At 42.4% G+C, this 266,233-nt stretch overlaps 11 protein-coding genes across 13 annotated transcripts; 9 read left to right on the top strand and 2 right to left on the bottom strand.

The window, feature by feature from the left end:
- The first annotated feature begins 4,719 nt into the window (after nucleotides 1–4,719).
- On the top strand, nucleotides 4,720–12,702 carry ifnlr1 (interferon lambda receptor 1). The gene is made up of 7 exons (XM_070835207.1): nucleotides 4,720–4,817; nucleotides 5,986–6,112; nucleotides 7,939–8,111; nucleotides 8,211–8,395; nucleotides 8,749–8,890; nucleotides 10,024–10,154; nucleotides 11,312–12,702. Exons 1-7 carry the CDS (start codon nucleotides 4,775–4,777, stop codon nucleotides 12,320–12,322), a joined length of 1,812 nt encoding a protein of 603 aa, XP_070691308.1. The 5' UTR covers nucleotides 4,720–4,774; the 3' UTR covers nucleotides 12,323–12,702.
- An 11,235-nt stretch (nucleotides 12,703–23,937) lies between these two features.
- myom3 (myomesin 3) lies at nucleotides 23,938–74,971 on the top strand. The gene is made up of 37 exons (XM_070835257.1): nucleotides 23,938–24,044; nucleotides 29,807–29,911; nucleotides 35,777–35,930; nucleotides 36,606–36,763; nucleotides 38,382–38,474; nucleotides 38,954–39,042; nucleotides 41,536–41,580; nucleotides 43,783–43,785; nucleotides 44,260–44,397; nucleotides 44,476–44,637; nucleotides 46,352–46,493; nucleotides 48,224–48,423; nucleotides 49,984–50,037; nucleotides 51,477–51,604; nucleotides 54,023–54,206; nucleotides 55,211–55,385; nucleotides 55,585–55,706; nucleotides 56,563–56,750; nucleotides 60,077–60,203; nucleotides 62,259–62,440; nucleotides 62,752–62,866; nucleotides 63,686–63,842; nucleotides 64,444–64,550; nucleotides 64,939–64,983; nucleotides 65,196–65,332; nucleotides 67,929–68,073; nucleotides 68,917–68,976; nucleotides 69,697–69,764; nucleotides 70,472–70,582; nucleotides 70,908–70,995; nucleotides 71,256–71,294; nucleotides 71,551–71,656; nucleotides 73,238–73,401; nucleotides 73,499–73,535; nucleotides 73,693–73,715; nucleotides 73,806–73,861; nucleotides 74,030–74,971. Exons 1-37 carry the CDS (start codon nucleotides 23,938–23,940, stop codon nucleotides 74,297–74,299), a joined length of 4,284 nt encoding a protein of 1,427 aa, XP_070691358.1. The 3' UTR covers nucleotides 74,300–74,971.
- Nucleotides 74,972–75,807: 836 nt separating this feature from the next.
- fabp10a (fatty acid binding protein 10a, liver basic) lies at nucleotides 75,808–76,807 on the top strand. The gene is made up of 4 exons (XM_070835603.1): nucleotides 75,808–75,926; nucleotides 76,129–76,301; nucleotides 76,520–76,609; nucleotides 76,718–76,807. The coding sequence occupies exons 1-4, from the start codon at nucleotides 75,860–75,862 to the stop codon at nucleotides 76,766–76,768; spliced, it is 381 nt and encodes a 126-aa protein (XP_070691704.1). The 5' UTR covers nucleotides 75,808–75,859; the 3' UTR covers nucleotides 76,769–76,807.
- A 184-nt stretch (nucleotides 76,808–76,991) lies between these two features.
- Nucleotides 76,992–81,870, top strand: srsf10a (serine and arginine rich splicing factor 10a). 3 transcript variants are annotated; one of them, XM_070834764.1, is made up of 6 exons: nucleotides 76,992–77,166; nucleotides 78,809–78,913; nucleotides 79,793–79,896; nucleotides 80,031–80,199; nucleotides 81,085–81,135; nucleotides 81,223–81,870. In XM_070834764.1, the coding sequence occupies exons 1-6, from the start codon at nucleotides 77,102–77,104 to the stop codon at nucleotides 81,494–81,496; spliced, it is 768 nt and encodes a 255-aa protein (XP_070690865.1). In that variant the 5' UTR covers nucleotides 76,992–77,101; the 3' UTR covers nucleotides 81,497–81,870. The 3 variants fall into 3 exon arrangements, with proteins under 3 accessions (XP_070690865.1, XP_070690864.1, XP_070690863.1); XM_070834763.1 differs by lacking the exon at nucleotides 78,809–78,913 and adding an exon at nucleotides 79,153–79,447 and having other exon boundaries at nucleotides 76,998–77,166; nucleotides 79,785–79,896; XM_070834762.1 differs by lacking the exon at nucleotides 78,809–78,913 and adding an exon at nucleotides 79,153–79,447 and having other exon boundaries at nucleotides 76,998–77,166; nucleotides 79,785–79,896; nucleotides 81,220–81,870.
- A 381-nt stretch (nucleotides 81,871–82,251) lies between these two features.
- pnrc2 (proline-rich nuclear receptor coactivator 2) lies at nucleotides 82,252–86,287 on the bottom strand. The gene is made up of 3 exons (XM_070834766.1): nucleotides 86,078–86,287; nucleotides 85,304–85,522; nucleotides 82,252–85,104 (listed from the first exon to the last, which is right to left on the bottom strand). The coding sequence occupies exon 3, from the start codon at nucleotides 85,079–85,081 to the stop codon at nucleotides 84,611–84,613; it is 471 nt and encodes a 156-aa protein (XP_070690867.1). The 5' UTR covers nucleotides 85,082–85,104; nucleotides 85,304–85,522; nucleotides 86,078–86,287; the 3' UTR covers nucleotides 82,252–84,610.
- A 9,039-nt stretch (nucleotides 86,288–95,326) lies between these two features.
- Nucleotides 95,327–98,530, top strand: cnr2 (cannabinoid receptor 2). Its single transcript, XM_070835763.1, has 2 exons — nucleotides 95,327–95,411; nucleotides 95,860–98,530. The coding sequence occupies exons 1-2, from the start codon at nucleotides 95,342–95,344 to the stop codon at nucleotides 96,948–96,950; spliced, it is 1,161 nt and encodes a 386-aa protein (XP_070691864.1). The 5' UTR covers nucleotides 95,327–95,341; the 3' UTR covers nucleotides 96,951–98,530.
- Nucleotides 98,531–99,331: 801 nt separating this feature from the next.
- On the top strand, nucleotides 99,332–111,811 carry akirin1 (akirin 1). Its single transcript, XM_070835010.1, has 5 exons — nucleotides 99,332–99,695; nucleotides 107,815–107,961; nucleotides 109,301–109,429; nucleotides 111,071–111,142; nucleotides 111,278–111,811. Exons 1-5 carry the CDS (start codon nucleotides 99,491–99,493, stop codon nucleotides 111,286–111,288), a joined length of 564 nt encoding a protein of 187 aa, XP_070691111.1. The 5' UTR covers nucleotides 99,332–99,490; the 3' UTR covers nucleotides 111,289–111,811.
- Nucleotides 111,812–113,019: 1,208 nt separating this feature from the next.
- rhbdl2 (rhomboid, veinlet-like 2 (Drosophila)) lies at nucleotides 113,020–120,143 on the top strand. Its single transcript, XM_070835586.1, has 8 exons — nucleotides 113,020–113,430; nucleotides 115,045–115,288; nucleotides 116,969–117,117; nucleotides 118,128–118,240; nucleotides 118,393–118,493; nucleotides 118,633–118,693; nucleotides 118,797–118,858; nucleotides 119,447–120,143. Exons 2-8 carry the CDS (start codon nucleotides 115,058–115,060, stop codon nucleotides 119,624–119,626), a joined length of 897 nt encoding a protein of 298 aa, XP_070691687.1. The 5' UTR covers nucleotides 113,020–113,430; nucleotides 115,045–115,057; the 3' UTR covers nucleotides 119,627–120,143.
- Nucleotides 120,144–124,689: 4,546 nt separating this feature from the next.
- gja9a (gap junction protein alpha 9a) lies at nucleotides 124,690–126,715 on the top strand. Its single transcript, XM_070834597.1, has 2 exons — nucleotides 124,690–124,742; nucleotides 125,224–126,715. The coding sequence occupies exons 1-2, from the start codon at nucleotides 124,690–124,692 to the stop codon at nucleotides 126,713–126,715; spliced, it is 1,545 nt and encodes a 514-aa protein (XP_070690698.1).
- Nucleotides 126,716–127,967: 1,252 nt separating this feature from the next.
- LOC139204649 (c-Myc-binding protein-like) lies at nucleotides 127,968–130,520 on the bottom strand. Its single transcript, XM_070834599.1, has 5 exons — nucleotides 130,363–130,520; nucleotides 129,993–130,065; nucleotides 129,355–129,403; nucleotides 129,092–129,221; nucleotides 127,968–128,498 (listed from the first exon to the last, which is right to left on the bottom strand). The coding sequence occupies exons 1-5, from the start codon at nucleotides 130,375–130,377 to the stop codon at nucleotides 128,457–128,459; spliced, it is 309 nt and encodes a 102-aa protein (XP_070690700.1). The 5' UTR covers nucleotides 130,378–130,520; the 3' UTR covers nucleotides 127,968–128,456.
- A 769-nt stretch (nucleotides 130,521–131,289) lies between these two features.
- Nucleotides 131,290–144,266, top strand: rragca (Ras-related GTP binding Ca). The gene is made up of 7 exons (XM_070834598.1): nucleotides 131,290–131,650; nucleotides 133,923–134,126; nucleotides 135,069–135,268; nucleotides 139,492–139,606; nucleotides 140,825–140,967; nucleotides 141,364–141,512; nucleotides 142,201–144,266. The coding sequence occupies exons 1-7, from the start codon at nucleotides 131,468–131,470 to the stop codon at nucleotides 142,353–142,355; spliced, it is 1,149 nt and encodes a 382-aa protein (XP_070690699.1). The 5' UTR covers nucleotides 131,290–131,467; the 3' UTR covers nucleotides 142,356–144,266.
- The last annotated feature ends 121,967 nt before the right edge of the window (nucleotides 144,267–266,233 follow it).

Genomic DNA, 266,233 nt, shown 5'->3' with positions numbered 1-266,233 from the left:
ACACTACTTAAGAGAGTCTGACATTAACTGTTTTCCTCACCTTCCACTGTGGCAGGTCACTGAACGTTTGTTTACCGGCCATTCAGTTTTGTTTTGTCTGCCATATCTGAGATCTATGTAAAGCATTTTAGAACGTTAAACACTGAGTCAGTGGTACCCAACAGTAAAAATATGGAATATATGAAATAACCTCCCTGACTACTCTTGACTTAAGAATTGCTTCTAAAAAACAATATTTCTTATTATAAGAAAAGCACATCTGCCACGGTAGCAGATGACCAACATTGAGCCTCAATTTAGCACGTGTCTGGTGTTAATTTCATCCCCTGCTTCAACAATTTCCTCCGGGATAAATAAAGTCGGTCTTATTCTTATTCTTAGACAAATAATGCCACTGATGCTCGATGCATCAACATTCCCTACTCCATCTGTTTTTTTATATGCCCCCCCGTTCCCTTTTTTTTAAAACTGTTTTTCTTTGGATGTTTTTGAGTGCAGAATATTGGGAAAAAATACATATGGGTTCACACATTTACACTGCTCCAAAATGAAACATGAATAGTAAAAATGGGAAACGTGTATTAGTGGGGATTTTGCAGAATGATGTCAAATAGAAAACCGGTGTCTCCGCACACCAAGACCTGATTCAGAGGCAGAGACCTGATCCAGACCAACCTGTGTTTACTGAATAAGATCAAAGGTTTCGCTCAGTCTTTGTGACTCAAACAAGCTGGCATGGTGAGAGATGCAAGATGCATTTGATTTGCTGTGACAGTGCAAAGGATGATTCATTGATGATGTTCTTGAAGTGCAAGAGCCCACAGAAGTACATCACATCTTCTCAGTTTGTGTCCAATGACATCAAAGCCTTTGCTCCTCTCTGGGATGCCTCCGACACTGTGAATTAATTTGGCGACAAGGGGAAAAGGAAAGGTTCTCTCACGATAAAATTCACTGAAACGTAACGTTAAAACAAGGTGTCATACTGGAAACAGAGTCAAACTGTGCAGCAAAGCACAGATTTCATTGATTTTGTTTTTTTTTCACTTGTACTCCAAGTTACTTTGAGCTTCAAAAGGAATTGGGAAACTTTGGGGACTCGGAAGTCATAGTGAGAGGACATTCGGTAACAGGCTGTTCACCATTAACAAACCAAAGGCAGATTTTTCTTAAATCTTATTCAAATTAAAATGATCTAATAAATAACACAACATTAATTAGTGCTTTTCTGTTTTTGTTTACTCAAAAATGGACAGTCCAGAGAAATAACCGCATCTTAGAGAAGTTAGTATAGCAGAGGATATGCAACTAATGAGGCAAAAGGGCAGGTGATATTATCTACTTTGCACCACTAAGGTTCTCTCAAGTTTAGCACCCTCCCATGTCAAAAACAGCTCTCTAAGTTCCATTTAAAGCCAACGTGATCTCTAAGGTTTATAAATGAGGCAGGGTCATTATTATTTTGCAACCAGGTGGCATATTGCAATAACGCTGGTTACAGGAGAGTATTCAAACAACAGCATTATTAAAATCAGCCATCAAAGCAAACCACTGCCAGGATGTTGTTGCCACTGAAAACAGCAATTGATGATAGACAGACTGTGTACACAAATATCAGTACATGCAATATTTGGAAAATACTTAAATCAATAAGGATTTAAAGTAGATGAGTTTGTCTTTGCTTCAGTGGAAGAGATCAATCGCTGCTATGCATGTTATTCTTGCAAAGGCAATCTCAGTAAAAGCTGTCTTTATGAGACATATTCAACCAGAACTTTGTTCAATGAAAGTCTGCAAGTCAGTTTGAGATAAGATGATTGTTTCTTTCGTGTCATCAATGGTTTGAATCTGATGACCGATCACCGTATTGGGGGAATCATGGCCGCACTGCAGCCCTCCAATTATGACTTAGGGCAAACTGCTTAAAACGAGCGCTCTTTGGCACATATAGTTTGAACACTGAGTTAAAACTCAGAAAAATCTATTTCTACTTTAGAACAGAGGGAAAAAACTCTCTCTATTTGAAGTGAGGAGTCACGCTCTAGAGAAAATTACCCCAAATGGTTGGGAACCAGTGGTGACGCTCCGAATAAAGGAATATTTATCAGAAATTTTAACATGTCATTGCAAGAAGCATGAAAGCTGTAAATACGTAAATGTGAGGTAACTTTTAAGTACTTTCACTGCACAATCTCATCCCACACAGCCATTTTTAACATACAAACATAAGCCAACTTTACTGCAGAAACACAGTTTTGTGAATTGATTTAGCATATCTTGGGGAGTTATTGCACAGACTGCCATGTGTAGGAATCACTAGGTATAGGTTATTTACCAGGTATAGGCTGCTTTTGGACTAGAGTTTTAAAACTCTTCTATAGGAACAATAACAGAAAGCAATAAGAGAGTGCTAAAAAGGAAGGGAAAACACACACACACACACACACACACACTTCGCCTGATTTTACAAATGAACACGTCACAAGAGCATGCATAATTCATGAGCAAACTGCTGCCCAATGTCATTTATCTAATTGCATTAAAGCAGGGAAAGGTTGACCTTAAGTAAAAATGTAAACATAAAAGTATTGCTTGACTTGACTATTTTAAGGTCAAGCGCAGCCTTCTGAGAATACAGGACTCCTGTCTGTCCCCAGAGCTCAAAAGAAGCCGGCTTGGCCTTTTCCTATCGTGCCTCCTTCCTCTGGAATAACCTCCCTGCTGACATCAGACAGTCTGACTCCAGTGAGGCCTTTGAACCCAAACTTAAAACTAATTCCTTCGCCTTAACTTTCAATTAGGGCTTATTCTTTGATTAGTTCAGGCCTTGCACCTGTTACCATGAATAAATCTCTTTACTCCAGCACTTACTTATAGTCTGTGTTTGCCCTGCCGACAAAAATAAACTGTAAACTCTCCCCTTCCTGAGGTTTCATCTATTTTTATCTCTGTTAAAGGATTTTTTGGGGGGTTTTCCTTATCCAAGATCCTTATCTTAAGATGTACAAATTGTACTTAAGTATCACAATTTTCTTAATTGATTTGTAATGTCTTAATCGATATATTAGCCCAAGCCGAGGTGGAGAGAAGTTACCATTATACTGTTGTAGTCTATGGGCAATGCGACGTGAAAGTGTTGAAACAGACGGTCGGAGACTCGCTGGGATACAACCTACACCTTCACATTTTGAATTGAATGAAGTATTTTTAAACACATATTTAAACACACCCAAACCTCCTTCACTGCGCTTGCAAGCTAGGCACTCGGCACGACACTCAGAGCGAGTGCGCTTGTCAGTAACTCTCTCCCAGCTCATGGTAGCAGGACAGAACTATTGCTGAAGAGCAGCGCTGACAAACGACACTAACCCACCAGACAGGAAGCGACTTTTCAGCGAGTGTCTCTCTTTCCTCTCTTCCCACTGTTAGCTGCCGCTATGTTTGCCACTCAGGAGCACTCAGCGACGCTGCCATGGAGAAACTCGCCAATTAGCCCCACACTGGATTAAATAAATATTATGCAAAATGCTTTTTAAAATGATTTTTCAACATAAATGTGTGTCCCCAGCGTGCTAAGAGACATGAGAAAAAAAAACATCCTTTCTTTCAGTAAATGTGTTTGAAAACACACCGTTAAGATTTTGCTTGACTTATGATGTCATAAGGGGATTGATCTGATCATGTGACTTCCTCCAGCCCTTCAGCGTGGCCCACTGAAAATCTCCTCAATGTCTGCCACTGGTTTTTCCTGTCAAACACCAGCTCCTGGTAACACAAAGATGTGGAAGGCAAAAGCAAAGCAGCAGTTCTTCTAAAACAGCGTGCAGACAGAGGCTGAAAACACGAGTGTGAACTTGTTCAGAAAATGCTCATAATATAGGATCTAAATGTTAGTTACACTTAGTGACGCTACGCCCAATTATGTATCAACAGCACAGTATAAGCAGCTACATATGCACTAATGGATAGAGAACAGCAACTTGTTCATGTTTTTAATACACACAAATATCTGCATAGACGGTTTACATCAAGGCAAAACAAGGCACGCCTTCCAGCTCGTCTTGAATCATCACTCTAATACTGTAATCACTGCAACAGGAACATCAATTACTTGCCTATTCATACTTTCATTCATTCAGGTTTTCCTTTGCTCATTACCTGAACTGTTTGATAACAGCGACTAAGCAGACATCAGCTTGTTTCAGCCGTTGTGTACAAAATGGTCTATGAGCCAGATACACACACCTCACATATCATGTGTGTATTATCTTGTTCTTTCACTTTCTGTGTCACACAGATGGAAGTCTTGATCATTTCCAGTAAACGGTAGAAACCAGAAACCTGAAAGACAAGCAGGTAGAGAGAGAGAGAGAGAGAGAGAATGACTCAAGGTGTATAAGGGGGGAGGAGCAGCGAGGAAAAGGGAAGTGGAAAGTTAGGAGGGAGAATGCATGTGGGAGGAGCATAACAGTAAGAAAACAGGAACAAACGGATAACATATGCCAAAGTACACCTGCACACCTGAATAAAGCCACTCCTTTCCCAGGACACATCAGGGATGGTTGAGGAGTGCAGGCAGAAAAAAATGCAGTGAAATCTCATATAACTTTAATATTTTACGGCCCTTTTAACACTGACTTTAGTTTTGTTTTTCTGGAGATTAGGGAGTTAACGTGGTTTTTTGGTTGCCGTTTTTGTTTGGAATTGACAGCTTAGCGGCAGTAACTTCAGAGTAGGCCTTCGACATTCTGTGTGACCCATATACCCGGTGAAGATGTGGTCTACGAAGGTCATCATCCTCCTCCTGTTCTGCTATGGTGAGTATCTCTGGATCTCTGCTTTAATTCATTGATGTTGATTACAGGCAGTCAAACATTTAATAGGTCATGTTTTTGGACAAAGTAGTCACTAGAAGGAGAAATTGATAATAACACCAATGCAATAAAGCCTAGTAATGTATTGAACAGAGAGTAATTCTCGTTCTTCACACAATGAGGACTTTGGTCAATTTAAGAGATAGTGATCGATGGAAAATGCTATTCAATTCTAGAGCCGGCTGATGTAATATTGACTATATAATTGCACAGCTTATAAAAATGCTCATTTTGAATGGATTATGGTCTGAGTGATTTTCAAGCTTTTGTCTTTCACATCTTTAACAAACACTGAACAGCTATGGTGCGTGTGGCTCAACAGTATGACAATGTGTGTAATGAATGAATGAATTGTTCAACCTATAAAATGAACGGTGTCAATTGCTTGAGCTATACAACACAGAGAACAGATTAATGCGCCTTTACGTCTATTGTTTGATAGTATTTTAATGTATGTATGAATTGCTCAAGCTATGAAATACAGCAGACTATACTGATCACGCTACAGGATGGTGTTCTGTATCCTTGCCCAAGAGATGGCAATTATTTTCTTTGTATCAAAGATGTGATGGGTGAAAGTTAAGGAACAAAGCACAGTTTTCAGTTTCAGCCACCAGCAGAAACAAAGTCCATTTTATACAATCTCCCTGTGGTCCTGGATCCACTGTGCTGTATGTGCACTGTGTCGGTCGGGCCTTAGCGGCTGTACTATAAAAAAAAAAAAAAAGGAGAGAGAGACTATGCCTCCCCTAGGACTTCATATATGGGGGAGCTGAACTGGCTGAGCATGCTGGGACTTGAAGGGCTTTATAGTCTCTACTGTGATTGAAAATTTGCAACATAAAGGCTAGATGTAGTGTGAGTATTATTGTTACCGTGGGAATAATGTCCTTACTTACTAGCAATTCAGCACAAAGTAAAAAAGCAACTTAATATAAAAAAACTCAATGAGCTTATTTTAATCAACTTGGCCTTTCTTTATGATTTAATTTAATACATTTTATGGATATTACGAAAATAAACCAGACTGAATGGGAACAAAGACATAACTTTATCATTTGCCATAAAATGATTGGCACAGACTTTATTCCTTTGCCCTTTTTCCCAACAGCTTGTCTTTCAACTGGCAATGGGAAAGTGTTTTTCGTGTCCAGAAACTTTTACAACATACTCCACTGGGACCCTGGGAAGCCAGCCTTCCCCGAGGAAAAGGTCCTCTATAGTGTCCAGTACCGGAGGTAAGACCCAAGAGGACCGATGAGTTATTGCTATCACATCTTTACTTCTATTGCCCTCTTGCACTCTTCGTGCCTCAGATTCATACGGAGAGCAGGGTCAAAGCAGGAAATGTTTTCATAGTCTAAGCACACAGTTAGCTCATAGTATCCGTGTTTATTTCAAGGCGCTGGAAAATGAGCATTTTGTGGACTTAGTTAAAAGTACAACCCTGGTCAACAGATGGTATGTGCTTATCGATGGGGGAATACACTGTATACAGATACACTGGACTTAAATAAAACCATAAAAAACAAATTGTATTTTACCTGAAGTTGTTGTCATTATAGTGACAGCTTACTCTGACAAGGACGACTATTTTAGTTAATGGATAGGTCTAGTGATATTCTTATGATTTTACTGATCATATCTACTGATTTTCTTATTGTCAACTAATCTTAGATCCCAAAAAACTTGGGATCACAATTAAGTGATCCTTCCAACATGTACAAGCTTACTGACCGCAGCTGTTGTCCAAAAACTATGAAAAACACATAAACAAGACACACTGTCGCACTATTTGACATGTTTCTTAATTATGGCGAACAATGACACTGAAGTTAATTTTGAGCCCATCTCATGTACACTGTCCTGCTGCTCACCAGCAAACCAAATCCAAAATCGGCTGAGAAGAGTCTCCAACAAATTTACTCCTGTTTAAGGAAGTTTGTTTTATTTAGCCCTTTTTTGAATGACAATCATTTTTTTTTTTTTTTTAGATTTAGATTTATGCGTTATGTGTTCCTACATAATGTGATTTATGTAGGAACAAACAGATGTAGGGTTGAGAGCCACAGACAGGTTGAGAAAGTCGGAGATGCTGAACCACCATATTGTTGGTTTTGATCTTCCCAGGGGACATATGGAACATATAGAACATTACTAGTTTCATCATGTGAGATGTATAAATTATGTTTTGTGTGGAAGCAACTGCGAGGTGCACTTATGGCTTTCCTATGCAGCCTCTTATCCCTCACTCTCTCTCTTCTGGACTTGGCTACAGGCTCCATAAATGTATTGCTCAAAATCTAGCACTGAAGTGTATCACCCCACTGCATGAGTAGCTCAACTGCCAACGTCTTAGAGGCAACACTTAAGAATAGCTATAGGGCCCACTGCCATTAGTGTGGACTGCACTCTGCTCTCCTCATTGAAAGATGATGTGATTTCATGGCTTCCAAATAGATTTTTTTTTTTTTTTCACTCTTCTTTTCACTCGGCCTCTACAAATGGTCTGAACAAAGTGGAAATGTCATCTCACCTAATTACTCATGACGCAGTCTCCCAGACAAATGTCAAGTGCCACCCTTATCCTCTTGACTTTTCTCCCAGCAGCTGTCACCTGGAATTGCTGGCAGTGATTTTCAGCATTAAATCTGCTGCAGAGGATGACTGGTTAACTATGTCCGCTCAGTAGCTCATTGTTAAAACAATATGTTGTCATTTGTCTCCCTCAAGAAGGCACTGTGTGTTCAAATCATGTTTGGGTGATGTGGCGTTGTAGGACGATCTTTGTGTAGTTATTTCACTGTAGCCATGTACTGGACAGAAGAGCTCCAGTGCCTGAATGTAAGTGGTCAGAAATTCCCACCCAATAAGGTTTATTTCTGGAGTTCCTCGTCTCAAACTAGTGAATAGACAACTGTTCCAAATGGTTATTATTTTCAGGGGATTAAACTCCACACAGTACATTTCGGTTTTGACATGGTACCAGTCAACCTACAGTAATACACTGCCATAGTCTTGTGCTTCCAGTATCACAGTTTACACTGTACTGCATTTTTTACAGTGATGCTGTCGATGAGCCATACCAGATAAAGGAGGAATGTCAGAACATTACTGCTCTGTCTTGCAACCTCACTGCAGAGACCCCGTCAGTTCATGACGTTCACTACCAGGCTCGGGTGCTCGTTAATGGTAGCTTGCATGGCCGCACCACGACATTTAAACCTCTGGCACAAAGTAAGAACCTCAATGCTCATTCATACGTTCCTTTGTTTCCTCCTCGCCAAATGTATTCTATTGCAACATTTATTCATTCAGATTTCTTTGTCTCTGTAGCTGTTCTTGGTCCACCTGTCTTGTCTACATACACTACTGTGTCATCTTTGCATGTTGATGTCACCCTGCCTTTGGGGCCAAACGGAGTTTCTGTTGCTGACATCATCACCAGCAGCAAAAATGGGCCCTCCAAAATTGGAACCATTTATACCTTGAAAATCACCCACCCAAAGTGGGCTGCTCAGGTGAGTCCCCATTTAAAAAGTTGAATATACAGTACAAATATTCACTCAGTCATAGATGCTATACAAGATATGATATGTAAAAAAAATCCAGTGCATTAATACTGCATGACGACCAACTAAATGATCTATTTTACCATCTAAGTTTATTCATATGGTACAAAACTAAATGACTTGGCCTTTTAACTGTGATGTTATTGAGTTACTTTCTTTTACCCATCTGCCCCCCGGGTTTTCCTGTTGTCTTACTGAATTGTTTCTGGACTTTCCTGAGTTTTCTTGTTTAGCTGACCTGTGCAACCTGCAACAGACCAAACCAATTAGTTATCGTAATGTCACCACCCCTGTGTCTCCAGGCCAATGAGACCACAACTGGCCGGTTTGTCCTCAACTTGAAGAACAACCGGACAGAGTACTGCGGCTATGTGGTCTACAAGCCTTTTTCCGAATGGGGTCGCTCAGAGAGTGAGAATGCCTCCTTCTGTGTCACACTGCCAGGTAAGGACAGCGACGAATACAACCTCATCTCACGGTTTGCTGAGCAGACATGCACAATATAGTGATCAGCACACTAACAACACACACACATTGCTTATCTGAGCAATAATTACTCAGAAAAGCAATATCAGCATGCAGTATATTACATATACATTTTACACGACATACTCTTTCTGTATAATGTACAATAATCATGTCTGAAAATGAATTTGACAGTTTTGATTGGATTGATGGATTAGTTTAATAAATCATTTCAAGTACATCTTTAAAAACTTGACTGAAGGAAGCAGATTTCCACTTATAATATTTACAAAAATTATTTTCCCTCCAATCAACACTCAATATCTTACTGGGAAGCTTTTGAAGACCCACCTGCTGTGGAGAAAATGCAAGAATAAAGACACTTGTAATGTTGCGTTTTCTACATTTCACTCAAAGCAGTTTTTGCTCAATCAAGTGATGGCAGCCACTTGAAAAACAAAACAGTGTTTAGTAATAATTCAAGACAGTTTGTTATAAATCAGTCTCCTGTATGTGCATGAAGCCTCACTGCCACGGTGCAGCAGGTACACTCCACTGGTTAAAAATAGGCAGATGCTGGTTTTGCAATGAAATGGAAAATATTGGTGAAAACATTGTTCACATTGTGAATCCATGGCTCAGTGAGGCAGTGACCTCTTCCTCCCCTTCTGTTGTCATACTGATGAGACAGGAGATTAGATTACATTGTCTGCTTGCAAAGGTGATGTTCTTCTCACCTCACCTTAGCTTGCCTTATTGTTTATTCTCTACTGGTAAAACAGACAATAACGAAAGCAGACGACTGCAGGCAACGCAACATTATACTTTCGTATTACATGAGAACACGCAATTCAAACTTTAAAAATGCAGCCAGTCTTGGGCAAATCCACTTCTATAGCTGTCTGTATAAGGAGACAAATTCCTGTTAACCAACATTTAAGTACTTCTGAAAAGGACTAGTCCTACGTCATGGCAGGGCATGCCTGGGCTTGTGTGTCAAATGGGAATTTTTGTTACTCAATGTTTTAAAAGTGCTTGAAGGGTTCACAAATTTACAGAGGTTTTTTTTTTCCCCCAGATGAATTTATGACACTAACTTTCTTCTCCCTCAGGTGATCCTCTGATGCTTTTGCCATGGTTTCTCGTGATTGCTGCTCTTCTGACTGCCATAGTCATAACGTCAGTGGTGTGCATGTGCAACTATGTGAAAGGTGGAAAGGAGCATAGCATGCCACAGCATTTGGTAAGACTATTGTTTCAGTAGTGTCCTTAGGCGTGTCTGGGTTACAATAAGGAAAAAGTTCCCTTACTGGAAAATCAAGCCCTCTGGCACATTAATTACTGAACCCGTGTACGGAATCCCTATGGAATCAGATTTGTTTCAAAAGTTTCAAGCAAAACTTATTAAAAGTCAATCAAAATAAATGGATTTGAAAGAGAAAAAAATGAACTCAAGCAAAAAATTATAACCTTCAAAATAAAAAATGTCTCTTGAAAACAAATAACTGTCTTTTATTTTGTTCAAGGATGTAGTTTTGCTCTCGCCCTCTCTCTCTTTTGGTTACGCTTCTGGCTTTTTCATTTGCGCTGCCAGATTCTTTGTTTAAGTTTTGACACAAACCTATCGCGTGGGCGGGCTCTTTCAAGGGCACGTTCCTATTGGCTGAGGTGGTTGAGTTTTTGAGCGACACGGCTGTGACCCGGAGGTTGTTCCCCGTTTTGCTTGAATTGACTCCTGGGGATCTATAAAGTCTTTTGAACTTTTTCTAATCACCAAGCGGGAGAAAGAATCTTTCATTCGCCATGCAAGGCATGCATGAAGAGGAAGCATAGGGGGGCATACAAGCAACTGCTTCAAGATTAAAGTAAGTACTAATCACTGTATGTAGTTTTTTAAAAAACTTTATAGATCCCCAGGAGTCAATTCAAGCAAACAGGGGAACAACCTCCGGGTCACAGCCGTGTCGCTCAACAGCCAATAGGAACGCGCCCTTGAAAGAGCCCGCCCACGCGATAGGTTTGTGTCAAAACTCAAACAAAGACTCTGGCAGCGCAAACGAAAAAGCCAGAAGCGTAACCAAAAGAGAGAGAGGGCGAGAGCAAAACTACATCCTTGAACAAAATAAAAGACAGAGTTATTTGTTTTCAAGAGACATTTTTTATTTTGAAGGTTATAATTTTTTGCTTGAGTTCATTTTTTTCTCTCTCAAATCCATTTATTTTGATTGACTTTTAATAAGTTTTGCTTGAAACTTTTGAAACAAATCTGATTCCATAAGTCCCTGTGTAGCACAGCAAACTAAAAGTAATTAAAGTCAATTAAACACTGTGGATGTTGTTTTAGTAAACTTCAGTGTTTCAGTGGTTTTGATGGGTCCATCTTCCTCATCCTTAAAACAGCAACCCAGATCCAGCTCCCTGCCCAGGCTACTGCAGTCTCCAGATGAGACTCTCATCTTTTCCAAACTGGAGGTCGGTGTCGAAAATGCCCCAACAGCTTATGCAACGATCCGGGTGAAGCCAAAGGTACCATCAGCTGAGGTTGGAGGTTATTCTCCCCAGGACACCCCCTGCCAACCCTGGCAGGGCAGCATTGGCTCCTCTGTGGGTCCACCCAGTCCAACCTCAAATCCTGAGGACACGAGCGCCCAGTCCTCCGAAATCTACAGTGTGGTGGCTGTCCATGTCCCCGCTGAGGAGGACAAAGATGATCAGCAGGCTGCCATTACATACAGAGAAACCAGCAGCCTACCATCATCTTCCAGAGCAGAAAGCTGGAACAAAGGTGGAACGAGTCCAAAGCTGACCTCACATGGAGTACCACCACCACTCAATCTGGATGCTTGTGAGAGCGACCTAGACAGGCAGCTGCTGCTGCACACGGTGCGCGATCCCAACGGACAACTCTTGTTGCCTTCACTTCACATGTTGCCTTCACTCACTTTTCAGTTACAGAGCAGCACAGGCGACACAGCGTCACCCCTTAACTCAGAAAGAAAACCCCTTTTATCAGACGTCATAGAGTCCAAGGGAGAGGGGCCATCGTTAGCATCCTTGCAGAGCTTTGATTGCTCGGAGTGGTCAGACTCAGGGTGTGATGAAAGCAGTGTTAACACACCAACCCAGCCGTACTGCAATACCCATTATTTCCCCTCTCAACCAGTTGTACCTGATTTCCACGAGAGATGCCAGGACACACCATCTAGTGATGCCATATTTGATTCAGGTTACAAACAAAACTGGGTGCCTGAGATTCTTTCAGCTGCATCCAAAGACAGTTGTGAATACAGACGGACAAACTGTCCTTGGACCTGGACGGCTCCAAAAAAAGAGGAGGAGGAGGAGGAGGAGGAGGAGGAGAAATTGGGGCAAATTCATCTGGGGAATTGGGTGGTACAAATTCAAGAATAATTCTCCTCTCTATAATCTTTAAAACACCTAAAAACATCTTTTTCATCTCAGTAACCTTGTTACCAACAGGGGAGGAGGAAGTTGACGCTTTAGTGACGATGCAGAACTCAGGCCCGAAGTAAGTCATATTCAACAAGCACATCAGGACCTTTAAATACATTTCATGCCTTAGTATGATACTGTGTATTATATTTTGCTGTAAATCTGGTTTTATTTATTGATCCACAATTGCATGATGTTAAAAATAAAGTATATGTAGATTGTAGTTGTGAGTTGAAATTTGAAGAAATCATTTTACATGCATTGTAAAGTCCTAGTTTATTTTGTCAAATCACTGTTTAACATGACAACCACATTTTTTTTTTTTTTTTTTAAAGTGTATTTCAAAGTTACTGAGTCAATTCTGAACGTAACCACCTGTTGTCATGGATTTATTTATTAAGTAGAAGAGTGATAGTTTTGTGTTAAAATGTGTCATAGGCAGCAAAGTAAATATAGAAACTACAACATGAAGTTGAAAGTGTCCCTTAATCATATTTCAGAATACATATCAGTTTGTTTCACATCAATACTATTTTTCACTTTGTTATTGTAGGTGTTAGAAGTGTGTTAAAAGCTAAATCTAATTTGTTAATGCATAAAGAAAAAACACATGATCACCACAGTCACCAAGCAGCTTGTATTGTAAGATGTTTGAAATTCAGTAAGTAATTTCTGAAATCCAACTAAGTCTACTGAAATCCGTTTTTTAGATGTTTTCTTTTTGAAAAGGGCTGGGACCGACAAACCCTCAGCTGCACGAAGAAGTGGCTTCATGCTTTCTCAATAAAAGGGCAGAATAAACAGCACGTAGTCAGCAAGAGCATTTGTGTGCCATCACTATGACGACAAATTATTACAACCTAATATACTCTCTCAACACACAAACCCAATCTGGTCAGTTTTAAATTACAATGTGGACAGTCAGCTTTATAGATTAGATATGAAAACAAACCTGATTGCCTTTGGCTGAGCAAATCATTACACACGGTCCCAGGCCCTTTGTGCCATTTCGAGCTGTTTGAAATGGGACTAAAATGACTGAACTGCTACTAGAGATTTTTTTTTTTTCCACATTCGTGTTGTATGAAATAAAAGACTACATCCATACACGAGAAAAGACATGTGAGGTTTTATATTTTCCTGTTCATGACCTCTGTTCTCCTCATTGTTTGCTGTTCTTTGAGGGGGAAGAAAATACAGTGTGTAAAAATATATTAAAGGTGGGGTCATGGTGCAATGTAAGTCACGCTGATAACGGCTGGGTTCTTCATAGCCTGAGAGTGATCTTTTCTACAGAGTTGTAAAGTAATAACGTTGCGTGTGGTGAAACAGTGCGATGCGAGTCACATATGGACACAGTGTAGAGCACAGATCTGTAGATCTATATTGTGGACAAAGCATCTGCCAAATGAATGTAAATTCACAAATGTAATTCTGTATTACAGATCATGAATTTGTAATAAATGTTGCAAAGTGTATATTGTAAAGACTGTTGCATTCAACATGAGATAATAAACACTGAAAAAAATCTTTGGGTCATATTACTAAAATGCTGAAAAAATAATATTAGAGAACCTTTTTTTACAAACAGATATTCTCTAACTACAGCAATCATAAACGTGAAGACTGCTTTATGTATGCATTCACTATCTTATTCATTTTGAAGTCTTTGCTTTTTGAGCTGTATTCTTAACAACTTCTTCTTCTTCTTTTTAACTTCCGTCACTTAGTCTCCAGGTGTGGCGAGCAAAATTCGCTAGAACACTAAACAACTTGTATAACACATTCAGTATAGGAAGTGCTGCATTTAAAAAGGCAGTGATCCTTGCGACACACTGCACATGTTCACTGCCTCAGATAATAAAAGGGGTGAGGTGAATTGCACAAAGGATCCAAAGTACAAGTGATCAGCCTGCTGCTAAGGAGTGTATGGTTTCGATTGAGTGTTCAATTGTTCAAGTGTTAGTGTTTTGTGTCCATGTGTCCACATTGTACAATCTGGTGAACTGAACTGAACTGAACTGAACCATTTAGCAGTTTGAATGTTTTGAGTCCCATCCAGCCATACAGCCAGGCAGTAGATGTAGTAGCTAGTACACAATTCATTCTCAAATTACTGCAGCTTTTGTAACCTGGCAAGGGGATTTACCTGTAATTTTTCTCCCTTTCTTTTCCCTTCCTTTCCGAGCTGTTAGAAGAGGAAGTGATCCTCCTATTTAACCGTCCAACACAGGGAGGGAAACAGTGTAGCTATGCGCATCCATGGGACGTTTTCCAAGGAATAAGATAAGCCTTGGGTGGATCTCTGCTTTAATACCCATTGTGTGCTTGGTTATGCAACTGCTATCAGATACCATAATGGATTTTTTTTCTTTACAAAAAAAAGCCTGACCTCTATATATTTATAACATCAGGGAAGATGTAGCAGATATCCCTAAAATTTTAAAAGGATCTTACTTTTGAAGTAGATGCTTTTAATAAAAAAAAAAAAAAAAAAAAAAAAAAAAAAAAAAAAGGTCTGTCTATCATTGCATTTGTATTTCCATTTACTAGAGATATAATAATAATATTCTGATGGATCATATCAGTTAAAATAAAGCCAATCAAACAACAGCGACGTTAGTGTTTTGCTGTACAAACGTACTGTACCACCATGTTTTGTAGTGCCAACAATCTTCTATCTAGCAATTCACGCAGCTTCATATAAGGAGTTCCAGTATTTGGATCAAGCAATTTGTGAAAAATGTGTCAGAAAAAGAAGTCTACAGCGGCCCAGAGAACTGCATTCTCCAGATAGGACTCCTCTTTTCCAAACTGCAGATTGGTGTAGAAATGTTTATGCAGCGGTGAAGCCAAAGGTGCCCTCAGTCGAGGTTTGAGGTTGGAGGTTATTCTCCCCAGAACACCCCCTGCCAACCCTGGTAGGCAGCACTGGCTCCTCTGTGGGCACAGGCGCACACAGAGTGGTCAGACTCAGGGTGTGACGAAAGCACTGTCAACATCCCAACACATACACAGTGTTTTCAGGGCAGAAAGTTGACCAAAAATCCAATTTCAGAGTTCCAGGTGCATCAGTCACAAAGCCAGAAAGATTATTCAATATGACAAAAGGAACACCCTCATAAATCATGACAACAAACTGCACTGACTGAGTAGAAATAAAGTACACTTTGCAGAATAGTAGCTAAATGCTAAAAACCTACACTATGAAAAATGATGGCAAAATTGAATCAATACATCCTGCAACACAGTATCAACAAGAAACATGTCGAAAGCCCAGATTAATGGCCAGGTTGCCTTATAGAAATTACTTGCATGCAACCACATTGCGCATGCATAACATAGAAGCGCATTTCCAACCTGGACTTCTGCGTATAAGCAAAGAAGGAGTATTGTATGATAATTTAACCAATGTAGGTTAATGATCAGATAAAAACAAATTATACAGTTAATCTGACAGACAGTGTACTGCCATGGCAAAGATAATGCAGGGGCTACAAGGTTTAGACAGCCACCTTACGAGGCTAAGTGATTGCTCCGTCTCTTTACAGGAACGTTTTTGTTCAATTATAGGAGAACAACTACAGCAGAAGAGGATGTTGTTAGAGGCTGATATGATACTAAATGTTCCTATGTTGTTCTGAGCAAACCAGTATGAACTAGTACAAGTATGCTACACTTCATATCTCATAGCCGTGAGGCATTCTTTGACACTCTTCATCAAAGCCCCACCATGTCACTGAACATGATGCTTCTGTTCTGCTATTTGAGATCGAGCCAACTATGCTGCCCTTGACATGTGAGTGGGCTCTGTGCTTGTAGTGAGTATAAGGGCTGATAAAGGAGCAGAGGAAAAAGTAGGCAGTGTAGGGGGTGATTTAACTTGAGCGGAGAGCTGGAATGGGCAACACACCAGCAAAGTTCACTGTTCAGGCTAAGACAAAAAAAACAAAACATGATGAAATAAATGTGAGATGGCTGCTGTGAGTGGGAGTGTGTGGGAGGTAGTGAGACAAAGAAATTGGGGTTGATCCAGTCAAGAAAAATTTGGTAGAACTCATCAAACAGGGTGTAAAATGGCTAAGAGGAGTGAGCCAGGGATTCTCATTCTCATCGCAACACATAGCCAATCATCTTGACAACACACTGCGGGGATAGGAGAGTGTTTTCATGGTGAAAGGGATTTCCAGTCTCTGGCATGTTTGGAAAAGGGGTGACATGGCACAGGGCATGTTATGCAGCTTTTCATTGTGCTCTTTCCCTCCATCTTCCCATCTGGCTCACTTTTGGACAGGTGTCTTTACTTGGCTGGCAGCACTGACAGGCTCTTTTCTTTTTGCCAGAAGGCTGTCTTTCTCCTCTGTCAACTCTCCAAGTCCCGAGAAGATCGAATAAGAGATTGCAGGGCAAACCCTCGAGTGCCACAGGCATGATAGGACTTTAAAAAGCGAATAGTAGTTCAGAGGAACCCAGTGCTTCTGCAGTAGAATTTCAATCATAGCAAAGAGTGTGTCTGCCCTGGATCAATGAATATATTGACGGCCACTTAAGTCATTTCTCATACTGCGAGCACATGGGAAGCAACCAGGCTTGACTCTTGTACAGTGAGATCTTGATTCTAATCACTGCCAGAAAAGTTAACATCTGTGTAAAAGTCCAGATATGCATACTTTCTTCCCCAAAAAACAAAAATACTTTGAATTTGCCCTTGAATTTTTTTGATATTGATATTAGTAGAGAACTTTTAATTTCTACTTTGAGATTTAAACAGACGGCTATTTTGGAGAATTTAGTTATGAATACCTAATTTACAATATTCCCTAAACACATTTAGGGCAACTTTACAACTTCACAGAAAAGAGTAATATACAAATAAGACGTGCATCAATATTAATGTGATGTATCTTTAATGTAATTTTAATTTTAAATTTAATTTTAAGGAGCCACAGTGTAAATAGCCTGATTATCTGACTGAATTGCAAAGTTTGTGTAACTTAATTAATTCAGCCTGACATTGATGTGTCCATCCCACTGTCATCATTTTCGATTGATACCAATCAATCTGGTCGACTAAGATCTGATTACTTCTCCAACCCATGGAAACAAAAAGCCATCAATTAGCACAAGACCAGACTTATTTGAATCCCTAAGCAAGTCTGAGATGTGGGTGCCTATTCAGAGGGTGGAGCCAGGCTACTGCCTAATAAAAGGTTCATGAAGCATCATTTATTTATCATAATGCTGAAGTGATGCTGCATATCAAAAGAGCAATAATATATATACTGTATTAGCCAAGGACATTTTGGCTTGTAAAGTTTGGGAGCATCCAACGGATAAACTCCATTGTACTTTTCCACTCTGACATGAGAAGTGACTCACAATATGCAGCCCTTTTCCTGCCATCCCCATTGAAGAGGCACCAGCCTCTCTCCCAGACCAAATCACTTGATGAATTGAAGTCTGCATGTAATTGGATGCAATCACTTCGCCCCCTCCCTTTCCTCTCTTGCACTCTAATGAGCTCTTAATGGGTCCTTGATTAGAAAAAGGCACGAAAACAGCTGTCAGGGCTGGCCAGGAAATGATGGATCATCCAGGAGACATTGGTGTCCATTAAGGTCTATTCTGGGCCCTGTCACTGGTAGGTGAGAAGATGAAAAGAAAGTTTTATGGAACAGTGATAGCTTGAATTTGACATATGGCACCACAGCAACCAAAGTCATGCCATGTGTACATTAAAATGATATCACTTCATATACTGGCCTCTGGCTCATGTTATGCCAGATTTACTGTAAATATGAGCTGCAACTGGAGAGGGAAAAAAAAAACATGAAAACTAACCTCCAAGTCATCATTACAAATAGGGTGCATGTGGATTTTCTGTTCTATGAGATCTCAAACTTTATAATCACAAATTGCAGCGTTAAAACTGACAATTGTGGCTGCAAACACTAGATTAAATCCAGAGATGTCAGCAGTTCAAGGTGATAAAAATTTGAATTAGTAGGTATATCAAAAGTAATGCAATTTACTCTATTAAAAGCTGTTAGGGTCTTTTATTGCTAACCTTTTAAATCCATAAATAAAATATTTCTGTTGTGGGCACACCAGCAAGTTATCCATGTCAATCCCTCAGTGTTGTTCCAACCTCCACTTTCCCTTGTCCCTTGTCAAAGTGACCTGAAAGTGACATGGAATGCAGCTGCAATATCAAAGTCTGTTCTCTCCACAGCGACCCACACATTAAGTCGATATCCTTGGCATCTGTGAGGTACAGATAAAATGCAAGAACATCCATCAGGGAGTAAGTGTTTGCCACACAGTCACAGTGACTCCGGCTTTAATTTATAATGTATGCAAGTAAAAGCACAGAGGAGGCATGAATTGTGAATACGCATTAATTATTAATAAAACACGATAAGTCGTTCTGAGAGTGCAGCAAATATTTATTCCTTGTTGACTTGCCATACACGTGTCACCTGGTACATGTACAAACTCATTACACATTTTGTGCTTCAGGTGGTCTGAAAAAGTGCAACCAAATTTGCAGGATTGAGTGATCTCAATAAATCATGCAATATACAGACACTTTTGAAACTTAAAAATGCTCCATTATCTCGGAGCTCTAAAGAAAACTCAGCAGCGCCCCCTTTTCCACAAGTGCACACTGTGAGAAAACACTGACATGAGATGTTCCCAGTGGACCTGGAAGCTGAGGAGTCTTCCAAAAGAAGCAGACCTAATAAAGGTGGCCCTCAGCTGCTCAGTCCCAGTAGTTATTCTTAGTCTGACAGTCACTGCCGATGTATGATTCAAAGAGAAGGCTTGGCAACTGTAGCTTGTATTGTGTGGTGATATTCCAGAGGCAGGTGTGACCACTAAAAGCTTATAAATAACCCCCCCCCCATCCTTCCACACAATGCTATGGCCTTGAGTGATGCCGTCTTTCCTCGCAGCCCCTGTGTGTTTTTAGTCCTTGTCAATCAGCTCCACTGGAAACACAAACACGCATACACACAAACAATCACAGATAATTCTAATAGAAAGTGGGACTGCTTCAAATTATTTGTAGGGGGAAAAATAGCCAAATCATACAAAAATCATACAACCAGAACAAGGCACTTAATTTTAACAAAAGAATCAGGCTTCCTTCAAGGTTTTGCTTGCAGAGAAAAGAAAACTTTTTGCTGCATCGAATGTATATCAGCCCAACACACAGCTCTAATGAACTCCGCCAGAGTATCAGTTTAATGAGACAGAACAGTGGACACGTTCCAGGAACTAATCAAACATCACTGTACAAGGAGAGGAGACGCAAGAACAGGCAGAATATGGAAAAGGGGATGGTACAAGTCAAGGATCAGTTCAAGTCAAACCAAGCAACTACAACTACCATGTCAACAACTAATGATACCAATGTAGAGTAATTAAACAGCACTGAATATATTCATAATACAAAATGTACAAAACAAGACCAACAGCTGTGATTTAGCTAAATGCTAAAAAAAAAAGCAGTTTTTTGTTTTGTTTTTTGCTTTAAAAGTCATTACAAAGAGTTATTACAATTCATCCAATCTAGTATCAAACTGACATTCTGTTCCACTCGATTCAACTTATGCAGCCCATCCAATAGTTGATGAGACGAGTTTTATTCTGGACCGTCCAACACTGTCAACCAAAGAGCTTTACTGCTTTAACTTCATCATTACACTGTGTAAAAGTTACACACATAATGTGTTTGTACCAAAAAGTCTCATTAGGAAGACATTATGTGTTAGAGAAGACAGACAAAGTGGAGGAGCAGAGAAAGGAGATAAAGAAATATTTATATATAAGAAATGTTTTGTACTGTGTTAGGCTTGCTGATGGTGTGATCCCTGATGGTTAGTATTCCACTGTTGTTCATTTTGAGGTGGGTGTTTGCTGTTGTTTTTTTTCAGTGTTTCCTGTGGGGGTTTTGGTGTAAGGTTTTTGATTTACTCTAATAATGGTCTAATCTCTTATCTCTGCAACCCTCACATCATTCATTAGTGGCCTCTTCCCAGGAGCTGCATGATGATGAAAATGAGCTTTGAGCTCTGCCACAATACACGTACTATGCATTGTCCGTGCTAAATAAACAATAAATAAATAGAAGCAGGATGAAAGGCGGGGTGCAACAGCAGAATCAGGTGGACTCAGATGACTCAGATGTTTCCTCCACTGTTATCAACCTCTTGCTTTTTAGAAAGGTCACATTTTTAAAAAAGAGGAACCAAAAGGTTTGAGCGTCACTCTCACAGTAGCTCCATAGTCGACTTAAAGACTGATTTGTTTCCCTCTGTTTTCCATTCTTACTCCCTCTCTCTCTCTCTCGGCATCTTCCCTCTCTCCCCACAGCTCTCTGTCGGCCCTGTCTTCCCGCTTGTCATTTCTCAGCCTTTAATTTTGTATTCCTTGTACCCAAGTGGGATAGTGCTGAAATAAATATATATTTCTTTTAGTGACAGTTATTGAGCAGACATTTGTAGTTCCACTGGAGCCAGTTGTTCTCCTGAGGCCATTCCAGCTGTTCCTCTCAGCTGCTCAGGTCATTTGCTCCAGCCTCTTTTATTGTGCAGGGACCTATTGTGTCATCTCTTAGCTGCTTGTCCTCGGAGCCGTCTGTAAATCGATCTGACTGATGGCAATGATCTGTATCTGTGTGTGTCTGTGGTGGTTTTGCGTATCCATTTAGGACCGAGTGTTGTGTAAAGTTGAATGTGCGTGAATGTGCGTGTGCGTGTGTGTGTGTGTGCGTGAACAGGGGGGGTGTCATTGGTCTATATTTACCAACTTAAGAATGAGAGAGCATTGTGTTGTTCACATTCTTGGCACTGAAGGACTCTTTGTATTCAGGGTCACCCTCGCCACTTCATCAAGAGAAGCATAGAGACGGGAGTGAGGTAGACACAGACAGACAGACAGACAGACAGAGGTAAATCTGTGAGGTGAGACAGCAAGACTGACCAAGATCTTCAAGGAGAGAGACAGACAGGCAGACAGAAAAGGAAGTGGGATATATCTGTCCCAGAGATCTTTGACACCCAGAGGACTTCACCTGTTTCTTTTAAGAAAGCGTGAGTGGGATTTCCTTTACTCAGCCTTCATCTGAACCTAACACACACGGCACACAGCTGTTTTTATGCCTTTAAATCAGTTAAGACAGATTACTGGCGCATTAGAGTATGTGATAACCCTCAATGAAATAAAAAAAAAAAAACCCACAACACTTTGCAGGAGAAAGATGCACACACTGTGCCTCTACATCTGGATAATGCTGTTGATTATCATTCTCTCTTTGTATTGTCAGAAAGGTTTCTTTTCTTTTGGCATTTCTCTTGAGAGTCTTTTCTTGTTTCTCAAGCTTGCTGAACTTCTTAATGGTCTCGTCTTTTGATGGCCTCAGTGGATGTAGCTTTTAATTACTGTCTGGGGATGGCATAAAGCAAACTCCTGTTGTGTGCAGACAATGCTTTCCCCTTCAGTGAGTAGAATAGTGAATCATTTGTCCCCTTGTTCCTCTGTTGATACAATTTTTTTGCTTTTATACATTATTATCAGAGACCTGGAAAGTGAGCTCTCGGTACACTCCAGAGACTAAAAACTGCTCTGTGTGTAGAAAAGAGCTCTGCTTTGCTTTTGCTCCCCTCCCTCCAGGGGCCCAAGATCCAGGCCTACCCATGGAGATTGATCAATTTTAATGCGCCAGAGGTCGACTTTCCATTAACAGTGTTCAAACAAAGCTTCCTCCTTCCACAACAGCGAGCCACAAAAAGAGGAACAGGGGAATCAGCTGGCATGCTAGTCTATTAGCCTGTTAGCTAGCTCACTGCTGTTTTCCATTGTATAATTGAGGGAGATGAGAAGAAATAACCCATTACACTTGGTTATGGCGCTAACACAGGTGGGAGCTATTGGGAGTGGCTGAATGAAGCTATCACTCAGGCGCGACCTGATTCTGTTTGTTGGGTGCATTCTGCATTCACTTCCCCAGAGCAGCAGCGTGATTAATGATGGGCAGGGTGTGGGCAGCAGCATGGCGGACCTCAACTGATGAATTATTAGTAGCTCAGCAGCCCACAAAGGGGTGATTCATTTAATGTGGGACCAAAACCCACCTTTTCTCCACATCTACGCCTAAAACCACCCTGGACTCTGATGAAAAAACATGACATCGACAGTAATTCATACAATTTTAAGTATCTAATTTAAAAAGCCAAGACAAACGACGAAAATGTGAGACAGGACTTATGTGCATAAAATGTGGCTGCTGACATTTAAGTAAATCACATAATGGGTTCCTTTTGAAGCTGAGACGATTAATCAATTAAACTAAAGTTCATCAGCAACAATTCTAATACTTCATTGTTTGAAAAAAAGCCAATTTATTAATATTGCGGATTCCAGCTTGTTAAACGTGAATATTTGCTGGTTTCTGTGTATTTCTGTGCTGTATACAACATTCAGAAGATCAATAAAGAGAGTAACAATGATATGTTATGTAAACGTATAGTGGAGTAATGGCGTTCTGAGCCTGAAGTGGCTGCTGCCAGGCGGCGGCTGAATCAAAATTGTAAAAAAATCAATATTCCAACCAACAAAATAACAGCCAAGATGTACATCCTCTTGCTTGCCCAGCATGCTTCGTCAGTTGACACCATAGACATAAAGGTCAAACTTCATTCTGTTGTTGATCTCGTTAGCTGTTTGTTCTCTGTACGTTTGGTTTGGTCTGGGATTCTGGTGCTCTAGTGTGATTACTAGCGGTCCTGAATCTCGGATATTGAACCTTTAAAGACTGTGTCTGTTTCAAAGTGCTTACCATTGAATTTAAAACACCAGTTTTCTTCTCCAAAGTGCACAAATGACATTTTCAATCGAAACCCATTTGTGGTAGGAGTGTTTGGCACTCTTTTGCAAATGGAAGTCAGGAGGCTGATGGAAGTCTGACACACAAACTCTTTCGATCCAGGATGTAACTGCAGCAGATATTGATTCAGAAGCATAATGTTATTAGTAGCGCCCTGCTGTGTCTTTGGCTTGTTAGTCCCAAGACACTTCAAGATATCAGAAGAATTATGCCCCTTTAGATGGCACTAACCTATCAGAGAGCTAAATGTTGCAGTTAACACTGTGCATACACTCACACAGCCTTTGGGCTCAATTATAATTCTCTAGGGATGCAGCTGGATAGCAGTTCACAACTCTGCATCACCACAATATGGAATAGTCATTACTTTAACACCTCAACTGAGCAAAGTGCTAGAAACTTTAAGGTGTATAATGAAAAATACTTGTGTCTCTCACCAAGGCTGAAGTGCCTACAATGTAAAGGGGCCATTCATTTGGCAACTCATCTGCACTCAGTATGAAACATACATCTCTGAGTTGGTCCAGATAAAAGTGTATGCTGGCTGCTCACACACGTCATGTAGTCACTTTCCTGGACGAAGCTAAAGTGCCTTTAGTATCTGAGGGACTCCTGTTAACTCTGTATCGCACTGCCTCCTACACACCCCCTCCCTCTACAGGTGCCAGTCGGGGGGGTTACCATGGAAACCAGGATGGTGATGCGGCGAGAGCAGGAGGAGCAGGCGTCCCAGATGTCTCACAGCATGCAACTGTCCTCCCAGATCAGGAAGAAGACCTTCACTTCCAGGTGCAAACATGCTCTCCTAACATTTGCACTGGAAGTTAAAAAGGATAAATGGAAGAGTGGAAGTTTTCAGATCATTTACTGAAGTAGAAGTATCAATACAACAGTGTAAAAATACTCAAAAGTCCTGTATTCAAAATCTTCATATTTCTGTACTTTAAACTTAAGTGAGAAGTATCAAGTACACTTAAAGCATAAAAGTAAAAGAACTTGTATTATCACTGTGACTGATTATTATGTAGCATTTTACTGTTGTAGCTGCTGGGGCTAGATTTGTATACAGTTAGGTTATGTGGTTTCGTCCATAGGTTTCAAACCTACAAGTCTGGACCCTCAAAGGGTCAAAAAGTATTGAGAGACAGACCAACGCATAACTGGTTTTGGCCTTTTCATGGGATTTGTTAACAATAATAAAAAAATACAGAATATTGCCTTAGCCTTTAAGCTACTACAGCTTTGAGGATTTACTGTAAATGGATTTACAGTGACCAAGTGCAGTGGTCAATGACACATTGAAGACATTGGCTCATTAATCTTTACTACCTATATCATAGTTGTCTTGGTTTGGTTTAGAAATACACTCCCTTCACCTTTGGGACAACACTGCTTCTCTATCGTCTGGCTAATAAGACATTGCATAATCAGCATTACTTCATAGTAGAGAGGTTCTACTTAACATAAAACATAAAACATAACATAATATTCATCTTGACAAGTCATCAAGTCTCATATTGAGCCCTTAACAATGATTTTAATTAAAAACTAGGGGAAAATTCCAGCGCAGTGTCTCTTGTTTCAGGGATTTTTCAGAGATTAGTTTCTTGGAGTGAGAGAAAATAAGAGAACTCACTGCACTAATATCAGGAAAATTACACTTGAGGCTACAAAAGTCATTAAAAAGGGCTTATTAATATTGAAACAGAGTTAAATCATCTCACTCTCAGGCAAATATAGTCATTTGTTAAAAAAAAAAAAAAACTATGATGTAGGATTCATAGACTAAATTGCTTGTTAAGACCAAGATTGTTTCATAATACAGCTACATTTTACCGATAGCTGATAACAGTTACAAGTATCAGAAAACTGATTCTTCTGAGGCGTTTCTTTCTGCCATAAATGTAGACTTTTATGTGTTAATCTGATTAGTATGTTGCGCAATGTGTGCAAAACTGTCCTGATTGATCACAGCTGATTTGTTTTTCAGTTGCAGGATGACATTAAGTATTTATTAAAGAGAAACATCTGGCAGGCTGGTTATTCTGAGCTCAATGAGACATTGCATTCACTCACGTATACCCTGTGGGCCACTGGCGGTAGTTGCTAGCACAACACATTCACATACAGTATTCACAAACATTTGTTGCTGAGACCATCTCCACCACAGACCGTCTGGTATTAAGGTGCCTCTGGTTGGGGATGAAGTCCTGATTAACTACATAGCAACACACACACACACACACACAGACAGAGAACGGCAAATCACCTCAAGCTTATACATGCACGCAGCATTTCTCAATACATCAGTCAAGTTATATTTCAGTGTTTCCCTGTGATCAATCTAACATGATATTACAGGAGTTTTCAGTATGTTTCAGGACCGAAGATACATGTCCCCTCTTGACCAAACACATACTAAGGCTGGGTAATATGGCAAAAAGTATGACAACAATAACTGTCTCCATGTTGATCAATATTAATATTTATCACAATATATATTTTTTTATAATGCTGCCAGTTTGAAGAGTATCCTAACAATGACTAAATCAGAAAAAAAAAATAGGAGTAGGGTTAAATTTATATAAAAATGTGCTACTTTGGCTCGGATGCAGCCAACTTTGTCTCTCTCAATGTCTCGCTCACAGCACTATCTGGTTGGTCACACCATGAAAAAGAGTACTGTGCCACAGACACACAAAGAGACCGTGTGCAAAAAACGTCATGGATCAACTAGGGTCCGTTCCACCACTAGCACCGCCTGATGATACATTTTGCAGACCGTCTTAATCTGCACTTCATTGCCTCTGAGATATCCAAATCACTTCCATATAATCAATGCCTTATTACCTTCTTTGTCAACAAAGAGCTTGGAGGCTTTGGGGGATAGCTCAAATTCCTCCAAAGCTTTTTGCTTTCATGCATTTTGTTGTGTGCTAGGCTGTTAGATCTATCTGTAATGAGTAAAAATGCCCAAATGCCCACAGACACACACACAAAATAGAGTTGGTCATTGAATAAATAAAGACAATGTTGGGTGCAGTTGCAGTTCAGTGACCTTGTGGTTAGTACTCTATTAGCTGAAGCATCAGTAGGAGGTCTTCCTGACAACCAGTATGTCAACCTGAAAAGATAAATATGAACCACAGCAAATGAGACTCCAATAATGCAAACATTTTAAGCCACTATAAAAAACCATAAAACAATGGCCTTTCAGATTACAAGTCAGAAACAGGCAAGCAGCATGACCTTACTTTTAATGTCAGTTAGCTCATAAAACAATCTCAAGGCCAAGAATGACCTTTGAACTTCAGCTTTTAAGCAAACACAGATGAGAAAAGCTCAGAAAAATTGCATTTCAACATTTCCATGACACCTGGGCACATGGTATGACTGAAAGCTCCAGAACAGCTACTGAATGGACTTTGAGTTGAGTTTCACCAAAGATGTATTCTGTTTTTTGGTATTACATTCTAGCTTGAAATTTGAAAAAGTAATGATTTACAAGTATTACTCACGTAAGATATCAGCAAAGTAACAATGTCTTATTCCATTACACTATGAGCATATTTGTCACACATCCACGGGCACACGGGTGCTCCCACATGATTCCAGTGAGATCTGACAGAAATCACTTCTGGTTCTACCCTAATAGTCTCAAGTCAAATTTGCATTCATTTTCACAGCCCCCCTGCTGCAGTGCATTATCAAATTTAGCTAACCTATGGGTCTGCAATCTCTGTTGCAGAACAAAGGGAATTGGACCCATTTTCACCTTAGAGATGTTGAAAATAAGCAATTATTCCATCAGCCGAACTTGGGAGTTCATTTTTATCTTTATTAAAGAGAAGTGAGAGAGAGAAAGTAGGTGCATTGTGAAATTTATACTTGGAACATTCTCGGTGGGAGCACAGTCAAATTTAACTTCATGTTAGATTGAACACAGCGTCCTTTGGGTAGGTTTAGAAAACAAAACTACTACAGCAAAGCACAGTTTTGTTTAGTTTTCCTTGTTTTACAATAGGTAAAGAATTAATCTTAGTACAAGCTGTTGTGATGCACACAACAATGAGTGCAGATCATCCAGTGCATCTCTGAAGTTTTCCTCTTTGGTTTTTGGTTTCCTAGGTACCAAGTTGATATTTTGAGGAAGTTTATAAACACATAAATGCACTAAATTCTTCTCCTGCATACAGTGGTAGTATCAGCTCTTTTCAAAGTTTGTTTGCTTGTGTGGGAGCACATGTGTATGCATGTTCCTGTTATGCATGCCCTGAGTGTGTATGTGTAGATGTCTGTGGGCTGTACTTGAGCGATACTGCCCAGCCGCGGGCTCTGTGCTACATTATTCAACGGCCCAAGCCTCTCAGCACACTCAAAGGGAACCTAAACAAAGGAAAAGAGAAAAATAAGACAGCAAAAGCAGAAGTTGTTCTCTGAGTACCATGAAATGGGGAAATTTCCAAGCTTACAAACAAACCAAAACGAGAAGTCATGTCAATTTGCATTGCCATTTGTAGGATGGTTTGTTGAAAGTAATGCCTGAGGCTAGATGTTAGCAGCAACAGTAGTTGGGCGTTGTGCAATACACACCTGGGTAAATGTACAGTTCTGGCATCCAAACTTCAACATTTTTATTTTTGTATTTATCCTTTTCTTTGGACCCGTGTTGTGTTGCAATGCAAAAGCAAAAGCAAAAGCATGCTGTAAATATAGATCTCTTAACACATGAAAAGCAAGCAAAGAATTCAAACTCATAACATCCACTCACTATGGCTGTAATTACTCTTGTTAGAAGAGCAGCAGTCATCTGTGGATAAAGGGAGGGCAAAAATGAATGCTTCTCTTGTTACAAAAATGCCTCTCAGCTTCATCGCCTCAAGTGACCTTGTTGCTAATAACAAATGCCCCTCTCCTGTTTATGGGGGTGCACATCGAAAAGGTCAGCACAGTTTATTGTTGCTGCTTTAAAACAAGAGCTCATGTTTTAGTGTAGGCTTACACGTGCGCGCCTATTATCTGTGTGTATGTGGTGAGTGGTGTGTGTGTGTGTGTGTGTGTGTGTGTGTGTGTGTGTGTGTTTGCATGACTATGTGCCCATAATAAAGAGACCACTTTAAGTCCCTATAGGAAGAGACAGCAACTGGCAGAGCTTCTGACTTAGATTCATTTTACTATACTGTATGTGTGTTTGCTTCATCGTGTCCTACCACCAGTCGACACAGACACACTGTGGATTACAAACTGATCACTGCAGATGATTGTATGCTATGACAATTAAAATTGCCATTGTACCATGAAAGACCAGTTGGCTCAGGTCCAAAACCATTTGGCCCACAAACACCACACTGTCACCAGTGGCTGTGCTCACATATCAGCAGCCCATGTTCCTCCTGATTATATAAACTCCCTGTAGACAATAGCATGCGTGTGTGTTCACCAGCGAGAAAAAAGGGAACAGTGGCAGAGCAGAAGCAGCTGATGATGGTCATAACATTTCTTGCACTATAGAGAAAACAGGTCATACACTACCCTGCTTGGGTAGTTGGATTAGGCTTTATATCCCACACATGGGACGCAATCAGTAGATTGATCAGATAAAGCACCAGGCTAGTCTAGTAAAAGGTGTTAAACACTGCACCATATGTAACTTGCACAGAACAAACTGAAGAGATCATATGCACAGTTCCCAGCAGCTGTGTAACACAAAACTGTAGCCCACACTGGCATTTACACTGATATCTTGTTCTTAACTCTCATCTCGTGTTTGTCAAGAGAAGACAGAAAGGAGAAATTACAATACATTCACATCTGTCTCGTATGTGAATATGAGCTGAATCTGAATCTGCAAATGTGTAATATTTTAGAAAACACTGTAGTGCGTGTTTATACTGATCAGTGGCAAATCTGCTGTGGCACACAATGATCCACGCTGGGTGGCTTACCCCTGAGCTGCACACACTGACAGAGGGTATTAGCGTGACAAACAATACTGACACTGTATTTCAAAGAGGGCCTGCCTTCCATGGCACCTCACTTCTTTGCAGTTCATGGTGTTCTGCTTGATTTTGGTTCGTCATTGTTTACCTTGCTGGCTCTTCACAGCACGAGGAGACAAAATGTATCCATTAAAGCTGTATTCAGTGTGGAGACGAGATAAGAGTTGCCAGTTTTAAACTGAATCCTTGGAGTGTTTGAATAAATGAAACCTCATGTATAAAATGTTTGCCTACATTACTGGAGGTTTCTCTGACGTATGGCCTCTGCCGTTCAGAAAGAGAATAGGAGAGCCGCTACTGCTTTCTAGTGGCAGAGGAGGATAATAGTTTGATGAACTTGAGATTGGATAATGTGCCTTAGACCATGACAAAATGAACAGGCATGCTAATATGAATGCTCAATCCTTCCATCAACAGAATAAATAAGTGTGAAGGATGACAAGAGAAAATATCTATTGTTTAATCTTTCACCTGTGTCATTTGATGATATGCAGGATATCTGATGTTAATAAGGCTTTGTTTTATTTTTCCAACGTTCTCTGAATGCATCAGTGATGAGGAAGCCTCCTACTCCGATTTCTATCCCATCATCCCTGCTGACCTGATGTCTGTCAAAGAGATCCTGGACATGGACAACTTCCCCCGCCATAGGACATGGTGAGATTTAGGATCCAGTAAAATAAACAGCATGATGTGGATAAACGCCTCTGTCAGAGTGTGTCATTTTATATCTCAATATCAATATCTATGTTGATGAAACAGATTATCTGCAAAATCAGTTGAAAATTCTTAATGGGTTAATGGATGTGGCCAAAATGTCTGTATCACAATACGTCATAAATATCACATGTAAATATCACATTATGCATTCCTGCTTATTGATTAGCAACACAGTGCCCACAATGTTAGTTATGAAATTAAAGGGTTAGATACCAACCCACAAGCCAATGGCAAAATGGTTGGCAAATGTATTTTGTCTGACAGTATCGTCGTTTCAGTCATCCGTTCAATACTTATATTTACAAAGCGGTAGAGGATATGTAATGTTAGGTCAACTTGTGATTGCAAAACAGTGTTACAGAGTTTCTTCTCACACAAGTGATCTTTGGTCAAGTACAGATAATGGCTGCAGAGAACACACAAACCCCAACAACCAAAGCCAAGTTTTATTTTGGCCTGACATCACAAAATCAACGTTGACAGTTGGTATGACCTGCTGCCAGCAACGGCTTAAAATGAGAAGCTGCTAGCTGAACGCTTTATACTGCACTTTGCTAATAAGAAAGACAGAGGACTGCTATTCAATAAAAGATTTGTTAGCGGCAGAGACTATAACGGACATGTATGTTTTGTCAGAGTCACTCGCACCTGTGCAGCAAATTAATTTTTCACATTCACACACACTCACACATGCATTGAAATGCTGCAGTGAGGTAAAGAAGACCAGCTCTGACATATTAGCAGGAGGGAGCAGATTAAACAGGCAAAGGGACGGCATTTGATCTGCTTTATTTTCCTTGATTCATAGGTACCAAGTTACCAAGTTTTTAGTAATAAATACAACTGATCCATCCTCCCTGATCAAAGCTTTAGTCATGCAGGAAAAGCAATTATATGACAAAAACATTTTTCCAAACTTCTAATAGCCAATGGTAACAAGAACAAACTAGAGAGCATCTTGCGATGGGATCACACCAGCTGCGACACCAAATTGGTGTGTCTGGTGCAATGGATCACATGACATTGAGAAGCAAGACAGGTGACAGGTGAACTGTGACAGACTCAATAAGCCTAACCATCCTGCCGTGGTCAACTTTTGACCTATGTTAGTGCTGACATACGTGTCTCACTGAAATATTTCCTCGCTTGATAGGCGCACTTTGTGTGTGTCTGCCCTGGAGGGGGGGGTTTATAGGATCCGAGGACATTAGGGGCTCAGTCCAGACTCCTGTGTGGAGGTGATTTTCTCTATAAACAAGCTCTATTTTGATGCTTTTTCATGCACTCTGGCACTGATTGACTCAAAATGGGCTACAGCGATTCACAACTACCTCCCTACATCCTGCACCCTGTTCGGACAACATCCCTCTCAGAACATGGCCTTTATCGCAATGATTTTGTGACTCTATCTGCAGCACTCAAATAATAATGAAAACTATAATCACCGCCTCACGGTTGAATGCCTTCGGCAACCATTCAAGTTGCAGTCTGTCCAGACCCAAGACTAGTACCTGACCAAATGTGGTCACAATCTCCCCCTCTGCTCCTGAGGTGGGGCGTTGAATAACGGCCAGGAAAGTGTTTTTTCAGAACATTATGATGAAGTTGACCTTTTGGAAACAAAATGTCACCACTTCATCATTTTATTCTATTAGAGAAATGTTGTCAAAATTAGCAGATGAATTCTTGTGTTATGGCCAAAAACGTGTTTTGTGGGGTCACAGTGACCTCACAAAACACCAAAATCTAATCAGTTCATCTTTGAGTCCAAGTGAATCTTGAGGATCCCCCAAAGTGTTTTTGAGATTATACGGTCAAGAGAATTGGACTGACGGACAGACAGTGTGACAACATCAGCCGTCTGGCAACGACTGTCGCTGGTGTGGTGGTGTAATAATTGTTAATGGCAGCCCTACCTCTAATAGCCAAGCTTCACAAAAACATATCAGTGAAACCACAGGGAATATTCAGATCTTCTCCATCTGTAGCTCTCAGCTTGGGGACATTATGTTTATTTCTCATTTTGGAGCAGAGCCTCTTGTGGATACAAAATGGCAACAACTGTGGATGACTCTCTTCTTCTCATGCTGAACCGAAGCCTCCATTTTTCTCCAGATGACTTCCTTCCTGGATTATATGCGCTTGTCATAAAATTCTGCCTCTCCATCAGTAGTCACCAGCACATCCTCTCTATCCACTTTGAGAGAGCTGAGTGGGTCAAGTTTTGCTGATGCTTTGCCCTGCAAGCCATTGACAACCAAGAGCTTTTATGCCGACAGAGAGTTTCAATAAACAACACAAATCAGGGCTCTTTCTTCACTGATCTGTCTGTAAAAGGCCAGCTGTCTCAAGAATGCCATGAAGCCAATATGCCACAACCATTCAACTGAGTCACAGGGATACTTTTGTGTTGATAAGGAAGAGGAAAGAGCCTCGGAAAGAGCTGAAACGATCACTCAATTAATCTGATAATTGGTTAATAGTTAGGTAATTCTTTGGGCAAAAGTACCACAAAAATACCTCTACGTCCTCAAATGTGTGAGTTTGCTGCTTTTATGGTCTTATAAAACAGGAAACTGTGTATCTATCTGGGGTTTGTACTGTTGGTCAGACAAAATGAATTGATTAATGAAATAATTGTTAGATGGAGCCTTGAAAGAAAGTAGTAAAAACGATCAATTTTAATGACAAATATCACACTTAGGACTTTTTTAGACATGTCTCTATAAACAATTTGATAATCCAGGACATACAAGTTATATGTTTTCACCAAAAGAAGTAACAGGTCAAGTGCAAACCTTACGAGACGCTAGAAAAAAAAGGTATGTGGCTTGTACTTCAGCTTACTTTCCTGCCAGTACAGAAAGTCTTTGACTTATTAGTGAATCAGAATCTGAGAGGATTTTCTTGATGACATGTGTGAGCCATCTTTTACTTTTTAAGTGTCTTATGATCACGTTGCCAGGACAGGATTACTGCTCAGCTGTCATGGAGAGGATGTCACATATCTAAAAATAAGTCCCAGAATAGAGAGGTTTAGGTCACCAAGAACAGGAAGCAAGGGGACAGTTGCCTCTTGTGATATTATTTGCTTTAATAAAATCCCTTTTCTATTGTAAGGACAACTTGTCGTTTCTGGGTCACATAGTATTTGTGGAGGGACTCAATAGCATGTTCATATTTACACGCTCAGTGGCAGCCTCTTTCCTGTCCTTCAATCCATACATAAGATAATTAGACTTGCTTTGTCAAAAAGGATTTGACGTCAATGTAGACTCCTTCATCAATGCTAAAAATAACGCAGATATGTTCTTCTTCGAGCCATGAAAGGAAGCTTTGGCTGGTGAGTGGCTGAGAACAGTAAACAGATGGACAGACAGAGGTCACAATGAGTATTGAAGGAGAGGATGGGTAACGCTAGAGGATAGAGTTGCCAAGGAGGGAGGGTGAAAAGGGGGGAGGAAAGTCATTGAGGGTGCAATCACATAGTCTTGAAAGACAAAACCTATCTGACAGTAATGAGCCTCAGCTGCAACAGCGTGGCCCTGCCAACTTGGCATCTCATTAGGTGCCCTCTCCAGTGCTACCACCACAACCCTCCATCTCATCACAGAGCGCCTATCCTATCTGCTAAAGTACTCAGGTCTAATTCATCGGTCTTGTCTCACTTTCAAATTTTTTCCACCTGTTAAAGCCCTCTGCCTCTTGAAGTTGATTCCCTCTGAAGCACAATTTCTCCATCAAACCTCAATTATTCACCATCTCACCCTCCTCCATATGTGCTCTGATGAACATGGTGCACGTGGATATTTTAGGATGGAGGCTGGAAATCTAGTAATGCCGCAGATGATTGACTCCTCCCAGGATAAGAGAGGAAGGGCTGAAGGATGAAGTTGAAAGCTCTCGAGGATTGGCACACTATTTCTGGAAGACCAGAGTGTTGCAAGATAGGGCAGCATGACATTTGTTTTGATTTGTGTGGAAATGAATGCACTAGATCTTTGTGCGTTGGAAAAGGGGCTCCGATTTCACATTAGCATTTGATTTAGATAATGGTTTCTCTCCTATTTTCTGCTCATGGAAAGGGGTATCATAAATTATGCAGCTGACTTGTGCTTGGTGTGCCTGGTTTGTCTTGGCAGGAGGGGTTTGGTGTTCTTTGAACCAATAAGCAATATTAAAATTTCCATTTGGAGTAATAATTAAGCCATAAGCCCTCTCATACCCACTGACTTGATGTGTTCCAGAGGTTCGTTCCCTCAAGGCTTAAAATCTCTGAGCCCACAGAGATTAAAAACACTGACAAGCACACACTTTACTAAATGAGCCTGAGGCAGAAAAGTCAAAACCCGTGTTTCTGAGCCCCTAGGACTGCGAGTGTGTATGGGTGCGCGCTTACTCGGATATGCCTCTACGCATGCACGTTTTTATTTGCCCATTTATTCATGCTGTTTGTGCATTTCACTGAATTATCGCAAACATTTGTAGGGCCATTCATGCTCTAGTGGCCATTAAACCTCAGAGAAATGTTTGCGAATATTTAAGATTCAGTGTCTCTGTTGTGGCAACGTGTGTGTGAGAAGTACGCATTCAAATAATTAAGCCCTGGGGACTGTCAATCAAAAGATGGTTCAGGATACACACCCCTTTGGCAATGAGAGAGAAGAGTATTAAAAGGCTGCATTTAAAAAGGCAGGCAAAACTCGTGATTGTGTGGGTTTAGAGTGCATATAAGTTCATGCATATATAGATGAAGTGCTTGCACACAGGAGAATGTGCGATGCCATGTATGTATGGATCTATTCACAGCTACAACATACCAAACATGTGTATATATTATAGAGTTCCTGATGGCTTCACTGACGGCTTATTGGGATTCAGTGTGTCACCACATGCATTGAACAGACCCAGTCCCCAGTTGCAACAGCAACTTACGATGCCACCTTTCCACCCCAATAAAGATAAAAATTGTTTCTACAGAGTGAATAGTCTATCACAACCACCTGCCATCTCCATGACAACCCAACTTGATGAAAGAGAAGTCGAGGATGTCACACAGGCGACAAAGCAACCATTTGAACTGTCCACACCTGAAGGAGTCCTGGAGAGGCGCACATCATCATGTGAGATTTCAGAGTGCTAGGCACCAGCGCTTCTGTTCACAGCGACGTGAATCAACAGTGGCAGCGAGGCTTGATATTCCGCTGATAGATGATGAACCTCTCAAAACCTTTGAACGGGTGCGAGAATGGTGCTCATGTGAAATGACACGTAGGTATAAATGGAGCGACAAACCGCCCGACATCATCACCGAACCTCTCAAACAACAAGCTGCCAAATATCACTAGACTAGCAATGCTCTGCAAATGGACTGGGACAGAAAGAAACATTTTCGTGCCAAAAAAGAAAGAAAAGTCAATGTCAAATTGCTGTTTGTTTCTCTCGCAGACCGACCCATGTTGTTACAAACCATGTTCACGCCTTTGTCTGAATTGCTGTCTCTACTCTCATCACCTCATCTGATGGAGGTCTAAATTGCTTTGACAGCCTACTAAAAATTTGTTGGTTGAAAATATTTTGTGCAGCTGAAAATAACCACTTCAAATGTGCATATTATCATCCGAACATTGTTCACCAGTATTATATATGAATATGAATGTTATTGAATAGGAATATTGATGTTGCTGCGTTGCTGTAAAGTTACATGTCTGCATTCTTCATCACCCTTAACAGCTAAAACAGGTTAAAACAATCACCCAAAAAACAGAAAAAGTTCTCAAACTTCATGCTGTATTTCATCAGGGAAATCCTGAAGGAAACTCTAGCTGCTGATGAAGAGTATCTCAGACAAAAGTGGACCCTCTTTGGGAACGAGGCTGAGAAGGTGGAGCTGGATGTGATCAGAAACCAGCACGAGTTGCGCACACGCGTGGACACACTGGCTCTTCGCAAACAGGTACAAATCAAGTTTTGGTCTCAGAAACAATCTATAACAAGGACGCAATAATACTTTGAGTCTCAACCTTGTTCATCATCTTCTCAACAACTCAAGGTCAAAGTTTAAGAGTTATCAGGTTTCACAACAGCAGGAGAGACAATTTATTAGAATGAGGACTTCACCACAAACTCTGAGAGCGTTACGTTATGGTCGACCTACTAAAGTGCTCAGAGTGTCCACACAATTAAAGTTAAGCCTCCATTCTGTCTTTTTACTGCAGACGTGTGATGAGGACCTTCAATTCAGATCTTCCAGTTTTTTACTCTATATTTTCACTAAACTAGAAACACTTTTTTAACCTTTATTTATGTGCACTGAATGAAAGTGTCTGCAATTTTCTTGGGATGAAAAATATACAACACTGTGAAAAACAAGGCCAATTTAGTGACCTAGTTTAGTCAACTTTGATATAGAGATGATATGAAAAAATCCATGTTTTTTAGTGGTTGGTATCCATTTATTTTTCATTTTTGTGTTTACTTGCTTTATTTGTTTCTCTGATTTTGTTTTAATGATTTGTGAAGCACTTGGACACTTCCTGTAGAAAATAAACCAAGTTTACTTCAGGAGATGCAAAATCTATTTATTGGCACATCATTGGAAAACTTCGCTTTTGGCTTTTCTGTGCAACAGGCAGAGAAGAGGGCATCTGACCACATGAAGTACCTGGAGCGTCTGAGTCAGAAGGCCCCAGACTTTCCAATCCCTCTGAGGGCTCACACTGTCTGGGAGGGCATGACCGTCAAACTCTCCTGCACCATCCAGGGCTGTCCGCCCCCAAAGGTCACATGGTAAGAACCTCTGTTTCTGCTGTGATAAATTCAGTGTTTTCTAGAAACCAAGATTACATTTGATTGCTCATATACAAACAAAAGTAATCACTGATAACAAATTTGAAAAATAACCACAAAAGTGTCCACATAGCACCTTTTTCTAGCAGGAAAGCACAAGCAGCCACACATCACCACTCTGACCACGGCTGTCATATGAGAAAATAGCTTTGCCCCAAAGCATCCATTTGTTTGACGTTTTTCATACGCACCAACCGTAGGACTTTGTACAGATGAGCTTAATGTTCCCACTGTCACCGCTCAGTCTGACATCCGTAGAGCAATGTGGGTGCATGACACAATCCGTTGGAGACAACAGCACGGTGACCATCATCATCTTGTCAGGTCAGTGTCCGGCACTGCCACAAATGAGCTCCTGTCCGACAAAATTAAAGTCACGGCCAGAAGAAGCTTTTCCTCCACTTTCTGTCCTTCACCTAATATATAAATGGTTACCTGAAAAGGCTCTAGTGGCGACACCTGCACCTTTCTGAAAAGCTCAGAGATTTCCAACCAGAAGCAATCAGAGCAGCCACACAAAAAAGGCAGAGCGCTTTGGAAAAAAATAAAACACTGGGTGCAGTACTTTTTCTCTAGCAAGCACCCGCATACGCTCTTTGCTCACTGGGTACAACAGATAAAAAGAGGCTGGTGCTCAGAAAAAAATGCTATGTGGACATGAGCCCTAAGTCATTCAGCAATTCTTGATTGTGATTTCTTGCTACTTGTCTTGGTTTTACATCACTGCAAATTAAATATATTTGGGTTTGGATTGCCAGACAAATAAAACAGCTGGAAGACAACAATTGGAAGATGCCACTTTAGGTTGTGAGACTGTAATTTGCGTTTTTCACCATTTTCTGACAAGATAAATAAATAAATCTATCGAGGGAAAAGAACAATGCATTTATCAATAATTAAATGAGTCCTTAGTTGCAGCCCTTCACCATATAATTAATTCATGATACATCTATAATACATTGAAATACTGTTGAATTTGTCATTCGATCATTAGAAGTACATAATATGAAAGATACAGAGGTTATACTCGTGTATGCAAATGATTGACTATGCAGATGGACTCCAAGGCCATGAATTGCTTGTAAAAAACCAAGAGTCCTGACACTATAGTTCTGAATACGGAGCTGAATAACGTCTTCTGTGATACTGTGAAATTACCTGTGTTAATTCAGGCAACGTGCCAAACTGTCGACCTTGATGCTTTAACTGCTGGGAGATGATGAATACACTGTGTGTGCTCAGTATTCATGAACCTAAGCTGAGATCCAGATAACCTGCAGGCTCGTGGGTTTCACCAGCCCATATGGGACCCGTCAAGCTCAATGAGATGGAGAAGGCTGCCCTCAACAGTGCCCAGCACAAGACAGAATCAGAGATTAAAGGCCTTCACTGGCTGTTGTAGATTCAGCCAACTAAACTAACTTTTGACGTGCATACTGTAAGTAATAGGCTGCCAGGACCGTGAATCACCCGAGTGAAGCCTGTTGTTCAGTTTTCCTTTGGTAGTCAAAACAGCTTAACTTTTATAACACACTCTATTTCTAACTTCCTACCTCAGGTATAAGGATGGTGTGGAGCTGAGAATGTCTGAGCAACCATGGAGTTACAGTCTTCAACAAAACTTTGGTCTTAACTCACTGGAGATCAGAAGGTAGGTCATGAGCTCACATCCATAATTTAAGGGTGAAAATCTCTGTGCATGAATATGACACAGAGGTGTGCAAAATGGGGCGTGTGTGGATAGGACGACCTTGCCATTGATAGAGTAAAATTAAAAATTAAAGAAAGTTGTGAGTGAGGTTAGAAAACTGTGGTGTTAAGAGATAAAATGTAGCTTTCAAACTGAAAAATAAATGCTGATGCAGTTTTGTAAGCCTGCTCTGTTACCTAAATTCAAAGAATGAAGAGAGTCGGTGAAATTGAAAGGTCTGATGGTGAGGCATCACAATCCATTTGTAACTTTAAATTGTATTCTGGATTAATTTAGCAGCCATCACAACAGAGTAAAGCAAGTTAAAATAAAGTGAGCAATAAAAGCACAGATTTGTAACAATACAGACTTATTGTTATTTCAGCTCCATCTTCAACTGCTTCCAATTTTCACAGAAAATTATGATCCTCTATCCTAAGGTGCTCTCCTGATGATGCTGGCGAGTATAAAGTGGTGGCCAAGAGTCCCCTTGGTGAAGCCATGACATCTGCAACACTTGTAGTGAACTGTGAGTAATTTCCTGTTTCATATCAAGGACACATTAACTCCACCTTGCTGGAAAACCATTACGGACAATACAAAGATGGGTTACAATACAATGATGGAAATACAGGAGTTCAGTCTATGCATCAACAACAGTATTTAACATTTAAACTGCACACAAACACTGCTCAGACACGTTCTATATTGATGACACTGCCCCCTAGTGTCTTTGCTGTACAGGCTTGATAAAGGTTAGAGTGTAAACAGACAACAAAGCACACTTAATCACTTTGTATTTATATCTGCAGATCTACTTAACAGAATCTAGAAATATTAATCGTGAATAATTTATTTGTTTGTATACTTACTGGAATTACATTTTATGAAAAGGTAAACTGTCCTGAATTTAACAAACCAAATTCTAATAAAAGGCTATTAGATTGGCTACTTACTTAATATTTTATATATATATTTATATTGAATTTTGTTTTACACATGCAATCTTTACATTGCATTGAATCCAAAAATAAAAAAAAACAATCTGTGAGAAGGCATTGAAATCTCAGTGGATGCATAAAAGAACTATAACAACCAGACAAGCTTAGTGATTGATGATCAACCAAACTATTGACCAGCAAGCCGATCAGAGCACCGAACCAAACCAGAAACCACTGAAAACACAACTATAAGCCCCGTAGAGGAAAAACAGACAAACACTCCCACTGTCAGCAGCAATGCTGAGATAAAATCCAAAAGCAGAGATGCAGATGTGTTGTAAACATACCAGTGTTAACATAATAACAATAATGTAGGAGGTGTACCCACCATGAACGCTGGTTGGGGACAATCATCTGTGTCCTCGCAGGTCGCTGAGGTCTGACTCCTGGCCAACTCTTCGTGAAGCGTGGTTCAGTGAAGATAAGTCAAAACCGTAGAAACAATAAGCAGCATATGTCCTGACAGTATGTTCCAGCCGGTCTTTGTCCTTGAGCCACCACATGAGCCCTGAAGTAAACCACGTCCAAGGCCTGAGCGGGCAGCACCTAGCTAACATTAGTTAGCCGCTGAAGTGTTAGCTTCAAATGTTGGCACCCCCTTCTTACCGAGTGGTGTCCACAGGTGCTTCAGCATCTTAACCTACCTCCCTACTGCTAATGTAGACGGAGGGAGAAATTCAGCTAAAATAATTAACTAGCCGGTCTGTGAAGTGGTTAGTGCTAAAGCTAGTATCCAATTAGCTTGGCAGGTGGTTTAGCTGTTGCTACGCAACTCAGGGTGAAAACCGACGTCGCCATTAAGTCTTTGCGACTAAACAATTACTGCGTTTGTGATTTCTGCTCTTTACGCGACTGGAATAAGAAAGGGTGAGAAACCAAACTCATATTTTATAGGCTGCTTGCTAACACCATAGAAATGAATGCACTTTTATGGAATAAAACATGAACCATTACCATAAGAGAGGGGTTGCCTGTTCCGCAAGCTAATTAATTCATCATTAGAGGAAATGTGCCAATCTGCCATTTAATATTTTAAACTATGCAATCTCTGTCCGTTCCTCTATCAGGAAATAAAGTGCAAGCATCTTTTCATTGTGTCAAATATACAGCAGCTGCAGCTCCTATGAGGTGCTGGCTGCACGCCAGAGGTCAGGGCTCACTGTTATCTGATAAACGTGTGGTAGCTGATAAATAACAAGACATTACTGCACAGAAATACCAGATATATGTTTGAGGTCATTTACAAATGCTGGCCTGCTCATTACATGTCTTGGTCATGGTTCTCAAATCTCAATGTCAAATTTAAGGGATCCTAAATAAACCGACCATATGTCCATATTTAAAATAAGTCTCCAGTCATGCCATTGCTCAGCTCAGGTACATTTTCTTTATTAAACTGGTTTCTTCTTTTTTTTTTCCCCTCCCAGTGCACAGTGTCGTTCTCCATCTCCATCACTCTAGTTTCTTTATGAAGCTGATGTTTGGATGAGAATCAACTCCAAACTAAAATGATCAGAAAAACAGATGTCATTGCAGCACTCACGCTTAATGGTTAACAATGAGGCCAGTGGCTGTAGTGGTGACTTACAGCGCTGTGACAAAAACATTCACTGTTATAATGTGGGTTTTTTTTTTTTGTTTGTTTGTTTGTTTGTTTTTTTGTCTTTGCACCTTTTTAAATGACCCTCTATTTCTTGAGAGGGCTTGGTGCCTGCGGTGAAGTTCCCTGACGCTTGTAGATGAATTAGACGGTCAGGGCTTTAATGAGACACTTCAAGGCTTCTCCTCGCCATCTATATTTCACAGGCTTTCTTCGGTTGTTAAAAATAGGTTAAAAGGAATACTAGATGTAACTTGCATAAATGTGGCATCGCTACGTTTGATTTGCCTGCTGTGTCTCTCCATCTCGTACGTCCTCCGTTTCACTATACCTTCCTCCTCTGTCTCTGTCTCTGTCTCCGTCTCTGACCCTCCCCGCCTTTCTGCGATCTGCCCTGCCCGCCTGCCGCTCTGCAATTCAGCATATCAAGGAGCCGTGGCCGGTTCAGAGCACTCACAGACCCCTGGTAAGTTTCACGCCAGGGCTTAATGAAAAGTGTCCCCTTTAATTTTCCCTGTCACCCTTTGAAGTTCTTCCCTCCACCGGTAAACGAGGGAGGGCTGGGTGGGCTTTGAAGGCTGTGACACAATGCTCCGCTCTGCATGCTGCTCCTCCTATGGGAAGATATGGATGCGTTGAAAGGTGGCCATGTGTTGACAGTGTTTGTTTGTCATGGGAGTATGCTTCTGTGTGGCTGTCCGTGCCCGTGGATGTAGGGGTGCGAGTACGACTGTTGGTGGGGGAGTTGCTGTAGGGATAGAAAGACTTGCTCCCAATTGAGCAGAAATGGCACAAATGTATATTTCATTTCAGGAGCAGCAGGGGATTTATTCCGTTTTGCTCCAAGCTGTGGAGCATCTCATATTGGCTGTGGCTCTCTTTGGCCTAGATTACCCCTCAACATGTGTGGGGATCATGACATTTTGAGCCCCCACTTGCATGTATGCTCAGTATCTGATCGGGCGAGATGCTCACAGGGCACTAAGAGCTACGCTGGTGTTTTGCCTTGAATGGGGAGACAGCGAGAGCAGCATTGGTTATGCAAATTATGATCATGTCATCTGTCACGAGCAAGAGGAAAAGTAGCGTGCCATTGTTTTAGTGTTCAATGATCAATAACCATTTTGTCCCTGCAAGTTAACATTCATTTCTTTTAACCATGACCACAGTTGTTCCGGACTCTCAAACAAAGTCATGTTTTAAAACCACATTAGTAACTTTACCTCAAAGTAGTTTTAGTGCCTAAATTTGACCTAAGCCTCACCATAGCAGCGGCAAATCAGAAAACCAACCAAGTGCAGATTTTGCACTCATTCTCTCATTTTGTCTGACGTGGTTGGATTAAAGTAGGAATAGGTTTCACTGTTTTCTTCCAGTGCCACCAGATCACAACGGTGACACTGCTGAGTAAAATAATTTATGGTGGGAAAAGGCTATTCAAACATGATCCAAGGTGTAAAAAATAGAATTTCTCTTTAATGAAAATGTTTTCCTGTTACTCTTAGATTTGTAGATTGTAAATCAGCTTTTAAACTGAAAATTATGGTTCTTGCAGACTGACTCTGACGAGTTTTTCTTTTCATTATTTTACTATAAAATTATTGGAAAGAGGAAATAATACCGCCACAGTGAAGTCAACTTACACATATTTAATCAGGACAAATGTATGTACAGAACATCAGTTGTATGCAGGGATGGCTTTTTTTTACTCTTCTATTAACTTTAACCAGTGTCTTGAGAATATGCCATTACTTCTGTACAATCATTACGTGGTTGCAGTGCCGCACAATCAATTCCCCACACACTCAGAAATTAAACGGCCATCATTTTGAATGAAGCTCTATCAGCATGTAATGGCGCTGGGGCCTTTCATATGGTCCATGTTTGGGGCCTGCGTGCTGCGAGACTGTGCTGAGGAATTGCATGCTGCCATTTTTATGTAACTGGTACTTGATTACCTCATACGGAGCAGATCATATTTTCCAACACAAATCACTCAATAAACAACAAAAGCGCAACTGTGGTGAATTTATCATAATCATCATAGCGCTGAGAGGAGCATGGGCTTGAGCGTTTGAATGATGGGAAACAAAGATCCGAGCGGTGTGTTTTGATGAAGCTACGCACATTCCTGTGATAGCCTGGACTGGTAAGCAGAAAAAGATCATTATAAGAAACATGCCACAGTCTCTCAGACTCATCCCTGAGAATGAGATTTGACAAGACCTTTTGGCACTCATATCTCTCACTTCCAGACTGTATTGCGTCAGTTCAGTGCTTCGACAAGCGAGAGAATGATAGCTGAAGGAGTAAGTTGCCGGGAACTGTTCAGTTTCCAAAAACTTGTCACATCTTCAGCTTTTCAGCCGTCTTCTGTTGTTTCCTCCTCCAGGGGATTCCTCTCCCGACCGTCCTTTGTCTCTGTGCACCCTTGGATGGAGCACAGGGTCTTCGTCTATTATGGCTGTGCCAGTGTGCATATGATGGGCTTTTTAGTTCATTAAGACCCAAAGAGTTGCTTTGTTCATTCACTCCCTGCCACTAGTGAGAGAATTGGAGGAAGCTAGAGCTTGTTACCGCTTGCTCGCAGAGAATAATGAAAAACCTCAACGTCATAGCACAGACGAACTAGATGGTATCGAGACACAGGAGCTTTTTTTTTTTTGAGGACGTTTGGTGACAGAGCTGAGGAGGTGATGGAGGGAACTCTCATCTCTTATCATCAGGAATCCGCACACTTCTTCCCGACTGCCACTTACCTCCTTCACATCTCCTGCTTCCTGGTTTCTCTCCTCTTTACCTGTCATGCTTTTTTCTCCTTTGTGGCGGTCTGTGCAATTTTATGGTGCAACATCCACGCAACATTATTGCCATCTGGAGTATTCCTCTGCTGCATTAAGGCTGTGTCTGGAGTTTAGTTTTATCTTTGCCCAGCACCAGTGGAGAAAGTGAATGTGTGTATGCTGATGAAAAGTGCTTCTCTACTTTCCATTTTTGCATCTTAACGCATATTTTTACTTTTCTCTTATTGTACAGCTTGATAGTTTTCCTCCTATTCCTTTCCTTTCCTATTTCCTCATCTCCCCTCCTCTCCTTCATCTTTCCTCCCTGTCCTAATCCTTCCTTCTTACCTCTCCCTATGCAGTGAAGCTTGAGCCAGAAGCCCAGTTTGGCAACACTTTCCCCCCAACATGGGTGAAGGAAGGTGGCAGACTCACCCTGCAGTGTACCTTCACCTCTGCTCTGCTGCCCTTCCAGCAGGATGTCAGCTGGTTCAGAGATGGTATGTACTGTTAAGGATGAGTCACACGAGCCAGATGTTGGAGCTACTGGTTTGTCAGTTCATTTTTTCATTCTCTAGGCATCCCGCTGCATCAGTCGAGCACCGTGGACATGAAGACAGTCGACAACAAGGCCTCCATCACTTTAAAGGCTGCACACAAGGAGCATGAAGGCGTTTACACTGTCCGACTGAGGACCGGAGATGAAATCCAGGAACACAGTGCTTATGTCTATGTCAAAGGTGAGGACCAGCATTAAAGTAGTTTTGATGTAAATACTGTTTTTTGTTTTTTTCTAATCATGCCCCTTTCTAAAGTGAGAAATTTCTTCAATGATTTCTCAAACATCAGGTTGTTTGTATTCAACTAAATGACTTTCATTGTGTTCAATGTTTAGGATGTCGAGCATAAAGGTTCAACCTTTAAAATAGTGGTTTTTAACACAAGGTCCACTTACCAGCTGTTTCCAGGGCTTTCAACCATCTCTCAGCCACAATCAGCGGATGGAGTTTTCTCAGTTGTCACGGAAACCAGACTATGTTTCACACTCAGCGACAGCGAGAGCTAAGTCCTCCACTCCTACTGGGAATAAACAGTGTTTCTAAACAGCCTGCCAACCTGCGTGTCCACTTAGTGTGAAAAATCTGACCAATGCTTAGGAGTGACCTGGAGACTGTGGCATACAAACCAACCTGTGTTTTTGAGCATGGAATCAGTTTGTTCCACCAAGCTGGATAAATGGTAATTTGACTGAAACCCTCACTCAAAACACAATTTGTATTCACAAGATTTTGATTCTGCTTTCATTTCCTCTCAGCAAACTACCCTAGTTTCGTACGGGGAAATTGCACCATCAATCAAGCTGTTCTGCAGTAGAAGGGTTGTTAACTTTGTTCAATGACTCTATATGTTTTTACAGACCACTGTTTTCTCTCACACATTGTTGGCAGCATGCAAATAAAACAGAGAACAACTCCCACTTGACTCATCAAACATTTGAAATGTGTCTGGGCAGCTCTGCGAGAGGACCTGGCATTCGTATGTGTTCCAATATAACACCAGTGCTTACTCATGCATGTATTACCTTAACTGCCACAGTCACAGAATAATGTGCTCTGAATGATTCATGAACTTGGTGTGCACATACACCAAAAATTAACATGTACCATTCCAAGCACAAATGTGGACGCAAAACACTTAAATGCAAAATCAATCTTTGCCTCGGTCTCTCTCTTTCTCTCTCTATAAGGGAGCTTGATCTTTACCCGAGCTGGAGGTACTAATTAGTGAATAAGCAAACCTCCCTGCATGTGGATTTTCTCCTTCATTCAGTGGTCATGTATTTGCAATCCAAATACATGACATGGGAGAGCAACAACAAATGAGAGGAAAGGAGGAAGAGAGTGTGAGGATGCTCTGTTGTCTTGACTCTTGTTGAAAACAGCATCTATTTGTAGCCTCAAGAAATGGTTTGAGAGCGCGCCACATCCGATCACTCCAGTCCACTTGGCATAATTTCCTCATTCGTTTTCTGCCTTCCCTCTATGTCATCACATCCACTGGTAGTGGCTGTAGAGTACATATTGGGTAGCATATTCATTTGTTACTTCCTCCAGCTTCAGCCATTACTTTTCTGTCTCTATCCAACATAATGTGTGGATACCACGTTGTTGGAACACCTGAAATTCTTCTGCAGTTACTTTTCCCCAACATCATCTGCCCTAGTTTTTCTGTCTCACCTTCTCCTTTTCCTCTTCCCTTCCATGCTTCTCACAACTTCTCTCTCTGACACTCTTTCCTTTTCGCCCACTATCAGTTTCAGACTCATATCCATCACCTATCTGCCTAATCTCTCATTATTTTCTGGCCAGTTTCTTCCATGGCTCCAGCCTGCCCATTTTCTTCCTCAGTGTTTTTTCCTCCTCTAACCAACTCTCTCTCCTCTTCATGGTGCAGATGCAGCAGCTGCAGTGGCGGGAGGCCCCGCCTCTCCTCTCAGCGTCCAGGTGTCTGACGTCAACAAGGACTACGTCTTTCTTACCTGGCAGCCGCCCAGTGCTGATGGAGCCTCACTTGTGGAGGGTTATTATGTAGAACGGTAAGAGCTGGCCTGATTGTCTGCCCACATCAGTGGCTCAAATATGAAATTTAATTCAACTGAGATGACAAGGAAATGAGACTCTTGAGTTTTGAAACAATAGTAATCCCACCACAACGTCCATGTAGTGGATGTTACAGAGCATTTCTTTGCACCGCACAATCTCTCCCAGTTTGCCCAGTTGTTTTTTTGTTTAGTTTCATGATCAATTATTCTGCAGATTATTTACTAAATTAACCAACCAATCCTTTGGTGTATCCAATGTCAGAAAATAATGAGAGATCCCCAAGATGACATCAAATAGATTCTCAGTTTGTCCTGTCAGCAAAAATGCAAAGACATTTACTTTGCTGTCAAAGTCGACGAAGAGAAGCAGCAAATCTTCCCAAGTGAGAAACTAGAGACTGTTTAGCACGTTTGCTTGAAAAATGACTAAAACTTCCATTGTCAAAATTGTTAAGATTGCTTATTTTCAACTTTATTGTAGATGATTTGCTTGATTCATCCATTTTATATAGTGTTTAGCACATTTTTTCATATTGTGAATATCAGATTATTAAATCAGCGAAAATCTACATTTTTTAATTACTTACTTGATCGGTTAGTGGATCTGTCAATTCAGAGTGGGCTGTCCTTTCAAATGATAATTAACTGCACAGTAAAATCTGCAGTACATTACATATTGTATTACATTAAAATGTTTCCCAGAGGCTGAATTTGCATTTGTGTTTCAGTATAAACAACTATTTAGAGGAGAATGAGGTAAAATGAGAGTATTGATGAAAAGCTTTTGGGCTGCTTTTGGTTTTCCATTAGCTCAAGATTAGATCTGCATAAAAAGGCTTATTTTAGATTGTATTGACAGCGATTTCCTGTAATGCAAGTCAACAATAGGCCTGCAGTAAGACTATACTGCTGAACATCGTCGTGCTGTGTGTGCTGCTGGTGAGGAAAGTGGACTGGGGTGGATAAAGATGGCGGTGGTGGCGGACAGCAGTGGTGCTACATCCTTTTGGCAGAGTTCACATGAGATGGATGGTATACATGGTAATTATCAGCCCTCACCACTATGTTTACAGCAGAGTCAAAGACTCCCGCAGGAAAACAGGTGCTGCACTTATCACCAACACCGATCAATCAGGATCATGCTGTACATCGTGTGTCCATACAGTGTGTGTGTGTGTGTGTGGGGGGTGTTTGTATAGAGAGACAAAGCATTTCCGTGTTAGTGTGTGAATCTTCATGTGTGTGTGTGTGTGTGTGTGTGTGTGTGTGTGTGTGTGGGTGTGTTTGTTGAATGGTATGTATATTTGTGTATGTGTTTTTGCGTACCGTCTTAATTCATTGTAGAAGATGCAACCACTGGATATTATTGGTTATTAAGAAAGGAAAATGCAAGATACCTCCCAGTTCCCTAGCAACCTCCTTATGGTTAGAAAACTGCACTCTTGTCTGTATTTGTTTTGTCTGCAAGTGGCAAATGCAACAGTTTGTCATTGATGTTGCGTAATTTCAGTTTGCATTCGACTTTAAAACTCAGTTTTTTTTGTGTTAGGAGGCCCGTTATTTTCACGATAGCCTCTGTCCCTATTGTTTATACTGTTATACCCTGCAGACTGCATATAAAGTAGTGGTCAAATATTCTGCATTTGGTTCTTTGTTTTGTTTACCTTCTTATTTATTCAAAATTCTTTCTTTCTTTTTTTCTTTCTTTCTTTCTACTCTCTAAGATATGAAGTCAGTCAGGACGAATGGGTGCGCTGCAACGTGCATATTCAGAAAATGTGCCACTACCCAGTGTTTGGACTGAAGGAAGGAACTCTGTACCAGTTCAGGGTTCGTGCTGTTAACCAGGCTGGAGCAGGACGCCCCTCCAAGGCTACTGATCCCGTCCTCACTGCAGACCCCCTGGAACACACCAGGACCACAGGTAACACATTACAGTCTCTGACAGTGAAATTGCCTTATAAAAAGCTGTGAAATGTTACATCACTACAAATACAGAGACACAAATTGGAGACAAACTGAAAGGAAGGTGCAGTTCTAACAAACATTTCTGTGTTTGCCTGCTTGGTTTGGCTCATTTGTGGTTTGAGAGCAGAAAAAGAGCAAACACAGGATTCTGTGATACTACAGATGTGAATTTAGAATGAATTCAAGAGCGAAACCACTGAAACCACATCCACATCCCAACCCACATCCATTCACTGATCATGACCTCTCAAGAAATTTTATGATTTAATGCAATAATCACCTAGTAACTATGGTAACACATGTACAGGGATTTTGCCTCATCAATCAGAGAGTGAAAAGCAGCAGAAAACAGGTGTGCTGAGCTTGTGACCAACCACACGGTAAATATCCCCCTATTATATAACGGTAGATACCTCTTTTTATCCCAACACTGTTTCTGGTCATAATGATATACAAGGAACAGTTGTAGTGTATGATATTTATGCTCATAATCACTTATTTCTTTGTTAAATCATAAGACAAGATAAATAAACAAATGATACAGCAAAAGTGCAGCCTGCGTTAAAAGGGAAGTTGTGAGTTCAAAAATGTTACAGGAGTGCACTGCTAACTCAGTGGAGTACTTTCTCAGCATGACCTTTAGCAGAACTAAACTTCTAAATAAGTGAATGATTTTGTTGGGTGACCACGAGCCGCCAGCTTCACAGCTTCAGCGCCCCTTGGCATCGACTCTGCTAGAGAGATAAACACCATTCTTCCCAAAAGAAATTCCCTCATTTGGTGCTTTGATGGTGGCTGTGGAGAGAGCTGTCTGACACATCTCTCCAAAGTGTGTGCGCTTGGGTTGAGATCTGCAGACATGTGCATTAATCTTATTTTCCTACACATTTCTTTAGTTTTTTCTTTTAATTTGTTTGTGTCTGCCACTACAGAGAGCATCAGTAATGTGTTAGTGCCTCATTCCTGCTGTTAATTCACCTCATCTGCCTCAGTTGCTGTGTCACACCTGCACAGGGAAAACAGATGTAGGTGTGTAGATGTGGATTTCCTTTTATAGAGCCGGAGGGTTCTGCTGTCGTTACTGCGACATCCTTCTAACGACATCCTGGAGTGGAACACTTTGTTTCTTACTTGTATTGTTAAATACTTTGTACAGCGGAGGGATGAGAATGACTGAATGAGATATAATGTAGGGTAGATCACCTAGTGTGTGTGCGACTGTGAGTGTGTGTGTGTAGGAGGGAGGACAGATGGGCTCTGGTCAGATGCTGTGGATCATTAAACACAGATGAAGGACAGACAGAAGGTTGACTTGCCTCCAGCGTGCTCTCCATCTTTCCATGTCGCTCTCTCTCACCTCTTTGTGTCTCTCTGCCACTGACTCTCTTACCACTGGCTGCTCCTCTAACATTAACACTAATAGTGTTATCATGGGCTCACATATAACTTCATTACCTTTCTTTATTCCCTCTGTCCCTGACCTATCTCTCCCTCTCTGCTCCCCCCCCTTTCTCAGTGGTGAAAGTGGACAGAGGAAGGACTATCACCATTACGAAAGATGAACTTGAAGGTGAGAATGCTGTATTTTTATGTCACAGTGTATAATTTTGTCATAAAAATGTGCTATTTGAACATTTTACCTCTTTTCAAACAGCATCTATGTTTTACTGGCGCACAGGGTGCCACCTCCTCGCCTGTGGGCCGCCCTGGGCTTGTGGCTTAATGCATCCTCACATTATATTTAACAACAAATTGCAGTAATTGTATGGCTGAGGCAATGAGCATTTGTACTATTTGCAGAAGTGAAAAGAGGGAGCAGTCCCTGGTTGTGTCCTGGTAAATGCACATAATGGCCCGAGGTAGCATGAGCGCTTGTGAAGAGGGCCGATAACCTTGCAAAGTAATTCACAAACACAGAGATAAAGGGAGAAGAGGAGGAGGCAGGCAGAAGATAAATGTAGCAGAGACAGCACATTCATACTTTATATATCCTTTTTTTTTTTAAGTGGACGTTTACAGCAGAAAATGTGTCTAGTTGTGTGTTTGTGTCCTGCTTTAATGAGTGGTCAAATTACAGAGACAAAGTCACATTCAAGCTAACTCGTGAGATTACTCTTCCATCAAACTTGAACTGATGTTGCAATACACATGACATCACACACAATTCAGGGAAATACATGTAAAACACATATTTATCGAGCCAACATTTGTCGGACAAATTAACACGGGCTTAAATATGGTTTAATATCTGGTTGCAGTCTGTGAGACATAAACATCAGCAGACTGTTGGACAGGTTATGCTATGCTTGTTAATTGGGTAGTAGCAAATGTGCTTATTTACTTATTTGCAAATGTGCATATACATGAGAAGACTGATTCACCCTTCCACTCCACTGAGTCCTACACTGCTCACCTAATATGGATGTGAACAACCACCACACCCTTAACATTAAATATGAGCACTTTAACCTGATAGAGTCCGCGTTTTGTTTCATATCCAATGTGAGGCTAAAGCGTTGGCAGTGAAAACTACTTACAGCTTGCTCTATACACACACACCCACACACACAGGCTTGCTGCTCCTACCAGATCAGCATCTCTCATTTCTATGCACCCTCTTTGGCCTGGGGTCCCTCTCTGATCCACACTGCAGCTCTTCAAGGGAAGACAAACATAGAGACAGACGGCCACAAAAATGAAAACTTTCAACTAAATCTGAACACTTGTATCATCAATGAGACACTTGGATTGTCACTGAAAGTGTGCTAACATCAGGTATACTTATATACTTCGTGTATTAGGAATGGAAGGGAAATAGGGTCAGCAAAGTAAATCTCACCTATTTTGACTGAAATAAATGAAACCAAAGCATGACATTTTCTGATTCAAAGATTTTAACAAAAAGAGAGTAAAAAAAAACAACTCCACATTCAGTCTCACTGATCTTGTTCTATTGTAATGTTTTTTCTTCGCCCTCTTCTTCCTCCTCCCCCTCTCTTTGCTCTGCAGGTCAAGTCAAAGCTCCTTTCCCTCCCACAAACGTCCACGCCTCAGAGGTGAGCAACACCTACGTGGTGCTGAGCTGGGCCGAGCCTGAACCCAGAGGCAGGGAGCCTCTCACCTTCTACGTGGAGCGGGTCAGTCTTTACTCCCACACACCCACATATGAACTCACACACATACACACCACACACACACACACACACACACGGATACGTATGGACACAATGTTCATATTACAATAACTTCATACTTGACTACATTTTCCACTTAAACATAACTTCTTTCCTGCTAAAAGACCATATCGAAGGTTTTAGTAAATCACCAACAAATCACTGAACTGCTGACTTTTTCCCAACACACACTGTAAAGTATTTTAGATTGATTACTCACCTCAGACTTTAGTCTCAGGACATGTCAGTGCAGTAAGAAATGAACTTGCAGAGACTCGAAACAGGCTTGCAATAGGTAATCCATCACATATATTCCAATTTTTTGGGTGAAAGTTTTATTATTGTTTAATAGTTCTAAAGTTTGGGACTGCATGGAAGGATCCGACAGCTGGTGCATTTAAAGGAGCTTCGATATCTGGCATTTAAAAGTTGGCTGCTATCTCTGAGCTATATTGTAATAGGGAAAAGTGATAAAAATGTGATAGGAGGGGTTTTTTCCTTGTATACATCAAGTAGATTTTCCCCACATTTCCATACAAGTTTCAGGCTTTCTTTGCTGAATTGTGCAGTAGTGGTGTATACGGATTTCTTTTCCAATTTATGTCACCAAGTTTATAAAATATATATATATCATTTCCCCGTCGTGGGACTAATAAAGGAATATCTTATTTTAGGAATATCTTAAAAACTTCAAGGGCATGAAAATATGCTGGACATTTTGTGAGTATACTGAATTATGAACTAATTGTAATAAAAGTAACAAAACAGCAAGTTATAGGTCTCTGCCTCATACTGCAACAGTTATGTAAAATATACCTGACGTTTTAAGTTAAGCTGCTATAATTGATATTTTCATATTAACAATGTGTCAGATGGTTTTGTATAATGTGAAAACAGGTCTCTCATAATGAGGGATCGTTTGCCCATAGTAGCCCCTCAAGGTCGTGATGACACCCTCACCTCCATACACACACTGACAGAGAGATGTCCTACAAAGTACTAATACATTCAGATACCTACGTGCTCTCTCTCTCACACATACACAAGTATAAATACATTCAAACACAAACCAACATTGTAAATACCTACACACGCAATGAAGGCAAAAGAGCAGTGTTCTTGCATCATCAGTCCCTCCAGTCATTTGGTTTGAGCAGTCAGGTGCTGGAACGTGAGCCAAATTAACAGCAGGCTCCGGACCACGGCACTAATCAAAGAGACAGGAAGAGATAAAACACACACACACACACACACCTCTACCACTGCTGTCAGTTTAAGTGGGAATTTGTGGACTCATTAAAAGCAAACAGACCTTGATGTTGCTCTTCATGCCATGCACTTCGGCATTGGCGGTTTGATTTTCTTGCCTGCATACTTGAAAGAGTTTTTCACTTCCTAACTTGTGATTTAAAAGTGCCTGGATCGTAAATCTGAAGGGTTCCTTTGGTTTAAGATTAGACATTAGCTAAATCTAGTTTTACTTTATGTGGCTGTGTTTCAGTGATACATTCAAAGTAATTTCTATAAAGGATCCAGCTTATATTTTTCCCTTTTTCACCGCCAACCCAAGACTCAAAAGTGTTCCAAAATAATGTTTTCTTGCAATATATCAAAGTGTAGGAACTGATGTATTCTCTATAACAATAAAGAGCCTTGACTCTCCAATATCAACCCAGACATCCAACAGCTTCTGGCTCCAATAATCAGAAAACTGCCACAGGAAATAGATTTTTATTGGACTTTTATAAGTTACCAGGCCAATAAAACTGTCAAATCTGTCAATGGCATCTGAAATTACTAAAGTCTGCTGCTTCACTTCAGCTTGTGCAGTATAATGAAGGGAACATTCAAATATCTGTCTTCATCCCTACCCTCCCTATATCATCACTGATCTCTATGACATGCCCCGTTCTATTGTTAGGTTTTCCTCCTCAAACAGGGAGTTACAAAAGGAAATTATGGCAACTCAGGAGGGGAAGAACAGAAAAGTAATCGCAGACTTTAAAATAGAGAATGTTAGTTCCATTTAACGTCACTAGCCGGAACGACTAATTGACAGAGATGAAGAAAAAGATGTCAGGATGAGTCACTAGTTGTCCACAATTTACCTGCATATCCATCTGTCTTTCTTTCTCTTTGCCCTTGTCTGTACCTGAAGTGGTTTGCACTAAATCTAGAGAATCACCAGTTAACTGCAGAGTAATTGATTGTGCAAAATTGGAATAAATTATTTGGCAGTCTTGGCAGTCCTTCACTCTCATGCAGATTGATTCCTCTAGTATATTTGCAGAATACTGAATAATGAACATGAACGTGTCCTTGAGATACTGTAGGTGTTTTTGGAGTTATCTTTGTGATTTTCTAATTCTGTACTTGGGTCAGTCTCTGGCTGGGAAGAATAGCTGGGAGCTGGCCAGTCTGGACATGGTGGTAAACTCTCCCAGGTTCCCAGTGTTTGACCTGGTCAAGGGCAAGCAGTACTGCTTCCGAGTGCGCTCCATCAACAAGTACGGTGTCAGTGACCCCTCTGAGCCGAGTGAACCAATCTCCTTGGGAAAGCCACAAGGTGAGAAAATGTGCTCTGTTATGTACTGTGTGCATTTATTACTCTGCCTGTTGTAAAGGTCAAATGGATTTTGTAGCTCTACTTCTTCTACCTATTGAACTGTACCTTCTGTGGTTGTGCGTAGCTCCATAATTTCAAAGGTTATCATAGCAGGTTATTTTCTGGGCATTTGTTCACATCCTCACAGATCACCTGTCTGCTTGTGTTACTGATCACTGCGTTAGGATCACAGTTATACCTCAAGATTAAAGAAAATAGTGCTTTGTGTAGTGAATGAATGGGCCCAGTGTATGTTTGATGTATATCTCATAGCCTGTTGTTCAATTCAGACCTGAGTATAAAATCTATAATATTGTGACAACAAGAAATACTCAAATACTTTATTTAAGTGTATTCAAGAGTTTGCTGAAGTGCGAGTATTATCAATAAAATGTGCTCATTGTAGCAAAAGTAAAAGCACTCATGACGCGACATATAGAGTGGTACATTATTATATATTGGGTTATAGTTACTGATTTGGTAACATGCAAGCAGCATTTTCATGTTGTAGCGGTTTAGTTGGAGCTAATTTGAACCATTTTATACACTGATGGGTAGTTGTATCTATAACACTGCATCATAGTTTTGTTTTGTGTATCATGTTTTGTATGTAACCAATGAATCACAGTAATGTTAGCTGATAAACAAACAATATTTATGTACAAACAATATTTATCATTTTATAGTAATACACAGTATAAAATGAAAATTCTCAACTAGCACCTCAAACAGAGAATTACTTTTAAATTACTGGAAGTCACTTTTCATCACTGCTCAGCAGATCAGCTACAGAAACACCGACATAATGTAATGTGGCATCTCTGGTTGTGAGTTGCTTTTATTTTAAAGCTCTAAACATGTGAATTTACTCTTTGAGGAAGACTGAATTCTGTTATGTAGTAAATTTCCATTTGATGATTTCAGCTAAGGTTTTACCTGATGGCTTTCCATCTGATTCCCATCAGCTGTGCCAGCTCCACCTCACTCTCTTATGGCCATCAGAGACACAGACAGCTCGGTGCTGCTCCAGTGGCAGGAGCCCAAAGAAAAAGACGACATCCTGGGCTACTACCTGTACTACAGTGAAATTGGCAAACAGGACTGGAAAACTGTCAACAACAAGCCTGTTACCAAAAACAGGTGATAGAGACAAATATTAAAACACATTTTGTTGTGATGCTTCTGGTTGGCTGCAGGGAAAATAGTTGCCTGGATAAAGTTGTTTAAACAATGTATTAACCTAAATAAAAAGATATATAATTTTTTAAAATATTTTTATTAACACAGTCAGGTGATTTCATTGAGCTAAAGAGGGCTGAACTGTGTGCCTTTTCCTCAGATTCATCGCGCATGGCCTCAAAACCCAGGGGGAATATGTGTTCAGGGTGAAGTCTGTGAGCCGAGCAGGAAACAGCAGCTATTCAGATGAGTCTCACCCCATCTTCGTCAAATCTGCCATTTGTAAGTGCACCTGCAGGCAAGGTCGCAAAATAGTGGACACAACATTTGTGTTTCTTTGCAGACACAGTATGTGCGCTTTGCATGGTTCCTCCTGCAGAAATTTGCTTTAAAGCACAGAGTATTAAAATGTATTGCAAGGTTTTGTAAAAGATTTGTTCTTCTTAGAGCCGCCTGAAGAGTACAGGGAGATAAACACTGTGCTTTACATAAGAGAAATGTCCTGTGTCAGTGTAGGTTAGACTTAGACTACAATACATCTTGTCTTGGCCTGTGAGATAAAATAATTCCCTACCTCTGAGCTATCAATTTTGACTGGATCTTACAGCATACTCACAAGAACCTTTCTAAAAAGACTTATTCCTGTTTCTAGTTTTTTTCTTTCTTCTGCTTTGGAGCCCTCTCTGACAATGAACGATAAAAATTCTGTCAGTATTCACCTCATGGAAAACTTTGTCATACCTTGTCCTTCACATCTTTGCAGCTTTTCACACAGCACAAAAACATTTTAAGAAAATATTTATTCCACTCGGAAAAAGAAGAAAAGTACTTGGCCACAATATTCTCCCATCTATTCTTCCACCCAGCCGTTACCAGAGGATAAATGGCTGAAGTCAAGTTCTTTGTGAGAAATACATTTTCATCAAATAGGTTATGAGTTATAATATTATGAGAATATTTCTTCCGGTCTCATTTGGGAATACGTAATATAGAACTGGAGTTGTGAATTTGCAACTGTAGACAGGAATAGTTTGGCAGGGAGTTATTGTCATTTCTCGGTCTATTTAGCCAGAATGGATGCTTGCTGAGATTCTCTCCTCTATCACCTCTCTTCTGTCGTTCTTTGCGCTTGCTCCAGATGTTCCCTCAGCTCCCGCTGCCATCACCCTGCTGCTGTGCACTGGATCAGAGATGGTGTTGGGCTGGAGGGCCCCTGCCTGTAACGGGGGGAACCCTGTGTGTGGATACTACCTCGACCAGAAGGAAAAGGGCATGGAATCATGGAGAGAGGTCAACCAAAAGCCTGTCAAAGAGAGGCAGTTTAAGGTCAGTAATGCAGTAACGCATGATGCAGTAATGGTGTAGAGAGATTTAGCCATGCTAGGAGGCACGACTGTAAGGATGGCAATGTTGCTCAGTCAGTTTGGATGGATTGTCATGAAATTCTGTACAGACATTCATGGTGCACAGAGGATGAATGCTGGTGAAATCTGTGATCTGCTGACTTGTTCTCTAGCACCACCATCTGGTCAAAAGTTTAATTTGTCCAATAATTTGATTTATGACCAAATACTTGCATCTTCACCTGTATTTTGTGTTTTGTTTTAATTAGCTAATGCTAGCATGCTAACACCCCAACCCGCTGAACTATTATTCTAACATCATAATCACTATACCTGCTAAACATCAACATGGTAACAATGTCACTGTGTGCATGGTAGCATGGAGGCATTAGCATTTAGCTCAAAGCACTGCTGTGCCTCACAGAGCTGCTAGCATGGCTGCAGACTCCAAGTCTTTTCTTTTCTAAAGACTATTTTTCTTTCATATCAGATGCACGAGGCACTGCTGAATTATGTTTCACCTAATGCGCATGTGAACTTGTGACTTGTGTACAACAGTGTCTTTTCTGTTCACTGACACAGAATTAGAACAAATAATTCATCTTTCAATATCTGATGACAAGGAGGAGAAAACAATCAATAAAAAAGCGCAGGAAAGAGGAAGCACAGGAGAGAGATAATAAGGGTTTACCTTTAATATAATCATACTGATATAAATATTTTTCCACTTAGCAGTCGCCTCAAAGTAATGGCAATATTGGCTAAAGCTCCCTCATCCACATTGGTTGTGTCACTAGGCAACAAGCAGTGTCCATGGAGACCTGGAGGAAAGTTAAATCTTGAACCTGTCTAAGGGAGATTACAGGTGCTCCATAATTAGACATTGTGCAAATGTGTTATGTGTAAGTGGTTGTTTTTAGCTCCTGGGAAAAACAAAGACAAAGCCAATTAGAAACAAAATGACTGTGCCACTGTATATCAAGATTAGCCCTACAGTCTTCTTGAGGATTGGAGACCTTTTTCTCAAAGGAAACCCTCTGATGAGAACATGCAGCTCCCCCTTTTGGGGTAAATGAGCAATTTCATCAGCCTCACATCCTCAAGTGCAACCTCAATCTCCCAAATGGGCTGTTGTATGCTCTTGTTTAAATCAGTTTGATGGCTTCCCGGTCGCAAATTAGGCTAGCTGGAATATTGATTGTGCTGCAGTGCTGTGCTCCGAGCTCCTTCTCTTTTTCCGGGTTGAAGTTATGCAGAATATGTAAATGACTTCGTCACGTCACAGGACCTGCCACGTTAGAGCAAAAACACATGGTAACCATGTGTTTTTCTCTCCTTTGACTGAAATACCACCACAGACTACACCGATCATTTTAAGTGAAAGGACCAACACAGCACAAATACTCCATTACAATTAAAAGTCCCTCACTCAAAATCCTACTTAAAGTACAGAGGTATTTGTAGCAAAATGTACTTTAAGTATCAGAAGTATCAAAAGTGCTAATTCTACAGAAGAATAACCCCTTTGAGTTGTATATTATTATATATCACATTATTGTTTCAGTAATACTATTGTGTCAACGCATAAGCAGCATTTGCTTATGTACCCTCTACATGGTCACAACATAAATCTGAGGTTTTGTGAGGTTATTTGTGGGATACAAAAGAAGAAAAAACAGTAGTGCACAAACTTATATCCACTTTTTTGACTTTTCTATAGAACCCTTTTGAGCTTCAAGCAGTTATTTAAATAAAATGATCTGAGACGTTTAAAGAAAGAATGTCTCTTGAATGACAATGAGCCCGCACCTTCATGCTGATTATTTGTAAGGAGTAAAAGACCAAAATGTTTGGAACCACTGTTTTAATGTGTGTATGTTGTTTCATAAGCTTATAAAATCCTGAAATGTGACCAGATACTGTAGTATAATATTTTCCTCTAAGTGAAAGAAACATCAAATGGACGTACTCAAGTGAGGTCAAGCTTTGACTGAAGAACAGTGATTGGGTAAATATACTTAGTTACTTTCCATCACTGCTAAAATATAAATGTAGCTTTATGTGAGTAACTTTGTCATGATGTAGGGCAGGTCATGGTTTCAGCCAAACTGCCTGGTGTCTCCCAGAGGAAAACACCGTACGAAGAGGAGGACCCTCCATCCCAAACAAAGTTTGCTTGCCCTCTGAAGTTGCATGTGTGGTAAAATTCATCAAATACAGCCTGTTTGCCATCTAGTGGATGAAAGCTGCACTGTCTTCCACTCATTTTGGCAGGCAACCTTTGCGTCTCTCAGGGTGGACTGTATATCGATCTGATAGGAAGGTTGTCATACCACCTAAATGTGGTCAGAGAAGGATTCATGGGTAATGGAGGTGGTGGGAAATTGGTTTTTAGATAGCGATTGCTATTGCTGTGAAATAAGCTCCCGATGGTTGTGTCAATTAGTTGCCAGGAGGTACCCGAGAGCAGCAGCAGAAGTTCACAACTGTTCACGGAGGCGATAAGGGCCTTAAAGTCTAAGTGGCTGTGAATAGGAAGATCAATGACCAGATCAATAAGGCTCAATCCCCTCTCTTCCCAAAGCCAAAACGTCTGAGGGTCACAGCGAAAAGTGCAGTGACAGCAACAGCAGAGCTAATACTCTGTAAAATGCCTGCTTGACTCTGGGGGGGTGTAACTGTACAACAAGGGAATTTTCCTCCCGTGCGATGTGCCAGCTGATCCATGTTTTCCTTAATAACACCCAGAATGCCTGTGTGAACGGAGTCAGTTTGATTTACATGAAGGGAGTTTTTATGCTGCTCTAAACAACGCTACGGAAAGTTAAAGAAACAAATTCAAGATAGACCTTTATCGTCTACGACACAATTCATGGATCGCTGATAAAAACATGTACTCTGTTGTACTGGAGGAATCACAACAAGAAACCTTCTTCCAGGCCACTGAGTTAACACAGTGAAGGACATCAAAATGAAACAGCCATTCCAATGTTTGATCACCTGTACACCAAAGTAGTTCTCTTAATGAAAAATTGACATTCCTCAGTCAAGCAGCCTGTTCTCCTCCTGAATACTGTTTGCCAGCCTCAGTGGCCAGAGAGACACATAGAGGTAATTCATACAGTGTATGCACATAATTGTGGTTTAGACGAAACCATGTTTCTTCTTTTAACAGAACTAAAAGTAAGCTAATATAGTGCAAATACAATCCGTACCTGTTTGTCCTCGGCTTGACAGGTGGACACCACCGTCATTCCACTAGTTAGTTAGAGTTATCAGCTTTTCTGTGGCTGGTGTGTGTTTCCACAGGTTTGCAACCTGACTAGTGGACATTTCTACCAGTTCCGTGTGTTTGCTGCCAATGTGGTTGGCGTCGGGAAGCCCTCCGAGGCCAGTGAGGCTTTCCTGTGTGAGAAGTGGACGATGCCAGAGCCAGGTAAGGAAGAAATGTCTGTTCACTTTCTTATCAATTCATTTAGAATAGTGATTTTATCTTAATACTAATCGTTTATCTTAACATGCATCAGAGGGCATTACAACAACAAAGACACATACAAATATGCTGCTTTTAATAATTATTTCATGGTTAACAGATAGATAGATAGATAGATAGATAGATACTGCACAGTGAAGGTTGGACATATGGGTGAAGAAACAAGAGGTAAAACATATTTTATGAGTTGAGGGAGAGTTTAACTCTAGAAATTAATTATTTCCAAATCATCCAATTATTTCAGAGCATAGACAGTTTGAGCCAGTGCCATTACCATCCTGACCTGCAGTTTGTTCTAAAGGCTGTTAGTTGACATAACTAAAAGTTTGTTGACCCCGGCTTGGGGTGGGAGGTGAGAGCCAGTGAAAGCCCATCCATCAACTGGAGGACCCATTACCACGCACTACCATTCCATTTTTATTTAAAATGACACCATTAAATGAGCATACGGTCATCTCACAACAAAACAGGTCGCAATACATCAGAGCAAAAACAGGCTATTTGCATATTATGCCATTAAAAGGAGACAGAGGTCAGCAGTCAAGTGCATAATAGCTGAAATAATAGCCTGGTGGAATTCATTATGTGTTGCATATGTGGGACTTGTCCTTCAATATTTCCCTGCCTGGAGGATTGTATCTGTGCTGCTGAGGAGTCCTTGAGCAAAACACTGAGCCCACTATCAGTTGAAGTGTCTCACTGTGTGTGAAACTGCCCTGGAGGTCGTGAAATGGTTAAGTCACATAAACAAATGCATACAATGTTCCTCTGTTTTTACTTACAGTTACATTTAAATCAATCTAACAAAACCTCTGCTGTATTCTTAATGTAGTATCAAAATCATGCTATGATAATGTTTTATTTGCATCTCAACAACAAGGAACTCTTTCCCTTCTTGATCAGAATCAGAATCTGAATTACTTTATTAATCCCCAGGGGGAAATTGCATTTTGTTACACACAGCTCCAAAAGAATAAGAATAAGAATAAACTTCAAACACAAAGTAAAATATAAATATATAAAAGTATGAATAAAAAAAGATGTATTAAAAATTATTATTACAAATTATTACACAGAGGTAAATTACTGCACCAGGTGAGTCCAGAGTCTTATAATAATAATAATAATAATAATAATAATAATAACAATAATACCACTACTAATAATACTAATACTAATGATAATGATGAATGACTAAGGATGTTGTATTCAATATCTTTGATATTTGAATACAACATGATATTAACTGCGTATAAAAATAAAGATAACATGAACATTTTTTTAAATTTGTGAAACAAGGTGGTGGTACTTTTTTTTCCTCCAGTGTCTGAAGGATGCATACAGCTCACACAGACATCCTCCACCAACTAGCAATGGCTGCCTGCAAAAGTCTCTATAGCACAGTACACATCACACTGTGCTGCTCGTTAAGATCATTGCTCTGAGCATGGGGGGTGGGGCATAAATTGAATTTTGAGAAGTGGCAGGGGCATGCCCACCCATCCCCAGTGGATGTTATGCCCCTGCATTATTATCTCTAACACACATACTGCACGTACGCAGACACACACACACACACACACACACACACACACATAGATACAGACCCGCTGTCATCGTCACTATGTTGTGGCTGCAGTTCTGGCCCCACTCATTTCAGCTTGTTGTGACATTAATATTAAGAATGGAGAGAGACTCTCTCACAAATGCCACTTTTAAAGCACAGCCCATTAATCTTGGCAAATGGGATTTCCTCTGTGCCATTGATAATTTAAAAGTGACCGAAAATCATTAAGCAAATGAACTACGATGTGCCGTCATGAAGTCAGTAGGGGTGGATTAAGGAAAGTCACTGCGCTCATTTTGACTGTTTGGTTGGTTTTGATATGATCCCTGAGGCTATATACACAGACCTGTATTTTCTCTCGTCCTGCTTTGACTTTGACCCTGATATACTGTCGAGTATTTCTATGACCCCAGCTCTTCTCTTTATCTCAGGGTGTCCCTATGACCTTGAGCTCAGGGAGGTGAGAAAGGACTCTGCCGTGCTGCTATGGGCGGCTCCGTTGTATGAAGGTCAGAGCCCTGTCACTGGCTATTTGCTGGAAATCAGCCAGGGTGACCAGTCAGACAACTGGACTGCTTTGAATAAAAAGCCAATCTCTGACAAATATTACAAGGTGAGCAAAGCTGTGAACGTGTTTACAAGCCTCAGTTCAAGATAACAGACAAAGAGAGACAGTGCTCTAATTTATTAGAAGGTTTTTTTAGGATTTGTTCGTTACACAGTTTAACAGGGCCAACTCACTCGTATGGTGTGTGTGAGTATGAGTGTATTAAATAACTGTATGTGTCGGTAAATCAATACCATTCTCCAACCTAGCTAGCTCTAGTATTTCATTCCTTTGTGTTTCTGTGAGTCAGAATGTTTAAATAATCATGGCAAATTATGACAATGATCAGTAAATTATTGATGTGTTTTTTATAACAGGTGACAGGCCTTGAGGCAGGTCAGACCTACCGTCTCCGTGTCTCGGCTGTCAACGAGGCTGGAGTGGGCTGTGCCTCCCTGCCCACTGAGCCAATTACAGCTCAGACCCAACCAGGTCAGCCATCATGAGTGTCTTATAAAAAAAAAAAATCACCTCCGAGGCTTGTTGGAGATGGACCTAAGATACAATATATAGTAATAATAGGAAAGTAATCCACACAGTGCAGTCTGTCCAATAGTTATTTAGCGAGACGCGCTTTCGATTACGCATCCTTGAACTACACTGTTGCCCATAAAGTTGGAATAATTGTTCAATACCCCCAATTTTGTTAAAGCCTGAATACACAGTTTGCAAAGGTTAATTGTGGTTTAAGTTTCACTGTGATATGTTTGGAAGAGTTTGATCGATAAAGTTGAGAAGATATACACTTTATTTATCAAGAATAAATCACATTGTCACAATCATTTCATGAGAAGAGGTCAAAAAAACATTTTATTCCAACTTTATGGGCAACAGTGTATAAATTAAATGTAAGGGTGAGATGAGAAGACTGATACCACTCTCGTGTCTGTGTTGAGCAGAAAGACAGGAAACGGGGGAGGGGGCATTTCCATCATACAGCACATTTAGCATTTTAACCGAAATGGAACATACTCTATTAAAATATCGTGTTTATATGTTGATGTCAATATGTGGCTCTTCAGCATGTGAAGGCAGTACAGTCTAGTGGTACACACTGCTAAAAGGACGAATCAGTCTGAAATAAAAGTGAAAGTAAATGCATTAATGAATAAGAAAATACATTCAAATGTAACTCTGTGGGACTTCCCCACCTCCTTTATAATGATATGAATTTGCTGACAGTGTCTGCAGCCCACATTGCAGACTAAGCTGAAAAGTATGAGCCATCCTAACGGACTCTTTTATCTCCAGGCACCAAAAACATTGAGATTGGAGTGGACGATGATGGATTCATATTTCTGGGCTATGAGGCTGACCAGATGAACGACCAGAGCAAGTTCCTCTGGAGCAAAAACTACAGAGAGCCCATTGATGCCAAAAGAGCTAAGGCAGAAACAAAAAAGAATGGGTACGGTTGTCCATCTGTAACGTGGACTGTACACCTTTACTTGTTTGAATGTGGAGAAATGTGTGGTCTGTGGTCTGCATGAACAAGAACAGGACTGATTCAAGTTGAGAGAAAAATGCTTCTGCCTGGTCATCCATCAGCAGCTCTGTGCTTTTCACACTGTAGGTTCCATCTCTTGTTTGTTCAGCATGTTGCTCAGGTTTTACCCTGCAACCTTCTTCAAACAAACCAGAACAGTGGGTGGAGAGAATATCATGTGGCAAATGACTTTTGTTACATTTCTAAATGATAGAGACACAGTGATTATATACACCTTTTGATGTTTTTTGTTTCACTGGGATTCCCGTTGAGAGAAGCCTGCCTGTCAGCTCTCTCATTCACACCATTCCACTCATTGATAGCATGTAAAACAATTATTTCATTTTTAGTTCAGCGGGCTGAGAGGAATTGGGATAACACTACTGGGACAGAAAGCAATGTGAAGTGTAGGTGCTGACAGCACAAAACAAGCCCCACAGCATCCCGTGCTGCAGTGTGGATGGATAAACAAGAGGAAGATGTTGTCTGGGTGCATCTGTCTGTTTTTCAATTTGTGCATCAGGTCAGTCCTCACCTTAACAGACCCCTCTGAGGAGGATCTGGGCCTCTACACGGTGGTGATGAGCGACAACCCAAACCTGTCTTCCAGCTACGACTTCACCGCTGAAGGTAAAGTGCCGTAGAGTAGAAGGTCATGAAACCGTCCTGTTCAATTCACAACTTCACCATAGGCACAATGACAAAAACACACTTGTCTAACTCCATTGTCTCTTGTCTTATTATTATTCAAAATGCTGACGGCAGCACAAATAGCACAACTTTTAATTTTAAGGGTTATCAAGCTTTTCTCTCATGCAAATAATTACAACCCTCGCAACCACTTCCACAAGGTCGCTTGTCTAACCAAGCATATGTTCTCAATCAACTTTGAGCTTCATAACAGAGCCATGCGAGCCTCTTCAGTTCCACTGCTTCTTTGACAGTATGGAGGCGTTGTAAAATGTGAGTCCCGATCGAAGTTTAATTAACCTTCAGCTGCTGTTTTACTTCATTGCAGACCTTGAACGACTCAAAGAACTCAGCTGGCAAGTCAGAAATCCACGTATGTACTGAAGACAGTGTACTGAATCATGGAGAAAGGTGTTCATGTGACATTTCAGAGAAATCACACAACAAAGGATGACTCATCATTTTGTTTCAGAGTAACTCTCATCAGCAAACGTGTTAAACAAACAGGAATTCTTGGTATTATTGGTATTCATTATCAGTTCAGTTCAGCATATCCCCAAATGCTCTGCCTTTGTTTTTTGGTAGTGATAGCTCTGAAGTCAGGCTGGCAGGTGGAGGTCTCTGAGAAAGGTGACGTTCGTCTTTGGCTTCAAACGGAGAGTCTGAGTAACGCTGCTGAGCTCCGTCTCATCTTCAATGACCGAGAAATCTCCAGCACTCCGGTAAGAACCACCGCACAGGTTATCATGTGATACTGCGGCTCAGAAAGTACGAGCATGTCATTAACCTTGTCAGAGTTTGGGGATTTGGTTGCTAAAAACCTTCAGACTGAAAGGTATCTTGGATGAAATGATTCAAGGGGCATGTGCTATGTTTTGACCTTCTGGGAAAACCTTATTTTTTATTTGTTATTGCTCAACTTAAATTAGCACATGGCAGAGTCCTTTAAGCCTGTCAGCCTGCTGCTCATCAGGTTTCTGACTTCATGAGTGCCAATTTAGAATATGGACATTTAAAAGGCCAGCACAAGGAGAGATTTATGGGGCCCCACTGCACAGAAAATATAATACTACATTTCAGGAGTCACCAATCAACTAATGTCTTTATTTTCGGTCATGATTTTAATGATAGCGTTATCCACAAGATTTCTAATTAGTCTAAAGGGAGCTAGGTGAAACTAATTAAGCATGTGCCCCACAACTGTGATTCATAACCTTCTGAGCCTCATTTCAGACCTCTAAATCTGATTCTGTCAACAATTCTAGTGTTAAGCTGTTTTTCTTCAAAAGCCAATCAGACCTTTGAAAATCTTGATGTCATTTTCTGCATAGTGAGCTAACTACCTAGGTACACCCATGAAGCATAGCAGCAGAAAATAGTCCCAAAATTGTTAACAAACGTGTCTAGTTGGGGACCTTTCTCATATTTCAGATGTCAACAACTTGGAGTGTCTAAAGGACTTTCCCATCTAAACTCGATTTTGTTTACTAAGAACAGCCCAAAATATATATATGCAGATTTGTGTCTCAGAACTTATTTTTTCTTCTCTCTTACCTGATTAATCCTCTGATAACCCCTCAGGTTTATCTGACCCCCTGTGGACTAAACTACCTAACCTTATATGAAGTAGCTCCACCTGGATCAGGTATAACAGTATAAAGCTGCATGGCTCTGAGCACCACGGGATATCGCAGTTTCCTTGTTGACAGAAAATGATGTTTCCTAACAGAATGAATGACGTGAAACAATACGACAGTAAAATGTGATTATTAAGCTAAATCTTTCCATTTTTGAAATTCACAATAGAATCAAACATGAAAACATGAAATGTAGCTTTAAAGTCTATTTAGTGTTCACATCCCAGAATGACCACACATGTCACGCAGCCCTACGAGGCTTACACCACATTAGTGTGTAGCTGCACGCATCTGCTTTCATGACGAGTCACCATGAATGGAGAACTGCTGTTAGTGCTCTAATAAACAGCCTGGAAGGCAGGGAATTGAGGCTGCTGACAAAGATGAAGAGCAGGTGTGCCAGGCAGCAGAAAGGTCTGGGAAGTGAACTAATTTTACAAAGTCTGGGGGACAGGAGGATCAGCTGAGCTGGAGATGGAGAAGGAACCCACATCTGGTACATGTGTCAGTTTTAATTAGACGCCAAAAAAAGAAGACAGTGGAATAAACACACAACTGTCTTCAAGCAGGGTAGTAAATCACCAGTATGTCATTACTTGCTGGGTCTCTAGTAGACGTGCGATATGCACAATATAGACGTATTAACACTAAACATTTTTTAGTGTATTTCCTATGGCATCCTCTGCACACTTCTTAAATTTGCACTTACTATGTTGTTCACATATCTCAAAAATTACCTTCATAAGACAGCTCAGTGAGAGCCATAGCTATTTGCAACAAAAACAAAAAGCAATTTCATAAACATTCCTACCCTATTATTGACAAAATAATGTAATGCACCAGCAAGAGAGGACACAATAAAACCGCCCCACAGTGATTTCTCCAGCCATTTTGAAGACCTAAAATAAAGCAACAGAGTAATCATCAAAGAGCACAAAGTGAACGTGAACAAACCTCCTCAGCACTCATATACGTTATGACACCAGGCTAAAAATAATCAGCACTGCCGTCAAGGCTGCTGAGCCGTGCACTGACATGTCCACAGAGGGGAAAACAAATACAAATGCAGGATATTTACTGCGGTTTCACAACTCTGATACATTCTGTTTGTCTTGTGTTTGCCGATGTTTGTGCGAGGCAGGCGGCTGCTTGATATTCAGCCGCTTCCATTCATCGCATGTGTCTCATTTTCATTTATTCCATTATTTCCCAATATCAGGGTTCCATCTGAACAGTACTGATTACACGTTATTTCTAAATGATCACAGCTGAGGTTTGCGAATTCAAAAGCCATTTAGCTGATTAGGGCCCTCAGGCTTGCCATACATCACAAATCACATCCACCACAGAGGCCTATCAACATGCAAGGCATACACTTATCGTGATGAACATAAAAGCCATGAAAATGAGCTCAAACGCTGTGTTTTATGTGTCTCTGTTCGTTTGTGTTCCTGTGTGCGCGCGTGCATGTGTTAGGGAAGCCGAATATTTTATCTACAGCGTGCATCTGTCATTTCAGACACTTTTCATGCACTGATTCACACTATATTTTGTCAGTACGAGCAACTATCTGTAGAGTAAATCGCAAGTGGCGTGTCGACCTGCCATGTGGGATTATTATGTGGGACATGCGAGCTGATGTGCACTGAATGTGTGGCAATGGTTGTTTGCTCTTCTGCAGCACCGTAGGATCAACTTCGACAAAGCCAAAGGTCTGGTGGAGATACTGTTTGATCAGCTCTCTCTGGAGGACGAGGGCTCGTACACGGCTCAGCTGCGGGATGGCCGCGCCAAAAACCAGTTCACTTTGGTCTTTGTGGATCAAAGTAAGTCATTCACTCAACTGCTACAAAGTTGGCTGTCACTGGTTTTTGTTTTGTATCATAATGAAAGACAAGCAATGCAATGGGCCAGAACAGGCATCAATATAAATGTGACACCACACTGGCTTCATTTACACAGTAGTGATCGTTGTCTTTACTTCCTTAAAGGACAGCTGTGGTGCTTTTAAACCTAGGCCCTATTGTTACATGTTTGTGGTTCTAAAAGTGCTTGTTTTTTCCACTGACAGGCCCTGATTACTATTAAAAGATTAAGGCAAAAGTTTAACTCGCAGAACAGGTGTTGCTGGTCTGCTGCTGCCTCCTCTTAAAAAAATCCAATAAATTGGTGAGAATTTAAAATAAAAATGCAATTTATAATGCAAACACTTTGTAGTACAACCATGTGTTTTTCAGATAAGCTCACTATTTTCTCTCCAGATTTCTTGAGGTGTTGCATCATAATTACTGAGTAGCAATTGGTAAAATAATCAGCACAGGATCATTTTTAGGCCTTTAGGCCGTAATGGAACCAGTGATGTTGCACTTTATCTCCATAATATCAGGTATGGAGGCCTTCAACATGTCCTTCTTGTCTTGCTGTGTAAGTGCAGCATTTTTTGGTTCTATTGTCAAATGGGACAATTTTTACCATCCACTTTTGGCGACTTTCACCCAGAAGTCCACTTTCCTCACCCACACATGCACCCCTCATAAGATTGGCCCGGCAGGTTACAGTGAAGATGAGATTATTTTGAAAATACGAACCTCTTGTAGCAACAGGTTATCCTCACTCCTCTCCATGTGGCATGAGTTGATTCAGCTGTTTTGACATCTTCTTTCCGACAGAGTTTCGCGAGGCGCTGGCCCTGGCTCATGCAAAACGACGCGACCATCAGAGAAAGTCTGGTGAGAAGTCTTCAAACATCAGTAACACGCTCTATTGTACATACAGTGAAACCTTTGCTGCGAGGCTCAAATCAAACGTTACACCGTAATAACGTTTCACCTATTGCTCAAATTATACCTGTGTTGTCTTACACAATTCACATTTTAAGACACAAAATGACTCTTGGTTCTCGTTCCATGGTGGGATTACATTAAACAACTTAGCAACAAGTTCTGTGCGTAATGACACAGCTGCTTCGTCACACAAAGACAGAAAGGACACCTCCTGTGCTGCTGAGCTCCATCTTTTCGTCACCTGAGCTCTGCGATGTGATAAGGAGAAGCTATACGACTCTTTTGTGTGTTAAAGGCCAATGTGCCAGTTCCCGCTTGTGCAAACAGACGATCCCAAGCCGCATCCACCATCCAAAGTCCACGTGAGACAAAGTCCACGTGGCACGCTCTGTCTATTATGTGCAGGATAACATGATGCTGAAGAGATATTAAATCATGTGGGGTGCATGTTCTCCACCTGTGTGCTGTTCTGAATAGCCCCACCACTCTTATTTCAGACAGCTGTCACTGTCAGCGCTCTGGTTTATCACACAGCCGTAAATTGCCATAATTGCCATAAATTGAGATATTGTGATGCATTAGTGTTTCACTGGTTGTTCTGCATGAATTATTGTCTGATGGCTGCTGTTTCTATGGTTCAGTACAATATGTGCTCTGTTTTCCAAGGACCCTACTTCCAGGAATTCTTGTCATGGAGTGTAAATGAGGATTGTGAACTGATTATAAAGTGCAAGGTACTTTTACATTTTACAAAATGAATCACAATTGCCGATGGGAATAACAGAGCTAAGCTAACAACATATTAGGAACCCAAAAATGTTTCATCTTTCTTTATTACTCATGAAATCATTTTACTTGTGTAAATGTGCTAATGTGTTGCTAAATTCACACATCATTCAGAGCCAGGACATTGATTTACTTTTATATTACTTATTAAAGGAATAGATGGACATTTCAGGTGACTTCCTGTAGTCTTCATGCTGCGTTTGCACTTTTCCAGTTTTTGTACAAATTAAATTAACAAGCTACGACGTGTTAATTAGTGAGCTATAGAGGTGCTGCTAGGCAGATTTAGAAACATTTAGACAGAGCCAGGCTAGCTGTTTCCCCCTGTTTCCAGTCTTTGTGCTAAGCTAAGCTAACTGGCTTCTGGTTCCGGCTTCATATCGAGGGGACAGACTGAGAGTGGTATCAATGCTCTCATCTGTCTCTTGGCATGAAAGCAAATGAGCTGCTTCCCCAAAATGTCAAGCTTCTCCTTTCATTTTTCTCTGTAACACATTAGATGTTAAACCAGGCTTTACAGCAAGTCTGACTCGTTTAAATCACCACACAGGGTCGCAGTTATTACGTGAATCGGATTAATTAATTCTAAACCAATCCATTTTAGAGGAAAGCCTTTACACTTTCATTTCAGATATCCTATTTCTCATCATTTCAGGTGACAAATACAAACAAGGACACGTCGCTTAAGTGGTTTAAAGAAGGCGTGGCGGTGACCCAAGTGGAGTATGAGCAGTCATCAGGGGTCAGCACGCTTAACATCCCACAGGTATCCAAAACAGTTCTGCTCGGCGGGAAGGGGAGTTAAGAGCTCATGTGAAATGTGAATCAGCATTTATAAATGGTAGCTGGTGAACCGAGAGAGAAAACAATGGAATAAAAGACAGCTGATGTTTATAAGATGTCTGTAACTCTAAACATGTTTTATTCTGTATTGCTGTGAGATTGTCCCAGCTTCACCTTGGGGTGTATTTTAAGCTTAACCTGGAAAAAAAAACCTCAAAATATTTTGGTTGTTCTCCAGAGTTGTCAATAATTCATGCGAGAAGTTATGAATATGTTTAATTTTAATAGGGTGGATGGTTTTTCCTCAGGTTACGAAGAAAGAGGTAGGTTCGTACAGAGCGGTGGTGTCAGATGGGAGAGGAGAGGACGTCAGCACCTTAGAGTTACTGGGTGACGGTGAGACGTGATCTTCTTACCAGTGAACAAGCATCCACAAACAATGATCCCCATTTGTTACTGTGTACATTTCAGTAGCCACACATTTTCCATTCATAATGGACATGAGGCCATTAATGTCTTTGATTTTTTTCCTTCTTATCTCATTATGTGTCCTTAGCATTCAGCTACCTACCTCTAATCTTGCATTTATTATTTATCGAGTTCCACAAGCAATATAAAACACTGTCTGGACGCTTAATTGTTCTTTTTATTTACAGAGCGTGACAAGCTTCTCCAGCAGCTGAGTAAACAGTGTGGTGAGTTATTCACAATTGGAGGCTCTTCTTTAGAGAATAACCTGCCAGTGACTTGTTTTTCACACCAGATGTGCTGTGTTGGGATGAGGATAAAGCCATGTTAATTAATTGTGGTGCGTGTGGTTTCAGAATATTAATGTGTTGAGTTCCCCAGATAAGACACAAAGTGTTTTAAATTGTCAAGGAAACTGAAATATATGCACTGTGGCATTAAATAATCAGAGGCTCTGCTCTCTCTCTCTCACCATCTCTGCAGCATTGTCAGCCGGCCCGCTGAGGATTCAGAGTACCGCTGAAGGTTTCAAGCTCTACTGCTCCCTCAAATACTATATAAGCTACCTGAAGACCAGCTGGTACTTCAAGTAAGTCCACATGCAGGGCACCTCTCTGACCTAACATCCTATGTGCCGCTGCTGCTGCACAGTATTCCAAACTTAATTTGATTTCTGCAAACCGGCACCAAATTTAAGTGACTCGTGAATAAAACTGTTGAAAATCATCACATGCAGAAAATGCTGCACATGACAGCAAATGAAAAGCGTGATGTGGAGGTGTGATCAAATAGTTGACTGCTAGTCACAGAAATACAGCACTGTAAATGTCAAGCTAATAACAGGAACATACACACAATACTGTGAAAATCTATGACTGCCTTCAGCATTGCTGCCGTGACTTTGGCTGCTAAGGTACCGTACAGAAAGCAACACAAAGGAGCCACCGGCTCGACCGCTGCGCGTTCACACACACTAAAGCCAATGGAAATAAAAGGGATGTTAATTTACTGTGACATTTCCCGTCACGGTGGTGAAGTCTAGGGCTCCTTTATTAAAGTTCATTCCGTAAAATGATAAAAATTAAAGTTCAACTACTAACAACTTCAAAGGTTCAGTGTCTAAATGTGGCAGTAGAACTGGACCTTTATGCTGCATGCAAATGCTCTTTTGAGTCAGCCAGCGGGCACATCTGGACATTAAAAACACCAGGTTCATCCTACTTACCTGTTCTAATCGATAGAGGCAGAGCGCTGCACAGAGCTCTGTGCAGCCAAACACTGTTGAATCTCACAGAAGTGTATTTAAAGCCCTATAGGATGCCTCGGGTTTTTCAAAGATAAATAGATATTTATCTGATTATGTGATAGTGTGTATAAAATGAAGAACAAGACACATAGAGTAAATAAAAACATGTGAGTCGTGAGTAGTCAATAATTCACTCAAGTAGCTTTGATTAGCAAGTGGATACAGAGTGTATCAGACACTGTCAAGACAATGTGGAATAAGATTAAGATGTAGAGTTTTAGAGTTGTTAGATTTAGAATTAAGATTTTTATAATCTTAAAATCATTTAAGAAGAAAATGGGAAAAGCTGTACATTAAGCCTAAATGTCTATTTATTAGACTGAATAAATTTGCCATAATTTAAAGGAACTGGTGTACGTATACTAAAACATACCTGTTATACGGTTATGGGTCTAACTGGTCTCTGAAGTAAGGCTACTAGCACCATCTGCTGGGGGCTTTAAAGAGAGTCTTTACAATTTATGACTTTGGGATGCAGAACGACAAATTTTCCTCAAATTAAACTCAATCTGAATTTAATCCATGAAATGTGTCCCTGCCAATGCATTTTCAATTTACCTTTCCACTGAGTTTATAAACCTGCATCCTTGTTCTCCTCTGACTCAAAAAGATGAGGTTGCAACGTAAAACATGCCACCTACATTTTGTACACACTACTTGGTATTTATTCTTTTGGGTTAAACCGAATACCACTCCAGTTACTAGGAGCAGCCAGACTCTGGTGATCAGAGGAGCCGCTCCAGATCTGTGCTTTGGTCTAGGGCGAAACCAGGAGTATGTCCTCAGAACATACGCTTTTGGTCAGAATCTGGTCTTTGTTGGTCATACATAGCAGGAGAAAAACATTCACCTATGCTGCCCTAGGGAGAAGAAGATTGACCAGGAGGTCAGGACAAAGCCTGGCAGCAACATGCAGATGGTCTGGATCGAAATCTGTAACCCAACAGAGAATGACAAAGGCAAATACACCTTGGAGATGTTTGACGGCAAAGAAACATACAAACGGTATTTCGACCTGTCTGGACAAGGTGGGTTTGATCTGAAGGATCCACAACACAATTCCAGATAAAGTGAGGATTTCACTGCAGGTGATTTAACATTTGTCTATTATATGATTGTCAACAGCCTTTGCTGATGCCCTGCTGGAGTACCAGAGGTTGAAGTAAGTGCTGCACTACATGCAGTAGATGATGCGTCTGGCATGGTTTGCTGTGACACTAACAGAGAGCGCTCATCAGTCAGAGGTAAACATCTCAGCGCGGATTGTTGTTGCCCGACACTGTGCAATGTTAATTTCTCCCGTTGTCTTCGTCCCGCAGGCAGGCGGCCATCGCAGAGAAAAGTGAGTTGCTGGTTATGTTTTTATTTTTGACCACGACAAAGATGAAAAGCTTCCACATTGACTGAGTCATTGCGGCTTGTTTTGTTTCAGATCGAGCCAAAGTCACAATGGGTCTTCCTGATGTGGTGGCCATCATGGAGGGCAAGGTACGGCGTTGTCAGGGAAACGTTAGACACTTCTGCTTAGAGACACATTCATACACGATTGTGCTTTGTTGTGATATTACTGATGTCCATCGGTGTGGCTGTACCAGTCTAATAATTACAGAGCTGATCACTTCCTATTTTCTTCTCTCCTCCTCATCCTCCCTTCAGTCCCTGTGTCTGACGTGCTTCATCGATGGTGAACCAGCCCCAGAGATATTCTGGCTCAGGAACGACAAGGAGATCGCTAACCAGGCCCAGTTTACCATCACTAAGGAGCCCAAGTGCAGCACCATCACTGTCAACAACGTCCAATTGGAGGACTCAGGAAAATACAGCATCTTTGTTCGCAACAAGTTCGGCTCTGAAACGGCCGACGTGACCGTGAGCGTCTACAAGCACGGAGAGAAGCCTCCAGCAAACGTGGTGGAGATGGGTTAGGACTGCAGACTGAGTCAGAAAGTGATTTTCTGTAGGAATTTTATGCTTCAGGTTGCAATTCTTACCAGGGATAGATGTAGTGGATGGATGAATAGATGTGAGACAGAATGATGGTGTATTTTTCATGTCTTGAGAAACTTTACTGAGCATGAGGGTAATTCATTGAGCATTTGAAAAATGTCCACCGAGGTTTCATCAAAAATGTAATTGCCCTACAGCCTGCAAACTGTCTATATAATTTAAAAAAACGAGACAGCATGTTCCATAAAAATGTCATATTCAGGCTTCTCCAGGGACAGAGATCCAGAATTGCAAAGTCCTGTTAGTCAAACCCTTTCACTTCATGGACGTGTGACATAAAACTTATTTCTTTACCAAAGTGAGACTGTCTAACTTTTCAAAGAAGAAATAGCACAATTTCCCCTAACAAATGGAAAGCTGAATTGATAAGCAGTAAAACGCACCATGGATGAATTTAATATACTCCGATGATTTGCTGGTAGAAACCTACGGGCTCTGGTGTGTTCAGATGGTAGTTAACATTAACGTAGACTTGTTGGAAGCAAATTAGTTAGTACGTTTGCTATTGCTTTATAACTGACATTACAGAACCGGTTTTCTGACTTTGAGTTGACATCGCATCTTATCATTTAGCCATATTCAATAAATGTCACGTGTGATCATTCAGCAAAAGTTGCACAGCCGCGATTTTGATGCTCACTAAATACCCGACATAAGAAAAGCTGCACAGCTACTGGACTGTAGAGCTTTAGGTGAATCAGATATGCAGTGTGTTTACTGTGTGTGTACTGAATAAAACTATTTCAAGTGATTTATACTGGTTTATTGTTTTTATGAGCACTAACAAATACCATTTTCCACCTTCATAATAATAATATAAGTAAACTAATAATAATTCAGTAAACTATTTATAGTAGTGTTTGAGAAAATGTGCACTACAGTTTTCTTTGTGAATGATGTTGCAAGCAGAGATTATGTCTTGCAGTTTGAAAACAAACAGTCCGTGGTGTCGTTAACCCCACTACTAGATAGACTCACGTTAGGAGGTTCAATGGCACCCTGTGGAAAGGTTGCAGACGTGCATGAAGTTCACTTGAGACCTAATGTTCAGTGAACGAGGCCTTAATAAAATACATGTAAATATGACTAATGGTGTGTTAAATTGGTAATGTCATCAGACTCCTCTCTGTGAACCTTACAGTAAGGGACAGTTGTGATTTATTCCTAACTAATAAACTACCTGTTTGTTTATGTGCAAAGAAAAATCAGTGACGCCCTTGAACACACATAGGACACAAATTACCATCTAAATTAATCTTTGGTGGCCAGTTTTTCCAAACTGGAGTAAGTGAACTTCAGGTTGTTCAAACAGCAGTGACTGCTTTGGGTTTGTTACTCATTAGACATGGCACAGGGACCCCTCCTTGCTGTCCTGTATAAAAGGATGCAGCGCCACAGTCACATCCTCCACATTGTGTTGAGCCTCACACAGCTGTCTCAGCCTCCAGCCCAAAGGAGAAGCCAGACCTTCTAGAAAACATGGACTTCAACGGCACATGGCAGGTCTACTCCCAGGAGAACTACGAGGAGTTCCTCAAGGCCATGGGTGAGAAAAAACAAACGCTGGTAGAGCTGCGGGCGATGGAGGGATACAAAGAAATCTATTATCTTTGGTAGCTGAGGGCAAAGTAGTTATTTTAATGTTTTTAAAGCCTTGTAATGTTTATTGTAACCACTCAGGCGACACGGCGTTGCTGTCCAGTCCTCACTAGTAAGTTGTACAAACACACATGTGCTTTGCTTACCAGAACTTCCAGCAGATGTCATCAAGATGGCCAAAGACATCAAGCCAATTACTGAGATCAAGCAGAGTGGCAATGACTTTGTCGTCACCTCCAAGACCCCTGGAAAGACTGTGACCAACTCCTTTACCATCGGCAAGGAGGCTGATATCACCACCATGGACGGCAAGAAGATCAAGGTCTGTAATTCCAAAGAAACAACACACAAAGTCAAGACAACAAAGTCTTTATGTCACATCCTTCTTTTAGTAGAACGCCTGATTTCATACATGTGCTTTTACATTTTGGAGAAGACTAAAGCCTCCAAGTGTCCAGGCCGGTGTGCATGCCTCTGGTCTGAGCAGCCTGTTTTGGCATATTAGTGATATGTGTCTTCTCCTTCCTTTCAAACCCCCAGTGTGTTGTCAACATGGAGGGTGGCAAACTGGTCTGCAAAACCGGCAAGTTCTGCCACATCCAAGAGCTCAAGGCAGGAGAGATGGTTGAGGTACAGTAGGCTAGCCTCTTACACGATTAAAAACATTTTACCTCCACGTGTAAATACTGTTTAAGTAATATCACTTAATAATAATGTCATTTCCTGTTTCCTTTTCAGACTTTGACCATGAGCTCAACAACTCTCATCAGGAAGAGCAGAAAGATGTGAACTTGGCAGTGAGGAAACCGATGTCTATTTAAATAAAAGTGTTGCTTACTACTGGCGGTTTGCGTCATCTTTTTTATGCCGATGCAAAAACCTACTCCCAACATCCCTTTAATATGAGTGAAATAATAATAAACGATCGCACGTTTGAATTTGAGTGTGCGCACGCACGCCTTCCCTGGGCTGCACAGCTGTGCGCATGCGCAGTGCGAAGACGGCGCTTAACCCACGTAGCTGACTGTAGCGAGCTGCAGTAAAACACCAGAATTGGTCACAAAAAGAAAAAAGAAATAGCTGCAACACACAAATTCAGACAGTAGCAGTGGGTCGTTAAAAATGGCGAGGTACCTGAGGCCGCCTAACACATCTCTCTTCGTCAGAAACATCGCCGACGAGTCCAGGTATGTGGTCCTTTAAGCCCCGCTGACATGTCGGAGACCACGGCCGAGCTACCGCAGTGCTAGTTAGCTGCTAAACACGCCGATGGAGCCCGGCAGGAAAAGACAGGCTGGTTATATTGTTTAGTGAGGTTATATTATTTAATGAGGTTAAATTATTTAGTGAGGTTACATTATTTAATGAGGTTATATTATTTACTGAGGTTATATTATTTAATGAGGTTACATTATTTAGTGAGGTTACATTATTTACTGAGGTTAAACAGTTATCAGTAGATTCTGCGTTAGGTTTGCTTACACCCAACAAACTAGACGAAAGCTGGTGCTGTTGCAGCCTGAAATAACATTACATCCTCATATATATATATTTATATTATGGACATAATGCAGTATGTCATATTATATCATCTGTGATGTGAGTCCTGTTATTATATACACTATATTGATATACATCATTACATTGTGTGTGTATATAATATATACAGTATATATACATTATAATGTGTGTGTGTGTGTGTATATACAACATATACTATTATATATACAACATAACCTTTTAAATAATAATAATAATTCATACATTATCACCACCACTATTGTTATTATTATAATCATCATTTTGCTCCATAATGCACTTTGTGTATTTTATCTGGTCTATCTCTACTTCAGTCTCCTTCTATTTATGGCTGCTGTGGCAATTTAATTTCCCTTTGGGGGTTAATAAAGTCATCTATCTATCTATCTATCTATCTATCTATCTATCTATCTATTTATATCAAATTAATGATCTGACTCCAATAATAGTCTGGTGCTAAGGATGTTAAATACATGCAAATGAACTGTTGAACAGTAAGTCTGTTTTTATGTTTGCTCCTGGTGTTAACCTCTCCTCAAACCTATGTCCCCAATCCAAGACTTACTTAAATATTGTAAGAATAACCACACGTGCTTTACCAGTAACTGTTTAGTTAGTAGTAAGTTAATGAAAATGAAGCAATATCAAGCTACGGTTTCTGTATATTTAAATGTTGGGAAAAGGCTTTTTCTTACCTCAGATTTTACTGGAGTGATCCCACACCGACATTTTACACAATGTTACTGATGTTCACCCAGATTGTAGCAATGCAGATAGTCTGGGATTTCTGTAAAACAACCTGAAACAATGGATGTGAATGGGATTTTGTGCGAAAGCATTGAAAAAATGCATTTAAAGTTGCACAGACCTTGTATAAAACTGATTAGTTCCACTAATGTGCTGCTGTTGGTATTTGGCACCGACCACAAAGCTGAAAAATCACAGTGGATCCATAAGACTTGAGCTGAGAGATAATAGAAAAAGCAAACAACCACAGACACACTTTGTTAAGTGTCTCAGTCTACATTTAGAGACTACAGTGCTACTTTTAAGAGACGTTTTTGAAACGTTGGTGTATTAACTGTACCCAAACCTGCATTAATGCTGTGGATGTTTTTTACTTGTACTGTTGCACCTTTAAATGAGGAAACTTCCTTTTGAGGTGGCAGGGTAAATTCCATTTGTCTGCACATTAATTATTGTCATATGCTGTGTACCTTGGACACTGGGCTCCAGGTGATTTTATACGATAGCCAGCAGAATAAATGTGCTTATTTCATGACACTTTAGGCCAGAGGATTTACGACGTGAGTTTGGTCGTTATGGGCCTATTGTAGATGTCTACATTCCACTTGACTTCTATACACGGCGGACAAGAGGATTTGCTTACATTCAATATCCTTTATTCTTTTATTTTTAATTTGGAAATGGTGTTTTCACAGAGGGATTGTAAAGCTTTAAATGTGACTTTTTGTCTGCGTCACGTTTATTTTTATATCACAAGTCTTTATCCCATTGCACAGGCTTGTTTTTTTTTATGTCATTTTATTTTCTTAAGAATTCTTTGCTATCTAGTATATTGTACACGTATTTAAACGTAATCCTAACCAATATTTCTTCTGTTGTTGCCTTAGAATGGTAAAGATACAGTTCTGGAGGCCCCACACCAAAGAAAGTTGAAAGGCGGTTGTAGAGTAGATTGAAGCCAGAGACACCCAGGCGACAAGCAGTAGTGGAATTGGGAAAATAAAGAGAGAGCAAAAGCATGAAGATACAAAGAGGAGAAAAGAGAGCACCAAGGCTTCCATTTGTCTACCAAAAGGGAGGAAAAGCAAAGTGTTTATTGGGCAAAGACAAGCAGGAAACCTCAAGTTCTTCTGCCAAGGCAATAAAGATCAAGCTGAAGGTCAAAGGTCAAGCATGTTTAAGGTAACAAGCCAAACTTTTTGTATCCTACTTAATCTGATCACCATCGATATTTGTCTTGTCCTCACAATTTGAAATCACAAATGGGCCTATTATTGTTGCTTAATTTTCAGGCCGAAAACAATAAGATTTTGTTGATTTTCACTTATCATTCACTCATTACCTGAGGTAACTGATTTTTCACCTTTCATTTTGATCTAAGTCCAGTAGCTGTGTTTCATAGACTGGAGCGTCATCCTGTGTTGCAGCCTTTGTTTTGTTTTTTTGGTGTAATTACTGTGCATGTGTGCAGCCCTCTATGTCCCAACTTGCCAAATTTCAACATAAAAGACCTTAACAGCACAGCACGTTTGAAGATGTGCGGGATGCAGAGGACGCTCTCCACAACCTGGACCGTAAATGGGTGTGTGGGCGTCAGATCGAGATCCAGTTCGCCCAGGGAGACAGAAAGAGTATGAACCATTCGCATTCCTATCTGAGCAACACACAGTTAACCTCTGCCTGCCTCACATGCATCATTCAGCACTGTTTGGAAAATACTGCGTTTCTAATCACCTCGAGTCCTGATGCGAGTTTGTCCGTCAAGCCCCTAACCAGATGAAGTCCAAGGAGCGCCATTCCCCTCGCAGTTTCTCCCGCTACGACGATGACCGGGATAGTCGCCGAAGGCGGTCCCGGAGCCGCAGCTATGATCGACACAGGTCCCGAAGCCCCTCCTACGAGCGCCGTCCACGGAGGTCTGAGAGCCCCAGAGAGTGAGTTCATGTTTTATTAAACCCACAGTAACTTGAATAAAAACTGGCTGTAGTTGTTTCACTTTGTTTGTTCAATTCTGTCCTACAGTGTGAGCAGGATTTAGGCTGGATATCAAACTGTTGTTACTCCAGGTGAAGTTCTCGTTGATGCATGTTGTGTTTAAATGAGAAATAACACGCACTATAATCTCCGAACTAATGGAGGGAAAATAATGTATGCATCACTACTGAATCTAGGTTATCACACAGGCTGAAATAGGGAATATTTCCAATACCCAACCCTGGTAGTGTTTTCTAGACATTTTAACACTCAGCTGTGACTTCAACTAACATCTGGGTTATAAAACAAAATTTGTTTTGTGTGTGTTATTTAAGCTGAGAGTCCGTGTAAGGCCTGGTCATGCATTGAAAAGCATCCACCATTTGCAGGAGAGTGGATTGTACTCTTCTCATTAGAGCAGCACGCACTGAGAAAGAGAAGGTGACACAGTCACCCATTACAAGATGGGAAGAAGTCCGTTTGCAGGGTTCATATCATATATCATAGTTTCATGTTTGAAAAGTCATGTATGTTTGAGCTTAGACTCTGTTTATTTGCCAACATGTTAATCAGAATAAAGAGAATAAAATCAAAGTAGACTGAAACTTTAAAGGGTTTGGTTTGTTGATGTGTTACCTACTTATTCTGACTAGTTCAGTCTCTCTGGTATAAACAAGCTGTGTGTGTAAAAAAAAAAAAAAAAAAAAAAAAAAAAAAAAAAGCAGAAAGCAGAAATTACAAGATCTCATTGTGCTCTTATCCTGGATGGAAAGTGGTTCCCCTGGTGCTGGACAGTACCTAAGTTAGAGTGAGTAACTGGTTTGTGTTGCTGTTTGTGTGGACAGGTCGCAGTCCTACAGACGACATAAGCGGAGCAGAAGCCATGAAAATGACAGGTAGGCTGGTTTGTCACCTTACAGTATTCAAAACAAGCAAGGACAATTGTACTATACTGAAGTTTATGCTGATGATCACCCCAGCAGGTACAGAGGTCCTCCCCGGGACCACCCAAGGACAAACCATGAACCAGGCTCACGTAGCCGCTCTGTGTCCCGCTCCCCTTCACCCACCAGATCCAGGCCCAAAGGTAAAAAGAGGCAGTCCAGGTCCCACAGCCCGGCTGCAGACTTCCACCCAACCTGCAGCTCCTACAAACAGGCGGTGGAACGATCTCCATCCCGCTCCTATTCTAGATCCATGTCCCGGTCACACTCTCGCTCCAGGTCCTGGGCTGGACGCAAGTCTGGTGGCCACTGACCGTTTCCTCCAGAGCCCTCTGGATCTGTTCAGTTTTAGACTACGTTTACTGCTAGAGTGTTATGCTCTATGTTTGCATTTGTTTATCATCACATTATGGACGAGTCTGTTGCCAAAGGGAAAAGAGCAGCAGGAGCTGAGTTTCTTTTTGGCCGCTGTGAAATAGGTTTTAGTTGAGAAGTGATTCATAAAAAGCACAGCTGATCCCAGGGTATGTTTCTATGGACTAATGTGGGCTGCTGAAGGTGGCTTTGCTGGTATTATTTTTGTACTTAGCAATATTTACATTGATACATTTGTTAGTATGCCTCTCTTGGTTTAGTCCCATTGTGTATTTCTAATCATGAATAAAAAATATCACTTCAGGGCCTGAATCACCAGTGTTTACTTCGTGCACTGACCTTGGATGTTTGGCTTCTGTGGTCCTTATACAGCAGGCAAACTCTATACTATAGAGTACTACTTCAGTACCTGTGGCACTGGACGATGTATGAACGCAGTTAGTTCCTACCCAATACTTTATCCTGTACTTCATGCGACAGTGTTCATGATGAGCAGCACTGTTCAGTCAGTAAAACAAAGAGCGTGTTTATAGTGTTACCCAAATGGTTTTACATGTGCTTTGCCAATAAATAAATTGTGTCTTTATGAATACCTAATCTGTACTGTGGCACAGATTGCACTACTGGTTCTATTCCGGTCCTACAATAAACTGGTATTGGCACCAATAAGAAGACACTCAAACAGAGGCAACATAGGGGGGAGGGGGAAGGGATTTATTTTTTTTTTTGTAAAATTTTGTCATCAATTCACAGAGTGCATTCTTTTACATTTGTTTTTAAAATACCAATTGATACAAATCTTAACAGGGCATTTTCTCTTCATCTTCAGTGACATTTCAGGGGGACAAATTAACAGCCAATTCGTAACAGGTTTTAAATTTAGAGTAAGGAGACTTTGTCATGCACAACTCAATCTGGGCGGTAAAGAAATGGTTTACATGAACAACCAATAGAAGGTAATACTTCTACAGCATGGGACCAAGTTCAGTGGTCAGCTGGCGGAAGAACAGCTGAGAACTAAAGATGGCTCTGATGAAAACTTTTGGTCAACTTGTGGCATTGCCATCCAGTGAAACTAGTTAGTTTCAGTATGGGTTTCAACTTAGGCACAAACAGGTCAACTCAACAAGATTAAAAGCATCACGCTTACACACTGTAAGCACATTCGGAACTCAAATCCATACATGAGCAAGTCTCCCGTAGAATCCAATTGATATTTTGTTGCAGTTTTACTTAATTTGCATTTAGCATCTTTCACCCTACACTGCATAATACAAAACAATAAAAAAACATGTGCAAGATCTCTGGAAAGATTGCAGTGCAGGGGAACTGACAAATGCAATAGGCAGATTTTTTTAACAAAAATATTCTTCAGTATTGAAGTCAAGACACGTCCTTAGCATGTCTTATACATTCAGTGTTATTACTAAAAATACTTTTGTCAGGCAGGCCTCAAACTCGGCCTGCAAATGTACATATGCTACAAGTACTTTATACATTTCATTATTTACATGGCTCTTGAGCACATTAACAAGCTCTCATACTTTGTTTTGTCATCTTTAGGCTGGCCATTAACAGCTCCAATTCTGCAAAGGGAACGAAAGAGAGCCTCAACAGAGGATTGAACCACAAAAATAGAGAATCCATAGAGAGATAGTCAATTACGCCTCCATTTCAATAGCATCCTGGCCTGTAACTAAAAAAAAGAAATAAAAAGAAAGGTCTGATTGCAGTGCAAGGGGGTAAACAAGAGGCAGGGGTAGACGGCGTTGAGCGTTGATTATGGGATGGTCAACCACTGAGACCTATTTTGTAAACAAACACCAGCCTCCTGCCTCGTGTTAAATCCCATGGGCCACTTCACTTCAGAAACAGTCCTCAGCTCTGCACTACCTTGCTTACAAGTGCGTGCAGCCAACAGGGCCACGTCATGCGACTTGGAGGGAAAGTGAAACTCAGTCCCACATACAAGTCAGGCCCTCTTCCGCGAGTTGAAGCCGCAGCACTCAGACAGAGACAGAGGAGGGACAACAGTACTGATTGAACCAGATGAACAGTTAGAAGTGACCCAAGTGACCCCATTAAGCCCACAGGCTGGCAAAGTTAAGTGGCAATGGCAGCAATGCCAACCACACAGAGGATATCCAAAAAAAAAAAAAAGGGGGGGTACAGCAAAAACATTGCTTTGGTTACAAACAGCATTTCATACATCTTTTAAACCACAACTAAACATAGAAGGACTTGTACAAAATAATGCTATGATAGAGTGTTCTGGGCCTCAGACGTCATCAACTCCTATAGTGCATGTGCGCACAGCGCAATAAAAAAGGTACAGGAGTTAACAGTCCAAGGCCCGTGTGCCATGGTCTCTTATTACCCTTCAGTTTGAGGTTGAATTCTTGACCTGTATTTACTCACTACAGCTTATTACCTCCAGTAAAATAGCCTTTTTTCCCTGCAGAATTGCAGTTGAGTGTCTTTTTTCCTCGTCCCAAACAATGCACGTGATACATATTAAAAAAAGTGGGCCCTAGTCAAAAATGCTACAAATGTGAGTTTGCTTTAGCACCTGAAGCTTTAGAGGTGACTCTAAAGAATTTTCTACAACTTAAGATGGAAAAGCACATCTGTCCACAGAAATGGACCGTAAAAATGCTGGGAATTTTACCTGACCTATAAGATAACCCTTGTTTGGAATAAAAGCACACTCAATCTGCGTTGACAGCCAACATTAAAAAGAACAAAACAGAAGTACAAAGGATATCCAGTTTGTCATTAGTCACAGAAACTGACTCAACTAAAGGCATCACCAACCAGCAAGGCTCCAGGGCTGTAATATCTTGTAATATGGATTTTTTAAAATATAAATGGGTGTTGAATAAACAGTCACAGTACTGCATAGTGCAGCTGCAAATGCATTTTAACACTCAAGAAGATAATCTAAAAACAGCTAAAAGTATTACAGCTCTGCAGTGTTCCTGGTGGGTGGGTGCCCTCAGAAGAGTCCCAGTTCATTTGTTTGTTTTCAGATGATCAAGTGTGGGTAACCCTCTCAGGCCTGCACCTTGAGGAGACTCTTGAGCTGGAAGGCCATCATCTCCCTGTTGTCACAGGAGCCCATTGGGAAGGACACCCAGTGGCTGGGGGGTTTGGGCAACACACTAGGCGAGGGTGGCTCGCTGAACTTAGGCCCTGCGTAGCTTGGACTTCCCTGTGTGGCCAGGAGCGTGTTAAGGTGAGACACTGCACCCTCCCAGTTCTGATCGTAGTTGGTGGCAAAACGGACAGAAGCACTCTTATCTGCAGACACGGCCTGCCGCGCCTCTGGAGACCTGTGGTAGGCTGCACCCTTGTCGATCCGGCGATGGCCATGATGGTGTAGGCCCCCTACCCCTCCTGCAGATGCTGCTGATCCGTTCTGATCACGGCTTCTCTGCTTAGCCCGGCCAAGTTGGTGGTTCTTCTTTGGCAAAGGGCGTTCAGGGTGGGAAACTGGAATGTTGTACCTCTCTCCACCTCCCATAATGATTCTGCACTACGTGTCACCTACATGACGAGAATATTGTGTTACTAAAGACCACAGAAATTAGTAAATGTATTGCAGCCTATTCAAAGAATAGAAAATGTGACCCCCCCCCTCCCCTACAAGAGAACATGCGCAGAGGGTTACGTGCAGAAACACCACACAGGCAGGCCCGCGCCGCCCCTCCCCCACACCGCCCAGAGCAAAACAGCTCCAGCTCACCTCTTTGTTATGAGAAAGTCGACGAAGCAGAGATCTCTCTTCAGTCTTTCACCTCCAATCGGGCCCCAGGTCCTCGAAGTAGTTTTCTGTCTACTTCTCGCTGCACTTCGGTGTCCAGCAAGGTCTGAAGTTTTCATGTGCCAATGAGCGGTGTTTTCTCGTGGAGCCGAGCTGAACATCAACTCACCTCGGCGCACGGTGCTCCAAGAAGCCGAAAGCCTTTGGGGGCAACAAAATGTCCGTCAGGGGAAAAAGAAGCTGAATAGACTTCACTAGCAGACAAACTAGCAGTTTAAATCGTCGCACAACCTTTGACACGCATTGCGTTGATGCTTTTCTCCAGGAGGTTTTAAGTATTTCGGAGTGCGTCATCATTGCTAATGCTGCGCGGTAAACAATAAACAACAACACGACGGCTGCCCAGCCATGGCGATTATAGTATCGTTATATAAAACCTGCCACTGTACATCAAGATGTTACATAAAGCAAACTGCGCCATGATATCCCACTTCTGTTTGTGCGCCTGTAGCTTGGCTTAGCATTTAATGCAGTCGCTTTGTCCCGTCGAGTGGCTTTGTTTACTGGACATTTTAAAGTAAAAGTCAGGCGATACTGCAAATTTCGATTGCGGAGAACTGTCGTTGATAATCCCAGTTATATGTCATGTAAAAAAATATCGCTTTAACAATCTCGGTCACACTACGTTGGCAGCACACCAAAACAAAGAAACGGTGAGTTCAATATGGCGACGAGGCACAAAACAGTTTCTCTTACCGACTTCCTCGGGCTTGGTTGATGAAGCCCTTCGTCAGAGAAAATTATCCTTCAAAATCCGTCGGCGGACTGTGTAGGAAACTACAGCGAGGTATATTTCCCACAAAACCCGTCGCCCTCGAAGCTGATGTGGTGTTAAAGGCGGCCGCAGAGCAGCTCTCCTCTCCTCTCTCTCTCTACCGACTCCGTCTAGATTGCAACAAAATGGAATCTACAGCAGAGATATGTAGCCCGTTCGGACCGCGAACTGACCAATCAGGTGCCGAGCACACGGGGCTCGACCAATCACAGAGCAGACAGCCAGACGCATTCACGCTTGTTGCCAGACTGGTGACGTCAATCGCTGACCGTCCTCTCCTCTCCTTTGTTGGAGCTCGGGTATTTCCTGAGACCACTGAGAAAATACCAGAAAAACAACCCGCTTCCAAACGCCAGAAACCTTCCGCTTTCAAGAAAAGTTACATAAAGAAAATAACCCCACAGCCACGAACGACCTTACATGTAGGTTCGGGCTTATAATAAATGTAGTTGAGTGTTATGTAATGTCGAATCTTTTTTTTCAAAGGAGGTAAACACGTCCACAATTTAGATTTATTGGCGTATTTTCCTACTTTCTCAGTTGCAGGAAGGCAAATCTGTTGCTCTGCAAGTTCCTGTTTGTGTATGTAAAACCTGTTGTGCTGGGCTAAAACAGCTGCAACAGGGAGTAATGACACACAACAGGTCTTGTCTATGAGCTGCCCATCCCCCTCCCCATATCATCTGTCCTGCTAAAACAAAACCCGGGCCACTTCATAGAGCCCCACTCATTTTCCAACTGGTGAAGATTGGTGGGTGAGAGTGAGATTTTTCTTTTACTTTGATAGCTTCAAATATTGGTATCATTTAATGGATACACAGTTTTACTACCATCCGTACCATGATCCAATGTGAGCTTTGGCACAAAGGCCCAGTTCAGAGTTAATACACTGCCATTCTTATGAGCACCATATAAGCGCCATAGTGTCATAAATCTGAGGCAACATTTGGTCATCTGGGGTTATTAAGTGGGAACCTTTCATCCTCTGATGTTTTGTTGAATTAACCAAGGGCCAAATGGTGAACAACAGACTCCTGTATCCTGGAGAGCTGAAGTGTTAGAAGGGTTATTTAAAGAATAATAAAACTGTGGGGAGAAAAGAAAAGACAGAGTTTAAAAGTTTTAAACGACCATTATGAGCATTTTCTGACATGATAACCGAACAACCGAATAATGTTTTTGTGTTAGGTTATTGAATCTGGTTTTAAATGATTGATTAAAGCTTAGTTTACCTTTTGTCATTTTTTTTTTCTTAAATAATTTTCTTTTCCATTCTTTGCTATTCCACTTTCAGCCTTCATATATCATGTTAAACTGGGGTATTGTGGTTTTTGATTTTCTCTTTAGCTTTTGAAAAGTTTTTACTTTTCTCCTACATTTTACGAGACTATGCTCTTGGTTTTATAGGAGTCTGCAGGTCCAAGTCTAAAGACTACAAAGGAACCCGTATGATATCTAAGTCCACGGTCAGTGTTAGTTACCCCACAGACCTTGTTTAAAGTGTGTGGATTTTAAAAGAGTTGCGCAATGCAGTGTGTCAGCCAGTGCTCACAGCTGAAGGCCATGGAAAGACACTCCCCAAAGCACAGCAACCTTTGAAGGGGGTTGTGCCCATCAAGAGTCAGCTATGTATGGAAAGTAGGTCACCAAGAGGCTTCTGTAGGTCGTACAGAACATGGGAGGTGGACAAATGTCCATATTTGACTGGCAGCAAAGGCGTGGGGTATGAACACAGTTATGGCACAAAAGATAGTGAATGTGAAGTAGGGCCATCTGGAAAGTGAAATGGAAAATCCATTTAAAGCAACAGTGGTGCACGAAGGTGGCCAGGTTAATTTTTTTCTTCACACAGCAGAGAGGCTGCATACAGGCAAGTAGTTAGAGCAGAACCAGACAATAGTTATTGGGTGTAAACGGTGAAGAGAGAACGATCAGTGGAGTTTAATGTGAATTTGAATAGCCTGAGACGTGCTGTGAAACACACCCACACAAAGCCGAGTGGGAGGGAACTCAAGCAGAAAACAGAAACGGTTTCTCACCACTCAGCAATAAGTTGGCCCAATATCAAAGACCTTTTGTAATACCAGAAAACACACTCAAATGAAATTGCTCCTTTTTGTTGCCAAGGTTTTCTCATTTATTTTTCCCATCTAGTTTGGTGGGGCTGCAGTGACATAACATGCACTCATGCAAGAGACATAAATGTGCGCACACACACACACACACTTGCACACTACATATGCCCACAACTCTCTTATTTCTAATATAGAAATAAAAAAGAAACTTTAAATTGTGGCAGAACACAAATACAGAACTACTGCCAGCACCCATGTACCTCTTATAACCTACAGTATACAAAGGCCATGGAAAAAGAGGGTACAGGACATAGGAGGTGGACAAATATCCAAGTCTGACCGGCAGCAAAAGCTTGCATTACAAACACGTTCATGGCAGAAGAGATAGAGATTATGTGACTCCATTGATGCTGAAAAGAAAGAATGGATAAGTAAACAAACAATCAAATTGAGAGTATTATAAAGATGTCAACATTAAATCTTTCATTTAACACAGTATGTCAGTCCCACCATCATTCAAGCCACCCAGCTATGGAGAATCAAGATAATAAGGTTGTTGGACCATTCACACAGCCTTTTGTTTTTCAGGTGCTGCGATGTCTGGCCTTCACGTGTCTCTCTAATCTAAAAAGATCTTTAACCCTGGAGAACCCACGGGGTCAAATTTGGCCTCTGTTAATTGCTGCTACCCAAAATGAACAAACATAAAAAAAATTGTCAAATTTAACTTCAAAAACCCAGAGTGCCACTTCTGACCCCTGCATAGAGACACTTAGTGGATGAATATTGAACTGACATGAGCCAGAGTGGTAGTGACAAGATGACTGACCACATGCTGTTTCGTTGAGCTGGAAACCTTCCCAAACAAAATGGTCTTCTCAGCAAACCAGTGGTTGGTAAAATTGTGTATTCTTTGTTAATCTATTTAGTATTAGCTTGCAGAATGCCTAGAAGTACGTTTTATATTCTTTTTGGATAAATTAGCAACTCTGAGCTAGTTCAAAAAACGATGGGCCAAAAATGACCCTCTGGGTGTATGGGTTAAAAAATGTCGGGTCAAAAATGGCCCTTTGGTTCTTTGAGTGACTTTGTAGATGGAGAATGGTGACAGTCCTGTATTTGGCTAAAGCCTTGAAATAAATTCATCTGTATAATATGTTTTACTAAGTTACCTTGGTAGTACAGGGCCAGAGACTAATACTTATAATAACTATAATAATATAATAACTTATTACTTATTTTATATATAAATATATATAATAAGTAAATTGCCGTCGATGTGCTGTGTGCAAGGACCTCAAAACTGAAATGCACTGTGAAAAATGTGCAGTTCCTCTCTGCATCAACAAAAAAAGAAATTGTTTCAAAGACTACCACAATGTCTAGTGTGAGTTCCTCTCTCTAGCAGAACAGATTTTTTGATAAGCAAAGACCCATGGTGTTAGTTTTTTGGCCTTGTGTTCTTGTTTCCATTGGCCAAAGTGTGTTTGTACATTTGAAATCCAGCAAAAAAAACATTGTTAAATGTAGCTGTGTGGTTAACTGATTATTTAAAATAGTTTGCATTGACAGTGTTTGTTATTGTGATTCTTTGAAATGATACACCTAAAGCCCAATGGGTCAAATTTGGCCCTAATCCTAAATTAGGGAATAAAGGGTTAAAATTGAAAAAGTGGATATGTTGGTGTTCAGTGAACTTATAGCAGTCATTTAATGCATAGTTCATAATTTTCCAAAGAAGAAAAGGGTTCTTGGGTTCTCCAGGGTTAAAGCAAACCTCCAAATGCACCGAAAAGCCAAAACAACCCAATTCACATCGTGAACATTTCAATATCTCTGACAGAAGAAAATAAAATACGGGGGAGGAAGCTACAGTTGAGGACACTGAGGCCTTCGTTATTTCTCTGGGAAGTTTTGGCTCATTTTATTAACATGGGACGAGTTCATATACTACAATTAGAATCTTACATATGTTGGGTTTTATATAACTTTATTCCAAGTATTTGTAAACAGAATATGTTTAACTCCCTATGTAAGTATGATGAATAAAAAGTAGGTGAACACATCATATCATAGGTCTGCAAATTGTTACCCAACACACTTTGTGGTAAGAACTGTGTAACACTCTCCTAATTATAGGGGAAACCAGCAGTACTCTGACGCAGTTAACTCAATGAGACTTGACAATACAAACAGAAGTTTTTCATCATTAAGATATAAGGTCCAGATAACTGAATAATTATTGTGGACTAAGACTGATGGCTTTGAAATCCTACACCCTGAGTAATAGAGCGAGACAAAACCCCTTTAAAGTGTAAATGCTGAAACAGGCGATCAGGTCTTTCTACTTGAATACTGTAAATGGAACATGATGAAATGCACAAATGAATTTTTTCACGGTAAATGTTTGAAATTGAGAGTTTGTCTCTTGTTCTATTTGATCAGATTACATGTCTTTTAACTTTGAATTTCTGATTTATCCTTTGTACATTTGTTGTTAATTATCTATAACCACCCTTTTAATTTACAGATGTATGGTTTAATACTATAATTTAACAATTGCATCATATCGTTCCAGACTCCAAGTAAATAATTGAGTATTATTAAAACATTTAGCATGGAGTAATTAGATTTTTGTTTGATCTGTTCATTTCTTTCTTGTGTTTTTCACATCAGTGATCTGATACTGCTGGCTGAAGGTCTGGAAATCTGGAAATGAGGAGAGGAAATCTGATTAATGGATTCAACCCGAATCCATGTGAAACAGCCAAGTGAGCCTTAATGTTTGTGTCCAGGGTGACTTCTATAAAGGGATTGTGTAACAGGATGATGTTGCTCAAATAACAACTGAACATTTCCGGCTTTATTCTGTCCTGTGGTCTGTTCTGCTGTGCTGCACAGGACCAGACAGTGACTGAGAAGAAATCTTATTGGAGCTGTGCTGTCTGCTCCTAATCACATTTCCTGCTTTCTGGCCTGCTGGATCTATCAGGTCAGAGGAGCAGAAGACACGACCAGTGCGCCAGATATCACTGTCTTATTGCAAGACCTTTTTTAAAAAAGAAATTATAATTCATTAAATCAAAGGGTGCCGATATAAACATGTCATAAAAGATCTCTTTCTGGCCCATTTCCTTGTTATGTCCTTTGATATATTTATAAGTCCCAGTTACTGTTTTATTTAGCATACTTTTCTCTAAAGTGAGAGGCTAAAATGGGAGGCCAATTCATTTCAGAATGCCTCAGGTATGTGATTTTGTGACCTGATTAAATTGTTATTGAACCACTGATGTATTTTATTGTTACCAGAGGGACATATGCTAAATTAAACGGCCTTAATTGATGAGGGAACTGCTTGGTGAAATCATTTTGCATCTACGAAGATGAATAAAGACAGAGAAACTTTTTAACCCAGCGCCATTATTGTGATGTTCGCTCCCAGGTACTGAGTCACTCATTCTGTGCACCCTGGTCATGGTTACTTAGCGTTGCCCCCTGTTGTACTGCAGCCAGTATTACACTCTGACCCAAACACTTTAGTTAAACATTAACCAGTGCTGTTAAAGGAAAAAAAAATTGAAATACTTGAGTATTTGCAGGATGGTTTACACACCTCAATACTTACTGGGGATTCGATGTTTGACTATTGACTATTTTATTATATTTTCACTTCCAAATACCCTTTTCGATTAATGAGCAGTCACTGGTGAAAGAGAAAGGCTGATTTCTGGACAAACATGTTGGTAGAGAAGTATGAAAGGGAAAGTAATGAAAAAACTGAGGAAGTCACTTTTTTTTGCAAAAGGAACTCTTCATGATGACACTGAGAACAAAACAATCTTATTGTATTGTCTTTTCTAATTCCCACACTTGTAAGCTTTAAATGCACAAAGCAGACATACTTAAAACCTCCTCTTTCACCATCTTGCCAGTTCCTCCCCTTCCAGTGGGGGAAAAAAAAAAAAAAACATAAGGAAGGAGGTTAGCGCATGTATGTGCATGTGAATGTGCGATGGTGGATACTGTCTGTCAAATGAAGATGAGTGGACAGTAATTAGCAAAAGAGGTGGAAGGAAACACAGCTGCTGCACCAGCAGGGATCATTCAGCGGAAAGATGTCTTTAGCGGCCTTGACTGAGTGAAACATGTCAAACGAGGTAATCAGTTTGAGCGTGAAAGTTCATTCTGGACCTTAGAGAGTAGTAGTTTGGCAAAATAAATGTAACTCAAGGTCCACCTAGGTTACTGATGCATTAGGCAAACACTCCCAGGTTTGAAGTAATGGTTTCACAGCCACATTTGACCACTTTATCTATATTTTACAAACAGAGGCTGTATGGTGTGTTTTTGCTCCTTCTATATCGACATGTTTTTCACACCGAGCACCAAACACCCGATCGTCCTCCTTAAGTGGTCTTTCCCCCCCGAGTCCATCCTGACCCTGTCTGCTGGAGAGGCATTGCTCAAGATGCAACGCTCAGAAGAGTGTGATCACCACAGCCTCTGCTACTGTACAGCTACAGAAATTCACTGTTATTATATATGATCAAACATATATGATCAAATAAATAACAAATTGCACTTCGCTGCTGTGACGTTATCATCAGCTTCATCTCCAAACTCCAGCTGTACTTACAGTATTTCAAAAGAACATAATTTGACCTCTCTCATCTCTCTCTCTCTCTATCTGCTTCTCTCTCTCTCTCTCTCTCTCTCTCTCCCTCCCCCTTCTCCCTCATGTCATCACCACCGCCCTCCTTATCCTCTCCCCTAACTCGCGCACTTTTCCACAGGTCTGTAGGTCTGTGCAGTCATGCTGTGGTTGTTCTGCTGCTGAGAGAAAAATATAATTCAAATCCCCCTAAAACGCACAAGAGAGAACATAAGGTAAGCTCTTAGGAGGTTATTTCATTCCAGGTTTACGGTACAGTGACATACACCGATGACTTCTTAATTTAAGGTGTAAGTTGGCTTTACATCTGTATGCTTTACATCATGTGTTTTTAGAAGCTATAAGGAAAAAATATGTTGCCTTTTCTTATTCTTGAGCAACTCCTGTATTCAATGGGTGTATTTGTACAGTCGATCTGCTACTTTTGACCCATTTTATGATGCTTCTATTTTTGGTGGCTGCTACAAAACAAGAGATTTCAAGTAGTGCTCGTATTTTTTTTCTGCTTATGGCAGAAGCGCCTGTGATCTTTTGCAACTATGTGGCAGGGTGCAAGAGTGACTCAAGGGGTTATTGCCACATCATATTTCAGTGTGCATGTCGCCAATGATGGGACCAAAATGGATGCCTGTGTGATTTTTATTATATGTGAATGTGCTGCTGCTGCTGCTTTCCTGAAGAGGCAATCATTTTTATCTGAATGACTGGTTCTTAAGAGTCAAAACTCAGCACCCCGTCAATCAAGATTTTTCACCACAAGGGAGAAGCCTGAGGTGGTGTAATATCCACAGTGCATGCACCCATATGGCCCATAGACGAAGAAATGGGAAATATTGTCCCTGAAGTCAATAAGGGGCTCTCGGAAAAGTAATTTACTTCCACCACGTCTGCCCAAATATATATATTTTCTATCCTTTCATAAGGTAGTGTCATATATGCGATGAAAAACAAAAATAATGCTCCCTGGACTGAAGGGCATAGTGCCCCTTGGTCTCCTCATTGCATCATATACTGTAAACCTGCTACTTTCACTGGTCCAGTTTATTGATTTTATTTTGTTTTTTTTAATGTAACTTACTCAGTGTTTCCAACCTGCTGTGACAAATGTTTCCATTTAATCAGATTTTTTTACTCTTATTCATTTCATACATTTACTTAGTGTTTGGGTTATAAATTTTACTCTTTGTTTAAGCCACTCTGTGCAAGCAATTACAGGTGGCCACTCCCGTTTATCACAGAATTATATATTTCAATCTAATCCTTTCTCATCAGCGTCCCACACTTAGTTTAATCTATAGATGGATGTGATGCAGGTGATGCACTACAGGAGATTGTTCATCTGTGTGGTGACCTTCACCCATGGATTTACTGTTTTGTTAAATTACAATCCTCTCTAATTCCAAAAGGGGGCGGTCTTCTTCCTGTTAAATATGGTAATAGGCCAACAGCATGTTTAGTCCCTGCAGGGAACTGAATGCACAGTAAAATCACTGCCAAAGTGACTGTGATGATATGAATGAACATTAATTCCCCGGACTATCTTGGTTCATAAGAATCAAAAGAAGCACTTTAATGACAGATGACGTCTTGCAGAGTTTCACTGGACACACTTGAACATGGTACAAACAAAACAGCAGCATGCTGCAGGCTGCAGGCTGTTATGATTATGGTTTTATTAAATGTTTCAACATGGGGTGGAGACAGAAATGAAGCTCTTTGGGTTTTAAGACAAAATTGGTTCTTTGAGTAAGGAGCTGTTAATGGCTTGCTTTCAGCCGTGATGTCCCAGGCTTGTTGCAACTATCTCTTCGGTATCAGCACCAGCAGGTACTGTAATGATCATTGTCTGTTTGCAGTGACCTCTAAATGACTTTCCGCCAATGTTCGCAAATGTTAATGTTCCTTTTAAGCACTGAGTTCAATATTGACAAAGAGAGATCACATTTTCTGCTTTATTTGCTTCTCCACAGGAAGTTGCCTGTCTCATCCGCTTCATGTAAAAAAGGTGAAGGTTTGTCATCAAGCAAATGATTACATAATAACCATATGGATTTCATTTTTTCTTCCGTCTTGTCATTTTCTACGGTTGTTGTTCACTCACTGTGTTTTATTTATAAATTATTTAATTTTACAACATTGCTATTTTCTAACAATGTAAGTTTCATGATTAACACGTTTTCATACAAAGATTATTTTATTACAAATATCTGCATAGAAGTTACTAGAAACTGAAAACCCCAGTACAGTTAGCTTTAAAATTATGTCTTATTAGTACGTCTTAATAAGCATTTTGTTGAATTCTGTCAGTTACGATTTTGCTGTTCCTTTGCTTTGAGTATGTTTGTTATTTGTATTAACACAAAAAGAATAACAGATTTAAATGGCTCACTTTATTTTCTAATTGTAGTCTGACACTGGCCCACATCTTAGCTGTTGAAATGGAGGAATGGGAGGCTCCCACATCTTTAGGACCAGCAGAAGCCAAAGGGAACACCTCGTCACCAATAGGTATGCAGCCTTAGATATATATATATTGCTTTGTTTCTTTAGAATCTGAAATGGTTGAAGATAATGGGGTTTTCAGTAAATACTATACTTTAGGGCCACAGTCCTGTTAGATGAGCTCAAGTAGCGGCTCATCCGCATCACGTGTCGTGTTCCAAATGTGTTCATTTGAACTGGTTTTAAACTGGATGCTATTTCAACCATTAGTCCATTACTTTAAGCTAACTCAAAACAGTTCAGGTGTCATGACAGACTCCATATGTGGATGTACATCATATAGTTCTTCATTTAGTCATAATTTCTAATTAATCAAATTAGTTGAGTGACAGTATACTTTTTCCATGTAACTCCTGGGGAGTTGGGGATCACTGCTTTGGGCTACATTTATAATGGCAGTTGTACTTGCTGAAAAATCTGCTCTGACAGATACATACCTGTGTTTTCCTCACAGTTAACAGGTCTTGTGAGAATCTGGAATGCTACATGGTCCTAATTATGGCCGAAAAGACAGCCATCAGCTCCATCTGTTTCCTGGCAGGACCTGTCACACTGCTGGAAAATGCTCTTGTGTTGGCGGTGATCGCTGCCACAGCCACTCTGCGCCATCGGCCTTCGTATCTGTTCATTGGCAGCCTCGCTCTGGCTGATGTCTTCGCCAGCTGCTTCTTCACCACCAGCTTCCTGGACTTTCACCTCTTTCGCCGCAGTGATGGCCCCACTGCCTACCTCTTTAAGTTAGGTGGGGTCACCATGGCCTTCAGTAGCTCAGTGGGGAGTTTACTGCTGACCGCTCTGGACCGCTACCTCTGCATCCACCAGGCCTCCAGCTATAAGGTGCTGCTGACCCGCCGGCGAGCCCTGCTGAGCCTGCTGATCCTCTGGAGTGCCACCATGTTCATCTCCTTCTTGCCTCTGATGGGCTGGAGGTGTCCCACGGGGCTTACTCCACCCTGCTCACGCCTGTTTCCCTACATCAACCAAGGGTACCTAGCCTGCTGGACCAGCTTCATACTGGTGCTTCTGGCTCTCATTTTGGGAGCTTACGCTCTCATCCTGTGGAAGGCCCACCGCCATGAGTCCTCCATGACCAGCCTCCAGGGAGCAACAGGGACAGGCCATGCCCGCATGAGGATGGATATCCGACTAGCACGTACCTTTGGCCTGATCCTGCTCATACTAGTGGGCTGCTGGCTTCCTGCACTCTCCTTCATGTTAGCTGATGTCTCTGTGTACCTGACCCACACCCAACAGAGGGCCTTCGCCTTTTGCAGCACCCTCTGCCTCGTCAACTCTGCAGTCAACCCACTGCTGTATGCACTGCGCTGTCGAGAACTAAGAGTTGCTCTACTGCGATTGCTACAAAGGCTGCTTGAGACTGGCAGGTGTAAAAAATCTGCGGAGGATTTGACCCCAGGATTACCCTCCACAGAGGACAACAAGTGTACTGCCTTCTCTGAGGATGAGATGCCCAAGACCAGAACCATCCGGCTTAACTCTGTCTCAGAAGTGGTGAACGACCAGCAGCTGAACATCAGAAAATGAGATGAAATGAAGGAGTAGCTGCACAGATAGAGAAGTGTCTGTGTTTATGTGTGTAAAAGCAGACGTCATCAGATCTACATCTATGAGCAGGATTCACATTCATCCAATGCGCTGGCAAGTACTTAAAATTGCCTTTTTTGGTCATGGTTATTGTGGTAAAGGCCACTGTAGTGAAGACTATTAGACAATAATAACTAAATATTGTTATTAGTAACAGTTGATCGGAACGTCTATAAATATGGGAAACGTCTGACATGTAGTGTTTTGCATAGTTATAAGACACACTGAAAGGACACTTAGGCAATTAGTGTGTCACCATTACAAATTACAAGGAACTTTATTGCATTTGGTGATAACTGTACGAACTATACATTAGTAAAAGATTCAATAAAGCATCTGATGCCCGGGCATTGTTTTAGGCCTGGCAAAAGATTTAGTGTTGGGTCGAGATGATGTGATGTGGCCCTCCAACCCCTAACCTCTGACCCCTCTACCTCCCATGCCAGTGCTTTAACGCTCTCGCTCCTGTGACACACCGCGTCACGTGAACTGAAGTGCTGACTTAACTTTTGGGTTCACCACACGGTAGAAAGGTGGATCTGTTGTTCGTGTGCTTGTTTACGTTTGAGGATTTGTCCCTGAGTGCGCAGGAACACAGGACCCTGTGGGTTGCCTATCCTATCTGCACATGAATGCCAGGGCTCGACAAAAGCCCCATGCACGGGAGGATTTCACACAATGTTCACCGCATAAATCCAAGCAGTGTGCCGAGGTAAATGGGGCGCATGCCAGGAAGAGAACGAGCACAGACTCTAGAACACTCTTTGTAATAGTCGCACCTGGCAGCTGCAGTAAAGCACACACTGACATGCACTTAAACTCACAGGCGCACACAAGGTAACAAAGTAGAGAATCACAAAAGTCCTTCAGCGCTTGTTGATCTTAGAAAAACAGACAGAACACGTGTTTCCATCACGATATCAACTGATTAAAAATAAAACTTGACCATGATCTATTTTGACTCTTTATGTGTTTCAAATTTCATAGGGAAACCTTATTCATCGGCCATCCTTGCTCACTGTGAGGAAACAAGTTCTGCAGTCTGGTGTTTGCAGTCATTTATATGTGTCTCCGTCTCTGTGTCAGTCTTCTTGGTGTCAGGCGTGACATACTGGGAGTCTGCCATGCCAGAAAATGAGTCAGAAAATACACAATTGTGTTTAGGGGCAAGAACGTCAAGGAGTTTTGACAAAACACAACAGTGTAAAGGATGATCATAGATTACATACGCTCAGTTACCAGTCTATTATTGGGTGAAACAACCCTGTGACAAATTCTACCTTGATAAAGGTTATAATGATCAGTTTTTTAATTGGTTTAGAGAGGTTTGTAAGATGTGTTATACTGTGAGGTGGCATTTGTATTATTTGGTATATCCTGTTTATATGAATGAAGGTAAATATTATTAACACCTCTCAGTGTAATGCGATACAGTTCAACAGCATCTTAAACCACATCCTCCAAAATGACCATGAAGTTGGCAAGAGGTGGATTCTATTCTTCATAATAACAAGAAACAACTAAAGAACACAATAGATGAAGAATATATTAAATATGGTCGAAAATCAAGACCATGACTACTGTCTTTTATGAAGAGATGCTACTTTAATTGATACTGCTGAATGCTTACCAGCTGTATAAGCTACTCTAGATGCTGCAAGCTGTACAATAAACAGTGCATAACTGTACCCTGGCTGCATATTTAGTTCTTCCCATAGGGAAGATTTGATAGCAGCAATGGGTGCATAAGATTATGTTTTGTTTGTGTTTACCTACAGTAATTTATTGTGTATTAACAAGCCAAGATATTTCCTGTAAAAGAGACTTGTGAGAAAGTTATTATCACCACTGTGCAGCCATGCAGGCACACTGCCCATTGTAAAATCATACCATCAAAGAATGTGAAACCTGTTAGCTGTTGGCAGGCGGCAAATAAATAATAAAAGTATCCATGTACGGATGCAGATTAAAGTCTAGCATCTCTATGGAGTTCATTTTTAATCTACTTGATTTACCTGACCACCACCACCAGACGTCTCGTGAACCTTCAATTTGAGTTCAACGGAAAGGAATCAACAACAAAAATAGGGTTGGACGGCAGGAAATAGTAGCGTAAAGACGGGGATAAAAAGGAAATAAAATCTGTTTATCCTTGTACTTATTTAAAACTACGACAAAACAGTAACTCTTGATAACAACTACAATTAAAATCAATGAGAAATGCATAATAATACGCTGTAAATAATTACGATCCCCCCTCTGTCTCCCGGTGGTATGGCCCGCCATTGTGACGTTTTAAAAATTGAGCAGGCAGGGTGGGCAGTTGGCTCTCTACTCAGAGAAGAAAATCCGTTGTTGTGGAGAGGAAGAAAGGCTCAAGAAACCCAAGGAGCGATAACCGAGCTAACACCGAGAGTTAAACCCCAGTTTTTGCGGGTCGTTTCCCTCCTACTCGTCTTTTCCGTTTTTGTTTAGCTAACATGGCTTGTGGAGCTACGTTAAAGCGGTCGATGGAGTTTGAGGCCCTCCTCAGTCCCCAGTCTCCCAAGCGGAGAAGGTGCAATCCACTGCCGGGGACTCCCAGCACTCCGTCCCCGCAAAGATGCAACCTCCGTCCCCCAGTCGACAGCCCAACGCATTCGATGTCTCCTCCGGCCATAGGAGGCGAACACAGGCTCACCCCAGGTATGAAATGAAACCAGATTTGACGGGTTTTCCTGCGTTTGAGGGTGGGTGTCATGGGGGAGGGGGTTTGGGTGGAGTGGAATGGATAGCTAGCTAGTTGAGAGAATCAGAATGGGGGTTGGAGGCTAAATGTTAGCCTAGCTAAGCTAACGTCAGGAAAGGGGAGCGACGTCGCCAAGTTGCCGACACAGATTACTTTACCAGCTAATCGGAATAAACCGATAGACGCAGAAAAGTCGAAGTGCCTCTATAGGTATTCATGGGTGGCATCTTGCTATCTCATTGTATTGTTGCATAGTTAGCCGAGTTAGCTCAAATAGACTATGAATTTACTCATGAAAAATTTTTACATGGTCAAAGTACTTTTGCATGGTTAAATCAAATATTAGGTCTAGTACAGGAGTGATCGAGCTCAGCTATATTACTGCTTTTCTCAGCTTTACCTGTGCAAAGTGCAGCTATGCTATGGAATGTCACAGCTTTTAAATCTGTAAATATATTGATTTAAACATCAACTTGAAAATAGATGGGATCAAACAAAAGATCCTGCTTATACCCTAACACCTGGGTGACAATCTAGCCTGTTGGCACCCCAGAGAAGACAAATGGCATCACAGCAGCAGGCACATCATCGCAGCCTGCTAATTAGGAGCTGCCTGGTTAATGTTCCTTGGCTTTAGTGCCACAATTGTCTTGCATGGAGGTGGGAGTTACCATTATGCACCACCACCATTTCTTCTCCTCTTCAGGCCTTGAAGGCATTGTTCATTTCCTTTATGCCCGTACCCTATTCTCCCATTGACTTGGAAAGCTCCGCTGTGAGCGATGGACGGGTGTGGGGCACACAAGTAGACGGGAGATAATTACCTAGATGTCTCCACTGTAATCCAGTGAGGCTTATTGTGTGTGCCAGTCACTGAGATCGGGCAGCATGATAGCACTGAGGCCTAATCCTTGTGCTTTTTGAATTCTAATTAAAAAATTGCTGGACGTCCTTGAATTTATTTGATCACTTCACTGATGTGCAGTGTTGAGAGGATTGCACGATAGACAGCAGTACTACCTATGCTAAGTCATGCTGTTAAATGCCATTATGTGTGCTCCAGTGACTAGAGAGCCATTGCTTGTAACGCGTCATATAATAAAGAGCTGGGTTACTCATGGTGCTTGTCAGTCCTCCTGTTGCTTTGCAGTGTGTCGCCCTCCATCTTGCCACAAAGTATACAATTCCAGCAACAGCGAGGAAATCAGAAATGCACAGATGGATTCCTCCTAACCAGTTTTTATTGGCAAGGAAGAGGTGTTGTGATTTAGGAGTGGTCAGTCTCTCTTTAAGCCACACGCCTCCATCAACCTAGTTAAATCCAAGGAGGGTTTAGTTTCCTTTTTTGATGTAAAATATTGTCAACTTCTTTCCATACAATAATCAACATAGGCTGGGACTAATGCTGTTGTTGCATCATCGTCATTATGAACCAGCAGGTCATATTGCTGCTTCTTGACTTGGGTTTCAGTTGGATGATTTACCTGCTGAGGAGGTGAATAACTTGTTTCCTGAAAAATGAAAGTGAAATATGAGCCTTTAGTTGGGATTATTTCCATAAAAACAAGCCCTAACAAGCCCAAATTCTCACAGTGTGCCTGCGGTGTCATTTAATAAGACAAAGAAGCAGCTCTTGGTCTCTGTTGTTCCTATATTTACACACAAAAAAAGACCCATGCACAGGGGATGATGGAGAAATCCAGGAAGGGTTTCCTGAAAGCACACACAGATGTATGTGTCGATGGTCATGTCATCACAGCTGGCTTCCTGTGAAATGTTTTTATTACTGCTACTAGGGAAATGCGTATGTCTTACCCTGCTTAGCCAAAGATTTATAGTGAAAGCAGTTCCTTGGAGATGTCTGGAGGTGAAGACACGTTTTCTTGTCATTGCTCACACAGTTTATACAATCTGATATCCCTATTATGTTTCCCTTACAGAATGGATTTCCTAGGGCAGCTATCTCTATGTTCATACACAAAATGAATCATTAGGAAGAGTTTTTTTCCAGGTCTTCTTGTCTGATGTTGCTCGTCTAGCCTTAACCTTACGTTAAGGATCCAATGTGCCCCATTACTTCTTTCCGTCTGCCTCGCTGAATTACACCAAAACAGCTGCAACACACAAGGGTAAGTTAATGTAGATTTGTCTGCTGCGGACATGAGGTCCAGACAGTAGGTATTCTACTCACCTTCACCCAGAAAAAGAGGCCCCTCCTGGGACTGGTGCTGCAAGCCTGCCTCTCTGCTATGGTTTGCCAAGTGAAAGCAGTTTTGTATTTAGCGAAAGGTCAGCTGTCATCCCTCCCACCCGTCTCTACCCACACATTTCCAGCTAGTCGGGTTTGCTTGTGGTAAGCAAGGCTGGGTGTGCAGGCGAGACATGGGCATCTGACACTGCCGTGGTATCTTTAGTTAATTATTTCATCGTGCAGATACGATCACCCACCCTGTTCTCCTCTGCCACATTCTTGTGCTGCCAGTCTGGGCCTGTGCTTTGGTAAAATTCCCCCAGATGACAGATGAGACTTGTGTTTTCCCTGGACATGATGTTGCTTATAAGGCTGGACTGGTTGACTTCTGTCAGATTTACAGCTTGGGCTGAAGTGTTCAGGTCATAGTTCAGGCTTAAAGCCTGGGCAAGGCTTCAAGACTATTGGAGTATCCTTGGTGAAAGTTGGCCTGCAACAATGAATGTTGTACAAGAATCGTCTAATTTAACTTTAGCAATAGCTAAAGGTGCATCTATCCAACTTTTTCTCTCTCGGTGCAGAGTACAGATTTGTTATCAATGCTTTTCTTTTTTCAAATTAAAAGTCTATGTACTTCACTGTATGTAGCTCTTGCAATAGAGATATTTGTGCTATAGTTTCTGGAAGATAAAGAATCTGTTCACACATAATTAATCAATCAAGGCTTTTCATCATAGTTATGCAAAAATATAGTACAGTTGTTGTTATCTTGGTAGAAATACTACAGCAGAATCTCTACTTGTTGGCCCGTCACTATCATCTAGTATTTGTCCAGCTCGTCAGTACGAACTTCGAATTAACACTCACCTCTGACAGATGGTGTCATGTGACTTTTGTGGTTTTTTTGTCCATAGGGCAATGACCATTGGCTGCTGGACCACTTAACACTATAAAAGTCCCACCAGATTTGATTAGACAAATTCATATGTCTGGCAATAATTGAATCTACAGTAACAAGCTTCTTCAGTCATTTGTTTGGTTGCCATTTCCCATTTCTGCCAGTTTCTAACTAATGGTGGTCACTTTTAAATTCTTTACTGCAAAAGGGCAACTCAAACTGACCCATAATACATCACAAGCTACTTCCTGGTATTTGGGACATTCGAAACCCACCTCCCCCCACAACCTTTTAACGGTGGAGGGTGAAACGAAATGAGTCAGCTTTGTTTTCTCTCCACCACCATGTCCAATCTATCCAGCCGATCTCCCTTTCGTATTCACTATTTGGCCGGTGCCTAAGCCTTTTAGCCAAGGCTTTCTCCACTGTGTTCCCCTGGCTCCCGGAAGCCTGTGATTGATTGCTTGGCCTGCCTGTGGCAGGGTTATTGTTGCCAAGCAACGCCCACAGTTAAGCTACGAGTAGTTGGCAGAGCTGGAAGTGACAGGCAGCAGGAGAGGGATTTCACTCGTCAGTCAAACGAACCCAGGAGTAGTAAGACCGTCCGCCAACAATGAGTGAATGTCGAGTCAGAAATTTGAATTTACTACATTTAGTTTTAATGAATGCAGTTACACCTCTTTCATTCAGGAGATACTCATTCAACCAATTGGACCCAGTCACACCAGACCACTCGATTCCTTGTTGTAAACATTCAGTTAAGCAGCCCGAGTCTACAACCTTAGTTCCATACAGATTAATTCAAAATGACAGGATTACACCGAAGCAGTTGTAGTGGTACCAAATACAGCGAGGTCTTGAGCCAGCATATTGTGCTCTCTTGCTCATAGTCTGTGTTAAAAGGACAGATTGAGCTCCTTTTTTGTCATACAGTGAAATTGGCAAGCAGAGCTGGTAAGATCTGCTACGCCACCCTACAATAAAAAAATGAACCAAAGGAACAGACGCAAAACGAAAGTGAAGAGACATGCTGCCTTTGTCTTCTGCACACAAAATTCCCCTTACTATCTGACACTCTGTAATTGTGCTTAATCAGTGGGGGAAAACTAACAAGCTAAAGGACTACAGTACTGTGGGATGTTTTTAAAAATGATCAGTTTCAGCTGGTTTTTGTTAGATGTACTCGATCAGAGCTGTATTATAGCTGCTGATACATATTCAGGTAGTGATACGGGATCTAATAATTGTATTGTACAATGTCAATAAAGACTGTAGAAGATTGTATTCTGTATCATGATACAGTACATTTTTTATAAATGGGCGAAATAGTTTATATGAAATGACCCCATGGAAAGGTGATGGGTAAAAGAGCAGTAGTCCAAAAATACTCAGTTTAAGACATAATACAAAACCTGGCCAACAAAAACAAAACCAAGTGATGCCTCTTGTGACAATACAAAAGCTAAGCAAAGCTCTGGGAACAGCGGAGTGACCTCCATAATCCGATCACTGTGCTGTAGTTGGCTCCCGCTGATGGACGGAGTCACCTGATTGACTGATTGAGGTGTCTCCCAACTTGGAAAAACTATCTATTCCCCTTTTTTTCCCAGAGCCTAAGGTCACATCTTTATATTGTTGGCTTTGAGAGACCTATATTCAAAAACAAAAACATTAAGATATTTCATGCAGGGATTTGACCGATAAGTGGGTTTTTAAAGACTTAAATAATGTTAGTTTGGAGCAAGAAAAAGCCAATAGCCAATAATGACGTAGTCGTGTCTGCAGTGACATTGCTTTATTAAGAGTGAAAAGCAGAGGTGCAGATAAACGAGCAGAGCTTGTCGGATTAGGGTCCTGTATTTCTGACATTTCTGCTCACCGATGAGCAGCTAGTGGCCTCTAGCTCCCTCCCCACCCAAGATAAATGAGGCACGGTTCCCCAGATAGATGTGCAACACACGCACACAGACTTTACCCTCTGTATTGAGTTAGATAACGCCCCTCTTCTACATTTGGTTATTATCTCTGGTTGAAGCAGTGGTGTTCTGCTATTGTTTTCCTAATGCCTCTGCATTGGTGACACCTGTTGCTGGGCTTTTTTTTCTTTTTGTCTTTGGGTTGTCCATATATACGGACGTCCCATTCTTATAATGTATTAGATTAGGAACGCCTTGACAGAATCTCTTTAAATTTGGCACAAACGTCCACTGGGACTAATGGATGAACTGATTACAGTTTGGTAGTCAAAGCTCTCCGTGTCCTCACAAACACATTTTTGGCCATAACTCAGGAATTCACATTCTAATTAATGGCAAAATTGATTGTGACAAGTTTCACACTATTGTCTAATAGGATAAAATGATGAAGTGATGGCATTTTAAATCCAAACGCTCAAAGGTCAACTTCATTGTGACGACATAACCTTCTGCAATACACTTTTCTGGCTGTAGGTCAGCGCACAGAAGGGGAGATAGTGACCATATCTCACATTAGGTCGGACACTGAATTGGTGACAGTAATCTTGGTGTCCAACTTCAGACTGTGTTGACTGTAGAGGTCTTCTGTGCTGCCGAAGATTGAAGATGTGTGTGAAACATCCACGTTTTAGAGTGTGTGGCTTCTTTGCTGCAACATCCATATTTGAAGGATTATCAATTATTATTATTACTATCAAGGCTGCAGAATCCACTTTATTGGTCCTCCATATGAACGTATGCAAGGAATTGTCTCTCAGTGAACTTGCCACAAACTTATTGGCTCTGCCGATACTGAACTTCAGGTAGCTGTAGTTGCACCACGTGATGAAGCGCTCTGTTAATCCTCTGTACTCCTTTTAAATACAGTCTCTAATTAAAGACAGCGTGTTTGTCACTGGAAATTATTCAGACAGTTATTCTGACAATTCAGGCAGAACTGTTGATAACACACAGAGAGCCCGCCGAGGTACCACACGAGCAGATGTAGATGTGTAATTTCTGAGAATAGAGTTAAAAAGTCTGAGATATCACAGTTTAAAAAAGCCCCACATTTATGCGTTTGATCAAACGAGGCAGGGCCACATTTTCTTTACTCACCATAGTTTTATATTTGTGCACCTACCGTACATGTATTACCTTTTTACATGTGGGTTTACGTGCTTATCTATAAGTTAAGTATAAATGAATGATTATTTTCATTATTGATTAGTGTGCCCATTATTTCCTTGATGAGCCATTTCATTTGTAAAACATCAGAACAGTGAGGAATGCCATTTACAATATCCTAGAGTACAAGGGGACACCGTTAATTTCATGTTTTGTGCGATCAAAAATCCAAAACCCAAAAATATCAAATCTAAGAAAACTAGCGAAGTCTCACATTTAAAATGTTTGTCATTTCCCTTTAAATTATTAATTGATTATTGATGACTATATACTATATTTTTTTCAAACTGATTTCCTACCTCCTAGGTAGCCCTTGTTTCCATTCATTTTAATATCGTCTCAAATGTTTGTGTTGGAAATGCATTTGTTAGCAGGTTACCATTTTAATCCAAACCTTTTTTTTTCTTCTTTGTTGTGTGTGTGTGTGTGTGTGTGTGTAAGTTAATGGAAAACTGTGACACTTTTCGTGACATTCACACTGTCGGCTCTAAGCTTAATGTTGGCCTACTACACTGTAATGTAAACTGAACGGCACACACGAGTCCACATGCATGGCTTGGATGTTGTTGCGTCCTTGAAAGCCCCAACGGGAAAAGCTGATGAGAAGGTGGTGTTGATCCAGCAAAAGTCAAACTTATATTTAGTTTATTACGGGCAATATGCCAGGTTTACAACCAAAACAGGTGAGTGGCAGTGGGATTTCTGACTGCCCCCACATCAGTATGACCTACAGTAACAAGTCATTTTGGGGCTTTTTGGTGCGATGTGGTGTCTTATTTCTGCCATCATTTACATCTTAAGTAGATTAAATGATTGTGACACCAAGATGAATCCAGACAATGAAGGCATTTTTTAAAAGACAAACAGGAAAAACGACAGCCTATCAAGTTATTGTTTTCTACATAGAACTCGAGTTTCAGGAACATTAAAACAAAGCTTTTCTGTACATCCAACATGTAACTGTGGATAATCCTCTTAAGTATATGAACGGCTGCAGTGCGTAGCTGTGCGTAATGCCTTTCAGTGAGGCCAGAAGCGCTGGTAGCTTGGATCACAGTGAGACAAGTAATTCCCGTTTTACATAGTCTGCATTGCAGTCTATTATCACACAGATGAGTCTACTTTGTGCATGTACAAAAAGCCGAGGATCTGTTCAACCACCCAACAGGCCTCAGAAGAACGAGAGGCTTTTACTTTGTAACAGCCGAGTAAAGAACATAAATTTATGGTACAGCCTTAACGTAAGCTTTTTCACCAGCTGTGGCCTGGCATGATGCAGACGTCGTGAAAAACTTTGCAAGAGAGGTGAAAGCGATACTGTCACAGGGTCAAAAAAGCGAAGCTGAAGCAGCTGCGTGTGCGTTTTGTCACAGCTGTTGTGTGAGTAATGTTTTAGCCGATGAACCCAAGTCAGGTGAGAGGTGCCACTGAGGAAGTGAGCATAGCTGAGGTTTTTCTTTACAACGCTGGATGATTTTGCCTTCCTCTGATAGTCACTGTTCATGCCGGGCTTCTTTTAGCATCGTATGAATGTGATGTGGAGGGCGTAGCAATGCAAGAACACACATCAAAGACTAAATGAATCTAAATGCATCTCATTGAGCATAAAGTAGCATTTTGGGGAAAGTACGACTGGATAGATCAATAATGCCCTGATGATCAGAATAATGAGCGCATTAAAATACCACAGCCTGTCATTTTGTGTGCTCTAGAAAGCACCCCTGGTGGGAGGTATCTCTTCACCTCCCGCCCCAATGTGTGACAATGAGAATCCCCTTTTTTTCCAAGCGTTCTCCGTCCTGGTTATAACCGTCTGTGTCCTTGTTTATCTGTGCTCCCTACAGAGCAGATCTTCCAGAACCTCCGTCAGGAGTACAGCCGGATCCAGAGGCGGCGGCAGCTGGAAGGGGCCTTCAACCAGACTGAGGCCTGTAGCTCCAGTGACGCCCCCAGCCCCAGTTCCTCCCTCAACGCCCCCAGCTCCCCACCAGGTAGGAGAATTTACTGCTGGCTCCACACACACACACATTCACACTAAAGGCTAATAGGTACAGCATGACACACTCCCTTTCTTCAGCAGCGTGCCACAGCATTTTAGTCGCTGTTTGGATCAGTGTGGTTTTTGTTTGAGGGTTTTCTACTTCTGCAGGTAAAACCCTTTGCTACACAGGTGATCAAATAACATGTCTGCTTTGTTTTGTTCCGTTAGCCTACAACATAGAAGTGACAGAGAACTCGGACACCAAAACCATCACAAAAAAAAAAAAAAAAAAAAAAAAAAAAAACAACGAGTCACATTATGAGCCATGTGTAGTTCTGTGCAGGCACCCAACATCAGTTACGAATGATGCGCTCGCTCATTCAGCCAGGCCTGCCAAAAGGCCCTTGGCTGGACCCGAATGACCAACTCAGAATCCAACCCACTCCTGTCAGAGAGGGGTCTCTCTCCTGGGAGTTCAGTCCAACTCCCTGAAGTGAGTCCTGAAAAGTGTACTTTTATTATAATTTTCTGAGAATACTGTTACCTGTAATGGATGTGTTTCAGATGGAGCTACAAATAAGCTGCCCTTTGGTGCTCAATCATATCGAAAAGTCAAATGTTTATGTAGTGTGTAAGTGTCGTGGCATAATTTAAAGTCATTTGAAAAAATGATTAACGATGGAATTATATGCCGAAAAACACACAAAGGCCAATTAATTAGTTTCCACACTGGCACCTCAAATGTGGTTTTAGCCCGTCAAAGACAAAATGCGACATAACTGACCGTTCATACTGGTAAACGTGGTGCTTTTGCCTCCCGTTCCTCTGGAAACACTGTTGTGCTGCAGCAATAGTGGTGCAGTTTGATGCATTTAGCACAATTTGGCCGTTAGAGTGTGAGATGTAATCCAAGCCCCAGGCCCTCGGGCTCCGGTGTTTTTCCCTCTCAGTCTGTGGGGTCGTCTCATAGATCACAGTGACTGCACTGTTACTGACCCGGCCTCTCTCTGTCTGTGAGACTGCCATTAAACCTTCATACTCTGCCGTCGTCGCCTGTGATTTACAAACATTTTAGTCTAAACGGCTCGAAGCAGACCTCAAAGATTCATCTGGCTCCAGTTGCACTGCGACAGGGACACAGGGGAGACTCGGAGAAAGGGCTCACATTAGTGCTGCATGACCCTGCTGGCTGGCAGAGGTGAGGGACGACAGAAAGCAAGGCTGTAAATTTGCACCTGGCCGAGCACCTATTTCTGGAGAGAGGACATTTCTGTCCGTGTGACTTATCGCTGCACCACGCGCATGAGCGTTTCAGCCTTTCATAGCTGGTCCGATTTTGTGTTTCTCAGGTGCCTCAAGGAAGGACCAGCCCTCGTTTACACTGAAGCAGGTGAGCTACCTGTGTGAGCGGCTGCTTAAAGACCACGAGGAGAAGATCCGGGAGGAGTACGAACAGATCCTTAACACAAAACTCGCAGGTAATACTCATTCCTCTGTGAAAATACATACCAACTGTAAAACCACTTTAATATCAGCGATCTGGACAACATGTTCTCAGATTCTGCCAGTGAGGAACCTTAACCCCTTTATAGGGCACTCATTGAAATACTTAGAAATTCAAAATTTGAACCCTAGACCATTATTGGTGGTCATTACAACACTTGTTTACTTTTGTGAGTCTTTCAAAAAAAAAAAAAGTAATGTTATGGTGAGAATCAGGGTCAATGAAGTTACCATATGGTTTCTTGCCGGTCTGTCATGTAGCCTGATTGTCGCTGATTGGCTTGGGGAAATCTCGTAGTCCTACTGCCTCATGATGAGGCGAGGGGCGGCATTTTGAACTCCCACTTAAGTTACCAAATGTGGTCCCTTGCCCGATAAAGGGTTAAGTGCCCCGACTCGCTAGGGGGAAAGGGGGCGCAAACATAAATGACCAGCTGGAACAAAAGGTCGGTTCACAGTTGTTTTTATTACAAACGGCGAGGATAAATTGTGCCGAATAAACAAACAAAGAAAGTCAGGAGGAAATGGAGGGCGGTTAGCTGCTACTCCAAAGAAAAAACAAATCAGAACCAAAAGAGAACTCAACCTGAGTTTACTAATCTAAGCTAATTACAGTCACTACTCAAACAAAAAAGGAAGACTTCCTACTCTATAATACCAAAACACAGGGGAGTAGCACCCTTGATGCTACACAGCGTATCACAAGGCTACCGGTTGCACAGTACACAAAAGGTAGCTGTCCTAAGCCCATTCCTCTTACAACCTGACAGTCGAGCTGGTAACAGAATCACAGTTACTTGAGGCAAGCTGCTTTACATAACGGAGTGACCAACAACACCAAAAACTACATCCACCCGAGAACAACAGCTGCCGCGTCTGCTGGCTCAGGTCTCTTTTAAAGGAGCCCGCGGTGTTTGGGAGCTCCCTCACTGGACGGTCGATCATCCAATGACATCAGGTGGAGGGAGGGAGAACCGGTTGTGGGCATGCCGCAGTCTGGGGAGACACACCTCCAGTCCTCAGGCGGTGCTCTGGGATAAACAGGGGAGACAGGGTGAAACACTACATACAAAAACAAAAACCTACCGCAACAGTAATGAACTAGAATCATCCTGCCCCCCTCCCTTATGCGTATCTTTTCATATCATAACTGGTAACGTCTGCAGTCAATGGTTACCTCAGAGTTTAACAGTGACTCGACAGGAACAGGTGCAACAAAGACGGTAGAACTTTGTCAAGCACCTGAAGCAAAAGCTGTATTCAGAATATGTCCACATTAAGTCGGTTAAATTAAAATATGCATAGTTTCCTCTTTGTTTTGGCCCTCCTTTTCCTCTAAGCTGTTTTTTTTTTTCTTACCCAAAAACTGAGCTTTTGTGGAATAATAAGCCTGCCCAGTCACAGCTGGGGGAGTTTGGGAGTAAGCTAAAGAGGACAAAATAAGGATTTATCAGCCCGGCAGCTTGAGAACGGCTGCTGGGTGACAGGTAATGCTGATTAGCTCCGTTGGTTCTGTTTTTCACACGGAAAGCAGACGACTTGTGGCGGATGCAGTGTCAGTCCTCTGCCCCGTCTGCTGTTTGAATCTTCACCACCTCATCTGCTTCTCTTTCCAGAACAATATGAATCTTTTGTGAAATTCACACAAGACCAGATCATGCGAAGATACGGAGCCCGGCCTGCTAGTTGTAAGTAACCTCCAGCGAGACAGATTTCACATTTCCTCGTTTAATCAGCGCTTTCATTTTAAAAACACAATGATCCGATGGTCACCGTGTCTGACTGCAGCCCTCATCTACAGTATCGATCATTTTGTGTTTCAGATGTCTCCTGAACTCACATCGATGAGATCCCAGCTTCCTCTCACAAGATGGCTGCTCCTCTACGGCCTCCTTCCACTTGATTTTCATTTTATTTACCAACCCCCCCCCCCACCTCCATCTCAAACTGTTTGGGTGCCATGGTTTATTCTGTTTTTAATCGAAAAGTTGATCTCTTACTTCGAAACTATTGCTGCTGGCCAAAAGTTAGAAGAATCTGAAAGATAAAACTATGTATGAAGCCCGCTCACCTTTTTTCTTTTTTTTTTTTTGCCCTTTTTCTTGTTGATATACTCTTTCTGAAAAAATCCTGACTGAAGCAGATCTGTGTCAAATCTCTTGCCGGCGCTGTAGAAAAAGCTTATTGGCTCATGTGATCTTCTGTATAACCTTCCAGCAGCTGTATCTAATGGCTCCTGCTTCTCACATTGTCCCACTTTTCTTGCCTCCCCTCCATCCTCCCTCCCTCACAACTCTTTACCTGAGAATGTGGATTTTTCTCCCTTTTGAAAAAAATAAAAGTTCTGTGATTTAAAATCTGATGTCTGGGATGTTTTTCTTCAAGCGAGGATGCGTTTTTAGCAACGCGGTTAGCAGACAAAACAATCTCACCAGGGGGTCAGTGTGCGGTAACAGTTGTGGAGCTTCCCACCGTATCGCTCCATCTCCTCGGCAGATTAAGTTTGCACAGATGCTTTGAAATTGCGGAGGTTTAAAATCCCATTCCCCTGAACATATTTCTCATCTGTTGGTTTAAGGGGCCAGATTGATCGTTCGTTCTTGGCTCTAAACAGTAGCAGCAAAGTGAGAGGAGCATCAACTTTTTTGGGTCTTTTATTTTTTTTATTAAACAACATATAAGTAGTAATCATGTTTTGGCTCTGGAGGAACTCAATGGGTACTGTGACATTTTTATCACAAAAATCAAGAAGAGAATTGAAAAAAACAGTCTTCTCAAAGAAATTCTGTCCCAGGTTCATTGCTATGTTATCTGTAGAGCCATCATTAATGTGCAGTATAGCCTGACTTTAAATGATTGAATGAAATGATCATTTAAATTTTAAGATGTGACTGTTTAAGAAATGAGGAAGGCACAGGCGGATCACGAGACGACGGGCTTCTGGGCCTTGATGTCTAATAGCCTCTGTCCTCCGGTGGGACTTCTGGGGCTCTGTTATTGACATGAAAGACTGCGCCCTTTGAATTTGCCACAGAAAAATGCAAAGTTAACAGCAGATTCACAGAGGCTCTGGCTTAGGGCCCCCTCCCTCTGGGCCGTGTGGTAATCCACTTATGGGAAGACATGATCCTCTGACAATCTGAGGGTGATCAGGAGATGCTACCACACCTCCTGGTGACAGTGATGCCGGACAAATGCATTTTGTTTATGAATAATGAGCGGGTCGCACGTAAATGTACAGTATTTTCTTTGAAAGCAGTCTGAAATGAACACAAATCGTTGTTCTCAGTCGTGGGCTCTAGCGCCCCCTCGTGGTACATGTGAGGTAATGGCACATTTAGATGAGAGCGGGGCCTCTGTGCGCCTTAGTGGACCAGGAGCTCCAGAATTTATAGGAGTTTATGACAGTAGATCACAGAAGGTCGCTTATATGGCCTCTCCTGCATGTGGGGGGGGTGGACGGGGGAGGGGGAGGGGGGTGTCTGTGCCAAAAGTCCGAATCCCCCCCCACCCCTCTCTTGTGTGTGTGTGTGTGACGTCACGGATCCCAGGTGTGGCCCTGTGGAGCAGGTAGGGTGCTGTGGTGGCGCACGGGCTGCAGACGTCTGCTGTCCGTGCAGAGAGTCCGCAGGAGCTGAGAGGAGGAGGAGAGGAACACTGCTGGTTTGTTCAGGATGGGAAAGGAAGGAAGCTTGTTGCAGGAAAAAGCGATGAGAGGGCTATAATTATCTCCTAGAGCTTTTGGTTTTTTTTGTGGGTTGTGCTTCCTCTGGTCTCACAGGGACGGGCGGCTTGAAGAAGGGACTCCGCCGGGCTGTGTGAAAACATGGAGGAAGGCTGCTGAAGGCGCTGCGGACTTCCTCACCTGTCACCTGTCCGCTCTCACGGCCAGCTGCTTCAGTTAGTTTGGTCGGATCAGTGTTTGTGCGCGTTGGAGCGCGCGGAGCCATCCGGACTCTTCCTGGTGGAGCTGTAGGTGAGTGGGCCACGGGGGGTGGGGGGTGGATTACTAAACCACAGGGAGACTAACAGTGGGACCGTCTAGTCTACAGTGACGGGGAGCAGGAACTAGATCTGATTTGGAGTAGAAACTGTGTGGATTCAGTAACACAAAATCAGAGTATTTACATCAGCAACGCCCAGTAAACAGGAAACACTGATTAACAGGCCACTGGAACAAAGTCAGTGTGTGAGGCTGCAGCTCTGTGCTCCAACTGTGGTCCCCAGTCAGGGAAACATCATGGGAAGAATGAAACTCCACACTAAAGGGGTCACAATGACATATTTACTGTGCTTTAGTTTAAAACCTGTGCTGTTTGTACTGTCATTTGTTGTTACGTGAGATCTTCCTTAAGATGTGTGTTTCGTTCCATCTGAAATTCAAACAGCAGATGTCGCTGAGCCACAAGCAGCACAAACTGAACATTTTAGGAGTCGTTTGTCGGATAAAAGGAGAAGAAAATTGTACATTTCTTCTTTCCCACTTTTAATACTTTAAAAGTTAAACATAACTCCTTTAGACCTTTTTTCGATTTCATAGATGAGATTCAGGACAAAGTTCTTCACCCCAAGAGTGAGTTACATTATTGCAGTACTACATGACATCTCGAGCAGACCATTGAAGCACTCCTGGACTCTGGGGTCTGACAGATGCAGACAATCATGCATGTTGTAGAAGTACAGGTACAGATGTGTAACTGAGTTTAATTTATGTCACCAGAGTAAAGGATTTGTCAATCGACAGAAGATTAAACCAGCAGCAGTTTTTGAACAATAAAGTCTTTGACATTTTAAAGATTCCAGTCATTTGCTGTTTCCATCACGTCAAATATGAACATGTGGGTCTTTTCTTTGTCATGCGTGATGAGACTGTTGGTCGGACTAAACAAGATGTCACCTTGGGCTGTGGGAGTTATGGCTGGCATGTCTGGCAAGATAAAATGATTAATCAATAATGAAACTAAACTGTGACTAGTCTGTGTCTACAATTTATGGTGATTAGCGTCTCTTTCCTAAAACCTGCATTACATCACTAGAGAAGTGTGTTAGAATAGGACTGGGTGACATAGATAAAATCCAGTATAAGTTATTTCAAACAAATATATATATAGTTAGCAGCTTCTTAGGGACACCTGGCTAAAACTGACAGCCCAATACAGCAGCCCTGTAATAAGTCCTGCCATCATGAAGGTTATGATGTTCGGTCAGTTTTAGAGAGATGCAGATTCAGCTTAATGGTTAGTTTGGAGGCTGTAATTTGTGGTTCTGTTGGATTGTGTCATACTGAGAGGGAGGTTCGCACCCTCGTTACACAGGATGGACAAAATAGTAGAAATACCTCTTTGAATGACGCATTTGTAAATGGATATGTTTGTTTTTGGCTTTTGCAGCAAATTGAATACCAGGAAAACCAAAGAATTTCACCACATTGATGCAAAAATCCTAAAAATCCAATGATGCCCAAACATGAAAATTAAATTGAATGTGTGCGATTAAACGTGTATTAAAGTGATTGATGGGAGATACATGTATATCCCTGTTAACATCATTTCGCCCACCCGTAAGTAAGAGTATACAATCTGCTGTGCAGGACTGGGGCGGTGATGGGGGACTTCGACCTCGAGCAGAGCGAGCCGTTCCCCGTGGACCGAGATGGGAGACCGTTCCAGAGCGGAGCAGAGCAGCCTGACGGGGACAGACGGGTGGGATGCTGTGAGAGGTTCCAGCGGTCTGTCTCCAAATGGATGCTTCCAGAAGATTTACGCAGCAAGTACCTGGAACGGGCCAACTGCTGCCCGCCCCCCATCTTCATCATCCTCATCAGTATTGCAGAGGTAGCTCTGCCCTGAATGTTGCGTGACACACATACTGTACGAGTACGATCAGTATGGATCCTGTGGTCTAATTCTACATGCAGCCTACATTTGGCCTCCGCGGCCACGGTGTTCATTACTGTATAGATTAGCTGTAATTGTATTTAGTAGAGCAGACACTGAGGTGACGTTATAGAGGCCTGGGTGGGTTATATTTACATCCTGACACTTATTTGACTGTTTTGAAGCCACTATTTGAAAGTGTGTGTGTTTTCACAATGACGAAGCTCTAAACTGTGAAGCTTTCTTTCCGTCTGTCTCGTTTGGCATCTGCGCCGCCGCCTCTGAATGTCCTGATTCATCAAGTGCAGTCCTCAGCAGCAGGCAGTGGGCGTGGGGTCAGTGAAAACAGTAGCCTTCATGAGCGGCAGCCTCAGGTTAGACCTGACCAGTACCAGTAGATCCTTACAGGTGGGACTCAGAGATGCTTTTTGCTGAATGTGCAAACAGGAAACCGACGTGTTTTTTGACTTTTAGATTCAGGTTAATGAACACATCTTGTGGAATGTCGAGGATCGGGGGGGGGGGATGCTGTGTCCACATTTTCCCCACAACTATGTCTTAAAGGGAGCTATTTCGAATGTGTTTAGGATTGCCCTTTAAACAAACAGCAGGGGGTTTGGCTTTAGGTAAGAAGCCGTATGACTCGTGAGCGGTCGCGCCAGAAGAGATGGTCAGTTCACTCTGTGTATAGGTTGATAAACGCACTTCAGTTGGCCACGAACCCCCCTACGCAATACCAAACAAAATGCACACAAAGAAACATCTTGACGGTAAATTGCAAAATAATTCCTGTACTGGGAATTAGTATGGGAGCAAGGAGCAAAGTGGAAGGAAAAAAAAAGTTAAAATCACCAACAGCCGGTATGACTGGGCTATGCTCTGAAACTGTCTCTGTATGCTCAGAGAGCGGTTACTATATTGTGAAAAGTCTAACCACATCTTCTCTAATGTACAATGTAATGCACAACATCTGTGATCCAAGCCTCATGGGATGGAGGGCAGGATATCAGTCATCTAACCAACTGGGTCTAGAAGAATAGCTGTATCCGCTATTGACACTGTTTAAAAATACTGGACCGATAGATATGAGAGAGATGAGCAGGACCAAGCGTAAAACTTGCTGCTGTTAAAGTCATTTTGCTTGTTGGCCCCGTGCGAATCGGTTGAAGCTTTGCTCCCTTTCTTATCGTTGAGTGTTTTGCATGCTGCCTGTTCATACCTGGGGATGAACAGCTCACTCTATGCAGCTCACCGAAGTCCAATGTTTCTGCATTTTCAATGTGTGTGAATGCTTCCCTGTTTGGGGAGGCGGGCGCTTTATTTACCCAGAGAGGATCGCCTGAGCCGCAGCGTTCTTTCTCAGCGTGCCTTTGCTTTATATTCCTACAGATACAAACATTCAGGCATCTGAGCTGCAGCGTCCGAGCCCGCTGGGGTCGCTTAAATATACTTCAACATCTGCACTTCTCTTTTCATTCTTCCCATCGTTATTTTCTCAGCTGTTTGGGATTTAGCGTCCACCCCCTGCCTGCTGCTGCTAACCTAAAGGCCATTTACACAGCGTTTTGTGGAAGAAAGTAAAATTATTTGTCGTTTTTTAATCTCCTTCTTTTGTGTGCCTTGTCTGTTCCTCATCAGCTGGCAGTGTTTATCTACTACGCTGTGTGGAAGCCTCAGAAGCACTGGGTGACCCTGGATGAAAGCATCTGGAGGAGCCCCCTTACATACAAGCCTGAGTGCAGGGAGGAAGCATGGCGCTTTATCTCCTACATGTTTGTCCACGCTGGGTAAGGCCTTTAACATACCTTAACCACGCAATGAAGGCTTGAGTCAGTGCGGGGAGTGGATTCCCACTTTCCCCCACAGCACGGTATCGTGGCCCTGCAGTAGAGATCAGTTTGGTCGAGCTCATGATAATGTGTATTTTTTGATGCCGTCAAAAGTGTCGATTCAGCCGTTCTGTGGTTATTTTTGAGACTGCAGGTTGTGGCCGCTGCACCTCCCTGTTCGTTACAGTCTTCCTGTGTTTGGTCTGTGTCGTCATGATGTTGACACTTCCCTCCTTTTTTTTTTTATTTAACTGACGCACTACAATCACAGTTACGAAACGATTCAAACACAGCAGAGAGCTGTTAGCTTTAAAAGAGATTTGCCTGTTTAATAGAGGTACATAAAGGCCCAGACAGTCATTGTCTGAAAAGCTGGCGCATCTGTCAAAACACTGCAAAGTCATGGTGACGTGGCAAGCAAAACAGTCTTAAAAACCATGAGTACATAAATGAAAGGAAAACCAAAAATCCTGACTACGCAGACGCACGTAGGAAAACCAGACTAGCGAAGGGGGAACAATGGCCACAGTCACTCTGCAGCTCCAACTGAAAGATAACCAACAGGATGTTTGTGTAAAGGCCGGAGATATATTTGTCTTACTGTAAATGAATCCCTCGAAGAGACCAAAACCAACAATAACTTGATTACTTACATGAGCTATTTTGGATGCTAACAGTAATTGTCAGTTGCAGCTCCTCGTTAGTTAAAGTTTGTTTCTGCAGTTGAATAGCCTCCAGCTGGAGTGTGCAGTGCGTGTTAACAGAACATAATCATTAATACTGGATTATAGTTATAGTTGTCTTTCTTGGTGCAGATGACCCTTTACCCTTTAAAACTTCCTACATAACTTTTAATGAAATTCACTGCAGGGCTCTAGGCGTGCATTCGTATGACATTTCACCACCATGGCCGGTATAATCCGTGTATCCCCCCCCCCCCCCCCCCCCCCCCCCCTTTGCCTCCTCAGTGTGCAGCACATCGTGGGAAACCTGTTGATGCAGCTGCTGCTGGGAATCCCGCTGGAGCTGGTCCACAAAGGGTTCGAAGTGGGGATGGTTTACCTGGCAGGCGTGCTGGCAGGTGACAATCACCCGTTTTTCACTCCATCGTTACAAAAGCAGCTGTCACAATCCTAAACTAGCCGAGTGTTCGCGGCATCTAACGTCAACACGTGTTTGTGGTCGACCGAGTCCAGACTGATTTCCAAACTGAAAATGTCTGTTTCATCTCAGGTTCTTTGTCCAGCTCCATCTTTGATCCTCTGAGTGCTTTGGTGGGAGCTTCTGGGGGTGTTTATGCCCTGATAGGAGGCTATTTTATGAACGCAGTGGTGGTGAGTTTACACACAAGTCAATAGGATGAGTTAGTATGAACATCAAGCGTCGTTGTTAACGCTTTAGAAGGGTTTTATGCACGTTGTAAGTTAAAGTATTAATATTGTTCTTTACTGCTGGTGACTGTTTCATTTACAGAATTTCCGAGAGATGATTCCTCTCCTCGGTGTGTTTCGCATCCTCGCCATAGTGATATTTGGTATGCTCTGTTTGCTGTTTTTATTCTGTCTTTGTTATTTTTCTAACTTCTGCGATCGTACTATAACAGTGTTATAAATGTAAATACTGTTTTCTTCCTCCAGTCGGCACAGACTTTGGATTTGCTTTCTACAGACGATTTGTGAATGACGAGGCTGGTTTGAAGGTACGGTGGTGCTTCCCCCGTGCAGCAGAGTAAAAACGGACAAGGGGTCTTGCTAAAGCTTTTCAGAGGGATCCAGCTAATCCAGCTAACCTCTCCCAGGCTGACGCTGTTTGGTGATGGATTTAATTTGTTTGTGGCTACAGAAGAGATCAGTTGCTCCTGCTGGGGCTTGAATATTCATGGGGATGTATAGCAACCTGTCTGTACAGGCAAAGACTGATCACGCTGTCCACACAACCCGCTTCTTTTTTAAATCAATAATCCACCTTGAGCAGTGGTGGCCCAGTTCTGAAGAATAAACCAACTGAAAGCCTAAAGTGTCTTCTTCCAGTTTGACGACACTGGTCTGTCTTTCCACCTGATTACTAGACTTCAGACTCTGAAAGCCTGATTCCTCATTCCCTTCCCCCACCTCGCCCCCTCCTCCTAATTTGTTTTTTGCTGTTAAACCAGTCCTGCCAGTTTCTTTGGGTGTTCACCACGTCTCAGTGAGGTCGGGTGACATTACTCCAGAGTCTATGCTCAATTTAAACTAATTAGGCCTACAGGGCTAATTCTGAAACCTGACCTCATCTTCTCTGCTCCTAGGTGTCCTTCGTGGCTCATTTTGGAGGAATCGTGGCCGGGATGACCATCGGCTACGTCTTCTTCAGCGCCTACAACAAGAAGCTCCTCAAAGACCCACGTTTCTGGCTCTGCATAGTGGGCTATGTGGTGTTTGTGCTCTTTGCCGTGCTCTTCAACATCTTCCTGTCCCCAGCACCGTAGGAGCAGCAGGCTGCACTGAAAGCCTTGATGTCTCCCTCAGGAAGCTGTTTATATGTGCAAAGTTGCTTTTCAGGGACTTCGCGAATGTCATGCACAAGGTTTTTCTGTTGTTTTCATGTCAGATTTTCCTCTCTTGAGTGCTGAGTTTGTGAGATAAAGTGGAAGGGAGCCTCCTGCTGCTGATAAGTAGCATTGCAGAAGGCATTTCTTGCCTTTAGAAAAGCAATAATTTAGAACTGAATTAAATGGTTTATATTGTGAGTAACTGATATTTTTCTTATTCCACACAGGATTTTTTTGTCTGTGTTTGAGATTTTTGTGTTTATGACTAGATATTTTTAAACATTCCATGATTATCAGGAAATTAATGAACACACTGGTCCTACTCCATATTTTCTTAAATAGGAAACAATACCCAGACTGTTTTTTATGCGGATTTTATGCTTTTTTTTAATGCAAATATCGCTTATTTTCTGTTGAATCATTGTGGAGTCTTATGGACTCAGTATTTATGAAATGTGCCTCAAACGTGGTGAAATACCCCACCACAATAAACACAGAATTTGTTAATTCTTTCAGTCATATCTTGTTGAAACTAATTCATTTTTCTGTCATGCTTTTTGTATCTTTTTAACTTTGGCAAAAACAAAACTTTAGCTTCAAGATGTTATAATTCAGTAAGTAGTTCATTTTCTGTTCCATGAGTGTGAATGAAAACTCTGTGATAATCACTGTTTTACATCCGGTCTAAGAGAGTTTGGATTGAAATTCAGAAACAGATCTTATTTCATGTGCTTCATTTATTTAAGATAAATGGGAAACTACAACCAAACAGACCTCTTGCACTTTGTTTTTCCACAGCTCAATATTGAAAGTATTTTTAATAAAATTTTATGTTCTTTAATCAAAATGATTTTTTTGTCAAATTGAATCTGGAACAGGAGAAGAGTATTGATTTTTTATTTTTTATTTTGATGAATATACAGACAATAGTACCGACTACATTTCTGATGGTTGTTCATTTCATTGTCAGTTAGCAGATAACCTGCTGTTTAATGCTGCAGGGACTCACTTATGTGTATTTGATTGTACCCATATGGCAGCCATTTTACACATGTGGAAAGTTCCATAGCTTCCAAACTCACCGCATCAATATTCAATTATCCTGAACTTGTTTGCCTTGACCCGGAAACATTGGGAAATGTTTTGTTGCCTTATGTAGTTCACCAGTCGAAAAATCCCATGTCATCAGACAATATTGCAGAAACATGGACATTTGCAAGAATTTGCTATTTATATCTTAAAATGAAATATTAGCTGGTGTTTTTGTCTTGAATTTTATTGATGAAAATGTGTAGTTTAATATTCAAGAGTAAGTGAGGACCTTGCTTTAAGATACTGAAAATAACTAGTTTATTTTTAACAGTTTGGTTTGGTTCTTAGGTGACAAAGGTCCTAAAGACAACAGATACAGGATCATCAGCTGATACGCATCTTGCACCTCATAAAAGTCTTTAGACCGTAAATACTTTTAAAGACTTTTACTTTTGCCAGTATGAAAGATATTCTAAAAAACTTCTTCAGTGATATTTTTTAAAGACATATAATCAATAATGTGTCTGATATTGTTTTGCCGCAAAAAATGTTCAATAAACTACCTGCAAATTGTTAAAAGCACAATTACTTGTTCTTCCTCATTGAAAAATGTTTAATCTATAAATGAGCTCGTGTTTGGTTTGAAACATTTAAGTTTAATCAAAAGTCCTTTGAAAGTGCACTGGAGGATCTTCAGTAAGTTTCATATTGGACCTCAATTGGCTTCAAAACTAGTTGTGATGTCACAAAATAATGCTAATAGGTACACACACCTTGAAGTCAGATTTCAGGTGAGCACAAAGAAACTTTCACTCCATGATCCAAGTATCAAACTCATACTAATCAAATAATTATTGAGCGCGCTGAAGGTCAAACATCATAAAAAGGGACAATGAGCAAAACATTCTAAGTGATAGTGGAGGGGTGCTTTAAAGGTGTTAATCCAGAGCCCTAAAATGCCAAAACAGTTTTTGTATAAACATTGTATATATTGTACAATGGGGCAAAAAAGTATTTAGTCAGCCACCAATTGTGCAAGTTCTCCCACTTAAAAAGATGAGAGAGGCCTGTAATTTTCATCATAGGTACACTTCAACTATGAGAGACAGAATGGGGGGAAAGAATCCAGGAAATCACATTGTAGGATTTTTAATGAATTAATTGGTAAATTCCTCGGTAAAATAAGTATTTGGTCACCTACAAACAAGCAAGATTTCTGGCTCTCACAGACCTGTAACTTCTTCTTTAAGAGGCTCCTCTGTCCTCCACTCGTTACCTGTATTAATGGCACCTGTTTGAACTCGTTATCAGTATAAAAGACACCTGTCCACAACCTCAAACAGTCACACTCCAAACTCCACTATGGCCAAGACCAAAGAGCTGTCAAAGGACACCAGAAACAAAATTGTAGACCTGCACCAGGCTGGGAAGACTGAATCTGCAATAGGTAAGCAGCTTGGTGTGAAGAAATCAACTGTGGGAGCAATTATTAGAAAATGGAAGACATACAAGACCACTGATAATCTCCCTCCATCTGGGGCTCCACGCAAGATCTCACCCCGTGGGGTCAAAATGATCACAAGAACGGTGAGCAAAACTCCCAGAACCACACGGGGGGACCTAGCGAATGACCTGCAGAGAGCTGGGACCAAAGTAACAAAGGCTAACACACTACGCCGCCAGGGACTCAAGTCCTGCAGTGCCAGACGTGTCCCCCTGCTTAAGCCAGTACATGTCCAGGCCCGTCTGAAGTTTGATAGAGAGCATTTGGATGATCCAGAAGAGGATTGGGAGAATGTCATATGGTCAGATGAAACCAAAATAGAACTTTTTGGTTAAAAACTCAACTTGTCGTGTTTGGAGGAGAAAGAATGCTGAGTTGCATCAAAAGAACACCATACTTACTGTGAAGCATGGGGGTGGAAACATCATGCTTTGGGGCTGTTTTTCTGCAAAAGGACCAGGACGACTGATCCGTGTAAAGGAAAGAATGAATGGGGCCATGTATCGTGAGATTTTGAGTGAAAACCTCCTTCCATCAGCAAGGGCATTGAAGATGAAACGTGGCTGGGTCTTTCAGCATGACAATGATCCCAAACACACCGCCCGGGCAACGAAGGAGTGGCTTCGTAAGAAGCATTTCAAGGTCCTGGAGTGGCCTAGCCAGTCTCCAGATCTCAACCCCATAGAAAATCTTTGGAGGGAGTTGAAAGTCCGTGTTGCCCAGCGACAGCCCCAAAACATTGCTCTAGAGGAGATCTGCATGGACGAATGGGCCAAAATACCAGCAACAGTGTGTGAAAACCTTGTGAAGACTTACAGAAAACGTTTGACCTCTGTCATTGCCAACAAAGGGTATATAACAAAGTATTGAGATGAACTTTTGTTATTGACCAAATACTTATTTTCCACAATAATTTGCAAATAAATTCTTTAAAAATCAGACAATGTGATTTTCTGGATTTTTTTTTTTTTTTTTTTTTTTTTCTCATTCTGTCTCTCATAGTTGAAGTGTACCTATGATGAAAATTACAGGCCTCTCATCTTTTTAAGTGGGAGAACTTGCACAATTGGTGGCTGACTAAATACTTTTTTGCCCCACTGTATATACATGTCCAGTATGTTTAAATCTCTGCAATTCATCTTCTCTCAAAACAAAAGAACGGTTTCAGATTTTTTTTTTTTATGGTTTAGAAACGAGTTGTGCTGAATAAGCCAGAGGACGCCCTCAGGCTGAAGTACAAGGGAACATTGATTACTATGATTTGGAACCAAAAAAAAGGGGAAACTGGGATTGACAAAGGGATTTTCTCAATATGTCACCCAGTGTCACCCTCTGCTCCCCTAATGTGTTTGTACCAGACTGGTTTGAATCAATCCAGCTCTGCTGGGCTGAATGACAGATTTCAGGTCAGAGGGGAAGGGTTCAGTTTAGGATCAAAAGGACGGATGGGTGGAAAAAAAACCTTGCACTGAGCTGGTTGTTGGATCTTGTCAACACATAAATTTGGTGAGTTCGGGGTTGCAGTTTGCTGTTTCCTGTTGATAACAAATATCCCCACTCTTGTAGACAGTTTATCTTGCTCTGGAAGGCTAAAAAACAACATAACACTTTATAATACGAGTGTGAAGCTGTAATATCATAACTGACCTCAGGTAGCAAGAACATTTATCACACAGGGGCAGTTAAAGGTATTTAGCATTTGGATGTTGCAGTTGGCAAGCACACTAATCCACTGTGATAGATTTCTTGTAAATGGATAAAATAATGTGTCAAGTGCATGAGAACTTAATTACATCCAGAGAGGAGCAGCGGAGTATGAAATCGGACATGATGGCTCATTGACTATTTCACCATAGTAGAAAACTATTGATCGCATAAGGCCTGTGTGGATAACCAGCATTGATAATGTGGGAATTCTGGCTGCAGCTGGCTTCTCTTTGTTTGTACATATGGACTAATAGACGTGAACAATTGAGTGCTAGTGAATCTCAAGTGTGTAGTCTGGACTTGCAAAGCATCTATTTAGCAACAGCGTGGTTATTTACATCCACACATGATGCGCACACCCAAAACGAACCACAAAGGATGAGTTCAGTGGGTTACCATCTCTGCTGTTGAATGCATGTAGTATTTTTGTTTGGAAAGGTAAAAAAAAGAGTCAATAATGATGATATATCCAAACAAACACAAGCAAAAGCCTGGCCTGCAAAGACCAAAGTCAATATCTGTGTTACAAGCCTGTGAGGTCATGATCTGATCTAAATGCATTGCTGAAGCTGCTGGTATTGACTTTCTCTGGTCAGATTAGTGTTGGCAAACTTCCCTCAACAGCTCAGTTGTTCCCACTTTGTGTCTGGCAACACTGGAGCGGAGGCGGGTCACTGAAGTTTAGGTGATGTGCAGGGACTCATGTGGAGGGCACTAACGATTTTTAAAAACTTTTTGGTGACCACGTCAGGGCTGCATGACCCGAGGAGATTTAAGTCACCACCGGCAGTCTGTCCATGCTGCTGCAAGGTAAATGGAGACAGCACAGAGCTCTGCCCTGGTTTATATGACAACACAGCTGAAGGGAATGGTTTTATTAAGACAAAACTGGATAGCTGACCAGCCAGGGGAACATATCACTGGATGTACAACTACTCTCTGTCTGCTTTTAATATATCTTTTTGCAAATATGTGACACTGTGCATTTTTACTTCGTGGGCTTTCTATTATTTAATGTTTACTTTCTCCCATTGAGAGGTACTTCCATTTTTTTTTTATTGTTACTGGGAAATGTTAATTACTATTTTCACTAACTTTTTCCTAGGGCTTTTGGTGTTTCACTGCTCATTTTGTTCTTTTACTCCGTGCCAATTTAATCTGAAAAGCTTCTTAAATTGTCCATTTGCTTTCGCTGACTGTTCAATCTTTATAGTTACGGATTTTTGACTGTTTCAGCAGGTTTTCTTCCATAATCATCATCCATGTCTTTCTATCACTGACTTTCTACTAGTCAAAATGGCAGAGTGAAGATGGGGGACTGGAACTTCCTTGGGGGGATTTTGGAGGAGGTGCATATCCATTCCACCATGGTAGGCAAGATCTGGCTCACCATCCTGTTCATCTTCCGCATGCTGGTCCTCGGGGTGGCAGCTGAGGATGTGTGGAACGACGAGCAGGCCGACTTCATATGCAACACTGAGCAGCCTGGGTGCAGAAATGTGTGCTACGACCTGGCTTTCCCCATCTCCCTCATTCGCTACTGGGTGCTGCAGGTCATCTTTGTGTCCTCTCCCTCGCTGGTTTACATGGGCCACGCTCTCTACAGGCTGCGGGCGCTGGAGAAGGCACGGCAGAAGAAGAAGGCTCTGCTGCGGAGGGAGCTGGAGTTGGTCGATGTGGAGTTGGCAGAAGCCCGCAAGAGGATTGAGCGGGAAATGAAGCAGCTCGATCAGGGGAAGCTGAACAAAGCTCCTCTGAGGGGCTCTCTGCTGCGCACCTACGTGGCTCACGTCGTCACTCGCTCCGTTGTTGAAGTGGCCTTCATGACAGGCCAGTACGTCCTTTATGGCTTTCACCTCTACCCTCTCTTCAAGTGTGAGCGGGACCCTTGTCCCAATGCCGTAGACTGTTATGTTTCCAGACCAACAGAGAAAAGTGTCTTCATGGTGTTCATGCAATGCATTGCTGCAATTTCCCTCTTCCTAAACATCTTGGAGATCATGCATCTGGGTTACAAGAAAATTAAAAAGGGCATCTTGGACTTCTACCCTCACTTGAGAGATGAGAGGGATGAACTTGATGATTACTATGCCAACAGGTGTAAAAAAGAATCTGTTGTGCAAATGTGCACAGCCAGAAAGCAAACAGTTGCTTCTGCACCCAGTGACTGCAACCTCTTGGCGGAGAGGGTGCAGGGCACAAATATGTACCCAAACCTTATCAAACCTTCAGCTTTTCTACCTCTTCAGGGTGAGCTGGCCACTCAGCAGGATTTGGATGATTTCAGATGTTCAGCTCAAAACACCCTGAATTGTAACAGCACCTCTAATACCAATGAGCACTGCTCTCCGTGCTGCGACTCTCTCATTAATCCAAAGCAGGAGGCCGAGGACTTCTTGCATCTTGTCCCACACAGTAAGGAGGACGACAGCAGTGAAAGAGGGAGTGTGGACTCTCCAAAATGTCCACAAAAGGCAGTTCACACTTACTCTTTCCCCACGCTGCCAATTGGCGCATCAAAGAGGCCGTGGAAGGCTCACGGCTCTTCCAAATGCTCCACAGTGTTGGAGGGTAAAAGCTCTGACACAGATTCATATGGGGGAGCAAAAGCCAGTAACGGACCTCCCTCCGCTCGATCACAGTCAAAAATAGACGCCAAACATCAAAGCCGGCCCTCCACCCCAGAGTCACTGGATGACTCCAGCTCAGGATCCACGCACAACTGCAAAACATCGATGGCAAGTAATACAAGCAGCAGACGAGCGACAGACCTGCAAATCTAAATTTCAGATACAGCTGGTGCCCTTAGTTGCATTATGTGCACACAGAAATCCATACTACAGGCGCCAATCTACATTCTGTGGGTTTGTTCTAAACCCTTTCACAGTTCAGTCTAATTAAAGTGGCATGCTTTAAAAATCCATCACAGTTCAACCAATGCAACTCACATCTATAATGGCTTCTGGTGGCATATTACATTAAAAAAAAAAAGGACTTTGTATTATATGTTTTATACTGTTTTTAAACTGTTTATGGAACAGGCCTTTGTTTTCTGCTGTGACTGACTGCATGCATTGCTGCCAAATTAGTGTGAACCATAGTTAACAGTTGAGTTGACAGCTGAATCACACATCTTGATGGTCTAATACAAGATAAAGTAGGCCAGCATCGTACCAAATACGGATGAGCTCTCACCAGTGGTGTTTTCCATTTTAAAAGTGCTTTTGGCACACAAAATCAGTGTAAAAGTTTCAAATATCATTTCACTATAAAGGGAAATGTCAGTGCACTCTGGCTGCTGTGTTCCAGCTGTTTTGCTCTATAGGCTGGCTGCATATTTACTTCTGATAATGGTGACACTTTGACGAGTCACATAGTTTTAAGATTTGTAGCATCACAAGCATGTAGACTTCTGACGGGCCTTTGCAAACTGTGTCCCTTAATAAAGAACAGATATTTTTGGAGTAAATGTTATTTCGTCTAATGTTTTGCCATTTCATTCCATCTCTACGTGTTTTAGGACATTAGCGTAATTAGAATATATGTAAATGTCAAATCATTATCTAATGACTTAACATTTACAGATATTGAGAAAATGTGGTAACGTTAGTTGTATTTCAGTCTCTTCTGCCTCAGCATTAAGTCCTGGGAATAACACACCCCTCAGTGTCATGAGCATATCAATAAGTAGCCATCACAGCGGCACTGTCCTCACCAACAACACTACTGTTGGATTAGTTTTCACTCTATTTGTCCCTGATGAGACTCTAAAATGTACCTGGTAGAAATAGCAGATGTGCTGTGGTCCCCAAGGTCTTCATTTGTCTATGTATTAGTGTTATACCTGGTTTGTTTCTTAAAGGAACCCATTTTTCAAAGGTGTAGGATGTCACAAAATGCCTTGTATGCAATACTGTCGTACACAGCTGTATCCGACCAGTCACCACTGTATCAAATTCCTCTGGTATTCCAGTAAAAGCTCAGATAGATACACTGCAGTTTAGAAGTTAGTTCAAACAGTGATACAACAATCACTTAATTACAACACTGCGTGCTTTATTTTACTAGTGACTTACATATTTGAGCTTGTTTACAACCGTTTACTCACACCAGACCTTTGGAAATAAAGTGTGGATCTGGACAGTGTGTGTGTGCTTGTTTATAACTATGCCAGAAAAAGAAAATTATCAGCAGTACAATCAGACATTTTCTCACACAGAGCTTTAAAAATGTCTTAAGAACTCACTTGCCCAATCCTAAGGAAGGGCACTTTCTATTGTAAAGCTATATCAAAGAGCGAAAGAAGAAAAATGCCAATATATATGCATACGTGTACAGAATAAGTTAGATTATATAAAAAAATTAAGTAGAAACTAAAATTTAAAAAAAAAAAAAAAAAAAGAATCCAGCACAGCTACATAAAAATTCTTGGCTTTCACTCAACAGTGTCATTTAGTCTTTAAATTCAAAGTTACAGCAATATAAACAAAAAGTACATTCATCAAAGCGAAGCTCTGCTGAGGCCTAGTCTGCTGTGGCTCCATCTTCTGGCTCATAACGCTGCAGCTGGAGGAGAAAGTACATCCCTGTTAGCTTAACGTTGTTACACTTGGCCCACAGTCCAACAAGACATATTGGCAATCTCACTGAGTTTGTTCTCGTCAACTACAGGCAGCGAGAAGCAGCATCTGTTTCTCCACTCCAAACTGTCGAAGCCAAATGATTGCAGTGTTTGAGTCCCACTGCAGTTTTACATCAATTATCCCTTGATATTTATATTTGTTTACATCTTCGATATGGTCACTACTGATCAGCTACGCATTGAGGTCTTTCTGCTTGTTCTGAAATCATTACCTTAGTTTTCTTGGTATTCAGCTCAAGAAAACTGGCCTGACACAAATAAATAGACTCATCCACGCTACTTTGTTTCCTCTACATTATATGTATAGTTGTATATTCTCTTGTGGGGCCCCTGTGCTGGTTAGAATAAGGGAGAACACAGCACTATTTATTCTAACACACTGGTCTGTTTGTCTGTCAGTCAGTCAGTCCAACAATCTGATCATTCTGATATTCACCTTTCTTTGAAACGGCCTCGAGCAGTACGTTGTCTGAAATGACAGACGTGACCTCTAAATTAAGAACACGTAAAAGCCTACCCTTGATTTGAGGTCTTTGTTTTCCTCTGTCAGACGGGCACACCTCTGCCTCAGGTCTATCACCTCCTGCTGCAGAGCCTCCGTGTCTGCTGACGCCAGGCCAGCAGCGCCGAGATGCTGCTTGACAAATCTGGAGGGAATTTGTTAAAGAAACTATAGCAAGCAGAGGCCTCTTTTATCAACTGACTTCTGAACATTTCTCTCTCTCTTCTATTATTATCGTTGTTATTGTTGTTTAGAGTCTGGGGTGTATAGAAGGATACTCCAGAGCATTGTTGGGCTTTTCTTGTTGTTCATACAAAGCCACTAGAACTGAAATTCAGAAAGGGAACAAAGGAGAAAAAAAAAAAGAAGGAAGATTGAGGAAACTACTGGCTGGATATCACATGTCAATGCCTTTTGGATACTGGCCAAATCTGATACCAATCTGACATTTACTTGTTATTTGTTTCGATAGTTACTGAGTTGAATAATGATTTATTTGCATTACCACAAAAATGGAAACTGATGCATTTGTTGAAAAGTTTGGCATCATTTGCTGTGTATGAAAAAAGGGTTTTGTAGAACATCTACAACAACTAAACAACTTTTCTATATTCTTCCATGCGAAATGTCCTAATTACAGACACAGTTCATTTGATTACAAAATGTCATCAGATGATAATTTGGTGTTATTAACGAATCACAGCCATTTATTATTTTACTATTCATTGGCATTTTCAGTTCAGTCCTGTCAGCAGAGGACCTGTGATGACCATCTGTACATGAATGGCAGGTTTAGGTAGAAACCCTGTCTTCAGCTCGCCTGGGTTGCTCCACTTGCTTTTCATTACAAAGTGAAGTTTGTGAATAGTGCCCAAGCCCAGTAAGAAAAGGATCAGCGCAGACAAAGGTGCCATACCACTGGTAAGACTGTCAACAACACCAGCTTTCTCCAAGTATCTCCGAAACTGTTCCCTCTTGGGGTCTGGAGCCTGTTGCAGGAAGAGTTAAAAAGTTTATTACGATCTGATTACAAAATAAACAAAAGTGTGTAGTTGGTCTGATGACATCACGAGACTTCTAATGTTTACCCACAAACATTTACAACCCTCAGTCGCAATGGAAACCAAAACATGAGCTGTCACAGGTGTTCAGTCTAGTCCCTGATGAACACACCTTGTAGCCTGCCGGGTTGCTAGCATTAGCTTGGCTAGCTCACAGTTATGACACTAAAAAACCGTTTCCACAGAGCATTGGTGTTAGGACAAAGCGACAGCGAACACACTTACTCTATAATGTGCCATGGTGATTTAGGAAATAGGACCGACTTTCTTCTTAAAGATACTGTTTTGTGTCTCGCTTGATGTCGGACATCTACTTTTGAAACCCTGCTGAAGTGCCGGGCCGGAAAAGTTTCGTTTGTCTCCTTCCTTCAAAGCAACGGGTCTGCTGGGCTGGATGCTGCCTTCAGGGGTCCTCGTAAAAATAACAACCTGTATCAGCTACAAGCATCGACCAGAGCAAAAAACCCTCATTGGCTCTTGGTTTATAACTTGATTTTTTCGAAAAATCCCCAAGAACATAAAAGTCATGGCTAAAATTCATGTATAGCGAACGTATGGCTCCAACTCGAGTGTTTTGTTTAACAAATTAAAAGCTGTCTTCTTTGATTTGAATTAAAACTAGCGTATTATTATTCCTGCTCCAGTTGGTGTCTATGTACATTTTTCTCTCTCTCAATACACGCGGTTTAAAAAGGCGTGTGACGCGGAAATGACATTTTCTGGTCCCTCTAGTGATTTTAATCATGTATTCCTACATTTCAGGAGCACCTAGAAAGCCTCTGGCTCGCTGTAGTGGATTTCTGCTGCCATCTCCTGGTGATAGAGCTGAACAGCTACCTACTGTCTATGTGGTTCATTTTCAACAACCTCCCTTAAATGTGTGGGGTTTTTTTTACAGCTGGTAAAAATGTATAAATGATGTTTTATCGCCACAGACTGAACCGGCTTTAGCTCGTTGTGTCCAGAGTGTGCATCTGCTTCTTATTGGTGTGACAGGTCACAAAACAAGTCTGAGTAGAAGTCAGGTGACAGCGACAAACCTCAGCAGAGTGACAGAAGGTTCAGCCAATCACTGTCCGGATTGGAATTCAGACAGCGAATCAGAATCAAGGGGCGGGACCAAAGGCCACTTTTTTTTCAGGGGAGAGGAAATCCTAAGGAAATGTGTGGGCTCACGCTCGGTGTTTCCAAGTAGCCTGGACAATATTGACCAACTACTTTCATTGTGTGGCGTTAGTTCGTGGTGCATACCGGCTATCCGATACAAACACGGGTGTGGTGACCCGCAAGTAAGGGGGGGAAGAGGGGAAGCGACCGTCGTTAGGTCAAAATGTCGATTCAGTACGAGGTGGAACAGCTGGCTGACAGCTACGGGGTTGCGGACTCGTTCCCCAAAGATTTCGGCTATGGTGAGGAGGAGGCCGACATCGAGGACAGCCCGGCGCCGTCCGACAGCAAACCGAGAATCCTGCTCATGGGTTTGAGGAGAAGCGGCAAGTCATCGATACAGAAGGTAGGCAGAGATGTCAAAGTGTTAGCCTCTCCCGAGTCCCCCCGCTGCACGCAAGGAAACGGGACGTTAGCCAAACTAGCTAGCGGGGTACTTTAGCATGTCGTAAGTGATGATAGCTGTCAACTAGCACATAACATGTTCAGCTACACGGGAGAGGAAGAGCTGAACCCGAAAAGCCGCAGCCGACTACTAGTTAGCCTTCAGTGTTAGCTAGCCCTCGTGTGGCTGTAGTGGTGAATTATTAACCAGGCGGACAGAGGCGCCCGGTGCATCTCTGCTGAGATGTGCACATAAAGCATGTGACTGTTTGGTTAACAACTTGTCCAACATGCCAAATATATCTTAGTCCCTCCCCAGCTGTGAGACACAGGGCAGGTCGGATGTGTGGCTCTCACATGACAGCAGACCGACCACACCTTCCTTTCTGCAAGTCATAACACTGGGTGTAAATCAGTGCACCAGCATCTGCACTTTGGACGCCACGCTCCCTCCCTGTGTACTTGAATCATGGCCGGATTAGCGAGTTAAAGGGGCCCTGAGGGCTAGATATTTGTTGGGCCCTTACTGACCCCCCCCCCCCCCCCCCCCCAATAACTGCACCCTGTGCAATACGATTGTACCCTGACACCTCCAAGTCCCCATTAAGTTCAGAGCAGCCAGCACTTCCATGGTCTCCCCCCCCCCCCCCCCCCAAAAAAAAGTTTTAATGCCAGGGTGCTAAGTAGTTTACTTAGTAGATAAAGCCCTAAATAATAGTCACACTCATTACGTAGATGGCTTTGCAGTGATTAATTACAACTTACAACAAGGGGAATGTGTATCATATGAGCACAATATAAAGTAAAGAAATAAGCTCACAATATTAGATTTTGACACACGGCCACAAAATTAGACTTAGTTAACATAAGTGGTGCAAACTAGAAATAGAAATGTAGCCATTAATCATGCTACTAAAACCAGTCTTGCCTTTTGGGCCTTAGGAGTTGGTGCCCACTTTGCTCAGTTGGTGATCCCTCGGCCCCCCCCCAGTTCTTTTGTGTGGTCTCCTACAGCAAGGTTAGCTGTCTCTGTGTGAGTCTACCACTTTCAGACTGGCACTGTGGCTGAATAATAGATGAGACGCACTTGTGCCTTCTATGATATTTTATTATTTATGTTAAAATTCAAGGGGGTGTTGAATCAGGCTGCATATAGCATGACTCACCAGGAGCCTATCACTAATAAAACAGATACTACCTGAAGACATAGAAGAAAAGAACAGCATTTTTCTGTACTGAAGTACACACAGACACTTGCACTGGTTTGCTATAATCCGCACACCGTCAAGTCTCAGATTAAGTCTCCTGTAAGCCTCAAGTATGGGCTGAAAAACATGTGATTTGGCTTTTTGCTGGTTCATTGGCCTGTGACCTCAGTGGCCCACACACTGATTCAAAATGGCAGTAGTGGAGAGAACACTCGCAGGTCCTCCAGCAACACCAACTTCAAGTTATCTGTATTCAGTAGACCAAGACCCCAATCAACCCTCAACCACACTTCACTTTACCGCTGCTGGCGCACTGTCTGCTGTTTGAAAGCTTGCAGCGGTAAAGTGCTGAATGTAGAGTGACGCGTTTCACATCAGATGAGTGAGTCTGCAGGGTTTCGCCCTTTTTCCTGTCGCTCTGCATGTGATGTCCAGATGATGGCTTTGAGCTGGAATCATCGCAGAAGCCAAGATACAGCACTGCTCGTATAATCTCTCCCATGAAAACAATATATGTGAACACAGGCAACTTTAACAGATACAACATACTGTAAGACAGTCGTCGGCAGGACATCCCCGTCTGTGTGAACAGAGAAGAAAGATGTCAAATACATTTTGAACTAAATGTCTCAGAGACAAATAATGAAAATAAAATATTAGAATTAATAGAAATAGTGATAGTTGGCGCCAGTGTGTCGGTGCCACCACCACTGTGTATTACAGTGTATAGCAGCTTCACCCAGGCACAGAATTATTAGATATATGTGAGATTTCACTGTCACCTAAGTCTGAAAAGTAGCTCAGCTGTTTTTCCTAACCTGTTCTTCCAATGCTCACATGTTAACGAGGCTAAAGCTCTATCTGAGCCTTGAAACTGTTATCCGAGTGGGATATAACACTGGCTTTCAGGACTGCTTTATATTTTATTTTCATATCTATCTTTATTTATTTTAGAACTCCACATTACAGACACAAAATAACCGAGACAAGTCACCTGCATGTATTCCACTGAACCTCTGATTTCAGGTGGTGTTCCACAAAATGTCTCCCAATGAGACCTTGTTCTTGGAGAGCACCAACAAGATCTACAAAGACGACATCTCCAGCAGCTCCTTCGTCAACTTCCAGATTTGGGACTTTCCCGGTCAGGTCGACTTCTTCGACCCCACCTTTGACTACGAGATGATCTTCAGAGGAACAGGGGCCTTGATATTCGTCATCGACGCTCAGGTGAAGAACTGGGAAAAGAGCGTGGTTAATGTGACGTGGTCATGAATACGGGAAGTGAATGTGTTGTTTCACAGCAACACGTACCTGCTGTGAAATAAAAACAATGCCACGCTTCTAAATATTAAACTAAAATATTGATATCTGGGTGCTGACTCTTTAAATCGGACAATACTCTGATCCGCTTTCTTGTACATATTTATAATTTCATCAGCACACCAAGTGTTTTTAGTGCTCACTGTTAATGTGAGCAGGAGTGATGGACAGCCAGAGCATCCAGGATAAAGACACTTACATGCCATGGATTTTATCCTGCTTCCATCCATATGATCCTAAGTGCTTTCAAAAAGTAATCCCAGCTACGATGTCGGCCACAGCTGATCTGATTGCAGCATTTATTTGTACTCGAGGAGGTGCATCAGATTCAATTAGTTTGAGCAGTCGGTCACACAGTGATATATGAGCAGACTTGTCTTCGTCTTGCTGTTTGGGAAGACAGTGCAGCAGCACATCTCCTCATACCTGCTGTCCCTGTGGCACTTTTAATAAGCAGCATGTCTTAATTTTCCTGACAGGAAATAGCTGTGGCGTAGATTTTGTAACTCCAGTTCATCTTTTGATGTATAATCTTTAGCTGCACTAAATATTTAAAATGGCCGTTCACAAGGTTAATCCAAGCAGAAGATAGTTACAAGCAATTTTGAGTTAAAGTAGTGTTTAATGAAGATTAATTGTTTTGTTCTCAGTTGTTTTTAACTCTGCTGACAGTATAGCAGAAATAAAGGGGATTGATTATAGGGTGGTGACTGTGTGCCTGAATGCAGTTATGGAAGATAACTGATGGTTGTGATAGTTAATGCAGTCATGGCCAGTTTGATGATTCACCTTTTGAAGAGATGTACGTATTTTTATAGATGTATTAACACGTTGCTTTCCTCCTCTTAGGATGATTACGTGGAGGCCCTGGGCAGACTTCACCTCACCGTGTCGCGGGCCTACCGAGTCAATCCGGAGATCAACTTCGAGGTGTTCATTCACAAAGTGGATGGCCTCTCAGACGACCACAAGATCGAGACCCAGAGAGACATCCATCAGAGAGCCAATGACGATCTGGCAGATGCCAGCTTAGAAAAGCTGCATCTCAGGTACATGCTGGTCAACACTTGTTTGTATTTTATTTTTACTTCTACATCTGCACAAGGCTGAAGAAGGCAGAGTTTCTGCCGTGCTACCCTTGCAATCATGTTGGCTTAAAAGTCTTTTCAATTTAATGCGTCTCACACACACTAGTACATACGGACACACAAAGTAAATTGGCTTCCACCTGTCACTTTGTGCGTGAAGTCTTTGCTTCAGTCTCGTCCCTCATTACTGTAAAAGCCCTTTTCTTTCTCCCAGTAACATCACTGCCCATTAACAGAAAAACTTACATTTTATATCAAAGTGGGTAAAGTATGTTTGTATTACTGGGTAAGATGTGCCATGCAAAATCTAGGCTGTCTAGGGTGGTAAAACTAGAACATCTGTAAAAAAAAACGATGTTTTAATTCATTATGAAAATACACTTAAGCATATTGACCAATTTGACATTGGGGTGTCCTAACTGCATGGTGCTGTTCACTCTAAGATAATGCCTTAAAAACACACACATGCACAGACACTCTGCAACACAGGAGTAGATTTGTTAAAGGCACTGTGTCAAAGGGTTATTCTAAAATTTGAAGTCAGAAACTTTTCTTGAGCAAAGGAAAAAGGTTCCGTGTTTCTGCTGTGTGATAAAATCCTTTTTCAGAGAATCTAGTGAGTTTCACATTGCTTGTTTATCTTTAGAAGTTGCGTAATTTTCTGAGCATATAAAGGAACACTTACTCCTTCAGTCCACCTGAAAATGTCATTCACAAAATTCTGACATGCAGCATGCAACAACTTACTTTAACTACATGCTGCTGTAACGATATCTCACATGTAAGCGCGACAAGAACAGAACAGCAACACATCAGACACAGTCAGGACTTTTAAGCACAGCACACATTGTAATGAAATGCCTGCAGCAAGGCTGTTGCTCTGCTCAGCAGATATACTCACATTTGATCAAAAGCACATTTGCTGCCTAGAAATGAGCTCTAATAGTTTGGTAAAGCGTCTAACCAGAAACCTCGAATCCCCCTCGAATAAGCATTTCCAGTCTGTATACTAAGCTAACTTAAGTGAAGCTGCTATACTCGATTGTTAGTGGACTCCAGAGTAACTTCCTCAGATGTAATGATGTGTCTTTCTCCAGATGGAGGGGATGAACAGGCTCAAACATCTTTCGTGGCATCACACCTTTCTCTTTAGACATACTTGGTTTGATTTCTTTTACCAAGTGTGCAGCACAGTGGCTGAAAAGCCCACCTTTACCTCACTTTAAGCACTCAGACAGGCTCTCCATGTTTCCCCATCACGGCGTAATTAGAATTATGTAGGCTTTATTAAACGCTGGAGGACAGATCACTACACTTTTCTTAGTCATGCTACAGACGGATGATCCATAATAACCACAAGAACGAAGACTGTTCAGAGACTTCAGCTGTGAAACATTTTCTGAATGCAACAAATGTCCGATAACGGAGACTTTGGCTCCCTCAAAGCTCCACAAGCTCCACAAGCTCCACTCTGTGTTTTGTTATGACTTCACACTCATGCCACCCAAATCTGAACACACCAGGAGCACTATGTGTAAAGGCACCTTCATATTTACAGATAGTGTTTTATTAAGACTGTGCTCAAATTGTGTATGATAATTTATCTGTGTTACAACAGGGTGTGACGTTTATTTAGTTTAGCCACAATAAATAGGAAGATATGTTCTAATGTAGCTCATCTCATGATACAGATCCTGATGTGGGTTTGTGTTTCCTTTTGTAAGAGACAAGATAGCGACCTGCCTTGTTGAATTGGCTTCCCAGACCAAACTTTATGTGTGGATGGGGAAAAAAAAGTTGTTACACATTCCAGGAAGTAGTTTGGTTGTTTGTAACCAAAGTGGACAAGTTAAATGCATTAATTCAAGTGTTTGTCTTAGCAGGTCTCTGTGTTAAAACAACTCTGTGCGACCACAAAACATCCAGCCAGTAACCCCTCCCACTGCACAGTTGATCTTGAAAGTGAAAATAAGGCTGCATTCAATGGTACAAGATGTCCCATTTTTTTTTTCACTTGAGTCTGAACATGTAGTACAACATCATTATTTGAGGAACATGAAGCACATACTCACATATGTTACGTCCTGCATTAAAAATGTTACCTAAGTAAAAGCACAGAAGTAGTAGCATCAAAATAGTACTTCATTTTAATATGTAGTATTAGTATTCAGTTGTGTAGTATTGCATTTTATTTAATTTCAGAACAGTAAAGACCAGAAAATGGAAATAATCAAGTACAAGTACTTCAAAGTGGTACTTAAGCACAGTAGTTGACTATATGTACTGCTAACACAGTACCCATGGTCGATGTTTTTTTTTTTTTAATGAATGAATACAAGATGACCTATTATGTCAGCCATTGCTCGTGGCACTTTATAGTCAATCTTCACATCAATGCAAAGCTAGGTAATAAAAATGAGTACAGCCATTCATCAGCATAGCATGCAAAGTCATTGACTACTACCATGTGATCATGTGTGATCAACTGAGAAAGTTCACGTCTGTGCTAATAGAGGAAACGTTAACTTGCTTGGCTCTTTCTGTGACTTCTGTCGTGCTGATGTACAGCAGCCTGTGCCCTGCATACTCTTGGTGTTACTGTGAGATTCCTCTTTGACCTCCTAATGAAGAAACAATAACTCGTGCCTCAGATACCACAGCTACTGCCATTCAGGCTCCAGAGGTCTGACATGCTTCAGATGTAGAAAGAAGGCTAAAGTTCTTGTGTCTGGTGTGATTCATATGCCTTAATGTTATATACTGTAGTTCACCCCATTACTACTGCAGGTAATTAATTGATTGGTTTCTTGTTTTCTGGGGAAATATTTTCAGTTTCACTGCATCATCTTACTTGAGTAAATAGTCCCTCAAAAGGCCTGAGTAGAGCTGAAATAGCTATTTGATTAATGCATTTTCTTACAACTAAAATTACATTTGTAGCAGGACCAAATTCCAGGTACCAGTGTCGGTTCAAATGTGAACGGTACCCAACAGTTTTGTCAATTGCTAATATGTATTTCACATTTTACAGTAATAATTTGCTCATTAAATGTGAGGGTTTGCTTGCTTTCCACCATTTTACTCTGTAATGAGATACTTTTTGGAATATTTGTGACAGTAAGAATAAGAAGACAAACATTTTGGCTCAACAAACGTCTGATGGCTGTTTGTGGCATGACTAATCGAGTCATTAATAAATGAATCCACAATAAATAATTAGTTGATGAGAAGGCAATTGTTAACAATTTGAATGCAGGGTGTAATCATTAAGGTTAGTTTTACCAATCCAAATTTCCAAAAATTCACTGGATATAGCCTCTCATAATGTGAGGAGTTTGCTCTTTTCTCTGGTTTGTCTCTGATTGAATATTTTGGGGTTTTGAAGTCATACAAAACCAACAACACGTCAGTTTGGGTAGTGACCTTTGGAAAATTGTGGTGTTTGACTGTCTTATGACATTTTATAGACTAGAAGATGAGTTGATTAAAAACAATCAAAAGGTTACTTGATGATGAAACACATTTTTAGTTAGCCAAATCAAGACAATCCCTTATCAAGAACATAAAAGTGATAATTAATTGCAGCCTTTGACTCAACACTCTGCGTGGAAATTAATGTGTTGTGTTCCACATTAAACGGGTTGTCCTGGCTGATCCAGGTCAGCGCTGCAGCAGCTTTACTGTTGATGTTTGGGCTCTGTTGGCACACGCTGCACTTTGGTTTATGTGGGGTGAGATTGTTGTTTATTCTAGTTAGACAGCCAGAGCGGCCCTGAACATATAGTAGCGCTGAGATGGCTTTTTTCTTTTTTTAGCTCTGCCTTGTAGCTCTCCGGTGCTTTCTTCACTGTAATGCATTGTAAAGTTGAGCCCCTGCCAAGTGTATGCAGACTGTTTCATTTGGCTGAAGTCACCGGCCACCCCAGACCTTTTTGTTTGTAGATCTCAGTAACGTCCACATGTCACGTGAAGACAGTTTTTTTTTCTGACAGTTTGTTTGCAGTCTTGTGTGTTTATGTCTGCTTAGATTAACGGCTCTTTTCTACCATCCAGTATGTGGTTGTCATATGAAAGCAGGTATAAATACAGATGGTCACGAGATCACATGTGTTTTGAGGAAGTGAGAAGTGTTTTTCCTACTAGTAACTGCATATTCACTTCCTCTTTTTGTTTATCTCATTCAGCTTTTACTTGACGAGTATTTACGACCACTCCATTTTCGAGGCCTTCAGCAAAGTTGTGCAGAAGCTCATTCCTCAGCTTCCTACTCTGGAGAACCTCCTAAACATCTTCATTTCTGTAAGTAAAGAACGGCCAATACTCTGTGAAGGAACCTTTTTTGTAAGTTTGTCATTTGTCACTGCCAGCGTGATTTATGTGCCAGCCTGCATGATGTGAGTCACTGCCACTTAATGGTTAGCAGTTCCTCCAATGCACTCACACAGTCCTGCAACACTAAAGTCTTGAAGGTGCACACGGCCTGTAATTTACACACATTCTCAATAATACATTTAGTTAGTAGAATTATATTGGTAAAGTTGAATTTCAAGCAAAAAGTTAAAATCCTGTACATGGGGTAGGTGAGCACTATGAAGCCCTATAGCAATCATTGATGAGTCAAAATATCTTTTCAGTAATAGTGCTGGGGTCCCAGAGTCACACTCTGGTGATGGCTTTGATAAGTTCAGGAAATTGATATGAAATGCAGATATGAATCTCTGTTGTCTGTCTAATCAAGCACATTTGAAAGCAGGGTATGCAGCTCATTTTCAAAACAGTTTTTGTCATATTTGTCGAAATTCTCATGACAGTCTGACAGGTGTCAATATATCAATTGTTTTGTCAAAAAACTAAGAAAAAAAATCTGGCATCTCTGGCTCTGCGCAGGGCCTGTAATAAACCTGTCAAATCAGTCGTTCAGTTAAATGAAATGACAGGACGGCCAACCTGCTTGTCTACCTATGCGCCTACTTGGGCGCACTCTGGCCATACAGTCACTGGAACATGAGCCAAGTCTTCCACAAGGTAAGGCAGAGTTATAGCTGGAGCTAGCAAATAGCAGCGAATGCAGTTACCCAGCACGAAGCACACCCCCACTGAGCCGAAGAACGAGGAAGCCACGGTTCTCAAATCTGCGCGTGTTAGTGAGCTAACCTGGTCGCACAAAGCACAGCTTCTGAGCCAAGTGAGCAGTCACTCTGAGCTAAAGGTAACATTAACCTTGTGATGGCTGTTTTGCTCGTGTTAATATGACTGTCGTTTAACACAGTTGTTTATTTGTTAGACTGTCGAGCTAAGAGGGGTTGTCAGGGAGCGGTTCTGTACAGTACGAATGAGAGACTCCACCACGGAGGTGACCAGTCCTCTCATCACTGCCGTCGACCTCCCCTACTGTCTTAATATCGAATGGCCACTGCAACAGACAGTTGCGTTAAATTCCTAACTTTTTCCTCTTTTCTTTGTCCCTTTCTTTTTATTTCCCTCCCTCTTTGTCATTCTTCATCTACCATTTGACAGAATTCAGGGATAGAGAAGGCTTTTCTGTTTGATGTGGTCAGTAAGATCTACATCGCCACAGACAGCTCTCCTGTAGACATGCAGTCCTACGAACTGTGCTGTGATATGATCGATGTGGTTATTGACGTGTCCTGCATCTACGGGTGAGTGCGTCTTGTTTGTTTATCGGTACATTAGTAATGGAGGTCAGAGTCGGGTTACGGCTGTCTTTTCAGCCGTTCCTGTCATTCAGCTGCAGTCTCCATTTTCGCAGGCTCAAGCTTTACAATAAGTGAATCGAAAACTGGGAACAGTTAGTGAATCTATAGAGTGGATTTAGAATTAACTTTCAGTATAAATTTACATAATAAATACAGAAAAAAACATCTTCTGTAATTTCCTAATGCTTTAAGATGTAGAGTTCACCCATGTGTTGTCTGGGGATGCTTTCATTGAAGCATAACTTAATTACGCATTTATTTGCTTAATTAATCCACATCCACATGCTGTTTTTCACATTTCCCCCCTGAACATCATGGCATTGTGTTGTGCCTCAATAGTCTGAGGGAGGACGGCAGCGGCAGTGCCTACGACAAGGAGTCCATGGCCATCATCAAGCTCAACAACACCACTGTGCTGTACCTGAAAGAGGTCACTAAGTTCCTGGCCCTTGTCTGCATCCTGCGAGAAGAAAGCTTCGAGCGCAAAGGTAAACTGTCAAGGGAAAGCTGTGATCCCCCGGAGCTCATTTGGCTTAATTTGGCTAATGGTGATGTGGCCTCAAGTCAAGCAGTTTCAAATTTTCTTCTACAAGTCTCTGAAGTCAAAACAAAGACACCCTCCCATGTTAATGTGTTGCAATTAAGAACATTAAAGGGGAAATCCAGCCTTTTTATGAAGGTGGTGGACTAAGAAGAGACAGATATTTCACTGTTAGCCCTCAGTATGGGCCAAGCTCTTATCCTACACTTCTTCGAGCTCTGTAACATATTTTGTCAGGCTCTACTTGCCTGGTAAATTGGCACGTCTTTCACACCTCATGCGTCCAGGCTTTCTCATAAAAGTCTCAAGGAAAGCCTGATGACATTGTCAGCATTATTGTCAGATTTCAGAAAGCTCGCTCAAAAACCACAGAGGAAATGACACAATTGATTTTACAATCTTAGTGGTCTCCCTGATGATGTTTAAACTGAGCTTCGTCTGCTAAATCAGTGGAGTGCTTCTTTAACCCTGCCTTGCTGCATGATTAAGTCTAAAATGTTTGAGTTGGGTTTATTATTTGAAACACTAGAACATGCAGACTTTTGATTGACTTTGGTAGCGCAGATCGTGTAACAAAGCCAGACCATACTGTATATGTCATAACAAAACCTAACCGTCTGTTTCATGACTTTTAGGATTGATAGACTACAACTTCCACTGTTTCCGGAAGGCCATCCATGAAGTATTTGAGGTGGGTGTTTCCGCCCAGCGTCCAGTGGGCACCCAGGCGGTCGGCTCGCCTTGCACCAAGGCTGTTGCACTAAACGGAACGCCGCGCAACACTGTCTAGACACTGATGCAAAAACGAAAAACAAAAAGAGGGTAGAGGAAAGGAAAGGCGGAGAAGGGCCAGGGAGCCTGTAGAGGAGAGACTACTAAACTGGGGCTCACCGGCACGAGAATCACAATCCCTTGCTCCCAGCACCTAAAGTACTGAGAGGCGGCTTGAGCCAAGAGCGTGTGAGACAGCACTGGAGCACAGCGGGGTCAGGCTTCTCCAGCTAAGACGGAAGGGAAATTCAAGCATTCGTTTCAGGCGAATGCAAAGCACCGTGTTGGCAATGGAAGTCAAGAGAGTGAAACTGCACCTGGACAGGAAAAGGTTCAGAGTCTTTCTTTGAACTTCCTAAAGCGGTCAAAAGGCTGTGATAATTAGCTGCTGGTTCCTCTAAACGCACAGTGAGAGGAAGAAAAACAAACCCTTATTGTAACCTCTTGCTATGGACAAACTGTGATGTCACTTTCCAGGAAGCTCTCCAGTGATGGACCCACCCCGACCACTTCTGTGCTGATTTAAAGAGGAAAAAAAAAAAAAGATGGTGGATGTGAACTGCTAGTCCTAACCCACACATGTTCAGAGATGGCCTTATGTAGATAAAGCTTGTCTGCGGTGCAAGCTTTCTCTCACCACCACTCACCTCACCCTACCTGAATGCTGCCCAAAACTCGCTTTTTGGTTACACTTGTGAAGGGAAAACAAGGTTTTATTAGCAGACTGAAAAGGGATTGTGCTGTCCATCTAACTTAGTGTGTGTGTATGCAGGTGTGTGTCTGTGTGTGTGTGCAGGTGTGTGTGTCTGTGTGTGTGTATGTAGGTAAGTGTGTGTATATATGTGTGGTGTGTGTGTGTGAGAGTGTATGTCAATGAAAGGTTTTGATTAGATCCCAGACTGGGTTGTTTGTCTGTCCTGTGAAGGACTTAACAGAAAGAGTGTGTGTCCTTCTTCTCAATAACAGCAGCTTAGCATAAATAAACTCGATCTTTTCGATCAGTGAAATTAACTTTTCTGTTTGTGCTCCACTGGAAATGAAACTTTTGATTGACTTTGATAGGTTATGAAATTAAGTTTGGCTGAGAATTTGGAAATGGTCCCTGCAAAAGCACTGCCAAGATGATTCAATGATTCAGGAACAGCGAAATGATAAAAAAAAAAAAAAAAAAAAGATGTCATGATTAGAACCTTATTTGTTGTCCTCTAAGAATGAAATGCATTAGTCTGGTTGAAGCGCAGGACTGATGGAGGGGTTCACACTCCGGTGTTTTAGGATGATGGTATGAACTGGTTGAAACGTGCATGTTTTTCCACGTATAGTTTCAGTCCTGCCCAAATTTATTAGCCCATATTTTGTATTTAGTTTGGCTCTGTTCAGCAGGATTCACAAGAACAACATGTACCCATTCCAAGCATGCAAGCATCAGTGTGTTGTCAACTTGTATTGTTCTCAGCTATAACACTGGTCATTGTATTCAAAGGTGAGTAAGTTAAAAATGAAACCAACCAAGACAGTTAAGCAGATAAGGGAGGAGAAAAAAGACCAAATTACATTACTTTTGCCATTACAATGACAAATACATTGTTCAAGCCTGCATCCTCTGTTTGTTTATATCCGGAGTGAGATGTGTGAGCTCTGGCTCCATCTAAAGACCAGGAACCTGACTCATGAGGCACAACTAACACGTCCCCTTGATAACTTTGCTGAGTAAAACACTCATGTTCCAGATTCGAGGGGTGTTTTGGGTTTTACTCAGCAAAGTTATTCAGGTAACTCAGAAAACTTGCTGCTTGAAACAGGCCCAAGATCTTCTCGACCTAGTCATCATCACCTGAAAATAAACACTTGCACATCAGAACTGTGATGGGTGATTGATTTTTGTGTATTGTGATGCTATACTATGTGAAATAAATGAAAATTTACTTTTTGTTTTTGTCGATGTAATAAGGGATGCAGCAGTGTATTTAAGCGACAAAAAAAATAATTTCTGCTACCAAATCATCTGTCCACTATTTGGATATACTCTAGTCTCAAGTGTGTGGAAGTAAAGAGGCAGAATGAATTGGTGCTCAGCCCTTTACTTACCATCTAAACTAATGCAAACACAAGATGGCGCTGTAGGACTACTCCAGTGTTCCCCCACACTGGATCCTTATTCATATGTGCCCCCCCACCACCCCTCCAAGCCCAATAGCTGTTTTCATACATGTTAAATTTACAGTAAGCATGCGTCATTTGCTGAATCTGTATGGTGAATTATACAGCCTGTTACAGTCCGACTATAAACGTCAGCAGCTTCTATAACAGTGAGCAGTGGAGAAAACCCCTGTTTCTATGAGTGGGCCTGCAGTATGAGCAGGGGAATAGTGAAAAGTCGTGTGACACAGGTTTTAGTTTACATCCGATCTGAAAAGAAGTCAAGTTCATGTCCCTGGATATTTTTCTGAATGTTAACAGTCTAAATGACCTTTTTAACCTCTGTTAAAATACTCCAAAATAGTATTTTCAGGAATTCTCTAATATTAATCTAAATACACTGTTAATTGTCTGTTTTCTTGAGTTGGCTGTTGTTCATATGGAATTATAATGAGTGAGGGGGGGCAGGGGGGAAAAAAAAAACCCTTACTGGTTTAGTGCGTATAAAAACAACTCACTGAATAGCTTCGCCATGCAAGTTATTCACCAGTTAAGTTAAATAAGCCTCACAGCTACTGTCACGACCCATTATGTGGGGAGTAGGCGAGACAGCTAAACACCACTTCCACACAATTTAGATGCAATAAAACACTGACAGCTTTTTTATCCACTTCATTAAGCCAGTAATTTCTTATAAAAATCTCCCGCATTAATCCTGGCCATGGTTTCCCTGCGGTTCCTTAAGCTCTCCTCCAACCTTAGCCGCCTTGCTTTGATGCTTACTCAAATAGGCGCTAATTTGAGATAAATTATGCATCCGCATGTAGGCTGCCCATGCCAGGGAATATAAAGTGTGACACTCTGAAAGATGGTGAATTAAAGCAAAGTGTGATATCTCGACGGCCTAATGGCAGATAGGTTAGGCCTGTCAGCCTGATGGTTTGTTGATCTGCAAGTCACTTCACATTCAGACAAGAGGAGAGGTCATGTTTATGATGTTTTGAAGGTCATTTGAAATCGGAGAACGAAGCTATTTTTGTCAGACTTCTGGATGGATACTGAGCCCATGATGCACTGGGGCATTTTTGAAGTTACTCGCAAAACTATTCTGCAGTCATTTTTATTGCCCTTTCAATGTTGATTAAAATGAAAAGTGAAGAAGTGAAGTCAACAAAATTTGTCGATCTTTGCGCAGGGGGGAGTGCAAGAAGAGACGCATAGATAGGTGAGTGTAAATCACTTCAACTTCCACTACATGCAAATGAAGCATGAAGAAAAATACAAATACCAAAATACAAACGCAGATATAAATGGTAACTATTAATTGTATTGGCACAAAAAAACCGTCACAAATAAAGTTACATTTTGATAAAAAAAAAAGTAAAATGCAAAAAAATTCAGTTCAAAAGCAGTTGTAGTAAAACTAAAGTGTGTCGGCTGTGTGTCTTCTGATGGAAGATAGTACTGCAAAAGGTTATAGATGGCAGTATTCACATGATCTAGACTAACCAGTGCTAGATCATCCTATCCTGAGCATCTTTTACCATCATTCCAAAAGCATTCATCCTTAATGGAAGCATTCACTCACTACATTTACTTACTTATTCAACCCTTGCTGAATTTAAAGTGAATTGAATAACAAACTCATGAGGCGAATCGTCGTGGAGGTTGGATTTCCAATCAAGAAATTGTTAACATCTTAACTGAATATGGACCAAATGGACTTTTAAGTGCACCTGGACCATCTAATCTCCTCTCAGATTTACAGTGACTCAGCACAGTCTCTAGATGGGGCTGTTGTCTGCTGTTTCAGCCGTCGTCCCTCACTCCCTCTCAGTCTTTCTGCTTCACAGTGCAGGCAACATGGAGATCAACATCACACACAGTGTCCTCCCAAATAAAGAGAGCCAGCCAGCAAAGGAAGACTAAAGAAAAGTTGGGGAAGCAGCAAGGAGAGAGACGCAAGATCTACAACTGTAATTTGGCACCGTAGCAGCTGCTGAAATTGCCTTGCTTTATCAAACGCAGCGCTGCTTCGCCCCCTGTCCCTAATAAGGAAGCTCAACCAATAATGAAATAAAGCGAGCAGAACATACTTTTGCCTGTGATGTCACGCTCACTTCCGCACGCCGGCCTGCCCTTCATCTTAGATGTCTTAGTATCATTACAACAATGATATACTCATTACGTTCTTAATAAAACTCAGCCAGCGGTGTTTTTATCTCCCATCTTTACATTTTATTAGACCAAGCTTATGAGGGATGAGCGGAGAAGGATGTCACTAAGTGAGACATCTCAGGTAGGTGACAGATGTAATTCTTTGGGCTTTGTTTGTTAGATTGTAAGGTAATGCAGCTCCAGTGAGTGTAATAATGCAGCATGGACAAGGGGAGCTGGTGCTGAGGTGGACAGTTTAGTCTGGCTCTGCTGTGCCACAGAGCTCTCCACTGTTTGTGACAGTGCTGCTTTAAAATGAGAAACGATGGTCGTTTCCAGCCGCTGGACATAAAGACATGGTGACATGCTTTGAGTTTCCATTATGAGCCTGTTGCCATGATATTTAACTCTAAACACAAATACCCAGTAACATCGCCAAGGGTAAACAGATGGGTTGCAAGACTTACATAATTGTAGATATTACAGTAGCAGTCCACACATTCAGCAGCCTGAAGAGTAGAGACATAAATAATGAGGTATCGTGTCTCAAACTTCTTATTTCTGTGACACTTTTCTTTTCACTGACCCATCTCCTGTTAAACATGTTAGATTAACTGAAGTGTGTTAGAGCTGATGGGACTGGTCCACTAACAGAAAAGTGATTATCAATAATCAATTTATCAAAAATTTTAAAACAGAAATACCAAACATTTCCTTGTTTCAGCGTCTCACTCAGGAGAATTTGCTTCTTTTAATTGCTTCTGACACCACCTGACATGGTGCTGTGGGAATGTGTGGGGCATTTTTCACCATTTTCTAAAACGATTAATGGATTTATTAGGAAAATAACAGCACTAAAGTCTATAATAGTTGATTCATCTATAACTCATAACTTAAATATCTGTGTTGGAAAACTCAGAACTTGAGAATCTCAAGGGATATTGATGAATCAGAAAAAAAAAAGGTTTCACCTGGACACTCACACCTTTCAAAGAAACAGTTCCATATTTTCCTATTTATCTAATACACCCAACAACAACAAAAAAACAAGTGGGAGGCTTCTCTTGCAATTGAGTTTAATCCATTATGAAACCAAAACACACCTGTCATTAGATTAGTTGTCCTTTTTAAGTTGTTGTTGACACCATTCTAGTTCACCAAGCCGCTCGACTGCCCTTAATCTGCAGCGCTGGGAGGAGCTGGAGAAGGACAGGAGAGGGAAGGATAACGAAAGTGGGAGTTAGAGGAAGGGACAGGCGTCTCCTGTATTTTCTCGGTGAGGCAGCGGAGCGTGGAGCGGTGGGGCCAGTGGGCCAGCAGCCAGCTAATGGGGACCAGCAGTGAGCAGGGGCCGGGGATAGCGCTGACAAAAGGAGCAGCGACAGATGCCATTATCTCAGCCTCATGCAGATACAATGGAGCTGGACGACACAAGCCCTGACACTGACAGACATGTATGAGTGTGTGTGTGTGTGTGTGTGTGGAGGGCCTGTGTGGGCTAAGAGAAGGAGCATGTGTGTGTGTGCACTGTGAGGTTAATGTAACACGATAGAGGAGAAGTGGATTATCGAGGAGACTACAATTTCTTGGTAACACTTGTCTGAGCCCCACTGCACCCCACGCATGGATGCGTGTATATGCGTGTATGCAATTCGAGTGTGTATTTGGATATAGCCAACATGACCCTGTCTTGTTACAGTGAGACAGCTAGATCAGTCACCCATCACTTGCTTAGAATTCAGGGGCATCGTGAAAAGCACATCGCATTTGGTTCCAAATTTCACTGGGTGCTACTCTTGACCTTAAAATATGCAGCATTCACTTCACCCAAGGATGTTCTGGTCATTTGGAGAACCAAAAACGTGTCAGGGTGGGGTTTTTGGAGGGGGGATGCGAGGGGGACATGGCGATGCGTTTAGAAAGATTGGCAAAGGCAGAGAAGGGCTGTTAAGCAGCAGTTTTTGGGAGGGATAAGAAATGTGAGCTTTAGCCAGTGTAGTGCGGTGACATGGGACAGTGTTATTGACTGTGGCGGCGCATGCTGACAGTGGATTGTCAGCCCCTGCAGTCATTTGCCAGACTGAACGAATGCAGGGATCAGAGTTTTTGGAGCTTAGAGAACGAGAGAGAAAAAGATGAAGAAAGAGAGGAAAGGCGAGGGGGGGGGGGAGGAAAAAACGAGAGAGCAAAAACTGGCAGCCATACAAATGCTTGAATATACACATAACACGCACACACACAGGGCCCCGCTGAGTGTCTGACACTGATGCTGCCAGACTAATCAGGGTACTTTCTCTCTCGCTCACTCTCTCACTTGCTCATTAGTGTTAGAGAAGAAATCAGACAGTTGTGACGTTGTAATGACGCTGTGTCGTGCTGTTGTACCCATGTGAGAGGAGTTTTGAGTTTAGTGTAAAGTCCTAGATTCATGGTGCTCGAAACAGGTCACTGTCCTACTTCTGATGGTTCCCCACATGACACGAGTAGCAATATGGTTATCTTTTTTTAGTGGCGGTATAGATTTCTTGATACTTTATTTGATCAACGCTACAAAAACACACCGGTAAAACGTTTTCAATAAGGATTGACCAAAAAAGTATGCTACAGCGATGGACTAAGCATTCCTCCATCTGGGCTTGGCAGTCCCTTCCTGCGATGCGTTGTGGTAGGGGATCGAGTCAACAAAAGCAGTCTAACAAAATAACAGAGCATGTTGTGTGTGTGTCATTAGGTGTTGGTGCACCACAATCCCCCGGCGCTCTTTGCCATAGATGGTTCAAGTCTCTAAAACTGTTCTGGAGAGATGGACACTGTTCTTCTAAAAGCTATTTCCTTGTTTGGCGTTTTGAGGCGGTGAGTGCTGTATTGCACATCCCTCTGGTGTTCAGCGGGGTTGAGATCAGGTGGCTTCATAAGGCCGCAGCATACGAGTCACATCATTTCCAGTCGCATCAAACCATTCAGTGACCCCTCGTGCCCCGCGTGGCAGCATTAGCATTTGGTGTTTCTCTAATTATTTATTCAGATTTCTCACATGCTTGTACTGGATGTAATCTGAAGTCATGTGCTTTCTTAAAAACCTTCACATTTTTCAGGGGAGGCTTTAATTCCGCGAGTAGAAGAGAGGGGTCAACAACAGAGCCAATAACACTGAACTGGACCCTAGACACTACTTCAAAATGAAAATTTGAGAAAAGACCTGCTCTTGCATTCTTAACCAGTTCAGGATATTTCAGCAATAAGTCCCTCACGACACTGTTGGACTCGCAGACTTTATAAGCCATTAATGTTGGGATTTTTTTTAAATGTTTTCTCTTTACAGTCCAGGCATGTCTTTTAGCCATTGTAGTTTTATTTTTCTTGATTTGTTGTTCCTAAAGGGGCACAACAGAAGCACAAAGAATACTGAAACAGCTGCTATTAAAACAATAGACAGGCTCTTTGGAGCTGAATGGCGCTGGGCGGTAGACTGGTGTTCTAATAGCTGTCAATAAGGCCTCTGAGAATTTTTTGGCAGAAGTGGACTTAAAGATGATGGAGTGGACTTGTGGATAGAGACCGAGGGAGATTGCAATTCAACAGAACATTAGAGACAATGATCCTCAGGTCACATATACTCCTCAGATAAAACTGTGTACCAACAACACAACTGTGTAATCAAGTAAACAATAAGAAATAATCTAGTGTACATTCAAATCATACTTAATTAAAAGTAATCAGCAGACATAAAAAAGGCAAAAGTACAGAAAGATGGTCCCTGTGAGTGATACATTATTTATATTATTACTGATATGTGAATACACTTTCATTCACAGTTTAGACATGTTTATATACTGATCATGGTAATTAGGTCAAATGGGTTCCAAACTAGGGATCATGTCCCTTCAAAGGATCTCCAGATAAATCTAAGGGGTCTACAAATGTGTATTCATTTTCTGGATGTTTTTATTGGATAATTTTTACTTTGGGCCTTATCCCAAATATGCTCCACGTTTGTATTTGGAAACTCTCAAAAAAGGCAGCATTTTCTTAACTGATGCCACTATTGGCTGGGTGGCTTAATCTGTCTGCGCCTTCCCAAACCGTTACAAATGACTAATGAAAAATAAATCTGTTTTGTTTTTTGCATCTGACAATGCAATGGTTTAGAGTAAACTTTGAGTAGGCTTTGTTCGGTTTAGAGAAAGCTCATGGTTTGGGTTAAAAGAAGCACCTTGCTGAGGTTAGGGAACGATCATGGTCATGGTTAATAGAAACCTCATCAACTAGTTGGAAACAGGAAACATAATTAATTTAAGTAGAAGTAAAATAATGTAGAGAAGTAGAAGAATAAAGTAGTTAGGATTAGATGGAAATACTAATACTAATACTAAGTGCCTTAAAATTGTACTCAAGTACAAAACCTGAGTACATTTACTCAGTTATCTTCTATCACTACCAGGCAGGCAACAGACAAGGATACTAAAAATAAAATAAAATTCACCTTTGTGTACATCGGGGAGTCAGTGGACCTCAGAGGTGGCAGATGATGAAGACTGTAGAGGTGCCAGTCATCAGGAGTGGAAGTGACTGAGACAGGAAGTGAAAGGTCAGAGGATTGCGTTTGCCTTTGGATTATATACACTTTCATACCTGGATGCGCACTTGTTCAGAAAACTTTGGAAACTTGGGCGCAGTTTCTTTCTTTCTTTCCTCCATCCTTTCCTTCTTCCCTTCCTTCCTTCCTCCATCCCTTCCTTCCGTCCTTCCTTCCTTCCTTCCCTGCTTCCTTCCTCTGTAACTCTCAATCTGGCAGTCAGGCTAATGACCCTGCTGTCTGCCCCGGCAGTTTCTCATAACACAACTTATCAGCACCGAACAGGAGTATGGGTATTTTTAAACTCTGTTGCAACCCCTTTCTCTCTCTTGCACACACACACACACTTGCATGCATACACTCTGTTACTATTCAGTCGACTTGCTGGGAACCTGTGCTGAGGTCCAGATTGAAAACGTGATGTGTGCTAATGCATTCAGAACAGAGGTGAGGCCGGTCCTTTCCTTTTCTGTAAGCCAACAGTGGGAACGCCAGCCCCAATACGGTAAGCTGGAAAGGCGAGCACATTACAGTGGCTGAGTAATGAGAACCATGGAGCTCCAAGTCATTCCCACATTCATGCACACACACACACACACACACGCGCGCGCACACGCTAACGCACAGGCCGGTCTGTGGGAGTGTGTGAAGCAGCGTAAGACTCCAGCAGAGTACTACCAGTGCAATGCTCTCCTGATGGTGATGCTGTGTGAAGTGCAGAGCTGTTCGACACAGACTCCAGCTGCTGCTGCCCTGTATTCAAATGGCACCACAAGACACCAGCACGCTGTCTCTTGGTTCTTATTAGACTCAGCCTCTCACTCTTTTTGTCTCTTTGTCTTTTTTCTGCTTTTTTTTTTTTTTAACCCCCCCAAAAGTCTCTCAACTCGCTACACCCGCGGCATCCCACTTTCACTTTGCTTCGTTCCACTCTTTACTTCTCTCCTCTGCTTGTCTTGTGTGCTGCGCTCTTGTGACTGTTAGGCATCAATTTGTGGCACATCACTAGAGGAATAAAAGAATATGCATGTGGGGGAAAGTTTATAAGTATTCTTAATTTACTTACCGACAGCCTTCAAAGGGACATCTGAGAATTTAAGTGTTTTATCTGTGCAAACCTGTTTTTTTTTCCCACTTTTATTTCACAGTGACTTCAACTTGAAAGAGTCTGAATGGGATCAGTCAGGCTGTGTGCATATCCACCTATCCTATCCAGTACAGGATGTTAGCGTGTGGAGTTGTGTGTGTGTGTGTGTGTGTGCGTGTGTGTATACATGCCAGTGAGTAGGTGTTCTGTGACAGCCACTGTTTTCAGAAAGTGTAACAGAGAGGTGAGAAGAGAGAGCCTGCATCCTGCAGCTGTATATCTGAGCCAGTGTGTGTGTATGTGTGTGTGTGTGTGCTTGCTGGCTGTGCTTGTGGGCCAGGAATGTGTGAGATGGATGGAAGGAGATGAAATGTGGATGGAAAGATGCTGATGCAGAATGGTTTCCCTGATTATAAAGGGAGAGCAGTTCAAGTAGACTGTGAGGGAGTCGAGTGTCAGAGGATTTCAGATTTTAGGCATTGCACTGAATATAGGATGCACTGGCACATCCAAGACAGAGATTAAATAAATAAATAAATAAGTAAACAAGCATCTCTTGCATGCACGCTCAGTATCCGCTTCATCAAATGCACTTTCTAGTCCACAAATACTACAAACAGTGAGTCAGCTTATATATAAAGCACGGTGCGTATGGGGCCGAGGTGCAGTTGGTGTTCATCTAAAGGTCAGAGAGAAGAAGGGTCATAATTTAGATGTTATGTAAATGTAATGGTACGGTATATTGTACTGTCACACACATAAAAAGGTGAAAAAAGATGTGTGTGTGCAGAGTTTTTCTCTGGTGCGGGTCACTTCTGTAAATATATTAATTATTGACTCTGCAATACGCTGTTATTTGACTCATTTGTTGTATTATGAAGTGAACCAATTATTATGAACCAATTATTATGAAGTGATCCAGTGCCACTGGCTAGAGACTAGTAAGAGACTAGTTTGTTGTATTGTAATGAATTATAATGAATTGAAATGACATGATGTTCACATTTTACAAGCAAGTACAGTGGCAGGTAAATACCCATTCTGCAGCTTGGAAAGTGGACAGAAATCACCAGCTGAACTTTTCACTAAAACTATCTTCCAGCCACTAGTGGCTGCACTGCAGCACGGCAAGCCGCCATCTTGGATTTGAAACAGGTGATTACCTGCACCTCACCTGTACTGAATGAGACGTTTTGCCTTTTAACTTTAATGGCCGACATGGACGTGAATTCTCCCGAGCTGCTGTTGAGAAGTGAGTTTCATCACTATCAGTTTGTATCACTATTTTCACCTGCTTTTCACTTATTAGATAAACACCAGTAATAAAAGCCTCGTGTTGGACAGGCTAGCATCTGGGCTAGTTAGTACCAGCACACCTTATTTTACCTGAGGTGCGCTAATTTCGGCGCTAATTCGTTAAGAAATGCACAGAAATGGTGGTTGAAGAAGTCAACGCAGAGCTAAAAGTTGCACATCTACCTGGTTTAAAAAAAAAAAATTCTTCTCTTACTAATGTTATCCATCATTCACTCATTCAGGCTTCTATCAACACCACTGTCACTTTAAGAGGAGATGGGTCAGATTCATCCAGTGCAAAGCGACAACATGGATTTATGGTGAGTTCACACTTTTTTTATATATATTTCCACCTTGTTGTTGGGTTCATAAATCTTTTTCTCTTTTTTTTTTTTTTTTTACTGTATAGGAAATGAAACTACCTTTTTCATGAAAGTCATGTCTCATGAGGAGAAGCACAGGTGTGAATAATGAAGTTAATGATGGCTGAAATCCATTTGGCTGCTTTAGTTTCGGGGTCCTGGTATCCTGCATGCTATTGTTAATGTTATAAGTTACACCTGTGGTTTTCTGACTATGACAGGTTCCAATGTCTGCTGTGGAAAAGGCCTGTTGTGAATGCTAACTCTGTGCTTATGAATATTATTTATGTGACTAAATTAAGATGGATTATAATTTACAGTTAGGTGTGTTGGATGTTTTAGTTTAAATGGCAGCTGCAGGTTTCCATTAGATATTATGTATTTTGTGTGTGTGTGTGTATATCAGCTCTGTGATGGTCTAACCCTGCTGCCCTGCACAGAGCGAGCAGGTATAGATAATGGAATAGATTTGGAGGGATGGATTTAATGCTAGTTGTTTCTTATGGCTAAATGATACACCGGTAAATAGTAGGACTGCTTGCTCTTGTGCTGCTTGTTTGAAGTGCCTTTTAGTCTGACTAAAATAACTGTGGGTCCTAGACTGAAAGAAATAGTCATATTGACAGTCGTACTCGTCTTTCTCGGCATATTCTCTGATATTGTATTTGTGCGAGATCACTGCAAGAATGTCTGTGTGCATGGTGATGCTCCTAATGAGCTGTCGAAATGATTTTGTAATGACAGAAATGCTGAATAGAAGTTCTGCTGTCAGTTGCTGTTCCTGATATGGAACAAGCCTGTGCGGATGGTATTAATGAAGCCACTTCACAATAAGAGGAAAGCATGAAATGTCTCTATCTTCAAGGTGAAAAATAAGAGTGAAACCATACAGTCTCTGTCCACCTCTGGCCCAGCACTATATTCAATTTAAAAGACAGGCAGCTCATCCACAGAGGCATCCAGGGCCACTAGTGCATGCTAATGGGGCGGCTCCCCGGACCTGCAGTTTCTCATCACACAACCCATCTGCACAACACAGTGACTGTGTGTATTTTAGACACCTCTGCAGCTCGCTCTCTCTCGCTCTCGCTCTCCTTCCTGTCTCTGTCTTACTATCTATTCTCAGACTCACATGTATGTGGATGTTTGAGCACCGCCGAGTGCACGTAAGCGCACACACACACAAACGCACGCACGCACAGCAGGAGTGGGACCGGCAGCTCCTGGGTGTTTTGCGGGTTGGATTCACACCGATGCTCTCTCTGACTGCACTATTGTTATTTAAATGTGGGAGGGCGATCAGCAGCAAGCATTAATGGCATCCTCAGCACTGTGGATGAAGCACAAGACACACACACCTACACACACAACAGCATGCGCGCATAGACATCCGCACATGCACATGCAGACACACACTTTTACGCAAGCCTTGTGGATGCACCTTGAGGGCCACATGAATAACAAATACCTCTGCCATCTGCAATACCACAGAGTATTTCCAACCATTTCGGCACATTAGTCAGCAGTCCTTTGACTTAGGCTCTCCACGCACCGCTTGGTGTATTAGCAATGCCCTCCTCGGCCACGATACACTGCGTTTAAGGGTGCAGTTGGAAGAGAAGTTTGTTTTCTAAGATTAAACTTTATGTCACTGCTGATCTGACCTTGTCCTCTCGAGTTTGATGTAGTGGGAGGTGCTTGAGTCGTTTGCTGCGGCGATGTTTTGTTCTGTCAAGGCCAATCAGAGCCTAGCTGGAATACCTGTGGTGATAGTATCGTTTTAAACTGGTGAAGACCTCCCCCACCCTCCCGACACTGCCAGAACAAATGGGATTAGACAGGCACCCCTGGCCATTAACACTTGATCCTTACCTGCTTTCTTTCTCCCTAGAAAACTGTGGCTGAAATAGTTGGACAGGTTACCTTTCGATTCCACTTGAAATTTATAGTTTTTCATTTAGTCCGACGTTATTCGTGGACAGAAGAAAAGGGATTCTCATATTGTTGCTCAGAGGTCAGCAGGGTAGAGGGCATAAATTAAGGCTTCATTTTGTGGCACAGGCAGCCCAATTAAAAGACCGGCATTGTGGTTTTCTTTTCTCAGCTTGATAATATTACAACATAAAAGCAATGTGCACAAGTGCATTTTTAACAGTGATTATTATGTGCAAAATGATGCCAGTGAGTTTTGTCAGCACTTAAGTGATGTGCTCAAAAAGAGAGATTCCAACCCTAAACAGCATCAAGCATTTAGCTTATCATGGGATATTTTTGTATTTTTAAATACAAGAAATTGCAGTACAGAAAAAATTAAAGATATATTTGAGGTGAATTTAAAACGGTGTCACTGTAGCATAGTTTGTCCACAAGAGAGAACTGACAAGTAATGTAATGTGATGGATTTGGTGATTAGACCATATATACCTGACTCTGTACCTGACTTTGTCTATCCTTGGAGGTTTTTACATACCATTGTTTTTTTTTTTATCATTGTATTTATTCAAACAAATACAAAACATAATCAGAGAGAGAAAAACAGGCTTAGTATACAGTGTATAGGTATATGTATGTACACACATAAATATGTATACATAAATGTGAAAGAAATTCTATTAAAGAAAAGTAAAAGGTAACAAAATGTCCCGACATCACTGGCTAAGATGTCTTTAGTGGACTATGCCATTAAACTACACCATGTCTTTGTGTCTGGATGTACAGAATTTCTGCATAATTGTGGTGTTTTTTCTTTTTCTTTTTTTAGCATTAGTTAACTCAACCAATCACAGTCATGCTCCTCTAGTTATTTTACTTCTATTTAGACACAAGTCCACAGTTGAATTTCCTATATTGTCTGTACTATATTACAATATATATTGAAATCATGATGTAAAATTATGAATACTGTGATAGAGCACATTATTCATATCCTCCACCTCTGTACTACACCATGTGAAAATTGAGAAAGGAAAATGACAAAATTGCACAAACTCAGTATTGCAAACATATTTTTGCACAAGTTTTGTATCAAACAGTTTAGCACAGCTGCTTGGACGTCCGTACAGCTATCAGCAGTATCCCATTCAGACTCAACTGTAAAAGTTTCTAATGAAATAGTTCTACGAAATTTACTGTAAGGGAATTACTGAACTGTATTTGTGGAACAACCTGCTGGAGACTGGTGTTTCAAACTTAAAGTTACATCGCTGTGCATATTTTTAGAGTCGGTTTTCTACTTTTTAGTCAGCTCACCTTCATTTATTCTTTACTGAATGATGACGTCAAATGAATGTCAAGCGTCTTTCTAACCCCAATTAAAAAATGTCCATTGGTCTTCATAGTTTTAATACTATTTTTGTTATTCTGCCCCCTAAAGACATAGTAAAGTAAACAATATTTAACACTTCTGGGTAGATGATGATAAGATAATGTAACTCGGGGGCATTTTTAAATATTCCTCTTTATTGGGATTTTGGCTTTATCACAACTATTTCTCTTCGTGGCAGTTCAACATGGATACTCCAGCTTGTGTGCCTCTCATCTCTGTGTAATTAAAGCAACACTGTTAATTAGCAGCTCAGAGTAATCAATTAACAACAAAGCAACTGTTTTCACCACAGTTTATCAAAGACAAAGAATCAGTTCTATAATGCAATAGAAAAAAACCAAAACAAAAGGCCATCTCATTTGAATTAGCTCAGTACATGTCAAAGAGATACGGTGTTTATCTCAAGAGTGTGTGCTCCGAAACATCACTTAGGTCTGCTTGTTTTGGGGTGTTTGGGTTTCATTGGTGTTTGTGTACATCTGGTTATGTGTTAAGATATGAGCATTTTGTTGCAACAAGCACGACTATGCATTTTTGTGTTTGGTGTGTGTGCGCGCAGGGGTGCATTTGTGTGAGTCTTGTGTGTATGTGTTGGAAAGTGTTGTCAGAAGTGATCCCATTTTCATTACTCACTGGCTCAAAGAAGGAGGTGAGGCCCCGGCTCGCAGCAGTGATAAATGCATTACCCCAATAAACCCTGTCTCCACTAAGGTGCCGAATGCTGACACACACACACACACACACACACACACTGAGGATGCGAGAGAAAGGATTTGCGACACAGAGAATAGGGATGGATAGATAAAGGGAGTAAAGAGACAATCAGATGGGAAGAGAAAGACAGTGACAGGTAAGAGGAGATGAGAAAGAGGAGATGGTGGAAGAGAAAGGGTGGAAAAAAAACAACAGAGATGGGAAGACAGGGAGAAGTGAAAGGAAAAGTGACAGGTGCCGAGGAAAAGAGAGCGACAGGAAAGAGAGGAGATGGAGGAAAAGAGGCAGACAGGCACTGGGAGGGAGGCGGGAGGAGGTGGTGGGTGCAGAAAGACAGAAGGTTAGGGGTAGAGGGGTGCTAATGGCTGTATGCAGAGCAGGACTGTGGGGCATGCAGGGGGTTGTGGGGGCAGAGGGATTTGTGTGAGTGTGTGGATGGATGGAGAGAGGTATAGATGGAGTGATGGGGGGGGGGCATGGGGTGAAGGATCAGTGGTGTCCAGCTGGCCTCTTCCTCGGCCCCTCATTAGAGCAGCACAGGTCTGTCGCGAATAGTAATGCTGGAGGACTGTAAGGGAGAGCGAATGTGTTTGTGTGAGTGACTGTGACTGCAAAAACATGAGTGTTATTTAATGCACGTTTCCTGTCACATGAGTGTAAATGAGTGGGCACGGGATAAGAGATATTGTATGTACGTTTACATGTGTGTGAGTGAAAATGATTTTGTGGGCATATTACAAGATGTATGTATGTATATGGTGTAGTGATGGCCGTAAATGTGAATGCAGCCGAGTGTGTGTATAATGATGTGATGTAGGTGTGTGCATAGCAGTGTGGAAGTTAATGCATGTGTTTGTATGTATACTTGGCATGGGGATATTTAGATGTAGGAATGTGTGGACGCAGTGCGTTTTCATGAATGACTGTGAATGACTGTGTGTGTGTGTGTGTGTGCATGCACGCGCTCCAACTCATAATCACCAACTCCCTATCCCTCTCTCTCTGTCTCTCTCTCTCTCTCTCTCTCTCTCTCTCTCCTTTGCCTCCCAGCCCACCACCTCTGGTAATGAGGTGAGGGTGGGAGTGGATCAGAACCCTTAGCGGTGTGGACCGGCCCCGTCCTCAGCCGCAACTACATGCGGGTCAGGCCTCCCTCATTAGCCGCCATCATAGTGACATCACAGGCAAAAGCGCCGGTGTGCAAATTGAAAACACCAAGTTCACCGAATCAAATCAGAACCTCAGCAGAGACCCGTTGAGCTTAAAAAAAAAAATAGAAAGAAAAAAGCCAAGCAGGTCTTTTTAATGTCTTTTTGGGATTCTTGAGGAATTAGAGGAGTTGGACGTGGTGTGTTGGGGGGTCAGATGGGGAAAATGAGAGGCTGAGAGGGGTGGAGGGCAGAATACAATTAAAAAGGAGCAGAGAGTCAAGGGGACTGACCTGGAGATGGGAGAGGAGGGGAGAGGAGGGGAGAGGAGGGGAGAGGAGGGGAGAGGGGGCAGTTCGTAGTGCACGTGCACCACATAATGAAAGGTTGAACTTTTTGTTGCCGGGGTGGCATACCAAATCAATTCACCCTGGGACTGTTGAGAGAGAGAGCGGGGAAAGAGGGGAGAGGGAGTGGACTGCAGGGTGAGAGAGGGAGCAAGGAGAAATGGAAACAACAGGCGACCCAAACGAAAGAGGCATAGGCGAAGGAGAGGTTAGAGACTTTAACGAGGGACAGGGGAGGTAGAGAGGGACTGAACATGGGAGGGACAGAGGGATGCAGACCGACTTGGTGAATGAGTGGAGAGGAGGTGGAGATAGAAAGGAAGGAGAGACAGAGAGAGTGTGAGAGCCCCCCGCTACGTGGCTGCCACGGGGGCCTGAGTGACAGAAATTAATAATTAGTGACAATGATTGACAGCGCTCCCTCCATCTGCGGCTCTCCGCCGCCTCACAACGCCTGCCTTCGCCAGCGACCGCGGGCACAATGAGCTCCAGAGGGATTGTGGGAGACGCACTTGATTGACAACTGCCTCCTGGAGAGACAAGGGGGTGGAGGGGTGGGCAGAGGTAGAGGAGAGAAAGGAGAGAGTGAAAGAGAGGAGGGGTGGTGTATGAGAGGGAGGGAGGGATGGAGGGGAGAGGTGGGTGACAGGGGCAAAGGGGGGCAGAACAAGAGAGGGGGGTTGTGGGTTTAGGAAGATGGTCAGAGATTTTCTTCCCCCTCAGAGAGGAAAGAATTGCTGCTATCATCTCCTCTCTGTCCTCTCCTCCATTACCGTCTCCACTTTCTCTATCACTGCTTGGGCTGCTCATCTTGCCATCCCTCCTCCACCAGCGCCTCACACCACTCCACGCCAGTGTGTATAGCACGATTATGCAAAAGTGACGACTTTACCACAGAAGGAAGGAGAGGGATAAATAAAGAGGAGAAAATGAGAAAGAGGGTTGAGGCCGCAGGTTTCTGTGGTGACGGGGAATAGCCTGTAAATAGCCATCAGCAGGGAATTTGTCACTCTCTCCACCCCTGTCCCGTCTCTGGTTTCCTGTCTTTATCCTTGCTCCACCCTTCTACTGCTGCTGCTAGCCGTCCCTACTGTCGTTCTCTTCACTGCCGGCCTTGACACCACTTGTATGACGACGCATGCACAAGCTGCATGACGTGAAGTCACACAATTGTCATTTCTTGGCTCTACTTTTTTCACTCTGCCACATTTTCTTTCTTTTTTTGTTTTATCTCTGTCCCTTTCTAGTTCCCCCTCACATTTCTCCTCTCTCCCTGTCCTCTCATCGTGTTTTTTGCTCATTTTATCCTCGTTTGATGCCATTTTTCCTTTCCTTCCCTCTGGTGTACCCCTCTCTTCATCCTTTTCCCTTCCATGCCAGGCCTGTTTCAGCCTGCCATGACATGGCCTGGGCTAATGTGCTCCAGTACGGCTTAATCGCTGCACAGGTCTCCAAGGCTTACTGCTACACACTGTAACAAAGTACACTATTTACCTCAGGGCCACACATAGAATAGGCTTGCACAGAGCACAGCGAAATCCAGTGGGGAATCAGTTTCACATCACAACACATTATTGATTTTTTTCCCCCCAAAACAGACATGTTATTCATTGTTGCCTGAGCCTGGTTTCCTATCTCTCTGTCCCTTACAGAGGTGGGGAGGGAGCTCAGGATTAAGGTCATGCCCTGGAGGTAAACACTGTAATGTGTCTTATTTTTGCTCCAAAAACTATCAGTTTTACGGGTTAGCGCTTGTTTGTTACTATTACTTGGTGCATCACTTGCGCTCATTTGTTGTATGTCCACATAGTAACTACCTAATTTGTTGATTGTTTTTGTTAATCAATTAATTATTTAGTCTGAAAATAGTAAAAACGGCACATCGAACCAGGTTGACTAATCAATTAAGCTACTAATTGCCTGTTCAGCATGTGAAGAGCTGATCACCCGGAGGGCAGTTTGATGTCCTTTAACATATATGGAAAGTTCCATAGATGGCAATAAAATCTCTCAGATGGTGAAAACCATTCATCTCCACAGCTCTGATTTGTGGGTTGAGAAAATCCAACTCTTATCCACAGTGTTGCTGTTAATGCAGCTAATTTGGTTTTCTTTGAACATTTGTTGAATGCACATAAATGTCCTTGAAGGTCCCTCATCACTTTCTTCCTCTCTGTTCATGGTCCAGCTGAGGCGTGTAACTTTGCTGCAACCCTTTACACACACACACACACAAACATACGCACACACATACACACTAAACAGACGGCACCGAACACGTGGAGTTGACAGCTGGTAACTGCAGGGCCCAGCAGGTGGAGCGTGTGTGTATGTGTGTGTGTGGTTGGCCCCAGAGGGCCCCTGACTCATGGCCAGAGAGGCAGGCAGAGGTGTGTGTGTGTGTTTGTGTGTGTGTGGATGTAATGGGGGCCTGGCTGACTGACTAGCCTCGAGTTGACTTCACTTCAGCTCCAGTGATTGATTGGAATAGGCCTGGACATTGGGCGATGTATTGCCTTTGGTCATTACCTTTGACTACCTTCATTACATCAATACCCTTCTCTCTTCGCTTTCCTGTTCTGTTTTTGTTATGTGTGTGCTCTTCTGGCCTTTTACTGAACTTTGAAGAGTTCACTTTATTATGATAATCAGAAGACATGTTTTCCTGGTCCAGGAACTTCATGTAAAGACTTGCTCTCTGATCTGCTTTATGAAATGAATCATTACTTGGCTTGGAAGTGAAATGACAGGATTAGCTTGACTTGAACATACTACAGATGAGAAATTTGGAGGATTTAATGCACACTGAAAAACTCTTGATCTCTCTATCTGACTCTCTCTGTATTTCTCCCTCTCTCTCTCGCTCTCTCCCCAGAACCAGCTTGTTCTTGGTCAGTATGCCATTTGATGGAGTGCGCTTGCCATCCCGCCTGCCTCTGGCTATGGTGCCATCTTGAAAGGCGCCGCGGCACACACACCTGGCCTGCCGGCTGCCTCTTTGGTCTGCCTCACCTTTTGTCAGCACCATGTTAATGAAGGCCCTGTCAGTGTCCACTGCTCGCACACCGGGGCGCCTTTTAATGAGTTCGCTATTTGATCGCTATAGACACCCAGCATGAACGATGTTTTTTTTTTTTTTTTCACATCCCTCATGGACGATTCTCCTTCGCTCTCGTATATGTATGCATGTTCATAGAAGTGTGTGTGTGTGCGCGGCTAAAGGGGAGGGAGACAAAAAGGAGGGGGCTGGTCAGCTGATTAGGACTAGTTTATAATAAAGGGGAGGGTGGTTGTCTTTAAAAAAAAGAAAGAAAAGAAAATTATTATTTTTATTCCCCCCTCCGTCTGTACCCAAGTGAGTCGTGGCTCTCCCTTTTCAGGGGTAGATGAAAGCAGCTGGGCGCAGGGCTTCCAACAAAAAGTGCCAAGCGATCACAAACAAACCTTCAGATGAATCACATCAAAGGCGCTGCCCCAATTGTTAGCCCTCTCGTATCTGCGGAAAATTGGCTCATTAAGGGCAAAAAATGACATTGTTTACATTAGCCGGGGCCCTGATTAGTGCCAGCCATGTTTGTTGTGTTGCTCTGCTGTCCGCTTACCAACAGACCACTTCAGCCGCCCTGTACAATCGCTCCTTTGAAGGCTTTCTTTCTCTGAAAAAAAGGAAATAGAAAGAGTGAGGACAACAACAACAAAAAGAAAGGGAAAAAACAGAGGGGAAAACACACAGACGCGCATAAACACATGCAATTGCTGTTCCAAACCCACACAAATGGACTTGATAGCTGGTCTTTTCTCTCTCTGCCTCTCCACTCTCCTCTGCTCATCAGCTTTTCTCTCTTTAGGACTAATTAGGTTGCTTGTGGAAATGGAGGCGATAGGAGAGGACAGTTGGGCCAATGATGAGTCTGTTTGTGCTGTAATTGCACTGATAAAGAGGGCGGTGTTGTTGGCGGCAAAGAAAAGAAAAGAAAGAGCTTGAAAATGAATGGGTCCGGGGCTCTTCTTTACACCGACGACCTCGTCTCTGTGAAAAGAACACCTTTTGTAGAGCGAGGGTTTTGTTAACGGAGATGATTTCTAATCTGTGGAAAGTGCCATGTGTTTTAGACAGGCTTGTGTGTGTGTGTGTGTGTGTGTGTGTGTGTGTGTGTGTGTGTCTTTGATCTCCTAGATCTGAGGTGTACAGTAAGGGTCCTTCTACCTTCTCATCTCCCACTTGAACTCCTTTTTTTTTTTTTTTTTACTCTTTTCTGCCCCTTTTTCCTTTTTTTTAAAACCATTTATAGAATCAGTAGAATCATTCGGGAGTAGAAACCTAGATGAGCTCTAATAACATGAGAAAAGGATACTGAACTTCTACTGCAGGAAAAAGCCAAAGGTATTTATAGACAAAATTGTTCTTTATCTGTAGTTTCTTCTTGCAGACATGTATAGATGCAGAGATTAATAACTAAACATGCATAACATTGCCCCTTCAAATTAATCTGATTTTCTTTTGTAAGAATTCTGTAGAAGAGAACATTTCTATTTTTTCTAATTCTATCTGAGAGTTTTGGCCAAACTTCCCCCAACAAGTTCCCTCAGTGAACACTGACTTATCAAAATTCAGGGGGGGGTGTTTCATCTATCCAGTCCTGGCCTGCCAGTGGTGAGAGAACGAGACAGGGTGTGACAGAAAAAGAACCATACAAAAAAAACTACAACTCGGGGAGGAAAACTTCAAGTTATAGGTGAGCAGGTCAAACTGCATCGCTAACGACAGCTGACGACCCCGAGCTCGCCCTGCGTTACCCTTCACCTGCCGCCGCTCCCCAGGCCGCCTCACCTTTGCCCTGGGAGAGAAATGGAGTCTGAGATAGAAGAGGGGGAGGGATTGATGGAAAGACGTGGAACACCTCCCCCTCAACATAATGATAACCACTGAGATCTGGCCACCGTCCCCCACTGGCCCCTGGACACTCAGCCCTGCAGCCCCCAGGTCAGCTCAGCACATTATAGCTTCTCTCTCCTCCTGAACTCTCTGACTCCACATTTACATACGTACCACTTTTTTGTCCAACACTTTTTTTTTTTTTTTTTTTTCTCTTTTGTGGTTTGCTACACTTCCTCCATTTTTTCTTACTACATCTCATTTTCCACTCTGCCTCTCCCTGAACTCCTCCCTGTTTCCTCTTTGTCTTTTGCAAGTCCAGGTAGTGTGTACACACACCTGTGTGTGAGCGAGTGAGTAATAATTACCATTTAGAATACTATCAGATCTCTGAGGGAAGGAACCCAAGTTTGCCAACAGTGAGGCATTGTGGGAGCTGTTTGGTTTGTGTTTAGGTGCCCTTGGTGTGCTGTGCTGAGGAAACAGAATTTCCTTGACTTTTGACCGCCTTTGTCCCCAGGGGGGAGGCAGGGAGGGATAGAAGGGCACAGACTGACTTCAATTTGCCGTGTAAGGACCCATATGGAAAATATAAATTGGTAGCAGCAGGATAGACTGAAACCATTGGCATTCCGGGCATCGCCCATTTGAATTCATGAGGTTGTGTTTTGTCTCTGCCCACATCCCGATTGGAATATTTAAGAATGTGTCACACGAGGAAAGATAGATAGAGATGTTGACAGTGCTTGATTCTGTCATTGTTTTCTGTCTGAAATCTTTTAAAAGTCTATTTTGGGGTTTTTGCTTTATTTTTTGGTCGACAGCTAGGATGAGTTGATTAAGGATCATGTGTATCATCATGTATTTGGTAGATTTACAGAATTCTGCAGCCTGGTGAAAAGCACCTACATCCAATATCTCGCAAATATGTACATTCACAATTCTGCCTTCTGGCAGATGCTTTTATCTTACTGTCATTTCTATGTAACTGTTCTTATGACATGTGCTGCTGACCTCTTGGCCAGGTCACCCTTGTGAAAGAGATCTTGATCTCAATGGGTTTTTATCTGGTTAAATAAAGGTAAAAAAAAAAAAAAGCGCAATACTTACGATCAAGGCGACACTATCAGATCAAGTGAAAATAGACAGTCAGCAGCAACCAAATCATTCTGGTGAAGAGATGACCATAAGTGCAGGTGCAGGCACAAAAGGAGTATCGACCTTTTCAACTATATTTAGTAGGCTAAAGTTTTTAAGATGTTTCTATTCAGAGAAAAGTATTAGTAAGTTGAATTTACAGTCACATAGAACACATAAAAGCAGAACATCAGCAGCAGCACATTAGAGAGGTTGCAAACATTTTGCATTTTTGCTCGATAATGATTTACATAATTAATCTACTATGAAAATAGTTCAGTTTTCTGTTTATTGTTTAATTAACTAACCATTTCAGCACTGAACAGTTTTCTGCAACAGTTACCTTGTTAAGTGCATTTTCATTTTCAGTGCTATTCCACATTGAAATAACCTCTAAGTATTCAATAAAAATGAAACAGTACCTTGAGACACATGCATAATGTCTTATGTCATGAATCAGTATCATATTGACAACATAATAGACCTCCCGCCTTACATTACAACTCCTCCTGCTTCCAGGAACCACACTCGACTAGCACAAGGCAGCGGCAGAAGGGAGTAGAGCTTGCTAGATGGATGGGCAGGATATACCGTGTCCTGTGTGTGTGTGTGTGTGTGTGTGTGTGTGTGTGTGCGTGCTGCAGTGAGTTTATGGCTTTACAGGAGCAGGCCTAGTGGGGGACTACATTAGGAAGGGTTGTGTCCTGCTCATGGGACAAGGGACCAACTACGACCTTGTGGATAATAACTGCCACCAGGGGTCACAGGCAGCCGCAAAGGGAGAGAGACTGAGAATGAGTTAGAAAGAGAGGACAAAGCTTCATCACTTCCCCATTCCCTCCATCTCACTGCGAGTGCCCTGCCGCTCATGTCACCACTATCAGTTTAAATGGAGCATTATGCAAAATGGAGATGATTTTGGCTTCAGGGGGTGTGATAGGGAGAATTGTGGGTTAATGTAGGGAAGAAAAGAAAAGAAAGATGGGGATTTTGTTGGATGGGAGGAGATGGTTCGAGCGATAGAAGCAGGTTGTGGGGTTTGGTGGGGGTTGGTAGGTGTTGGAGGGGTATAAGAGGGTTAATAAAAGTGACAACTGAGTGTTTCATTCTATCTAAGCCACCCTCCTAGACAGGTAACACACTTAGAGGATTCGCTGAGTGAGGGAGTCAGGCTATTGGGGGAGATCGTCACTTCAGTGTCTGTCTCAATATAAGCCGGAGGCGACACAGGACCCCAGGGTCCAGCCCTCCCATATAACAGCCCACCTGAGAGCCAGCACAATAAAGTCCACTCAGCCAGATGCAATATACCACAAAGAGAATTTCCTGAAAAACTTGATTTAAGCCAGAAAGGAATTGAAAGTTATTTGCAAACAGTGATTTTCTAAAATCATATACCCCAGGTTGACTTAGGAGAGTCATTCATATAAGATTGACTGTTATCTACAAGCTAAACGGATTTGGTTTTACCTGACTCAAAAGAAAAAGTTATTGGAAAACTCACTTTACAGTCTCTTGTCTCGTTCTGTGGACTGTTGAGGTGAACTGCACTGGTGGATGCATCCTCATGGATTTTCCATTTTCATCACTTAGGTTGTTTTGAAAGGAAATCAACTTGTAAAGATCCTGCCAAATTTCAAACTTCCGACAGATTTATTCCATTCGCCACGAGTCAAAATGTGATTATTTAAAAAATATTCTGGTTCGGGCTAATGAGAATTTTACTTTACTCATGTGTTCAGCAATATTGAATCAACAATGCAAAACGTCCTCCTTTCTCATCGATGAGGTGTCTCTCTAGATTGTGTCAGATTAAAGGCCAAAGGCAACTTTTTATAGATATTTCAAGATAATTTTCTCTCTGATGGCCATTTTAGCAATTACAATATCTATCAATTAACCTGACACATTGCACACACCAATTACGTTTTGTCCATGTAGGTGACATCAGTACAATTTGCTGAGAATTTCAATCTGTAGTAGATGTCAGTGACTTCCCAAAATCTCCTGTCTGACTGAACCTGAAGATACTACTTTCACAATGGTATAAAACAGAGAAAAGAAAAAATGTTCACCTTAGAGAAGCCATAAGCAGAGAACGGTTTCTGCTTAATAAATAACTGTGAACTATGAAACGATTATTCTATAATCGGTTAGGGTTAAGTTCTTCTTCTGGTCAAGTTTACACATTGATGCCTCTGATCTGTTTTTATGGCATTTTTTCCCATCTTTATTATAGTGACAATGGAGGAAGACAGGAAACGTGTATACGAGGCGTGAGAGATCCCCCCTGGGATCTGTTAAATAGTTTCTGTGTATCGCCATTACAGGGGTTAATAATTATTTTCTCTCTTGAAATGAGGGGTGCTGACCCTAATATGAGGCCACTTAACACCCATAATCGCATGATAATTGGCCAGTGATGATGGTCTTGCCCCTCCCCCTGCCCCCAAAACTGTCAGTTAATTGTAATAGATTACCTGTGTGTTAGCTACATTCATCATTTCCGAAATAAAGCACATGGACACGAGTGTGTGCATGTACACATTGCATGTGAATGTGAGTGATTATCAGTGGGGGAGGGTTGGCTGGGACTTGGAGATAATAATACTTCAAATCATTTCCTCCTTCTCCATCCTGATATTCTCTTTTTACACTCGACGCCCCACTTCCTCACGTGCGCGCATCACTGATGACTGTCGTAATTGCGTGTTCACGGGCTCGATTTCCCCCGAGGGGTTCCCCAAATTAAAAGGAGTCATCCCACTCTTCCCTCATCTCCCTTTCTTCCAGCACCCTGTTTTACAAACACACACACACACACATATACACTTTTTCTCTCTCTCTTACAATCCCGCTCCGGGGATGCCATGCTTATTTGAATGGAACTTTCTTGTCTTTTTTCTTCTTCCTTTTCAAGCTGTGTGTCACTAATGAATAAATAAAACACACACAAGCAGTGGATTGACTTTCATGCATGGGTGCACTGGCTTTGATGAGACCCCCCCCTCCCCTCCAATCTTATAGACAAGCTGCTGAGGACAGTCGCTCTCTGCTCTGCGAGGCTACTGTTAAACATTTGTTCTGTATGCAGATGATGCACATTTTGAATTTTACAAGGCCTCTGCTTTGGTCACAGTAAAGACAAAGGAATCCAGATTTAGATACAGTTCTGTATTTAAAGGACGGCTAGTAATCACACCTCTATAAAACATTTAAAACGATGTGTTGCTCTGTATCAGTGATTAACAGTGATTCAACCTGTACCAAGCTGAAAAAGCAACAAATTGTTGCTTTACTTACACAACACTGAAATAATATTTTTGTGCCTGTTAGTATATTGCATGCTGAGTTGTAGGTTGAAGAAAAAGCTTTCCGGCCATTAATGCAAAAATAGTCAAAGTCACAAAGGATCAAAGTGCAAAGAGTACCAGTGGTGAGATCTACTAGTATAATGCCTCTGATATGTAATATGTACACATTGCACTGTATTTACCGACCTTTACAACCACAGTTTAAAAGGAAATGAAGCCCTGACTGGTAAGAGTAGCCTTTGCTAGTACTTGTGCCGCTAAAGCCAGCAGTGTGTGCCCTCTCTTAACTGCCAAGGGCCTGGCATGCCGAGCAGGGCAGAGGGATCCTGGCACTAATTAGCTTGTAATGGCATCATAAATTATGGACAAATCAAGGCAGTACATCGGACAGACGTTTTAATGAAAAGTTGTAATGGGTCACCCCCGGAGGCTTGAGGGCTGAGGTCCTCTCACCTGCCAGGGTTATCCATCACATCACAGCTAGCAACAGGACTGGATCCACAGACTGGTCAGTTCAGAGATCGTGTGAGTGGTCTGGAGGCTGGATTTTTATTCTGGAGTTTCCATTCTTTTCTCCACGGGTACCTGTTTGATTGTGTTCGAGATTCTCAACCTGCCAGAGCTGATATCAGATATTCCAACGAAGCAATCTTTTCCCTATTCAGCTACCTTACATCATCTTGCATCACTTCTAAATAGATGCATATCCATAGAGCTTCGCACATATGCCCACTCACCACACATGCATCAGTTTCACACTTGTGATGCCGCACAGATGATGGGGCCTTGATTTTTCTTAGACAGGGGTGCCTCTCCTTCACCTAGACATCTTTAAGAAAATGGACATCAATCCCTGGAACGGATATTCAAATAAAATCGTTCTGGGACTTATTGATGTTTCTTTTGTCCCTCTGTGAAAGACCCGATAGGGTTCTGGCCGCGGCTGCCAGATGAGCGTCTGAGAATCATTAGCGAAGCTGATTTGATTTACGTCCTGTGTAGATGGGGCCACCCAAATGATCTGCCTCGCCATGGCCGTCATCAATCACCGCCAACCAGAGGGCACAGCAAGCACGCATGGGAAAGAGAGCAGAGTGGCACACCAAAGCACCCACAGGGCTGTGCATGTGTGGGCATGTGTGCACACACTTTGTACAAATGCATATTTTTTTAAATGCTTGTGTGTGTGTGTGTGTGTATACGAATGTGTGTGTCACTGTGCTATTAATATTTACCATTTGATGATGTTTCTTCTTTATGTAAGTTAGTGTTTCCCAGCTGGTTTAGCCTCAGAGTCCTCATTTCTTCGTAGTTATTAAGTCATAATTCACACATAGGGTAACTAACACCCAGTCAGTTTTTAAAAATGAACAACATACATAATTAAGTTGCATGTGGATCTTAAAACCCAACAAAATGAAAAGTACTGTTTAATGGGCAGTAAGAGCTTAAAAACCAATGACGTTGAGAGTATTGTATATAACTAATTTAGGCTTAACCTGGCTTCATAGCATAACATCTTAATAGGTCAAACAATAGCAAGAACAGGGCAATGAAGATTGATGTTTGCTGGAAATGACGAAGTCGTGAGAAAAGTTTGTTTTTTAAATGAATTTAGGCTGCCTTAGAGCTTGATATCAGACCAAAAACAGAAAAGTTTTAAAAAAGTTTAATATTCTGTGGCTTGCCCGTGTACTACCAGCAGACTAGTTAGACACTTTTCTTGGTACTTCAGAATGAATGCTTCTCTGCCAGAAGTTTACTACACTTGAGAATAAATGCTTTGGTTAATTTACATGACTAAAATAACCAGAGAGGGATAACATACAAGCAGGACAAGGATATGTCTGCCCTGTATATACAGTGAGTAGACACAATACAAATTTCACTCTGAAATGAAAATGATATCAAATAACTGGTACTTATTAAAGATGGCTTCTAGTACTTGTACAGCATGTCTAGCGGATACCAACTCCATATATTTTGAATTCTGTCCAGTGAGTAAAATTATATTCTAACCAGATCATTTCTGACCCAGGGCAAGTGAGCTGGTGACTTTCCCATGCTGTTCGTGAGGTTTTGAAATCACAGTTAAATTTCGTGCAGCTGTTCAGGATTAATCATCAAGACATTCTGGGGCCTGATCAGACTTTTTCCTCTTAAAGTACTTGCCCTCATCTTTTTTTTTTTTTTTGTCAGCTTTCAGTGCACCCCTTGTGTTTGTGTGTTTCTGTCTTTGCATGTGTGTGAATATCCGTGCGTCTGTCTGACAAACTGAGTGAAGTGGGGGCGTTTCCATTTGAGGGCTCATGATTGACGGCCAAGTTCGTCTTCCCCGGGAGTATGTTGTAGCTGGCAAGAATCCATGGCGCCTTGTTCACTTACAGAGAGTTGGCACAGGTTCCTCTCCACAGCGGCGCACAATTCACATGCCATCGCACTGTTGCATCAGCAATAATCTCTTAAAGCCAACAGAGACAGGGAAACGGATCAACGTTTCGTTAATCGAAATGCCTTTATCCAAACCTCCTCCCATCGTAACCACCTCCATGCTAAAGCACCATGGCACTTGTATCACTGGAACATGCATGCTCAAATATCTCCCTGTGATATGCTAATGAAACACTAATCCTTTATAGTGTAGGTCTATTTGCACTTTTATAGCATTCAGAATCCAGTGATTCCATTGGATTCAGGTTATAGGAATATCAAATTAGATATGCAGTAACAAATCCTGAATTTATGACTCAAATCTAGGCTTATTTGTTTTGTTTTTGTTAATATGCTGGAGCAATACAGATGATTTTCAAACATTGAACACTGTAAAATACTAACCCACATAGAGCACACACATACTGTGGATTATATTAGCAACATGAGTATCACACACTGGGGAGAGGAGGGCTGTGTGTGTGTGTGTGTGTGTGTGTACAGGGGGTGAAGGCCAAATTAGCCAGGTTGTATAAGCAATTATTGGGGCACACTATGTACCTAAGCACCCTAATAGGTATGTAGAGGAGGCATTATTCAATTAGAGTGGCAGTTTGCTGTAGCGAGGAGCAGAGCAGTGGTGACAGCGCTGGTGTCTTCTCCTTATGAAACAACCTATTTAAGCTAAATCAACTCCCACTTAAGAGCTGCGGTAATAAGCGCGCGGCGACGCTCACCGGCCCGCGGGGGCCCATCCGTCATGCTGTAATACGGAATCAGAATGAGTGATAACACCTAGTCCTGCTACAGCGCCTTAGCTGCTGCCGCAGGAATGGCTTTCAAGCACACATACACACACAAGATAAGATGCACACCTGCACACACACACATGAAAACATTGCTAGCAGCAGCAATACTGCTGGATGGCTATGCTCATTTCCCTCTCCCACCCACCTCCTGCTGCAGAAACTTGCGTATGTGGAAAGAAATTGTGTTTCTATGGATTTGCAAATATGAGTCTCATTTGGAATTTTTTGTCGTTGTCCAAGTGTGAGCACTTGGACTGTTTGTTGGTGTGTCTGGTGGTGTCTCAGTGTTGGCATATAGTTCAAATCATCATTATTATAGGGCTGCAACTAACAAATATATTGATTAACGATAAAGCAACTGATTGTTTATTTTTTTTATTGATCACTCTTTAAAAGGTTAATGTCTTCAAATTGCTTTTAGACAGGCCAAAATCCCCAGATTTTCACATTTTCAGTGATAACAGATCGATGAAAGCAGCAGATCCTCATTGGTGAGGTGTTTGTTATTTTTTTGCTGAATGAAAGCTTTAAAGGACTAATTGCCTATCAAAAATGTCTATCAGCTCTAAAACCATGTCCTGATAAACTGTCAATCATGCTCTTGCTGTTGACATGCTCAGCCATATTAAAATTGATATGGGATTCAATGAAGGTATATTTGAATTGATTGGTATTGGCTATACCAGTCCAGGCACTAGCCAGGGGGCTAAGGAACCACTAGATAACATTAGTTTGGTGACAGCTTGCATTACCCGACTGTAACTTCTGCCTCAACACTAATCAGTATGCACACACAAGATAAGTTAGTCAGTTACACATTGGGTACACTAGAAATCCTTGTTGGGAAAATCTGGCAGATCAGATTTGCAAGGAAGGAGTAATGAAAGAAGAAGCCTCCACAGTGTACTGGTTAGATAAAGAGCTTCAGGCAACAAGCACTAGCTGCAGTTTGAGTGAACTCAAAGCTCGAACGCGTCATGAAGATAATAAACTTTTAGCTCATAGTTCCTATCTTATGGAAAGCCACACTGATCACAGTTCACATTGCAAATAGAGCAGTGTGAAAAACTGTATGAAAATTTGATATCAGTTCAGCCATCAGTACACCCACATTGTTAGAAATGATGACCAGGGGATGAAAAACATTATCCCAAAATGTACCAGTTTAAGTATTCCTCATCAAAGAAATTACCAGATACTTGGTATATTATTATAACCCATAGCTCTGTTATCGAGTGGGTGTTTTGTCTGACTGATGTGACCTCAGGCACGTCCGTGTCACCACAGTATTTAAAGTTTTTACTGTACATTTACACCATCAGCTGACCGCTGTCTTGTGCACAGATAAAACTTATTACTAAGAACCAAGGCAACAAATACAAACAAACCGGGAAAATATGTTGAGTATTTTCCCCATTTGAATTATGGATAGATGAATGAACAGATGAAAACAACAACAAAACATCTATAGAGTGATGAAAACAGAAGAGGGAAAAACACTCAATAAGCGGCATGCTTGAAATGTTTGAGATGCCTGATTTCATGGGCATCCTTCTTTCTTTTTTTATATCTTGTTTGTTTTTCTCCTCCATTCATCCCCCACCTCTCTCTCCCTCTTTCTGCCATCCCTCTCTCTCTCTCCATGGCTCATCAGTGTGGTTGTTCATCGGTAATGACTCCCACTGTGGCAGGGCCCCTTTAAGGTTGAGGTCCCCCCCCCCACCCCACCCCTCCATCCTTCCCCCTCTTCAGTCCCATCCGCCATGCATTATTCATGGCTTCACAATCAAATGAGGGAACTACGGTTGGTAGCAGGAGACATGGTGCATGGCTCTTCCTCTCCAAAAGTCCCCTGAGGTGCCCCAGTCTGGTACCCACCATCACCCACTCCCCCAAACCCCTGCGCCGGCCCAACCTGCCACCTCCCACTCACCCCTTCTGACACAGTGACAGATTTTTTTTTTTTTTTTTTTTGATTGTGGGGGGGTCCAGACACATTGACTCCATCCCACCCTTCCCTGGGGTCATTGGCAGTCACGCTGGTCAGTGGTGACCTCCGTTGCCCTTTGGGGTACGCATCACTTCCTCTTCCTCTCCACAGGGATGCACTCAAAGTGTCTGGCACCTTTTTTAGGAGGGTGGGTAAGGATGGGTGGGTTGTGATATGTTGCCCTTTCTTTGAAGGCTTCTCTACAGTAGCTAACACACTGGTTTGACATCACTGACAAGCTTGTAAAGATGTTATTCTGTGCAAACTGCTGTTGCCAAATCTTAGAGGCCCCCCCCGTCCCCACTTTGAACTTGGTTCTCTGTAGCAACCAGTAACCATTCATTTGCCAGGACATCATCATCTGGGTGTCTCTTCTAACTTCCGTTCAACATAATACATAATTCATTGCTCTGAAGTGCATATTACCTCTCCCACAACTGCCAGTGCCCTTTTAACACCAGGAGGATGGGACATGGTGGAAAACGAAGGCAGGACAAACATAAATCTCCTTTAGTTCACACACTCACACACTACATCTAGTGTGTTTTGAAGTTTTTAAAAAGTGCAAATATATTGAAAGTCAAGGGAAGGATACACAAGTAGGTGAATGCATCTGCTGTAGTTGTTGTTTCGACTTTAGCAAAACAGCTAAGCGATGGTGGCAGTATCTTTTTTCCCTGGACAAGTGCATGTGCAGAACGGCAACCAAAATAGCTCTGCCTCTCACGGTGGTGATGATGAGGATGATGATGCATAACAGTGCTACTGTAATACACCTGTGCCTGACGACCGCGCGCTGTTTGAGCAGTAACCATGAATGGCAAAAACGCTGGATTAACAGGGATGGGGAGAAACAAGGGGAGAACCGGAGAGAGATAGCAAGTGGCCAACCATGAGGGAAAGTAGAAGCAAGCAGTTGAAACTAAACTGAGGCTGAAACTTAACTTTATTTGTTTGTTTATTTAATTGCAGTTTCCACACAGATGGGGAACAAGCTTGTTGCACAGATGACGCCTGCCCAGCTGTGATAGCTTCATGTAGTGTTGGGCTCTCTGCCTCCACCACACACACACAGATCTTTGCTAATTTGGAGACAGCTCATTTGATAAGTGCCTTTTAAAGCAAAGCCTGCACAAACTTAGCTTTAAATGATTAGTGTTTCTGAGGTCAACCAGGGTGTTTAAATGACTGCTGGAGTTGGTTAAAAATTCCTTGCCTAAGTTCACAGCTTTCATAATTGCATCCAGTGCCTATGGTGCAGTGAAAAGTGTCAAGATTAGTGTACTGGAGAGAGAGACAGAAAAGGGGGAAATTCTTTCAATGCAGTGCCTGTAGTAGAATAGTTGAATGAAGAAGAAGATTACAGATTAACATATTAAATGCCAAGATAGGCCCACCTGGTGTGTGACAGATCTTTCACACAGCGCAGCCAGTGGAAATGGAAATGTATCATAACTAGGTCTCTAGTGAGTAATTTTATTCTGATCACTGCTGCTTTACTCGTTTGCGGCTTCTTTTATTACAGGCTTTATGTATGAAGGATTAAGTCCTGTAATCATGTTGGTAATTGAAATTGCAGGCTATGATATTGTACATTGCTTAGAGCCATACAGTCTTGCACGGTCACCTGTTTCTGAATCACAGTTCTCCACTTTCCTTCCCTGCCGTTCTGAATAACCCAAAACACTGCCGTCAGTCTCTTCTTTTCCTAGCCAGCCCATAAATATGCCATTATGGTACTCTTATTATCCTCATTATTGGGGTGGCTGGAGTGGCGCCTGCGTCTATCATGGCCCTCTAATGTGGGTCTAATGGTTCTGACCTGTACGGGACACAGGTGGTCCCCAGAACAGCCTTGATTGGGTCCATTTATTAAGCTGCTCTGGCGCCAGAAACGGTCCAGTTAGTCATTTGCGTGCGGGGCAGGTTCCATTCCCAAGGCTGCTGATGGACTTGAGCCCCCCTACGCTGCACCCTCATCTCGCCCCATAGCCCCAGCTTTGTTCTTTCCTAATGGCTCAATTAAATGGGTTAATTCGGAATGGGGACCCTCTTCAAATCTGTGATTATCACCTAGCCCCCTACTTTGCCACATCACCACCACCACCAGCACACACACACACACACACACACACACACACACACACACACACACTGCTGTTGCTCCATTGCTCACCCCCCCAACTGCAAGCCCACACATTTATTATTCATCGCAATCAAATAAGTGAGGTGGTTGAAGAAAGTTGCTTTTCTCTCTCTCACTTTCTTTCTTACCTCTCTCTCATTCTCTCTACCTCCATCCCCTCCCTGCGCCTCTTCTCCTCCTCTCCACTCGTCACCTCTCCTTCACACAGGGAAGAATTTCTTTTATTGCGACAAACACTCAGTGGAGCCCTCGGCTTTCGGCAGCCCAGCCAGTCATTGATACAGGCAGTCAGGGAAGCAGGCAGCCAAGCAGCCAGGCAGCCCTCCCCGTCAGGAAAATGAGCAATTCTCTCATTGTAATAATGCGCCTCTGTCATCTTCCCATTATCGGCATGATAAAAGATGAAATATTCAGGGAGGCTGGCCTCCTAACCTGATCTGTGCGCGATATTGGGCCTGTGGAAAATGAGTTTTATCAGCTTTAATATACTCCTTGGCAGACTGACCCTTGAAATTAAACATTATTACAGAGCGGATATTTAAAAAACCGGAGCCACAAATTACATCAAAATGAAAATATTAAGGAACATTACGAATATATCAAGTGGCGCTTCTCTCCCTCTCGTCTCACTCTCGCACACCAGCTCTGCTCATCCTGACACCCCCTTTCTCATCCTGCCTCACCCGCCCCACCATTTCACCCCCCTCAACCATCTTGGATGAGCGTGGTCGGGGATGCGGCAGGCGACGTTGTAAGTGTCACTGTTGTGGTGTGTGTGTGTGTCTGCAGTGGGCTGGCGGAGAAATAATAACAATTCTGCCTGTCCCACCAGCTTCATACGTCTGCATAAACTAATTAGACCTCGATGCTCTCATCACCTGCTTTATTGAGAATGGAGGGGAGAACACTGCCAGGAAGTGTGGGACTTGAGTAGCAGAGTGTGTTCCTACACTTGTGTGTTTGTATGTTTGGGAGGGAGTGTGCGATGGAATCAGTGTTTGATGTGCATTTGAGAGGGAAAGTGTGTGAGCTTTTTTGGAAAGTGCTGGTGAGACTTATACTGTAGGTGATGTACATCTGTGTGTGTGTATAGTAGTGGGGGGAGTTCAGTTACAAATTTTGTCAGGTAAATAATCCTTCCCCTTCAAAATAATTCCAGGTATTTCAGCTGCATGTTTTTGTCAGGAAAAGGTATCGCCGGACTCCTAATGTGACAAAGTACAGTAATGCTCATGGAAAATAATGGAAAAACCACTAGGAAGTGAGTTTCTCTAATCACTTTAAAAGTAAAAATCCCCCAAATCTATCTGTCCCCCAAAATGTAGAGAAAGTGATGTTGGCTCTGTGAAGTGTGTGGTGATTTGTCACTTTGTGATGGGGGGATATGAGAAATGCAATAAAAGGCGGAGGAGAGATGTGATTTGAATAGATTTCAGAGGAAGTCGGTCCTTGGGGGAGTTGGATGAGTAAGCAGTGTCCCCGAGGACCGAATTAAAACTTTACTTTTGGTCACGGCGCCCCCTCCCCATAGTGCTCCTTCGCTTATCGCCTGCATGTGTGAATGTGTGTATGCATGGGTTATATTATGTGTGTGTGTGTGTGTGTGTGTGTTGGCGTACGAGCATGTATGTGGCTGACTTCTCTGTTTGTGTGTGTGCGCACAAACGTGCGTTTCGACTTGGGTATGTGTGTCCCACACAAATGGAGCGCCCTCCCTTGCCCCTCGCCCTGAGGTCATGGGGGGATACACACAGCTCCCTCTGCCAGGCTCAGATGAGTATTCACAGCAGCACGCCCCTCTCCCTTAACCCAGCACAGGGGAGCTTTGCATATTGAGGCTGTGTATGTATCTTAGCGTGTGTGTGTGTGTGTGTTTGTGTGCACCAGCCTGTCTCCCTTGCCTAGAAACGAACAGGGGGTCCAGTTGATTCCATGCACATGCATTGTGGTGATTCATCCATTGGTGATTCAGCTGGCTTGGTTGGTACCAAACTCTTATAGCTGCGTGCATGCATTGATGAATGCTACCACCTTACATTGTGCTGTGTGTACATTGTAAATGCTCAAAGCTCCCATTCTCATTGGAAGGGTTAATACTGCATGTCTGGGGCAACTTGCTATACCTGAATGCTTGGTGCTAATGCGCTGTGCTGAAGGAAGGAGCAGCCATCTGATCAGGCCAAGCAGAGGAATAAAAAAAAAAAAAAAAAAAAACGGAAGGGGGGGGCAGATGCAGAATAGAGGGAATAGACACCACAGGGGTTGGTTGCAGAGAGGGTAGAAAACAGCAGAGGGAAAATGGCTTTCTCCATCCCTTCCTCCCTTCCACCCTCCCTCTTCTCTTCCTCTCTCTCTCTCCCTCTATATTTCTCTCTCTCACTTGATTCATTATGCTGATATACACAGTATTTGCTTCCTGAGTGAGCCCCCCTGCACTCCCGCCCTCCTGGAATGCACACACTGGTGAATGTACACACTCACACACACACACACACACACACACACACACACACACACACACACACACACACACACACAGAAATACACTGCAAGATGGTGGTGGTGCCATAAATATAGCAAACGACACAGCCTAGCAGCCGAGCAAGGTCAGCCGCGGCCCAGGATGACAGTGCCGTGGGCGCTGCACCGAGCTCTTGTTAGAAATGCACACAGATAGCTCATTAGGACGGGCCCCTGAGGCCCCCCAAACACACACATGCACACACAAACATATACAAACATTGATCCATTTACTATTTAATTGCAAAGTTACAGTGTACGCTCCGTCGTAGAACACGAGCCCCTCTTTGACAAGATTCAATCTGCTCTGCTCATCAGTTACTCCTTTATTCCATGTGCGAGTATCTGCTGGTTTTCAGTGTGCATTCATAACGTGTACCTGAAAGAGTGTGCATGAAAAGTGTGTTGTTCATTTGAATTTCTTCAAGGTAAGTGTCAGACTCATGCATTTACACATTACAACATATATGTTGCATTCCCCTGTATGTGATATCCCATCCCTGAGTACGAGAGCCTCTGTATATTAAAAGCAGTGGGTGCTGCAAACTTGGCCCGGTGTCGAAGGATAAGCACTTCTCTGAATGCACAAACTGTCATGTTTATATAAGCACAGGGCAGCTTCAGAAAATATCACAAAGATAACACACGGTCAATAGAGATATCTTTGTGTTTTCTTACCTTTGTGAAAGAAGACATCTTGTTAAATAGTGAAGGGGAGATGTTGAACAAGGGGGAAAAAGAGGAGGGGAAAACAATTTCGAGGGATGTGCTCAGTCCTACTGGAACAACTGATGAAAATGTCCAGTGTGACTTTGCATGAACTTGATAATTGCAGGGTAAAACTTTGAGTGCGTGTTGGTGCGCTGAACTGCAGGCATATACATTACTGTGGGTTTGTGTCTGCATGTGTGGTTGTGTTAGGTGAGAGAAGGAGATGGCAGGTGTGCATATATAGAGTGTGTGTGTGTGTGGTTGTGTGGTTGTGTGTGTGTGGTTGTGTGTACTTGAATGTAGTAGAGGTACTTGGCTCATGCTCTGGACACGCCTGAGAGACTCTGTGAGTGTTGCCCTCCTCCCTCCTCCACGCCAGCCTCAGACACATGCTGGGACACACACAACTAGTTTTTCACTCTCCTTTATCCTTTTTTCTCCCCAACCCCATTCTTTCGTTTCTCTCGTGGATAATACATGTTTTTTTTTAATCAGATTTTTTTTCTGACTCAACCACGCTCTTGTGGCTGCGTATTGCTTATATTTCCATCTATCTATTATATGCTGAGTAATTGCCGTATATTGCGTCCTCCCCCCTCTCTCTCTGTGTCACCTGAAACAACCTCAGTCATACGTCAACAGTGGGCACAGTTGCACACCACTGACTGTCAGTCCTCTGTGTCCTCTCCCCCCTCTAACCTACTATATGAAATAGATGAATGCATTGGCCACTGATTGTCCCCTATGCCAACCTCCACCTCCATACACCCCTTCCCTGGCCCCCTCCCCTGCCCCCTCTCTACCTCCTGCCCGGCCGGGGGTGGTGTCAGTCTGGCAGGCCTTGGGGCCCGTCAGGCGACCAGTGGGCTGTGACGGGCAGCAGCTCCGCGTCCCTCTCCCTGCAGTCTGGCGCCCGCTGGGGTCTCGTCCGGGAGCTCAGCCTGCCAAAGTGACCTCACTCCAACTGAGGGGAAAAAAGAAAACTCATACAGGCCGCGGTTCATGCCATTTTGACTCTGCAAACAAGATAACACTGCAAACAGATGAACCAACACGCATTACTTTGTGATCGAAATTCCATATTTTATACTCACAATAATAAGTTCTTGACTAAATATTGCTACAAAAAATGCTGGCTCATCCGGCTACATAATTTTACCAATATTTGTATTTTACATATATTACTGTTCATTCAGTCTTCACTGATATGCCATCATTGACTTGTGTTTTAGGCCGAAATAATAAGTAATGGGTTTCTTATCATCTTGAACTTTATTATAGCTTTTTGATCGTTATCATGATTTATCCTAAAATGGTCCAGTAATGGTTTGATATCATAAAGTGCCCAAAAAGTAAAAGTTATTAACTGAAGTCCATCATTCTGCGTCTCTAATTGAAATGCATCGTCATAATGCCTTGTCTCATAAAGGATCATTAATCTGTGCTATTTGCCATCTTGTAAGAAAATGTATGATGACAATTGTAAGTATTTTAACATCATGTTGGCATAATATTCTTTCTATGGTTCTGCCAATGTATTTACATTATTTCCACTGGTTTGTTCTGAAACCAAGTTTAAGTGTCTTGAGATGAGTCATTATGCTGATGTTAAAATAGCTGAATTGGAAACAGATGAAATTTTCTCAGCTACTGGCACATTTTCTTGTGTATTAATAGAAAATGTATTTTGATCCATCAGTGGTATGATGACTGGATGTCTTCATACTCTGAATATTTCTTTTTCTTTCAGCGTATTTGCAGTGACCTTAGTGCACATGCTGGTAATCTAGTCTTATGTCTGAAATGTCACTCATTCATTTTCAATCATCACCTGATGGAGACACTCGTCTTTAATTTTGAGGACTTTCGAGGCAACATTTAGCTGCTCTTGCAGCAGATGAGGGGAGTAATTATTAGTGTGCCAGAAAAGATCCAGGTGCATTACACAAACAATTTTCCTGCCACCATCTCTGGTGGCAAAAACACAACATCGCAGTCTCTCCTGTGACCGAGCGTTGAGCTGTGCCTGCTGAGGCGAACCTCCCCCCTGCATCCCTGAGAGGGTGATGCAGCGAGGTGACACCGTTAGGGAGGAGAGCTCTGAGTATGCGTGTGTGTTTGTTTATCTGCATTAAATATAATGTGTGTGTGCGCTGTAGCAAGTGTGTGTTTTTCACTTTTGTTGTATGAGTTCTGGTGACTTCACATCCAGTTCAAGTACTCTTTCCGGTACGATACAGTATGTGTGCAGTTTGGTGTCCCACTGTATGTGTGCATCCAAAAGTGTGTGTGTGTGTGTTTGCAGTGTAATGTACTGTGCTTTACTTCCAACCCCTACCTCCCCCTCCCCTCCCTGTGCCCCGCCCTACCTCAGCCCCATGGAGATGCATCGGGGTCAGGGAATATGGGGAGAGGAACACAGGGAGGCCGCACTCCACAACTTGAAAGGAATTCTAATGAACCAGCACAGTCGCACTGACTATTCCCACGACAACAGGCCCCAAACAAATAGCTGCATTTGAAGTCCCCTCGTTTTATGACTTTGAAAATGCTGTGTGTGTGTGTGTGTGTGTGTGTGTGTGTGTGTGTGTGCATAGTTGTGTGGTTGTTTTGTTTTTAGGGTAAGTGTCTGTTGGGTGTGTGTGTGTGTACACAAGTGTCTACCTCTACATTTTTTCGAAGAAATTGGCCAGGGAACTGATTTACTTTAATGTCTACACAAGAGGATGTAATTATTGTCTGCTATGACCAGAGATAGACTCTTTTTTTTATTTGTAATTACCAGACTCATATCAGTGTGCTACCTCCCCCAATAAACATGTGCTGTGAGGAGATGCAAAGTCTGTTACGCATGTATGAAAGGATAATTAGAGGATAATTTCTATTTCTTTAACATCAAGATGCCTTTTTAATCCAAGAGGCAGGTTACCAATGAGACATTTAGCTTTAGCTCAGTGCAGATAGTAACCACGTTCTTTTTTATTCCGCTTCTAAATCCTATTCATCGCAGGTATATTCACATATAGAGTTGCATTGCAGTTGCAATGGAGCGTGACTTGCAGATGAAATATTTACAGTGCCTTTTATAAATGGTATTGATTCACGCACACCTTAAGAAGGATCTGAAAACAAATGACTTTGGTTTCATGAAGTAAAAGCAGGTTTCAATCCTGTGTTTTGAATTTTGGTGGTGTGGTGAACATTGTGTTGACCCTGGATCTCAGATTAGGAGTTTAGATCATGTTGCTCTCAGCTGTAAACCCACCCTGCGTGAGGGGGAATTTAAATCGTTCACAATCGTTTAGTAGAAATAGGGGATTTTGTTATTAGTTTTCTTATTACCTTAGCATTGCCTCAGTAAAAGAAAAGCAGTTTTGTGTCATTCTTTCTTTAGTCTTAAGCTGAAAAGGCACTCTTATGTCACATGACGTGCGGTACTTCAATACAGAAAATAACCCTTTCACACACTGTGCACCTGTTAGCATTCAGGATACACACCCCATGCACTAGCCTTCCTTAATTCACACAAGGACCACTTTAAAAGAAAAGAAAATGAAGAAACAGATGAGTGGGGTGGTGGCCAGTTAGGTGTCTGCATAAATATTAATATCAGCACCCCCTCAGTGCTCCTCCCACTCCCACCCTTTTCCAACCCCCTCTGTGCATGTGTGTGTTTTTCTTTGACAACCTCAGGATGCATGTACAACGGCTCCTATGAACCGAGATGTCTTTTATTTCTCAGTCCAGTGCCTTTGCATCAACTGAGCGTGGCGTGGAGCGCGTGGCTGCCCGGTTTGGTTGGCTGCCTGCTTCGGCTGGCGGGGCCGACTTGTCTGTCTGCGCTGTGTGTTGTTTCGCCTGCTCTGCGCAGACGGCGCGGGTGAGAATGTCACTCCACAAAAGCAGCATGAGTTGAGCTGTGTAAACAGTAAATAATAAACAAGTGCTCTAATACATTATTGAGAGAATCACTTTAGGCAACTGGGACAGCATGAAACGCATAACCCCCCCGACCCCCCCCGCACCCTCCCTCTCTTTCTCTTTTCAAACTTGCGCTCTTTATGTTTTGAATTGGTGATGCTGCAGAAAGGCTACAGCACTGTAGCGCTTGTGTGTGTTGTCATTGCCTATTAAAGCTTTTTTGCCTTGTTGCATTAAAATAACTTCGATACGCTTTGATCCCTTTTGACACATGTTCTCTTCTCTGTATTTTGAGATGGTGACTCTGCGAATATTAGTATACCATTAAACTGAGGTGTATGACTGTTTAAGCTGCAACTAATGGCTATTTTCAGTGTTGATTAATCTACAGATTATTTTGGGATTATTCACTTGATTGTTTAGTGCATTAAATATCAGAAAATTGTGTAAAAATGCCCATCACAGAGCCTAAGATGAAGTCTTCAGTTTGCTTATTTTGTTTGACCGGCATTCAAAAGTAAACAATGTTCAATTAACAATGTTCTAAAACAGAGAAAAGCAGCACAAAAGCAACATTTGAGAAGTTTGAACCAGCAAATTCTTGGTGTTTTTGCTCGATAAATGACACAAGTTGATTGTCAGAATGGTTGTTAGCCAATTTCCAATGATTTAACTGATTTGCTGATCAACTCAGCAGCAGCGGGTGTGTTTCCCATATAACATTAAAAATATACATAGAATTTTGTGATTTTCAATAAATCATCTCCTCCACCTTCACTTACAGCTCTAAAATGCATAAATGGTACCCCGTCTCAATCGTGAACCAACAGCAAACACGTTTAAAAATGCATGTGTAATTTTTTTTCCCTTAACCAGTAGCATGTTTGCTTATTGTGTGAACATAAAACAGCATCTGAATCTACCTGCTTTAGAGCGTGTAGTAAATGGAATATCCTCCTCCAGTGGCTTATTGAGCAGAATAATTACATTGCACATATTGAATTCCACTAATGCTCCAAAGGTAGGTCTTATTTAATACCACAACTCCCCGAGGGTGCAGAGCATGATTTGAAGCACACATCTCTTCACTGTACCTAATGCTCCAGATTTATTTGTACATAAAAAATATGTCCAGAGCCGTTCCAATAGTAAACTTGGCAGAATTGGTCTGAAAGGTACCTGGAAATTGAGACATTATTCCTGTGAATATCTCTGTGGTGGTTTAAACCACAGCGATTATTTTGCCTTCAGCGTGTCATATATTTATATGGTGACTGTTGTGCTGTTCATTTCCAAGACATAAACCATTCACGCTTTTGAGGAAAATGATTAAGATGTGTATAAATCTGTACGAATTCGAGCTGATGATGTGCATTTACGTATACAGATGCCACAGTTAATGATTATGTGTAACGCAAGTCTTAAGGTTATGGCTTCTACAAATCCTTGAATGAAATTAGAAGAGATTAGGGGTGGGGATGTCTAATTTTCATGAAGGAACAATCACCATGTTTAGCTCTAGGGCTTGTACATCCCATCCATGTGTGTGCAGGGTAATACTCACAACAGCCTGAAGATGGCAGCCAAAACCTAGTTAGCCGCCCTGTGAGTTTACAGGCCCATTTTCCTAATATTACTTCATAGGTCAAATGCATCTTCTGTGTAGAATCATGTTTTGCCTGCATGTGTTCATTTCACTTAAAATGCAGCAGTCAAAGTAGCAATAAGACAAATTTAAGCTTTGTTACCTTTAAGTGAGATGCATTTTCAGTGTTCTGCAATAAAAGGAAGGTTAAGCATGATGGATGACACTCAAAAAACACAGTATAGTAGTTGTTACAATGAAAACAGGAGAGAGAAAATTTGTATGATCAGGCAGAAAATAAACTGAGGATGTCTGCTGTTTTATCAACACTTTCGGGACTGAAAATGTAAAACTTGTTAGAGGGGAACGACTTAAAACATGAAAATTACTGAAGGTCTTTGTGCATTAAATAAAATGGCAACAGATTTATGCTAATTTCTAATTAAATAAAGTGTTAATTTGTTTCCAATTAAAAAGAAAAAAATGAATGGCTGTGATGCAGGTAATTTACTCCCAGATGGATTTTACTCACTGTTGCAGTCTCACTTTTCTAAGTTGGGTGTTGGCAAAGAACACATCAGCAAACCATTTTTTTTTTTTTTTTTTGCCACAGCTTGTATGATGAACCTTCCTGCAGACAGTTTTCTACATCAGCATCCTGCTAACACCGGCTGCTCATCCCTCCATTCTCAGCTGAGACAATGGAGGGGAGGAGAGCAAACAATGGGAGGTTTGGGTGGACAAGTGAGGAGAGGGGAGGGAAAGAGGGGGTATGGGGAGGAAAAGGGTCTGTATAGGACACACGGGATGGTGCGCACACACACAGGCCAACTCGCAGACAGAAGGAGGGTGGCAAGGAGGGAAAGGTCATATAGGTCAGTGATCATTCTTTCTGTGTGTGTGTGTGTGTGTTTTGGTGTGAGCTTGCAGGATTGTATAGATCCTCACACACACTCACAACCTCCACACCATGGGCAGTCTGGGTCATGCCTGTCCCTTCACAGTCCACTGCGCCATTATTGACGGCTTGAACTGATACCCCAACAATGAGGGTGTGCACGGTCACGTGTTGTGTGCGCGCATGTGTCCATACATGTGTCTCTTCATGTTTGCGCACATGTTTTTGTGTGTGAAGGTGCGAGGGCGAGGTGATTGGCTGGTACTCTTAAAGATGTCAGGGAGATCCGGGGTCCAGGATCCTCTCTATATTTCTTATTTTCTTTTTTCTCTCCGCACACACAGCCCCTGTTGACACACCAACTGCTGGTATTTTGCACACATGCACACGCAGGCACAATAGGAGCCGGGCGGGGAGCCGAGGAATGGGGCCCCTGCGGGAGGGGCCTCCTCCTGGTCCAAATCAATATATGAGAAGCCATGCAAGTATAACAGAATCATTACTCTCACAGGGCTTAGGAGGGTACAATACACAACATGGCTCGGGAGTGTGTGTGTGCGTGTGCGAGGAAGTGTTTGGGTGTCTGTGTGTGCGCTTTGACACCTGTTGTCTCCATCCGGCTGGTGTCATTTTAAAAAACAGACTTTCTTTGATATCATTAGGGTTAAGAGGAGAGAATTGTCAGAGTGCATATTAATCGCTGGGTTTGTAGCATTTTCAGTAGCCTTTCCTCTCACAGAGCCGAATACAACAATGCAACCGCACACTTCTAAGTACCCAGTGTCAAACATGTACACTACAGTACTGTAGGTTCAGTGTGAGGAACAACAAGCTATCGCTGCCTGAACCGGTGTCTAACAAGACTTTGTATTTTTCTCACTAATCATGATTACTGCCACAATCTTCCCCTCCAGCCCACCTCTTTCTACCCCCTCACACATCAATGACAACCTCCTTTCATCTGCCGGCGTGCAGCCCCACATCCACGATGTATTTACAAGGCCTGAAATGAACAGAGCAATTATTATCAGTCATGTTAATTCTGCAGATAATGATCAAAAGCGGAGTCCTGCTCTCCTTTTCTTTCTCCTCTCTCCCTGTCTGCCTGCTCTGGGGAGCTAACAGCAGTGACAAACCTCCCCTTTTATTATTTCATGGCCTGTTTAAAGATTTAGTGAGGCCCACAAACCACTACTTTTAATGACCACTTAACAGGAGCAAAGCTCTCTTCGGAGCACCGCGGCCTCGTTCAGAATTTGCTAGAGTAAACAGTGCTGCGGCGCTGGTGTTGGTGGTGGTGGTAGAGGGGGCGTATGTCTCGTTACCAGCTCACCGTTCAAACTCGCGCACATACAAACAGCCACACATGTACAGTATACAAACCACACACACACAAACCCTCTGCTCCACTGCTTATTAAAACCTGGAGGAGCAGCAGTGCTTACCAAAACCTTGAGAGAGAGAGTCAGTCAGCAAGAGTCAGAATGAAGAGTCCCGCTCCCATTGGGTATATGGTGTGTGTGTTTTTTTTTTGTTTTTTTTTAAGGGTTGAAATCTAAAATGATAAAGCTTGCTGCAAAGTCAGCCCGCTTAAATCTGATACGAGAGCCAGCGAAATGGTGTTGAAGAGAGAGTAAATGAGTAGAGCCTGGATCATTAGCATTGCTCAATAATGTAGCTGGGGGGTAGGACAGCACCACTCAAGGCCACAGGCTTTCTGAGCGGCTAATTTGGACCCGTCTTGTTTATGGGTATAGCAAGCCGGCCCCTCAAGATGACTGTCAAGCTGAGGCTTGCTCCCTAAACTAAACAAACACAAATGAATACAAACTCCTTGATGAAATCCACAACATGCATGAGTGATCAAGCATATACCAAAACACATCCATAGCTGGTTCCACACCGTAACTTCTCAGCAGAATGCTGCTACTTAGACTTAAGCTGTGCTGATTTTGCTTAAGAATTACTTTTTATGATCTATTTTAGATTTAGTGTAGAGCAGAAATTAAGATATGTAATTTGTGAGGTTTAAAAGGGTGAGGTTGGTCTTGTTTTGATAATCAATTACTAGTTTAGACCATGTTTTAAGCAAAATTTTCAAATAGCTCACTAGTTACAACTTCTCAGTTGTGAATGTTTGTTGATCTTAGACTTCTGTGACAGTGAACTTAATGCTTTTTGAGCATTTGGAATATGTCAACTTGGACTGTAGTAAAATTATGAGGTGCACATTTTGTACTATTTTCTGACATTTGATAGTCCAAACCTTAAATTTATGAATGAAAAAAATGACATTAATCAACTCTAAAACTAAATGTCACTTGCACCTGAGGTCCTGTATCAGCAAGTGCAAATGTAATCAGACCTTTGTCATTTTTTGTCTGATCATTTTTAATCTTACTTAATGCAATTTATTTATTTTTTTACTTTTTTATCTATCTTATCCATCTTTATTGGTGTTTTATTACATTGCATCATTTCAATGATCTTTAATGTCTATAATAAAGTTTGATTTCAAAAAATATATATATATAAACACCAATAAAGAGATACAATATTAGATTGGAAGGCCTTCATTTTGCATTTGGGCGCGCTTCTGTTTGCTTTGTTCAAACTAAGTGATGGACCTAATAACGCTTTGCATCATAGTCCCTATATCCCCTTACCTTCTCCCAATTACAAACCAATGTTGTATTGTGTGCATATGCAAACCTGTATTTACATTCACTTCACAGTGTCTCCATCAGCACAGTGTCGTGTACAGAACACACATGGAGACGGTATTGTCTAGCAGAAGAGGTGATGTGGAGGATCAGACAACCTGGTTAATAAGACAGTGGGTTGATTGTATTTGTTTTCCATTTGTCTCTCATCGTTTGCACTGAGGACACTCAGTGGTAATTAAGCCACTAAGTGAAACTGAAACAGGCGAGTCATGAGGCGAGTGCCACAGTAGCATTATGAGATGAGAACAACAGACACAGAATGACAAGAGCGTGGTAGAACAATGCAGCAAAATGGAAATCCCCCCATCAGGAATATCCTATTGTAACAGAAAGACAAAACTAGAATAGACTGCGAAGAAAATAATACCACGGTGTTGGATTGATGCCAAAGTGTTTAGCATACTATCACGAAAGCACGGCGTTTGATGGTTCATATGTATAGGAATATCATGAAATGTATATAAGCCAGACAGGTTTAAACTGGCACAGAAAAAGCTATGTAGTGGTTATGTAAATCAATAATATATGATATGGCGGAGAGGACTGGCTCACTATGAGGTGGTGTGTCATGTCATTGAATGGCACAGGGCGTACCTGTCTCATTAACTTTAACTTTACTGTTCACAGAGGTAGCTATGAAATACAAAGTGCACATTAACAGAAATAAACAATACGTAAGCTGCAGACCCAATGAGGGCTGCGACCGTTTTCATAATTGATTGATGTGTTGGACATTTTATGATGATGCTCTGAGAGACACTATTTTGCTAGTTTTGAGTTCAAAACCCACAGATCTTCGATTTTCAAGGATAAAACAGGAAATTTTAACATTTTAGAATCTTATATCAACACACATTTTGGTATTTTTGCTGAATAGATGGCTGTCTACTGAACAATCTCATAAAATACACCATATAAAATAACCTAAATAAAATAATGAGCATGGTTTGCAACTCAGCATCCCTCCTTCCCATCTTCAACTCCCCTCTCTGTGGAGTCCAAAAGAAGGACGAAGATCCTGTTCCAGCCCCTCTTGGATTCCCGTCTTCGGTCTGCTATCCCTCCCCTTCCCTCCCTCTTACCCAGTGAACCCCAGTCACAAATCAATGGCTAGGGATAAACACAAATCCCCCGTAGAGGTGACTTATAGAAAACAATTTGAACCTGACCACCTCGCTTGGGCCGTGCTGCCCAGCCGTTTTACTGTATGGTTCTAACCTCAAACCTCCTCTGTCTGGCAGTCAATTGAAATTAGATTCCCAGGTAGATGGGGGAGGGGTGGGGGGGATTGGGGTGCAGTGTCAGGAGCGCCGTTCCTACGCTGGAGGAATACATGGTTAAGTAAACGCAGCAGACGAATGTTAACATCAACAAATGCCTTTGAAAGGAAACAGAGGTGTTTGTAAGTGAGCGCTGCAAAGGAGATCACTGCACTTTTGATGATACCGACAGAATTGTATGCATCACCAATCGAAGATATTGATACTGCGATTGAAGATACTGATGTTTTGATAAATTACTGGATAATTAATGCACATGTATATACATTTACAGGGAATGTGTTTTTACTCGTGTGTCAAGGGAGTTCAATGTCATTATTGATCTTATTCTGTTTAATTCATCCCATATTTGAAATGAGGAAAAAGAACTCAGTTTTATGTTACCTCAAACACATAATGACCTTATGGCACCTAATGACCTACAAAATCAAATATGACACGCAGGATCTAATGAGAGCAAGTCTGAAGAAGACACAGAGATGGGGCTTCGCTTTCCTCAGGGGGAGACCTGGGCCCAGGCCTCGCAGTGGGGAACTCTGGGAGGCGGCGGGGGAGTTAGAGCAGCTTGGGTGAAGAGGCTGCGAAGGAGGAGGAGGCTGGTAAGACCAGGGCCTTGTGCTGAGTGGGCCCTCAGAGGGCTCCATCCCCTATTTGCAGATCTAGTGAGGTGGGGGTGCTTTTGCATTACCGCCTTCTTTATTCTGCTCAACCCCCCCCGCCCCACCAGCACCCCCCCTGCCCCCACCTCAACTCTCTCTCCCCGTGTCTGTCTCTGTCTCTCTCCCTTTCTGGTCATGCTAATTGCTCCCAAGGTCAGAGCGTCGGCTGTGCTCCCCTGAACACCCCCCCCCACCCCAGCCTGGCTTTGAATGGCATGTTTTGATCAGGCCTAATTTGATTGGTCGACGCTGTCTGGAGTGGATAGGGACAGCGCTTTACAGCCCACTGCTTTTGATGTGTGTGGATGTGTGCATGTGTGTGCGTGTCAGGGTGATGCATGTCAGGTTATGAAGTGTCTGTGGATCAGTGCATGAGAGTGTTACACGTCAGCAGGGAAGTGTTTTTTGAGGGGTGTCAGAGTGTGTAAAGGGGAGTGTGGGTAAAGGGTGGTTTATGTCATGGGCGAGGGTGATTTTGTGTACTTGAGTGTCAAGGAGAGTTTGTGTTTTGATATAGCATATGGCAAGTGTGTTGGTGAAATATGGTCCGACGTGGATTGAAATGCTGCTGGTCAAATAGTAATGCTCATAGTGCCAATATTTGAAAAAACTCTAAATGTGCAGTGTGTGGTATAAAGATAGCACCATAATATTAGTTTTACTGTAGGAAACCCAGTAAGAATCTCCAGTTCTCTCTCTGGCTTGCATGGTGCATTGACTCACTCTTCATCCTGTAAAGTTGATTATTTTCATTACTCAATAGACTGATGGATTGTTTTTTTTTTTTTATTATTATTGTTTATTTGTATCATTTAATCCATTTATGGACTTGAAGATTCTTTGAATGAGTGACTTGGACTGGATGTCGTCAGATTGTCCTCCCCTCCCCCTCAGTTGAACCAGCATTTCTAGTTCCATTTTTCTGTGTTTTTTTATTTCAAAGTCAATTACTGATGGTGCAATTGTCTCAGATATTAGTGATTTCATCGTCTGTTGAAGCATGTTGCTCTAGTATAAAGATGTTGTTTCATATTTTGAGTTTTATGCCTGATGATGAAGGTCTCAGACGTTTTCATTTTAAAAGAAGTTGATGCTGACAGTGTACAGGACTTCAACCTTTCTTTTGTCATATCTAATTTATGATTTTCCAAAAATTGTGAACAGTAGCGAATTCTTACATTCGAGAAGCTGAAACAAGCAAATGTTTGCTTGATAAATGATGAATAATGACAAAAATGTGTTTATTTTTCTGTCTCTTTTTCTGGACAAATAATTTCAGCACCTCACTACTGAAAACTGAAGACGTGTTGAATGGCAACAGCACTGTCCCAAAACTTGACAGTAAGACAAAAATTGTTGCACTCATATTATTCTACATATCATACAACTATGACATTTGAAAATTTCACCAGGACCCACTGTCAGATTCTTGCTTGTGCTTTCCAGCGGCTTTAAAGGTAAAACATGCTTTCCAAGCATATTGCAAGTAAAGCAAATGGAAGGATTTGGCTCATTTCACCCCTGTTCAAGTCCTGTCAGCAGCATCTATTTGAGTAGGACTAAAGTATCTCCCTTTCTGGAGTTCAGAAACAGCAACATCTCCTCTGTGGGTCTCCCTGCCTAAGCTACAGTCAGATCCCCAGTGAGTGCTAGTGCGCCAGGTACAGTAGGAAGTCCTAGGCAGGCAAACAGGCCATGTGTGTCTGCTGTCTGACAGCAGCGCTGATCCGGCCCCTATGAGTGAGATTGATAGGGCCTGTGATCAGGGACGCCGCGCTCCCTCCATCGCCGGCGAGATGGATCACATCACACTGCCGTCTCCTCCGCTTCCAGGATAAATGAACTGAGGGGGAATCTATCACTTCCCGAGAAGGAGAGGGAGAGAGAGATAGAGGGAGGGACAGAATACCTTACAGAGATACTGATGAGGATACAGAGGTACGGAGGGAAGGAAAAAGGTAAAAAGTAGGAAATGAGAGCTTGAAAAAAGACAAGGAGGGGATGATAAAGAAGAAGTGAATCGGACCTAGAGAAAAAGAGGCAAGTGAAAGAGAAAAGGAGGTATGACGGAGACAGCTGTGGAGGCCTGCTGCTAGGTCAGCCCCCCTCTTTTGCCCCAGTCCCCCTCACAGGTTAGGTGTTAGGGTGTGGGCTTTTTTGTGTTCGGCTGTCAGCCAGCTATTTGTCACAGTGAGCGATCTGATGCTCCGCTGAATCAATCACACAGAAGCGCTGTGGGTTGTGTGTACTGTATACATGTGTCTGTGTGTGTCTGAACACGAAGCGGTGTTTGTGCGCGTACATACATGAATATATGTGCATGGAGGTGCAAAGCCGAGAAAAGAAGCACGTTCCTCTTAACAGGAGGCCATACAGAACACACCCTTCATCTTCCTCCCGCTGGGCAGAGGAGTGTGCCTTGGGTGGGATGGGTGTCGTTCCAAACTTGTTTTAAACCACACTTTCCAATGGTTGCGATCATTACTCGGCCTCTAGACTCCCCCTCCTCTTGCTCATTTGGCCTGGCATAAATTAGACTTGGTCATGGCTGATTGGGAATAGGCACCTTATTGCATTAGGCCATGGCTTATTAAGCAAATGCTCTTAAGACAAGCCTTGCTTAACTGGGTGACAGCTTCTCAATTAGGTCGTCTGTGAAATATGCCCAAGATAATTGCCCCCAAACACAAGCCCATGGATTGGATTAGGACCTCCTCTTTTGACTTTTATAGACATGTTTTGGTGTCACAGTTCACAGGTGTCATGAAGCTCAAAGTGATTGCCGAGGCATTTGTACTTATTTAGGCCCTCCTTCTGATGTTATTTGTGTGTGCGTCTGCACAAGGCACCGCATGTTTGAGTGTGCTTGTGCATGTGTGTGTACAGCTAACTGACACATTGTGCTTTCGCCGGATATAGCACTCACGAGATCCCCCGCTTCTCCTCTCCTAGAGGAATGACAGCTTCAAAAACCTTTCCCCAATGATTATAATTGACTGATTGGTGAGTCCTTAACTTCCTCTGCCTCCTTCAATAATCCCAACATGGCTCTCAAGTGGCTCTAGGCTGTCTTTATGAGTGCCTGCTTTATGATTGCCTGATGTGAAAATGGCAACGGTGGTACGAGGGGGTAATTTGTCGGAACCCAACAAAGAAATGTTGTAACAATTAATCACGGGGTGAACACCGAAGAACGTGGTAATTATGTTCATTAAGTGGCGAGCACGAGGCAATTATCTGGCATCAGCTTGGGTTGTCACAGGCATGTCAGGCCGAGATGTTGTAATAACTCACCACTTTTAAAGGGTTATCCCCGCTCATCTAATATGGTCCGATGGGTAAGGAGTAGTGTGTTAGTGGCACCGTGGACACAATAGGGTCACATTGTTGATACGCTGTTTAGAGTGCTGCCCTGTGTCTGCTCAAACCCAGTAAGCAGCCTACTGTATGGGAGTACTAATAAATATGAATATGCAAATTAACGCCATCTTCTTTTCCTGCATCTCTGTAACAGACATACAGAACATGTTATTATAAAAGTGTAACAAAAGGTGGCTATTTACTTTCCAAGGTAACCTGTTCATACCATACAATGTCTGTTTTATGTTTTGGCCATTTTTTTATTATATTTATGATCAGCAGATTAACAATCAGACAGACTCATCACGAGGAAATAACAGGACATTTTGGGGATGCTTTTATCCACAGCACTTACCATGACTGCATGCAGAACAAGCAAACATAGATAAATGGTGGCAAATTCTTAATTTCACCTAAAGTGTGAAGTATGTTAAACGAACTTGTTCATACTTGGTGTCATCTGATCAAATCTAAAGGCTTTAGTGTTTACAGCTGTTCTGAATGGCCACGCTTAAAGAAAGGGGGGAAAAAAACTTGTCATGTCAGGTTTCCATTGAAATGTACTGTACATTGTTAAGTTTTCCAGACAACTGGCAAAAGAAAATGCATATTAATGTGTTTCCATTAAAATGAGGAATTGGGCATATTGAGATAAATAGGTGGCGCTAGTTCTCCATTTAGGTGCCATCAAGCTATATACAGAATAAGAAGGTCCACTAAGATGACTTCATCAAAGAGCGCCAGTCAGGCCTCACTGCGAATAAATCTGATGTTTCATTATTTTTCGTCCTTGTTGGAGATGAAGCTTCACTCTGCTCTGCTAAAAAAATGCCTCTGGTTTGTTTTTGGTGGAAGTCTCGGATTTACCACATCGAGCAGGACAGAGCAGATGAGCGGGGCAGGAAGTCCCACATAGAAACTGTATAGAGAATCCGGCCTATTTTCTGAAGGTCAGATGTCAACCAGTCAGTGGGCTTTTTAACACTATGGATGATCAGAGGTTCATCTTCGAAGTGGAAAAACATTTAAGCTTGCTAACTAACTTTAGCCGCTGTCTGTAGGCCACTGCATAACGTAAAAATGATCTACAATAAACACCATTAAGTCAAAATAAAAGACACGCTTGCTCATGTTAGACACACAGAAATCAACGCCAAATGACCAAATCAACAAAATCGTGACAGACGTGCCTGGTGGAATTTGGGGGTAAGTTATGACTTACTCACTAAGCCTATTTCCACTGCACCTTGACGCGTTGTTGCTTCGTTTTCATCGAGGCATCATCTTTTCCATCTCAGCCCACAGTGAAAACTTTTGGAGATATTTACACTTTTTTTCAAACTTCCACTCACGATTTTAAACGTGGAAATCAGGAGCATAAAAACAGACGAATGGAAATTTGGCATTCATTTATTAATTTGTAGTGAGGTGTGAGACATGATAGTCACACAAATGGGATTGACATAGCACACTTGAGGACAGTCTCTTCTCAGGCATATCTGGTGATGCACTCAATAGTTTAGTTTCACACCTCCACACACCTGGCAAATCAGAAGGGGTTGTGTTGTGCTTGTTCGATTCTTGAAAAAAAAAAAAATTGTTGGATGAAGGCCCCCCATTTCCCAGCGTCTGAAAGATGAGGGGGGAAAAGGGTTCCAGACGCTGCTTGATCAACTGACGAGAGCGTTTGAGCCCTGCTGATGCCTTAAGTATCATACTGCACACATTACTTAGAACAGTGTGGCCCTGAGGTAAGTCCTCTTGTAGACACAGAACCATATGACTCGTTTTAACTCTTTTCCCAGCACATAGAAGATGAATTACCACCAAACTTGGAGGTAACAAAACAGCTGTCTACACCTGTATGAAACTCCTACCAGTGCTTGTCTGACGCATATCTGCTTCCTGTCTGACTTACAGTGAAAGAGACTTGCAAGCTCCAGTGAATCCTTAAACAAAAGGCTGAAACTTAAATCCTTACTCACAAATCCCAGCCTTGTAGATACAAAACCTGGAAATACCATCGGGCTAATTAAGCTGATTGGCTCTGTCTGTCCTGAAAGAGGGCTGGCCTGCCAATCAAACGTGAATGTTTTTGCTGTAACAAACTCTGGCAACGGCTTTTTCTTTCCCACTTGAAGCCGGGGCAAGAATCAACCTGACAGTGAAGCGTGTGATTGGACAGAACTGTGCAGGCTGTAGTTGTCAATCAATCAGTGAAGAGTTGAGTATTTCTTACCCTTTTCACAATGCTGCACAGCTGTGAAGCTGCCAAGCTTGAAAATAATAGATACTTAGGATAAAGACTCTCGGTATAATTATACAAACCTGCAGAAGACACCCAGTCCTCCACTTTGTGAACACACAGTGCACTCAGTTCTCTCCTGACATACTCTCTCCTCTATCTCCGGCTGAAAAAACATCTTCAGGTATCTACGCTCTCGAGGAGGGCAAGGCAAGAGAAAGACAAATAGCGTGGGCTTTTTATCACCAAAGCCCTCCTGGAAACAGACAATAGCCACACAGGTCTTATTTTAGTCACTGCCTTTTGTGGCTGCCAGCCTTCTCGAGCTCCCTCTCTCCCTTTTCCCTTTTATTTTCTTGTGTTTTTCCTTGGGCATAGTTCTCTCTCCTTCTCTCCTGCTTTCTTCCCTTCTCTTTCAATTGCAAGCCTATTTGGAGCATGTTTGTTTTCACGCTTTCTCCTCTCGTTCTCAATCTCTCCCTCCCTCTCATTTTCTCTTGCCTTCCCCTCCTCCCTCTTTTCCCTCTGTGTGTGTGTGTGTGCTGTACATCTATCGATGGATGTGAGGCGTGTATAACCTCAGGTAAGCTCAATGAAGCAGCCTGACTAGCCAGAGTGTCTGTGGGAGGCTCTGGCTCATCTCTGCCTGCATCCCTGTAGCCTTAATCTGTGACAGACCATTTCATAATCACAGCCAAGGGGCCTTCTCTCTCTCTCTGTCTCTTGCTCCTCCTCCTCCTCCTCCTCTTCTTCTCCTTCTCCTTCTCCTTCTGCTTCCTGTGCTCCTCATCCCCCCCCCCCCCCCCTCTCTTCCTTCTTCTCTTTTTCTCTCCCAAAGTGCAATAATTCACAGGCATGCACCCTCCCACAGGCGGATTAGCAGGCGGCGTGCTCGTCCTACATAATCGCAGCACAATGGAGCCCATACGTGCTGCCGCCACAGCCACGCCATAGGGCACAATGCATCTGCGCCGTCCCTCCACACCAAATGACACGGGACAAAATGGTCCCATCTAGCACCCACCTCCTGCAGTACAGGCAGGCCAGCACGGGCCCTGTCCCTCCTCATTGGCCCACTGCGGACTGAACAGAAATCAGATTCATCAATGATAACCTGCACTTGAAAAAAAGCCATAGTGAAATTCCCTCATTCTCCGGATACATTTTGAATTCCTCGTTGTGTTTGTCTTGGAGTGACTTATTCTTTTGTCTATTGAAAGCCGGCCAAACATCTCTCTTCCGACGGGAGTCTTGTAATCAATATCTTGAATTTTTTTTCGTCTTTAGAATTTAGATGTAGATCACTTTGTGTCTGTATGTGAATGAGTCTATTACTAAGAGTCCTCACTCCCACTCCCTCCAAAAATGTGTTCTTCATTTGACAAAAAAGACAAATTGTGGCTCCCTTACGTTGATCTTAATGCCACATATTCTGTGAACACATTCAGAGCACAGCGCTTGCCTCCAAAGCATTGCATGAGCCCAGTTGATTACAGTGTGCGACATTAACATATTGTAAAAAAGAAACAAGCGTCTTATGATTCATTTTCATTGTCAGAATAATAGCTGAGCCGATTAACAGCATTGTTGCCATTGGAGAGGCAAAACATCATTACGCTCCTCAATCTGTTTGAGTAATTAAACCATTTGGGAGACTCATCTCATGTGTTTGCTGATTCAGTCAGAAAGAAAAAAAAAAATGCTGTTGAGCGCTGCCGCTATATGTAATGTTACATTTATGTATTAGCTTTAAAGGGCTTAAGTGTGAAGCTGTGCAGAACTGCTCTGGTAACGGAAAGTCAAATAGGATCCATCGCTCCATTCCAATGCATTTCATATAATACTATAATGAAAGGCGAGGATTTATACCGTATTAGTATCAAGCTCCATCAGATTTAAAGCCATAAATCCATTCTATATCCTCCAAGTTTTTTCTCTAACATTTTCTGGGCACTTAATTTAATTTTCTCTGAAAGTGCCAGGCGACCGCTGTTCTTTGGTGTCAGGTGAATGAAATAATTTGCACATACTTTGCGCCTAAACTGTGGAAATCCAGAAGGCAATTGCATGCTTTGCTGTATCGCACAAACACACCAAATCTCCTTTTTCCTGTTACACTCTTGTTGAAAACGCACTATTAGGCTCACTTTCAAAGCGTGCAGTCGGAAAAACCTGCGACTATCCTATTTGATTTATCCAGCTTTACCTAAACCAGATCTACTATGTTACCTCTATAAAACCCTCGCTCCATCTTTCCATTCACTTCTTTCTATACACTTTAATAGCAATAGATGACATACATTAACGTCTCCCTCAGCAGGATCCAATCAAACGGCTACAGGTTTCGTGGAGACTCGGCCTGTATGTAAAACACAGGCACATCCAGCCTGGTATAGCATCCTCTCCCCCTCTTATCCCTTTCAATTTTGCCACCTCAGCACAAGCCCACACTGTGGTAATCCCTCACAAGTCAGGACAAAATGAGTGACACAGGGTGGGTCGCAGCTGGAACACACGCGGCCGTGCATAAGATATCTCCTAGATTCTGCCCCTACCTGGGTTTACAGATGGACCCAGAATGTATTAGCGATTTGGCAAGCCTCATGGCCTGGCATGCGAGAGCGTTGCGCGGTGTGGGCCTTTTTTACACATGCAGGTTTAAACACACAGGACTTCATTAAAAGCATCACTGCAAGATGATACTCGCTATATGTAATCCACATGCATGTTCACCCCCTTCTGCTTTGCAACTCCAAAGAGGCTTGTTAATCCTCACCTGTGTTGGGTTAGATGCTGAAATGCACAGTGAGGTGAGCACACACACACACCGTGTGAACACACAGCACACAGTTGTGCATCCAGACATGTATGTTCACTCATACACGTTCACATTAGGCACACATGCATTGTTTTGCATAGATTTTTGATGAGTAAAATATTCTTAAGAACAGGTGAATCTATCAGTTGTGTCCAATACATTATTATCCATTATTTAACCTTGATACCTGGATTGTTTGGTCTTTCCTTGCTGTAAAAAATGTCCCATAAGCATAAATAAAGGCAAAGGGTAGGGGGCCGACATGGCCACATGAATGAGGGGCTACACTTGCGTGTTGAGTGGAAAAGATGAACTGAGTCATGCTCATTGTATTAAGATTATGAAAGAAAAGAAAGAAGACATATAAAAGAAGTATCTGCAGGTCATAGGAAGAGTTAATCCTGTGGGTTGGTGGGGCTAAACATTGGTAATGTTATGCTGTTTTTGTCTCACTTTTGGTTTTGCTCTATCTCCCTCTTCCCCCCTCTCTTCCTCTGTCTCTCTCTCTCTCTCTCTCTCTCTCTCTCTCTCTCTCTCTCCCTCCCTCTTTCCATGTCAGTCCACTGATTTATGGCTCTGTTTAAGCGAAGGCCACACGTCTCTCCCGACGCTGCTATTTGTTTCAACCCCGCTTCATTTCTCCACTCTTCCCCCTCTGAAGGCAACCAGGAACCAACAAAAATTAACCCGTGGCTCTTATGCACACAGCAAAGTGTGTTTTGTGGCTCTTCCCAGGTTGTAACGACTTCAGGGAACTTGACAGGGCTGTGTGGCGACTCCACTGTTGTTCTGACAAAGCGCCCAGCAGGCCCAGCCCTCTGCTGTTGTTGTTGGGAGCGCGTTGGAGATGTAGAAAAATGACATGCCACAAGGATGCCATTAATAATGCTCACAGGCAAGGTTGGAAAAATGGCCGACGTCACAAGGCCCTTTTATCAGCCTAATTTCATAAGAGGATTTCATGTCTGAGCAGGGAAAAGTGGCTATTTTTCCTCTTCTTTTATATTGTAAACAGCCATTACTTGGAGAGGTATACAGGGCTGCTCTGGCAGTAAGTGGATATGAATTTCAAACCAAACCATCCTTTTATATCAGCCCCTCTCACAAACACTTTGACATAATCGTGACATCAGACAGGCTTACTTTTTTCACTGCACTTGGGCTCCTACTGCACCATAAGTCATTGCATTTTCTTGATGAGACTTCTTTTTCTTCCTATCGGTGATACCGAAAATTAGTTCTTATAGATTTTCCCTGCGAACTAAAGCAATTGTTTGACTAAATCAAAGAGGCAGCTGGAGCCACAATTACATATTGTGAGTGTGATTGTGTTGCCATTGATTCTAAATGTCTAAAGCACTGAGAGGGATGCGTCTGACTTGGCTTTGTGTATTGTGGAAGGTTTTTTCTGCCTCCATGCAGTATTGTACTATATTTGCACTTCTTCTTCCCTTCTCTCTGTCTGTGCCTTTGTGGCAGGCTGGCATGGAGTCTGTTGTTTACCCTGGTAAGCTGCCCATTGTCTCTGGTGGGAATTCCCTTTGGGAGAGAGCACCACGGGAACAAGGCTCGGCACAGCGAGAAGCTAACCGCAGAACTGCTAGCACAGCAATGACGGGGCTTCCGTGCACATCCACTGGGATCTGATGCCAGGGGTAAGATGGCCATCCCCTGGGACTGGAAGAGATGGCGAGATAGAGACAACAAAAGGGAAAAATGGAAAGACTGGCAACAAAAGGGGAAAGGGGGGGACAAACAATGGATGAAAGTAGAAGACAGAAGAAGAATGAGAATTTAAAGGTAATAAATCCCTCTGAAATAATAGTAGAAGCAGAGAAAGTTGAGCTGAGCTGAGAAAATAACCCAGGAGGTACATGAGCATTGAATAAGTAGAGTAGATAAAAATAGATGCAACTGAAGAGGTGAACTCACGTGAGGATCTGAGTGAGGTTCACTTACTTCACCAAGCCTGTGTAACTTACCGCCATTTCATAAGGACAGATGTAGTGACAGAATTAGAAGAGAAGCCAAAACCCTTGTCTAAAATATTCCACTGCCTCTTCCAAACCCATCATTTCTAAAACAAAGCTTCCTGTAGTATGACCTAACACTCCTGCACCTCTGCACAACAGTCAGTGCTGACTCGAGGCCCCGTGCGCCCGGGGCTGGAGTAGAAGGCGTGCCCCAGCTCAGGTGTGTTGGTAGTGGACGCAGGGCACTGACAGGATGGGTTAGTCTCCTGGCTAGATGTGACTTGACAGCGGTGAGGCTTGCAGGGCTTTGTAGGCAGGCAGGGTGCTAAGGGCCTTACAGTGAACCTAAAGCACACAGAACACAGAACGGCACTGAGTCACATCTCAAGTCGGACAGGATAAACTGTTGTTCAATCAGCATCACTCCTGGTCACTCTGCTGTTTCATAATGATATCAACAGACAGCTTAGTAGACTGTGTGCACTTTCCATTGTAGTTTCAATAAACCTCTGGTGTTATCAAATTGACGTTTTCAAAATAATGTAATAAAAAAATGTCTGCTTGTTATAGTGGAAATCATACATCAACAACAATCAAAATCAACTTACCATAAACCAGTCAAACTTTTTCAGTTTTTTTTTGTGTCTGTACAGCTAAATGGGAATCGCTGTTTTGAAGATGCAGACTTAATGGCTGTGCTTAGTTTGGGAGCATTCCACTACTTTGGGAGAGGTTGAAATGCCATTGGTTAAGATAATGGAAGAGAGGGATGGAAAGTTCAGTGGAAGAGAGCCTAATGCCTTCTTAAGGTGAGCCATTTCAGCACGCAACCACATTTGTATACGTCTGCGTATTTACCCGCGAAGGGAGGGAGGTGACCTTTCCATGTGGAGATGGTGTCTGCATGGAAACGCTGCTTGCTGCATCCTAATGGCCACACAGGGCCACCTCGCCTCCACGGCCGTCCTGATATTTGCCTAAACGCGTGGGTGAAAGTTTTTTTTTTTTTTTTTTTTACCCATCCCAGAAATATTTACAGAGAAATTGTGGTCAGCAGAAATGAGGTGAGAGGAGTGAGAAGGTGGGAGTGAAGGTCATAGGGTATATGTGGAATTAGAGACGTACTGGGAGCTTGTTGGCCAAGGTTAACTGGTTTTAATTAGTGTGATGGTAGATGAGTGCGTAAGTTTTATTTTAAGTAATTCATTAATTCATTCATTTATTTTATTTTTTTTAAATGAAAATTGGTTTCAGCAAAGCCAAAAACACAAAAGGGAATTTTGTAAAGCTGAAAGTAGTTTTTGTTTCAAAAAACAAATAGAAGTTTACAAACTGACAAACACACTAAACCGAGTAAGACTGACACAGTATCATTAGCAATGCTGCTTTGACTGAGGGTTAAGGAAGAGGTCTCCCAGTCAACATGGCTTCCTGCCTCCTGCTGCTCTGCGGATCATTAGGAAAATGAACGATTGGAGGGGTGTATATGTGTGTGTGTGTGTGTGCGCATGTGTGTGCGTGTGTGTGATGTCTGTGCCACTGGGCTGTGGGCAGCCTGATTACTCTGCTCTGTCTCCTACTTACCTGCCGGCCCACTGACTTACCTTCAGCATACTAACACCCTCCAGTTCCCTCCTCCCATCTTACAGACACACACACAACCCACACACACACAGACACACACACACACACACACACACACACACACACACACACACACATGTATGGGAAGGAATCACAAATGCATTAATTTGTCTAGATTCATCGCTACGAAACTTCTTAATGTATCACATCTTGACAGACGATTCTAGGCCAGTAAATCTATTCCTGAGGGTATCTGTGTACCTTTGAGAGAGAGAGAGAAAAAAAAGCTTTAGCTTGCAAAACCCCTCGCTACCACCCGTTTTTCTCCTCTGTTTTATGTGTGTATACCCAATTGTATACTCGAAGGCAAATGGCACACATACATTTTAAAAGCACATCAACGACTGGGGCAAAAACCCGAAAGGTGGGAGAAATTACAGGATCAACGATTGATGTCAGGGGAACAAATCTGAGCAAGGGGCTGGAGATTTTTCACTCCTGCGAGGGCGTTTGTGTGAGCTGTCCCCCATTAACAAGCAGAGGAGATAATGTTGGTGGGTGGACACAGTGTGTGTGTGAGTGTGTGTGTGTCTGTGTCCGCGTGCTGTGTGTCTAGCTGTGCCTACGTCATGCTGCACACGCTGAGCCTGACAAAACAAGGGATGGAAGTGGTGCTAGGCATTTACCTTTATTTTTACTTTTATTTTCCCCAGCAATATAAAAAGTAAAGATATTGTCTGGGAAGAAAATAGACAAACTATACGCATTTAAATGTGTTTTTATAAAAATGTGTATAGAGAATAGTAGGAATTTTATTTAAAACACAAGCCACCCAGAGCCGAGCTTTTAGTTTACAAAAATGACAAATTAATGAATTAGGAATATACAGAATATATATGTACAGAAATATACTGCATACATATGTGTGTATATATATATATATATATATATATATATATATATATATATATATATATATATATATATATGCAGTATATTCTGTTATTTAAGCCACAATGAATTACAGATCCACCTCCTCACTCTCTGATTATCCTAATGTTCTTCTAAAGAGTGCAAAGCAATGGATTCGTCTTCTTTTTATAAATTCCCACCATCTTTATTTTGCAACACAAACAAATTCACACTTTGCCGTTCACACATTAATTATGCAGTTAGAGAAAAAGTTGCAATGGTGGAAAGGAAGGAAGGTGAAAATGAGGAATCCAGTTTGTTGTGCTCCCTTGTTGAATATTCATATAAAATCAATTTTTGATGCTTTTGGGCGTTGTTTGTTACAGGGCGGCAAAGTCACTTCCTATTTGTGAAGCTGTTAGGTCCCAGGAAATGGGTGAATCCGATTTGGTAAGAGGAAAAAGTGTCTGTGCTCCAAGGTAGACATATGTGAGGTGTCTGTGGCAGACTGTGGAAGATATGTAAAGTGTGGCTTGAACACCAGCCCCATTCCTACCCAAATTGCATCTAAACTTCATTTGATTAAATTTGTTTAATATGTCATTCAGTGTCGGCGGCATGGCGATGTTGATTTGCTCTGACAGTCAATGCAGTGCATGTCTGACGACCACTTTTGTCGCTCTTTCTAGTTACCTGTCATAATTTTTCTTGGAGCTCTGCACAGTTTGTTTCACCTCTCCAAGATGTTTGAGAGCACTTAAAGATAATTATTGCCAAATGATGCTCTAATGAGGGGAACAACTGTCGTTAAGCCTTTGCATGAGAGCTGGGCCTGCTTGCTGTGACGCCACCTTTTTAGGCTTCATTTTGTTTGCTCGTTTGACAGTGTCAGACTTTCTATAGATGTTGCCTCAATCTGACGCATGCCATAATAATTGGCTGGGCGCAGGAGATGCAAATTGCTGAGGATTTATTAAAATGCACCTTAAAGGGGTTAGAAATGTCTGTTCGCAAGTCAAATTACCATTTCGCCTCTCTTTGAGTCTTTCTTTTTTTTTTTGTCAACCTCTCTTAAACTTCCTGCGCTCTTGGAAGAGGTCAGACGCAGCCCTTCATTTGTGGAGGAGGATTTTCGTCTCCTGTGGAAAATTGCAAGGCATTTAGAGCTATCGGAGAGGGTCAGGGACCTCTCCTTTAATTTCCCTTTATCTTCTCTACCATGCTGCACGACCCCAAGCACATCACAGTGCTGATGTCTGGCCTGTCTCTATGCATGCTGTTTATTTGTGTACCTGTTTTTCCTTCTCAATCAAACAGGATGGAATTTTCTTTCCAGAACTTAGCCCATGCCTCCAAGATATTTTGATAATTTTTTTTATTTAGATCCAAGCTGTATGAGCATAATGTGTTCATATCACAGATCTTAAGAATTAACTGCAGATCATGTGAATTGTTTTTGAGATTTAATGATGGGATGAGTGTTGTGTGCATTTTCTGGAAGAGCCTTCACGCAGGTAAAGCAGCCAGAACTTCCACAGGAATATTAATGATTTTGGTCGATTGTTTCTATTCAACTAGCTGCTGTTTTGTATCCCTTTGATGTCTTGTAAAGCCACAGTTGCTATGGGAACACACATTGTGTCACTGGTCAGCCATGAGTGACAGTTGTTTCTCATCAGTGACATAACAACCCAATGATGAGCACAGAAGGACGAGAATGTTCTCCCATTAGCTTTTCAAGAGGATGTTAGCACAAACATTTCCTCAGTAATCCGTAACCGAGACTCGCATGCAGGAGACTGGAACTAATGAAGACAACTATTCAATTACGAGCTCAATTAATGCAAGTGCCTGGAAGCACGGATCACAGATGAGCCATGCAGCTAGCCCTAGATGTTGTGGACCACAACTGGAGGCGAACAACACATGGAGACGTTGAATTCCTTGGCTTAGCACTCATGGCTGTCTCCACTTTAAAATGGCTTTATGGGCTCATGAGAGGGACTCGAGAGTGTGCCTCAAATCTATTCCTTCGTCCACCGTGCAGAGTCATAAGGACCTGAATTGACTTTGTCTAGATATGGACCCGCAGTCTCTTCTTAAGTATTTCTCTGTTATTGCCATTCTCTCTTGAGATTCATCTCCAGCTGCACTATATCTGACCAAGCACAACAAAAAGTCCAATTTAGCCTGATTTCCCTTATTTCAGCTTTGATTCTTGCTTTGGCTCATATTGATTTGATACAACTTAGGTTCTGTTTCTTCTCTGTCTTGTTTTTGGATAAATCCATGTTGTTTACAGTGTGCGATGACCCGCGGGGCGTCAAGATTATTCCTAACCCTCTTCTTTGCTGCGGTTTTGTGGTGTATCGATGGGTAGCCATGTTTGCTTATAATTAAGTCCCTACCACACCACAGATGGGACTCAGTTCAGACCTCCTGGCCCAATTAAAACAAGCTTTCCTTCTTCAGCGCTACCTGCTTTGTTACATATATAAATGCATTATATTGATAAAGAGGTTTACAGCGGTAAGGCATTTACACTGGTTGATACATGATGCTTGCATCCTTATGATGCAAAGCAACTGTGAATTACCACAGAATATTAGATCTTAACATAAAACACCTTGTTGCCCAAAGGGAAATCCTCCACACTGATTAAAGATTAAAGATGAAAAAAACAACACAGGCTTTGCAAAAGCAAAAAAAGTCTAATTATTTCCCTAGAAATAAAATAAAATGGTAAAGGCCACTGGGGAGTTGTGTCTAATTATTTCATTTATCTGTAAAAGGCCTCGTGAGGCTGTCTCTTTCCTTTATTTTAATTTTCTTCTCTTTTTACACCTTTAGCAATCTTCACCTTATTGCATCATATGACATATCTTTCTCTAGTTCATCTATTTAGTACGTTTTGAGAATAGTAATTGATGTGTATGCGATTAGGAAACATCGATGGTTATTAGTAAAGGTGACTAAGTAATTCAAACAAGACCACAGTCCTCTGTGACACATTAGGCTCCTTGATTACACATTAAACACATTTACACTCCATGGTTAGGTATACATTATATAATAAGTAATGTGAACTGCGTATGGAACTGATCCATGAATTAGCACACCTGACCTAACTTACTATAATGGCTCAAAATGACTGCAGGCTTAATCTGTCCAAAACACTCCTTTGCTCTTGTGATATGACTATAGAGACTGTTGCTACCTCTTGTTGTATCACCTATAGCAGTACCACAGCATAATGTCCATCTATCTACTATCCAGAGTATCTACTGATAACAGTGACAAGTCAATATATTTTTTTTTCATTTGTAATATTTTTTTTTACATTACTAACATGCAGTTTGCTTAAAAACTCCATTTATCAAACATACGTGAATAAAAACTTAGTTCTCAGTTTAGGTACTTTTGGTTAAACTTGATTCTAACTCTTAACTCTGAGTGTGGTATCAGACGTAGCAATAGGGCACATATTTATGGCCAAATTATGTCCATAAAACTCACTGCTGTAGTGTTTTCCATGTTTTGGTTTGGCATCATGTTGTCGGGCTCCATAGCTTGCATTTTCAAACATGAAAAAGGGAACTCCAGCTACACAATAAGTTTATTTTTACATTTTACCATGCTGCTTCATTGCTTCAAACATAAAGCACACTTCCTCTTGGTCTTTATTGTTTGTAAAACATAATCATATTCCATTGCATGATGCATCTGCATGTGTTATCGAGTCTTTGGTGTTAAAGCCTACCAACACTGATTGCACTCCTTAAAACCCTCATATTGCACATTTGGCATTGTGTTGTTTTTCTATCTTCCCCTCTTTTAGCATAAAATGAAATAGCTGACATAATGACAGCAGGCAGCTTCTGTGACTACTGTTGTTAATACATAACATGTTGCTACTTCTCGTTGTGGTTGCTTGCACAAAGTGTGCTTGTAGAAGAATTTAGATAATGTTTAATTGGATATTTTTCAAAAGTTTCCATTTTGTTTTGACCAATATTTTTTTTTAATGATAACTGATCTAGCATTTTTCGCTTGTATTGGACTGGCACAGATGCTGACTATTGGATCAGCACGGCCCTAACTATGACCAAGAGTGGTGCTGCTCTGCTCACGGCATGTTTGTGTGTATGTGCGTGTGTTAGGAGCACCCAAAACAAGGTTTCCCCAGTGAGGTGACAGAGGCAGCTAAGCCAGTAAACAACGATGACAGTAATCATATGTGTTTGTGGTGCTATGCTTCATCACCTGTCCAGCACCAAGGCTTGTTAAAGGACAAATGACTCTTAATAAAGCATATTCTTTCCCCTCATCTCTCTCTCTCTCTCTCCCCTCTGTCCCCCCTGTCAGTGTTCCTTTGCTCCCCGCAGCCCTGCCCCCACCTAAGGAGGCCAGGTTGCCAGGCCGTGGGGTGGTGGGATTGGCCGGCTCCATGCTGAGATTGATTACCCCTCTAATCTTAGGACTGCCAGTGTGTCTCCAGGGCGAAAACTCCAGCGTGAATCCCCCCTCTGCCCCAACTCCCACTCTTCCTCTGTCTCTGTACCTCCTCTCTCCCTCTTCCTCCATCCCCTTCATCCCTCTGTCCCTGTGCTGCCAGAGGCACTGAGGGACGACACTAAGTCACAGCTCCAGACAGGGCCACTCGCTCGCAGTGCCTGCCTTGTTCGCCATATGTCACGGCAAATGGGGCTCCTGTGGACTCTGCCATGGACTCACAGGGAAAAAAAAAAATGACATGGGGAGGTGGATAGGGTATGAGGGTTGTAGGCTGCATGACTTGGGCAATAGAGTAGAGCAGAAAAAGCCAGTTCAGCTTAGATTCAAAGATCTTTTAAAAAATCACATTTCTCTTGTGGGAGCTGTTCAGATAGAAGAAAAACTAAAACCATATATATTAAACGAGACCCATTGCTTTCATATCTTCTTGGGTGTTGATATGCTTTGTCTCTTTGCTGTGTTCACACATTATTTGCTGAGGGGTGCAGGTGATGACATGACACCCTTCCAGTGTGCATTATCACAGCATCAAGGACACAAGATGCATGACAACTTGTAAAGGTGACAATTGTGCTTGGTGATGGTAGGACCTGTCATCCAGATGCTGGAGAAATGAGCTCTGTTGGTGGCACTACAGCTCTCCCCAGTTTTAGAGAGACCTTCACTATGGCTTGGTGATGACATTACCTTTCAGAGTGTCACTTTGGCATTCGACAAAGCCTGATTTATTTAGGATGACAGTGGGAACAGTGTGGAAACCCACTGACAGAACAATTAACACTGTCGTGATTCTGCACTCAGGAGTACCAGAACAAAGTGGAAATAACAAGGAATATCGTCAGAAAATATCAGAATCTACAGTTGGATAAGTTATTCGACCAATTATAACACATAAAGTCCTGTCTGAATAACATTGTGGCATTTAGTTTGAGCTATGTTCAAGCTAGCTATTTTATAAGTGAGTTGATGGGTAACTCTGGACAATGCCAGTGCACATGCTCATCTCAACCCAAAATACTTTGTCAGTGCTGGCTTCTTAATTCAAGCAGACCATGATTCTACAACGCATACAGCATAAACAAAGGCAAACACAAACATAAACCCCCAGCACCCGATTGCTTTGCTGGTGACCAGTCCTGTGATTCATAGCTGTAGTAAAAGTGGAGGGTGGGGGCTGGGTTATAGCACGGTTAAGATGAAGAGATGGTGTTGTTGTGATGTGGTGTTTACATGTGTCTGCATACATTTACCCTCCAGGGTCACATTCAGCATGCACAACCTTGGAGTGCTCTGTGTTTAAAGATATGATTGATTTTTGGCAAAAGAGCAGTTGAAATTATCTTTGATAGGGAAGAAGTTCAATCTTACGTATTCAGTCATAACTTTGTCTTGAGTTTAGTTTAAAATCTTATTCCAAATGTGATGCTAACAATAGTGAATGCAGGTAATAATAGGAAAGTAGGACAGTTATCATAGTACCATATGTGGTGTTTAAAAACAAAACGCACATAAACGCATACTTCCAAGGTGAAACTTTGTTTTCTAATCCAAAGCGAGTCTTGATGAGTAATGCTTAAAAGCTGAGTTCATTTCGTACATATGAGTGTGTCTCCAAAAGCACATGGAAAGGGCCTGACAACCATCAGAAGGCTCTTTGAAGTGCTCTTTCAGGCCACCATGGATTGCCCACACACACATACTCACAAACACACACTTGAGAAAGTCTTTGAGGGCACTGTTTTCTAATTCACCTCTGCACCTGTTTATACCTTCTCCCCATTCTTCCTTTTTTCCATGTCTGAGTGAGTCCGAGTCATAGAAAAAAAAGGAAAGAAAAACAGCGTGGGTGAATCTGAGCAGAGAAACATCCTCTGGGTCTTTTTCCTTTTTTAAAAGAACTCCTCCAGATCTCATGTTTAATTTATGAAGGAGGGCTCAGGCGTGATACATCCTGGCATGACAGGCAGAGTCCATCTTTGTCTTGGAAACGTGGATCGGACCGGACCAGGGGTGATATGCCAGTCCCCATCAGGGCCCCGGGGTGCCACAGACTGGTCAACAGCTGGGAGCAAAACCAAGCCTTTCATTGGAACCAGAGCGTGGTTAATTAAACAAGTTCCCCTCGGTCAGAAAGCAGCTGGAGTCGGTTTACTCCATGTGCCAGTCAGTGCCAGGCTGGCTGGAAGGCACACTCCACCACACAAAGGAAGAGGAGATGCGACAGCGTTATTCAACGTAAGAATGTACAAAATGCAAGAAACACATCAGAGGATGTTTGGGAGTATTTAGATTTAATGATTCTGAGTCTAAGGACAGGAGTGGGATGTGCTTGTTTTGGCTCACCCACATCCTACTGTAAGCATCAATCCACAACCCACACCCTTAAACCCAACTCCACAGCTTTATGTGCAAGCACATGACAAACAAATTTGATTTGTTTTAGGCTCTCCAGATCTGCATACTTACATTACAGACAAACATACCAACACGCAAACATACAGGCACATACACAACCGCAAACAAACTCAAACGGGTGAAATCTTGTCAAGCCGAGCACCGGGTAAAGATTAGGCATCCTTGTCCGCCTTCACAGCCTAAGATGTCGTGGTCAAACCTGGGGCGATTTCAGAAGGAAAGATAGAGTGGCGCTTGAGAGTTGACGGAGAGGATGTGAGAGAAACAAGATGCATTTGGAGTGCTAAATCAGTGGTAGGGTTGCAGTCTGGGGGAGGGCGAGAAAGAGAGCAAGAGAGGAAGGGGTGGGGGAGGCTGGGTACAAAATAGCCAATTTCATAGTACACATGTGGATTAAGTTCCCTCCTTTGAAAACGCTCCGGAATGCCCATGTACCAATTACGCCCCGGTGGTACAGGCGGGAGCTATGGGGCCATGTTTTTGGATGTTCTTGCGCCTGTGTGTGCTCGGGCTTGCCAGATTGTCTGCGGGCAGCTTTTGTGCCTGCTTTGATTCGGTGCCAGTGAGGCCTCGCAGGCTCTTGGCACCCTGACACCTCCCCATCAATACGCTGGCATCGTGTGGTAGGGGGTATCAAAAATGACCCAATTAGAGGATGGCAATGTGTTCTGACAGGCACTACCTGGTGGGGTGTGTTTAAAACTGCCTTTTTCTGTTTTTCTTTATTTCCTTCATTCTTTTTGGTATACACTCTACCTCTTCTGTCTCTTTTGGCTTCTCTCTGTCTTCTCCCCTACCTTTTCCACCCCATGCGCTACTCGCAGCGGGTGTCGGTGGTAGAGATGTGACTCGGTCTGCCTGCCTTGACACACTCCCTTTGTATGTGTCTTTCAGCCGTTTGCCATAAACATCCCAGCACTTTGCAAGTGTACAGATGCGAGGGGATTGGTTTTGACTAAGAACACTGTGATTAGAGCGCTCAGTGACAGAAACATTATCCACAGAGTTGGCTTGTCAGTGCTCATTGCCATGACTGACAAGTCTCTGGATCTCCCATTCTCTTTTTCTGTGTCTATGTTTTCCTCTGCTGTTCTCCACCCCTCCTCGATATTCTTGATCTGTCTGTCTTTTCCATGTGTAGCTGGAGTTCAGCTGGTATCCCTGCCAGCGTGTGTCAACATGAGTCTGTCTGCTTGCAGGATGTCTGCAACTTCTCAAAAAGTCCAAAAATGTCTTGTGTTTGTGTTTTAAAAATGTTTAAGTCAAAAGTCAGTTCATCCTATTAAAGTAGGACTTATTTATTATTCATTTCAACCTAAATTATCTAATTGGCTTTTATATTTTTCTTATACTCTGTTTACAAATGCAAAGATCATAATAGACCCCATCACATATAAGATAAGATCAACTTAAATTACTTTGCCAGAGTACAATACAAAAGTTGAAGCAAATACCAAAGTTGAATACAAAGTACAAAGTGTGAAGTGTCTTAAGTGAAAAAGCAGAGAAATTGTGCCTAACAAATTAAATAATGAATACAAAATGTAAACAAGAAGCGGATAAATAAAGTGTGTTGCTCTCTCACCATGAAGTGTGGCAGGTGACTGTCAACAAATGAAAACCACTTTTCTGAGATGTCTGGACTGTAGCACCATTTTGCCATAACCTGTTTTCTATTTTGTTTGCTAACCATGAGTGCTGAACCTCAAAGAGTGTATAAGATGCTTCATATGATACCACTCACTCTGTTAATATTAGGGACACACCACGACGCAACAGGCAGCTTTGTTATAAGAGATGTATAGAATTTACTCTAGACAGGGATTAACAGCAGAAAATGTTTAATTTTTAATGCAGAGTGCAAAATTAAAAAAAAAAATGTTAGACCTTCAGTTCACGTTAGAAAAGACTCAAAGTATTTCTCTCATTGTGGTTAATTGAGATGTGATTGTATTTAACTGTGTTTGAATAGAGCATTGTAGGGAAAAGAAGGAGACTTAAATTGACTTTCAAGTTTTAAAACATAAATTGTAAGTATTCACCACATTTTCTACATTTACAGGTTTTACAATCCTTCTTTGATTTGTTTTTATCTTAGAAATAGTACAAACTGCCAAATTGCTTTTCTGCTCATTTATATTATTTCTAGTAAAACTGTCTATTGAGTTGCTCCTCATTAGGTTTAATGCTTCAGTTGCTCCATCTGAGAGCCTACTGTGAAGGTTTGGCATCTGATACCCTCTGGCATTATACTGGTCATGAGCTGAGCCCTCACAGGTCTCGACTGGCATGTTAGAGCAAGCTGCCAGCCTAGATAGGCAGTTGGCGCCAGGTCCACTACCAGCTGGTGAGGTTCTGTGCCATTCTCAGTGCCATCAGGCTCATCTGTCAAAACTCCTAGGACTCCTCCTCCTCCTATGTGTATTTAATGAAAGTGTCACTCTGTTACTTTGAGTAAGCATAAATCACCCATAGAAACCTTGATTTAAAATCAGTTGATGGAGAGAAGCCGAGTTGAGCAGCAAAATCAGGCCAAATTGTGGTTTTAGAAAAGTCGTTAGCGTTTTTGCGGCGCACTTATAGTGGATTACCTGAGAATTCACATTTCATAATTCATTTACTCTCACTCAATAGAAACAGAAAAGGATATATTACTGTATGTAGAGCCCTGGTCCCTTTGAAACCTCGCTGCCAATGTATCTACTATACATCTTCTCCACTTATTTTTCGACCTTCCCCAGTTTCTCTCTGAGCTATTAACCTTTTGTGTAATATACTCACTCATGTACAGAGTGGATTCTGTGCGTGTGTGCTTGTATGTCTGCTTCTTCCCGCTGATTGATTATATGTGCAGGTTAAATGATCAAAAAAGCTTTTACAATTATAGGACAACTCCTTCTCTTAAGGCACCTGTTAAGTTGTTTGTCGCCAGGAGAAACAGACACTTCATCATGCTACCGTAAATGATTTCCCTGCTCCCTCACCCCGAGCTCTCCTTTTTCCTCAGTTCATTTTCTAGAGGGGATATTTTTGCAGAGGACCTCCCATTTTTTTTAGTCGAAAAAGCAGGGAACGCTAAAAAGGATGTAGTGCTGTTTGAGGCCAACGTCTTACCTACCAGTAACGGTGCCTCGGCTAATTTGTACGACTTGCCATATCCCGCTGCGGTGCAACAGCTGAGTGCTCTCGGAGAAAGACTGATTCGACTTTGGCTATTATCTTTAGATAGATAAGAGGTCTCTAGGTGCTTTTCTCATCCCTCAGGGTGTGGTTTTGAAGATGGAGGACATGTTTTTACCCCTTGACATTGATGCAATACAACCCAGAAGCAAGGGTGCTAATGTCTGTGTGGAGTCCACTCAATCCTTGTGCCTAGTGTCCTCTCTTTGCCCCGGCCACAGCCTGCAGAGCCCTATAACCAAAGACTGTGCCCACCAACCATGAGTCATTAAGGTCTGCGTTTAGACAGGGCCAGGGGTCATTGTGGTGGACCATAATGTATAGTCTCAGGTGGACTCACAAATCAGAGGCAGTCCAAACACCTTTTCTTCAAGGAAACAAAGAGGAGACATGAGAGAAAGAAGAAGTAGTAAGAAGTGGTTAGTGAGATGTTTCTGTTGCAAAAGTCTACGCTGAAAGTGATTTTGGGTACATTTCAGAACTCATTTTCGATAATTATGTGTTGATCATTCAAAAATAACTTTAAACATAAGCAAAATGTTTTGGCAAAATTATCATATTACTCCGATTGCAAGCAAAAAAGACTAAAACTGGTATTTATCTTGCATAAGCGTAGCGATTTCTGTAGGTAAGTTTTGAATGGCAAGAGTTCACGAGAATTGGGAACAAAAATCACACTTTGCAATTAATTAAAGTAAATCCTTTCGGTTTAGTTTTTACCATATTTAAAAGCCTGAAACTTGACCATTAACCTCCAAATGGATGTGAAACACTACTAGTGTTCCCCTTCCCCTTTCTAAAAACAATGTGCCACAAAAAGGACTGTAAAATGAAATGATGAGTTTTAAATGTCTTTTTTCAGGCAAACACAATTAGCAACATGTTTTTTTCTCCCCTTTTGCAAAGAGCCCTACATTAGCACCAAGGCTAGTTATTATTTCCAGCGCGGACATCTTTACAAATCATTTCTCTTTGCCTTTCCACCGCTGCCTCCAGTTTGCCACTGTGTTCCAAAGTGGGCTCCAATTATGAAAGCATTAAAAATGCTGGTGAAGGATTTAGGTACATTACACCACTCAATGACATTCTACTCGCCATTATGTTATTAGCAGAGTGCTATGTGTAAAAAGGGCCTTTAATTGAGAAAGTGTTGTAGAAAATACATTTAAAACAGCCACTGTTACCCTCCCCCCCCTCCCCCCTCACTCCCAGCCTCCTGCTCTGGCAGCTGTGCTCACTGTGAAAAGCTTCTCATCATGGCCGATTTGGCTAAAATCCCTCACTCATGACAGGTCTTTTAGGGTAGGACCTACACAAATGCAGGTACACTCTCAGGTACACGTGCACACATAATTTTTGTCTACTCTCAATCTCTTCATGGAAGCTCTTAATAAAAAGTCAAAAGAGTTAAGAAGGGAGGCCCCACATCCATTATGTTCTGGCTGCAACTAACAATGATTTAGATTTTCTGTTAATCTGCAGAATATTTTCTTGATTCATCAATTAATCGTTAATCCTGTGAAATGTCAGTAGAAAGGGAAAACCAAGGGTTACATATTGAAATTAGCTATTTTGTCTGACCAGTAGTTCAAAAGGCATTCAATTTACCAAATATAATTACACTAATTACAATACTACAATTAGGAGACGCTGGAACCAGTGATTTTTTTTAAAATGTTTTTTTGCTCACGTTTTTGCCTAAAAACAAAACGGATAAAAATCAAAATAGTTGCTGATTTTCTGTTGATCAACTAATCGTCTAATAAACTAATAGTTAACTGACTAATAACAGCTCAAATGTGTTTCTTAATTCAAGTTGGTCAGAGTTCATTGTCTTGTTATGGGTTTCAGACTGCATTTTGAATCCTTGTGTATAGATACGGTTGCATCTGCATGACTTTGGATCTGTCAACTCTGAGTCATTTTTGTGCACAGCTTTGCATTTTAGTGTTCATCTAATTGCTTTGTGAAGGTTTTAAAAATGCAAAAGTGAAATATTTTTCACCCTACATGGGATCACGTAATCTCTCACTGAAGCCACTCTATTGATTAAAATCTCCATCGTTTGAATAATTGTTTTTTAATTGAAAGGAGATGTCCTGTACGTGTCCCCACAGATTTCAACAGTGTGGCATGTTTCTTTTTGAAAAAAAGTCCATCTTCCCCTAATATGGCAGAGTAACAGATGGAGTTTGGGTTCTGCCCTGTGCTGCATCCACACACCCTACGTGTCATCTGTCATTACATTCAGGTCATTGTTTGGGGCTCAGTGGCAGCGTGACTGAGTTGGCCACGGCTTGACAACTGTCTCAGTTTCACACAGACAGGGAGAGAATATGCAGACACCCTCTTCACTCACAGGGCAGAATCTGCGTGCCATTGTGTGGCCTAGTTCAGTTTCCCAAATTAGGATTAAGATGTTGTCCAGAAACATTGAATAGAATATATCACAATGTGTATCTGTTCTAGCTTTTTCATGTGCTATACCAAAGTGTGGGTACCATTATATTGTGACAAATCTGTTGTATGTTGCCTGCTGTCATGTCTGCTGATATCTATGATGTTTACTGTGCTTCCTTACAACCTTACAAACAGAATTTCCTTCAGGACAACAGATGGCATGGAGTCACTGTAAACTAATTTTATTGTCTATACTAGTGAAGTATGTGTCCTTTCACTTACCTGGGACACAAAAGCACCATCAGTGCATGGCATATGATTCAAATAGAAACAGAGTAAACAATGAAAGTATACATACCACGTGCCTAACTGGATCATCTTGCTAAAGGGCTAAGAGGGTGGAATGATCATTAGAGACACATGTAAAAGATGGGACAATATTGTAACTCTAGTTCTGTGATCATTGGTGTATGAGAGGCGTCTCTGCCTTTGATCATTGAGCTGTTCTGTTTTATTGGCTCACAAAGGAAAGCCTTCCTCTCCACCTATTATAGCTATCACAACGGCGCCAAATGAGGGGAGGTTTTCCTTCCAAAATAGTCATGTAATAAACCGTGCAGAGATTTTCCATCATGTTTTTTGTCTTTTATGGGCATGCTACTTTTGGCCACACACACGCTTTTACTTAAGTTACTTTTGGGGTATTTGCACAGACTTAAAGTAATTTCCTAGAGACTTACTCTAACCCTAACCTTAACGACTGACCCAAAAATCAACCTTTTCCCAACTGGGGACAAAGGTCGTGTCACCATTTAACTGATCTTTGGTCTGCAATGTGTCCCTGAAGGAAGCCAAGGTCCGAAGATGCGCATACATGTTTTAGGCACATCTGACTAGTGCAGCATAACTATTTGAGCGCTTCTAGTTTCATGGCACTGTTTACCGTACAGAACATCCGCTAAACTATCACCGGTGCCTGCCTGCTGCTTGTTACTGTGTGGGCTGATTAAATAGCACTTTTATTGTTTGGCCTCTATGAGAATAAAGATGGATGACTGCAAAGCTGCTTATACCTGTATAACATAAGTAACAGAAAATCCAAAACTCTTCCTTCATAGTAGATCCAGTGAGTAATTGGTGGCGCACGAAGCCAATGCATCTACACTGGCTTCCCTGGAACTGCTTAAGTGAGAAAAAGGTAAACATACAAAAACACAGCCTTGGAATAAGACCCGCTGTCTGTGATAAGCACACTCTAAAAATCTTGGACGGTGGCAGCAACATGCTCTGCACTGAGCAACGTAAAATCTGTAGATAGGGATTGACTCTTGTGACTGAGCAGGGAAAGAGAGAGCAGAAATGCACACCGACTTCAGGCACTACGTTGTCATCTGAAGGGACTGAAGAAAAGCCAAGTAGCACTAGCCTCTGTTTAATGACTAACACAAGAAAAATAAACGGAATCACGGCATCATGTTGATCCCAACACACACAGTGTAATCTCTCATACAGTATGTTTAAACTGGCATGTTACAAGTCTCCTTTTCTACACCTCCATTCATTCATTCATCCATTTATCCACCCTATCCATTCAACCATCCGGCCGGCTTGTTCTTGTGCCTGAGCTCCCCCTATGGTAGACGGGACAGGCTGTTATTAATGCCTTTACACTTTAGACTTTTCAGATGCATCTCTGTGGCCTTGCTCTAGACCTACAGGGTCAGGGCTACCATATAGGCTGCTCATTATATGTGTATGCATAAATCTAACTAGAAGCTGGCCTGTCGGTGTGTGCGGTTATTCATACATGTGTTCTCAATGCGTGTTGGTGTGGTCGTGTGAGGGAGATAGTAAATACGGGTGCAGGCCGTGCAGTGTGTGTGTGTGTGTCTGCGTACGTGTGATTAGTTGAAGTAGATGTTTACATATGTACCTCTTTGGTTTTCTGTATCTCATACATTAAGTAGATGATCACGTCTCACCCTTCAAATGTGTACTACTGCATTTTACATCTCTCAAGTGGCAGGTGTTCACTAGAATAAAAAGCCCTGTGTCACTCATGTACAGTATTTTCATATACTAATAACACTGGCTGGCTTACCGGCTTCAACTGCATGTTTTGCACTCAGGTGAATAAAGTAAATCCTTTGAAATCCATTTATTAATAAGAACTATTGACCAGCAGTATTGATTGAAACTCAAGGGCCTGTATCCAATAAAATCTGTTAACCTTGTGCCTGCAAAGAGGTGTGTAGTCAAGCTTACTGGAAGAAGAAGAGGGGAAAAAAATGTGTGGATGCATGTTTTTTTTTTTTTTTGTTTTGTTTTTACATGTGTTTAGTAATAGTAAAATGTACTCTTAATTATTGCGTACAATATAATACAACCAAGCTTAAGCAAATCATTGTAAAGATGAAACTTGTGTAGAGTCTCAGCTGCAACCTTCTTATCTTTATTATCATTATTATTATTATTTTTGATTCCTCATACCCCTAGCCAGCTATAATTATGACAACACTGACTGTTCCCTCTCATAATTCTTTACACCATCTCACACTTACTTCCACCAATGGCTACAACCACATTTTCTTTTCTTGTGTGTGTGTGTGTGTGTGTGTGAAGCCCTGCCTTTCACTACTGGTTAGGGGGCTAACACCTCTTTCAGGTTAAGTCTTTTTTTCAACCTCAAAAAAGAGAGCGAATAGCAGCATTTTATGTTCCCTCCTCCCTCCTTCCTTTCCTTGCCCCACTCATCTGTCAATGAAAGACACGGTTTTGCCACAAGGCATTGTGTGTTTAGCGGTGGTGCCAGCAACTGCCATTTGGGTGCAGGGAGGCAAGGGGATCCACCCCCTTTGAACTGCTGCCAAGCCAGCCAGCTTGCACCTTCTTTAATAACTTCCCCCGAAGGCACTTCCTTCTTTTTCTCTCCCTCTCCCTCCTCCCTCTCTTCTTTTTTCCCCATTCTCTCATTCACTCCCACCCTCCTGCCTCTTCTATTTTTTTAAATGACTGCAGTTTTCACGGCTAAAGCTGTGATGCTGATAAGAAAGGTAAGGCTGCTTTTAACTGACAGCCTGACATCAAATCTCTGTGGAAAACACACACAAATGAGTAGAGGGTTAAGAGCACGTGTGGACTTACCGGGGCTTATACAGTGTGGTTTCTAGAATAAGATTTTGTTGATTTTGTAAATGGTATTAAAAATCTACTTAACATGTCAATGTGCTCTTTTGTTAATTTATAAAAATCTAAGTCCATTAAGTTGCACACATTTATTCTGGCATGCCAGGCTTTTCCCCCAATGCATTTCCATCTCTCTCGCCTTAATCACAGTGGTACGTATATGTAGCTGTTTCCAGCATCTTTACACACAATCCATCGCCAGGACATTGACATCACCAAAGGAAATGAAAGATGGCATCCCTGTTTTTGCCCTGCCTGACTGTGATTTCTTCTTCCTTCCTCTCTCATGGCCAGCCTCTGTGGGCCTCTCAGGACAGGGTTAACTCACACCATAAAGGCTCTCTGTGAACTCCCATCCTGTCAGTTTCACTGTACAACACCATGGCCTCAGGACAGACAAGCTAGAGTGGAGAGGTAAAGAGAAAAAAGGCAGAGAGACCTGGCTAAAAGCACAGTAGGCAATAGGTGTCATATTATGGGTGTGTAATACACTATGTCACCTCAATGGCGTATGGCCCATTAAGGCTATAACCTCATACACCGTGGCGTTTATTTTGTCACTAGGGATTATTTGGAACAAACGGACTTGCCAGGAATGTGTGTGTGGTTGTTTGTGTGTGGTTGTTTGTTGACGTTGCAACATGTATTGTTTGTGTACAGGGTTTGTTTGTGTGTGTGCCTTGATGTATATTATCTTTAGAATATTTGTCTCTTTAAATCCATGGCCACTTTATTTTTACGTGTGCCTGCAGTGTGTGTGTGTGTGTGTGTGTGTGTGTGTGTGCATATTGTGCATACTTTACACGGTGTGTGAGTGGCGGTGTATTAAAGGATGGTGGGTTTGAGGGGTGGGGGGTTGAAAATGAGAATGTAAATACAGGCGCGAGCTCACCCAACAGCCCCCCGACCACCCCACCACCATCACCTCCTAGTAGTCGTCCTCCTCCTTTTCCTCCCGTGTGAGGGTGAGCCAGCTAGGGGGTGACCTTGCCCAGTGTAATTAAAGTGAAACACCTTGACTTGTCACCATTGCCTGAGACAGCTTAAATCTCCCTAATGTAAATGGAGGCTGCCGCTGACGTGCTGCTAGGCATGGCCGCGGAGAAGATACAAGCGCTGGTGATCCATCTCTGTACCAGTCCACACACACAAACACAGACGCACAGACACACACACTCTCTCTCTCTCTTTTGCTTTTTCTCACTCCCTCTCTTTTTCTGACACACACACACACACACACACAAGTGTACACAATCTTTCTTCCTCTCTTCGTCTCTCTGTCTTTCATAAACACCCTCCTTCCTCTCTCCTCACACCCATTCTTGGCGTTCTGCAACCCCAACCTCATCTTGCCATCCACTGCCTTTATTTATTTACACCCCAGACAGCACAATGCTTACCTTTACTACAGCAGCAGCAGCAGCAATGCCTCATGGGACAGCTCAGGTGTTGTAGTGAAAGGAGGCACAATGATGCAATGATTCAGAAGGTAGTCAAACTATCAGTCATATCAATAAGAACATAACATGAATATTTGTCCTGTTATTTGCATCATGATTTATAAAAGGATAATTTACAGTGCATTAGAAGTGTGTTGGATGCAGCTTATTGGTGTTTATAAATGCTTCATGGCATTTTTTGGAGACTTCCCACACTGCTTTGCAGCTTGTCTGTCTTTGTATTCTGGGGCACGAGATCAGGTTGATTATTGATCCCGTTTTCTCACTGAGGGCATACACATGCTCATATCTGCTGCCAGTCTCTTTGGGAATAGGGGTGGATAGGGGTGCGGCGGTGGCAATTAGCAGTGAAATTCTGTTGATTTTGTCCTTCAGTTAAAGCTATGTAATACAAAAGTCTTGTTGACCCTTCTGTCCTGCTCTCCATTAGAAGTCATGGCAACACATTACTGAAAGACAGCCTACTAAATTCCATGCTCATTTGCAGTTTGGGGAACCGGGGACTGCCTGAAACGACAACAGAAGCAGGACCAGGGGCTCCTGCCAAAAAATCACCCCGTCTGAATGCCACAATGGCATGTGAAAGAATGCTATGTGCCTCCTGTGCCAACTTTACCAGTTGCCGGTGCCCTGTGCCAGGCCTCACCCCCCCCTCTCTCACGTGCCCTGCCCAGGCAGTGGGCACTGTGACAGGAGCCAGACGCCCATCATGTGTCTGCACCAGGCAGCATGCCCTCTTGCCCTGATCCCTGGGGCAGTGCAGGGACTGTCCCATACTCTTCCCAGGAAGATGCCAAGGATTGTGGGTGGTTCCAGGCAGCGGATATGTCCCGCTGTACACACACACACACACACACTCTGATGGGCTTTTAGGAGGTGCAGTGGTTGCACAGCAGTGCCAACTCATCAGGGAATTATTCTGGCAGACAGGCTCTTTCTCTGTTTTTCTTGCCCCCCAGTAATGCCTCTGCTGTGGGCATGTGGGCATATAAATAAACATATATATCTATATTTAGGTAGAGCCTTCAGTGTCTTATATCATTATTGTATACAAGACAGATATAAAACTGTAAAGACATTTCAACATGATCCACGAGGAGATGGATGTTTGTGGAACCGACAGATTAGATAATATTAGTTCATCCGTAAGAGCAAATACATAATTTCCTCTCTTGCAAAGACTTGAAGACGGACTGTTTACCTGTCTATGTACTGTGGCATTATAGACAAGTACAGGTTCAGACAGCAAGACAACAGAGAGAGACAACAAACAAGCATGTTGCTACTGTGATGGACAGCCTCCACTGTGAGGTTCAGTATGTCAATGTGTTCAGTGTGTGATGTAGCAACTGCTTCAGCCACGGGGGTCTATAGGAAAAAAAATGAGTGAGCACGAAAGAGAACGCGTGGGAGAGAGAAAAGAGAGAGAATGAGCAATGAGCTCAGGTGGGTCCGACATCTGCATTCACTTCCTGTCTTTTTCTGAAGGGAGGGAGGGAGGGAGGGGGAGGGAGAAGAGAAAAGGAGGGATGGGGAGGTGGGTGGGGGGGTGGCTTGCAGAAAACAAGTGTGAGATGAAGGCCTTTCTGGAGGCTACAAAGGAGCTGTACACTGGAAAAGGGCTGGGGAGCCCTCAATGGGGCTGAAGAACACAGACAAAACTTGGGAAGGAAGAAGGCATGTCTTACAATGGCACCAGGCCCCATGCTTGGTTCAAAGAGCCAGTCAGAAATACAGAAAGCGGAAGAGAGCGAAAGACAGAATGGAAATGATGGACATGCTGGGAGGTATAGTAGTCGCAGCAGTAGGGGGCGAGACTGGTATATATGGTGGGCAAAAGGCCACCGAGTTTTCTCAGCTATTCATTTGAAAACAAACTGCGCGGCACAGGCAGGCGCAGTCGAACTGCATCTGGGTGTGGAGTGGATTTTGTTTTAGTGCTCAAAAACAAAAAAGGCCCACCGGTGCTCCATGTGTGGCCCAATGCTAAAAGTCAGGCTGAAGAAGCAGAGAGAAGGAATAGTCTGGGAGCAAAAAGGGGAAGGGGGGAAAGAAGGGGAGGGAGGTGAGGTAACGAGCAAAAACAAATGAAGAGAGCCAGTGGGAAAGGACTGCACTATTGATGATGTCACCATCACTGCACGGATTCAAATCATTTCTACAGTGCAGGGTCTTTATCTTCTTTTTTGCCCACCAGTCATTTGCTTTTATGTAAGCTCACAGCTACAGTTTCTCATACGTTTTTATTATTGTATTGTAGATTTAATTTTGATTCACTATCTATTATGTGAATTTTATCAGAACAAGTAAAAGTCAAAGAACTGTACTAGTACAGCAGTTAGCCTAGGTGTTTTTTGTGGACAGTACACAAAGAGAGAAACCGAGTGACAGTGAGCTATTTGTATGTCCTTGGGATGCCAGTGTCATTGTCAAGGCTTATCAGAATCTAGGGGCAAAGAATGAGCAGAGGGGGGGAGAAAAGGGGGAGAAAAAAATGCACAGGGCTTTAATAAAACTTTATCAGGAGTTACCTTAGCTCTGTCTCCCTCCTCTACGCCACCCCAACCCCCTCCTCTGCTACCCTGTGACACCATGGCTCTAATATTCAAAGAGCTCCGGGTGCGCGGCTGCGGGAATCACGTTTAACTTCACCAATTTCTTATTGCCTGTCAGTCTCTCTAATTTGATCCGGTGTTGGACAGTTACCGTTTTGGACAGCGGAGTCACGGCACATATTGGCAAGGAGACTGGCAGCTAATAAAAGCCAGCCTGGTATTTACTCCCCTTTTCCTTTTATTTATAATATATCTCAATATTGTTATTATGAATATATATGCATTTAAGCTCACCTATCTCTCTGGGTGGCCTCTCGGTTAATAATATGTTATTGATTTCCATACCGGACTGGCTATATATCTGTTTTAATTTCAAGGCCTTATCGCTTCCTCTGTGAATCACAAGAACTCATCCTTTATTTCTTTTTCTTTTTTCTTTTTTCTCCTACAGGCATTATTAAGTCTGTGTAGGAGTACAGGTAACCTGTTTTTTTACAGTCTGACTGGTTACTTTGTATGAGGGAGGGATACTCATTATGGGCTCCACATCTTCCCCAAGTCAGCCTTCATCTTTTCTTTGACAGATTGGATCAAGGGCAGATTGGGTCAGGTAGTGTGCATAGATTTAGATGCTGGCAAATTAGAATAGAACAGAATGAAATAGAAAAGACTGGTTTCAACAAAGATATTTTCACAGGCATGGCCTGGTTCTTGATACAGTAAAAATATTGACCTCAGTGTAATTTGATGAAAGTCATTAATAGTTCATCCAGATTCTGCACTTGATTTCCCGACTAGTTCATCTGTACAGAGGACAACAGGGACGCGCTGCCTCACCAGTGAAACCTTTGGCCAACCCTACTGGATAGTTAGACCTCTGAGGGCACTGCCTCGCCCTCTATCCCCTTGGCCCATCTCCTACCACCAGAATGATAAAGGTATGGAGATGAAGGAGAAGAGGAAAGGAGCAGGAGGAGGAGGAAGAAGAGGAGGGCACGGCGAGAAGGAGGAATAAGCAGTGCATGTATATATGCGAAATATATGCGCCATCAGCAGAAAAGGGCCTGAGTCAGCCGTTTGCCGGGCCTTGCCGCATGCTAAAACACATAGAGGCAAAGCCCATTAAAAATGAATGCCACACGATAATCACATTCACACTTAAAATTTAATGTTGGTACGCTGCGGCTGACAAAGAGAAGGCGGCATAGGGCGCCGTAATTATGACCGTGTCTCGTGTACTTCCTACTTTGAGGTGACGCCTCTGCATGGCCTCTAGAAGTGCTGTCAGATTCAAGGGGAACCAGGGGCAGGTCATGTAGTCTAATTGTTGCAATTAGCTTTAAGGACCACATAGACGATAGCGACATCTTCATAAGGGAGGGAAACTCTGTCATAAGTCTTAGTCACTAGTATAGTGAAGATAAATCAGTTAAAATCTTTTAAGGGAGGGATCTTCACCTTTTTTGAATATGTCTGTCTGCGTCGGCCCATCCTGGAAGACGGTGTCTCCTGAGGTTTTGTTTCTTTTTTCCATTTAAAGTTTTTTGGGGAGTTTTGTCTGAATGGCCATGCGCTATAAACATTTCTCAAGCCCTCAAAGTGTAATTGAAATTGAAAATGTGTTGACTGGACTTTTATTTTGTGACTGCTTAGCCATCTTCTGAGGCAATTATACTTTGATGTTTCAACATAGTCCATCAAATGTTTATAAGTCATGCCCAGTAGTTTCCAGTTGTAATTTGAACTAAATCAATGATAAAAATACAATTTTTTTTATTGTAATTTTAAAAGTGCAGCTTAAAGGTTCGGCAATAATGGCAGATATGCAGTACAGTTGGATGTTTACTGTATTCTGCCAAAAGACTAACTCAACACCTCACTTTATCATCTACTTTTTGATCTGTTCACTATAACTTAGAACTTAAACAAGTAAAATCTTTGACAGTAAAAAAAGGACAGTACAAAATGGAACTCCATCACCCACTAGCTGACCTAAAAGCTTGCATGCAGCATCGAAGCCCCCCCTGGTGAGAGTGCATGGGACCTTAGGGGCCCTCATTTGGGGAGGCAGCAGAGACAATCAGTGGGTGGGTGGTGGCGGGAAGGATTGAGGGAGGGGGGGACTCCACTCCAATTCTAGCTCAAGTGGGCTGAAGATGGCTGAGAAGTGCACTTCCCTTCAAAGAAGGCAAATTAATGTTCTTCTTGCCCAAACATAATATTGTCAGAGAGGTGCACAATAGGAGCCTCTCACCAGTGTTTCCTTGTGCTTCTGTGAGAGTGTGTGCATTTACAGTACGTGTGTGAGGCCGTGAGTGTTTGTAAATGTGTGGCCATGACGGCCCCACTTAGCCTTCCGTCCCTGGTCCATAAGAGAGTAGGAACCTCCTCCTGGTTCACCTCCTTCAAGGTCAGGCTGGAGTTTCTGAAAGACACTCTCCCAGTCAATTTTACCTCCTTATTCAGGCAAAGGATATCTCTTTTAACCTTTTCCTCTACTTCTCCATCATTCCGTCAATTACAAAAACCCTGGGCATCTTCTTTTGACAATGACAGGAGGTCCTTGGAAAGAGAGAAAAAGACAGAAAAAAGAATAGGAGCACACTTTTGAATGACAGAAGAGAGACAGCAATGCAATCTAGGCTAGCCAGAGGTTGACTGGTTGAGTGCAGCTTGTGCTATTCATCTCCCCAAAATGTAGATTACTTTTTGGTCTGTTAGTCTTCCTCATTGTGAAGTGCAAGTGTAAATGTTCTTCGGACACATGAAGAGTGGCCTCTTTGGGAATAAAAAAGGTGAAATACTTTAAAAAAAATTTTTTATTTGATTTAGGTTTATACCAGACCATTCTTCTAATACCAAATTATTGAAATCATACATATGTAAAGGTGAAAATTATGCAAAAGTCTTCTATTTTGAGACAACTAGACCAGTAAAATGAATAGACAAGTGTCAAACACAGACGAAGGCAGCGCTACCTATAAGAGTGAAGTTTTTTCCTTTATCTAGGTCACAATATGTGGAACAATTTCAACAGATGGGCTGCATAGTACTCCCCAGGCGAACAGAAGTTAGTTTCTCTCTTTCCTTCTCTTATGTCGGCCCTGTACCCCTCCTCTGCCTTAAAGGATTCCATCATCGGTAGTTTGTTGCAGGCAAATTCGAGTGCATGTCACACACATACATGCATTCATACACAGACACTCAGACATACAAACACACTGTATGGACAATGTAGGAAGAAAGACAGAAGTTGTCAAGTACGCCGGAAATGATTTCTTTTTCTTACTTGATGTAGAAATATTAAACCAGCAATGAAAAATGACATACAAGGGTTTCCTGTAAATACATGTACAAATATACAAGTTGTGCTTTTGCAGCTTTAACAGATTATTTTGATAGAATGCTTATTCATTTACCATAATGAAAAAGAACATTTGTGATGTTTTTAGGTTATTTTAAGATTGATTTTTTACATTTTTAGTCAAAAGAAAAAGAAAAACTTCCAGAAATTAGTTTGTAAGACAAAAACTTTCAGGAATGAGTCCTTTCACTCCTTCGTCTCCATGCGCAGTGAAAGAAAGAAGGAAAGAAATTCGACAGACAAATGAATGGAAAGAAAATAAATGATGGGGAGGAAAAAATGGCGGGAAGTTGATCGGGCAAAGTAAGAGCGGGAAGCAGTTGTCAGACATTGAAAAGCTATGATATGGATCCTGTTGTAGTTCCTTCAAAACACTCTGTGTCCACTCTCTCACACACATGCACAGAGTTTGGAGGCCTTGTGGCCCAACAGCAGCAGCACAGACAACAGAGAGGTAGCTTTGGAAAACACACATGCACTCGCAAACAAATAGGTGGCGGTGGACTGTGTGTGTGCGTGTGCGTGCATGTATTTGTATGTGTGTGCGTGAGAGACTTCGACATAGAAAGAGACAGTCAGAGGTGGAGTGTGTGAGTGTAGAGGGGGTCCCATATAATGGAGAGGCTCCACCTGTTTACACTTCTTTGCCCCCAGCATTCTTGAGCGGGCCCCTTTAGAGGGCCCTTGTTCCCGACAGCCAGCTAACTGCTCTTGGGGAGCCCTCCGCGGGGACCACAAAAACAGCTGAAGCCTCGAAGGGCTTCCTGAAAGGGAGAGGGAGGAGTGTGGGGAGGCGAGGGCATGACGAATAGGCAAGATAGAGCAAGAATAATAGCAATAAAACAAAATAGAAAAAGCAAGCAAACAGACAGAGACAACTGAAGTGAGTGTATCACTAGTGAACCACTTCCAAACAAGCCTTTTTAATGAGGTCCGCTATTAATACAGAAAAGGAATGGAGAGAAAAGCAAAAGCAGGCGGGGCTGGCGGTGGAAAAGAAGAATGAACGAATGGGCAAATGTGCGCGAATGCTGTGTGTGTACTGAATCACTTTATCTTTGTTTTTCTGCGACTGTACAATGACCTCTGTTTGGGGCTGGAATGAAGACAGTAGTGGGCTGAAGATGGGGATGTAGAGAGGGAGGAGGAGGAGGAGGCAGAAGGGGGTGTTTGGGTAGTGGGAGGCTAACAGGCTAGACACCAGGCCTTTGTGTGCAAATTTCCCAGCAGCGCCTTACCAGTTAATTAAGGAGGTCAGTGAAAGAGGGAGAGAGAGAGAGATAGAGAGACTGCGAGACGGAGAGATGTAGAAGGAGGGGGTCGGCCCTAACGAGCTGTCCGCAGCACATGAATGAGGGGTTTGTCCTAAACTAAGCAGCGAGAGGCCAAACAATGTCAGCAGCAATTAGCAACCAGTGGTGGGCAGCCAAGGGCCTGTTGACTGAGCAAGCAAAAGATGTGAGAAAAAAAAAAACTGGAACATGAACATGCAGACACACATATACAGTTACAGACATCGAGGAATAAATAGGATGGAGCCAAGCAGTAGGAGGCGGGCGGCAGTGGAGAGTAGTAGAATAGGCAGAGGCGGGTCATGTCGCCTTCACCTCTCCACACAGCGAGGCCTTGACCCTGCTGGCTGAGTGCTTTGAATCTACAATACTGGTAGAGGGGAACAAAGGCCATAGGTGTAGCAGTGTGATCTGTATGCTCAAGTTACACTTGATATAGTGGATAGAAGCTGTGAGGATTTAAAGCAGAGCAGTTTCTCAGCAAACAGCAAAAATAAAGTGTGTCTTTTCTTTACATGGAGATCCTGATCTAATCCTATCCTTTGCTGCATAGTAGTTGGTGAGATTGAATTATCATTTTTTTTGGTTGCAAACTGCCTTGTTAGAAAGGCATTGAAATCCTTTTTTTTTTCCAGACAAGTCACTCCACTCAGCTCTCCAGCAACTCTGTTTTTGGCTCCTACCATTCTCCTCTCCTGTCTGTTACCATTCTTGGCACAATACGAAGACTTCAGTCTTTGTTTCATTCTAATCTTGGAGGTGAAGTGGCCCTCTTGTACCTCAGGCTCTAATCGCTGGCAGAGACGGTGTTCTCTAGTGGTGCTGGACTGCGATGAAAACCCGACATCCCCACAAAGAGAAAGAAAACTGCTGCGTTCAGGCTTTGTGTGCAAATATAAAAGCATACAAAAGCGGGAGCCTGAGATAGTGTCAGAGTTAGAATGTTTTCACTCTCCAGTTCTAGATATGGATTATATTTTTTTTAATATGGGGGTTATTTGTTGGCCTCTTGTTGGGAGGGAGGGACTCGGTGGCTGTGAGAAAGTGGAGCCTGCAGACTGTGGTCTGAGAAGAAAGTAGGTTGCGGTGTTGTGGAAAGGCGAGAGGGTTCACGGCACTCTGAGAAGATGGTCACAGAAGGGCATGAGAAATGAGAGAATTGTAATTTGTAATTGGCAAACAGGTTTCTGAATGTGCTCTCGGGCGTTTAAGGCGCGTATATATGTATATTCTTTTGAAATGGTTCAGAATATTTTTTATTCTAACTTTTTACCATGTATTATGAATGTGTCGATATATTATGAATGTCTCCATGAATGTGTCTATGCATTTGCACAGCTCATTTACACTAATTGCCCCATTCCCTCCCTCAGACCTCTCTGTGTGCAGACAGATATTGCTCAAAATGTGCTGATAAACCAATCTCCAATCCATCCAATCAACAAACAGATAAACCCATTCATATTCTGACTTGTGAAATACGGCCTCCTGTGTACTCTAAAAGGGGAGAAGGATTCATGGGGATAAGTCCCGCCTGTCCTTCAGAGCAATCCATAATGCAGCTCATCCAGTAATCAGTGCATATAGGGGCTGGGTGATCAGTGACAAAAGCTAGGCAGGGAGACATCAACCTGCTGGAGGAGAGTTAGGGAGAGGGGGGCTGGCAGGATGAGCGTGGTGGCGGCGGCGGCGGGGCAGCAATCAGAATCCCATCCAGCCTCAGTCTCCAGAAATTGCCATGCAGATTTAAAGCCGTTAAAGGAGGATCCGTGGTCTGCTCCTTCTCTCCACTGCCTCTCCAACAGAGCACATACCTCCACTCCTCTTACCTTCGTCGTTCCTCCTCTCTGCTGTGCCTATTGGAGGCAGGTAGCCCCCAGATGCTGGACCCAGGTTACCGTAACCTTGGTGGTTAGATCGGCTGCTCGCCTTCATGCGGCCGGCTATTCATCAAAATGGAGAAGTTGGGGGCGGTGGTGTGGGGGATGGCGGTAGAGGGGCAGAATATGCAGCAGGGGGAAATGAGCGTCCAAGACAGCCTCCCAAAAGGGTAACAAATCACTCTCCTTGCCCTAATCCACCAAGGGGATACTTGATGGACCAATGGTCACAATACGGGGCTGTAGAGATACATGGCTTTGACAAATCAAATATGTGGGCTCATCTGGGATTTAAAAAGAAAATCGTCTGACAATACTCTCAAAGATGCTGTTATGTTGTGTACGACTGTCCCGTGAAGTGCAGAATACTTCAACAAAAATAATAACAGACCGACAGACTGCTGCAATAAATGCAAATGGCCAATGCTCGGCTGTACAGCAAGAGTCTTATCAGCAATATCCCACTGATCGATCGCTGTGGTTGCATTATCAATCATCCATCATCGCATTGATATCTCTACGATACCTATAATCTCACCTGATCAGAATCATTGATCAACACTGTAGCAGGATTGATCTCCTATGCCAGTTGGATTGGATGACAGCGACACAGGAGCAGCGCAGATATGTAAAACATTTCGCAAGTGAGCAGCGTAGACCATTACATCTCTCGTACTAAAAATACAAGGAGCAAATTTAAATACATGCCTGCTAAAATAGCAGCCAAGCTGTGTGGAATATATCTTTTCTAAATTTGAGGCAAAGGGAATCCCATTCCTGCTACAAAGAAATATTTCATGTGGCATATTACAACGTAATTACCCCTGATCTTGCATTTGTGATGACGGGTTTCCTCCCCATTGGAGAATACGGAGCCAGTGGCTTGTATTCAGCAGGGAAAACAGGCAGCCTCGGCACGGTACCACTCAGAATCTCCTCTGCATAGGACCTTAATCATCCTGGCTCAGTGTGCATGTGCATATAGGGAGATTTGTGTGTGTGTGCAGGTTGTGAGTGTGTGTGCATGCATGTCTTGCAGTGGGTGTTTTCCAATAAGTGTGTATATTTGTGTGCATCTCTGTACGTGTGTTCTTACTGCTGTGTGCCTATGTGTGTATGACAGAGGCAGAGAAAGAGAGACAGAGAGATTGAGAGAGAAAACTCGTCCCTCCAATTCCCCCGTGAAGCCCTCTACACCAATTTCCAACCATGGGCAATCACTCACTCAGCATACACATCTACATAGAGGCTGATGAGATCCTCCATGGGCTTTACCATGTGACTAGAGCTCGTCATCTACTGTATGTGCCTCCCCTTTGCGCTCCTATTCCAATACTATAGTCACTGGGGGGGAGAGAGGGGGGGTGGTGGTGGTGGTATGGATGATCTACATACACTTATGATACATAGGTAATCTCCGAGGGGCAAATCAATGATACTCCCCGCTATGTTTCCCTTTGAATTCGAGAAGAATCCGTCATTTTTGCATGCCCATTATTGGTAGAGGTGATATGTCTTCCAGTTTTAGATGTCCTTGCGCCGGGGTAGGGGTGCTTTAATATATTGTGCTAACCAATGACTGATATGGATGGACATAGTCTTGTAGACTTGCATAGATAGATTAGAGCCTTAAAGAATGTCCACCCTCAAGCTGTGATGTTAACATGGGGCACTGTATGCTGAGAGTTCATTAGTGTAATTGCCAGAATATTACCCATTGGCATGGTCATAATGTATAGCATATTAATACTATAAATCTCCATTTCTCTTGCATTCACCGGGGCAACCGTATAGCCATCATCGCGTATTAATCAAAAAATGAACTTTTTGAGGAGGAGGCAATAAAATAATGGGCTATCCTGTCACTAGTCTACTCTCTCTGTTGCTGAGAACCATTTATATCCACATCTGTTTTGTTGTGCATGTATATATACTGTAGCTGTCTTTGTCTCCAGGGAAAATACTGTTTTGACGGCCTAAGAGAGGGAATTTCCTAGAGTTGCACACCAGGGCACCCCACCTACCTCTTTCTAACAACAAGCCCCCCTCCTCTCTCTCGCTCTGCTGATCTCAGCACATAGCCCGCTATAGTTCTGGGACCACAATTGCTATTCAAAGAGTAAATAGATGTGTAGGTGGAGGGTCAATATGGACTTTTGAAATCATTCCATTGGTTTTTAGAATAAACGACAGAATACTTTGTCATTGATGGGCTTCGTGTTAGGCATTGCGGTGCCCACAGACAATATCATATTTAGCAATTAGCTTCACTCAGTGGGCTGTATTATGACAAGGCAACATTTTTATACTTCTTCAATTTTTTTTATTCTGACTGCCAGGAAATTGCGCAGCACTGTGGAGGTCAGGCTTTGATCACAGCCTCAGTCTTGCAAGCTTGTACCTCATCATGAACTTGTGAAGAAGATCAGAAATATACATTCAAAGATATGTAATAAATATGTATTTAAGTATATGTAATACTTATCTATATGTAATTACTTATCTATTAGGCCAAAGCACACTTTAAAGGGGCACGTAGTTCTTAAGGCATTTATACTGTTGCTTTAACATTTAAGTAGGCATTAGAAAGGGGAGGCTGCAATGGCATATTCTGCTAGCACCCATTTTTTCCATTTATTGATCTGACCTTCTGCTGCCTAGTCCCTGAAAATACCTCTGCATTTTCTTTTCACATATTTAGTTTGCGAGGCTATTGTACATATACTGTATTATCTAAAGCTTATGAAAGCAGCATGAAATACATGAAATGTATGTGAAAATTTTGAAAAACAGGAATTCAATACCAAGATCACTGTATATTAAAGTATATTCTTTCAACATGGGCAGAAGAAGTTCTTTACTTAAGTTGTTTAAAAGCACGAGGACCACCAAGTTCTCCAACACAAATGGTAGTCCTGCATTTGAAATCCTTCTTTAGTAATAGTACATAAGTATTATAGAGAAAGATTTACTTAAAAGTAAAGCAAATGTATTGGTTAAGCAGTGTGACTGATAAAATGAATTAGATTATTGATACTGATGCATTAAGCTACTATTGTAGCTGCTTGAGGTGGAGTTCTAACTTTATATACCGTTGAGTAGTTTAATTCAGTGGTTCCTCAAAGTCTCTTTGGTGGAACTGCTAACAACTCATAGATATCTAAAATGTGACAAGGGGCCCCAATCATGTCAATCATTGTCATGTAAAAGATCACTTGCCAAATGCTTCTCCGGGAATTTACATTATAGTACGTTGTTAATCTCTGACAATGTGTTGTATTTCACAAGTTTATCATGTGATTTTTATGTAAAATGTAAATCTGAAAAGTAACTAGCAAATGAAGCTGTCACATAAATGTAGTTTAGTAAAAAGTAGAATTGTGGTAAAGTGGAAGAATCAAGTGGCATGAAATGGGAATTTGTCCACTGGCTTTTCAATACCCATTATCTACTAAGTATCACTTTAACTAGCGCATTTTGATTTCATTTAATCTGTAGTGAATATCCTTTACAATGCTACTCACCCACCCACACTAACTCCATGTCAGTTTCTTGAGCAAATGTTTGTTAGACAACCTCAATGGTTTTGACCACAGAGAGTTTTTCCTTGTGGCTGCAAGCCACTTGGCTCTGACCAGCTGTTAATCAATGCTGAGGAGCAGGTAGACCATAATGGAGGATTTATCTCAGTTCTTCCCACCACTTAGTGCCCAATGGACACTTCCATACCACCTCCTCCTCCTTGTACCTTCTTAGATTTTCTCCTCACTCACCTACCCCCATCCCCTCAGCCCCCTCCGTACCAAAGACTGTGATGGAAACACCACTCCTGAGAGAGTTGTGGAGGCGGAGGAGAATGGGTTGGAACGAGGGACAAAATAGGTTGAGAGGGTCGTTAGATAGTGAGCAAGGGAAAGGGGTCAGAACAATGTTGCTGACATGGTCAGAACTGTTAGTGCACATGAGAGGTAATTTTAGTGAGTGTGTCTGACCTCACATAGATCATAACAGTAATTTTCAGCTGGGTCTTTGAAATTGAATAAGTTCACATGCACGTTAAATACATGAGGCCCTTATTTATATTTCATAAAACATCAGCTGCCACAGCGTCTTATGCTGGAGTCTCACTATACAATGCATGGGCAGACTTGCTTTAGGAACACCATTATCCATGATGAATCGCTGGGTTAATAGTCCATAAGGGTTAATACTGGTTAGTGAAGTCCTGGACTGTGTAATGTGTTTGTGACGTAAGGGAAGGCCATGAGAAATGCAGCCGTGCTTGTATTTACATAGTGCGTGAAAATTTACATGGTTGCCTACATGCACACAGGAGAGTTGGTCATTTACTGGCTGTAGAGCTGAGCGATAGATTTGAGAGAAGAGCAAGTTAGATCATTAGCAGAGAAGGCTTCCTTCGTAGGTTGTGTGTTTTGTTTACATCCTTACCTTACCACTTGTCCAGTTCACACTTCTCATGTACAGGGCATGCTGTTGCTTGTATACATCCCTTGACTTTTCATGCAAATTTATGTTTAAGCATACTTGTTTGTGTGTACGATGGGGAGCACAAATACATACACACACACATGGGGGTGGAGGGAGACCTAGAAGGGGGAGTGTGGGGGGGTATTGGTGGTGGTGGTGGTGCAAGGCGGTGACAGAAATTGAGGGGGACGGGGTGGCAGCTGCAGGCTGCTCGGTGCACTGTCAGAGCGGAATGATTAATGAATGGCGGCCCCAGCTGAGCCTAACCTTTGGAGAACCGCACAGGACATCTGCAGAACTGTCAGCGCTCTGACAAGGACAGAGCTGAACAACCAATTATTTCGCCATCACTAAGGTGGGCTGTCAGCTTAATCCTAGCCATTCACTTAGGCAAGGACAGGCAAATTTCTCCTTTACATACACACACACACACATACACACACACACATAGAGCAGACCACGGTCCTGCATGGACACACACACACACACACATAAACAAGTGAACAAACAGGCACGCACGGACAGGAACACATGCCCGCGTGGACATGTACACAAAGTGGACTGGTACGCTCACACAAACACATGCGCACACTCCCATATTCACACACAGGCATGAGGCGCTGGACAAAATAGAGTTAACCCCTCCGCCGCTGGCAGTGGCAACCCCATGCAGGTGACATATAGTGAGGGAAGCAGGGCAAACGGGAGGAGTCGGGGGGGGAGGTTTAATGATGACAAAACAGGGCTGGTGGATGCTGGCTGGGACTGTGAGCTGGACATGGGTGGGGCTGCATATTGGGGAAGACACTGTGTCTAGTGCATGTCGAGAGGGAGGAGGGGTGAATGTGGGGCGGGAAGGTGGGAGCTGGAGAGGGAGGGGTGGATGCCCTAATGTCTGCAGGATGTATTTGCATAGGATTCTTTAGAGAGAATGCCGCTTTTAGCTTAATTTCCAAAATATTCAAAACATTATGGCCTGCTCACTGCTTGAGATTGGAGCAGGAATGTGATTCCATGTAAAAGTTTCGATCAACAAACAGTTTAAATCTTTTGTCTATAAATGCAGCTACGATCAGGACACTTCTAAGATGAAGTGCATATGGAGGAAGTCTGGCATTCAGTGGCCTACACATTCTGGAGTTTGTATAGTTTTATACCCTCCAGTGTGGAAATAAAGTATTGATTGACCTTATGAATTATACAAAATGGATCCTGTTGCATTGAAGAAGATTAATAAAGAGTATTTGAATAAAACATGATGATGATGATGATTATGATACCAAATCATGTCATGTCAAGAAAAAGTTGATGCAGCCTTAAGTACTCATGCACAGGAGAAAACCACTGAATCCAAGAAATGTTATGTCATGTGTGGAAGAGCGTGTGTCTAAAGTCAGAAATGTATGATTTACATTTGATGTTACTACGTTACAAAGGAGCAAACGGGATCTTTTCGCTTTTTGAATTAGATTTTATGTGCATTGCTTCTTATGCAATAAATCTTATCCTCCTATCTTTCTCCACTCTGTCAAAACAGAAACTAACCCTTTTACTGTAATTAGGACTAATGAGTATGTGATCGCCAGAGCTATTGATTAGCCAGAAGGGACTTCAATAATAACAAAGGTGTATATGAGTGGAAATGTGTTTGCATTTACAGCCTTCATTCATCATCTGTATCCGTGTGTGTGTGTGTGTGTGTGTGTGTGTGTGTGTGTGTGTGGAGCCTGGCCAGGGTTGGGTGCTGATGGGCGGCATGAGTGACTGATTGGGATTTGATTGAGGCATTTCTGAGGCGATAAGGGATCAAGCGTGCCTGCGAAGCCTATTGACAGACTGCTGATGAAGCCAGGGAGAGGGAGAGAGAGAGAGAGAGCTGAGGAAATTAATAAGGGAATAAAAATCAATTAACTTAAAAACTGTCCCTCATCACTGGCTAACCACATGCATGCATGTGCGACTGTGTTGTGCTTCCCTTCATATATCTGTGCATGTGCTATAAGGCACTCATCTACAGTAACTACACACTAACGGGCAGCAGTGTGTTGGGTGGATTGACCTCCTGCTTGCAGACAATTAAAACATAAAATGCCAAGGCGAGTCACTTGAATCCTTAACACTCTTGGCTGGTGTATATTCATGAGTGAACCACCCACTCCTCTGTGTGAATGGTGAGGACTTCGAAACAGCACAAGTCATTTAACCAAGCAGGAGAATCCTAATTCTGCCCTATGATTTGCAATTCAAACAATAATGCTGGCATCATCAGCTTTGGTGTTTTATGTGAATGTAAAAATCCATCAAGTTTGGTGAGCAGTTGTTGGTAGTCCACCTTAATGGAAAAACTTCTCTATAAATGTGGTAGAATCACAGACGTCCTCAGCCCAATCTTGTTTTGGGTGAACGCTGATGCGCCAGTGGATCGGTATAGGTTACAATTGAAGTGTGATTTAACAATAAAAAAAAAAAAAACCTGCTTTGCTTTGCTGTGTTTTGTCCTCCTTAGTCTGCTAATGTATCAGCTGTTGCTAATTAAAGTTAATTCAGTGAGTAACTTGATGACAGGCCAAAATTAAACTTGGCTGTTATGTTTCTGGGATCTCTGCAAGCCGGTGTCTGTACTCTGCCAAAGATTGTCTATTAGCTAAAAGAAGCACGACTGTGTAACACCACTGTACAGTGTGCCTGCAGTAACAGTCACGCTGACGGACAATGTCACGCTAATTTCAGGAGTTGCATTCCCCAGTTAAATATACATCTGTGTCATATCAATAACAGCTTTATAGTTTCAAGTGAGGACTGAATGTGGCATGTACAGTTACAGAAATACAAGTATTGGATTGGAGTCTGCGGGTACCCAATATTGCAGGACTCTGATCGGGACTTGATCGGGACATCCTTAGAAAGACTTGTACCACATGGAATTGGATGGATTTACTGTACAGTAATAATGAGGCAGCTATGTTTACAGTGTGTGTGAACTGAGGTCTCAATCTCTAAGTAGTTTTAGGAGCTTTACACTGGTGCACACTCATAAATACACAATGACACGCACACATACACACAGTGTCAGAATGTAGTCATTAGAAGCCTAGTCCTACTAACAGGGCTGTCTACTGTCCCAGACAAACTGCAGGAGGAGGTGTCTGGCTGCTTGCTTTTAAACTGGGTTAGTGGACCAGAGAGGGAGAGAAAGAAAGAGAGAGAGAGAAAGAGAGCATGAGAGACAGTAGGAGAGAGTGAGAATTTGAAGTCTAAAACTGGGACGGGGTACATGAGAAGAATTTTCTTCACCAATTGCGGTGGTACTCCCTACTGCGCACCCCTTAATACCACATGTATGAGTATGAGTGTGTGTTTTAGTGAATTCACTTCTACGTGTGGCTATATGCATGCCCACTCTTGTCTCATGAAAAGTTTTACAGATGTAATTTTTTAAAAAGGTTTTCATACTTGATGCTGATGTCATGATGTTTTCATACTTGAACTCCACTGACTTCCTTTAACGAACTGGATATTTGTCTTAAGCTTTGCTCACTTCAGACTCCTGCCCTCAGTTGATTTAGGAGCCAAATGGCAGCCCATTAACATGTGAGAATGATTGTGCAGCCTTGGGGTTGTAATGCGACAACCCACAGAGAGGTTTTTCGCAGCACATCTCTATGATTCTTAGTCTTTGCACTGTAGACGAGAGTTAAGCATCAAAGGCGAGAACTAACTATCCTCACCCTCAATCGCTCCCACTGTCTCTTTTTGGCCTCTGGGTTCACACTGTAATTTGCGCTCTCTGTCTCTCTCTCCCTCTTTCTCTCTCTTTGTCTCTGTCTCCCTCCATCTCTCTCAGGGCTTAGGAATGGGTAGAGGGAGGTGATGAGGTCAAACTGAATCTTCTCGTCGCCAAAGATGATTATGTCTTAACCTGCCGTTATTCAAAGGAGCAGGCCCCGTGGCCATGAGCTGGCCTGCCAGCCACGTGTCGGCAGTGTAGGGGACAGCACCTTGCCATTGTGACAGGAAGAGAGAGAGAGAGGGAGAGAAACTGTGCAGTCAAATGAACTCTCAGGGTCACATGTGCAATGCCTTGCTATGTGTTTCATGTGACTCACTACCCCATAGATCCACTTGGTTGATGGATGCTTGTCATTTGTCTAATGGCCAAGTGTCCAATCTTCGACCCCCAAATTGATTATAGATGCTGGTGACATCAGTGAGAGCACACATTAGATTATAAAGTTGCACCAGAGGTTGATGTAAGAATGCGTCAAAGGCTTCTGAGCAGACCTGATGTACCGTAGGATTTCTAGGAAAGTGGTAATGCCAGTGGTTATGCCGGTGGTGTTAATTAAAATCTAACTCATTAACAGCTTGCGTGGGTTAATTGGTCAGTCTTGACTTGTTGAGGTAATAGAGAACAACACCTCAGCTGTGCTCTGCCTCAACGAACAGGGCTCAGAGCTTCTCAGGGAGAAAACTGTTGAGTCCTCCACCTTTATCTTTGTCCCTCCTGACTTTTCTTTAAGCCTCAGACTTCATATTCAGCAGCCCCGGGCTTGAGCTATCTGTCTCCCCCTTTTTCAATTAATTCTTTTAGAGGTGTGACACACTATATACTTTAATACGCTTTTTCAGTGCACACGTCCTGTAGCTACGCTAACACATGAACACGCACGCTCAGAAAACTTGTTTATACATGCCTTCACACACACATTATACCGTTTAGCGTGGGTAACTAGGAAGTCAATGAGCACTTATCTGAAATCCACTGGCAACACTAACAAGCCAGTGTAAGGTGTGAACACAGCTGTTTGAGTCACAACAAATCTAATACGCATTTCATCACTTCTTAAACAAGCCATCAGCAAGTCTAATACTCTGGTACAGAGAGCGGCGCTCTATGATACATGTGCCTTCAAAGCATTTTCTTAAACATCAGCACTTAGCACATCCTCCACACTCCCCCAGTGTCTTCCTCGGCATCGTGCATCTTGTAAGCAGTGCTGCTGATAAGTCAAATTTATCATTTTTGCGATTCAGATTTATAAAACCAACAATGGCCTAATTGATAACACCAGCAGCTGCCACAGTTTCTGTCGCAAGCACCTGATCCGTGTGAAAATTATGTCTCAATCAGCGATTATCAAGCAGCTTTTGCCAGAATTTTGAATGCAGCTCCATTTTCCTTCACTTCCTCTTATTTTTGGAACAGGAAAACACGCCAGAGCCGTCAGTGTCACTCACGATTGAACCAAGCGAGCCGTAGGGATTCACCCTGCGTGTCTGTCTCAGGACTTAAGAGTTACTCTCTCATGACGCCTTACCATTTTAAACCTTATTTGGTTTGCAAAAGTGAAACTAAGCTCTTTCTGTGCCACTCTTTTTTTCCCAAGTTCAATTTTTGGATTGCATAGCTTGAGACAAAGATAAGGGGGGATATGGGGATAACTTTTGAGGACAGTGGACAGCGGATTTCAAAAGGGGGTCACTAGGGGAAGAGAGGAAGCAACAGAATGAGAGGAGGAGAGTGCATGGGAGGATAAGGGGGGATGGAGGTGTGGAGCCCAGAAGGGGTTGGGAGTAGGTGGTGGGGGCTGAGGTTGGGACAGCGAGACACTCCAGAGAGTTTATAGAGCTTCAAAGGGAAGTTTTCTGCTTTGACTGACAGGCCCCTAGAGTGAATGGGACCTGGTGGCAGGCGGCATGTCCCGATCCCAGGATGCCCTACGGTCTCCATGGCGCCCACTCCCCATCCCACTGTATTCATCAGGCAGTGGGGTTCATCAGTGGGGATGATCAGTGTCAAGATATGTAGAAGGGTAGATCATGGCTCAGTTTTTCATGGTATATTGCCCTTGGACCAAGAGTGTGAAGGACATGGTGGCTCCAACCGTACTTCTACTCCAATGAAAACTCCCTCTGTTGAAATGAGTTGGCTTGTCAGTGATTTAATAATGATTTTTACATTCATCTTCAGAGTGCCTGGGATTTCTTTGTGACTGCCAACCAACACCATGAACTTCCATCTACAGTCAGCTGGACAGTCATTTCTTATTTTCACTCGACCGCCGGCCCTATCTCTGAAGAGCATCTGATTTTTCACTTCAATTTTACCACCAGTATTGTTTCTGACCCTGTGCAGCACTCCCTGTTTTTTTCTTTGACACAGTGACTCCTTTGAATAGGAAAGGCTAGAATTCCAAATCGTACAATTCAATCAAGTGTTTTTGTGGTTGCTATTGAGGGAGCCCAAAAAAACCCTGTTGCTGCATTAGTACTGCAACTCTTCTGTGAATCAGAATATCAAGTATGTTTGATAGCCGTATGTCTACAAACAGAACAAGAGCCATTTAGTCTCAAATGCAGGACACCTCAGTTTTCACTCTGATATTTTAATAATTGATTAATAATTGCGCTCAACTCTTACCCTGTTGGCCAATTATTTTTCACTCGGTCCCTGACATATTGTTCATATCGTCACCCAGAGAAAAGGGGAGAATATGCCTTTTGGAAAACAAAGCTTATCACTGTAGCTACACCCTTATACTTAATAAAAAAAATAATAATACCATTAGTTGCACATTTGTATCTACAATTACACTACATGTGGTGGTACAATCTGTAAGCACAAAATATACTCCCCTGGTATTGTCAGTATTTCTGAGAGTGCATCATAACCACGGTACAGTTAATGTCTGTTTCGGGGCAAAGATAAATGACACCATCATTCCCGGTCTTATACACAGGGTGATAGATGAGAGCAGGAGGGCTGTGTTTAAATGTGTCTCAGTAAACACTGTTAGGCCTGTGTAAACAGCAGAACATTGATCAGCCCTCTATTCATGGTCAGCACGTCTCTGCCTGCACTGGATTAGTCAACATACCGACCCATCTGTTTGCTCCACTGTAAACTGAGGCCAATGTCAATGCCAGAGCCTAATTGGAATACTACGCACTGTTGGGGCATGGTTGCATGAAAACTAGGGACTTAGACTGGTCTGGCAGAACTTTTTATTCCTAAAAATATAGTGTCATCTGGAAATGAAAACAGTTTTCTCTTTAATAATCCCCAAAGCAATAAACACAATTAAAAAATCAGTTGCGTTATACATAAAATAGACCACGCAAACTAATGTGAAGCCTACAACCTCACTGCTAATGATACTTCCTGGCAAGGTAGCACACTTCTCACAGACAACAGACCAGTAGTGTGTATCTACAATAACGAGTGCGACAGTGTGTCTGTGGAAACACCAGATCCGTGAATTTCAGGCTGGTGCCACTAACAGTCTCTCATCTCACTGAGCTCCTTAGAGGAATGGGCAACACTGGTTGGCTAGGCAGTGGCTACTGTGTACAGTGGAGAAAAGAGAGAGAGAGAGAGAGAGAGAGAGGGAGTTAAAGGAGTGACAGAGATGGAGAGAAAGAATGAGCAGGAGAGAGAGAGGCATCGAAGCGTGGAGGGCAGCTGCATTGTATCACCCCATTTTAGCCCATTACACTATGTATAGGGGCCTTTTTCCCCCCTCTTTTGCATGGTAATTATTTTCCAGCCCAAAGGTAGCTGCAGGCAACGTCAGCCACTGCGTCAGGGCCCACTGCATTAGCCGGCCATTGCATTATTTATTTGTGCGCGGGCAGCCGGATGGATACCCCAAATCCGCCGAGACTCTGGGGCCTCTCAATGTCACCTCGTGCATTGTGGGAGGCAGTTTCGGCCGCTTGGACCTGCACCAGGAAAGCTTAGGCAGAGAGTGGCTCAAGGGCAAAATGGTATCTAGGCGTTGGGGACACGTGCGTGGGAGTAGTAGTTAGATGTGTAATGTATTCAGGAATGGGTCAGAGGTTTAGTAACCGCCCTCGCTTATGCAAGAGTCAACTGTGAAGGGTTCATTGTGACGCACTGGATGACCATCTAAGGGGTCCTATAGGACATCATTGAGCACCAGTGTAGTAAAAAGTCTAAATAGAGGTTCATACAGTTCACACTGCCTAAAGGCTTTTTGTGTAGCAATAGATGGTCACATACAGTCAGTTACCCCTGGGTATCATAGGTAAATAGACTTGATTTCAGTGTGCAGGAGCTGCTTTTACATTATTCCTCTCACCCCTGTGTATCAATGAAGGGTTATTACACCAAATACCAGTGGGCTGGGTAAGGTCACGGCATGTCATGCTTATGTGGAGAGCTGGAGCGACACAGCTCAGTGATTGTGACGTTTGGGAAGTAATACCCTAGTGTCCCCTTCTGTACCACAGTGCACACACGGACACACAGAAGCGCCCACACACTGCTCTGTCGGACATGAACCCCCATGACCTGTCAGCCCTGGCCAATCGAATCGTAGCACCCGGAATGACAGCTGAACCACTGTCCCTGTCATGGCTCCTCAGTGTAGAAACACACACGCACACAAGCACACATGTCCGCTACAACATCGGTTCAGCATCAACATCAGCATCAACTCCCGCTGGCCCCTTGGATCTATCTCTCTGCCTCCCTGCTCGCCACGCAGCTCGACCACACGAGACGCTCAGATGGCTGTTGACTCTTTTGCAGGGGAAGATCCGTGTTTCCTTCCCTCCCTCTGTCTCTCACCAAGACGGAGGGAAGAGCAAACACAGATACACAGCAACTTTTAGTCTTTCAGTTTGCAAGATTAAAGTGTGGAGAGTTTTTGCCTAGACAGACCCTACTGTATATGACTCTCAGCTGACTCGAAATTCTAAGAATTCATAGCACTTTTACCAATGTTACCAAATAAATGCATAGTTATATAGGTGGGAAGATGGATATATGGATAGCATTAATGACTGTGAATGAGAAAGGAGGACAGACAGAGAAAGAGAGTCAGTGATAGAGATAGTTAGACTTTGCCCTGGTGCCCAGCGTTCTCCCTAATGGGAGCTGACACTGCTGAAGCGACCCGGGTGGACGGAGGGGAGGACCAGCGTATTGCAAGCGGCAGACCTCCCAATTATTTTTCTGGCTGATAAGTGCTGGTGCTTGTTTAAGGCTGCAGCATAGATGGAGGGATGGGATGGAGAGGGAGAAATGGAAGGATGGAAGAAGAGGAGGAGGAGGAGGAACGGAGGGGATGTGGCTGGGGTTGGGTTGCATGGCTGACAGGTCTTGATCTGGCAGGATGGCTGGCTGTCACACACAACTTAAGACGGGGTTTCTCCCCCTGGGCTTATGCACACACACTCCCACACACAAGTACACACAACATGCATGTACACACATCATGCATCATGTAAGCATGTTGAAACAGACAACAATGTGTACACACATGTTTATAAACATGTCACAGCACACACACACACACACTGTTTACATGTCAGTACATACTGTAACATGTAACTGCAGCATTACCTCGGTCACATGACATTTACAAATGCTGCAGAACCTGTCTTATCCAGGCTGCCTGAGAAAATATTCATTTAAATAATAACATAATATCAAACATCATCAAAAAACTGAATCAAGAATCTGTTTTTCAGCATGACAGGGAACAAATTTGGACACACACTTTCTGTTCCTTTGTATTTAAGAGGCTTTTCATTGCTGTAATTAGGTTGATGATTCAAACAATTTTAACAATTCAAAGCCTTTTTTTTTAATCAAACCAATTTGTCAGACGGCTTTCACAGTCCACTCTGAACTGAACAGTGTCTTGGTATTTCATATTTGAGCCTGACTGTCTAAAGATGTTTGTACAAGAATAACTGAGAAATGAGAACAGACCTATTATTTGTAAATATACAGTATTTTATCCAGTCTTTATTTGTAGTTTTCCATAATCAGCTTACCTTCCAAATACATGGTAAAGTAAGCTGTGTTTAAAAAAAAAAATGTTTTGTGATTTTTAGGGCCTTTTCAAGAATATAAAAATCAACTGAATAAGGCTATGATACATAATATATTGCTTACCGTTGGCTTTATGGTGATCATCAGCTGGATCAGTGAATATACAGTATCTGATTTGTTGTGGATTTGAGGCTGCAGTGTCCGGGATTTGCTTAGGCTCGGCTGCAGGAAGAGGGCTTTGCCAGTGGAAAGCGAGCCAAACGAATAATCTGCGTATCTGTGCATATGTGTGTAGAGCTGGCAGTGGTAGTTGCATATGCTTAAAGGGCTGGGTGCTGCCACTTTTTGCCAGTCTGTTTGAGCAGGAACAGAGCTGTAACAAGCAGGAAGCTTGAGAGCATTGAGCCATTAGAAGGAGAAGAAGACACTGTCATTTGCTCCTGGATGGCGGACTGTGTGCATGTGTGTTAGCGGGAAATGAGAAGTCATGCTTGTATTCAAAATTATTTAATGAGCCTGAAAAAAAACCATGAAGTTTGAAGACAATTCATTCCAAAATAAGGCTTTTCAGAAATAATTACATACTTCAGATGAGACATACTTCACATCAGAGAAATTGTTGCATCAATCACATCAGGCCAAATCACGCAACAGCAGTTCCCTAGTGTCAGCTCTTGTCTAAACAGCTAGAGTATCTGTGTCATGACAGCCTATAATTTGCCTCATGTTAGCTTAAATGAACGCCATAATAAGGGTTATCCAATCCATGCTAAGTGTCATAATCTAGAGCAGAGTGGCTGCATTACATTGGTGTCATTGCTGCGCTGTTAATGCCTCAGTGATCACGCTACTGCTAACATGGCCCACAGCCAGAAAAGACTGAGTAATATCAAAGGAGAGGAGCTGTCTGTTTGATTTCATGTCAGGCAATGGAACCTATCACTGTTTCTCCCAAAGAACTTTTCTCCATGATTTGTATTTCTGTTTTTTAGTTCACCTCCTTTCTCCACAGTATAGACGAAAAAAGAAAAAACAAACAAGAAAACCCTTCCTCAGTCTTTTTACAACTCATACTGTGTATCTATTGCAGCTCCTTTCATTATCACTTTTGATATTCTTTAGGCATTGCCCAAGAGAAATTTTCCTCTGCCAAGCTGGGATGCAGCTTCAGCAACTTTGCTGTGTGGGTTAGGTAAGTATCATTCAGGGTGCTTGTGCAGGTACGGTCATATTGTGGAACAACACCCATTGGGTGGAAAACTCACTAACCACTGCACTGGCCTGCCAACTTTACCTATTGTACAGTCCCTTGTATTTTGTGTACAAAAGCCACTCTGGGATAGTTAGTTGTTCAGCCCCTCTTTGTGAGGAAGCCGTTATGTGTGCCTTCTCTCAAGCAAGAGTCGCTCCTTTTGCTTTAATTACAGTAAGTACAGAAGACCCCCCAGGCTTATTTAAACAGATCAGCCAGCAGAAGAAAGAAGAAAATGCTAATTAGTCCCATAATGTTGCTGACCACGCTAGTTCCTTAGCACTGCTGAGTTTTATTGACATAAGAAGGACAATAGGAATCTGTATTCAAATGACTTGCTCTGCCCTCATGTTTGGGTGCTGCTGCCGCTGCATGTAGACCGCAACCTACCACATATTTTTATTGTATTGTTAGACAGAGTGAAATTAGACATGGCAATATGAGGGAGTCGATATGTGTTTGTGTGTACCTGTTTTGTTTCCCGCCTAAGTGTGTCGAAGCCTGTGGGATTACAGTTTTAGGGTGTGCTTTGCTGTTTTACATGTGTGAATATTGAAAAAAGGTGCACGTGCATTTCCATGTCTGTGTGTATGCATGTGTCAACTCCCCATCCTCGACTTCGGTGCACTGCAGAAATCTTCTAATGCATTCCATGTTTCCGAGCTGAGAAGCTGCATGTGTGTGTGTGTGTGTACTAGTACAGCCAATCTTTGTGAAAACCAATTTGAGTTTTAGACCTTGGGAGTGAGGACATTTTTGGAAAGTGAGGACATTTTGGGTGGTCCTCTCAAGTTCAAAGGGTTGTTTGAGGGTTAAGACTTGACTTCAAGGTTGGGTTTAGGTTAAGGGTTAGGTGTAGGCATTTAGTTGTGATGCTTAAGGTTAGGGTAAAGGGCTTGGGAATGCGTTTTGTCAATGAAAGTACTCACAAGTATAGAAGTACAAAGGTATGTCTGTGTGTGTGTGTGTGTGTGTGTTTGTGTGCGTGTGTGTGTGTGTAAGAGACGGAGAGAGTGAGAGCACGAGAGAGAGAGAGAGTCAGAATCAGGATCAATACTATTGACCTGTTTACCTTGGTGCCGAGCATACGGGCCTGCTCTCCGGTTTACCACTTGAAACATTAAAACCAGACTATTAGTAATACTTTGGTCCTTCTTTCGGCTGATTGGATGACCTGCACTGGGACAGTCCACATAACAGAGAAGGGAGAGATGGGGGTGAGAGGTGGAGGGGAAAAGGGGGGTTAAAGAGAGAGAGGGAGAAAGACCCTGACTCTAATCCTCCTGACTTAAAGCCATCAGGTTTCACCCATGTCTCGATGCTTGCCTCTAGACCTGATGTGGTCACTCAACCCTATCGAGCTTCAGGGCATTGTGGTCCGTCCGTCTCTGCCACACTCACCCCCCTCCACCCTCAGGCGCTTTTGTGCTCCCAGCTTCCCACCTCCTCCCCCCCCTCTCCTTTTCTCATCCTCCTCCACACCACCAAAACAGAATTTCTTTAAATGCTTAATTTTTCCCCCCTTTGGCTTCCTTTTTGCAAGCGCCCTCTCACTTGTTTGTCCATCGATTTTTCATCCCTCTCCAGCCGCTGCCCCCCTCCGCCTCCTTCCCTTCCTCCTCCTCCCTCTCCTGCTCTCGCCTCTCCCCCAAGCTCTTCGTCTGCATCTCCCCAGTCTCTCCCTCTCTCCTCTGTTGTTGATGCAAACTGATTTATTTATTTATTTTAAGCTTGTTGCCCAGGTAATTTGTGGCAGGTAATGACTTTCAGTGAATCTACTTTGCGCTCTTTGAATTCTTTTTCCGACCTTTGCATCATCCAGGCCCATCTCCCAGCATCCCCTTTGTCCCATTTGCTCTCCTACTTTTTTTCCATTTCCCTATTTTACCATCTCACTGTCTCTCCTGCTCTCTCTCCTCTCTGCTCCCTGCCAGTGTATTTTTAATTCCCCTAGATATTGGTGCTGCACGGTACATGCATGTGTGTGTGTCTCTGAAGCCCACCTGAGGAGGTGATTGACACCTGGCCCTCTGCTGTGGAGGCCTCTCACTCCTGTTTTCCTCCATTCCCATCCCCTCCTCTCTCCCCCTTCTCCAGCCATTGTTCTTGTGTCCGTCGGGGCATTGGAAGAACTGCACAAGTCTTTGGGAGTTGGGAGGAAGGAAAGTAAGGTGGAGGAGAAAAGGGTGGGGGGTGGTGGGGGGTTAGTGGCTGGAGATTCTCCTAACATAATTTGGTGGTATTTTCAACCTTCCCATGCTCTTTTAGAAACAATGATATTAAATGAGCATTGTAATTCACGAGAAAAAGCGTAAGGACCCTTTTTCTCACACAAAATGATCCCCGCATCTTGTTAACTGGGATTGCAGGGTGCTGACGGAGATTCGGGTGCTGTCTGCTTGTGTGTGAGTGTGTAGGTATGTGAAATCTCAAGAGGGCACACGCACACATTTCCACTACACTTCTCTTTCTGTCTTTCCCTCTGTCCATCTTTTCTTTCCCTTGTTCCCATCTTCTCCTCCACTGCGGCCTTGGTAGCTTTACTACATTAGTATTCATAGGGGGGACTCTGTTGGGGGGTTAAAAAAGGCTTCTGGCTGTTCCTCCAGCCAGCTGGCATACAGGGGCTGGCTGTAGAGCTGGACTGGACACTTACAGAAACAAGGAGTAGGCACTGGCAGGAAACAAGGACTGTGGTAAGAATTACAGTGAAATGATTCAGAATCTTTTAGTTTTAACAGAAATAACCCTCATCTGCTGCATACTTTACAGTACAGCCTACTTTAATTTACAGTACTAAAAGGGGGCACCGTCACCCTCCCCTGATTGCAGACACAAAATTATCCCTTAAATGAATGCTTTCAGCACAGATCTACAGCATGGTACTCACATTTCTTTATTTGAAGGACAATAAAGCAGATAGATTAAAATAGCACACAGCGTGAACAAATATACTGCTCACCTCTGAGCTTGGTAATAAAAAAACAATAAAAGTTTTGTACACTGGGTTTTCTTGCCATTTCCCGTTAATGTAGGCATGAACTCTGGTTTCTTGCAGTGAAATGTCCTTTACTGAGACCCTTGAACAAAGAGAGGAAGGTATTTTCAATATTAATCAGATATCTAAGAAGAGGCACAATTCTGTATTGTTATAATTTTGACAGAAGTGCTGGGTCCCAATAAATGAGTGTCTCTGCAATGTGAGTGTGATGGGCAGGTGTCATGGAAACCAGCTGCCTGGTCCCTCCAGGAGGGGACAGTAGAGAGCAGGGAGACCACATCTGCTTCCCCTTAATCCAGGAGGAGAAGGGATGGAAGAAGCAGCATGGATAGAAAGACCCTCTTCACCTCACGATATCCACCACGAATCAAGGAAGTAGATAGTTAAGTGTAGCGCAGATGAATGGAAGAAAGAGATAACAGGCATTTTAGATAAAAAAGAATGGGATAAAAGTGGAGAAAAAAGAAAATCTCATAAATCATAAAATATATTTCCAAATTTCAAAAAGGACACAAGGCACTTGTACAACTAGTGGTCACACATAGACACGCATGAGCACACTCATACACACTCTAGTACTTCCTTCTGGCATAATCCAGAGGTCAGGGCAGAATTCATCTCCCTTAATCATGCAGATGAACATGACCTTGGCCGGCCTTGGCACCCGGTCACATCAGCACCCTTATCCAGCCTAGCTTTGCATCTCTGATTGTGTTAAATCATGTTTCCCTATCATCAGCAGACACCGGATGGACAGCATCCTTCTCTAAGCACACCCAGAAAAGGATAATTGCCAAGACCTTTAAAAGCCTTTCAGAACCCAACAGGAAAATCAACATAATTCAGATGAAGGGGAATATCGGAGATGTAAAGTAAAGTACGCCAGGCAGTATTTGGGGGGGGTTAAAAAAAAAAGAAGATGCAAGAGTTTTAAAATGGTTGGTCCTTGGCATTATTATGATGATGCGTTTAGCCATGCAGAGTGGGCCAGCCCATTGGAGGGCCCCTAAATGAAGAGGCTGACCTTCAACAAGCCCTCTCTCTGTTCATTAGCCACGTGGTGCTTATCTACAATAACACTGCTGAGGAGAATATGAGGCCAGCAGGCCCAGCCAAAGTCAATGACGCACTACAGGTGGAAAGATGAGAGCGAGTGAATTTAGCTTAGGGTACTGGACTTTTACCCTCCACTGCCACAATCCCCCCCAAAGACCCATTAGAAAATTTAAAAAGTTATATCAAGTACGTACAAGTAGTATATGGTATCAAGTTACCTCTCAGCTGTACTGGTGGAATTATAAGAGAAACAGAAACATGTTTGAAATAGAGTTTAAACTGTAATAACAATAGTTCTTTTTCCTCTAAATAAGCACCGGAATCACTTGCAGCTTTTGTGGATGCTTCATGTTAAGATGTATGACTTTGGACGAATGGTCACCGAGTTCTGTTATTTTATGTGTTTCTCATTTCCAGACACAACTTGACCAGCCCACACCCCCATTAGTATGGCTCATGTGGTTTCTCCATTGTCGTGTGATGGTTGGCCATTTATGTCTACAGGCTTGTGGAGGTTAGAGAAAGAGGCAATGCTTTTTCTTCATCAGATGTCTTGCAGAGCTTCCTCCCTCTGGTTCTTTTTGGACCAAAAAAGGAGAAATCTGAGAGAAAAATATAATTACAGTATAAGTAAGAGGTAGGAATAAGAGTAGAGGTAAGAGTGTATGCAAGTGGGCAGCATTCAAAAGTACCAGTCCCACCCCATATCAATGAGTATAGGCCCAATTCAAGCACTGATATGTGGGTTGGGGGGGAGGGCGGGGAGGTAGATGAATAAAGAACAGAGAGGGGGAGCAGACACACAACGTGGTCGATAGTGTCAAAAGCGGATGACAGATCTAAAAGAATGAATATTGATCTTTAGGGGGCCTTTACTCAGGCGACCTGTGGGAGGTCAGTCTGCGTAATTAGACCAGTGGAGGTCTAACACTGAACTGGGGATGGGGCTGATGTTGGAGGAGAACGCTGGAGCTAAGAGGGATGTTGCAGACAGTATTGTACTTGGACCTTGAATGTGGACAGTGTCCATAAAAACGGTGCTAAAATGATTACAAACGCTGAACTCTGTCGTAATTTTGGCCCAACTGTCACCTATAATTTCTTTTAATCTCTCGATTCAACTTTTGTTTGAATTCCTGAGTCCCCCCAGTACTTTTATTAGGTGTCTCTGCAGTTTCTATCCTCGGTAAGCTGTAAAAATATCTTTTTTATATAAAAAATTAGTGCTGTGCCAGTGGGTTTGTGTGGCAGGAGTTGAAGTGGTAAATGTGGGTTCAGTGCGACACGGATAAGGTGCTGTTTATTGGAGCGGGCTTGCGGTGGATTAGAGTCCATACAACCCCGGGCTACAGACACTGCTCAAACAGGGTTCTGCTTGATGATGGCAGTTAACTCTTGCTCTAAATGTCTCTCTCTGCCTATCTGTCAGTCTATCTCTCATTTACTAGTGAAGAACACACTTGAATATGGGAAAGCGTGCGTGGTGCCTACAATCACGCACACTAACACACACATGGCTGATCGTAGTTAAGCGGATGCACATGCAAAAATGGACACACATATAGATGGACGTACACACAGACACAGGCCCATATACAGTCCTGCACACACTCACAGACATACACACACACGCCCACACACATGCATACGCTGTCTCTTTATCTGTCTGGCTGTGGATAAATGCAGGCTGCAGAGACTGAGTGTGGCTGTAATCCGTGTATCATTGGCTTTATCCACTGCAGTAGCACTGCTGATTTAGTGCTCCATAGCCTTAGTAATGGGCCCCTGACACACACGCACACACACACATACACACACACACACAGTACACCATGTAGTGCATCCACCCCACATGCTTTGTCCTCACTAAGATGTTACTGCTCACTGGTTGACCCTCAGTTCAGACACACATATGCACACATTCTCGTGCACATGTTTATGTTAAGATAAAGAAACACACACGCATTGGATATATGCACAAGCAGTCACATGAGCCAACACGCTCACAGACACACACATCAGCAACAGTGTGGTTGTCACCGCCCGGGGACGTCTCATGGTAAGGTGAACTTGGAGTGAACCTGCTCCAAACATAAATAACATCTCTCTCTCATCTCTCCCTAGCCCCCTCAGCCCTTTTTCCTACTCTCACTCTCTTTTTCTCTCTTTCTGTCTCTTAAACCCCCCCTTTCGTTTCTCCCTTTCAGTTTCCCTCACACTTTCATGGGCGGCGATACACAAAGTATAAGCGTTAACACAAAGGGATGTTACGTATTCTCCAGCTCGCAATACCTGAGGTCATGCCTTGAAGTACCCTTGCTAGCACACGGCAACTGTATGCCAACATTGCCACAGTCACATCAAAGTGACTTTTAAAAGACTTCAGATCATATTTTATTAGATGATGTCTTAGATCTTTTCTTGGCCAAAATTGCTTCTACTTCTCTTGCCTTGTTGTTTCTGCGACAGTGCATTCATCCCACCTCTAAGCAAAGCACCCAGGAACACAGTCAGAGCACACAATGCTACATCTATCACTAATAACCCACCACCTCCCCATGTTTATAGCTATTTATATCAGAGAATTCACCCCTTCCCCCCCTTTATTGCTCTTGGTCCGTATCTTCGGTCCCCTTGCTAGCACTTCCTGTTAACACACGAGGCGTTTATTGATAGGCCATTCCCATTAGTGCTGTTTACCTGTCAGGGCTCACTGCACTAATGAGAGAGCTTTGGGGAGGAAAAATGAGTAGGGACGGTTAACCACTAATGGATGTTTACAGCCTCCCTGGATACTTCTGTGTTTGCCGCCACCTCTGCTGGTACCACTATCACTAGCCATACACCCGTTCACCGCCTAATTGGAACAGCACTGAGAAGCCAGTCTGGGCCTATTTGATTATCGTGGGATTAGGATGGGTGGAGAGAGCATGGTAAAGGAAGCAGCCAGATAAGTAGGGGGAGGATTGGTGTTAGAGAGTGGGAGTTGCAGTTGGGGTCGAGGGCCTAATCAATATCTAGAGATCAGGGGCTTTGGAGGGGCTGAGTGCAGACATTGGAGTGGGAGCTAGATGGGGGTTTGAAGGGGTATGTACGAGGGTCATAACATCAGCCCTACGTCAAAAGGTTCTCTTAGAGCACTATTAGTGCTGGTGGTGAAGGGTAATTGTACCATTAGAGCTGTAAGTGATACTAAATGGTGCAGGTATGGTAAAGGAACCACTGTCTATAGTGAGCAGGAAAGTGATCTAATGTAAATCTCCAATCAGGCATCTTAATAGCTAATGTATCCTTGAGAAAAGCACCCATGATTTTTTCAATATGACAGCTTTAGACATCTCAGTCTGACCAAGTCAACTTGCCATTTGAATCATTTGATTTGGTCTCAGGAGCAGAGACCAAATAAATGTAATTCCTTTTATGCGCTGCGTTTCTTCCTTGTGCAAGCAAAGAGGAGTTTTTTTTTAAGGAGTGTTTTACAGTGTTGAGCCTGGGAGGTTAGTTTCTTAATGATATCTGAGAACACTGCTGTAAAAGCACGCACAGAGGCTTCAGAGACTCCACATTGTACTAAGTTACATGCATTCTATATTGCTCTAGGATTGCATGGCCCCCCTGCAAAGGAACGTGTATGCTTTTATTAGATTATTAAAGGAATCTTATAATTGATGGATTAGCTGTGATCGGTATTTATCTGTTTATCTAATGGCTGGGCTCAAAATCTCTCTCTTCTTTACCTTCTCAGAGTTCCTTTTCTGTTCATCTGAGCAGGCTAGGTTGTTGTGCTTGTAGATGCTGAAAAGTACGAACATTTTGATCAATAGCCCGCTGTCTCAACACCATGTACAGTTTAGATGATTGTGGACGATCAAATATTATGAGCTACTCTTGGTTCAGTCATATGGTACTTAGTATCAGCTTTAATCCACATTTTCTTCTGAACAGATTAATTTTACTTGTTCATTGTTAAATGAAGGGGCCAAAGTAACTCTCAACAGAGCAAAGATCCTAACCTTCTTTCTCTAATTCACTTGCTTGTTCTCTTTTTTCTCAGCTCTGTTTCTTCACTAATTAAAACCACACATGAAACAAGAGGATTGTAGACAGACCAAAACACACACACACACACACGCACAGAAAGGGAGAGAGATAGAGATAGTTGGAGCTACAATTACCAGGCAGGCCTCTAGTGTCTCATTGGGTGTCTATTAAGAGGGGGGCTTGGCTCATTGTAATGATGGCAGAGTTTAATTACTTCCACCCGGCGCCTGTTGTAAAACATGCTGATAAATGAGCCAACAGGACGGCACATCATTATTTTTCTATAGCCAGGCTGCTCGTACATGATTATGAGAGTGGGAGGGAGTTTCCCATACCTGCAAGAGCCTGAGAGCATATTGGAAGAGGAAGGTATGTGGCTGTGTGTGCGTGTGTGTGTGTGTCTTCGCTCAGTTTGTCAGCATGTGTACAAACACAAGGAGTTGAGATATTTAAAGGACCCACGGATGCCGAATCAAAACACAATAATAAGCAGTTCTGCCAATCCATGCTAGCGCAATGATATTTGGCCACCCATGAGATAGATATACTGCATATTCATAGCACACAATGGGCAATGTTATTCACTGAGCACAGAACTACTGTTGAGCACTGTATGCACAAATGCAGCACAAGTGCTAGTATGCACACACTGTACACCACATCTCACAAACAAATATACATATTCATAGTCATTAATTTTACACATTTTTTAGAAGGGGGGCATGTGCGGACCCCCTCTGATTAATTGTGTTCCTCCTCCACCATTATTAAATCGCTGAGGCAAATATCCCCCATACAATAAATCCCTCTTGGCCCATGATTAATCAAAAGGCACACAAACCTAAGAGTGGTGGCGGGCAGGTAGAGTTACAGTGCTAAATCATCTTTATTGCACAACGAGCATGTTTGTGCATGTGCTCAGGGTCCAGTGCCATAGTGGAGTGTATGCTTGGCTTCTGGTCAGCCACCTCAGGGTCATACACACACACACACACACACACATTTTGACCTCAGTGCCATTGATTTGCCAACCTGACCAGTGCACAAAGGTGAACAAGATGGTAGTAAAATAGACTCTGAAGGGGCCCAGTGATTAGAGGGACTTTGCTGTCCCATCGACAAGTTTACCAGTCATCCCCAAAATTAAAGTCAGGGTTATGAAGCTATTTAATCCATTTATACAGGAAGGGGTGTAAGAAAATGTTTAACCTTGCCCACTTTAGCCTGTACCATTTACTGGCATCTCCTCCAATTAGTGGTAGGTCATACGGTGATAATAGTGGGTAACATAATTAGAATGGTACCTCCCTTTCACTACTGGCACATAGAGACTTTGTGGGGGAGCAGTCACATGAAGCTGTGATGGAGAATCTGGAAACCTCAATTAACCTAAATGATTAGCTGTGGCCGTGTAGTGCACCTCACTAGCTTGACATTTCTCAACCAAGCTAATATTAGCATAGTGACTTCATTCTATCCTGTTATACTTCATCACTGTCCTTTCACTGCGAGGCCTTTCTTGTCTTATTGACCGAAAATGACAATGTTTGGAGTATCAGAGCCTCGGTATTTCCATTTAGCACAAAAGTGCTGATGCTAATTTGGTGGTTGCATAATGAGTTTTACATGTATTTGATTAATAGGGTGTAGGGTGGTGGAACAGCAACAGAGGCTACTGCGGGATGTGGTTTAACTTCACCTTATGTTAAATACTAATTGATTCCAATGCATTTTTAATCACTTACTAATTGGCGATTACACTTTTAAAACATGCCGTGTTGCTGCTCTGGCAGAATTACGGGGTTGTTGAGTGTGAAGATGGAGTTTAAAGGGCAAAGTCTTCTTAGCATCCACAACTAAATGTCACAGTTGTCTGTTAATGTGTCAACCAAATCAAACATGCACAGTGGTCGAGGGGTGCTAAGTGACAGGTGACCTTGGTGGCGTGATGGAAGACTGGGCTGGTATTTGAGCCCTCTGATCTTCGACTGGGAAACCCTGTCTGGTCCTGTCTAGAGATGTATGCCCAACCAATTAGACATGAAATGGCAGTGACACTCAGACCCCACTTATCAAAACAGTCTTCAAGTGTGTTCATGAATTCAAATGAAATATGCTTCTTTGCTTCAAACACGTAGACGGGGACATGCAAAATCCAGTCCGTATTATTTGAATCTAGGTCAACACGTATAATCATTGTTGCAGAGGTCAAAAGAGGCTCTATTTCAAGTATTACCCTTTTACAACATATAACCTTACACAAAAATGTCTACCGTAACCTCTCTTACCTGTCTTCTCACCCTGTCAGGTTTGTATAATATCCAGAAAAACTGATAGCTGCTCATTCACCATTTTCTATTCTTCCCTTACCCCTAGTTACCCCATCTTGGACAGTCTACCCCATTGGATGACTCGTAAACTGCCCAGTCTCCTGGTTCGGTCGTCTGCGAGGCATCTGACCACCCATACACACACCTGCCCCCCTCCAACATCTATTACTGGGCCCCACAGTGTTCCATAATGTTCTGAGTAGTCAAGCATATAAATAAAGGTGAGGCAAAATGACTGCCTCTGTCTTGACAGAAGTGCTGAACCACAAAGAACACCTTGAAGGGCATGTTAACTGTCAATAGAGTTCTGTGTAAGCCCCTTCAATTAACATAAAACTTAACAGCTCCCCAGTTAGCCGCTATATAACCCTGGCGCTGTCTCCCCGTACCCATCCGCTATTTTACCCCCCACCCCCCTGCCCCCTACCCCCTTGGCTGCCGTCATGCAGTCTAGCCGCCGAAGAGGCAGTAAACAACATCTCACCATGTACTTGCACAGAGGCGGTTACCAACACGCATACGCATAATGATATTCTACACACACACATTCAGTCCCACATTCACACACAAGAAATTCAAACACACACTAGCGAAGCTTCCGCACAGTCCTTGCAAATTACAAACCCAAAGAGGCTGTGCTCACATTTTGCACACACACACACACAGACACACACAAGAATGCACACGTACACACAAATTTGAAAAATCCCATTTACTGTGATGCTACGTGACTGAACTTTGCTACCGTAGCGTAGCTTACCCCTCTCTCCCAGGCCCATGGTAATGCTGCATGAGATTTGTGATGCAGTGGGGAGATGCATATGGAAGGCCTGTGCTCAGATCTCTCGGTCATGCACCCCATTAGGTCCTGCTGTTGATGCTGTTGCTATCAAAGCTGAAGTAAACTGCTCAGCAGTCGGCTGTATGCCTAAGCACAGAGACAGGCTAGCGATCACACCACACCGCTAGAATAGACCTATCTATCTTGTAATTAGGATGTGTGAGTAGGCTACAGGGAGGTAACTTCAGGCTCGCAAAGTGTCCTGGTGTAAGATCAGCCTGATTTGGGGTCTGCTGTGTTCTGCAAAGTGCACCTTTGTTATGTACGTACAGAGCATGACATGCTGGGTGATATTAAACTAATGGTGCATTCCTTAGGATTTCAACTGTAGTGAAGTATTTCATCATGCAGATTGTCAGACTGTGTAGAATCAAAACCCAATCTACAGAGGATAAATTGCCCTAAAGACATACGGAATGATGAAAATGCCCAGAGTGAATGGGCTGAAAGATTCAACCCTCTATGTGTTGAATAGCCCCTAATGTGTTTGGGTTTTGAGATAACATGCAGTAAATACCCGCATTCTTCTGCTCATCACAAAAAATCCAATGGCAGCTTTCACATTTGCTTCCCATCACTGGTGATTCCTGGGGAGGCGTTATTTGTGCAGCACATAACAGTGCTTCTCTGTTGTAATTGTCTAGGTTTTGCAAAGGGCCACTCATCTTTCATTCTCCTGCCAACACACATGCATATTCGAGGAGGTGAAACTAACATGCTTAGTTGTTGTTTTCCTGCTTTACCATTCTTCAGGGAGACTTAGTTCTGGTGTGGATTTGCTCCCTTTGCGCCCGCAGCAATGTGCCTGTGTCTCTGGGAGAGGGATGGCATCAGCTGGCATTGGATGGTAGCAATTCAAACCATGGTTCCTTTTCTGTGGGCGCCCCTGTTCAGCAAAGTAGATTGCTGGGGGAGGTTGCAATACCTTCCTTCCTTTATTTCTTCTTCCCTTTTTTAATTTTTTGATTCCATTCTTTACCCCCACCCTGTGTCTGCGCCTCATCCCTGCACAAACATTGTTCCGCTTGCTACACTCAGGGATGGCCGATGAGATGGTTTCTCTTCAGTGAACTAGGCTGCTTGCATTAGAATGTTTGATGGATATAGAGAAGTCAGGTTGGATAAAATATATGAAAGAAAACACAGACGTCTGTATAAAACAAAAGACATCAGACTGAAATGTGATAAAAGACTAGAAGCGAAAAGAAGATGTAAAATAGGATAGCAGAGACAAATGGTGTTCACTGCAGTCAAAAGAGACCAAATGGTGTCTGAGAGTGACAAAAGGTTGCTCATCCTATTGCCACCCTGGCCTTATCCCTTTAGTGTAGCGCGCTGGTTTTAGGTTTGCAGAAAGACTCCGGCGTGAAATTCTGCTAAGCATGGTTGGGAGCCGCAGAACATGGAACACGGATGAGCCGGGATTAGGGAGGCCCAAAGCCCTCCCTTCATCTGCGCCTCGTAGGGTGTCTGTGATCTGGATGGTGCTCAGTGGGCGACACATGCCTGTCAATGTCCACTGGCTGCACACACAACAACTCCAGCTCTTGCACACAGTGACGTGGCCACACGCCACCTCCACAAATCCCCCACTCTCCCACGGTGCCGCTCATCTAAACACCTCTGTCCACCAAGCTCCCCCCTATTCGCCCTCCATTTCCAATCCCCGTCTTTATATCCCCTCCTGTTCCCTCTCCACGGGACTATGTGTTCTTACTGTGATCTCATCACGTCTCAAACTGCACTAGGCCACTTAGCCAGATGTATGTGCTACTGGATGTGTTGTGTGTTGACAGGGGTTTGGATGTAGATGTCCGTGTCAGGCTTGGCCTTACATAAAATAATGTAGCGTGGCGCATGGGTGTGAATTTATTGTCTGAGCTCAGCCTTTAGGTGTCCATCTGTGTGCACTGATGACCATGCATGTCAAGGGCCCATATGCTGTCCTCATTGAGTTCTTCTCTTCGTCTCCTCTTTCCCTTAAGGGCAGCTATACTTGCCAACACACATACTTGTGTATGCTTTTCATCTGCAGTCAATACCTATTGAGCTGTTCCTGAAAGGGAAATGACAGCTAGTTCATAACTTCCAAGGCTGATCGATAAGTACCTGCACAAGCTCAACTCTTCCCTGAATCACTCCTCTCTCCAAGAACTCACCCACCTGAGCCACCATTTCAAGCACAGCACACCTAATTGAAAATAAAGCCATAAGGTATGTGGAAAATGCTTGATATTAACGCATTAGCTGTGCAATATGTTCTCTATGATTATGAATGATACAGCAAGTGCTTCAATACAAAAGAAGCTGTTATTCATACTTGACCTTTTAGCAGGTGATACACAAGAGGTTCTTGCACAGGTGTTTAACAATAGAAATTAAATCCAATTAAGACCGTAAAGCGTCTGCGTGCTGTAATTTAAAGGCTGTAAATTTGTGTGTGGATTTTTCAAGTGTCTGAAGGCACATTCATAAACATGATGCATTTGCGAGGGTGTGTTTTCGACTGGCGCTTACATTCTGACAGTAAGTGTGAAAGGAAAGGAATGAGGAACAACTGCACTTCACATGGTGTCGACTTATCAGGTGAACTCAGGTGAAGTCTTTGATCCTGTAAATCCACGGTGAGTCATGAAGGGAAGATGCAGATGAAGGGAATGAGGTTAAAAAGGGATTTTTAAGTATCGAGTCAACAACTGAGATATTGATTCGGAGCTACTCAATGAAAGTGTGTTTGACTGCTTTTAAAAGCGTTTGCACATGTTCTGTATGTGCTCGAATTAGTATATAAAGCTATATTTTTTCCTTTGGCACACATGCATTCTATTCATGTATGTTAGTGTACATGTCTGCATATCTGCACTTGTATGTGACTGTTAATGGCTTGGCATCTTAAAGGTGCAGTGCAGTCACAACAAAGCCTGCAGCAACACACACTCCTGTCCCCCGAGTCCAAGGATGTCGACACAGAAGACAGAGGAGTCTTTGAGGGCCAAACTGAGAAACCTCAGGGCCCAGGAGCTTAGGAGAGGAGGAGAAACTAAGGCAGAGGGGAGGGGGGATAAATGATAAATATCTTTGCTTACTTTTTTCAAACATGAGAAAAAAAAGCTCTCCTTGCAGAGCTTGAAATGATGAACTTTGTCTAGGTCCGGTTGTGACCAGCCAGCAGGCAGCTGTGGCTCCAACACTTCACTCTGTATCTCTTACTCTCTCTCTCCATTTCTGATGCTTTCTCCCTCGACCTCCCGTTCAAAGCAAAGTTGGCTCCTTATTTATGTGCAAATTTGCTCTTAGGCCCTACGAGGGTGGCGCGCATGCTGAATCTCTCCTTTCTGGGCTTTAGCAGATTATCCCGCTGCTCCCTTTGGTCCCCGTCGCCCTAAGCCCAGCTGCCCCGACCTTTTGTCATTGAGACTTTCTCTTCTCGCCTTGGTGTCTTTCTTTACCTCTCCCACCCCACCTCCCCCTTCCACCAGCACTCCGTACACCCCCCCCCCCCCCCCCCCCCCCCCCCCCCATGCCGCAAGGCCTGAACTCTCCTCTCCTGCTCTAGACGCCAGAGCCATCATCCCCCTCCTCCTCCATCTTGTCCCTTGCCTCCCCCCTCCGTCTTCTGCCTCCCTCCTTCACTCTGTCTCAAAGGGCCATTATATCGCTCTCTTCATGGACAAAGAACCCTGGAGAGACAGAGGGAGAGGGAGGGAAAGAGGGAGGGCAGGAGAGAGAGAGAGAGAGAGAGAGAGAGAGAGAGAGAGAGAAGGAACATGGCTGGTGCTTTGCTGCTCTCTTGTTCCTAATCGATGAAAGTGGCCCACGTGGAGCTCTGAAGGCTAATCGATACTCCTTTTTTTCTCCTCCCTACCTTTTTTCTTGACCGTCCGTTTTGTTGCTGACTCTGACAAAATGTGATGGCAGAGCAGAATAAGTGAGGGGGGAGAGGTGGGAGGATGTGTTTGGAGGGGACACCCCCTGATCACTCCTCTCTGGGGGTTCCAGGGGATTGGTCTATATGTGTATTTTTGTGTGTGTGTGTGTGAACCCGTGCAGAAGAAGTTTGTGTGTGTGGGGTGAGTGGTAGAACAGTGGGTGCCTGGAAAAGCGGAGCTGACGAAAAATAGAGAATGAAATCAACAATGTGACCTTCTTCGACCCCATCTGTATCCCTACACCAGCCTCCTATCCCACCCCAGCCCCCCGACACACTGCCCCTTTTCTCTTACCGTTGCCTCCCTGCCAAGCTAGGTTGCTGAGCAAACACAAGGCAAAGAGTTGACTCTTTCTCTGCCTCAGCTTGCTGTATGGGCGCATGGAAGGATTTGGGAAGCCTCAGCCTGCTAAGCCACTTCATTGTATTCTTCTCCATCTTCCCTCTCTCACCTCTCCCCTCTCTCTGTCTTTTGCTGTTCTCACACTGTCTACGCCTGTCTAGCGCACATAGATATAAAAGCAGTGTCATCACAGAAAGAGTATCTGTTTGACATGAAAAGAGTATTTTTTCAGTTTTACCATCCTTATACAGTAATATTTACCGGTGTGTATGTCCAGTATGCATGTGTGCTTTTTCATAGGCTTTTCACAGCATTGAACTGAAATGACTGAAACAAATATTTTCTGGCAGTTTTTTAAGTAGGTCTCCTGGTAGTTTCAGGTTCTCTGTATTCTCATACCTCCTACTGATCACTGAACACTCAGTTATACTGTATGTGACAGTGCATCTAGCAGCTTTAAGCACAATGATCTTGTTGCCAGATGATGAAAAATAACCTTGATCCATCAATTATGAATTATTATAATCAGCTATTCAATGACTGATGTAAAAAAATAATCTTTTGTACACAATCATTTCAACTCTTTTGTCGCACACCGCACATGCAACGTTTAATTGAAATGGATGATTTGATTAAAATCAATCAAAGGAGGTAAAATTGATCTAGATAGAGGGAACACGTTCTATTAGTCCAACTCTCGATCCTCAAACACACACAAATACACACACACACACCACTCATATAACACTGCACCTCCAGGACCTTGTACTTCCTCCTCATTACTTCACACACCTGTCTAACTGGATATTTAACAGCTTTTTCCCTTCCCTATCACCCTCCCAACACCAGCAGAGAGAAACAATTACGTTCAACTCTGCCACTGAAATGACAATGCGACATCCTCTTCACTTTACACCACCCGACTGTTAACCGTATGTGGTAATTACCTTTCTGCAGCATCTTCACAGTCACTTTATTAGTCTCCTAACAAGGCTTTTTAAAATATAAATAGCAGCCAATGAAATGGCAATTAACCTTGCAAATAGGTATAAATGACTGCCCACGAAACGAGAGTATTGACAGGGACTGTCAGAGCGAGAGAGGGAGAGACAGAGAAAGAGAGGAAGAGGGATAGATGGAGATAAAGAGGGGGGAAAGCAGAAAGAGAAGCATGCAGGGAATAGTGGGAGATGATGCAGCCCATAGGCAAACTGCTCCCACGGGCCATTGTTTGTTGTGTCTGCAGTGGACCATTGTTTCGGTCCCTATTAACCTCTTGGCCCTCTGTGTGAGAGCGGGAAAGGATGGGCGGATTCAAAATGACAGACATGGCCTTGTGACATGGGAGGTGAGGAGTGGTTTTAACAGGGGCTTAGGGGCAGTTGGGGCCCTTGCTGTCTGGCTAAAGAAAAAGGGGGGGGGGGCTGTGTATGTATGTGAGAGATGCAGAGAGTGTGTCTGCGTGTGTTTGGATGGAGGGGGGTATGTCTAGCTGACCAGAAGGGGGAGGAGTTGGCCAGCCCAAGCCCAAGTAATGTGATCTCTGCTGTCTGTGTACTTCAGACAGACACCGCAGAGTGTGCTTAGAAACTTGGAGGATTTCCCTCCATACACTTGGCATGAAACTGTGACACCCAGCATAATTGTCTTTGTGCTACATTTTGAACTATGGCATATTGTTATTCCGTTACCAGCTCTATTAGATCCCCACTCAACCTTTCTCACCATGATGACACGGTACTAATGTCCGCCCTGCATCCCTTAGAATTATGTCAGTATTAGTTGAGTTTGGACCTCTGGATTTATGTCCAACTGCCTCTACACCAAGTGGTGTGCCTTTGATGTAGTGAGGTGGAAAGTACTGGTTTGGAGGTCAGGCTGGTGAATATGTTTGAATATGTGTCTCTGACTTTCATGCAAGAGGCCGTCCGAGTTTGTGTCCTATCACAAACCTGCAATTAATGTTATCCTTTTTTATAAGCAGTAACCCTTATCTTTTACTAATGCCTAACTGTACCTTAACCATATAACCCTTTGCCTATTTATAACCATGAAATTTGGGTTTTATACTCCAATTCTGTCGTTCTGTGTTCATAGTACTTTGTAGCATTGCTTATATATTGCTCTTGGTTGTATATCATAATTCTTAGTTCTTATTAGTTATTTCTGTCTACCCTGTATGTGGACTGTTTTTCCCTCAGTTGCTCTTCCTCAAGTTTCTTACATTTTTCTACAGATAAAGTTATCTTGTCCTGTTTTTTTCCCTGATCTTCATGTGTCATGATGTACAGCTTGTGCATCCCTCTGAGATTCTGTAATTTTGGAAATTATATATAAACCTGATTTCTGACATTCACATGTCACATTTACTTATAGCCAGACAGTCAATAGAGCATCCAACGCTGCCTCTGGGCATACTGGGTATTATCTGAACAATGGCAAGACATTGACTTGTGGAACCTGTGTCATAACTTGCATTCAGTAATTTTGTCATGTCTATACGATAAACATCAGTATGTGTTTTTTGTCATAAGATTTATGACACCACAACACCTGTTTGGATATTAAACTTTAGACTTTCAAACATGAGAAACTTATCCAGTGTAGATCTCACCTTTCCTTTCTCTCCATGGTGACCGAGAACAGATGGCTTTTACCCCTGACAAAACCACTGTTCTTTCATGGATAGATGTGACGCTGCGTGAGTCAATGTGTCACATCAAGAGGCCACTACGAAAAGCCTCTGTCGCCTTACATGGGGACACTCCATTTCCTGCCTACGAAGGACACAATCTCTTCTTCGTCTTATGTGTCCAGGTGTCACAGGAGTGCGGGAGCAGGCGAGCTAACCCCTGAGAGCTTTACCAATGCTCTAGTCAGGAGTGAAACGACAACTCTTAACCACACATTGAGAGCCGGTGGGAGGAGGAAGCTGGAGAAAGGTAGCCCTAAGAGGATGAACCGTGGGATTTAGAGTCCTGTGGGTAGGGCAGAATGCCAGATATTCTAGCTGAAAGTCCTGTGGATCAGATGAAGCTGTCAAGCAGCGAAGTGAGATGAGAGAGCCATGGGGAGAGGGAGCTTGGAGATGGAGGCCAGGCAGGGAAGCTCGGCGGATAGCATAGACAGAGAGCTTAGGCTGAGGATCAGGGCTGTTTTACAGGAAACTGTCAAAGGTACGCAGAGAAAGGGAGCTGAGATAGTGTGTGACTAGAGAATCAATGAGGTGAACAAATGGAAAGTGTAACACAAAATAATTCCCACCAAGATCAGATTAAGTTTAACTAGTTTAAACTCCATTTTGCCTTTATATTATGAATGGGGCACTTCACTTGCAGAGTAGACAACAGTGTGGAAACGGGTTAAATTCCTGAAATTTGCTGACACTTTAAACCAAAAACCATTAGAGTAAGAAGACATAAAGGGTTAGGCAGTGAAAATCTCAGAGTAGACTCGACAAGACATATGAGCAGTGTTTAACGTGTCGTCGTGTGTCTGGACTTCACTCGTCTGGGGAGCCTGGGAAAGTAGTGTTAAATTACGCAGAAGGAGATAGCGGGACCCTGTCAGGACATGGCGTGGCATTGTGGAGAGTGCAGTGGATGGACGTGGCACTGGTTTGTGCCCCCCGGAGTGCCCTGTCAGGCCTCATGACCGCATTGTGCAACCACACACACACACACACACTACAAGGGAAGAGGAGGGATTAAAGGGCAAGAGGAGGAAAGACAACTATGGACTCTATCCCATTTCCCATTAACCTCTGGAGTTTTGTACACTTTAGACTGCACTTTTATATATTCACTACTGTTCAGCCTTCACAGTAAGTATTAAAGGTTCTAAAAATCAAAGTATCCAGCACATATATTGTACTTTAGCGGTGAGTGTTGTTAGGCACAGATTCACACACGCCAGCTAACTGGTTAACAGACATAGTGGATGCTAATATTTGCATTAACCACTAATGAACACCTTTGTCTTATATAGTTGCAGTTATTTTCCAGCCATCTGGGAATACAAAAGTAACTCAGTCACATGCTCTATGCCAACACGTGAATATTTTTTTATTATACACGCTGGAGATTTTTCTATGATCATACCAAAATGTTTAAGTCTTGTTAAATCTGTCACCTTATTCAAACATGAAGTACAGCCATCTTGCAGCTGCCACCAAGTCCCACAATGAAACTCCATATACAGCCCGACACTCAGCTAATCGATCAGCAAAGCATTGATCATAGAGCCTGACAAACTGTTGCAGTACTCATTAAACCAGCCGTAAGCATTAACATGCATTAACAGTGTCAGCTGTCTTAACCTAAAGCAGGTGTTTTTTCCTCATTTACCTCTGGGCAAAAGCATCCATCAAGTTTTTAAAACCAAAGCCTTTGATCAAATCTGGTTCACTTGCCATCAGTGCTGAGAAACTGAGATGCCTCTAGATCATTTTGATTCATATTTCTATTTAATTTTCAGCTGGTTTGGTTCAAAAATCTGCTACAGGCTGCGTTCCACACAAAGTTGATGCCTGTTGTGGTCCTTTCATGTCCAACTTTGAAGACCTGTCAGTTGGCTGATTGTCCGTTTCCTAGATCTAGCGATAGATTTAGAAACAGTGAAAGACATAGTATGTAACATTTTCACATTAAAATGTCAAAAAATGACTAGATCTTTGTTATAAAGTTTGTGAGTTGTGTACTTACAGTATCCAAAATGTTTTTAATCAAGGTAATGGGCCATTTCATTTTGGTTACCTGTAAATAGCGTTACATCCCCTTTATCTCCTCTAGTTGGAATGGGAGTGTGCTTTTGTGAGAAGGACAGTCAGGGAGTGGTAGTTTGTGCGGTGTAGCCTTAAGCTTAGCTTGTCATCCCACTAGCTTCCCCTGCTGCTGCCCCTGCTCTCTCCGCCACCACTGGTATCTTTCACCGAACTGAACCTTGTGACTGGATGATCGTCACTGGCATATGCTTTCAGTCAAACGCAAGGTGACCGTATGTAATGCAGATTCTTAGAAGGTCATGGTGATTGTAGGCCAAGTATGCCTCAACTTTGTAGTTCTAAACAAGCAACAGTAAAAGCAACACAAACAGGAATAAGGAACATTTCAGGGAAATAGATTTTCATCGACAATGGCGGTGAAGACGACTCCCATGATCCCACGATACTTCAAAACATCATCAAAATAAATCTTCTGTTATTGTTTTGATTTAAGTATTATAATGCACCACAAAGACAGAGCTATTGTTGTTTCCTGTGGATGACAAGTAACCCCAAAACTGCATTTGAGCAAATTCAGGTGGTTCACTGGTATTGGGCTGATGCTGTCCGGTATTGTACCTGTGGCCTGTGACTATGTTCATAGGTTAGATGCATTTTTATGTTCAAAATGTTACCCAGACGACCTTAAATGTGCATGCAAAGTCACTTTATGTCCATTAAGACTGTAGAAGTAGTAGTATATATTGAGGCTTTGAGAATTCCAAATTTCCTTGCATTTTTAATCGACTCCACATAAA

This window comes from Pempheris klunzingeri, chromosome 8 (genome assembly GCF_042242105.1).
Source record: "Pempheris klunzingeri isolate RE-2024b chromosome 8, fPemKlu1.hap1, whole genome shotgun sequence".
Classification (NCBI taxonomy): Eukaryota; Metazoa; Chordata; class Actinopteri; order Acropomatiformes; family Pempheridae; genus Pempheris; species Pempheris klunzingeri.
This window is presented reverse-complemented; position numbering and strand designations above follow the sequence as displayed.

Bases quoted from the DNA above. Each gene is read 5' to 3' on its own strand.
- rragca (XM_070834598.1), top strand. From the start codon at position 131,468: ATGTCGATTCAGTACGAGGTGGAACAGCTGGCTGACAGCTACGGGGTT. The intron at 140,968-141,363 runs GTGAGTGCGTCT...GTGCCTCAATAG, and splicing joins GACGTGTCCTGCATCTACGG to TCTGAGGGAGGACGGCAGCG. The intron at 141,513-142,200 runs GTAAACTGTCAA...CATGACTTTTAG, and splicing joins AGAAAGCTTCGAGCGCAAAG to GATTGATAGACTACAACTTC.
- rhbdl2 (XM_070835586.1), top strand. From the start codon at position 115,058: ATGGGGGACTTCGACCTCGAGCAGAGCGAGCCGTTCCCCGTGGACCGA. The intron at 117,118-118,127 runs GTAAGGCCTTTA...TTGCCTCCTCAG, and splicing joins TACATGTTTGTCCACGCTGG to TGTGCAGCACATCGTGGGAA. The intron at 118,694-118,796 runs GTATGCTCTGTT...TTCTTCCTCCAG, and splicing joins CCTCGCCATAGTGATATTTG to TCGGCACAGACTTTGGATTT.
- akirin1 (XM_070835010.1), top strand. From the start codon at position 99,491: ATGGCTTGTGGAGCTACGTTAAAGCGGTCGATGGAGTTTGAGGCCCTC. The intron at 107,962-109,300 runs GTAGGAGAATTT...TGTGTTTCTCAG, and splicing joins CGCCCCCAGCTCCCCACCAG to GTGCCTCAAGGAAGGACCAG. The intron at 109,430-111,070 runs GTAATACTCATT...TTCTCTTTCCAG, and splicing joins CCTTAACACAAAACTCGCAG to AACAATATGAATCTTTTGTG.
- fabp10a (XM_070835603.1), top strand. From the start codon at position 75,860: ATGGACTTCAACGGCACATGGCAGGTCTACTCCCAGGAGAACTACGAG. The intron at 75,927-76,128 runs GTGAGAAAAAAC...TTTGCTTACCAG, and splicing joins GGAGTTCCTCAAGGCCATGG to AACTTCCAGCAGATGTCATC. The intron at 76,302-76,519 runs GTCTGTAATTCC...TCAAACCCCCAG, and splicing joins TGGACGGCAAGAAGATCAAG to TGTGTTGTCAACATGGAGGG.
- srsf10a (XM_070834764.1), top strand. From the start codon at position 77,102: ATGGCGAGGTACCTGAGGCCGCCTAACACATCTCTCTTCGTCAGAAAC. The intron at 78,914-79,792 runs ATATCCTTTATT...ACAGCACAGCAC, and splicing joins AGAGGATTTGCTTACATTCA to GTTTGAAGATGTGCGGGATG. The intron at 80,200-81,084 runs GTGAGTTCATGT...TTGTGTGGACAG, and splicing joins AGGTCTGAGAGCCCCAGAGA to GTCGCAGTCCTACAGACGAC.
- ifnlr1 (XM_070835207.1), top strand. From the start codon at position 4,775: ATGTGGTCTACGAAGGTCATCATCCTCCTCCTGTTCTGCTATG. The intron at 6,113-7,938 runs GTAAGACCCAAG...CATTTTTTACAG, and splicing joins TATAGTGTCCAGTACCGGAG to TGATGCTGTCGATGAGCCAT. The intron at 8,112-8,210 runs GTAAGAACCTCA...TTGTCTCTGTAG, and splicing joins ATTTAAACCTCTGGCACAAA to CTGTTCTTGGTCCACCTGTC.
- LOC139204649 (XM_070834599.1), bottom strand. The intron at 129,404-129,992 runs GTATGGCACCTT...TCTGAATTTCAG, and splicing joins TGTTGACAGTCTTACCAGTG to TTCTAGTGGCTTTGTATGAA. The intron at 128,499-129,091 runs GTAGGCTTTTAC...TTTCTCCTCCAG, and splicing joins ACAAAGACCTCAAATCAAGG to CTGCAGCGTTATGAGCCAGA.
- myom3 (XM_070835257.1), top strand. From the start codon at position 23,938: ATGGAAACCAGGATGGTGATGCGGCGAGAGCAGGAGGAGCAGGCGTCC. The intron at 48,424-49,983 runs GTAACACATTAC...CCCCTTTCTCAG, and splicing joins GGAACACACCAGGACCACAG to TGGTGAAAGTGGACAGAGGA. The intron at 73,716-73,805 runs GTGAGTTGCTGG...GTTTTGTTTCAG, and splicing joins GGCGGCCATCGCAGAGAAAA to ATCGAGCCAAAGTCACAATG.
- pnrc2 (XM_070834766.1), bottom strand. From the start codon at position 85,081: ATGGGAGGTGGAGAGAGGTACAACATTCCAGTTTCCCACCCTGAACGC.
- cnr2 (XM_070835763.1), top strand. From the start codon at position 95,342: ATGGAGGAATGGGAGGCTCCCACATCTTTAGGACCAGCAGAAGCCAAA. The intron at 95,412-95,859 runs GTATGCAGCCTT...TTTTCCTCACAG, and splicing joins GAACACCTCGTCACCAATAG to TTAACAGGTCTTGTGAGAAT.
- gja9a (XM_070834597.1), top strand. From the start codon at position 124,690: ATGACCCGAGGAGATTTAAGTCACCACCGGCAGTCTGTCCATGCTGCT. The intron at 124,743-125,223 runs GTAAATGGAGAC...ACTTTCTACTAG, and splicing joins TCTGTCCATGCTGCTGCAAG to TCAAAATGGCAGAGTGAAGA.